General features: G+C 24.4%; 14 protein-coding genes and 1 long non-coding RNA gene across 25 annotated transcripts; 10 read left to right on the forward strand and 5 right to left on the reverse strand.

The window, feature by feature from the left end:
- Positions 1-21102: 21102 nt before the first annotated feature.
- On the reverse strand, positions 21103-33580 carry LOC127290947 (serine-rich adhesin for platelets-like). Its single transcript, XM_051319795.1, has 6 exons — positions 33125-33580; positions 31090-31211; positions 30124-30276; positions 29322-29707; positions 26645-29206; positions 21103-23334 (listed from the first exon to the last, which is right to left on the reverse strand). Exons 2-6 carry the CDS (start codon positions 31208-31210, stop codon positions 21499-21501), a joined length of 5058 nt encoding a protein of 1685 aa, XP_051175752.1. The 5' UTR covers position 31211; positions 33125-33580; the 3' UTR covers positions 21103-21498.
- Positions 33581-33898: 318 nt separating this feature from the next.
- On the forward strand, positions 33899-44049 carry LOC127290948 (chondroitin sulfate glucuronyltransferase). Its single transcript, XM_051319796.1, has 7 exons — positions 33899-34041; positions 34262-35746; positions 38528-38835; positions 39152-39778; positions 42380-42655; positions 42842-43022; positions 43372-44049. The coding sequence occupies exons 2-7, from the start codon at positions 35101-35103 to the stop codon at positions 43662-43664; spliced, it is 2331 nt and encodes a 776-aa protein (XP_051175753.1). The 5' UTR covers positions 33899-34041; positions 34262-35100; the 3' UTR covers positions 43665-44049.
- A 983-nt stretch (positions 44050-45032) lies between these two features.
- Positions 45033-55426, forward strand: LOC127290949 (nose resistant to fluoxetine protein 6-like). Of its 2 annotated transcripts, none has more exons than XM_051319798.1 (10): positions 45033-45467; positions 47980-48340; positions 49687-49969; positions 50993-51153; positions 51371-51551; positions 51859-52055; positions 52298-52421; positions 53328-53517; positions 53679-53821; positions 54322-54538. In XM_051319798.1, exons 1-10 carry the CDS (start codon positions 45203-45205, stop codon positions 54388-54390), a joined length of 1974 nt encoding a protein of 657 aa, XP_051175755.1. In that variant the 5' UTR covers positions 45033-45202; the 3' UTR covers positions 54391-54538. The 2 variants fall into 2 exon arrangements, with proteins under 2 accessions (XP_051175755.1, XP_051175754.1); XM_051319797.1 differs by having other exon boundaries at positions 45034-45467; positions 54213-55426.
- Positions 55427-58393: 2967 nt separating this feature from the next.
- Positions 58394-154151, reverse strand: LOC127290953 (calcium uniporter protein, mitochondrial). 2 transcript variants are annotated; one of them, XM_051319810.1, is made up of 8 exons: positions 153626-154151; positions 122155-122401; positions 91699-91764; positions 66389-66562; positions 65981-66099; positions 65715-65858; positions 63843-64046; positions 58394-62896 (listed from the first exon to the last, which is right to left on the reverse strand). In XM_051319810.1, exons 1-8 carry the CDS (start codon positions 153731-153733, stop codon positions 62579-62581), a joined length of 1380 nt encoding a protein of 459 aa, XP_051175767.1. In that variant the 5' UTR covers positions 153734-154151; the 3' UTR covers positions 58394-62578. The 2 variants fall into 2 exon arrangements, with proteins under 2 accessions (XP_051175767.1, XP_051175768.1); XM_051319811.1 differs by lacking the exon at positions 91699-91764 and having other exon boundaries at positions 153626-154149.
- LOC127290952 (protein javelin) lies at positions 69884-121087 on the forward strand. Of its 3 annotated transcripts, XM_051319806.1 has the most exons (8): positions 69888-70101; positions 71790-71887; positions 114419-114640; positions 115279-115582; positions 117306-119095; positions 119177-119516; positions 119642-119931; positions 120706-121087. In XM_051319806.1, the coding sequence occupies exons 2-8, from the start codon at positions 71805-71807 to the stop codon at positions 121058-121060; spliced, it is 3384 nt and encodes a 1127-aa protein (XP_051175763.1). In that variant the 5' UTR covers positions 69888-70101; positions 71790-71804; the 3' UTR covers positions 121061-121087. The 3 variants fall into 3 exon arrangements, with proteins under 3 accessions (XP_051175766.1, XP_051175763.1, XP_051175764.1); XM_051319809.1 differs by lacking the exon at positions 120706-121087 and having other exon boundaries at positions 69884-70101; positions 119591-119739; XM_051319807.1 differs by lacking the exons at positions 69888-70101; positions 71790-71887 and adding an exon at positions 83150-83227.
- On the reverse strand, positions 124155-130446 carry LOC127290950 (uncharacterized). Of its 7 annotated transcripts, XM_051319799.1 has the most exons (6): positions 130379-130446; positions 127653-130300; positions 127292-127516; positions 126861-127154; positions 126499-126723; positions 124177-126361 (listed from the first exon to the last, which is right to left on the reverse strand). In XM_051319799.1, the coding sequence occupies exons 2-6, from the start codon at positions 129040-129042 to the stop codon at positions 124731-124733; spliced, it is 3765 nt and encodes a 1254-aa protein (XP_051175756.1). In that variant the 5' UTR covers positions 129043-130300; positions 130379-130446; the 3' UTR covers positions 124177-124730. The 7 variants fall into 7 exon arrangements, with proteins under 7 accessions (XP_051175762.1, XP_051175761.1, XP_051175760.1 ...); XM_051319801.1 differs by lacking the exon at positions 126499-126723 and having other exon boundaries at positions 124166-126361; XM_051319800.1 differs by lacking the exon at positions 127292-127516 and having other exon boundaries at positions 124167-126361.
- A 1944-nt stretch (positions 154152-156095) lies between the features above and the next one.
- On the reverse strand, positions 156096-158463 carry LOC127290930 (uncharacterized). The gene is made up of 3 exons (XM_051319772.1): positions 158300-158463; positions 157064-158171; positions 156096-156166 (listed from the first exon to the last, which is right to left on the reverse strand). Exons 1-3 carry the CDS (start codon positions 158360-158362, stop codon positions 156096-156098), a joined length of 1242 nt encoding a protein of 413 aa, XP_051175729.1. The 5' UTR covers positions 158363-158463.
- Positions 158464-159568: 1105 nt separating this feature from the next.
- On the forward strand, positions 159569-162037 carry LOC127290932 (DNA-directed RNA polymerase subunit beta''-like). The gene is made up of 2 exons (XM_051319775.1): positions 159569-159748; positions 159895-162037. The coding sequence occupies exons 1-2, from the start codon at positions 159680-159682 to the stop codon at positions 161995-161997; spliced, it is 2172 nt and encodes a 723-aa protein (XP_051175732.1). The 5' UTR covers positions 159569-159679; the 3' UTR covers positions 161998-162037.
- Positions 162038-164191: 2154 nt separating this feature from the next.
- LOC127290931 (uncharacterized) lies at positions 164192-166395 on the forward strand. The gene is made up of 2 exons (XM_051319774.1): positions 164192-164329; positions 164659-166395. Exon 2 carries the CDS (start codon positions 164711-164713, stop codon positions 166382-166384), a length of 1674 nt encoding a protein of 557 aa, XP_051175731.1. The 5' UTR covers positions 164192-164329; positions 164659-164710; the 3' UTR covers positions 166385-166395.
- Positions 166396-168761: 2366 nt separating this feature from the next.
- Positions 168762-170783, forward strand: LOC127290933 (uncharacterized). The gene is made up of 2 exons (XM_051319776.1): positions 168762-168834; positions 168948-170783. Exon 2 carries the CDS (start codon positions 168980-168982, stop codon positions 170672-170674), a length of 1695 nt encoding a protein of 564 aa, XP_051175733.1. The 5' UTR covers positions 168762-168834; positions 168948-168979; the 3' UTR covers positions 170675-170783.
- Positions 170784-172023: 1240 nt separating this feature from the next.
- LOC127290928 (uncharacterized) lies at positions 172024-174227 on the forward strand. The gene is made up of 2 exons (XM_051319768.1): positions 172024-172152; positions 172238-174227. Exon 2 carries the CDS (start codon positions 172283-172285, stop codon positions 174116-174118), a length of 1836 nt encoding a protein of 611 aa, XP_051175725.1. The 5' UTR covers positions 172024-172152; positions 172238-172282; the 3' UTR covers positions 174119-174227.
- Positions 174228-179732: 5505 nt separating this feature from the next.
- LOC127290967 (uncharacterized) lies at positions 179733-182848 on the forward strand. Its single transcript, XR_007844517.1, has 3 exons — positions 179733-179928; positions 182050-182694; positions 182771-182848. It is a non-coding gene; the product is annotated as an uncharacterized LOC127290967 (long non-coding RNA).
- Positions 182849-183228: 380 nt separating this feature from the next.
- Positions 183229-184840, forward strand: LOC127290936 (uncharacterized). The gene is made up of 2 exons (XM_051319779.1): positions 183229-183572; positions 184202-184840. Exons 1-2 carry the CDS (start codon positions 183303-183305, stop codon positions 184835-184837), a joined length of 906 nt encoding a protein of 301 aa, XP_051175736.1. The 5' UTR covers positions 183229-183302; the 3' UTR covers positions 184838-184840.
- A 144-nt stretch (positions 184841-184984) lies between these two features.
- LOC127290935 (frizzled-4-like) lies at positions 184985-212240 on the reverse strand. Its single transcript, XM_051319778.1, has 6 exons — positions 211287-212240; positions 188814-189036; positions 188532-188719; positions 188169-188453; positions 187836-188040; positions 184985-186225 (listed from the first exon to the last, which is right to left on the reverse strand). The coding sequence occupies exons 1-6, from the start codon at positions 211488-211490 to the stop codon at positions 185618-185620; spliced, it is 1713 nt and encodes a 570-aa protein (XP_051175735.1). The 5' UTR covers positions 211491-212240; the 3' UTR covers positions 184985-185617.
- A 20707-nt stretch (positions 212241-232947) lies between these two features.
- Positions 232948-239887, forward strand: LOC127290955 (recQ-mediated genome instability protein 1-like). The gene is made up of 8 exons (XM_051319814.1): positions 232948-233169; positions 234163-234306; positions 234958-235161; positions 235644-235801; positions 235919-236570; positions 237559-237879; positions 238006-238101; positions 239404-239887. The coding sequence occupies exons 1-8, from the start codon at positions 233056-233058 to the stop codon at positions 239551-239553; spliced, it is 1839 nt and encodes a 612-aa protein (XP_051175771.1). The 5' UTR covers positions 232948-233055; the 3' UTR covers positions 239554-239887.
- The last annotated feature ends 1553 nt before the right edge of the window (positions 239888-241440 follow it).

Below are 241440 nucleotides of genomic sequence, written 5' to 3' on the forward strand. Positions count from 1 at the left end.
ATTGACAGCCGAATACGAGTAGAGGAAGACACCTACTACCACCAAAAAGTCATCCGACCCTAAAATCCAAAATCATAAAAAAGTCCCCAAAAAAATTCAATTTTTCTTAGGCAGACTATTTTATTGCAATTTCTTGCACAAAATACACCTAAAAGTGTAGAAAAAAATTGACAGCCGAATACGAGTAGAGGAAGACACCTACTACCACCAAAAAGTCATCCGACCCTAAAATCCAAAATCATAAAAAAGTCCCCAAAAAAATTCAATTTTTCTTAGGCAGACTATTTTATTGCAATTTCTTGCACAAAATACACCTAAAAGTGTAGAAAAAAATTGACAGCCGAATACGAGTAGAGGAAGACACCTACTACCACCAAAAAGTCATCCGACCCTAAAATCCAAAATCATAAAAAAGTCCCCAAAAAAATTCAATTTTTCTTAGGCAGACTATTTTATTGCAATTTCTTGCACAAAATACACCTAAAAGTGTAGAAAAAAATTGACAGCCGAATACGAGTAGAGGAAGACACCTACTACCACCAAAAAGTCATCCGACCCTAAAATCCAAAATCATAAAAAAGTCCCCAAAAAAATTCAATTTTTCTTAGGCAGACTATTTTATTGCAATTTCTTGCACAAAATACACCTAAAAGTGTAGAAAAAAATTGACAGCCGAATACGAGTAGAGGAAGACACCTACTACCACCAAAAAGTCATCCGACCCTAAAATCCAAAATCATAAAAAAGTCCCCAAAAAAATTCAATTTTTCTTAGGCAGACTATTTTATTGCAATTTCTTGCACAAAATACACCTAAAAGTGTAGAAAAAAATTGACAGCCGAATACGAGTAGAGGAAGACACCTACTACCACCAAAAAGTCATCCGACCCTAAAATCCAAAATCATAAAAAAGTCCCCAAAAAAATTCAATTTTTCTTAGGCAGACTATTTTATTGCAATTTCTTGCACAAAATACACCTAAAAGTGTAGAAAAAAATTGACAGCCGAATACGAGTAGAGGAAGACACCTACTACCACCAAAAAGTCATCCGACCCTAAAATCCAAAATCATAAAAAAGTCCCCAAAAAAATTCAATTTTTCTTAGGCAGACTATTTTATTGCAATTTCTTGCACAAAATACACCTAAAAGTGTAGAAAAAAATTGACAGCCGAATACGAGTAGAGGAAGACACCTATTACCACTAAAAAGTCATTGGACCATAAATCCAAAATCATAAAAAAGTCCCCAAAAAAATTCAATTTTTCTTAGGCAGACTATTTTATTGCAATTTCTTGCACAAAATACACCTAAAAGTGTAGAAAAAAATTGACAGCCGAATACGAGTAGAGGAAGACACCTATTACCACCAAAAAGTCATCCGACCCTAAAATCCAAAATCATAAAAAAGTCCCCAAAAAAATTCAATTTTTCTTAGGCAGACTATTTTATTGCAATTTCTTGCACAAAATACACCTAAAAGTGTAGAAAAAAATTGACAGCCGAATACGAGTAGAGGAAGACACCTACTACCACCAAAAAGTCATCCGACCCTAAAATCCAAAATCATAAAAAAGTCCCCAAAAAAATTCAATTTTTCTTAGGCAGACTATTTTATTGCAATTTCTTGCACAAAATACACCTAAAAGTGTAGAAAAAAATTGACAGCCGAATACGAGTAGAGGAAGACACCTACTACCACCAAAAAGTCATCCGACCCTAAAATCCAAAATCATAAAAAAGTCCCCAAAAAAATTCAATTTTTCTTAGGCAGACTATTTTATTGCAATTTCTTGCACAAAATACACCTAAAAGTGTAGAAAAAAATTGACAGCCGAATACGAGTAGAGGAAGACACCTACTACCACCAAAAAGTCATCCGACCCTAAAATCCAAAATCATAAAAAAGTCCCCAAAAAAATTCAATTTTTCTTAGGCAGACTATTTTATTGCAATTTCTTGCACAAAATACACCTAAAAGTGTAGAAAAAAATTGACAGCCGAATACGAGTAGAGGAAGACACCTATTACCACCAAAAAGTCATCCGACCCATAAATCCAAAATCATAAAAAAGTCCCCAAAAAAATTCAATTTTTCTTAGGCAGACTATTTTATTGCAATTTCTTGCACAAAATACACCTAAAAGTGTAGAAAAAAATTGACAGCCGAATACGAGTAGAGGAAGACACCTACTACCACCAAAAAGTCATCCGACCCTAAAATCCAAAATCATAAAAAAGTCCCCAAAAAAATTCAATTTTTCTTAGGCAGACTATTTTATTGCAATTTCTTGCACAAAATACACCTAAAAGTGTAGAAAAAAATTGACAGCCGAATACGAGTAGAGGAAGACACCTACTACCACCAAAAAGTCATCCGACCCTAAAATCCAAAATCATAAAAAAGTCCCCAAAAAAATTCAATTTTTCTTAGGCAGACTATTTTATTGCAATTTCTTGCACAAAATACACCTAAAAGTGTAGAAAAAAATTGACAGCCGAATACGAGTAGAGGAAGACACCTACTACCACCAAAAAGTCATCCGACCCTAAAATCCAAAATCATAAAAAAGTCCCCAAAAAAATTCAATTTTTCTTAGGCAGACTATTTTATTGCAATTTCTTGCACAAAATACACCTAAAAGTGTAGAAAAAAATTGACAGCCGAATACGAGTAGAGGAAGACACCTATTACCACCAAAAAGTCATCCGACCCTAAATCCAAATCATAAAAAAGTCCCCAAAAAAATTCAATTTTTCTTAGGCAGACTATTTTATTGCAATTTCTTGCACAAAATACACCTAAAAGTGTAGAAAAAAATTGACAGCCGAATACGAGTAGAGGAAGACACCTACTACCACCAAAAAGTCATCCGACCCTAAAATCCAAAATCATAAAAAAGTCCCCAAAAAAATTCAATTTTTCTTAGGCAGACTATTTTATTGCAATTTCTTGCACAAAATACACCTAAAAGTGTAGAAAAAAATTGACAGCCGAATACGAGTAGAGGAAGACACCTACTACCACCAAAAAGTCATCCGACCCTAAAATCCAAAATCATAAAAAAGTCCCCAAAAAAATTCAATTTTTCTTAGGCAGACTGTTTTATTGCAATTTCTTGCACAAAATACACCTAAAAGTGTAGAAAAAAATTGACAGCCGAATACGAGTAGAGGAAGACACCTACTACCACCAAAAAGTCATCCGACCCTAAAATCCAAAATCATAAAAAAGTCCCCAAAAAAATTCAATTTTTCTTAGGCAGACTATTTTATTGCAATTTCTTGCACAAAATACACCTAAAAGTGTAGAAAAAAATTGACAGCCGAATACGAGTAGAGGAAGACACCTACTACCACCAAAAAGTCATCCGACCCTAAAATCCAAAATCATAAAAAAGTCCCCAAAAAAATTCAATTTTTCTTAGGCAGACTATTTTATTGCAATTTCTTGCACAAAATACACCTAAAAGTGTAGAAAAAAATTGACAGCCGAATACGAGTAGAGGAAGACACCTATTACCACCAAAAAGTCATCCGACCCTAAAATCCAAAATCATAAAAAAGTCCCCAAAAAAATTCAATTTTTCTTAGGCAGACTATTTTATTGCAATTTCTTGCACAAAATACACCTAAAAGTGTAGAAAAAAATTGACAGCCGAATACGAGTAGAGGAAGACACCTACTACCACCAAAAAGTCATCCGACCCTAAAATCCAAAATCATAAAAAAGTCCCCAAAAAAATTCAATTTTTCTTAGGCAGACTATTTTATTGCAATTTCTTGCACAAAATACACCTAAAAGTGTAGAAAAAAATTGACAGCCGAATACGAGTAGAGGAAGACACCTACTACCACCAAAAAGTCATCCGACCCTAAAATCCAAAATCATAAAAAAGTCCCCAAAAAAATTCAATTTTTCTTAGGCAGACTGTTTTATTGCAATTTCTTGCACAAAATACACCTAAAAGTGTAGAAAAAAATTGACAGCCGAATACGAGTAGAGGAAGACACCTACTACCACCAAAAAGTCATCCGACCCTAAAATCCAAAATCATAAAAAAGTCCCCAAAAAAATTCAATTTTTCTTAGGCAGACTATTTTATTGCAATTTCTTGCACAAAATACACCTAAAAGTGTAGAAAAAAATTGACAGCCGAATACGAGTAGAGGAAGACACCTACTACCACCAAAAAGTCATCCGACCCTAAAATCCAAAATCATAAAAAAGTCCCCAAAAAAATTCAATTTTTCTTAGGCAGACTATTTTATTGCAATTTCTTGCACAAAATACACCTAAAAGTGTAGAAAAAAATTGACAGCCGAATACGAGTAGAGGAAGACACCTACTACCACCAAAAAGTCATCCGACCCTAAAATCCAAAATCATAAAAAAGTCCCCAAAAAAATTCAATTTTTCTTAGGCAGACTATTTTATTGCAATTTCTTGCACAAAATACACCTAAAAGTGTAGAAAAAAATTGACAGCCGAATACGAGTAGAGGAAGACACCTATTACCACTAAAAAGTCATTGGACCATAAATCCAAAATCATAAAAAAGTCCCCAAAAAAATTCAATTTTTCTTAGGCAGACTATTTTATTGCAATTTCTTGCACAAAATACACCTAAAAGTGTAGAAAAAAATTGACAGCCGAATACGAGTAGAGGAAGACACCTACTACCACCAAAAAGTCATCCGACCCTAAAATCCAAAACAATAAAAAAGTCCCCAAAAAAATTCAATTTTTCTTAGGCAGACTATTTTATTGCAATTTCTTGCACAAAATACACCTAAAAGTGTAGAAAAAAATTGACAGCCGAATACGAGTAGAGGAAGACACCTATTACCACCAAAAAGTCATCCGACCCTAAAATCCAAAATCATAAAAAAGTCCCCAAAAAAATTCAATTTTTCTTAGGCAGACTATTTTATTGCAATTTCTTGCACAAAATACACCTAAAAGTGTAGAAAAAAATTGACAGCCGAATACGAGTAGAGGAAGACACCTACTACCACCAAAAAGTCATCCGACCCTAAAATCCAAAATCATAAAAAAGTCCCCAAAAAAATTCAATTTTTCTTAGGCAGACTATTTTATTGCAATTTCTTGCACAAAATACACCTAAAAGTGTAGAAAAAAATTGACAGCCGAATACGAGTAGAGGAAGACACCTACTACCACCAAAAAGTCATCCGACCCTAAAATCCAAAATCATAAAAAAGTCCCCAAAAAAATTCAATTTTTCTTAGGCAGACTATTTTATTGCAATTTCTTGCACAAAATACACCTAAAAGTGTAGAAAAAAATTGACAGCCGAATACGAGTAGAGGAAGACACCTACTACCACCAAAAAGTCATCCGACCCTAAAATCCAAAATCATAAAAAAGTCCCCAAAAAAATTCAATTTTTCTTAGGCAGACTATTTTATTGCAATTTCTTGCACAAAATACACCTAAAAGTGTAGAAAAAAATTGACAGCCGAATACGAGTAGAGGAAGACACCTATTACGACCAAAAAGTCATCCGACCCTAAATCCAAATCATAAAAAAGTCCCCAAAAAAATTCAATTTTTCTTAGGCAGACTATTTTATTGCAATTTCTTGCACAAAATACACCTAAAAGTGTAGAAAAAAATTGACAGCCGAATACGAGTAGAGGAAGACACCTATTACCACCAAAAAGTCATCCGACCCTAAAATCCAAAATCATAAAAAAGTCCCCAAAAAAATTCAATTTTTCTTAGGCAGACTGTTTTATTGCAATTTCTTGCACAAAATACACCTAAAAGTGTAGAAAAAAATTGACAGCCGAATACGAGTAGAGGAAGACACCTACTACCACCAAAAAGTCATCCGACCCTAAAATCCAAAATCATAAAAAAGTCCCCAAAAAAATTCAATTTTTCTTAGGCAGACTATTTTATTGCAATTTCTTGCACAAAATACACCTAAAAGTGTAGAAAAAAATTGACAGCCGAATACGAGTAGAGGAAGACACCTATTACCACCAAAAAGTCATCCGACCCATAAATCCAAATCATAAAAAAGTCCCCAAAAAAATTCAATTTTTCTTAGGCAGACTATTTTATTGCAATTTCTTGCACAAAATACACCTAAAAGTGTAGAAAAAAATTGACAGCCGAATACGAGTAGAGGAAGACACCTACTACCACCAAAAAGTCATCCGACCCTAAAATCCAAAATCATAAAAAAGTCCCCAAAAAAATTCAATTTTTCTTAGGCGACTATTTTATTGCAATTTCTTGCACAAAATACACCTAAAAGTGTAGAAAAAAATTGACAGCCGAATACGAGTAGAGGAAGACACCTACTACCACCAAAAAGTCATCCGACCCTAAAATCCAAAATCATAAAAAAGTCCCCAAAAAAATTCAATTTTTCTTAGGCAGACTATTTTATTGCAATTTCTTGCACAAAATACACCTAAAAGTGTAGAAAAAAATTGACAGCCGAATACGAGTAGAGGAAGACACCTACTACCACCAAAAAGTCATCCGACCCTAAAATCCAAAATCATAAAAAAGTCCCCAAAAAAATTCAATTTTTCTTAGGCAGACTGTTTTATTGCAATTTCTTGCACAAAATACACCTAAAAGTGTAGAAAAAAATTGACAGCCGAATACGAGTAGAGGAAGACACCTACTACCACCAAAAAGTCATCCGACCCTAAAATCCAAAATCATAAAAAAGTCCCCAAAAAAATTCAATTTTTCTTAGGCAGACTATTTTATTGCAATTTCTTGCACAAAATACACCTAAAAGTGTAGAAAAAAATTGACAGCCGAATACGAGTAGAGGAAGACACCTACTACCACCAAAAAGTCATCCGACCCTAAAATCCAAAATCATAAAAAAGTCCCCAAAAAAATTCAATTTTTCTTAGGCAGACTATTTTATTGCAATTTCTTGCACAAAATACACCTAAAAGTGTAGAAAAAAATTGACAGCCGAATACGAGTAGAGGAAGACACCTACTACCACCAAAAAGTCATCCGACCCTAAAATCCAAAATCATAAAAAAGTCCCCAAAAAAATTCAATTTTTCTTAGGCAGACTGTTTTATTGCAATTTCTTGCACAAAATACACCTAAAAGTGTAGAAAAAAATTGACAGCCGAATACGAGTAGAGGAAGACACCTACTACCACCAAAAAGTCATCCGACCCTAAAATCCAAAATCATAAAAAAGTCCCCAAAAAAATTCAATTTTTCTTAGGCAGACTATTTTATTGCAATTTCTTGCACAAAATACACCTAAAAGTGTAGAAAAAAATTGACAGCCGAATACGAGTAGAGGAAGACACCTATTACTACCAAAAAGTCATCCGACCCTAAAATCCAAAATCATAAAAAAGTCCCCAAAAAAATTCAATTTTTCTTAGGCAGACTGTTTTATTGCAATTTCTTGCACAAAATACACCTAAAAGTGTAGAAAAAAATTGACAGCCGAATACGAGTAGAGGAAGACACCTACTACCACCAAAAAGTCATCCGACCCTAAAATCCAAAACAATAAAAAAGTCCCCAAAAAAATTCAATTTTTCTTAGGCAGACTATTTTATTGCAATTTCTTGCACAAAATACACCTAAAAGTGTAGAAAAAAATTGACAGCCGAATACGAGTAGAGGAAGAATCCTATTACGACCAAAAAGTCATCCGACCCATAAATCCAAATCATAAAAAAGTCCCCAAAAAAATTCAATTTTTCTTAGGCAGACTATTTTATTGCAATTTCTTGCACAAAATACACTTAAAAGTGTAGAAAAAAATTGACAGCCGAATACGAGTAGAGGAAGACACCTATTACTACCAAAAAGTCATCCGACCCTAAAATCCAAAATCATAAAAAAGTCCCCAAAAAAATTCAATTTTTCTTAGGCAGACTGTTTTATTGCAATTTCTTGCACAAAATACACCTAAAAGTGTAGAAAAAAATTGACAGCCGAATACGAGTAGAGGAAGACACCTACTACCACCAAAAAGTCATCCGACCCTAAAATCCAAAATCATAAAAAAGTCCCCAAAAAAATTCAATTTTTCTTAGGCAGACTGTTTTATTGCAATTTCTTGCACAAAATACACCTAAAAGTGTAGAAAAAAATTGACAGCCGAATACGAGTAGAGGAAGACACCTACTACCACCAAAAAGTCATCCGACCCTAAAATCCAAAATCATAAAAAAGTCCCCAAAAAAATTCAATTTTTCTTAGGCAGACTATTTTATTGCAATTTCTTGCACAAAATACACCTAAAAGTGTAGAAAAAAATTGACAGCCGAATACGAGTAGAGGAAGACACCTACTACCACCAAAAAGTCATCCGACCCTAAAATCCAAAATCATAAAAAAGTCCCCAAAAAAATTCATTTTTTCTTAGGCAGACTATTTTATTGCAATTTCTTGCACAAAATACACCTAAAAGTGTAGAAAAAAATTGACAGCCGAATACGAGTAGAGGAAGACACCTACTACCACCAAAAAGTCATCCGACCCTAAAATCCAAAATCATAAAAAAGTCCCCAAAAAAATTCAATTTTTCTTAGGCAGACTGTTTTATTGCAATTTCTTGCACAAAATACACCTAAAAGTGTAGAAAAAAATTGACAGCCGAATACGAGTAGAGGAAGACACCTACTACCACCAAAAAGTCATCCGACCCTAAAATCCAAAATCATAAAAAAGTCCCCAAAAAAATTCAATTTTTCTTAGGCAGACTGTTTTATTGCAATTTCTTGCACAAAATACACCTAAAAGTGTAGAAAAAAATTGACAGCCGAATACGAGTAGAGGAAGACACCTACTACCACCAAAAAGTCATCCGACCCTAAAATCCAAAATCATAAAAAAGTCCCCAAAAAAATTCAATTTTTCTTAGGCAGACTGTTTTATTGCAATTTCTTGCACAAAATACACCTAAAAGTGTAGAAAAAAATTGACAGCCGAATACGAGTAGAGGAAGACACCTACTACCACCAAAAAGTCATCCGACCCTAAAATCCAAAATCATAAAAAAGTCCCCAAAAAAATTCAATTTTTCTTAGGCAGACTATTTTATTGCAATTTCTTGAACAAAATACACTTAAAAGTGTAGAAAAAAATTGACAGCCGAATACGAGTAGAGGAAGACACCTATTACTACCAAAAAGTCATCCGACCCTAAAATCCAAAATCATAAAAAAGTCCCCAAAAAAATTCAATTTTTCTTAGGCAGACTATTTTATTGCAATTTCTTGCACAAAATACACCTAAAAGTGTAGAAAAAAATTGACAGCCGAATACGAGTAGAGGAAGAATCCTATTACGACCAAAAAGTCATCCGACCCATAAATACAAATCATAAAAAAGTCCCCAAAAAAATTCAATTTTTCTTAGGCAGACTATTTTATTGCAATTTCTTGAACAAAATACACTTAAAAGTGTAGAAAAAAATTGACAGCCGAATACGAGTAGAGGAAGACACCTATTACTACCAAAAAGTCATCCGACCCTAAAATCCAAAATCATAAAAAAGTCCCCAAAAAAATTCAATTTTTCTTAGGCAGACTGTTTTATTGCAATTTCTTGCACAAAATACACCTAAAAGTGTAGAAAAAAATTGACAGCCGAATACGAGTAGAGGAAGACACCTACTACCACCAAAAAGTCATCCGACCCTAAAATCCAAAATCATAAAAAAGTCCCCAAAAAAATTTAATTTTTCTTAGGCAGACTATTTTATTGCAATTTCTTGCACAAAATACACCTAAAAGTGTAGAAAAAAATTGACAGCCGAATACGAGTAGAGGAAGACACCTACTACCACCAAAAAGTCATCCGACCCTAAAATCCAAAATCATAAAAAAGTCCCCAAAAAAATTCAATTTTTCTTAGGCAGACTATTTTATTGCAATTTCTTGCACAAAATACACCTAAAAGTGTAGAAAAAAATTGACAGCCGAATACGAGTAGAGGAAGACACCTACTACCACCAAAAAGTCATCCGACCCTAAAATCCAAAATCATAAAAAAGTCCCCAAAAAAATTCAATTTTTCTTAGGCAGACTGTTTTATTGCAATTTCTTGCACAAAATACACCTAAAAGTGTAGAAAAAAATTGACAGCCGAATACGAGTAGAGGAAGACACCTATTACTACCAAAAAGTCATCCGACCCTAAAATCCAAAATCATAAAAAAGTCCCCAAAAAAATTCAATTTTTCTTAGGCAGACTATTTTATTGCAATTTCTTGCACAAAATACACCTAAAAGTGTAGAAAAAAATTGACAGCCGAATACGAGTAGAGGAAGACACCTACTACCACCAAAAAGTCATCCGACCCTAAAATCCAAAATCATAAAAAAGTCCCCAAAAAAATTCAATTTTTCTTAGGCAGACTGTTTTATTGCAATTTCTTGCACAAAATACACCTAAAAGTGTAGAAAAAAATTGACAGCCGAATACGAGTAGAGGAAGACACCTACTACCACCAAAAAGTCATCCGACCCTAAAATCCAAAATCATAAAAAAGTCCCCAAAAAAATTCAATTTTTCTTAGGCAGACTATTTTATTGCAATTTCTTGCACAAAATACACCTAAAAGTGAAGAAAAAAATTGACAGCCGAATACGAGTAGAGGAAGAATCCTATTACGACCAAAAAGTCATCCGACCCATAAATACAAATCATAAAAAAGTCCCCAAAAAAATTCAATTTTTCTTAGGCAGACTATTTTATTGCAATTTCTTGAACAAAATACACTTAAAAGTGTAGAAAAAAATTGACAGCCGAATACGAGTAGAGGAAGACACCTATTACTACCAAAAAGTCATCCGACCCTAAAATCCAAAATCATAAAAAAGTCCCCAAAAAAATTCAATTTTTCTTAGGCAGACTGTTTTATTGCAATTTCTTGCACAAAATACACCTAAAAGTGTAGAAAAAAATTGACAGCCGAATACGAGTAGAGGAAGACACCTACTACCACCAAAAAGTCATCCGACCCTAAAATCCAAAATCATAAAAAAGTCCCCAAAAAAATTTAATTTTTCTTAGGCAGACTATTTTATTGCAATTTCTTGCACAAAATACACCTAAAAGTGTAGAAAAAAATTGACAGCCGAATACGAGTAGAGGAAGACACCTACTACCACCAAAAAGTCATCCGACCCTAAAATCCAAAATCATAAAAAAGTCCCCAAAAAAATTCAATTTTTCATAGGCAGACTGTTTTATTGCAATTTCTTGCACAAAATACACCTAAAAGTGTAGAAAAAATTGACAGCCGAATACGAGTAGAGGAAGACACCTACTACCACCAAAAAGTCATCCGACCCTAAAATCCAAAATCATAAAAAAGTCCCCAAAAAAATTCAATTTTTCATAGGCAGACTGTTTTATTGCAATTTCTTGCACAAAATACACCTAAAAGTGTAGAAAAAAATTGACAGCCGAATACGAGTAGAGGAAGACACCTATTACTACCAAAAAGTCATCCGACCCTAAAATCCAAAATCATAAAAAAGTCCCCAAAAAAATTCAATTTTTCTTAGGCAGACTGTTTTATTGCAATTTCTTGCACAAAATACACCTAAAAGTGTAGAAAAAAATTGACAGCCGAATACGAGTAGAGGAAGACACCTACTACCACCAAAAAGTCATCCGACCCTAAAATCCAAAATCATAAAAAAGTCCCCAAAAAAATTTAATTTTTCTTAGGCAGACTATTTTATTGCAATTTCTTGCACAAAATACACCTAAAAGTGTAGAAAAAAATTGACAGCCGAATACGAGTAGAGGAAGACACCTACTACCACCAAAAAGTCATCCGACCCTAAAATCCAAAATCATAAAAAAGTCCCCAAAAAAATTTAATTTTTCTTAGGCAGACTATTTTATTGCAATTTCTTGCACAAAATACACCTAAAAGTGTAGAAAAAAATTGACAGCCGAATACGAGTAGAGGAAGACACCTACTACCACCAAAAAGTCATCCGACCCTAAAATCCAAAACAATAAAAAAGTCCCCAAAAAAATTCAATTTTTCTTAGGCAGACTATTTTATTGCAATTTCTTGCACAAAATACACCTAAAAGTGTAGAAAAAAATTGACAGCCGAATACGAGTAGAGGAAGACACCTATTACTACCAAAAAGTCATCCGACCCTAAAATCCAAAATCATAAAAAAGTCCCCAAAAAAATTCAATTTTTCTTAGGCAGACTGTTTTATTGCAATTTCTTGCACAAAATACACCTAAAAGTGTAGAAAAAAATTGACAGCCGAATACGAGTAGAGGAAGACACCTACTACCACCAAAAAGTCATCCGACCCTAAAATCCAAAATCATAAAAAAGTCCCCAAAAAAATTCAATTTTTCTTAGGCAGACTATTTTATTGCAATTTCTTGCACAAAATACACCTAAAAGTGAAGAAAAAAATTGACAGCCGAATACGAGTAGAGGAAGAATCCTATTACGACCAAAAAGTCATCCGACCCATAAATACAAATCATAAAAAAGTCCCCAAAAAAATTCAATTTTTCTTAGGCAGACTATTTTATTGCAATTTCTTGAACAAAATACACTTAAAAGTGTAGAAAAAAATTGACAGCCGAATACGAGTAGAGGAAGACACCTATTACTACCAAAAAGTCATCCGACCCTAAAATCCAAAATCATAAAAAAGTCCCCAAAAAAATTCAATTTTTCTTAGGCAGACTGTTTTATTGCAATTTCTTGCACAAAATACACCTAAAAGTGTAGAAAAAAATTGACAGCCGAATACGAGTAGAGGAAGACACCTACTACCACCAAAAAGTCATCCGACCCTAAAATCCAAAATCATAAAAAAGTCCCCAAAAAAATTCAATTTTTCTTAGGCAGACTGTTTTATTGCAATTTCTTGCACAAAATACACCTAAAAGTGTAGAAAAAAATTGACAGCCGAATACGAGTAGAGGAAGACACCTACTACCACCAAAAAGTCATCCGACCCTAAAATCCAAAATCATAAAAAAGTCCCCAAAAAAATTCAATTTTTCTTAGGCAGACTGTTTTATTGCAATTTCTTGCACAAAATACACCTAAAAGTGTAGAAAAAAATTGACAGCCGAATACGAGTAGAGGAAGACACCTACTACCACCAAAAAGTCATCCGACCCTAAAATCCAAAATCATAAAAAAGTCCCCAAAAAAATCCAATTTTTTTTAGGCAGACTATTTTATTGCAATTTCTTGCACAAAATACACCTAAAAGTGTAGAAAAAAATTGACAGCCGAATACGAGTAGAGGAAGACACCTACTACCACCAAAAAGTCATCCGACCCTAAAATCCAAAATCATAAAAAAGTCCCCAAAAAAATTCATTTTTTCTTAGGCAGACTATTTTATTGCAATTTCTTGCACAAAATACACCTAAAAGTGTAGAAAAAAATTGACAGCCGAATACGAGTAGAGGAAGACACCTACTACCACCAAAAAGTCATCCGACCCTAAAATCCAAAATCATAAAAAAGTCCCCAAAAAAATTCAATTTTTCTTAGGCAGACTGTTTTATTGCAATTTCTTGCACAAAATACACCTAAAAGTGTAGAAAAAAATTGACAGCCGAATACGAGTAGAGGAAGACACCTACTACCACCAAAAAGTCATCCGACCCTAAAATCCAAAATCATAAAAAAGTCCCCAAAAAAATTCAATTTTTCTTAGGCAGACTGTTTTATTGCAATTTCTTGCACAAAATACACCTAAAAGTGTAGAAAAAAATTGACAGCCGAATACGAGTAGAGGAAGACACCTACTACCACCAAAAAGTCATCCGACCCTAAAATCCAAAATCATAAAAAAGTCCCCAAAAAAATTCAATTTTTCTTAGGCAGACTATTTTATTGCAATTTCTTGCACAAAATACACCTAAAAGTGTAGAAAAAAATTGACAGCCGAATACGAGTAGAGGAAGACACCTACTACCACCAAAAAGTCATCCGACCCTAAAATCCAAAACAATAAAAAAGTCCCCAAAAAAATTCAATTTTTCTTAGGCAGACTATTTTATTGCAATTTCTTGCACAAAATACACTTTAAAGTGTAGAAAAAAATTGACAGCCGAATACGAGTAGAGGAAGACACCTATTACTACCAAAAAGTCATCCGACCCTAAAATCCAAAATCATAAAAAAGTCCCCAAAAAAATTCAATTTTTCTTAGGCAGACTATTTTATTGCAATTTCTTGCACAAAATACACCTAAAAGTGTAGAAAAAAATTGACAGCCGAATACGAGTAGAGGAAGACACCTATTACTACCAAAATTCATCCGACCCTAAAATCCAAAATCATAAAAAAGTCCCCAAAAAAATTCAATTTTTCTTAGGCAGACTATTTTATTGCAATTTCTTGCACAAAATACACCTAAAAGTGTAGAAAAAAATTGACAGCCGAATACGAGTAGAGGAAGACACCTATTACTACCAAAAAGTCATCCGACCCTAAAATCCAAAATCATAAAAAAGTCCCCAAAAAAATTCAATTTTTCTTAGGCAGACTATTTTATTGCAATTTCTTGCACAAAATACACCTAAAAGTGTAGAAAAAAATTGACAGCCGAATACGAGTAGAGGAAGACACCTACTACCAACAAAAAGTCATCCGACCCTAAAATCCAAAATCATAAAAAAGTCCCCAAAAAAATTCAATTTTTCTTAGGCAGACTGTTTTATTGCAATTTCTTGCACAAAATACACCTAAAAGTGTAGAAAAAAATTGACAGCCGAATACGAGTAGAGGAAGACACCTACTACCACCAAAAAGTCATCCGACCCTAAAATCCAAAATCATAAAAAAGTCCCCAAAAAAATTCAATTTTTCTTAGGCAGACTGTTTTATTGCAATTTCTTGCACAAAATACACCTAAAAGTGTAGAAAAAAATTGACAGCCGAATACGAGTAGAGGAAGACACCTACTACCACCAAAAAGTCATCCGACCCTAAAATCCAAAATCATAAAAAAGTCCCCAAAAAAATCCAATTTTTTTTAGGCAGACTATTTTATTGCAATTTCTTGCACAAAATACACCTAAAAGTGTAGAAAAAAATTGACAGCCGAATACGAGTAGAGGAAGACACCTACTACCACCAAAAAGTCATCCGACCCTAAAATCCAAAATCATAAAAAAGTCCCCAAAAAAATTCATTTTTTCTTAGGCAGACTATTTTATTGCAATTTCTTGCACAAAATACACCTAAAAGTGTAGAAAAAAATTGACAGCCGAATACGAGTAGAGGAAGACACCTACTACCACCAAAAAGTCATCCGACCCTAAAATCCAAAATCATAAAAAAGTCCCCAAAAAAATTCAATTTTTCTTAGGCAGACTGTTTTATTGCAATTTCTTGCACAAAATACACCTAAAAGTGTAGAAAAAAATTGACAGCCGAATACGAGTAGAGGAAGACACCTACTACCACCAAAAAGTCATCCGACCCTAAAATCCAAAATCATAAAAAAGTCCCCAAAAAAATTCAATTTTTCTTAGGCAGACTGTTTTATTGCAATTTCTTGCACAAAATACACCTAAAAGTGTAGAAAAAAATTGACAGCCGAATACGAGTAGAGGAAGACACCTACTACCACCAAAAAGTCATCCGACCCTAAAATCCAAAATCATAAAAAAGTCCCCAAAAAAATCCAATTTTTTTTAGGCAGACTATTTTATTGCAATTTCTTGCACAAAATACACCTAAAAGTGTAGAAAAAAATTGACAGCCGAATACGAGTAGAGGAAGACACCTACTACCACCAAAAAGTCATCCGACCCTAAAATCCAAAATCATAAAAAAGTCCCCAAAAAAATTCATTTTTTCTTAGGCAGACTATTTTATTGCAATTTCTTGCACAAAATACACCTAAAAGTGTAGAAAAAAATTGACAGCCGAATACGAGTAGAGGAAGACACCTACTACCACCAAAAAGTCATCCGACCCTAAAATCCAAAATCATAAAAAAGTCCCCAAAAAAATTCAATTTTTCTTAGGCAGACTGTTTTATTGCAATTTCTTGCACAAAATACACCTAAAAGTGTAGAAAAAAATTGACAGCCGAATACGAGTAGAGGAAGACACCTACTACCACCAAAAAGTCATCCGACCCTAAAATCCAAAACAATAAAAAAGTCCCCAAAAAAATTCAATTTTTCTTAGGCACACTATTTTATTGCAATTTCTTGCACAAAATACACCTAAAAGTGTAGAAAAAAATTGACAGCCGAATACGAGTAGAGGAAGACACCTATTACTACCAAAAAGTCATCCGACCCTAAAATCCAAAATCATAAAAAAGTCCCCAAAAAAATTCAATTTTTCTTAGGCAGACTATTTTATTGCAATTTCTTGCACAAAATACACCTAAAAGTGTAGAAAAAAATTGACAGCCGAATACGAGTAGAGGAAGACACCTACTACCACCAAAAAGTCATCCGACCCTAAAATCCAAAACAATAAAAAAGTCCCCAAAAAAATTCAATTTTTCTTAGGCACACTATTTTATTGCAATTTCTTGCACAAAATACACCTAAAAGTGTAGAAAAAAATTGACAGCCGAATACGAGTAGAGGAAGACACCTATTACTACCAAAAAGTCATCCGACCCTAAAATCCAAAATCATAAAAAAGTCCCCAAAAAAATTCAATTTTTCTTAGGCAGACTATTTTATTGCAATTTCTTGCACAAAATACACCTAAAAGTGTAAAAAAAAATTGACAGCCGAATACGAGTAGAGGAAGACACCTACTACCACCAAAAAGTCATCCGACCCTAAAATCCAAAATCATAAAAAAGTCCCCAAAAAAATTCAATTTTTCTTAGGCAGACTGTTTTATTGCAATTTCTTGCACAAAATACACCTAAAAGTGTAGAAAAAAATTGACAGCCGAATACGAGTAGAGGAAGACACCTACTACCACCAAAAAGTCATCCGACCCTAAAATCCAAAATCATAAAAAAGTCCCCAAAAAAATTTAATTTTTCTTAGGCAGACTATTTTATTGCAATTTCTTGCACAAAATACACCTAAAAGTGTAGAAAAAAATTGACAGCCGAATACGAGTAGAGGAAGACACCTACTACCACCAAAAAGTCATCCGACCCTAAAATCCAAAATCATAAAAAAGTCCCCAAAAAAATTCAATTTTTCTTAGGCAGACTATTTTATTGCAATTTCTTGCACAAAATACACCTAAAAGTGTAGAAAAAAATTGACAGCCGAATACGAGTAGAGGAAGACACCTATTACTACCAAAAAGTCATCCGACCCTAAAATCCAAAATCATAAAAAAGTCCCCAAAAAAATTCAATTTTTCTTAGGCAGACTGTTTTATTGCAATTTCTTGCACAAAATACACCTAAAAGTGTAGAAAAAAATTGACAGCCGAATACGAGTAGAGGAAGACACCTACTACCACCAAAAAGTCATCCGACCCTAAAATCCAAAATCATAAAAAAGTCCCCAAAAAAATTCAATTTTTCTTAGGCAGACTATTTTATTGCAATTTCTTGCACAAAATACACCTAAAAGTGTAGAAAAAAATTGACAGCCGAATACGAGTAGAGGAAGACACCTATTACCACCAAAAAGTCAACCACAATTACAAAAAAAAATTTTATCACCATTTTTATTAAATCTGAAATAGTTTTTTGTGCAAGAAAAAAAATGTCCAATTATAAAAATTAGAGGGAATTAACATCAATTTTTTGTGAATTAAAAAAGTTAAGAATTTTGTAATATTCTCTTATTTGTTGAAATAGGAAAAAAAAATTGTAATGGCGGATTTTTTGTTTTAATTAAATAAACAACATTTTTCTGGTGCATTCTAGTATATTTTTTTTGCATGTAAGAGAAAAACATCTCCTATTCCATATACATATTAATATAATAATAATAATAATAATAATAATAATAATAATAATATATTTATTTATATATAACTGATTAAAAATACAGGATTTTACCAGCGAAAATTTCATTTTTTTTCTTCTCTCTTTCTTTCGCTTTAAAAAAAAAAACTTCTCTCTTTTGTCAAGTCGAGAGAAAATAAAACGATGATGATACTATTGGTACAATTTCTTAAAGCGATAAATATATATTTATATATTTATATATCATTATATTAATATAATTAATTCTTCCATTATCACTTTATATATATATATGTATATATATAGAAATTTTTTTTTAACATATTACACTATTTACAAATAATTTTCTTTCCATTTTCTTTTTTTTGTAAAAGAAAAAAAAACAAATTTTTTTTCTTTTCTCTCTCTTTTTGAAAAAAAATTCCCATTTTTGAAATTTTTATCTCGACGATTTTTTTTTTTTTCTTTTACAGAAAATACATTTAAATATTGGAATATATATATATATATATATATATATATTTTTTTTTTTAACGGGAAAATGGTGATTTTTTTTCGCAATTTTTTAAGAACGATAGAACGTTTCAATTCTTTTTTTTTTTTTTTTTTTTTTTAATATAGAGAAAATATCGTGGCCCATTTTCATAATAATTATTTTATTATTAAGACGAAAAAACGGCAATTACGATCACAGCGTTTTCAATATATTCTTAATTTATTTAATAATTACTAGACTTTGCAAAATTGATTTTTACAGCTTTTTTTTCTTCTAATTTTTTTTTTTATTTTTTATTTGAATTACTCGTTATTGTTCCGTGTTTACATTTACTCAATAGAATATATGATAAGGCCTCGGGCATTTCACTACTTTTACATTGTGTCAGTCTCGAATATTTTCGATATTTTTGTCACTCTCCTAATTTAAAATTGAAAAAAAAATATTTTTTTTTTTTTTAATAAGGAAAACATTTTTATTTATTTCCTTTGGCGAAATTTACACAAAAATTTCATCAAATGTTTCGTATATTCAACAAAAAAAATGAAAAGAAAGAAAATAAATAAATAATAAATAAATAAAACAGAAATAAAAAAAATGTTTTTTTATTGAAAAAAAAAAATAATAAATTAGGAAAATATTCGAGGCTGTAAACTAGAATTTGTCGGAAAAAAAATTTATTTATAATTATAAAAATGCGATTTAAATAACATTATATTATTAATTTAATTGTTTTTTTTATAAACTAACGCATTAATAATAATTAGCAAGATATCTATTGTTGCATTTTTTTTTTCTATATATTGAAGGGGTGTAAAGGGGCATTGTGCAATTCTAATTCTGCGAGCAACTACTTTAATTAATTAATTAATTATATAATTAATTAACCATTAAATCAAAAAACAAGAAAATATTTTTTAATAATAATTATTGCAAATGAGACAGCGGCAGATATTTTTCAATTAGTGATTGATTTTTTTTTTTACTGAAAAAAAAATGAAAAAAAAGAAAACAAAAAAAAACAAGTCTCCAGTTCGGCTAAAACTTTATTTATAATTAATTGCATTAATTAACTTTCATTTAGTTTTTAAATTAAACTTTTTACAAAACAAAAAATGAACAGTTAACTTTATTTTTAATTAACAAAAATTGTTTAGTAAAAAAAAAAAAAAAAAAAAAAAAAAAAAAAAAATTAAAATTAAATTAAAAAAAAATAAATTATTTCTATTTTGATTTTTTTCTTGTCTTGCTTTGCATATGACAAAAAAAATAATTTATACAAATTAATTTTATTAAAAAAATATTACCAAAAATTATATTGGTAAAATGAAAAAAAAAAATTTGTAAAAATCGGTAAAAATATTCAAACTGGTTTCTTATAATTGGTATAAAGTGTTACTAAAAATAATATATATATATATATAATTAAATAAAAAAAATTTTTTTTTAAATTTCTTTTCTCGTAATTGGCACAAAAAAAAATTCATAAATATTTTTTTTTTCGTATAAAATTTTTAAAATAATATATTTTTATTCTTAGGAAATTTTAATTTTTAAACAAAATGAAAATTTTGTCCCTTTAGAATTTTTTGAATTTCTTTTTTTTTTACAATAAATTTTTTGTTTAATTTTTTAAAAAGTAAAAAATCTAAATTTTCAATCTTTGGAAGATTAAAAATTTTTTTTGCGAGAATTTTGGGGATTTTTATTTTCTATTTGTTTTTAAATATTTTCTTATTTAAAAATATTGGTGTATTTTTTATTTTATTTTATTTTTTTTTTTTTTTTGTAAAATATTTAATTTTTTTGTAATATAATTTTTTTCAAAAACGAATGATAATTTTATACTTTTTATATTTATGTAAAATAAATGTAATTTTTCATTAAATATTCATATTTTGGAAAATATTTTGAAAAAAAAACCTGTTTAAATATTTTTTTTGAAAATATATTTAAATTTTTCCGAAAATATTTCCATTTTGAAAATTATATTTATATTTTTATTAATATTTTTTACTAAATATCAGTATTTACTGAATATTAATTATTTTTTTATTTTATTTATTAATTAATAATATATTTATTATTATTAAAATTTATTTATTTTAATATCAAAATACAATTACAATTTTTTTTTATTCAAAAATATATTCAAAATTATTCAATAATTTCAAAATTAATTTTTTAATTTCTCAGAAAAAATTACACTGAATTTTTTTCCAATTTACAATTTTTTTAAAAATCCCAAAATTCTCCAAAAAAAAAAAAAAAATTATCGAATTTTCGAAAAATATTTCGAAAAAAAGTCAAAATTGATATTAAAAATCAAAATCAATTAAAATTGTATACAAAATATTCAAAAAAAAATCTCCCCCCCCAAAAAAAGTACCATATATACCAAAAATAAAAAAAAAAAATTATTTTGGTAAATTAAAAAAAAAAGTAAAAAAAATAATTTACTACAAAATAGAATTGTAAAAAAAATTAAAACTAAAATCGTTTTTTCTTTTGGTGACAAAAAAAAAAAAAAAAAATATCAAATAAATAAAAAAAAAATAATAATAATAAACAAAATTTCGAAAAATTTTGATAAACAAATTTTTTCTTGATCGATTTTTGAAAAGAAATATAAATTTTTTTTTTTGAAAAATTCAAAGTCAAAGATATTTTTTTTTTTTTTGAGCACGTAAGTTTGAATTTTTTTTTTTTTTCTACGTTGCGACAAGTTAATGTAAATTCAATCATTATATATATATAAAAAAAAAATAATAATAATTAAATCAGTTGTGACTATTTACAAAAAAGAAAAAATTGTGCCATTTAAGGAGAGGTTTTTAAAAAAAAATTTTTTTTCATATTTATGATGGTTACGAAAAAAAAAATAATAATAATAATCTCCTGAAATGTCACTAATATGATATTATTATTATTAATAATAATAATAATAATAATAAAAAAAATGACAAAAAAATGAAAATAAAAATATTAGTAATGAAAATAGAAATAAAAATAAAAATAATAATAATAATAATAATAATAGATTATATACAACTAGACAGTCTATCTAGAAATTAAGAAAAAAAATCTCAATTACGATTCCGCCTCATTCCTTTGGATTTCCAATGTTTTTTTCCCTTGAATATCATTTTCAACATTTTCAATTTTCTCCTGTGAATTTTCTCTAATTTTCTCATTCTCCAATGTTGATTGATTTTCTCCTCTTGTTTTTTCTCTTTTTTCAATTAATAAATTTTCATCAATTTTTAAATTTTCCTTGAAATTTTTTGTTTCATTATTTTTAATTTCACATAAATTTTCCCTCATCACTAATCGTTTATCATTTGTTTGCAATTCATGTGAATCATTCAATAATTGTTGTGATTGTTCCAAATTTGTCGACGACGACGACGATGATGATTGACATAATTCTTTTATTAATTGATTATCATTTTTAGATTGATAATTTTCTTTTGATAATTGTTTCATTGACAATTGACAATTATCAATTTTTAATTCTTTTGAACATTGCAATTTATCATTTAATGTTTCTTTTAATGATAAATCTTTTGATGATGACGATTCTATTGTTAATTGTTGTAATGATGATTCTTTTATTAATGTAGATGAAGAATTTTTTAATGATTGACAAATTTCATGTTGAGAATATTTTTTAAACTCCTTACTAGACGATAATTGATTTTCATTTGATAATTGTGATGAATTATCGCCTTTCGATGCTTGCATAACGGATTTTAATGATTCTTGTAAATCAATTAAAATTTGTATTGTCTCTTGTGTTGAGTCTTTTGTATCTTTTGTTGATGAATTTTTTGAAATTTGCTCCTTTAATGGTGAATTAGTTAGATATTTTAGTGATGAATTTTTGGAATTTTGATCATTTAGAGAGGAATTTTTTGATGTTAAATCCTTTAATGCCGGATTTTTTGATGATAAATCCTTTAATGATTCTTGTAAATCAATTAAAATTTGAATTGTATCTTGTTGTGAATCTTTTGTCTCCTTTAAAGATAAAGAATCATTTGATGATGAATTAATCGTTGAATCCTTTAATGAGGGATTTTTTGATGCTAAATCCTTTAAAGACGAATTTTTTAATGTCAATTCTGAATTTTTCGCTGAAAAATCTTTTAGTCCACCATCATCGCGTAAATTCCCCGAACGCATCGCTTGTTTCTTTTCTTTCTCCTCCTCTTCCTCCTTTTCTAAATCGATAATATCGCCATTAACTTTTTTATCAATATCGATTCTCAATTTTTCTCCATCTTTGCATAAATTGAAAATTTTCTCCTTTGGAATTTCGGATGACGAAGAAGAAGAAGAAGAAGAAACCACTTCGTGATTTTTAAGATTAAAATTCTGTCCACTTGATGCTGGAATTCTTTGAATTGCTGGCGGTGGATTTTGTGGAACCGAAGAAGAAGAAGATGATGATGAAGAAGATGAAGGTGGTGGTTGAGGTTGAGGATTATTATAACCGCTTGTTTGTGGAATATAACTTGTTCTTTGATATAATTTATTTATTGACGGTGGTAAACTGCTGTGAAAGGCACTTGGTGGCGGTATACCAATTGGCGATCGAATTAATGGATTTGGAAAGCGGCTTGTATCAGGGAATGGCGGTGGGAAATGTGAATAAATTAAACGTGGATTTGTATTTGGCGTTGGCGATGGTATAAATGGATTTGTTGATAGCATATTAACTGGTGAATTACGTGGTGATATTGGTGAACCACCACTATTACGACATAATTCCCTTGTGAATGGTGAATTTTGATAGGAGCGTGCATTTGGTGAATAGGGAGGCGGTGATACTATTGGTGAATTACTCGTTGAGACAATTGGCGATAATGTTTTTGGATCAATTTTCATCATCATCATTGAATTTCCAGTGAGATTGCCCTTTACCTATAAAGAGAAAATTTGATATTATCAAAAAATTTAATTCTAAATTTTTAAATAAATTTTAATCCCCCATCCCCCCCCCCGGCACCCAGATTCAAAAGTACCAACTAAAAAAAAATTCTAACTACAGCCCTGGGTCTGTAACTGTCATAACGGAATTCTAAATCTGTTTAGTTATTATTTGTATCACTGAATTTTAAAGAATTCTATTATATTTACTCAATTTTTCATTAAACAAAATAGTAATTTTAGTGAATTTTTATTCTACGAAATGAAAAAAAACACAAAAAAAAAAATTTCTTTCATAGATGTATTTAAATTTTAAAGAATTGATAAAACGCTGAATTTTTTACCAAAAATAAAAATAAACGAACAAACAAAGGACAGAAAAATTTTGCGATGAATTTTAAAATTGACGAATTATAATTTCTTTAATAAATACTGATTAGTTAATTTAAAAAAAAAAAACAATGGAAAAATTTTTCTATCAATTGAGTGATATTGGTAATTTGTAATTTCTTTTTTATTCGAATTTTTTATTTAATAGAATAGCCATTTAAATAGCAAAAAACATAATTACCAAATTTCATAATTATCCGGTAATTTATTTAGAAATTATAAACGTTTTTTGAATTTTTTTTTTTTTTTTGGGTCATTCCGTAATAATTTTACGTTTTTTTTTTTTTTTCTAAATTAGAGTTTTTCGCATTAAAAGGCTGTGATTTATAGCAAAGAACATAATTACCAAATTTCATAACGATCCGATAATTCGTTTAGAAGTTATAAGTGTTTTTTGGATTTTTTTGGGGTCATTCCGTAATAATTTTACGTTTTTTTTCTAAATTTGTATTTTTTCACCTTTATAAGGTGTCACTCATAGCAAATATAACAATTTTCAAGTTTTATAACGATTCGTTAATTTATTAAGAAGTTATAAGCGTTTTTTGGATTTTTTTGGGGTCATTCCGTAATAATTATATTTTTTTTTCTAAATTTGTATTTTTCGCCTTTAAAGGGTGTCATTTACTTTTTTTCAAAAAATCATTCCCAGGTTTCATAAGCATCCGGTAATTTGTTTAGAAATTATAACCGTTTTTTGAATTTTTTTTTTTGGGTAATTCCGTAATAATTTTACGTTTTTTTTCCCTAAATTAAAGTTTTTCGCATTAAAAGGCTGTGATTTATAGCAAAGAACATAATTACCAAATTTCATAACGATCCGATAATTCGTTTAGAAGTTATAAGTGTTTTTTTGGATTTTTTTTTGGGTCATTCCGTTATGATTAATTGTTTTTTTCCCTAAATTTGTATTTTTTCGATTTTAAAGGGTGTTACTCATAGCAAAGATAATAATTTTTAAGTTTTATAACGATCCGTTAATTTATTAAGAAATTATAAGCGTTTTTTGGATTTTTTTTGGGGTCATTCCGTAATAATTTTACGTTTTTTTTCAAAATTTGTATTTTTTCACCTTTATAAGGTGTCACTTATTTCAAACGTCACAATTTTCAAGTTTTATAACGATCCGTTAATTTATTAAGAAGTTATAAGCGTTTTTTGGATTTTTTTGGGGTCATTCCGTAATAATTTTACGTTTTTTTTCTAAATTTGTATTTTTTCCCCTTTATAAGGTGTCACTCATAGCAAAGATCATAAATTTTAAGTTTTATAATGATCCGTTAATTTTTTTAGAAGTTGTAAGCGTTTTTTGGAATTTTTTTTTGGGTCATTCCGTAATAATTTAACACTTTTTTTTTCATAAATCTGTTTTTTAATTTTTAAAAGTGTCATTTATAGTAAAGAACATAATTACCAAGTTTCACAATGATCTGGTAATTTGTTTAGAAATTATAACCGTTTTTTGGTATTTTTTTGGGGTCATTCCGTAATAAGTTTACAATTTTTTTCCTAAATCTGTATTTTTCTGACATTAAACAATGTTAAACACTGTGAAGAACATAATTAATAAGTTTTATAATGATCCGTTAATTTGTTTAAAAGTTATAACTGTTTTTTGAATTTTTTTTTGGGTCATTCCATAATAATTTAACGTTTTTTTTCTAATTTTGTATTTTTTCGTCTTTAGGGAATGTTATTTATAGCCAAAGATCATAACTTCCAAGTTTCATAACAATCTGTTAATTTTTTTAAAAGTTATAAGCGTTTTTTTGAATTTTTTTGGGGTCATTCCGTAATAATTTTAAGTTTTTTTTCCAAAATTTGTATTTTTTCACCTTTAAAAGGTGTCACTCATAGCAAAGATCATAACTTCCAAATTTCATAATAATCCGTTAATTTTGTTAGGAGTTATAACCGTTTTTTTTGAATTTTTTTTGGGTCATTCCATTATGATTAATCGCTTTTTTTCCTAAATTTGTATTTTTTCAATTTTAAAGGGTGTTACTACTAGCAAAGATCACAATTTCCAAGTATCATAATAATCCGTTAATTTTTTTAGAAGTTATAAGCGTTTTTTTGAATTTTTTTTTTTGGTGTCATTCCGTAATATATTTACAATTTTTTTTTTTCCTAAATCTGTATCTTTCTGACATTAAACAATGTTATACACTGTGAGGAACATAATTAATAAGTTTCATAATGATCCGTTAATTTGTTTAAAAGTTATAACTGTTTTTTGATTTTTTTTTTTTTTTTGGGTCATTCCATGATAATTATATCATTTCATTAAAATAAATCGTTTTTTTTCCTAAATCTGTATCTTTTTGCAATAAAAGAATATCATTTACTCTAAAAAAAAAAAAAAAATAAAATAATTACCAACTTTCATAACTATACGTTAATATCTTTAGAATCTAGAACCGATTTTTGGTTTTATTTTGGGGGGGGGGTCATTTCGTAATAATTTTACAAGTTTTTTCCGTAAATTTGTGTTTTTTTCGTTGTTAAAGGATGTACTTCATAAGAAAGAACATAATGATTAAATTTTATAACGATACGGTAATTTATTTTGGAAGTTATAAATGATTTTTTGATTTTTTTTTTTTTTTTTTGGGGTCATTCCGTAATAAGTTTACAATTTTTTTTCCTAAATTTGTCGTTTTTCACTTTTAAAATATGAAAATTGCGTAATTTTCGATTATATAAAAATTGTGTAATTCGGAAAATCGCTTTAGTGAATATTCTGCCTTTATAATTCGAACAAATAAAATTCGTCTCAATGAAAATGATATTATTATCAAAAATTCTATTAAATGAAAATTCTATTAATTAATTTTTTAGAACTTATTCATGCGTCCAAAAAAAAAAAAAAAAAAAAATGGTAATAATAATAATATTAAATAATTATATTCACCTCCTTTTCCTTTTCGTTACTAACTCCATACATTGGCTTAACTCCAGACGCTGGATTACCCAAATATCTCGGTACATTTCTCATTTTAAATATTTTCGCCGGTTTCGATAATATTGGCTTTGTACCACCCGTTGTACCATCATATTGACTTTGATTTTTCACAGCAACATAATTATTTTTCGATAATGTTGGATTCCATGATTTTGGTGGATCACGCAATGTTTTATAACCAACATGCGAATGTTTCTTTTGTTGTTGCTGCTGCTGTTGTTGTTGTTGTTGTTGTTGTAATTTCTGCACAATTCCCGTATTCATTACTTTATTATTATCCATTGTTGTTTTATTTGCATTTGGCGTATAAATTGGTACATTCGGTATATTAGGTATATGTTTTAAAAATTCTGTCGATTTTGTTATTTTCAATAAATCAGGTAAATTTCTTTGTTGCGTTATTGTTGTTGCCGTAGTACCAGCAGTTGTTGTTGTTGTTGTTGTTGTTGTTGTTGTTATTATTCCTATATTATCAGTCTTGTTTTTCTCCTTTGAATTTTCACCAATTTTTGCGCAAATATCATTTATTTTCGATCCCGATGTACCAATTTTAGCACAAATTTCATTTAAATTTGTCCCCTTTGCAATGACCTCATGTTTTCTAATATTATTCGATTTCATTAATGACATTGGTACACTTGTTATTTCAAAATCAGATTTTGAACTCGATGTTGATTGATTATAATGATTATTTTTGTCAGTTATTGAATAAATACTCATTGATGGCTGTACATTAAATTGTGTTATTTTTGTCGTTGTTGTTGTTGCTGCTGCTGTTGTTGTTGTTGTTGTTGATGGAATTTGTGTTTTTATTGATGTCGATAATTGTGAAACAGTTAATTGTGATTGATTATCATTTGGCATAACAAAACCAAAATTTGTTGCCATCATTGTTGAGGCTAAAATTTCATTTGTTTTATTATTATGAAATTGTAATTGATTTAATAAATTTTTTGGATCTGTTTTACCTAATGAATTTAATGCCTGTTGTAATGTTATTGTTGGATTATTTTTTTCATTTAATGACGACGCTGTCACATATGTGGGTATTGTATTTATTATTTTTTCTGTAATTGTGGAATTTTTTATTATTTCATTTGTATTTGAAATTAAATTTTCATTTAATAATTTTATTTCATTTTCTTTTTTCTTTATATTTATTTCAATTTTTTGTTTTTCTAAATTTTCCAATTTCAAATTATTTTTTTCATTATCGTCAATTTTTATTGTATCTTTTATATTTTTTATATTTTCTATAGTTTTTGTATTTTTCGTATTTGTCATATTTTTTGTATTTTCTATTTTTTTATTTTCTATTCTTAAATTTTCGATTTTTGTATTTTCTATACTTTTTGTATTTTCTGTACTTTTTGTATTTTCTGTTTTTGTATTTTCTGTATTTTTCCCACTTTCCATGATGTTTTCATCAATTGTGGATATTTCGAAATTTTTTCCATCTTCAACTTCTTTAAAATTTTTCACCACATTTTTCTTCAATTGCTCCAATTTTTTTGTTAATTCAACAACATTTTTCTCACTTTTTTTTATTGAAATATTAGAATTTGTTTTTAATTCCAATGAATTTTCATTAATTTTCGATTGTCCCGGTAAAAATTCATTTGTTTCCATTAATTTTTTTCCCTCCTTTTTTAATTCAGCTCGTGTTGGTGGTTTTTTTGGCAATTTTTTACCATATGTATTATTAACTTGACCGACTTTTGGTTGAAATTGTAATTTAGCGCTTAATGCATCAATTTTCGATGCTAAATTAACATTTTTCTTTTGATTTTCAATTTTTTTTGTCTTCTCCGTGACTTGTAATTGTAAATTAATTTCTAATTCTTCTTTTTTTTGTTTTAATTCACGTTTTTTATTATTATTCTCCTTTTTTTCACGTAATTCACGTAATGTTTCATTATTTATGTGTTCGCGATTATTTTTTGTTTCACGCGATGGTAATTCGCGTTTTTCACGTTTTTTCTCCTCATGAGAAAAAGAAGTCGAAGAAGAAGAAGAAGAAGAAGATGAGGCAAAAGAAGATTTTATCTCTTTTTTTGTTTCTTGTGTTGGAATTTTTTTATCAAATTCTGTCATAAGATTCTTTCCTTTATTACATGTTCTTGTAATATTTTCATCATTATCTAATTTATTTACACTTTTTTGTTGTGTTTTTATTATTGTTGTTGTTTCAATATTTGTTGCGATAAAATCATTTATTTCTGTTTCTTGATTATCTTTTGTACTTGTATTACTTTTTTTTGAATCGGGACTTGTTATATCGGTTACGCTCATAACACCAGTTTCGGATATTTTTAATTGTACTTCTTTCCAACCGCGTTTTGTTGCTGTTGTTGCTGCTGCTGTTGTTGTTGTTGTTTGTTCCTCACGCGTTTCAATTGGGCTCATTCCACTGTTTGTTAATGATTGTTTAAATTCTTTATTATCATCGGCGAGTTTTATTCGTTTTGGTGACGATTCGAATATTCGATAACTTAAGTGAAGCGGAACTTTCTGTAAAAAAAAAAAAAAAAGTGAAATAATTTTAGTTTTCTTACATTTTTTAAAAAAGAAAATTTGAGAGAGAAACTACGAATAAAAAATAGGAATTTTTTTTTTTTAAACTCACCCTTCGCCAATGATAAATATACATAACATCCATTAATGTATAATTTCCAAACAATGTTTCCTCTTTATACATAATATCAACACGATGTGCATCAGTGAGTCCATATTTTGCACGTATTAATTTTTGTAAATGAAAAATTGTTACAGCCGCAGGACAACGTAAATATCGTCTTGGCAATGATTTTATCATTAATTCATTATCATTGTCATTATTGTCAATATCATTATTAACAATATTTGGACTATAATATTCAAGTGATAAACTCAATGATTCGTCGGGTGAATAAATATGCGATTCAATTGGTTCGCCACGTGATTCTGGTGGCATTTGTAAATTTTTACTTTCAGGATTTTTTGCATAAAATTCCCTTCGACATCGCATTTCATCTAAATCATTAAAAAAAAAATATTAATTAAAAATTTCTTTCTTTTTTTTTTCCAATCATATTTTTTTATAAATAAATTTTAACAATTTTCTAAATAGATTTTTATAATTTAAAGAAAATCGGTTTATTTTATTTTCTTAAAATAATTTACTAAATAACAATTATTAAAAAAATAACTACAAATAAAATTAACATTCTTTTTTTTTTTAAAAAAAACCAAATGCGAATTAAAATTAAATTTTTTTTTTTTTTTTTTTACTTGGATAATTTGAATTGAGTTTATAAAAATTATTAAAATTTATAAATTATTTTCAAAAAATTAAATAAAAAATTATTGGATTTAAAAATAAAAAATAAAATTAATAATAATAAGAATTATTTTATTGCTAAAAATTTGATGAAAAAAAATTCACTTACTTTGATAACAACCGGGAACTAATTTATAAACAATATCCTGCAATGTGTGATCGGGTCTAATATTTAATAGTGGTTTACTTTTGTGAACGAGAACCTCACAAATTGGACAATATTTATTCACTTCAAGATATTTGACGATGCAACTTCGACAAACTGAAATAAATGCCCAAAAAAAAAAAAAAAAAAAAAAATTTTGCAAAAATTATTAAATTTCAAATAAATAATTTTTCAATACAAAACAAAGAAATTTTTTTTTTCAGATATTTTAATTAAAAATTTAAGTAAATTTTCAAAATTTCGAAAATATTTAAACAAAAAATTTTTTTTTTTTAAATTAGAAATACTACATTTAAAATTTATAAATTTTTAAAATTCAAAATTTATTTTATAATAAAATTATTATAATTATAAATTGTATTATAATAAAATTATTATTATTATTATAAATTATAGTATAAAAAATTATAAAAATTTAGAAATATTAAAATTGAAAATTTAAAAAAGTTTAAAATTAACAAAATTTTCAAGCAAAAATTAAAAATTTTATTTTTTTAATAAATAAGAAATAAAAAATTTTTTAATTTATTTTTAAATTAAATTCCAAAATTGGATTTAAATTAAAAATTTTATTTTTAAAGCAGAAATACAAAATGGAAAAATGACTAAATTTTCAAAAATATTTAAACAAAAATTTTATATATTTTTTTTTTTTTAAACAAAATCTTATTGTTAAATAAATATTTATTTAGAAAAATAAAATAATTTTTTTATTAAAGAAATTCAAAATTGAAAATCTTATATAAAATTGTCCCGTGTATAAATAATTAAATAATAAAATTATTCAGGATTTTTAAATTAAAAAATTAATAATTTAAATATTTTTAAATACAAATTATTAATATTAATATAGATAAATAATATAATTTAATTTAAAAAAAAAAAAAAGAAAAGAAATTGAAAACTCACATGAATGTAAACATTCGATTATTGTAGTCGCATCGATAAGGTAACCAGAGCAAAGTGTACATTTTAATTGATCATTGAGCTTTGATAAAAGTAAACGATGTCCTCCGCTCTGTCCTGACATCCTGTTGAAAAAAGAAAATAAAAATCCCATTAATTGAATTTAATTTAATTTAATTTAATTTAAATTCAAACTCAAGTAGAGGCCAAATTTTACGAATTAAATACTCGCTAAATTTTTTTTTTTTTTACTATTTTTCTTTATAAATAAAAGAAAACAAAAAAATATATAAAATAAAAACTAAACTAAAAAAAAAATTTCACTAAAATTAAATAGAAAAAAAAACATTATTTTTATCATTAAAAAAAAATTTTAAAATATAATAATAATAACAATAATAATAAAAATTATTATTATTACATTATTTATTTATTATAATTTCTTTTAATTATTAATTATTTATTTAATTATTTATTATTTTCAAAAAAAATATTATTGTCAATTTATTTTTTTTTAATTTTTTTAATTTTATTTATTATATTTATATTTTTATATTATATATATATATATATATATAATTATAAATATATTAATATTTATATATAATAATTATAATAAAATTATAAAAAAAAGGTTTTTAAAAATGAACATTTTTAATTATTTATTTTTTAAATTTAATTATTAAATAAATAATTTAAAAATACAAATAAATTTATAGATTACAAATAATTATTTAATGAATTTATTTTTTTTTTAAATTACTAAAATTATAAAAAAAAATAAATAATTTATCAACAATAATTTACGAAAAATAATAACAATTACAAAAAAAACAAACAAAATAATAATAATTATTTTGTTTTTAGTAAATAATAATAAAAAATAAATATTCATAAAAATTTATAATCATAATTATTTTTATGAATTTATTACTTTTTAAATTTTTAGCAAAAAACAAAATAAATAATTTATAAGAAATATTACAAAAATAACAACAATTACAAAATAATAATAATAATAATAATAAAAATAAAAACAAAATAATACTAATAATAATAATAATAATAATAATAATAATAATAATAACAAAATAATGTCTCGTTAATTTAATAAATAAATAATAAAAATAATAGTAAGTATTATTTTGTTTTCAATAAATAATAATAAAAAATAAATTTATAAAAATTATAATTATTTTTATAAATTTATTAATTTTTAATTATGAAAATTAAAATATTTCCCGTAAATTACAAATAAATAAAAATATATACAACTTATAATTAAAAAAAAAGAAATAATAATAATAATTATTATTACGAATTTGTTATTATTATTTACATTTCACCTAAATAAATTTATAATTCAAGTAATATTTTAATTTTAATTAATTAATTATGTAGTTAATTTTATGCGACATACTTATTTTTCATCTATCGTATATATATATATATACTACAAATTTTATTGACGCCAACAATTATTATTCCTTTTTTAATTAAAAACAATTCATTATTTTCTTGTCAATTTGACATATTTTTTTTTTTTTTTTTAATTTCCGAAATTACTCGAATTTTCCGAAAAAAGTAATTGTGTGTAAAAAAAAAAGTGTGACACACGAAAAAAAAAATGATGAGGAAGAAATCTGTTTCCCTTGAAATATTTCATTAAATTAACCAATTTAATGAAATATTTCGGATAAAACTTCCCCCCCCCCCAAAAAAAAAAGAACTATTATTCACAGCTTGAAAATTGGAATAATTTTACATAAGGAAATTTATTTTTATAACGAAAAAAAAATGTATCTATAAAACGCAAAACATCCATATTGACATTAAGGTTGTGTAGAAAAATAATAATAATAATAATAAAAAAAAAAAAACTCACACGAACATTAAAATGGAAAACACACAATGTCTCTATCTCTCTCTCTCTCTTGCTCTTGGTGAGTGAGTTTGACCAACATAAAATACGGGAATTTTTTTTTTTTGTTTTTCTTATAAAATAGATATTTTAAAAACAAAATTTTCCTATACTTACGTGTTGCTCGACTTGTGAAATCTTCAATTTTTCTTTCTCTTCTTTTTTTCTCACTTGAAATTCGCCATTTAATCACAGAAACAGAAAAAAAAAAAAAAAAAAAAAAAATTAAACAACAAAAATAAAATATCCCAAGTCAAGAAAGTTGGGTCAGAGTTCGTAGCACTTGTCACGAATTGTCATTATATGAAGCCGCATTACGACGTAGAGAACTAATACACATACACCAAAAAAAAAAAAAAAAAAAAAAAAACACAATTTCCTTAATCGAATCACTCAACAATAAATTTTCAAATTAATTAAGAGAATTAATTGTGTTTAAATAAAAATTTGTTGTTCGCGAAAATTTTACAATTTTAACTATTAAGAAATTCAATAATTTATAATTCATGGCAAAAATAGGCCAAAGTTGTTGGATTACACCTGAAAACTGCGCGTACGGCAGTGCAAACAAAATGGCGGATAAACAATCGAAATTGACTACAATTTCAAAAAACATTGACCCATAGATGGCAGTATGTGTGTGTGGTTCGGGAAATCACCACTAGGGGGGGGGGAATTAAAATTTTACTTCTAATTATCATTATTGTGTTATTATAATTGTTATAATATATATAATATATAATATAATATAATTATTATAATTTTTTTTTTTATTACTTTCGGTCTTTTTATTTTTTTTATTTTTCTACGGAGATTTTTTTTCAAGAATTTTGAAATTACGCGCGCATTTTAGCTGCTTCCCTTTAAATCACGTGACTTGCTGACGAAGTCCATTTTTTTTTTGTTTACAATTATTTAATTATTATTTTTAGTTATAATTACAAAAAGAATAAATAAAAAGAAAAACAATTAATTAGTTAAGTGTGAATAAATATAAAATGAATTTGAAAATTGATGGATATTAAAAATAAAAGGTTAGTAGAATTTCCTATAAATGTTAAATATTTTTTCTTCGATAATTTTCTTATTTTTATTTTACTTATTATTATTATATTTATATTTTTGCTTTGAATTTAGAAGAATTTGTTGTCAATTTTTTTTTTCTTTTTTTTAATGCAGTAACATTTTATATTTATATAAAAAAAAAGTGTTATTTTCATTACTAATTGAGGTTATGTTTTACGAAATTTTCAGAAAAAAAACAAAAATCAAAGACTGGAACAACAATTTTTTTTAATACTATTGTAGGAAATTAAGAAAGATTTTAAAAATTACAAAAAATGGCTAAATTTTTGTTTTAAATAGCAAAAAAAAAAAATACAATCGTAACAAAATAAAGAAAAAAATGATTTTTTAAATTGATTTTAAATAAATAAAAATAGAAAATAATTTTTCACAAAAAAAAGAGAGAGGACCAAAAAAGCACAAAAAAAAGGCTAAAAAAATTAAAAAAATTTGAAAATTTATAAAAAAAAAAGGTTCTAAAAAATTTAAATAAAAGAAAAAAAAAAAATTTGGAAAAATAGAGAAACTATTTTTAATATTTAAAAAAAGGTGGAAAAAAATTTCTAATACAGAAAAGAAATAAAAATGAAGAGATTTTGAAAAATTTATTTATAAAAAAAAGAAAAAAAAACCAAAAAAAGAGAGAGAGAGAGAGAGAGCAAAACAGAAAACAAAAAGAGAACAAAAATAAATTAAATAATTTTGCAAAATTAATGAAAATTTAAGAACAAAAATAAATTAAATAATTTTGCAAAATTAATGAAAATTTAAAAATAAATGATAAACAAAATAAAAAAGAAAAACTAAAAGGAAAATTTTCCAAGAAATAAATTAATTTTTTTTTTATTAGAAATTTATTTTTAAAATAAATTTTGAAAATCAATTATTTTTTTTTAACAAATTGAAAAAAAAAAAAAAATTAACGAAAATTAATTTACCAAAAAGAAAAGAAGGGAAAATTTTTATTCAAAAATTTAAAAATTTTGCCTTTTTTAAAATTAAATAATTAAAATTTTTCTTATTTAAAAATGTCCGCCTTTAATATTTTATTAATTCACTGTCGTAGTAATATGTATTTAATAATTGGCATTTGCCTTGGTCTTACAATGAGTTTATTATTATCGCCAATTGAATTAAATGATTGTATTGATATAACATCATCGGAAACATTACCATTTCCAATTCGTCATGATTTTAATGATGATTATGAGCCAAAATTTAATATCAACGATAAACCAAAACAAGCGCAAAAAATACCAAAATCATTTATACGTCCACGTTATTATTCAACTGAATTGGGTATAAGGGAAAAATTATTTATTGCAATTATTGCTGAACATGAATATTTATATAAACGTGGCGTGGCATTAAATAAAACATGTTCACATATTGTTGATAAAATGCGTTTTTTTATATCAATACCAGAAGGTATTAAACCAAATGTAACATTACCGGGAATTGTTGGTTTCACCGATACAAGAAATCTTTTAAAACCATTTCACATTATGAAATATATAACTGACAATTATCTTGAGGAATATGATTATTATTTTTTAATTAAAGACACAAGTTTTGTGAATGTTAGAAAATTAAAAGAATTTGTTGATAAATTAAGTGTGAGTCATGATATTCATATGGGAATTGGAAGCGAAGTGGAAAATTATTGTTCACTTGGTGAGGAAAAAAAAAAAAAAAAAAAAAAGAAGAAAAAATATTTTATTATTAAATTTTCTTATCATTTATTTATTTGAATTTTAAGGCCTCGGATTATACGACTTTTACGACTATTTCCGACTTTCTTTTTTTTCAAAAATACAACTTTTTACGATTTATTTTTAATAAAATGGGACTTTTTCGACTTCTTTTTTTTTTCAATTTTTAAAAAACAAATTTTTAAACATAATACGTTATTTTAAAGTATACTTCTTTAGATCTTTATTTCAATTATTATTTAACAAATTTTTAACTAAAATTCATTACTAAATTATTTTTTAATAATTTAGTAATGAAATTCTTCTCGAAAATTCAAATTATTTTAAACTATTTTTCTAATGAAAATTTTTATAAAAATTTAATAATTGTTTATAATTTCAAAAAAAAAAAAAAAAAAATTAACAAATAAAATTACCAAAAAAATTTTTAATTCAAATTCATTTGAAATTTAATTATTTTGCAGAAAATTTCAATTATTTTTCATGATTTTTTATAATATTCTTCTCGAAAATTCAATTAACTGAAAGCATTTATGAATTAAAAACTTTTGGAATTTAATTGTTTTTTTTTTTATATATGATTTCTAATTAATTCTTTAGCAACAGAAATCAGCAAAAAATTTTCAATTAAAAATCACTTGAAATTCAATTATTTACAAAAAATTTTGTAATTATAATTTGTCAAGAATTAATTTTTTTTTTTAAATTTAATACAAATATTAGGCACAAAATTCAATTATTTTTATAAATTTTTTTTTTTTATTGCAATTTTTTCAAAACTTCAAAAATTTAATTCTATTAGAAATTCAATTTTTTTTTAAACTTTTAGTTCAATTACGTAAAAAATTCAATTTTCAAAAAATTTTAATGGAAATTAGTAAAAAAAAATTTATTTAAAAAATGGACAAAAATTTAATTATTTTTAAAAATTTATTTATCATTTAGCAAAAAATTCAATTATTTTCAAAAATTTCAATTGAAAATGAACTAAAATTCAATTATTTTCGAAAATTACAATTCTAAAAATAAAAAAATTAATAATATATAATAAAATAAAAATTTCAATAATTTGAAATTCAATTTTTTTTTTTAAATTTTCAATTCAAAATCAACTAAAATTCAATTATTTTTCTAAATTTTATTTGCAATTCAATTTTTCCTTTAAATTTTTAATTCAAAATCAACTAAAATTCAATTATTTTCCAAAATTTCAATTCTAAATCAATTAAAATTCGATTTTTTTCTAAATTTTAATTCAAAATCAACTAAAATTCAATTATTTTCTAAAATTTCAACTCAAAATCAATTATTTTCTAAAACTTGAAATTCAAAATCAATTATTTTCAAAATTTTAAATTGAAAATCAACTAAAATTTAATTTTTTTAAAAAAAATTTTAATTAAGTATCAATTGAAATTCAATTATTTTTAAAAATATCAATTAAAAATGAATTGAAATTCAAATTCAATTATTTTGAAAAAATTCAATTATTTTCATAAATTTAAATTGTAAACCAACTAAAATTCAAATATTTTCCAAAATTTCAATTCAAAATCAACTAAAATTCAATTATTTTCGAAAATTACAATTTTAAAAATAAAAAATTAATAATAAATAAAAATTTCAATTATTTTCTAAAATCAAAATTGCAAATCTTTGAAAATTCAATTACTTTCAAAAAAAAAATTATCTAAAATTAACAAATTATTTTTAGTTCTGTAAAATTTAATTATTTGTCTGAAAATTAAGAAAATCTTTTTTAAATTCAATTATTTCTAAAAATTTCAAATTTAATTCTTCCAATAATTATTATTATTTAAAACCAAAATTTGTTTATTTAAAAATCTGTAAAATTTGATTAATTATTGAATGAATTTTTTTTTTAACCATCAAAAACTAAAAAACTATGACAAAATTTTTAATTCAAATAAATTGCTTAAATCAGACTTGAAAATTTTTTTTTTTTTTTTGAAAAAATGTAACTTTAATAATTTTTTTTTTTTTTTTTAGAAATTTATCCATACTTAAATAAAATTTTAAAAATTTATCTTTTAGTTTGATTATTATGAAATAGAAATAAATTATCTTGATAATAATATTTTATTAAAGAATTATTCTCATTACAGAATTAATAAAATAAATGTAATATCTAATAATATTAGTTATTTAAAGTAAAATATTTATTAATCAATAAAAATTTTTGTTAAAATAAAAAAATCGGCTTTTTTTGGAATATAAATCGATTAAAACGTTTTTTTTTTTTTGTCTTAAAGTCGATCCGAGGTCTGTATTTATCTAAATTTCTATTTATGAAAAAATTTTACATATATTTAGATAAATTTTGATATTAATGGAATTTTCTTTTCAAACAATTTAATTTAAAAATTTAAAAAAAAAATAAATTATTAATTTTTTAAAAATAATAATTATTTTTTTTTCGTTTATTAATTTAATTTTTTAAATAATTTATTTAATAAAAATAAATTTATTTACAAAAATTAACTGATTTTAAAAATAATAATTTTTTTTCTATTTATTTATTTGTTAAATAATTAATTGAAGTTTTCTTAAATAATTAATATTTATTTTTGTGTTAAATTTTTAATTAAATATTGTTAAATAATTTATCTATATTTATTAGTTAAATAATTATTTTTATTTGTTTATTTTGTTTTTATTATTTTATTATAATATTTAATTTATTTAATATTAATATTATTATTTTATTTTGTCCTTCGTTTAGATGCTGGTATATTATTGAGTAATTCAATAGTGAAAAAAGTGAAATCAAATTTAGATTGGTGTGTAAAAAATACATTTTCCGATTCGGATGATATTAATTTTGGTCGTTGTATTTTACGTGCAATTCCCGTGCCATGTAAAAATTCAGCGTATGGTGAAAATTTTATAACAACAAATTTGCCAGGAAATTTTAATTTTCAAACTGATTTTCAACAATTGAGAAAAGAAAAATTATTTGCCAATTCAATTTCTGTTTATCCCATTACTGAGATAAATGATGTTTACAAATTCAACGCCTACTTCACATCGGTAACTAAAAAAAAAAAAAAATATATATAATACATTAAATTTTCCTAATATTTAATTTTAAAACCGTTTTTTTTTTTTTTTTTTTTGTACGAAATAAATTATTAATTTTATTATTTTAGTTAAAAAATAATAAATGTTGAATCTTAAAAATTTTGTTTACAAATTTTCTTGACTAAATAAATTTTGTTTTCTAAAATAATTACAAAGAAAATTTTAAATTAGAATTTTTTTCAAATAAAAATTTTCCTAAAAAAAAAAACAACGAATATTTTTCGAATAAATTAATAAAAAAAAAAAAAAAAATAATTAATTTCAGATGGAATTAACAGCGGTTAACGATGAAATAAATCGTTTACGTGATAAAATAATTGAAACAACAAATTTTGGTCCTGAAAAACAACAAAATTACACATGGCCAATTGGCAATCAAGCGGGTAATAAAGCAATGGGACGATTTGATATTTTACATTGGTCATATTTTAATGAAACACATCTTTTTATGAAAAATGATAATGAAATAAAAAAAAAATTAACTGGTAGTTTAAAAAAAGAAATTGATTATATTTTACATGCTGCAATAATGCATATGATAAAAAAATCCAATGGTAAATTAATATTTCAAAATTTAATTAATGGCTATCGTAAATTTGATTCATCACGTGGTATTGATTATATACTTGATATTAATTTTACCACAATATTTGACAATAATAATAATAATAATAATAATAATTTTGATAAAAAAGAGAGTTTCATTAAAAGAATTGAAATTTGTAAACCATTGGGAAAAGTTGAAATATTACCAGTACCATATGTTACGGAAAATTCACGTATTAATATGATAATTATTGTCGATTCATTGAGACGAATTGAAGGAATGAAATTTTTGGATAATTTCGCACAAATTTGCCTTGAGAAAAAGGATAAAGTTGTTTTAATGATGGTGAGTAAATTATTATTTTTTTTTTTTATTTTAATATAATTTTTCTATGAAAATTTTTTTCTAAATTAAAATTTTTAAATTCACCTAATTATTTTTAGTTATTTATTTAAATTTTATTTAATATTAATTTTTATGAGGATTTTTAATAATTTTATTATACTTTCTATTCATATTTTTTGATTTTTAACATTTATATATATATATATATATATATATATATATATATATATTTTTAAATTGGAATATCAAAAACGTGGCGCATAACTGTCACACAGAAATTATTAATTAGAATTTTTTTTTTTTTTTTTTTTTTTTAGATGAATTTTCATTTTTCAAATTAAAATTCAATAGATTTACATTTGATATTATATGAATTTTAAAATTAGAAAATTTTTGTCATAAATCATAAAATAAAAATAAAATTCCCCTATAATAGATTGTTGAAAATTGAATTTTTGGCGTAAATTTTTTTTTTGAAAATAATTAAATATTTGTCTAATATTTATTGGGATTTTATTATTATTATTATTATTTTTTTTGAAAAAAAATGAGTTTTCAACAAATTATAATTAAAAATTTTTTTTAAATTATTCAATTTTTAGGATTTCTACTGAAAATTTGGGAAAATAATTGAATTTTTGTCTGATTTAAATGGAGATTATTGAAAATATTTGAATTTTTGTGTTTTCTTTTGAATTATAGAAAATAAATTAATTTTCGACGGATAATAAAAAACATTTTTTTTTTTTTTTTAGAAATAATTGAATTAATTGTTGAGTTAAATTAAAATTTTTCAATAATAATTTAATTTTTGTCCGTTTTTTTTTTTACAAATTTCTATTAAAATTTTTGAAAATTCAATTTTTGATAGATTTAAATTAAAATTTTTGGAAAATAATTGAATTTTTGGAATTTTTATTCAAATTGTGTGAAATAATTGAATTTTTTTGGGGATTTTTATTGAAATTTTGAAAAGTATTGAAATTGTGGAAAATAATTGAATTATAATTATTATAATTATAATAATTATTATTATTATTATCAAATTATTTTGAAAATAATTGAATTTTTGTCTGAACTGAAATAAAATTTTTAAAAATAATTGAATTTTTGATAAATTTAAATTAAAATTTTTGGAAAATAATTGAATTTTTGGAATTTTTATTGAAATTTTGATAAATTTAAATTAAAATTTTGATAAATTTAAATTAAAATTTTGGAAAATAATTGAATTTTTGGAATTTTATTGAAATTTTGGAAAATAATTGAATTTTTTGGGGATTTTTATTGACATATTGAAAAGTATTGAAATTGTGGAAAATAATTGAATTTTTATTTGGGATTTTTATAGAAATGTTGGAAATTATTGTTATTATTATTATTATTATTATTATTATTATCAGTATTATCTAATTATTTTTTTAATAAATTGAATTTTTGTCTGAACTGAACTAAAATTTTTAAAAATAATTGAATTTTTGATAAATTTAAATTAAAATTTTGGAAAATAATTGAATTTTTGGAATTTTTATTGAAATTTTGATAAATATAAATTAAAATTTTGGAAAATAATTGAATTTTTAAAATTTTATTGAAATTTAGGAAAATAATTGAATTTTTTGGGGATTTTTATTGACATATTGAAAAGTATTGAAATTCTGGAAAATAATTGAATTTTTATTTGGGATTTTTATAGAAATTTTGGAAATTATTATTATTATTATTATTATTATTATTATCAAATTATTTTGAAAATAATTGAATTTTTGTGTTTTCTATTAAATTTAAAAATATAATTAGAATTTTTGATAAATTTAAATTGAAATTTTGAAAAATAATTGAATTTTTGGAATTTTTATTGAAAGTTTGGAAAATTATTTGAATTTTTTTTTGGGATTTTTATTGAATTTTTGGGAAATTAATAGAATTTTTGACTGATAATAAATTTTTTTTTTTTTTTTTTTCAAACATAATTGAATTTTATTGCAGACTTGAACTTAAATTGTTTAAAAAATAATTTTTGCAAAAAAATATTCATTAAAAATTCTCTAAAACTTAATTATTGTTAAAAAAAAAAAAAAACTGTACAATACAAAATTTTCAACAATTCAAAAATATACAAAAAAAAAGAAAAAAAATCTCAAATCTTCTGAAATTCAATAAATTCAAAAAAAAAAATCTTAATAGAAACTATTCAAAAATTTAAGTAATTATAATTTTTTTTTTTGTCTAAAATTCTTTGTCAAATTAGTAATTTAAAAAAAATTTTTAATAATTGTAAAAAATAGGGATTTTGTTCCCATTTACTTTAATTGTCCTTAAATAATTTTTTTCAAAAATTTGTCCTATTTAATTGAATTTTTGAAAATTTTTCTAAATACAATTTTAAAATTTAATTCTAAATAAAAAATTCTTAAAAATATTTCTATTACATTTTTTTTTTTTTTTTTTTTTTTTATTAAGAAATAAATATATAATTAATTTAATTTTTTAATAATAATTTAATTTAGATTTTAAATCATTATTTTAATAATTATTATTTTTTTTCTCCGAAGTTTTGAAATGTGTACGTACATTTTTTTTTTTTTTTTTTAAACACAGGTTTTGTTATATGATCCAAATTCATCGTCAAAAGGTAAAGATGATATATTTTTTGAATTAAAACATAATGCATTATCATTGTCGGAGAAATATAAAAAAGATCTCATTAAAATTACATGGCTATCGATTCGATTGCCAATTCAATTTAATTCAATTGAAATGGAGCCATTGTTAAAAATTGCAATTGCCGATTTATCAGTGAGAAAATTTTCACCCGATAGTTTAATACTTTTCGTTGAATTGGAAATGGAAATAAAAATTGATTATCTCAATCGAGTGAGTATTTTGTTTTTTTTTAAATTAAATTTATTTTTTCTTTTTTGAAATTGCAAATAAAATAATAAATTTCTCTTTATTTATTATTTTTTTTTTTTTTAAAAAAAAGAAGGAAAATTAAAAATTAATTTTTTTTCTATTTTTGGAAAATGAATTATGTAAAATTGTTTTCTTTTTTTTTTTTAGGTTCGAATGAATACAATAAATCAATGGCAAGTTTTTAGTCCAATTCCATTTGTTGAATTTCATCCTGATATTATTTATAATGAGGATAAAAATATTGAATTCGATGTTGTTCGCAATTTGGGACGATATAATGATTTTAATTTTAATTCCATTGGTTTTTATGCTAAAGACTACATAAGCAGTGAGTAATTTTTCTTTTTTTTTATTAATTAATAAATTCGAAAATTATTATCATTAAAAATATATTATTCGATATTTATTTTAACTTCCAATAACAAATTTATTTCAATGTATAATTTAATTTTTTTTTTCAGTAGTTAAATTAAATTTCTCTTTATATATATATAGTAAAATTAAATTTTTATTAACAGTATAAAATTAAATTAATTTTTTATTGATAGATAAAAATTCAATTTAAATCGAAAAAATAAATAAAATAAAAAAAAATATTGTAAATTTTATTTAATTAAAACAAAAAGAATTTTCAATTTTTCTTTGTTATTGTTTATTTTTTTTTCTTCTTCTTTCAGCTCGTAAATTAATTGAGGGAAAAATTCCAATTGTAAGAACCGATAAAGACATTGGAACAATAATAAAATCAAAAACAATAATTGGCTCAATTTTTGAAATGTTTGTTAAATACAGTGAATTACATGCATTTCGTGCTGTTGAGCCAAGTTTAAAAATACGCTACAAAAATATCAATTGCAATGGTACAAGGAGGGAGGATATTTTTCAAAATTGCAAAAAACAACAAAATTTACAACTCGCACATCGTGGCGAATTAACAAAATTAATTCTCGAATACCAAAGTGAATTGTGATTTTTTTTTTATATTTCCAAGTTATTTTTCTTGGCATTTAGAAAATTTATTTACTAAATTTTTCTTTCTTTTTATATTTCCAAATTTTTTTTCTTGGCATTTAGAAAATTTATTTACTAAATTTTTCTTTTTTTATTTTTAGCAACGAAGAAATGAGATTAAAAAAAAAAAAAACTGGTTATGAATTTTCTTTTTAAGTTTTTTTTTTTTTTAGTTAATATAAATTATTAGTATTTTATTTATATTATATTAGTATTTTAATTTTAATTTTAATTTTAATTTTAATTTTAATTATTTTATTATTTCTATTTTAATTTATATTAAAAATTGTTTATTATTTTTATTTTAGCTATATTATTATTAATAAAGGAGCTTTGCACATCTGTTTTTCGTCTTTAAGTTTTAACGGTTTTTTTTAAAAGAATCTTTCAATATTGGTAAATAATATTATTATTGTTATTATAAATTAAATTAAAAAAAAAAAAACTATTAAATTACCAGTATTTTTTAAAATGACTGCATAAACTTAGTTTTTAACTTTTTTTTTTTTTTTTTTTTAAATTAATTTATACAATCATTATTATTATTGTTATAAAAATAATATATTAAAATATTATTCATATTAGGATTTAAGGTAAATAAGGAAAATATTTTTTATATTCCGCAAATATTATAAAAATAAAATTCCATTAAAATTCCTACTGATATTCAATATTTAATGAGAAAATTTGATAAGATAAAAAATAATATTATTTCTTTTTTTTTTTTTTTTTTTGATTTCAAAATTTATTCTAATGAGGATTATATGTTAAAATTAAAATTTGAAAAAAGAAATAAAAAAATATTTAATTTGAAAAAAACTGTAAAAATGAAAAAATAAATGAAAATTAAAATTATGTTTCTCAATTTAATAAATAAAATTTTTCTTAATACCGCAGATTTTTGTAACAGATTTTCTTGTATTAAATATAAATAAAAATAAATTAAAAAAACAAAAAACATTTTTTTTTAATTAGAACTATTCTTTGAAATTGATTAATGTTATTAATTAATTAATTGACTAACATACGTTTAATTAGTTAATTAATTTTTTATTAAATCTTTCTTTAATTATCAATAATTATTAATTAATTAATTAATTAATTTTTTTTTTTGAAATTATTATCATTATTTCATTTTGTTGTACGATGAAAAGAATTGAATTAATTTAAATATAAAAATACATGTCAATATTGTCAATAATTTGTAATCTTTGAAAGATTGATTGAAACGCAGATTCGATATTATATATATATATATATATATTTATATTTATCTTAAGTTTGATATCACATAAGAGCAATGTCTTTATCATAAAAACGTAACTCGTTGTGATGAAAGACAATTCTTTTTTTTTTTTTTTGTGAAAATTTAAAATAGAAAAAAAATATTTTTATTAATTAATTAATTATTTCTTTTATTTATATGTTTAGAAAAATTTTTTGCTTTGAACAAAAAAAAAGATAGAAAGAGTGAGAGAGAGAAAGAGAGAAAAAAAAATGAAATTTTTTCAAAAAACAGTGATTCTATTAGTGATAAAATTAACATTAGTGCTATTGTGTTTTATATCCAGTGTCAAGGGAAATTTATCAAATCATCAAAATAACACAATTTTAAATAATGGCAATATACAAATAATATTCAATAATTTGGAAGCGAAAAATATTTTAAATAATTATTCTAAATTTAAATTAAATAAATGTTCAATTGATATTTATTTATTAATTCAAGAAGTGAAAAAATTACAACCATGGGCTTTAAGTAGTAAGATAATTGATAACAATTTTTAAAATTCTCTTTACAATTATCAAAAAAAAAAAAAAAAATATTTCAAAAAAATTCCAATAATATCTAAAATATATATATATATATATATATATATATATATATTCCAATTACAATTTTTCCGAAAGTATTCCAAAAAAAATATTCCAAAACCATTCGAAAGTATTCAAAAAATATTCCTATTACATTATTCCAAAATTATTCCAAAGGTATTCCAAGAATTTAAAAAATATTCCTATTACATTATTCCAAAACTATTCCAAAATATTCCAAAGGCATTCGAAGAATTTAAAAAAATATTCCAATTAGAATATTCTGAAAGTATTCCAAAAATATTTTTAAAAATATTCCAAGGATATTCCAAAGTATTCAAATAATATTCCTATTACATTATTCCTAAACTATTCCATATATTCAAAACGTAATCGAGGAATTTAAAAAAAATATTTCAAAAAATATTCCAATTAGAATATATTGAATGTATTCCAAAAGTATTCCGAAAATATTCCACAAAAATTCCAAAAATATTCCAATTACATTATTCTAAATGAAATCCAATAATATTCCGAAATATTAAAAAAATATTTCTATTCCACTATTCCAAAAGTATTCAAAGAATTAAAAAAAATATTTCAAAATATATTTCAATAATATTCCAACAATAATCCAATTACATTCTTCCAAAGATATTCCAAAAAGATTCTAAAAGCATTTTAAATTATTTAAAAAATATTCCTATTACATTCTTCAAAAGGTATTTCAAAATTATTCCAAAAATATAAAAAAAAATTCCAATTAAAATATTCTGAAAGTATTAAAAAAAATATTCAAAACTTATTCCAAGAATTTAGAAAATATTCCAATTAGAATATTCTGAAAGTATTCCAAAAATATTCTAAGAATATTGCACAAAAATTCCAAAAATATTCCAATTACATTATTCTAAAAGTATTCCAAAAATATTCCAAAGGTATTCCAAAAGTATTCCAAAAATATTCCAAATATATTCCAATTCTATTATTCTAAAAGTATTCTAAATTTTTCCAAAATCATTTCAAAAACATTCTAAAGTATTCAAAAAATATTCCTATTACATTATTCCAAAGGTATTCCAAAATTATTCCAAGAATATAAAAAAAATTTTCCAATTAAAATATTTTGAAAGTATTCCAAAAATATTCCAATTACATTATTCTAAAAGTATTCCAAAGAGATTCCAAAAGTTTTCCAGGAATTAAAAAAAAATTCCCAAAGTACTAAAACAATTTCAAAAATATTCCAAAAGTATTCCAAGAATATTCCAAATATATTCCAATTGCATTATTCCAAAAGTATTCTAAATTATTCCAAAAGCATTTCAAAAACATTCTAAACTATGAAAAAAAATTCCTACTACATTATTCGAAAGGTATTCCAAAATTATTCCAAGAATATAAAAAAATTTTTTAATTAAAATATTCTGAAAGAATTAAAAAAATATTCCAATTAGAATATTTTAAAATTATTCAAAAAATATTCCAAAAGTATTTCAAAAATATTCCACAAAAATATTCTAATTACATTATTCTAAAAGTATTCCAAAAATATTCCTATTACAATATTCCAAAAATTGTCCAAAAGTATTCCAGGAGTTAAAAAAATTCCCTGGGTACTCAAAAAATTTCAATAATATTGCAAAAGTATTCCAAAAATATTCCACAAAAATTCCAAAAATATTCCAATTACATTATTCTAAAAGTATTCCAAAAATATTTCTATTACAATATTCCAAAGATAGTTTAAAAGTATTCCAGTAATTAGTAAAAATTCCAAAAGTACTACAAGATATTCCAAAAGTATTCCAGGAATTAAAAAAATATTCCCAAATTACAAAAAAAAAATTCAAAAATATTCCAAAAGTATTCCAAGAATATTCCAAAAGTATTCCAAGAATATTCCACAAAAATATTCTAATTACATTATTCTAAATAGTATTCCAAAAATATTCCTATTACAATATTCCAAAGATAGTCCAAAAATATTCCACAAAAATTCTAAAAATATTCCAATTACATTACTCCAAAAGTATTTAAAAAATATTCCAAAAATATGCCACAGTATTTAAAAGTATTCCAAAAATATTCCAATGTATATTCCAAAGGTATTCCCAAAGAATATTCCAATTTCAATATTCCAAAAGTATTCCATTTTTTTTTGAAAATATTCCAAAAATATTTTTTAAAAAATCAAAAATCTTCCAAATAATGTATTCCAAAAGTATTCAAAAAATATTTCAATGTGTATTGCAAAAAATATTCCAAAAATATTCCAATTACAAGCACTTTAAAAAATAATTCGTTATATAATTAAAAAGAAATAAAAAAAAATTCCAAAAAAATATTCCCGGAATATCTTAGTAAAAAATTTTAAACAAGAAAAAAAATTTTTTTTCTGAAAAAATAATTAAAAAGTGATAATAAAAAAACAAAAAAAAAATATTTTCCCTCTCTAGTGATTGATGCATCAACAAAAATTCCCTCTGGATTATTACAAGGGAATGTCGTCGATCTTGGAATGTTTGACGAATGTATTAATATACATGGTAATCTAACCAATAAACGAATTATAAATGGAAGACATTGTATTTATACATTAAATTTTCTAATAAATAATGTTGTATTTGATTTAAAACCAAAATTTGGCATGTGCCTACCATCAAGTTGTGATATTGAAGATGTTGTTAATATTATTGATAATATTAATGAAGAATTACATAAAAAAGGAATTAGCGAAACAATTAATATTCAAACGGAAATTGTCACATGTTCTTATTTAAATAATAATCAATTATCAACAGGAAGTATTATTTTTATGTAAGTGTACAAATTTATTTTGAAAATATTTGGAATATTCCATTAAAAATCTGAAATATTCCAATATATTTATTACGAAATATTTGGATTATTTCAACAACAAAAAAATTCTGGAATATTCCTGTAGAAATCAAAAAAAAATTCCAATATATTTACCATGGAATATTTTTACGATAAAAATTATGGAATATCTGGAATATTTATCTAGAAACAAGAAATATTTCATTATATTTATTATGGAATATTTTTTGCAAAAAAATATTCAGGAATATTCTTCTAGAAATCAGAAATATTCCAATATATATTTATTATGGAATATTTGAAATATTCAGCTAGAAACCAAAAGTATTCCAAAATTTTTACTAAGGAATATTATGAATATTCCTACGACAAATATTATGGAATATCGAGAATATTCCATAAGAAAAGAAGAAATATTTCAATATATTTATTATGGAATATTTGGAATATTCCACTTGAAACTAAAAATATTCCAATATATTATGAAATATTTGGAATATTTCTATGACAAATATCATGGATTATCTGGAATATTCCAATAGAATAAGAGAAATATTCCAATATATTTATTATAAAATATTTGGAATATTCCAATCGTGACTAAAAATATTCCAATATATTATGGAATATTTGGAATATTTCTATGACAAATATCATGGAATATCTGGAATATTCCAATAGAATAAGAGAAATATTCTAATATATTTATTATGGAATATTTGGAATATTTTTATGACAAATATCATGGAATATCTAGAATATTCCAATAGAATAAGAAAAATATTCCAATATATTTATTATGGAATATTTGGAATATTCCAATCGTAACTAAAAATATTCAAATATATTTATTTTGAAATATTCGGAATATTCCACTCGTAACTAAAAGTATTCCAATATATTATGGAATATTTGGAATATTTCTAGGACAAATATCATGGAATATCTGGAATATTCCAATATATTTATTATTGAATATTTGAATATTCCTATGGAATATCTGTAATAAAATATTTTATGACATTGGAGTATGTGTATTTTATGTTGGAATATCTGGAATATTTGGAATATACAACAAAAAAAATTGGATTTTGGTAATATTTCATTGGAATAGCAAAAATTATAATTACTAGAATATGAATTTTCCGAAAATTACATTGGAATATTACCTAAATAATTATTTTGTGATATTCCTGATATTTTTCTAATTGTAAGATATTCCAAATATTCCTTTGGATTATGAAAAATATTCCAGGAATATTTATTTAATTTTTTTCTAATTAAAAAAAATAATTTTTAATTTATATATATATTTTTTTTCATAGATCAATATTAACAATAATTGTACTTTTCCTTGTGATTTGCACAATTTTGGAATTATTACACAATTGGTTGGAGGCAAAAAATTACAATTGGAATATTATTAGATCATTATCACGATTTTCATTGATAAACAGTTCGTTGAGAATTTTAAGTTTAAAAATGCATTCGGGATCAATTTCCTCGATACATGGAATTCGTGCATTAAGTATATTATGGATTGTTTATGGACACGATCTCTTTTTTAATGTCATGGCATCATTTGTCAATTCAGTCGATTTTTTAGATGTAAGATTTAGAAAAAAAATTAAAAAAAAAAATTCGAAATGAAAAATATTCTTGCCATCGAGTAGAAGATATTTGTGAAAATTTTATATTTTTATGTTTATACGATTGGTTATTATAGGCAAATAAAGTCTCGAGGTGAAAAGCAATGGTAATCGTCGCCATTTTTCATCGCCTCAAGACTTTTTTCTTTAATAAAAATTGCAAAATTAATTTTTTCTCGTCGATTTTTGGATTAATTGAATCTATTCGATGGCACGGTTTGATTTACAAAAATAGTTTTTTTTATTTTACAAATTTTTAGAAAATTCTAACCTCTAAATTAAGTTTTCGGTAATCTTTTTTTAAAAAGCGCTAAATGAAAATTATTCTTGCCATCGAGTAGAAGATATTTATGAAAATTTTACATTTCTCTGTTTATGCCAGTGATTTTTATGGGCAAATAAAGTCTCGAGATGGAAGCAATGGTAATCGTCGCCATTTTTCATCGCCTCAAGACTTTTTTCTTTAATAAAAATTGCAAAATTAATTGTTTCTCGTTGATTCTTGGATTAATTGAATCTATTCGATGGCACGGTTTGATTTACAAAACAGTTTTTTTTATATTGCAAATTTTTAGAAAATTCTAACCTCTAAATTAAGTTTTCGGTAATTTTTTTTTAAAAATCGCTAAATGAAAATTATTCTTGCCATCGAGTAAAAGATATTTATGAAAATTTTACATTTCTCTGTTTATGCCAGTGATTTTTATGGTCAAATAAAATTTCGAGGTGGAAGCAATTGCAATTGTCGCCATTTTTCATCGCCTCAAGACTTTTTTCTTTAATAAAAATTGTAAAATTAATTATTTCTCGTTAATTCTTTGAAAAATTAAATTTACTCGATGGCAAGAATAATTTTCATTAATATTGATATAGAAAAATATATTTTTTGAAATTATAAATTGTGTTTTTTTTTAATTTAACTAAAATTATGTATTAATTAATAATTAAAATCAGTAAATTTTTTTTTTCTATGCACAATTAGTGGGCCAAATCTTGGAGAAGTTTTTATCTTGCCATGGGAATTTATGCTGTGGATACATTTTTTTTGCTCAGTGGTTTTTTGCTCTCTTATCTTTTTTTTAAAAAAATGGCACATGGAAAAACATTCAATATTTTGGAATTTTATTTCCATAGATATATCAGGTTTTAATTTATTATTATTTTTATTTTACAATTATTATTGTATTATTATTATTATTATATTATTATTATTATATTATTATTATTTTATAATTATTATTTTCTTATTATTTTTTTATTATTATAATTATTATTTATCATTTTTTCAGCTCTTTTTGATATTTTTTATTGAAAATTAAAAAAATTAAATGTAATAATCGAAATTTTTTTTTTTTTTTAGATTAACTCCAGCATTGGCGGCTCTTGTTCTTATAACAATATTTATTGTTCCACATCTTGGTTCGGGTCCAAGATGGGAGGGTGATATTGTCGCTAATGTTTCAACAAAATGTGAAAATTCCTGGTGGAAAATTCTTCTCTATGTGCAAAATTATGCCGGGGAAAATATTGCTGACAATCTAGTATTTTTTTTTTTAAATTAATAATTTTTTTTTTCAATTAAAAATTTTAATTAATTTAATAAATTAATATTATTGAAATTAATTTTTTTTTTATTTATTAATAATTTATTAATAATAATAAATACTAATAAATACTAATAAATACTAATAATTAATTAATAATTAAATTTTTATTAATTTTATTGTTAATTAATAAATTATTAATATTAATTATTAGTTAATAAATAAATAAATTTTTTTAAAAATATTTTTTTATTATTGTTAATTGAAATAAAAAACAAAAAAAAAAAAAATTATTTACTCACAGTTTTGTTTGGGTCACTTGTGGTACTTGTCAGTTGATATGCAACTTTTTTGGCTCTCACCATTAATTATTTATCCACTTGCAAAAAAACCAAAAATTGGATTAATCATATTGGGATTGGCTTTTTTTGCCTCGATTATTACTCCGGCGGTAATTGTTGGAAAATATGAATTACTCTTCACCAGTCTTAATTTTAATGAGTAAGTTTGAAAAAAAAAATTTTTTTAAATAAAATTTTCGTTTTTAATTTAATTTTTTTTTTTTTATTTAGAAAATTTAAAAAATTATATTTTATAATTTTACTAATTATTCAATTTTTTAATTTAATTTTTTAAAGAAATTGTTATATAAAAAAATTTTATTTATTTTATTTTTTTTTTTGAATTAAAAATGAAAAAATATTTTTTCAAAAATTATTAAAAAATGTTTTCACATTATTCAGAATGGGAAGAATGGCGGAGACTGCAAATAAATATTACGTTATAACACATTGTCGAGCAAGTCCATGGATCACTGGAATATTTTTTGGTTACATTATGGTGACTAAAAAATCGAAACCAAATAGGGTAGGAATTTTTTTTTTAATAATATTCATAATAAGAATAATAATAATTTGTTGTTTTAATTTATTTTAAATATTTTTTTTTATGTACAGTTTTGTAATTTATTTTCTGATAAAATTTATTTATTATTATTGAATCAAGTGTCCTGTTTTACCGATTAATGATAATATATATTTGAGTGATCTATTTTATCAATAAATGATAAAACAGAATGGAGTGTTTTGTTTTACCACTGAATGATAAAACAGAATTGAGTGTTCTGTTTTAACACAAAATGATAAAACAGAATTGAGTGTTCTGTTTTACCAATAAATGATAAAACAGAATGGAGTGTTCTGTTTTACCAATAAATGATAAAACAGAATGGAGTGTTTTGTTTTACCACTGAATGATAAAACAGAATTGAGTGTTCTGTTTTAACACAAAATGATAAAACAGAATTGAGTGTTCTGTTTTACCAATAAATGATAAAACCGAATGGAGTGTTCTGTTTTACCAATAAATGATAAAACAGAATGGAGTATTCTGTTTTACCACTGAATGATAAAACAGAATTAAGTGTTCTGTTTTAACACAAAATGATAAAACAAAATTGAGTGTTCTGTTTTACCAATAAATGATAAAACAGAATGGAGTGTTCTGTTTTACCAATAAATGATAAAACAGAATGGAGTGTTCTGTTTTACTACTGAATGATAAAACAGAATTGAGTGTTCTGTTTTAACACAAAATGATAAAACAGAATTGAGTATTAATAAACAGTATTATTATTATTATTATTATTATTATTATTATTGTAAATATTATTATTATGTTTATTAAAATTTTTTATTATTAATAATATTTAGATAATTAATATAAAAAAAAATTATTTAATAAACAATTTTTTGTTATTGTTATTTAAATTAGAAAATTGTTATTTTCGGATGGATAGTGGCAATAATTTGCTTCATTTTTTGCACTTGGGGTCATTTGGCAACATTGAGAAATGATTACGTGTACAATGTCGTTTTAGAGACAGTTTTAGCGTCACTGGGACATTTTATTTGGGCCACTGGAGTCGCTTGGATTATTTATGCTTGTCATCATGGCTCGGGAGGTAATTTTTTTATTTTCTATTTTTTTTTAATTTAAAAAAATATTAATTTTTAGTTTTATTAAAAATTAAATTTTTATTTTTATTAAAATTTTTCTAAATTTGATTTTTTTCAAATTTCGATTAAATTAACAATAATTTTTCTACTTTTTTTAAAATTTCAGGTTTAATTAATAAATTATTGTCGCTATCAATTTTTCTACCAATAAGCAAAATTTCCTACAGTCTATATTTATTGCATTATTTATTTCAAAATTTAAAATCAGGCAGTTCAAGATTATCAAGTTATTTCTCTGATTTTGGAATTGTGAGTGTTACCAAGTTTTTATACTATTATTATTATTATTATTATTATTATTATTATTATTATTATTATTTGAATAAATAAATTTTTTTTCAATAAAAAAATTCTTTTAAAATAAATTATAATTTTCTTTTCTAAATAGAAAAAAAAATTATATTATTAAAATAATTTTTTTTTTATTTGCAAAACAAATTAATAAATAAATTTTTTTTCTAAATAAAAAAAATAATTTTTTTTTTTTTTTAATTGAAACAAATGTTTATTTTTTTTATGTTTAATGAGGGTAAAAAATTATTATTGCAAAAAAAAATAATAATTAATAAAAATTTTTTTTCTAAATTTATTTTAAAAAGTATAATAAAGAAAAAAAAATTTCTTTTTTTTTCTCATTCAGTTTCAGTCATTTTTGGGTGATTTGCTTTTCTGTTTGATTTTGTCATTCATTTTTTGTATACTTTTTGAGTCGCCAATTTTAATTTTGGAAAAAATGATTTTTGACAAAGAAACAAAGACAACAGAAACTCAACAACAACAACAACAACAACAACGACAACAACAAATTCCAGAGGTAAAAGTCACCGAATGTCGTGTGTCACTTGAAAAAAATGACAATGGTCAAACAATTATTGATCCAGAAACAAATGAACCAACAACAACTTTGTGATTTTGTAAAAATTATTTTTTCTTTTTTAATAAAAAATAATAAAAAAAAAACGCATTAAAATTTTATTTATTTAAAATATTGAAAAAATACTTTTTTTAAAACGAATTTCCAACAGTTATATTTTTACAGTTTTAATCAAATGGGGTAATTATGACAATTAGATGGGGGCAAAATGGCATTAAGATGGGGTAAAATTGTAAATTGTAAAAATTTTACTTTCTTTTAACGATTTTCTATAATATTTATATTTTTACAGTTTTAATCAAGTGGGGTAATATATGACAATTAGACGGGGGCAATATGGCATTAAGATGGGGTAAAATTGTAAATTGTAAAATTGAAAAAATATTACTTTCTTTTAACGATTTTCTATAATATTTATATTTTTACAGTTTTAATCAAATGGGGTAATTATGACAATTAGATGGGGGCAATATGGCATTAAGATGGGGTAAAATTGTAAATTGTAAAAATTTGTAAAATCATAGAAATATTAATTTTTTAACGATTGTCTATAATATTTATAATTATTTTGGGGTAATATGACATCCATTATGGGTTAAAACGTCATACAATGATGGGGATAAAGTGACACAAATATTACAACTTATTTGGAATTATATGGGGTAAAATGTGCACGAATGGCACTATTTAATTGGAATTTAATGGGGTAATATGTCACCAACTATGGTGTAAAATGTGCACGAGTGGCACAACTTATTTGAAATTTCATGGGGTAATATGACACCTATGATTGGAGGGGGGGGGGTAAAATGATACCATTGTCACAAATTATTTATTATTACAGGGGGTAATATGACACCGACAATAAGGGAAAAATGTCACAACTTATTTGAAATTACATGAGGTAATGTGACATCGGAAATGGGGGTAAAATTGTACAAAATTTTTTCTCAATGTTCAAAAATAAAATCAAAAAAAAAAAAAAAAAAAAAATGTGGGAAAGGAAATTAAATAATTATTAAATTAGAGAATATTTTCTTAAAATTTTTTTTAATTAATTTTTTTTTTTTTAATTTTTTTCTTTTCTTAAAATTGACAGAAAAAAAGTGTAGTCACCAAATTTTTATGGTGAAATATATGTATATATATATATATTCTGTTTTGAAAATGGATTATTATTCATATGTATTTGAGTAGTATTTTTTCTTTTTAATTTTTTTTTTTTTTTTTTTTTTTTTTTTTTTGCACACACAAATTGGACTGAATAATAATATCAATTATTTATTTATTCATGATGTTCACAAACATTCGAAACAACAAACGATTTTTCACACTTTGCATAGTTTTTTTTTTTTTTTTTTTATTTATTCATTAATAATAATTAATTATTATTATTATTATTATTATTATTAAGGTAAATGAGCAAATCTTTTTAATAGCGATATTTTTTTTTCATTTTAATGACTAGTTTTCGAATCTTTATTATTTATTTATTTTTTTTTTTTGATTCGATGTCAAATTTTTTTTTCTTTTTTTTTTAAATGCAATAATTTTTTTTTTTTAACAATATTATTATTTCTCGACAAAAATTGTTTTTTTCTAAAAGGTGATGAAAAAGATTTTTTTATTTTTTTTTTTTTGAAACGTTGAATATGGAATTTTTTTTTTTTTTTAGGAAATAATATTGATTTTAATATTTAATTTTTTGTTAATATTTAATTTTTAATAAATTTTTTTTTTTTATTTAAATATTAAACAAAAAATACAAAGTTTAACTAATTTAAAAAAAAAACAAAAAAAATATATTCCACGAATATTCCAGATAAAAAGATATATATTTTTTATAAATAAACAATGAAATATTCCATGAATTATATCAATGAAAAATTATTCTTAAATATTTTACTAAATATATATATATAAAATATATTCCTAAAAAATATTTAATTAATATTTCATTAATATTTCAGAGATATTCAAGTCAATATTCCGGGAAATATTTTTTGGGAATATTCTAGAAAATATTCTATGAAATATTACACGAATAATATATTAATATTTTTGCAATTATGTTATAAATAATTTATTTTTCATTTATATTAAACCAAATATTCCTTAAATATTCCATTGAATATTTTATGTATATTCCACAAATATTAATCAAAAAAATATTCCATTGAATATTTTGTGAATATTCCACAAATATTAATCAAAAAAATATATCATTGAATATTTTGTAAATACTCCATGAATATTATCAATAAAATATTCCATTAATATTTTGTGAATATTCCATGAATACTATCCAAAAAAATATATTCCATTAATATTTTGTGAATATTCCATGAAATATTTTCAAAAAAAAAAAATATTTCAAGAATATTTCCCATAAATATTCCACAAAAAAAATTCCAAAAAATGTATTTGACGAATATTCCATGAATATTCCATTACTATTATCCCAAACATATTCCATTGAATATTTTGTGAATATTTCCCGAATATTAATTAAAATAATATTTCATTGAATATTTTTTGAATATTCCATGAATATTATCAGAAAAAAAATATTCCATTAATATGTTGTGAATATTCCATGAAATATTTTCCAAAAAAAATATTCCAATAATATTTCCCATAAATATTCCATAAAAAAATTCCCAAAAAAATATATTTGACGAATATTCCATGAATATTCCATTAATATTATCCAAAAATATTCTATTGAATAATTTGTGAATAATTTTTTGAATATTATCAAAAAAATATTCCACTAATATTTTGTGAATATTCCATGAAATATTTTCAAAAAAAAAAAAAATATTCCATGAATATTTCTCATAAATATTTCATAAAAAATTCACAAAAAAATATATTTGACGAATATTACATGAATATTCCATTAATATTATCCAAAACATATTCCATTGAATAATTTGTGAATAATTCTTTAAATTTTATCCAAAAAATATTCCACTAATATTTTGTAAATATTCCATGAAATATTTTCAAAAAAAAAAAAAAATATATTGCATGAATATTTCTCATAAATATTTCATAAAAAAATTCACAAAAAAAATATATTTGACGAATATTACACGAATATTCCACGTTATATATTTTAAATTGAATTTGATTTTTTTTTCCTTTTAGAAAATAACAATTTAGTCGAAAATAGTCGTATACACCTTATTTTAAAATTCGAAATAGTTTAGGCATTGCTTATAGTAATAGTAGGAAATAATAATAATGATAATAATAATAATAAGAATAATAATAAAAATAATAGAATAATTTAAAAAAAAAATTATATTAAAAAAAAAGAATAATATTTCACGTGTATTATTATTTTTGATATTTTTCATTAATAATTAATTATTATATATTTTTTTTATTTTTTTGCTATTATTAATTATTATTTATTTATTATAATAATTAATTATAATTGATTTCTAATTAATTTATAATTAATGAATAAATAAATTAAATTAATTAAAATTAAATATATTAATTAATTATGTAAATAAAATAATATAATATTAGAATATTAAAAAAAAATTATTATCATTTTTTTATTATTATTATTATTATTATCATTTTATTAATATTATTAAAGATTAAACAATATAATATTAAGCTCGGAGAAAAATGGCATAACGACGAAAGATCATTCCGAAAATAATGTATGTATACAATATTTCTATTATTTATAATAAATCTATTTATATTTATATATGTATATATATTTATATTTTATTTACAAAAATCGTTCGGGGTCGTTAAAAAATCACGGGAAGAAAAGTATTTTTTTTTTAATTATATTTTTAATTATAATATTTATGTATATATTTATAAATGTATAGAACAATTAATTTTTGGAAGCTGTACAATAATAATAATAATCATTTCAGAATATTTAACTCATCATGTCATTTATACTTTCAGCGTTTTTTTTTTTTTTTTTATTTTATTTTTTTTTTTTTTAATGTTATCACGCTTTGTCTCATACATTTTTTTTTGCGAATTTTAATGTTGGATGGCAAATTGTAATTTTCTTTTTTTTCATTCCAATAACAAAATAATAATTATACAATAATTGGCACTAGTCACATTTTAATTATTTATTTTTTTCTTCTTCTTCTTCTTTTTCATCACCAACAAAAATTCGACTTTATTACCACAAATAAAACATGAAATATTCCATTCATGTACAAGGAATATTTAGGGAATATTTCAAAAATATTTTTTTTCAATTAGAATATATGGAATATTCGAATAGATATAATTTTGGAATATTTGGATGCAATATTCCCGGAATATTTTAAAGAAATATTTCCAAAATATTACTGCAATATTTTAGGAATATTTGGATGAAATAATCCCGGAATATTTTAAAGAAATATTTCCAAAATATTATTGGAATATTTCCATAATATTACTGGAATATTTCCATAATATTACTGGGATATTTCCAAAATATTACTAGAATATTTCCAAAATATTACTGGAATATTTTATGAATATTTGGATGAAATATTCCCGGAATATTTTAATTAAATATTTACAAAATATTACTGGAATATTTCCATATTATTACTGGAATATTCCCAAAATATTACTGGAATATTTAAGGAATATTTGGATGAAATATTCCCGGAATATTTTAAAGAATTATTTCCAAAATATTACTGGAATATTTTAGGAATATTTGGATGAAAAATTTCCAAAATATTACTGGAATATTTTTAAGAATATTTAAATGAAATATTCCCGGAATATTTTAAATAAATATTTCCAAAATATTATTGCAATATTTCCAAAATATTACTGGAATATTTTAGGAATATTTGGATGAAATATTCCCGGAATATTTTAAAGAAATATTTCCAAAATATTATTGGAATATTTTTGGCATATTTAGATGAAATATTCCCGGAATAATTGAGGAATATTTAATGGAAATATTCCCGGAATATTTATAAAATATTACTCGAATATTCAGAAATATTTTAAATGAAATATTTCCGAATAATTTTAGGAATATTTAATTAAAATATTCCTGGAATATTCGAAATTGTTCTTAGACACATATTTTTGGAATATTTCTATTTGGAAATATTCCCTAAAATATTTGGAATATTTGTTTGAAATATTCTTGAAATAATTACAAGGAATATTCGAAATTATTCTTAAGACATATTTTTGAAATATTTCTGGGAATATTAATGCAGAAAAATTTGGAAATATATTTTTTTTCTGTAATATTAACACTATAAAATTGAAAATATTTACTGAAATATTTTGAAATAATCCATAGTAATGTCAATGGAATATTCCTTGTTAAACAGATTTTTTTTTTTTTTTTTTGTTGTTTTCCGATGAAAGATTTATTTATTTATTTAACTTTTTTTTCTTGTTTAATATACAGGAAGACAATAGAAACAAAGAAATTGAAAGTTAAAGAGATAAAGAGTGTGAGATAGAAGAAAGAGTGTTAAATGATGAGATTCCTATAGAATTTTTTTTTATTATTATTTTTAAAGCCAAGCGAAATTTTTTTTTTTTTTTTTTTTTTTTTTTTGTCTTAAAGTGTAGAAACAATTTTTTTTCTTCTTTTTGAATTGAAATATTTATTTCTATAAGTGCAAAGTGGTTTTATTTTTTTTTCTCTAAATTTTTGTTTATAATATTTATTTTCTCAATAAATCTAGCTCATTATAATATTTGAGTGTATTTATTAATTTTTTTTTTTGTAATGTGAAAAAAGTCTAAATCTCAAAAAGTTTTTTAAAAGCCATTCTTTTTAAAGAGATATAATATTTAAATATAGTTAACTAGATTGAGAGGCGAGTTTTTATATTTATTTAAAAAAAAGAAAGTTTCAAAATTGTCGATATGATTTTTTTTTTACAATATTCTACGAATTTGATTTTATAGTGATAAATAATTAGTTTCATCTAGTGACGGAATATTTTATCGTTAAAATCATTTAATTTAGATATTAATAAAATCGATATATGTACATATCGATATTTTACAATAAATAATAAAATTGATATTCTTAATAATTTTATAATTAATACAATATTTTCATTATTTTCAATATTTTACAAATTCTGAATCGATATATCGATAATAATCAAAATACTCGATACACAAAGTAATAGAAATATCGATATATTGAAATAATCGATACACGAAATATTGATATATCGAAATATTGATATATCGAAATAATCGATATATTGAAATAATCGATATATCGAATTAATTAATCGATAATCGAAATAGTCGATACGCTAAATAATCGATAGTCAAAATAGTCAATAAGTTAAATATTCAATAATCGAAATAACTAATATATCGAAATAATCGAATATCGAAGTAATTTATATATCGATAATTAAAATAATCGATGATGGAAGTAATCGATAATCAAAATAACCAATATATCGAAATAATTGATATATTGATAATCGAAATAATCGATGCTAAAAGTAATCGATAATCGAAATAAACAATGTATCGAAATAGTCGATGGTCGAAGTAATTTATATATCGATAATCGAAATAATAAATGGTCGAAGTAATTTATATATTGATAATTGAAATGACCAATATATCGAAATAATCGATAATTAATCGAAATAACTAATATATCGAAATAATCGATACTCGAAGTAATCGATAATCGAAATAGTCGATACGCTAAATAATTGATAATCGAAATAACCAATCGTTGATCGAAGTAATCGATATATCGAAATAATCGATATATCGAATTAATCGAAATTATCGATATATTTATCGATTTTTAAAAATTTTCAAAAAAATTGAAATGTTTTGTAAATTGAAAAAAGTGAATAAATCGTCAGTTGAAAATATCAATGTTCAAACGATGTTATAATTATTTAAAAATCGAGATATCGATTTTCGATTGTTTTTGAATATTCCATCACTAGAATCGTTGAAAAATATTTACATGAAAAATTCTTTTCGCTACAATTATTATAGGTGAGAAAATGCGTATTCATTTATATTTTTTTTTTTTTTGCCTTTTTTCGGACGGATAGAGAAATTTTTTTTTTGGAATTTGTGAAAAGCGTGTATTATTTATTAGAGTTTGCAAAGATTTTGTTTTTAAAATGTTTTTTTTTTTTTTTGCAATATTTTTTAGGCTTCTAAATTTTATTAAATATATTTTCTATAAAGAAAAATTTCTTTTTTTTTATCTCTTATATTTTTGTTCCGCGTACCTATACAGATTTTTTTTGTTCTTTTTTTTATACATATATATATATATATATACTTAGTCATTATGAAACAAAACAAAAAAAAAAAAAAAAAAAACATTAATATTAACAAACAGAGAAAAATAGAAAAAGAGACAAAAATTCTTTTTCTTATAAAAGAGTAAAAAAAATTAACAGCATCATAGTTAATTTATATAAGTTATGAAAATTAATTATTATAATTTGAAAAATTTTTTTTTTCTTCTAAATTTTTTACAAAAAAAAATTTTTTTTAATTACTTTTCGATGCCAAAAAGAAATTTAAAAATTAATTTCCTGCAAGGCGATCGATTATTATTATTGTTATTATTACTATTATCGATCGATTATCACTGTCGATCAATTTTTTTTTAAAAAACTTTTTACCATTTTTTTTGTCAATCATTTGCGTCGATCATTTTTTTCCGTCCCCTCAAAACTATTTTTCAAAAAAAAAAAAAGAAAAAAAATTAATTAATTAATTCAAGAATTTACAATCCATCTTTGATTTTTGACCAAAAATTGAGAAATTTACATTTAAAAAAAAAAAAAAATATTTGGTTTCCTTTTTTTAATTTTGGTTTCCTTTTTTTAATTTTGGTTTCCTTTTTTTAATTTTGGTTAATTGAAAATTTAAATTTTTGAAAAGTTTAAAAAAATTGAATCTAAAAGCAAAAAAAAGCAAAAAAAAAAAAATCAAAACCAAATAATTTAATAAAATAAATAAATAAATTTTAAATAGAAGAAAATATATAAATTTTTGAACATATTAAGGATTGTAAATTCCATTATCGTAATAAGTACAAAGGAAGCATTTTTTTCAAAATTTTTAATTTTTTTTTTTGGTTAAAACATGTAAACTTATCTATGATTCGAGGGAACGGAATCTTTTTCTTTTGTTTCTTTTTTTGGACTAGGACTTGGACTATGTGAATCGCTGCTTCGCGATCGTGATCTCGAGCTAGAACTCGAACTTGAGCTTGAACGTCTTTCAATGTGTTTTTCAATTAAGTGCTTTCTATCCCAAAGGGGGCCGCGAATTATTTTTAATGTTGTCTCCAGCTCGTAGGCCTCGTCTTTAAGTTGATTGTAGCGCACTAAATCGAAACCAACTTTTTTCGCCTTCTTGTGAAATCCAATGAGCAGTTGACGATGTAACGCTACCGGTAACATGTATTCCTTAAAAAAGAAAATCAGAATCAGGTATCTCAAGTCTCAACGGTCTCAATAGTCTCATGTCTGAATAGCTTCAAGTCTCAATAGTCTCAAGTCTCAATAATCTCATGTCTCAATAGTCTCAAGTCTCAATAGTCTCATGTCTCAATAGTCTCATGTCTCAATAGTCTCAAGTCTCAATAGTCTCAAGTCTCAATAGTCTCAAGTCTCAATAGTCTCAAGTCTCAATAGTCTCAAGTCTCAATAGTCTCAAGTCTCAATAGTCTCAAGTCTCAATAGTCTCAAGTCTCAATAGTCTCAAGTCTCAATAGTCTCAAGTCTCAATAGTCTCAAGTCTCAATAGTCTCAAGTCTCAATAGTCTCAAGTCTCAATAGTCTCAAGTCTCAATAGTCTCAAGTCTCAATAGTCTCAAGTCTCAATAGTCTCAAGTCTCAATAGTCTCAAGTCTCAATAGTCTCAAGTCTCAATAGTCTCAAGTCTCAATAGTCTCAAGTCTCAATAGTCTCAAGTCTCAATAGTCTCAAGTCTCAATAGTCTCAAGTCTCAATAGTCTCAAGTCTCAATAGTCTCAAGTCTCAATAGTCTCAAGTCTCAATAATCTCAAGTCTCAATAGTCTCAAGTCTCAATAGTCTCAAGTCTCAATAGTCTCAAGTCTCAAATCAAAAGACTATTGAGACTCGAGGCAGTTCCAATAGTTTTAAGTATCAATAGTCTCAGATCTCAACAGTCTCAATGGTCTTACACAAAATTTTTTTATAGATAATAAATTATCTACTATTTATTATTTTATTTATTATAATTTCTATAAAAAATTTTTATTAAAAATATTAATTTTTATAGAATTTATTTATATTATATATATAAAAAAATTTTTTTTAATATTAAAAAATTTTCTTATTCTCTAGAAAGGTGTGTGTTTTGAGAAGAAATGAAATTGATAAACTTACTTGTCTTGTTAGGAGAAAATAAACGTACCAAACTATCGCAGTTCCGTACGTGACAAAATATGTAACAGGCTCCATAATATCCCATGAGTATTCCCACCATGTTAGTCGTGCCAAAATTCCAAATTGCATCGACATTAATATTAAACCGGCCCAGGCTGATAAATTTGCCCTTTTCGCCGCAGCCATTTCAATTTCTAATTTTTGCTTTACAAAAACAAAAAAAAAATTATCAACATTAATAACAAAATAAATAAATTTTGATTTTTGTTTTACTAATAACGTTGATTTTTTGTGATTTTTAAATAGACAATATTGTTGTTAATTTTGTTTTTATATATTGTTGTTATTATTTTATTGTTATTTTTGTTATTGTTGTTGTTTTTATTGTTGTAATTTTGTTATTGATGTTATTTTTGTGGTTTATATTATTGTTATTTTTATTGTTGTTTTTATTATTAGTATTTTTGTTATTGTTTTTATTGTTGTCATTTTGTTATTATTGTTATTGTTGTTTTTATTGTTGTCATTTTCTTATTGTTTTATATTTTTGTTGTTGTTTTTATTGTTGTATTTTTGTTATTGTTGTAATTTTTGTCATAGTTGTTATTTTTGTTATTGCTGTTGTTTTTATTGTTGTAATTTTGTTATTGTTATTGCAGTTTTTATTGTAATTTTTTTATTGTTGTTATTTATGTTAGTGTTATTTTTATTGTTTTTATTATTGTTATTTTTGTTATTGTTTTTATTGTTGCAATTTTGTTATTATTGTTATTGTTGTTTTTATTGTTGTCATTTTCTTATTGTTTTATATTTTTGTTGTTGTTTTTATTGTTGTATTTTTGTTATTGTTGTAATTTTTGTCATAGTTGTTATTTTTGTTATTGCTGTTGTTTTTATTGTTGTAATTTTGTTATTGTTATTGCAGTTTTTATTGTAATTTTTTTATTGTTGTTATTTATGTTAGTGTTATTTTTATTGTTTTTATTATTGTTATTTTTGTTATTGTTTTTATTGTTGCAATTTTGTTATTATTGTTATTGTTGTTTTTATTGTTGTAATACTTTTATTGTTTTATATTTTTGTTATTGTTGTTTTTTTTGTTGTTATTTTTGTTATAGTTCTTGTTTTTATTGTTTATATTATTGTTATTGTTATTATTATTGTTGTTACTTTTGTTCCTGTTTTTATTTTTGTGATTCTGTTATTGTTGTTGTTTTTATAGTTTTAATTTTGTTATTGTTGATTTTATTGATGTAATTTTTTATTGTTGTTATTTTTGTTATTGTTGTTGTTTTTATTGTTGTAATTTTGTTATTGTTGTTTTTTATTGTTTTATATTTTTCTTATTGTTTTATATTTTTGTTGTTGTTTTTATTGTTGTATTTTTGTTATTGTTGCAATTTTTTTATTGTTGTTATTTTTGTTATTGCTGTTGTTTTTATTGTTGTAATTTTGTTATTTTTGTTTTTTTGTTTTTATTATCATTGTTATTGTTATTGTTTTTATTGTTGTTATTTTTGTTATTATTGTTGTTTTTATTGTTGTAATTTGGTATTGTTATTGTTGTTTTTATTGTTGTAATTTTTTTATTGTTGTTATTTTTGTTGTTTATATTATTGTTATTGTTTTTGTTTTTATTATTAATATTTTAATTTTGTTTTTATTGTATTTGTTGTAATTTTGTTATTGTTGTTTTTTTTTATAATCATTGTTATTGTTATTTTTTTTATTGTTGTTACTTTTGTTTTTATTATTATTGTTGTTGTTTTTATTGTTGTTATTTTTGTTTTTATTATTATTGTTGTTGTTTTTATTGTTGTTATTTTTGTTTTTATTATTTTAATTTTGTTATTATTATTGTTATTGTCTCACCTGTTCTAAAGGGTCCAATTCTAAATTAACAATTTCCAATTGTTCTAAAACTATTTTTTCCAAGTCCGCTTGATGCTCTCTAACATTAAGTGCATCATACATTGTTATCATTGTCTGAATATCAGATAATTGTTGTATTTTCTCCTAAAAAAAAATTTTTTTTTTTGTAAGAAAATTTGTTAAAATATAATAATATAAAAATATATACACATATATATATATATATATATATATATATATATATATAGGGAAAAAAAGTTACTTGCCATTGGTTTAAATTGATTAATTGGTGGTGTGACTGTGTAAACATTGTCATTAATAATTAATGTAAAATCCTCCTCTAATAGAGTCTCGATTGTATTACTCAAACCTATTCTTGTACCGTCTGTAAGAAATAGAAAAAAAAATTTTTTTTTTCCATTTTCATATAATTGAAATATATTTTTTAATTTAAATTTTTTAAAAAAATTTTATTTAATTAATAAACAATTTAATTAACAATAAATATATTAGTAAATAAATTAATATTAAATAATTAATTTGTCTGACAAATATGTTAATTATATAGAATAAAATTGAAAAAAAGATAAATTACCATTAGATTAATTAAATTAGATAAATTAATTAAGATAAATTAAATAATTTTTTATAAAAAATTTTATTTGTTTTCTCACCAAGGGTGGTAATTGTTGCTCTATCAATTCCTCGATCCTCGCATTTTAACATTTCGAGAAAATCGCCAACAGTATGTGTAATTGGTTTAAGGGTGAATAGACAACTTTCTCTTCTTGACGGTAATGGTACTTTAATTCTTGGAAGACCTCTATGATATTCGACTAGAACCTCGGCTGAAAAATGAAAAAAAATTTTTTTTTTTATTTATTCATTCCATAAAAAAGAATAAATAAAGAATTTTCAAAAAAAAATAAATAATGAGAATTCTTCATTACCGACCGCTGATAAAGAAGAATTCTTCATTACCGACTGCTGATAAAGAAGAAATCTTAATTACCAACAGTCGGTAAAATAGAAATTTAAATTATCTACTCAAATTTTGAAAAAATAAAATCATTTTCACTTAAAACTTATTATTTAAGGTTTTTGAGGTCGCTAATTACGAATTTGAAGTTATTTTCAAAATTCAAAATGGCGGATCCAAAATGGCGATAAAAAAATTTTTTAAACTAATTATATTTGCTTGAAACTTGTTACCTGGGGGGTTTTTCGGCTCGCTGATTACGAATTTGAAGTTATTTTCAAAATTCAAAATGGCGGATCCAAAATGGCGACAAAAAAAAATGTTAAAACTAATTAGATTTGCTTGAAACTTGTTACCTGGGGGGTTTTTCGGCTCGCTGATTACGAATTTAAAGTTATTTTCAAAATTCAAAATGGCGGGTCTAATATGGCGGAATTTTTTTTTTGAAAATTTATCCAATTTACTGAAAACATGTTCCCTGGGGGGTTTTTGGGGTCGCTGATTACGAATCTGGCATTAGATTTACAAAATTCATAATAGCGAATAAAATATTGTTAAATTTTTTTCTCTAATTCACTGTGTTTAGAAAAAATTTGTCTTTTAAAAAAAGAGAATATTAATAAAATCAATTAAAACATCATTAAAATGAAAAATGGACAATTTGTAGGCATATATATTTGTTTAAATAATTTTATATTATAACTTTTCTTCTATGATTAATTATTTTTCGTGAGAATTATTATTATTATTTTTTTTTTTTTTTTTTTTTATTTTATTTTGATATATCGTCTTGATGCAAAATAAAACAATGAAATGTTGTTATGATGTTTTACCAAGAAAAATTCTCGCGTGATAATCATAGACGCACAAACTATCGAGAGCTAGGCCGCATAACCTGGTTAAGAGTTTGTTGATATGAAGGAAAAGGTATTAGAGTGTGGCAACATCAGCGAAAATGAGTCGAATGGGACAGTAAGCAGGACGGAACCAAACACGATAATATAATTTCGACTATATATATATATATATATATATACAATGTGTGATAATGATAATATATAGTAACACCAAAATATGTCTCATATAATTAATTTATTGATAATAATTGAAAATTATTTTTTCCTTTAAAAAAAAATTAATTTTTTATATAAAATAAAAATAAAAAAAAAATAAATTCATTATAAAATAATTAAAATGAATTGAAAATTAAATTAAAAATTAAATAAGTACCAAAATTAAATTCATATTTTTTTTTTCAAAATTATTATTTAAATTTTTTTTCATTCTTCCTTTATTGAATTAAAAAAATAAAAAAAAAATAATATATTAAAATAGAAAAAAAATTAGAAAAAAAAATGTTTTTAAAATCTTTTTTATTAATAAAATAAAAAAAAATTTTTTTAAGAGAATTTTCTAATATAGAATAGAAATAAATTTGAATAATTTTTTTTTTTTTTTTTTTTTTTTTTTTTTTTTTTAATAAAAGTTGTATAATAAAATTTTTGTCATTTTTATAATTTTAAATATAAGCGGACAATTATTGCATAATGATCGGATGTAAAATAACGGAAGGATTTATGGTTTAGTGGGAATCAAGCAAATAGCAGCTCATTTCTTGCGCAATGGGCCCAAGAATGTGATACAAAAATATATATATATACATATATATACTATTCGTATAGCATGCAAATTTTATTTTGTTCTGGTTGAATAAATTAGATTGAAAAATCGTTAAAAAAATTTTTTTTTTTTTAAACGTAAACAAAAATAATTTTGTTGGATGCAATTTTTTTTTGTACACGAAAAAATAATGAAATGGTAAATTTTTTTTAATTACCATTTTACCCCTTATTGTTCAGTTACATGTTCACTTTCACCCCGTACACAGGTGTATTACCATACAATAAAACAAAGAGAATAAAATAAAAGATAAATTTTTTTAAAATTACCATTTTACCCCATATGTTCAGTTTTACCCCTTTACATGTTCATTTTTACCCCGTGCACACTGTTTTAGCTAACAATAAAATAAAGAAAATAAAATTTAATAAAAGGTAATTTCTTGAAAATTACTATTTTACCCCCTATGTTCAGTTTTACCCCGCATATGGTGCTTTACCTCAAAATTTACTAAAGAAAAAATAAAATAATGAAATAGTTAAAATTTTTTAAAAATTACCTTCCCCCCCCCCAGTTGAATGTTCATTTTTACCCCATATATATGGCATTTAACCCCAAAAATTGTAATAAAGAGAATAAAATAATGAAAGTTAATAATTTTTTAAATTTACTATTTTACCCCGTTTGTTTAGTTTTACTCAGTTCACTTTTACCCCGTATACGATGATATACCCCACAAATACAATAAAGAGGAATATAATAAATAAAAACGTAGATAAAAATTTTTATTACCACATTACCCCGTTTCTTTTGTATTACCTTGTTGAATATTCACTATTACCCCATATATGATGATTAAGCACAAAATTTTAATAAAGAAAATAAAATAATGATTAATAATGAAATTTACTATTTTACCCCGTTTATTTAATTTCACTCTGTTAAATGTGTTCACTTTTACCCCGTATATGATGATTTATCACATAATGTAATAAAGAGAATAAAACAACGAATGGTAATTTTTTTTTTAAATTACCATTTTGCCCCTTATATTTGTGATTTTACCCCCTAAAATATAAAAGAAAAAATAGGAAATTTCTAAAAATTACCATTTTACCCCGTTTACTGACATTTACCCCTATTTAATAATAATTTTGTCCTAAAATATAATAATATAATATAATTAATAATAAAAAAATATAATAATAAATAAAATAATTATTATTTTACCCCGTATGTTCAGTTTTACCCCGTATATAGTGATTTACAATAAATTATTTTTTTTTTCTAGAAAATTTAAATAAATTACTGGTACTATTGATAAATTATTATTATTATTATTATTATTAGTATATCACAATATACGGGGTAAAAGTGAACAATGTGATGGGGTAATATAAATATTTTAAAAAAAAGAGGCTTTATTTTGACCAATACTGCATTTTTCATTGTATGGAAGTGGCAAAATGAATTATAATTTTCTCTATATACACTATAAACACACATTCTCCACTAACACCTGCTACTTGTGAACCTTCTCGTGAAAACTTTTCACAGATTCATCAGTATGACGTGAGATCTTGTTCAATTAATAAGTTGCGCACATACTACTATTTTCAAAAAAAAAAAAAAAAAAAAAAAAAAAGAATAATCGCGTTATTTAAAATTGTTTCCATTTTTTTTTCATATCGAAAAAAATGTTTACGTATTTTCGGGAGTGATTTTTGTTTTTATTTTATTGACATGTTCCGGTAACAAGTGAAAAGGGATTTTTTCCCCTCACTATAGGTGTGTATATATTTTTTTAAAATATTAAAAAAAAAATTTTTAAACAATTTTTTTTTTTATTAAATAATAATAATATATCAATAACAATAATATTATTTTAATAATATAAAATAATAAATAAATAATAATAGTATACTAATAATAATAATAATAATAATAATAATAATAATAATAGTAATAATAATGAATTTTGAAAATTTGTGTCAAATGTGAGGGTAATTTAAAAAAAAAATTATTATTAATATTAGTAAAAAAAATGTACTTTTTTGTAAATTATAAATAAGATTTAAATAAATAATTAAAAGATTGAATATTTTATAAAAAATTAAATAATAATAATAGTAACAATAAAAATATTAGTAATAAAAAAATAATCATAATATAATAATATAAATACAGATTTAATTATTGTTGTTTAAAAATATAATAATTTTCAAAAAACAATTTGAATTTGAAAATAATAAATAATATGAAAATTAAAATAATTAAAATAGTAATACATAATAATAATAATAACATTAGGTACATTATTTACAATAATAAAAATAATAGTATTAGAAAAAAAAAATAGTTAAAAAAAAAGATTCATATTTTGTTTTCATTTAAAACGTTGGGTCAAAACCAAATGGTTAAGACCCTTTCTGGAAAAAGTTAACGTAGGAATTACTTTAGTTCTTTCAAACATAAGTGAACAGTGCTACGACACGAGTTTATATAGTCTTGAGATCGAATATATACTAGTGAGAGAATTTTAATTGGTCACGCACCTAACGTCATTTTGGAGAATTAATATGTTATACATTATCGATGCCAATCTACATTATCGACGAACGATATTAGTATTTTAAAAAAATATTTATCTGTTGTAGAAAATCTTATCCTACTTTCATAACACAAATTTTTAAATATATTTTTTTCTATATTTTTAACGAATAATAATAATAATAATAATAATAATAATAATAATAATAATAATAATAATAATAATAAAAATTATTCTTATTATTATAATAATAATTTATAATAAAATTAATATAATTATTATTATAATTATAGTAATATTTATATAAATTAATTAAATTAAATTAATTATATAACAATAATAATAATAAAAATTATTATTATTATTATTATTATTATTATATAATATTATATAATGTTAAATATTACAATATAATTTATAATAATATATAGAATATAATTATTGTTTATTATATTGTAAAAGACATTTAAAAATTAATTAATATTACTATTTAAATTAATATTTATGTAAATAAAAAATAATGGAATCGAACCATATTAATTATAATAATTAATAAAAAAAAATAAACTACTAACATTATTGATGATATTTAGTATTATAAACGTATTATATATTCTTTAGTATTATATACTATATTTTTTATAATTTATTATTTTTGTAATTATATTGTTCGAGTGAAGTGGCAAATATATATAACTTGAAATATTCAACTTGTTTATGAGTATAAAAAGAATGTCGCCACCATGCAGCAAGTAAATGAACTACTACGTAGTTTTCTACTTTATTATATGAAGATATAAAAAAAATGGTTAAAAAAAAATTGTTTTCATAAAAATTTTTGAAATGATTTTTTTTTTTACTTATTTTTTATACTTAAATTATTATTATTGTTATTTATTTTTTTTTTTTTTGCGTTTAATTTCAGATCGTATTATCGATCATGGGTGGTGCGCAAAGTAGTGGAACTCACAGTTTAGGCGACGCATTATGGGTTCACGAACGACAACGACAAAAATGTCATCGGTGAGTTTTTCTAATTAATTTTCTCTCGCATTTTTTACCCCCCCCCTCCCACCGACCCCCTCTCTCTTTTTTTCTTTGCCTCTCTCTATCTCTCGTATATTAATTAAATAGAAAAATAATTTTTAAAAACAGTGTCAAAAATAAAAATTTCCAAATAAAAAAAATTAAATAACAAAATTTTTTTTTTGGAAAATTAAATTTTTTTAAATTTTTCAAAAATTGAATTTTAATTTTTTAAATCTATTTAAAATAAAAACTAAACTAAAATTATTTAATTATAATTGAAATAAAAATTAATTAACTAATTTGTTAATTAAATTTAAAAAAAAAATTTTTTTTGAATTTTAATTTATTGAAATAAAAAATAATTAACTAATTTGTTAATTAGATTTAAAAATTTTTTTTTTTTTTGAATTTTAATTTAAAAAAAAAAAAAAATTGTGAAATAAATTTTTTTTTTAAATCGCCACACGACCCGATTTGTAAATGAAGTTAATTTCAAATAGGAAAACTGATTCCTTGTGAGGTAATAATAATAATAATATATTTAATACTTTCGTATAGATACGCTTATTAACGCGGTCTTGGTCTAATTGCAATATTGTTCAATTTGGACTTCATTGTATATATCCGTTTGTTTTAATTCGCGTGTTGCGTTTCAATCAAGTAATATATTGTGTTCGTCAACCTACTTAAAAAAAAATTTTAACCCCCCCCCCCCTCTTCCTCTAAATTATAGCTTTTTGATAAATTAAAAAAAAAATATTTTTATCCTTTTAACTATTTTATTTTATTATTGTATTATTTTATTACTATTTTTTATTTTATATTCCCCCCTTAAATTTTGAATTTTTGGTCCCCCTTTAAAAAAATATTTTTCTAAAATTTTTATTTTCTAAAATTTTTTTTTTAGCCCCCCTATAATTGTTATTTTACCTTTCCCCCTGTTTTGATTAAATAACTTTTAGCCCCCCTCAAAAAAATTTTTTTTTTTTAAAATTATTTTTTAGCCCCCCTAAAATTATTATTTAATCTTCATTAGCCTCTCCCTCTTCTAAATAGGTGTTGATTTTTTAAACCCCCCTACAAATGTCATTTTAGCTTCTCCCCCCAGTTTATATTAAATAATTTAATTTTTTATCCCCCCTCAAAAAAAAAAAAAATTATTCAACTTTGCCCCCTCTATTAAATATTTTTTGAATTTTTTAGCCCCCATACGAAGAAAATATTTCTGTGAAATTTTTTTTGTTTAAAAATATTTTTTTACACCCCCCCCCCTACAATTATTATTTCATATATTTAAACTTCCGTAACCCCTACTAAATAATTTTTAATTTTTGAACTCCCTTAAAAAATTATTTACATAAATTTTTTTTTTTGGTTTTATTAATTATTTTTTAAGCCCCTCGCCTCCCCTTAAATTATTATATTATATTTTTCAACCTCGGTCCCCTAATTATTAATTTTTAAACCACATAAAAAAATATTTAAATGCAATTTTTTTTTTGGTTTTAAAAATTATTTTTTGTGCCCCCCCCCCAAATTATTGTTTCATTTTCTTTCCCCCTCCACCTACCAAATAAATTTATTTTTTAAACCCTCCATTGAAAAAAATATTCATAATATTTTTTTATTTTAACAATTATTTTTAAGCCCCCTCCCAAAAAAAAATTAGTTATTAATTCCCTCTACCCTCATTTTTATATATTTAAATTATTTTTTATTAGAATATTAATAATTTTTAATTTAATTATTAAATTATTCTTAATTTTCCTTTTTAGCGATATGATTTTAATTGTCATATTTTAAATTGAACAAACATAGATTATTTATTATAATTTTTTTTTTATAATTAATGAGTTTCCGCCTTTTCTCTTTCCTCTTTAAATTTTCTCTGACGAACAAGTTTATAAATGGATTTATTCTGAGGTGTGAGAAAATGTTTTCAGATTATTTATACCTTCCTCGATTGTTATTCTAATTTATAAGAATAAATCTTACAAAATATTTCACAAAAATTTGTGTTTTTTTCTTGTTTTTTTTTTGCACGGAAAATATATGAAAAAAAAATTTTTCAAATTTCACAGGAAAACAAAATTTTTTTTTTTAATTTTTTACTTTTTTTGGTGCAAACCAAATTTTTGGTAAAATCAAATTTCTGGTAAATGCAAAATATTTGGTTTTATAATACTGGTACAAACAAAATTCTGGTACAACCAAAATTCTGGTACGGCAAAAATTCTAATAATACCAGAATTCTGGTACAATCCAAATTCTGGTATAGTTAAAATTCTGGTGCTACCAGAATTATAGTACAATAAAAATTCTGTTGCAACCAAAATTGTGGTACAGGAAAAATTCTAATACTACCAGAATTCTGGTCCAATCAAAAATTTTGTCTAGTTAAAATTCTGGTGCCAGAATTATAATACAATAAAAATTCTGGTACAACAAAAATTCTGGTACAACAAAAATTTTAATGATACCTGAATTCTGGTACAAACCAAATTAATGTACTTTTTAATTTATGGTACTACTAGATTTATGGTAAAATAAAAATTCTGGTACAACAAAAATTGTGAAACAGGAAAAGTTCTAATAGTACCAGAATTCTGGCACAATCAAAAATATGGTATAGTTAAAATTCTGGTGCTACCAGAATTATATTACAATAAAAATTCTGGTGCAACGAAAATTCTGGTACAAAAAAAATTTTAATGATACCTAAATTCTGGTACAAACCAAATTAATGTACTTTTTAATTTCTGGCACTACCAGATTTATAGTACAATAAAAATTCTGGTACAACAAAAATTGTGGTAAAGGAAAAATTCTGATGGTACCAGAATTATAGGACAATCAAAAATATGGTATAGTTAAAATTCTGGTGCTACCAGAATTATATTACAATAAAAATTCTGGTACAACGAAAATTCTGGTACAAAAAAATTTTAATGATACCTAAATTCTGGTACAAACCAAATTAATGTACTTTTTTATTTCTGGTACTACCAGATTTATAGTACAATAAAAATTCTGGTACAACAAAAATTGTGGTAAAAGAAAAATTCTGATGGTACCAGAATTATAGTACAATAAAAATTCTGATACAACCAAAATTGTGGTACAGGAAATATTCTAATAGTACCAGAATTCTGAAATAATCAGAATACTGGTATAGTTAAAATTCTGGTGCTACTAGAATTTTATTACAATGAAAATTCTGGTAAAACCAAAAATGTAGTACAGTAAAAATTTTAATTGTACCTGATTTCTGGTACAAACCAAATTAATGTACTTTTTAATTTCTGGTACTACCAGATCTATAGTACAATAAAAATTCTGGTACAACAAAAATTGTGGTATATGAAAAATTTTGATGGTACCAGAATTCTGGTACAATCCAAATTCTGGTATCGTTAAAATTCTCGTGCTACCAGAATTATAGTACAATAAAAATTCTGATACAACCAAAATTGTGGTACAGGAAAAATTCTAATAGTACCAGAATTCTGATACAATCAAAATTCTTGTATAGTTAAAATTCTGATGCTACTAGAATTATATTACAATGAAAATTCTGTTAAAGCCAAAATTGAGTTACAGAAAAAATTTTAATTGTACCAGAATTCTGGCATAATACAAATTATTTGGTAGAATTAAAATTCAGGTGTAGAAAAAATTTAATTATACCAAAAAAATCATTGCAGTACCAAATTTGGTTCAAATGTACCAGAAATTTATTCTAAGGAAAAATTTCGTTGTATCAAAAAATTTTATAATACCAAAAATTTTAATGTTTTACCATTTTTATTGTACTAAAAATTTGAATGTACCAGAAATATTTTTGTGTCATAATTTTTTTTTTCTAAAATCAAAATTTTGTACCAAATTTGTATATTTTTTTTTAAAAAAATTTTTTTAATATCAACAAATTTTTTAATACTGTCAAATTTTTTCAGTCACTGTGAAAATCTGGTACAATATTAATTTTTGATATGAGGAATAATTAATTTTTCTTTTAAGATTTGAAAAAAATGATTTTGCCTTGTAAAAGAAAAATAATAAAATTCATTCAGCAAAAAGGAAATTCTTTTTTTTTGATTTATGATAAAACTTAGAGATGGAAACAATTGGAAAAGCAAATAATCCTCGGGAAAACTTTGTCGAGTTGATGTTAAACTTTCGCCTAGGGTTCTTGGGTGAAAGCGTATATACATATATAAAAAAAAAAATCTCTGAACACTCTCGGCCACATTCAATGTGTAAATTGGAATTTAGGCATTTTAAACATATAGTTGATTGCTTTATCAACAAAGAATATAATTAATTACAATTTTAAAAATATATTTCCTCAAAGTAAATTTGTACTTGAAGATAAAAAAAATTGCAATTAAAAATTAAATTAAAAGCAAATATTTGTAAAAAAAAAAATTCTGGTACAGAAAAAAATGATTGAAAAACATAATAATCAATGTCCAATGTTTCGTGATACAAAATTTGCAATATTATTTTTAAAAAGAAAATAGGAAAAAAAAAATTCTAAACACAAATTTTTGATATTTTTTTGGTTCTACCAGATTATTTTTTGATACCAAATTGGTACCAAATGTGTTGTAGAAATTAATTAATTATATCAAAAAAAATCTGGTACTTATAAATAAACCAGAAACAAAAAATTAATCTGGCACAAAAAAAAATTTGGTACAGAAAAATCTGGTACAATTATGGTACCAAATTGATACAAAATGTGATAAAAATTAATCAATTATACCCAAAAAAAATCTGGTACTTATAAATAAACCAGAAACAAAAAATTAATCTGGCACAAAAAAATTTGGTACAGAAAAATCTGGTACAATTATGGTACCAAATTGATACAAAATGTGATAAAAATTAATCAATTATACCCAAAAAAAATCTGGTACTTATAAATAAACCAGAAACAAAAAATTAATCTGGCACAAAAAAAATTTGGTACAGAAAAATCTGGTACACGAGTCTAAAATAAATTTGTTAATTGAAGATAATAAATGCATTATATATTTGCATATTTTATTTTAAATGTTTATGTAATTTTTGTTTATAAATCTGGTATAGAAAAATCTGGTACGTGAGTTTAAATCTGGTACAAAAATATGAATTAAATAAAAAAAAAAAAAAAATATGTAAACGTTAAAAAATCTCGCTTGAGTCCAAAAAATATAAATGTAATAATTAATTTTAAATCTGGTACAGAATAATTTGGTACACGATTTTACATAAATCTGGTACAGAAAAAATTCCTGTAATAAAAATAATATGTAGACGTTAAAAAAATCTCATTTAGATTCATAAATATTTAAGTAACTATATTTTGGTTAGTAAATTTGGTATAAAAAAAAATTTGGTTATATAAAAATCTGGTACAAAAAAAATATATATTTGGTACAAAAAAAAATTTTTTTTTTTAATTATGCAATTTACAATAAATAATAGTGATGGTAATTAGAATAATTTTCACGGAATTTTTGAATGTAAGCAATTATTTTTATTAATATTATTATGATTTGAATGATGAACATTTTGGCGCATATACAATGGACCCGTATATATATCAACTAAAATCGATATAATGTTCTCGGGAAGAAGTTTTCAACAAACAATATGGTACGTGAATTCATTAATTGTACACGTCTATTATTTCGAAATTTAAATGCAAATTGTTGATTTGTTATTAATTATTAATTTATTATTATTATCATTATCATTATTATTATTATTATTATTATTATTATTATTATTATTATTATTATTATTATTATTATTATTATTATTATTATTATTATCATTATTATTATTATTTTTAATAATAAAATAAAATTCATATAAATTTTTATTGTAGTAAACAAATTTTTGATTTTACTTAAGAAAAAATTTTTGTGACAAATTTTGTTCGTACCAGAATTATAAATATATGAAACGTACCAGAAATTATCTTTTAAATATTATCAGATAATTAAATTATTATATCTAATCAGAATTTTTGTGATAAAAATATTTTAATGTGTACCAAAATTTTGGAACGTCTATCTATTGTGTACCAGAATTATTAACGTACCAAAATTATATAAGCGTACCAGATTTTTAGCAAAAAAAAAAAAAAATAAATAAATAAAATTCAATTATATATGTCCTGAGTTTTTAAAATTACCCTATTTCAAATTTTTCGAGTGACATATTTTTTTCGTACCAGAATTATAAATTTATGAATCGTACCAGATATTGAAATTATCTTACCAGAATTTTAGTTATAATTTTTTTTTTTTTTTAAATATATACAAAAATTTTGTCAATAAAAAGTTTTAATATGTATCAGAATTTTGTAACATTTATGTACCAGAATTTTAAACTTACCAAAATTATATAAACGTATACCAGATTTTTAGAAATGACTAATTTTCAAGTATATCTGAATTTTTTAAAAATTATATTTCTAATTTTTCGAGTACCATAATTTTTTTTGGTACCAGAATTATAAATATATATATATATAAAACGTACCAGAAATATATTGAAATTATCTTCCCAGAATTTTAGTTATAAAACTAATTTTAATATATTAGAATTTACGAACGTATATATATAAAATTTTGAACGTACCATATTTTGTAGCTTATACCAAAAAATGTTTTTATATCAGATTTTAAACGTTACCAGATTTTTTTGTAGTTAAACAACTTTTAATGAAAATAATTGAATTTTTTTTTTTTTAAATAAAAATCATTAAAAAAAAAATTTTTTTTTGTATAATATGATAATTTTATGATATTTTAATTATTGTTGAACACTGGTTTTTAAGATTCTCACTATATCATCAAAATGCAAATATATTGAAATATTGAAATCTGTATAACCACAGTGGTGGCATTTCCACATTTATGAGATCGTGAATTCCTATGGAACATTGATGGGCACAGAATTACATTGCGTAAAATAGATACATAACATTATACATATATATATCTAAACTTCGGTCATAATATATACATATGCATGTGTTAGATACCTCAAATATGATTTAATGGTCCGAAAAGCAATTAAATCCGTTCTACTCCACAGAAATTGTTTGTAAATTATATATATATATATATATATATAACTTATCCAACTAATTGATCATTAAATTATTGTTAAATAATTACAAAAATTAATAATTTATTTGAGATTAAAAGTAAATTTCTGGTACAAGTAATTATCTGGTACAAGTATATTTCTGGTGCATGTAATTTTCAGGTACAAGTAAATTTCTGGTATAAATACAGTTCTGCTAAAGGTAAATTTCTAGTACAAGTCAATTTATGACCTAAGTAAATTTCTGGTACAAATCAATTTCTGGTACAAGTATTTTTTGGTTGGGTAAATTGGTGGTACGTGTAAATTCTGGTAATTTTGTTCTGGTACAAATAAATTTCTGGTGCAGGTAATTTTCTGGTACAAGTATATTTCTGGTGCATGTAATTTTCTGGTACAAGTAAATTTCTGGTATAAATACAGTTCTACTAAAGGTAAATTTCTAGTACAAGTCAATTTATGACCTAAGTAAATTTCTGGTACAAATCAATTTCTGGTATATTTAAATTTCTGGTACAAGTATTTTTTGGTTGTGTAAATTGGTGGTACGTGTAAATTCTAGTAATTTTGTTCTAGTACAAATAAATTTCTGGTGCAGGTAATTTTCTGTTACAAGTAAATTTTCGGTATAAATATAGTTCTGGTAATGGTAAATTTCAAGTATAAGTCAATTTATGACCTAAATAAATTTCTGGTACAAATCAATTTCTGGTATATTTAAATTTCTGGTATAAGTATTTTTTGGTTGGGTAAATTGGTGGTACGTGTAAATTCTGGTAATTTTGTTCTGGTACAAATAAATTTCTGGTGCATGTAATTTTCTGGTACAAGTAAATTTCTGGTATAAATACTGTTCTACTAAAGGTAAATTTCTAGTACATGTCAATTTATGACCTAAGTAAATTTCTGGTACAAATTAATTTCTGGTACAAGTAACTTTTGGTTGGGTAAATTTGTGGTACGTGTAAATTCTGGTAATTTTGTTCTGGTATAAGTAAATTTCTGGTATAAATACAGTTCTGGTACAAGTAAATTTTTGGTATAAATACAGTTCTGGTACAAATAAATTTTCGATATAAATTCGTTTCTGGTACAGATAAATTTCTGGTACATGTAAATTCTGTACAACCAGAATTTGGTTGTACCAGAAATAATGCCAGAAATGCACTCCAAAATTTCTGGTACACAAATTTTTTATTAATAAAGTAATGATTTGGATTAGAATTATACTTGTACTAGAAATTTTTTATTTGTAACAGAAATAATACCAGAAATATTACAGAAAATATTTTTGGTTGTTTACATTGGCGGTACATATAATTTTCTGGTACAAGTATATTTATGATACAAGTAAATTTTTGATACAAGTAAATTTCTGGTACAAATAAATTTTTTGTATAAATACGTTTCTGGTATAGATTAGTTTCTGGTACAGTTAAATTTATGGTACAAGTAAATTTTCGTACAAGAATTTTGTTGTACCAAAAATAATGCCTGAAATGCGCCTTAAAAATTTTTGGTATAAAAATTTTTTATTGATGAAGTAATTATTTGCACTAGAATTTTACTTGTATTAGAAATTTTTTTATTGTACCAGAAATTATACCAAAAATGATACCAGAAATGCGTACCATAAAATATTGCGCATTTCTGGTACAATTTAAATTCTGGTTGAAATAAATATTTTATGAATTAAAAATTTTTGTACCAGAAATTCTGGTGTGTATCAATAATATATTAAAAATTTTTTTCTGATGTACCAGATATTTTTTAAAATTAAAATAAATTACATTTTTGAAAGTGTATAACTAAATTGATTTTTTTAGAGTACAAAAAAAAAGGAATTGAGGTTAAATTATTATTTAGGTTATGTCCGACTTTTTGTTTTGAATTAGACCTCAATATACGGATATGAATTTCGACATTATTAATATACATATATATATATATATAAATATATGGTTTTATCTTCCCCTTAAATGTATTGGGATTTCTCTCTCTCCCTCTCTCTCTCTCTCTTTCTCTCTTTGTCTCTCTCAATATACATATATACAAACAATAAGGGTAGGGACAAGGGAATAGCGGAACACCGGATATCCGCTTTGTGTCCACAAATTGTTGAGTGGCCACCATCACATACGCAGCATACTCGCGAGCCAAAAGAATTTTCAACTATTCATAAATTCCTCTGAATTAATCGACAATTTGAAAAGTGGAATTTCCACAATTTCTATATCATCCAACGTATATTTATTACCTTATATAGAAATAATAAATTCAGTTCTAAAAAAAGAAAGAAATAAAAAAACTATATAAATTTTTATATACTGATATAATTCATAAGAATTATCAATATTTGAATTACAAATTTTTTTTATTCAGTAAATTAAAAACAAAAAACTTTTTTTTTTTTAATGTAGATTGACAAAAATAATTCTTTTTTTGCTGTAAATTAATATAATTTAATTTTACTAGACAAAATATGGAAAATATCTATTAGAAAAAATTAATTTTTTTTGTACCAGAAAATTTAATAAAGCATAATTGACAGTGTATATATATATAAAGAATATATATATATATATATATATATATATATATATATATATATATATATATAAAGTGTATCAGAAAAGAATAGGAATTTTTTCTACAATTTCTGGTAAAGGTATATTGTTGGTATAAGTGAATTTCTGGCACGAGTTAATTGCTGGAACAATATTCTGGTTTCAGGTAAATTTCTGATTCGAGTAAATGTTAAATGCAAGTGAATTTCTGGTACATGTAAATATCTAGTACAAGTAAATTTCTGGTACAGGTTAATATCCAGCAAAAGTAAATTTCTGGTAAATGAAATTTTTAGTACTTGTAAATTTCTGGTATATGTAAATTTCTGATACAAGTAAAAATCTGGTACTAGTAAAAACCTGGTACGAGTTAATTTCTGGTACAGGTAAATATCTGGTACAGGCAAATATCTGGTACATGTAAATATCTGGTACAAGTAAATTTTTGGTGCGAGTTAATTTCTGGTACAGGTAAATATCTGGTACGACTTAATTTTTTGTACATGTGAATATCTGGTACAAGTAAATTTCTGGTACAGGTTAATATCCAGCAAAAGTAAATTTCTGGTACATGAAATATTTAGTACTTGTAAATTTCTGGTATATGTAAATTTCTGGTACAAGTAAAAATCTGGTACTAGTAAAAACCTGTTACGAGTTAATTCTTGGTACATGTAAATTTCAAGTGTAGGTAAATTTCTGGTACCGATAATTTGTGGTACAAGTAGTTTTCTGGTATAATATATTTTTGGAGCGGTACATGGGTAGTACTAGTAAATTTCTGGTACATGTAAATTTCTAGAATATGTAAATTTCTGGTACAGGTAAATTTCAAAAATATGTAAATCTCTGATTCAGTTATTTTTCTGGTACGTGTAGTTCTCTGGTACAGGTGAATTTTCGGCACAGGTAAATTTCTGGTACAAGTAAATTTTTGGTACAGTTAAATTTTTGGTATAGGTAAATTTCTGGTGTAGGTAAATTTCTGGTACCGATAATTCTCTGATATAATATATTTTTGGTACGGTACATGGGTAGTACTAGTAAATTTCTGGTACATGCAAATTTCTCGAATATGTAAATTTCTGGTACAGGTAAATTTCTGAAATATGTAAATCTTTTATTCAGTTAATTTTATGGTACGTGTAATTTTTTGGTACAGTTGAATTTTTGGCACAGGTAAATTTCTGGTACAAGTAAGTTGCTGGTATAGTTAAATTTCTGGTACAGGTAAATTTCTGGTTTCAATTTGAGAATATATATTTTTTAATATTGTTAAATTATTTTTAAAAAATTATATACGAATTTAATAGTTTGTATAATATTAAATCAAGAAGTGGAGGGGAGGGGGGAATAGCAGAAAATATAATATACACAAACAATTACATGTGCACGCTTGAAAAAATCCATTGATTTCAAGTGATGATTCTTTTTTTTTTTTTTTTTTTTTTTTGTTTTGTTTTGAGTGTAATGCATTTGACTTATGGCAAAACGACACAGGATGAAAAGCACGGTGTTTGAATACAAAAAATCACATGATGATTTCAGTATTTGTTTCGAACCTTTAGTAATGAAATTGTTCGCGACTAGCAATGTTCTCGGTTCAAGTTGTTTATTGTCAAGTTTCAATGAAATTTACAAATGATGAAGAAAAATCAAGGTAGAAAAAAATTATTATTATTATTATTATTTTAGGCACCATGTTTTTTTGTTTTGTGAAAAAAATTAAAAAAAAATTTTTTTTTTTATTAATTTTTAAAAATTTGCACAGTAATAACAAAGAACCAGAATTTTGGTAGTACCGGAATTTAAATAGTACCATAATTTAGATTGTACCAGAATTTTGGTATCACCTTAATTTCGTCTTTACCATAATTCTGACAGCACTACAATTCTGGTATCATTAAAATTTCAATTATACGAGAATTTTGGTATCACTAGAATTTTGGCTGTACCAGAATTTTTATTGTACCAGAATTATGGTATTACTAGAATTTTGACTGTACCAGAATTATCATTGTACCAGAATTCTGGTAATACTAGAATTTTGACAGTACCAGAAATCTGGTATTACTAGAATTTTGACAGTACCAGAATTTTGATTGTACCAGAATTATGGTATTACTAGAATTTTGACTGTACCAGAATTTTTATTGTACCAGAATTATGGTATTACTAGAATTTTGATTGTACCAGAATTATGGTATTACTAGAATTTTGACTGTACCAGAATTATCATTGTACCAGAATTCTGGTAATACTAGAATTTTGACAGTACCAGAAATCTGGTATTACTAGAATTTTGATTGCACCAGAATTTTGATTGTACCAGAATTATGGTATTACTAGAATTTTGACTGTACCAGAATTTTTATTGTACCAGAATTATGGTATTACTAGAATTTTGATTGTACCAGAATTATGGTATTACTAGAATTTTGACTGTACCAGAATTATCATTGTACCAGAATTCTGGTAATACTAGAATTTTGACAGTACCAGAAATCTGGTATTACTAGAATTTTGATTGCACCAGAATTTTGATTGTACCAGAATTATGGTATTACTAGAATTTTGACTGTACCAGAATTTTTATTGTACCAGAATTATGGTATTACTAGAATTTTGATTGTACCAGAATTATGGTATTACTAGAATTTTGACTGTACCAGAATTATCATTGTACCAGAATTCTGGTAATTCTAGAATTTTGACAGTACCAGAAATCTGGTATTACTAGAATTTTGATTGCACCAGAATTTTGATTGTACCAGAATTATGGTATTACTAGAATTTTGATTGTACCAGAATTTTTATTGTACCAGAATTATGGTATTACTAGAATTTTGATTGTACCAGAATTATGTTATTAGTAGAATTTTGACTGTACCAGAATTATCATTGTACCAGAATTCTGGTATTACTAGAATTTTGATTGCACCAGAATTTTGATTGTACCAGAATTATGGTATTACTAGAATTTTGATTGTACCAGAATTTTTATTGTACCAGAATTATGGTATTACTAGAATTTTGATTGTACCAGAATTATGGTATTACTAGAATTTTGACTGTACCAGAATTATCATTGTACCAGAATTCTGGTAATACTAGAATTTTGACAGTACCAGAAATCTGGTATTACTAGAATTTTGATTGCACCAGAATTTTGATTGTACCAGAATTATGGTATTACTAGAATTTTGATTGTACCAGAATTATCATTGTACCAGAATTCTGGTAATACTAGAATTTTGACAGTACCAGAAATCTGGTATTACTAGAATTTTGTCTGTACCAGAATTTTGATTGTACCAGAATTCTGATATTACTGGAATAGATAGAAATATATTGACAACTTTCTTTAGATGTACCAGAATTTTTTTTTTTTTAATTTTCAAAATTTGTTTTTCTTTTTAAATATTGAATGAAATTAAAGAAAATTTTCAATATTGAAAATTTGTGGGAAATTAATGTTGGAAAATGGTCAAGATAGAGTAAAAAATTTATCATATTTACGATGTTGATATGAACGTTGAAGTTGTTAGATAAAAGCAATTTAGAATTATGTTATGTGTGTAATATTTTAACGAGATTTCTGTTTATGTAAGAAGTTAACGATTCTCTAATATTAGAACAGGAGCATCAAAATTTTAACGAGAATGCAAGTTATTGCCAATATTCTAACAATTTATCATTTTTTTTTAACAATGACATTTATTTTACTAAATTCATGTTGTAAAATATAAATAATAATTTATAAAAATAATTTTTTTTTTCAAATAAATACTAAAAATTTTTTTTTAACAATTTAAAAATAAATGAATTAAAAAATAAAATTAGCATTTTTTGTTATTTTTAAATGAATTTATAAAAAAAAAATTTTATAATATTTATAATAAAAAAAATATTTTTTCAATTTGTAAAATTATTATCATTGAAAAATATTATCAATGCAAAATTTTTTTTGTGGAATTTTTTTTTAATCTTTTTTTTTTTTTGCTTCGAAACAATTAAAAAAACAATGAAATTATTGATAAAAGTGTTTTATTTTGTCAATCAGAATTAAAGAAATTAATGAGATTAGTTTATGATTGAAGTTGAGGTTGTAGTCGTAAAATCAATTAGCTTTGATTGCCTGGAAATTCATTAAATTAACGACAGGGAAAGAACATGTAGCAAGATTGAAATGTTTGCTATACGTTTTAGTGTGGGTGAGAAAAAAAATTCCCACCTCAAGGGAATTAGATACTTTACATTTTAACAAATTTCAAATTTTTATTTTTAAGTACAATTAAATTTCTGGTATAAATAAATTTCTAGCACGAGTAAATTACAGTAAAAAAAATTTTGGCACTAGTAAATTTCAAGTATAAATAATTTTCTGGTACAAATAAATTTCTAGTACAAGTGAATATCTGGTTCGAGTTAATTTCAGGTACGATGTAATTTCTGGTAAAAGTTCATAACCGCCAAAAGTAAATTTCTAATGCAGATAATTTTTGGCAAAAGTAAACTCGTGGTACATGTAAATTTTCGGTACGAGTAAATTTTTGGTACAAGTAAATTTTTGGTACGAGTTAATTTCTGGTACAGGTAAGTAACTAGTACGAGTTAATTTTTGGTACATATAAACATCTGGTACAAGTAAATTTCTGGTACAGGTTAAAATTCTGTAAAAGTAAATTTCTGGTACTAGTAAATTTTTGGTACGAGTTAATTTCTGGTACAGGTAAATATCTGGTACAAGTAAATTTTTGGTACGAGTTAATTTCTGGTACAGATAAATATCTGGTACAAGTAAATTTCTGGTGCATGTTAATATCTTGTAAAAGTAAATTTCTGGTACATGTAATTTTTTGACAAAAGTAAATTTCTGGTACTAGTAATTTTTTGGTACTAGTAAATTTTTGGTACGAGTTAATTTCTGGTATAGGTAAATATCTGGTACAGGCAAATATCTGGTACATGTAAATATCTGGTACAAGTAATTTTTTGGTGTGAGTTAATTTCTGGTACAGGTATTTACCTGTACCAGAATCTGGTACGACTTAATTTTTGGTACATGTGAATATCTGGTACAAGTAAATTTCTGGTACTGGTTAATATCCGGTAAAAGTAAATTTCTGGTACATGAAATTTTTAGTGCGAGTAAATTTCTGGTATATGTAAATTTCTGGTATACGTAAAAATCTGGTACTAGTATGAACCTAGTACGTGTTAATTCCTGGTACATGTAAATATATGGTTAAAGTAAATTTCTGGTACAAGTTTTCTGGTACATCTTAATACCTGGTTCGAGTTAATTTCTGGTACAAGTAAATATTTGGTACAGGTACATTTTTGGTTCGAATAAATTTCTGCTACATTGGAAATTTCTGGTACCATGAAAAATTTGATACTAGTTAATTTCTGGTACATGTAAATATCTGGTACGAATTAATTTCTTGTACAATTAAATGCCTGGTACGAGTAAATTTTTGGTACATGTTAATTTTTAATACTTGTAAATTTTTAATTATAATTAAATTTTTTTACACATATTGTATGTTAATAATAAAAAAATCGTTAAAGAACACATTAAATAAATTATTATTTATATCTTAGATTTTTTATTAATTTTTGAAAATTGCAAATCTTTTCAATTGACAATATAATTAAATTAATTTAAAAAATAGCAAATTTTACAATTTATCGTTTCTGTAATATAATGAAAAGAATTTTAATCGGAAATAAATTAAGGAAATTGAACGCTTTCTTCGTGCGTGTCTACAGTGAACAATTCCATTAAACGATTCCTTTGTCTCTCTTCGTGAAGCGAAATGCAAATTATATTCCCGCTTGACATGCACTTCATTTTATTTGCAGAAAAAAAAAGATGAAGAAGAAAAAGATTTGCAATTGGAGCAAAATTTCTCCTAATTTATCATCTCTTTTACTGTATATATGTTAATTAACAGTTTGCTTCACTTTTATTTTAATTACAATAATAATATTTTTCACTTTAATTAATTATTTATTTATAATCCTTGAATATAGAATAAAAATTTTCTGTTGTACCAGAAAATAATTGTAAACAAAAATATTGTATGCACATGAAATTTATCTGTATCAGTAAAGAATAAATCAGAACTTTATCTTCACAAGAAATTTGAATGTAACAGAAATTCTAATGTACCAAAATTTTATCTGTACCACAAATTTAACTATATCGGAAATTTACCTGTACCAGAAATTATAATATATATTAGAAATTTATCTGTACTAGAAATTTAACTGTAACCAGATACTTGTCTATACAAAACAATGTATCTATACCAGAAATTTATTTGTACCAGAAATGCATCTGTACCAGAAACTTACTTGTACCAGAAACTTAATAATACACCAGAAATACATTTACAAAAGAAATGTATTTGTACCAGAAACTTAATAATACACCAGAAATACATTTACAAAAGAAATGTATTTGTACCAGAAACTTTTTTCTCGTAGAAGTAAATCTGCACCAGAAATATATTGGTACCAGAAATTTATCTGTACCAGAAACTTACCTATAGCAGAAACTTACCTAGACCAAAAAATTTTTTTTTCCTTGAAATATATTTGTACCAGAAACTTTACTTGTACCAGAAACTTAATAATATACCAGAAATATATCTATACCAGAAATGTATCTGTACCAGAAACTTAATAATATACCAGAAATACATCTACAAAAGAAATGTATTTGTACCAGAAACTTTTTTCTCCTAGAAGTATATCTGTACGAGAAATATATTGGTACCAGAAATTTATCTGTACCAGAAACTTACCTATACCAAAAATTTATTTTTGCTTGAAATATATTTGTACCAGAAACTTTACTTGTACCAGAAACTTAATATACCAGAAATGTATCTGTACCAGAAACTTACCTATACCAAAAATTTATTTTTGCTTGAAATATATTTGTACCAGAAACTTTACTTGTACCAGAAACTTAATATACCAGAAATGTATCTGTACCAGAAACTTACCTATACCAAAAATTTATTTTTGCTTGAAATATATTTGTACCAGAAACTTTACTTGTACCAGAAACTTAATATACCAGAAATGTATCTGTACCAGAAACTTACCTATACCAAAAAATTTTTTTTCCTTGAAATATATTTGTACCAGAAACTTTACTTGTACCAGAAACTTAATAATATACCAGAAATATATCTATACCAGAAATTTATCTGTACCAGAAACTTACCTATACCAAAAATTTATTTTTGCTTGAAATATATTTGTACCAGAAACTTTAATTGTACCAGAAACTTAATATACCAGAAATGTATCTGTACCAGAAACTTACCTATACCAAAAATTTATTTTTGCTTGAAATATATTTGTACCAGAAACTTTACTTGTACCAGAAACTTAATATACCAGAAATGTATCTGTACCCGAAACTTACCTATACCAAAAATTTATTTTTGCTTGAAATATATTTGTACCAGAAACTTTACTTGTACCAGAAACTTAATATACCAGAAATGTATCTGTACCAGAAACTTACCTATACCAAAAATTTATTTTTGCTTGAAATATATTTGTACCAGAAACTTTACTTGTACCAGAAACTTAATATACCAGAAATGTATCTGTACCAGAAACTTACCTATACCAAAAATTTTTTTTTCCTTGAAATATATTTGGACCAGAAACTTTACTTGTACCAGAAACTTAATAATATACCAGAAATATATCTATACCAGAAATGTATCTGTACCAGAAACTTTTTTCTCCTAGAAATATATCTGTACCAGAAATTCATTTGCACCAGAAATCTATCTGTACCAGAAATTTATTTTTCTTAGAAATATACCTGTACCAGAAATTTATCTATATTAGAAATGTATCTACCAAAAACTTATCTATTCCCAAAATTTGTCTATACCGAAAATATTTACATATTTTTCGTGTACCAGAAATTTAACTATATTCATAAAATTTTGTAAAAAAATTTTTTTTTTGATAATACTTCTTTCTGGTATAGAAAAATTATGAAATTTTTTTTTTTTTTTTTATATTATAAAAAAATATTGTCAAGTAGAGAGTTGATTTTTTTTCTCAATGGGGTAACGTAAAACCTGATCGGGGCCTATTCATCGTTGCGTGACCCACCTTTCGTTTCACAGGAAGGGGTCTCAACCCCTTGAAAAAAATTTTTTTTTTCTTTCCTACTAAACAAAAGACCTGAGCGTTCAACTACTGGTCAGTTTTGTTATTGCTGTGAACAAAGTGACATGTCTAATGGAAAATTCTCTAAGATTCAAATTTATTAGTGTTAAAAATTAATAAACTTTTTGTGTTAACTATTTTTTTTTTAAACAAATTATTATTATAAATTTCTAATTACTGTTACATTACATAAATTTTTTATGTAATATTATGATAATTTAATTTATAATTATAAATTAATTTAATTAAAAATTAAAATTAATAATAATAATAATAAAAAAATAATAATAATAAAAATTAATATTAATAAAAATAATAATAATATTAATGACAATAATAATAACTATAGTGTTAATTACAAATAAATAATAATTTTCGAACAATAAATACTAATTGTTAATTACAAGCAACAATTGGTTAATATTTTTAATAATACGAAACATTAAAATAATAAAAAAAAAATGGAAATTAATATTATAATACAAATTTAAAATCAAGAGAAAAAAAGTGTTTTAAATAAAAAATTTTAATTTATTTAATAAATTTTTGTTTTTTTTTTAAATAAGTCCAAAAATAAAATAGCAAAAAAAATAAATATTAAAAATAAAAAAGTTTGTGCGTATTTTATTTTCTCAAAATATTACCATAGGTAAGTTTTCTTTTATTTAATAAAAATCTTCAAAAAAAAAAAAAAATTGTTAATTTAAATAATTTAATTAATAACCATTAAAATTCAAATTGTTTTTGTAATTTTTAAAATAGTTTAATTTAATTTTTAAATTTAATTAAAGTTAATTAAATTTTTTTCAATATAATAAAACAAAAAAAAAAAAAAAAAAAAAAGAAATTATTCTTAAAACAATTTCTAAAAGTAATTATTGGAAAAAGAATTATATAAAAAAAAAATTGCATAAAAATTAAATTTGTCATTTCAAAATTGAAATGTTAAAAAAAGTGTTGGGGAATTTTTCTTTTTTTTTTTCTTTTTAAATTACAAGAAATGACGATATTTAAAAAAGTAATACTATAAAAGAGATATACATTTTGCGCTTTTGTGCAGAGTAATAAAATATTATAATTTTCTAAAATTTGAATTTAGTTCAAGGCGAGGTTAGTGGGAAGATTTTTTTCTTTTATTCTTTTTATTTAAAATTAAATACAATTCATGTTCGGTGATCCAGTTTTATAAGTAAAATTTAAAATATATATATAATAACAAATGATAATAATAATAATAAAAAAAAATAATAATGAAAATAATTAAAAAATTGTAAATTAAAAATAAATTGAAATAAATAAAATTTATTTTAATAAATATTCATAGAAATAGAAAAAATTCAAATGAAAATTTAATAAATAATTATAATAAAATTAATACTAAAAAAAATAGATGGAAAATAATAAATAAATAAACAAATAAAAATTTAAAAATTGTCATTTTTTGTAATTTTGTAAACATTAATTAGCATTACTTAATTATTTAACATTAATTAATTAATTAATTGTAAACATTAATTAAATAATTATAAACATTAATTAATTAATTATAAACATTAATTAATTTTTTTTATAATAAAAAAAATATCAATAAAAAATTTAATATTTTATCATAAGCTAAAAAAATAGGATACAAAAAAAAATCAAAAAATTTTTATATATATACACAAAAATATATAAATTTTTTATAATTTTTTTTTTCTAAATTATTTTTTCTATACATATAATTAAATACACAAAAAGCATTCATGCAAAACAGAAAAAAAATAAATTTAATTAATAACTATAACTACATGTCCATCCCTTTTTTTTATATCTATCATTTCTTGTTTGTTTGTTTGTTTGTTTATTTGTTATTGTTGTTTTTGTTAATTCAGACTAAACAATGAAAAAAAAAAAAAATTATCAATATTTACATACGCTCAATTTTTGCTTTTTTCTTTGAACGCTTTGGTTCCTTGGTTTCTTTTTTCTTTTTTCGTCCCTCTGGAAAATAGAAATAAAAAAGCTCGTAACACCACAAGCAAAAAAGGGAAGCCGAAATTTTTTTTTTTTTACTTTCATAAATATAAAATAAAAAAAAAATGGAAAAGAAAAAATTAATTTTTTCTATTAAATAAAAATTATAAAAAATAATAATAATTTTTTTTAACAAACTGAAAATATTACCAACTGTTAACATTACTTAATGTTAACTTTATCAAATGTTAACGTTAACAAATGTTGAGGTTATTAAATGTTAACATTAGTAACTGTTAACATTATTCAATGTTGAAGTTACCAAAAATGTTATCAACTGTTAACATTACCAAAATGTTAACGTTACTAAACTTTAACATTACCAACAGTCAACGTTAGTAAATGTTAATTTTACCAAGTATTAACATCATTCAATGTAACACTATCTAATGTTAACGTTAACATAAGTTACTAACGGTTAACATTATCAACTGTTAACATTACTAAATGTTAACTTTTCTAAATAATAATAGTACCAAATGTTAACACTACCTAATGTTAACGTTACTAAATGTTTACAGCAGCAAATGTTAACGTCACTTATTGTTAACATTACTAAATGTTAACGTTACCAAATGTTATATTTATCAACTGTTAACAATACAAAATTTTAATTTTATCAACTGTTAACAATACAAAATGTTAACGTTACTAGCAGTAAACGTTACTAAATAAAATGTTACTGAATGTTAACGTTACCAAATGTTACTAACTTTTAACTTTACGTGGTGCTAATGTTACTAACTGTTAATGTTACTAAATGTCAACAATACCAAATGTTAACGTTACTAATTGTTAACATTACTAACTGTCAACGTTACTAAATGTTAATAGTACCAAATGTTATCGTTACTAAATGTTAACAGTACCAAATGTTAAAGTTACTTAATGTTAACAGTACCAAAAGTTAACGTTACTATATGTTAACAGTACTAAATGTTAACGTTACTAAATGTTAACAGTACCAAATGTTAACGTTACTATATGTTAACAGTGCCAAATGTTAAAGTTACTTAATGTTAACAGTACCAAAAGTTAACTTTACTATATGTTAACAGTACTAAATGTTAACGTTACTAAATGTTAACAGTACCAAATGTTAACGTTACTATATGTTAACAGTGCCAAATGTTAAAGTTACTTAATGTTAACAGTACCAAAAGTTAACGTTACTATATGTTAACAGTACTAAATGTTAACGTTACTAAATGTTAACAGTACCAAATGTTAACGTTACTATATGTTAACAGTGCCAAATGTTAAAGTTACTTAATGTTAACAGTACCAAAAGTTAACTTTACTATATGTTAACAGTACTAAATGTTAACGTTACTAAATGTTAACAGTACCAAATGTTAACGTTACTATATGTTAACAGTGCCAAATGTTAAAGTTACTTAATGTTAACAGTACCAAAAGTTAACGTTACTATATGTTAACAGTACCAAATGTTAATGTTACTATATGTTAACAGTACTAAATGTTAACGTTACTAATTGTAAAACATTACGAATTGTCAACGTTACCAAATGTTAACTTTTCCAGCTGTTAACATTACTAACTGAAAATATTACTAAATATGACGTTACTAACTGTCAACGTTACTAAATGTTAACTTTATCAACTGTCAACGTTACAAAATTAAGTTAGTAAAAAAAAAAATTGTCACACCATTAATTTTTTTTAAATAAATTATAAATATATATATATTTTTTTTTAAATAAATCGCTACTAATTATCTTGAGAGAAAAATGTGTAAAACTAAAAAAATAAATATAATTTTTTATTTTCTTATAGTTTTATTGTAAATTTTTTAAGAAAACAAAATTTTTTTATTTTTTTATTTTTTTATTTTCACGTGTGATCGAAATACAAACACAAATCATGCAAATTTTATTTTCAAGTTTCTTGAATTTGTTGAGGAATAAAATTATCAAGTTTTAAAAATATACCAACATAGGAACGAGACAAGTTTGAAAAAAAAGAAAAAAGAGAAATAAAAAAAAAATGTGAATTGCATTGAACTGGAAAATTCTAAAATTTAGGTTTTACTCTCCCTCTCTCTCTCTCTCTTTTTTTTTTTTTTTTTTTTTTTAATAGATTTTACCTTTTTTTTTTTTTTTTTGCTTTAAAAAAATTTTTTTTTTCCCCCCCCAATTCATTTATTTATTCATGCAATATTCACAAAATTCATTTACCGCTTCATTTAAAGCTGAAAAATAAAAATAATAATAAAAAAGAAAAAAAAATGGCAATAATATAAAGCGGAGAGAAATTCAAAAGCTAAGCAATTATGAGAACTCGAGTAATGTTGAAAATTTTATTATAAAAAAAAAAAAAAAAAAAAAAAAAAAAAAAAAAAAAAAAAAAAAAAAAAAAAAATACTGCAAAAAAATGTTAAATTTTACATAACATCTAATTAGTATTGAAAAAAGTGGAATTTAAAAGGGAGAATATCATATTTAATTGACAATTACATTTATCAGAAAAATTTACAAATAAAAAAAAATAGTACCTGCAGATTTTTTTTCTTTTTTGAAAAAAAATTAAAAAAATAAGTTAATTATTACTATTTAATAATTGTTAAACAAAAATAATATTAATAATATAATAATAATAATAATAATAATAATAATAATAATAATAATAATAATAATAATAATAATAATAATAATAATAATAATAATAATAATAATAATAATAATAATAATAATAAAAATAAAAATAATAATAATAATAATAATAATACTAAAAATAATATTTATTATTTTAATATATTATATTTATTATTTTTTATTTTTTAATTAATACAAATAATTATTAATTAAATTTTGTTAATTTCAATTGCAAATAATAAAAATTAAAACTTTTTTTGCACTTACTTTTTAATAAATAATTTAAATAATTTATTCATTAAATGAAAATTAATTATAAAAATTAATTAATTTTTTTTAAATAAAATTAATTTAAATATAGAGGTAATTTGTTATTTTAATTATTAATTTTAATTTTCATTATTAATTTAAAAAAAAATTTTAATTAATAAATAAAAATTTTCAATTATTAATTTAGAAAAAAAATTTAATTAGTAAATAAACAATTTTCTATTTTATTTTTAATTATTAATAAAATGTAATAATGAATTAAAAACATATATATATAAAAAAAAAATATAGTGTGTGTGAAAAAAAAGTGAAAGAAAACAATTTTCATAAAGGGAAATTGAATATATGCAAATGTACTTGAAGAAAAATATTATCTGAAAGCAACTGGTTTAATGAGCTCCACACAGTAATTAAACCTTTTTTTTATATTCGAGAGTAGTGCATCAATTTTTTTTTTTTATTTTTTTTTTTTTTTTTTTTTTTTTTTTTTTTTTTTTTTAATTTTATTTATTGGCGAAACTTTTCTTTACCTCTATTTTATATATATATATAACATGGAAAATAATATTTAGTTTCAATTACTATATAGAATGTCCCTGAAGTCACGGTGTCTAATTAGTAATTTGATAGTAATATATATCATATTTATATACTAGTAGTATATTATTATTGAAGAAGATCTTTTTTCAATTTCTTTTGAGTGAAGCGGTTAAAATGACTGAAAGTAAAAATAAAAGATGAAAAAATAGAAAAAAAAAAAATAAAAAATACAAACTTGATCAATTTTACTTTTACATATTCAATATTTATTACTTTCAATTTTTCAAATACTTTCTAAACATTTGTTACTTTATTTTTTTTCAAATTTGTTCATTTTTTCTTAAATTTTCGAAAATTTTCAATTTTTGCACATTCTGGAATTTTCAATTTTTTTTTTTGAACTTTCTAGGATCTTCTAATTTTTTTCAAATTAATATTTCTGTATTATTTTTTTGGAAAAATTTTTATTTTTGTACAAATTAATTGTTTTTTATTTTTCAATAATTCAACATACCAGAATGTACGTTTTTTTTTTTTTTTTTTTTAATAATTGAACATTCCAGAATGTTCGTTTTTTTTAATAATTGAACATTCCAGAATATTCCATTTTCTCACTATTCAATATTCCAAAATATTTCAATAAAAGAAAAGAAAAAAAAAAATTTTTTTTCTAAATTTAAGTACAAATTTTTATCATGTAAAATTATAAAATTTTACATTGTAAAAAAGTATCATACTAAAATATACAATACGTATATATATATGTAAATAATATATATGAAAGTACGAAAAGTATTTCAATGTTTGTAAGTCTAGGCCAAGTGATAATAATAAGAATAATAGTCGCTTTCTTTGACACGCACGTCAAAGTAAAGTTATTGTGGTCACGAGTCGTTGATCTCCAATTGAAACAAATTTCCGTAAATTACAATTGATGAGTCCAACATATGTGTATATGTATATCTATATATGTACATTCATATATCACACATAAAGCATAATAATCTGTCAATATAGAAAGGCTAGAATCAAATTTAATAAACTCACAATTATAATTATTTTTATCAAAAAGGAAGTGTGAGATTTATTAACAGCAAAGACATTTAACTCCAGTGAATTATACAAACAGTAAATGTTACCAACTAGTAACGTTATTAACTAGTAACGTTACCAACTAGTAACGTTATTAACTAGTAACGTTACCAACTAGTAACGTTATTAACTAGTGACGTTACCAACTAGTAACGTTATTAACTATACCGATACCAAATAGGAAAGTTACTAACCAGTAACGTTACTAACTAGAAACGTTACTAACTAGTAACGTTCCCGACTAGTAAGTTCCCAACTAGTAACGTTCACAACTAGTAACGTTAATAATTAGGTAACATTACAAACTAGGAACGTTACCAACTAGGAACGTTACCAACTAGGAACGTTACCAACTAGGAACGTTACGAACTAAGAACGTTACCATCTAGTAACGTTACCAACTAGTAACGTTATTAACTAGCAACGTTACCAACTAGTACCAATACCAACTAGGAACGTTACCAACTAGTAACGTTCCCAACTAGTAAGTTCCCAACTATTAACGTTCACAACTAGTAACGTTAATAATTAGGTAACGTTACAAACTAGGAACGTTACCAACTAGGAACGATACCAACTAGTAACGTTACCAACTAGCAACGTTATCAACTAGGAACGTTACCAACTAGGAACATTATCAACTAGGAACGTTACCAACTAGAAACGTTACCAACTAGGAACGTTATCAACTAGTAAAGTTACAAACTAGTAACGTTACTAACTAGGATCGTTACAAACTAGTAACGTTCACAACTAGTAACGTTAATAATTAGGTAACGTTACAAACTAGGAACGTTACAAACTAGGAACGTTACGAACTAGGAACGTTACCAACTAGTAACGTTACCAACTGATAACGTTATTAACTAGCAACGTTACTAACTAGTAACGTTCCCAACTAGTAACGTTAATAATTGGGTTACGTTACAAACTAGGAACGTCACGAACTAGGAACGTTACCAAATAGTAACGTTACCAACTGGTAACGTTTTAACTAGCAACGTTACCAACTAGTACCCATACCAACTAGGATCGTTACCAACTAGTAAAGTTACAAACTAGTAACGTTACTAACTAGGAACGTTTCAATCTATGAACGTTACCAACTAGAAACGTTACCAACTATGAACATTACCAACTAGGAACGTTACCAACTAAGAACGTTACCAACTAGGAACGTTACCAACTAGTAAAGTTACAAACTAGTAACGTTACTAAATAGGAACGTTACAAACTAGGAATGTTACAAACTAGGAACGTTACCAACTAGGAACGTTACCAACTAGTAAAGTTACAAACTAGTAACGTTACTAACTAGGAACGTTACAAACTAGAAATGTTACAAACTAGGAACGTTACCAACGAGGAACGTTACCAATTAGGAACGTTACAAACTAGGAACGTTACCAACTAATAACGTTACCCACAAGGAATGTTACCAACTAGTAACGTAAACCAACTGGTAACGTCATTAACTTTACCAGCTAGTACCGATACCAACTAGGAACGTTACCAAGTAGTATAGTTACCAACTGTTAATGTGACTAACAAGTAACGTTACCTTACGTAAATGTTATCAACTAGTAACATTACAAAAAGTTAACATTACCAGTAAGTAATGTTACTAACATTTAATTTTACTGATTGTTAATGCTACCAGTTGGTTACGTTACCTATTGTTGGAGTTACCAATTGTTAATGCTACCAGTTGGTTACGTTACCTATTGTTGGAGTTACCAATTGTTAATGTTACCAACTAGTAACGCTATTGTCTATTAATGTTACCAACTGTTAGTGTTATCAATTTGTAACTTTACAAACTTTTAACGTTACCAACTGTGAATGTTACCAATTGGTAACATTATTAACGGTTAACGTTATTAATTATAAAATTTACCATCTGGTAATTCAAATGAAAACGTAATTAATCTAGTAATTATAAAATTTTCTAATTATATAAACGGTACTGTATTTATAAATTTAGTAGATTAGATATATATAAAAAGAAAAGAAGCGAGGACATTTAATTTTATGATTTTTTGATAAAGTCAAGTCAAGGTTGTGACTTGCGTTGAGGTCAAGTATTGAAAAAGATTACTAATATTTAATCGAACGCCGAATGTCCACGAGAAGGCGAGGAAGCAAGAAAAATTATTATTATTAATGCTACAGGCTCTCGCTCTTGTTCATATATATATATATATATATAAAGGAGCCACGGTTCTGCTTGGTGTATCACGTCCTTGACACACTCGCTTCAATATTATCCTTTTTTTTCTTCTTTTATTTTTAGAGGCTCAATATTAAAAGAAAATTTACCCAAAAACTAACATACACGAGAAAAACGGAAACTTGTATTTTTTTCTTTTTTCTTTTTTAATAAAAAAAGAAAATATAATTTACTTTAACAAATTTAAGAAAATTTTTTTTAAATAATTAATTATTAATTTATGTAAAAAAATTAAAATAATTTTAAAATTTTTATAAAAATTTAAGAAAAATAATAACAATTATTATTTAAAAATATCAATTGAATTAAATACCAATTGAAACAGTAATTATTAAAAGAAATACCAATTGAAATAAATACAAGTTGATTAACAAAAATTCTGATACCAATTGAATAAAATGCCAATTAAATAGAATAAAAATTAAAATATAAATACCAATTGTAATAAGTACTAACTAAGCTAAACACCAATTGAAATGAATACCAATTGAAATGAATACCAATTGAAATGAATACCAACTGAAATAAATACCAATTGAAATAAATACCAATTTATATAAATACACATTGAAATGAATACCAATTCAAAAAAATACCAATTAAAATTAATACTAATTGAAATAAATACCAATTGAAATAAATACCAATTGAAATAAATACCAAATCAAATGAATAATAATTCAAATAAATACCAATTGTAATAAATTCCAATTGAAATGAATATTAAATCAAATGAATACCAATTGAAATAAATACCAATTCAAATAAATATCAATTGAAATAAATTCCAATTAAAATTAATACCAATTCAAATAAATACCAATTGAAATAAATACCCAATCAAATGAATACCAATTGAAATGAATACCAATTGAAATGAATACCAACTGAAATAAATACCAATTGAAATAAATACCAATTTATATAAATACACATTGAAATGAATACCAATTCAAAAAAATACCAATTAAAATTAATACTAATTGAAATAAATACCAATTGAAATAAATACCAATTGAAATAAATACCAATTGAAATAAATACCAATTGAAATTAATACCAATTGAAATAAATACCAATTGAAATAAATACCAATTGAAATAAATACCAATTGAAATAAATACCAATTAAAATAAATACCAATTGAAATGAATTCCTTTATTACAATGAAATACCATTTGAAATTAATTTCTTTAATACATTTTAAAAACCAATTAAAATGAATACTAATTGAAATAAATACCAATTGAAATTAGTACAAGTTGATTTGAATCCTAATTGAAATAAATACCAATTGAAATTAGTACAAGTTGATTTGAATACTAATTGAAATAAATACCAATTGAATAGAATACCACTTAAATTGAATACCAATTGAAATAAATACCAGTTGAATAAAATACCACTTAAATTGAATACCAATTGAAATAAATACCAATTGAATTAAATACCATTTAAATTGAATATTAATTAAAATGAACACTAGTTGATAAAAATACCAATTAAATAAAATATCATTTAAAATTAATACCAATTTAAAGAAAATACTTTCTAATAAATACACCAATTGAATTGAATGACTTTAAATTAAAATTTTTTAATAAAAGAATAACTAAAAAATTATGTAAAAATATTAAAAGTGTCTCATGACAAATTTTTAAAATTGCTATAATTTTGTGCTTTGAATAATAATAATAAAAATAATGATTTTTATACGACCATGAATGTCATGTGAATTTTATTTTTATTTCGTAAAAAAAACGAGAAAAAAAATCGAAATAAAACACAAGAAAACAATTTGAAAATTACATTAAATTTCAAAATTGTCCGAATACAATGAACAAAATTTTTCAGTAATAATACATATATACATATATATATAAATAACTGAAGATCTTTACCGACAGTAATTTTCTGTCATTGGAACATTTTTACGACAACCGACAAAATAACAAAGGAAGAGACGAGAGAAATAATAATGAAAGTAACATCTTAATTAGAGGGCAAGTGACGAAAGGTTGTCAAAAATTTAAAAAAAAAAAAACAAAAAATAATTCTAAAAGATAAAATTTAAAAATAATTTTTATCTTGAATTGAAAGTTTTTTTTACAAATTTAATTATGTAAACAAAAACTAATTGTAAAAGTTACAAAATGTAAATGTTACCAACTAGTTACATAATTAATTAGTTACATTACCAATCTGCTAGTGTTACCAATTGGTAACGTTACAAAATATTAATGTTACTAATTAGTTACGTTAACATTTGTTAATGTTAACAATTAGTTACGTTACCAACTGTTAATGTTAGCAATCAGTTACGTTACCAATTGTTAATGTTGCCAAAAGAGTCATGCCACCAACTAGTTACGTTACTATTTGTTAATATTACCAACTAGTCACGCAACCAACTAGTCACGTAACCAACTAGTTATGTTACCAACTGTTAATGTTACCAATTAGTTAAGTTCCCAAAAAAAATGTTACCAACTAGTTACGTAACCTGCTGCTAGTATTTACAACTGTTTATTTTATCAATTAGTTACGTTACCAACTGTTAGTGTTACCAAATAGTTACGTCATCATATAGACACGTAACCAACTAGTTATGTTTCCAACTGTTGAGGTTACCAATTAGTTATGTTACTGTCTGTTAATGTTACCAAATAGTCACATCATTCACTAGTTACTGTACCAACTGTTAATGTTACTAAATATTTACGTTACCAGTTAGTTACGTTACCAACTGTTCATGTTACCAATTAGTAACGTTACCAACTGTTAATGTTACCAATTAGTAACGTTACCAACTGTTAATGTTAACAAATAGTCACGGCATTAACTAGTTACTGTACCAATTGTTAATGTTACTAAATATTTACGTTACTAATTTGTAATGTTATCAACTGTTACTGTTACCAACTAGTTACGTTACCAACTGTTAATGTTACCAATTAGTAACGTTACCAACTGTTAATGTTACCAAATAGTCACGGCGGCATTAACTAGTTACTGTACCAATTGTTAATGTTACTAAATATTTACGTTACTAATTTGTAATGTTATCAACTGTTACTGTTACCAATTAGTTACGTTACCAACTGTTAATGTTACCAATTAGTAACGTTACCAACTGTTAATGTTACCAAATAGTCACGGCGGCATTAACTAGTTACTGTACCAATTGTTAATGTTACTAAATATTTACGTTACTAATTAGTCATGTTATCAACTGTTACTGTTACCAACTAGTTACGTTACCAACTGTCAGTTTCACTAAACGGTAACGTTACAGTACATAATGTCTTCCAACTGTTAACACAATTTTTTTTCAATGTTACCAAGAAAATCCAACTAAATTAGCATATCAAATCCATTTTAAATTACTAATTTACAAATTATTTGAAAAAAAAAAAATTTAAACTAAATACTCGTTTTTTTTCTAATTTTTTAATAATAATCCTTACGTCTTTCAACTTTTTTTTTTCTTCAAATAAATCGCGTATGTGTAAATTACTTTATGTCAAGGTGAATAATTTCTTAAACACACTTCAATATACATATATATATATATAATCGTTAAAGTCATGATTTGTCTGTGAATTTTTTTTTGTTCGTCTTCTGTTTGTTCTATAATATTGTTAAATTCAGTGAATGAGATGATCTTTTTGACCTTGACATGCAAAAAATTATTTTCAAATAATAAAAAAGAAAAAAATTCATGTGACAAGTTTTTTTTTTTTTTTTTTTTTTTTTTTTTTTTGACGTCATTTAATGGTCCCAAACTTCCCACCACAAAGATAAAATTTTGTTAATCCCCACTCTTCCATTTTATTCTCACCAATCCACTATTGGTATGGGAACAAATAAACACGATGGAAAGGAAAAGTATATACATTCAGGAGTCTCAGCAGTAGGTAGTTAGTTAGTTTGTGATAGAAAGGAGCTGGACAGGTGGTTTTATTGTGTCCATCGTTCAGTCAGGTGTAATCACCAGTGACAAATATAGATGTGAGTGAGTGTGTAGGTGTTTTTGTTTTGTGAGCGAGGGAACCGCTCCTATTTTTGGATCAATAATTATTTATTATAAGGATTTAATGGATGACAAAAGTGATTTATCAAAAAAAAAAAAGTTTCTTTGAAGGAGTTCGTTTCTCACAATCAAGTAAATCTTAATTATTTATTTAAAATATAAAAAATATTAATTAACAAAAATAATAATAATTAATTTAACTAATAATAATAATAATAATAATAATAATAATAATTTCCACGTTTACCCTTGGGCAATAAAAAAAAGAAAAATAATAATAATAATAAAATTAATTAGTAACTTAATTAACTAGTGAGTTTAAAAAAATTAAAAAGTTAATTAACTAGTAAGTTACTTCAATAGTTAATTAACTAGTAACTTTTAGTTAATTAAATAGTAAGTTAATTTAATAGTTAATTAACAAGTAAGTTAATTAAATAGTTAATTAACTAGTAAGTTATTTCAATAGTTAATTAACTAGTAAGTTAATTCAATAGTTAATTAACTAGTAACTTTTAGTTAATTAACTTGTAAGTTATTTTAATTGTTAATTAACTAGTAAGTTAATTCAATAGTTAATTAACTAGTAAGTTATTTCAATAGTTAATTAACTAGTAAGTTAATTCAATAGTTAATTAACTAGTAACTTTTAGTTAATTAACTTGTAAGTTATTTTAATTGTTAATTAACTAGTAAGTTAATTCAATAGTTAATTAACTAGTAAGTTATTTCAATAGTTAATTAACTAGTAAGTTAATTAAATAGTAAGTTATTTCAATAGTTAATTAACTAGTAAGTTAATTCAATAGTTACTTAACTAGTAAGTTAATTAAATAGTAAGTTATTTCAATAGTTAATTAACTAGTAAGTTAATTCAATAGTTAATTAACTAGTAAGTTACTTCAATAGTTAATTAACTAGTAACTTTTAGTTAATTAAATAGTAAGTTAATTTAATAGTTAATTAACAAGTAAGTTAATTAAATAGTTAATTAACTAGTAAGTTATTTCAATAGTTAATTAACTAGTAAGTTAATTCAATAGTTAATTAACTAGTAACTTTTAGTTAATTAACTTGTAAGTTATTTTAATAGTTAATTAACTAGTAAGTTAATTCAATAGTTAATTAACTAGTAAGTTATTTCAATAGTTAATTAACTAGTAAGTTAATTAAATAGTAAGTTATTTCAATAGTTAATTAACTAGTAAGTTAATTCAATAGTTAATTAACTAGTAAGTTACTTCAATAGTTAATTAACTAGTAACTTTTAGTTAATTAACTAGTAAGTTAATTAAATAGTAAGTTATTTCAATAGTTAATTATCTAGTAAGTTAATTAAATAGTTAATTAACTAGTAACTTTTAGTTAATTAACTAGTAAGTTAATTCAATAGTAAGTTATTGCAATAGTTAATTATCTAGTAAGTTAATTAAATAGTTAATTAACTAGTAAGTTAATTAAATAGTAAGTTATTTCAATAGTTAATTAACTAAACGTTTTAAGTTAATTAACTATTTAATTAACTTACTAGTTAATGACGTATTGAATTAACTTACTAGTAAATTAATTATAACTACTTATTTACTTAATTAAATACTAGAATTAAATTAATTCAACAGAAATATTTAGTTAATTCAATAGTTAATTTACTAGTAAATTAATTTAATAGATATTTAACTAGTAACTTTTATTTAAGTACATAGTTAATTTATAAGTTAGTTAATTCAATAGTTAATTATCTAGTAATTTTCAGTTAATTTAATAGTTAATAAAATAGTACGTTTTAGCTTATTAAGTATGTATTTAATTATTTAAAACTTCCTAGTTTATAAACTTAGTATGTAGTTAATTAACTATTAAATTAACTAAATGTTACAAGGTAATTAACTCATTAGTTAATTACCTATTGAATTAACTGAAATTTACTATTTAATTAACTATTGAATTAACTAAATAGTACTATTGAATTAACTAAAAATTACTAGTTAGTTAACTTACTAGTAATTTTTAGTTAATTTAATAGTAATATTTATGTAATTCAATAGTTAATACCCAATAGTTACGTTATGAAATGTTAGTGTTACCAACTGTAATGTAACTAACAATTAACGTTACCTAACGTAAATGTTACCAATTAGTAACATTAGAAAAAGTTAACGTTACCAGTTAGTAACGTTACTAACATTTAATGTTACCAGTTAGTTACTTTACCTACTGTCAGTGTTACCAACTGTCAATGTTGCCAACTAGTAAGTAGTTAATTAACCATTGAATTAACTAAAAATTACTAATTACTTGACTATTGAATTAACTAAAAATTACTAGTTAGTTAACTTACTAGTAATTTTTAGTTAATTCAATAGTAATATTTATGTAATTCAATAGTTAATACCCAATTGTTACGTTATCAAATATTAGTGTTACCGACTGTAATGTAACCAACAAGTAACGTTACCTTACGTAAATGTTACCAACTAGTAACATTAGAAAAAGTTAACGTTACCACTTAGTAACGTTACTTAAATTTAATGTTACCAATTAGTTACGTTACCTACTGTCAGTGTTACCAACTGTCAATGTTGCCAACTAGTAAGTAGTTAATTAACCATTGAATTAACTAAAAATTACTAATTACTTGACTATTGAATTAACTAAAAATTACTAGTTAATTAACTTACTAGTTAATTAACTATTGAATGATCTAAAAATTCCTACTTAATTAATTTATCAGTTAATTAACTATTGAATTTACTAAAAATTACCAGCTAATTAACTTACAAGTTAACTAATTAACTAATTAACTAATAATGTAATTAATTTGTAATAAAATTAATAAATAAAAAAAAAGAATAATAAAATTTTTTTTTCATATTAAAATAATGACATCAAAAACACATTTACGAGGGAAATTTTTGCAAGGAAAATAAAAATAGTATCCAATAATATAATTAAAAAAAAAATATTTCCTTTTTTTTAATAATAGGCAATATTTATCCTCACAATAAAAGGGGGTGATAAAAAGGTGAAGAAATATACACTTTTTCTTCCTATACTTTCATTTTTATTTTATATGATATTAAAAAAAAAAAAAAATTTCCCCATCTTAAAAAATTATTAAAAGTTTCATTCCAATATAAAAATCTTTTATTAGTTTGATACTCGAGGGAGAAAAAGTATCTGTTTTTTCAGTAACGACAACGACGACGACAAAGTAGACGACGAACCAAGTTATTTTTTTTTTCTCCAATATATAAACATTGTCACTGTCAGAACGAGGAAAGGAACTTGAACGAGACAAAATTAAATTGACTTTTCAAATAGTTATATCGAGATGAGCGCAAAAAAAAAAAAAAAAATTGGCGTCGAAAGGAACTCATTTAACTTCAATATTTTATTTAAATTATAAAAAAAAATTTTAATTATTAAAATGATTAAAAAAAATTTTTAATATATAATATAATTAATTAATTTATAATTATAATATAATATAATCGTTCTATTTTTATTCTATTTTATTATTAATTAATTAATTATTAATTAGAAAAATTATTTATTCTATAAATTATTCTTTATTTATTTAATTTATTACAATAATTTATTAATTATTAATTAGAAAAATTTGTAAAAAAAAAGGTTTCCCCAAAGGAAATTACAAATAAAAATGTAAATTGTCTTCTTATTTATTAAGAAAATCGATTCATAAAATATAATTCCCATGGGAAAATGAACCTTTCAAGTGTCGACAAAAATTTTTTTAAACATTCTCCTTTTTTTTGTGGTTTTATTGGTTAGATGTTCAGAACCCGGAACTTCTTCCGGTCTTTTTCATTATTCACATAGGATATATTCAAGTCTCGTCCTTCACTTGTCTTCCTTTCGTTCAACACCAGAAAAAAAAAAAAAAAAAAAAAATAACTGCAGGTGCATCAAAATGTATTGAAAATGAAGGAAACAAAAATTTATGAAATAAACCCCAGAAGTTGATCGATAAACACGATAACACAACATTGAAATTTCCCTCCTTTTTTTTTCTTAATAAACTTCCGCTTTTATCTGGTGTTATTTAAAATAAATTTTTTTAAAAATATTGTTTTTCGAAAAAAAATTATTTTCTATAATATAATAAGTATTCAGTTGTATAATTATTTTCAGTTGGAATTCAGTTGGTAATTTGTTTCCTTAAGTATTCAATTGTTTATTTATTTACAATTGGTATTCAGTTGGTACTTAAGTTCACTGAATACTCAGTTTATTTATTTTCAATTGGTACTCAATTTGTAGTTTGGTTTATTGAGTATTCAGTTATGAAATTATTTTCAGTTGGTATTCAATTGGTAATTGTGTTTGTTAAGTATTCAGTTGTTTATTTATTTTCAATTGGTATTCAATTGCTAATTAGGTTCATTAAGTATTCAGTTTGTAGTTATGTTCACTGAGTACTCAGTTGTTTATTTATTTTCAGTTGGTATCCAATTGGTAGTTAGATTCGTTAAGTATTTAGTTATATAATTATTTTGTATTTGTTGTTTACTTACAGTTGGTATTCATTTGGTAATTTGGTTCCTTAAGTAATCTGTTATTTATGTATTTTCTGTTGGTATTCAGTTGGTAGTTAGGTATATTGAGTATTCAGTTGGTGGTTATTTCCAATTGGTATTCAATAAATACTGATATTTAATTTCAACCAATTGACATTTAACTGGTAGTTAATAGGGATTGTTTATTTTCAGTTGGTATTCAGTTGGTAGTTATGTTCACTGAATAGTTAGTTTTTTATTTATTTTCAGTTGGTATTTAATTGGTTGTGAGGTTCAAGGTGTATTCAGTTGTTCCTTTATTTCCAGTTGGTATTTAATGTGCATATATTTTCAGCTAGTATTCAGTTGGTACCCATTCTTTAATTGGATTTCATTTAGTTTTTCATTCCGTACTTTATATTCAACCTGTGTTTAAATTCAATAAGTATTCAGTTGGCATTTTATATAAATTGGTATACAACTGCCATTTAAATATTAATTTTCTATTCAATTAGTATCTCATTTCGGTTAGTATTCAATGGGTATTCAATTGGAATTTTCATTCAGTTGGTATTTAAGTAGTATTTTGTATTCAATTGGTATTCAGTTGAAATTTTTAAGCAAGTTGGTATTCAAGAAGTATTTTGTATTCAATTAGTATTCAGTTGGAATTTTCAGTCAGTTGGTATTCAATTAGTATTCAGTTGGAATTTTCAGTCAGTTGGTATTATTTTGTATTCAATTGGTATTCAGTTGGTTTTTTTCAAGGTGATAATTAACAGTTATTTAAATTTTATTGAATTTTATATTATATTTACTTCCAATTTATATTAAATTTTGTGCATAAATTCAATTAGTATTTAGTAGGTATTTTTTTCAAATTGGTATGTAAATAGTATTTAAATATTTAATTTTTCTTAAGTTGGTATTTTATTTCAATTTGCATTTAACGGGTATTCAGTTGGTATTTTCTTTCAGTTGGTATTTAAATGGTATTAATGTTTTTTAAATTAGTATACAAGTGGCATTTAAGTAGAATTGTTATTCAGTTGGTATTCAGTTGGTAGTTAACTAATAATTAAATTCAATTGGTATTCATTCAGTATTTTAATTCTGTTTCTATTCAATTGATATTTCATTCGTATATAGTTGTTATTTTTCAGTTTGTATTAAATTGGTATTCAGTTGGCATTCTATTAATATTTCGTTGGTATTCAATTGGTAGTTATATTATAGTATATACATATAGTATTTTAATTCTTTTTCTATTCAATTGATATTTCATTCGTATATAGTTGTTTTTTTTCAGTTTGTATTAAATTGGTATTCAGTTGGCATTCTATTAATATTTCTATTGGTATTCAATTGGTAGTTATATTCACTTAGTAAATCAGTTATTTATTTATTTTCAGTTGATATTCAATTAATTATGATGTTCACTATGTATTCAGTTGTTTCTTTATTTTTTTAGGTTGTATTCAATTGGTATTTATGTTAACTGAATATTCAGTTATTTAACTATTATTAATTGGTATTCAACTAGTATTAAATTCAATTAGGATTTATTTAATATTTAGTTTCGCAATTTATATATAAGTAGTATTTAAATTCAATAAGAATTCAGTTGGTATTTAATTGGTATACATTTAGTATTTTGATTCTGTTTGTATTCAATTGGTATTTACATTTAATTGCTATGTATTTCGTTCTTTTTAGTTGGTATTCAATTTGTATTCAATTTGTATTTAATTGGTATTCAATTGGTATTCAATTGGTATTCAATTGGTATTCAGTTGGTATTTATCTGGTAATTAAATTAAATTGTTATTCACTTTATAATTATTTTCATTCTGAGCATAATTCTTGTAAAAATTATTATTATTATTGTTATTATTGTTATTATTTTATTAAATTAATTAATTGATTGACAACAATTTTTTATTCTAACATCGCAGTTATTTTTAAAGCAATTTAACATTAATACAACAATTATAAAAAAAAATTTCTTTCTGTTTTCGTTTGCTCATAATAGAAATTTTTTTTTTCTCCAGCTTATATACAATAAAAAATCGAATCCTTGAAGTTTAGCTTGTCGACTATATATATATATATATATATATATATATATGCGAAGCAAAAGGCGTATCGTCATTGCATTGTGTTCGTCTGAGCAGGTCGAAATTATGTTACGTAAGTTTATCGTCACTTAACGTAACGGCTTCTTGTTATTGTTGTTCTTGTTGTTATTGTTTTGCCAACATTTACAAAGTAACCTAACAACATTCATCTTATATTCTAAACTAAACTACTTTTTCCATTTCAACAATATCATTTTCGAGAGTAAAGACGAACGTGCAGAAAGTTAGAGAGAAAGTTTTACCCTTTTTTTATTTTTTTTATTGTTTCTTTATTTCTTAATGTCACATTTTATAAGAATAAATATATTCTGCTGAGTATTTCGTTGAAAAATAAAAATTTATTTTTTTTTGTTTAAACAATCAATTTAAAATTTTTATTTTAAGTCTTCACTCTCTCTGTTATTTTCACTATATATATATATATATTGTCATTTGTGATTTATTTTTAAGAGTGTGTGATATTACCCATTTCGAAGTCAGCCAAGTGTAAATTGAACATTGTATAAATACGAGGCTGAAAATGATACTAATTTAGAGATTCTTGGATGTATTGTATTATAAAAAAAAACAGATGCCAATTTAGAAACGAAAGTGTATATAATGGAGAAATTATGAGCTATTTCGAAATAATGAGATTTTTTAAGTAACACCCAATTTAATGGAATTGTAAGTCGAGAAAATATTTTATTTAATTACATAATACTAATTTATCCTGCTGGAAGTGAAAAAAAAATATATTACTGAAAAAAATATAGAATTATGGGGATAGAAAAAGATTTAATTTCTTTTTTCTATTTTAGAAAAAAGGTGAAAAATATTGAAATTTGGAAAAAGACGAGATTAAAAAAAAATGATATAAAAAAGTTATAAAAGAAGATAAATAAAATCATAAAATACCAATTGAATACAAATTTAATATTTGAATACCAGTTGAATACCAATTTTGATAAAATACCAACTGAATACCAATTGAATTGAAATATGAGGCGAATAGAAATTACGAAACTAAAAACTAAATAAATTCCAATTGAATTTAAATACTAGGTGAATACCAATTGAAAATAATTATACAAATGAATACATAATGAATCCAATTATCAATTAAATATGAACTGAAACTGAATAAATAATTGAGTATTCAGTGAACGTAACTACCAACTGAATACCAACTGAAACTGAATAAACAACTGAGTACTCAGTAAACGTAACTACCAACAGAATACCAACTGAAAATACATAAACAACTGATTACTTAAGGAACCAAATTATCAAATGAATACCAATTATAAATAAACAACAAATACAAAATAATTATATAACTAAATACTTAATGAATCTAACTACCAATTGGATACCAACTGAAAATAAATTAACAACTGAGTACTCAGTGAAGTTAACTACCAACTGAATACCAATTGTAAATAAATAAACAACTGAATACTTAAGGAACTAAATTACCAAATGAATACCAACTGAATACCAACTGAAAATATATAAACAACTGATTACTTAAGGAACCAAATTACCGAATGAATACCAACTGAATACAAATTGTAAATAAACAACAAATACAAAATAATTGTATATCTAAATATTTAATAAATTAAACTACCAATTGAATGCGAACTGAAAATAAATTAACAACTGAGTACTCAGTGAACTTAACTACCAACTGAATACTAATTGTAAATAAATAAACAATTGAATACTTAAGGAACTAAATTACCAAATGAATACTAACTGAATACCTATTATAAATAAACAACAAATACAAAATAATTATATAACTAAATACTTAATGAATCTAACCACCAATTGGATACCAACTGAAAATAAATAAACAACTGAGCACTCAGTGAATATAACTACCAACTGAATACTTAATGAACTCAATTAGCAATTGAATACCAACTGAAAATAAATAAACAACTGAATACTTAACGAACACAATTACCAATTGAATACCTACTGAAAATAATTATATAACTGAATGCCTAATGAACCTAACTACCAATTGAATACCAACTGAAAATAAACAAACAACTGAGTACTCAGTGAACATAACTACCAACTGATTACTTAATGAAACTAATTACCAATTGAGTACCAACTGAAAATAAATAAACAACTGAATACTTAGCAAACACAATAACCAATTGAATACCAACTGAAAATAATTATATAACTGAATGCTTAATGAACCTAACTACCAATTGAATACCAACTGAAAATAAATAAACAACTGAGTACTCAGTGAACATGACTACCAATTTGATACCAATTGTAAATTTTGTTAATATCAATTTTTCATAATTTAAGTTTATTAAATTAATAATTAATTAATTATATCAACATTTCGATTGTTGTAACTTTGTCAGATGAAGTGAACTCTTTAGAGAAGAGATCAGTCGTGATAGACGACAGCTGTCAAACCACAAGAGAATATTGATTCCCCTTTAATGAGCCACTATAGCTTGTCAGATGAGGATGACTTGATGAGCTGAACAAGAATATTTATGTATGTGTGTGTGTGTGTATGTTTGAGCAAATTGACTCGTGCGCGATGAAACTGTTAACCATACTTGATTAAATTTCAATCTATAATTATGATAAAGTGATAACATAAAAAAGAAATTTATTTTATTCAAATAATAATTTCTTTATTTGAAACAAAATAGCATTTAATTGGCTTAAATAAATATTTATTTGATACGTAAGTAAACATTTATTTGATACCAGTAAATATTTATTTGATACCCAGTAAATATTTATATTTGATACCAATAAATATTTACTTGATACCAGTAAATATTTACTTGATACCAGTAAATATTTACTTAATACCAATAAATATTTATTTAATACTAGTAAAGTAACTGATTATTTGCAAAAAATAACTTTTTTTTAGTGTACATTATCAACAAAAAAATACAATTTTAGAATTAATAAAAAAATAATTTTAAAATCCGTATTAATTTTTAAAAGAACAAAAAAATTAGAAACTGATCAAAAATAATAATAATAATAATTAACAAAAAAAATGGGTTATCCTACTATATATTTTAGCGAAAATAAAAAATTGTCAACTTTTGCAAATTTTCTAGTCACTTAACCGAACAATAAAAACTTCTTTTTATTGCTCGTAAAAAAGAAAAAAAAAAAATTTTTTTTATGAAGAGAAAATTTTATATATTTTTGTGTCACTCTTCACGATATATATATATATATATGTGATTATAAAAGAATTATAGAAATTTTCTTTTTTTTTCTATTTTTTTTTTCATTTGTAATTATTTCTATTAAAGAAATAAAGTGTTTTGCATACATATTTAAATATACATTTTTTTGCTGTCATAAGAGAGCAGAGAGAGAGAGACTCTTTTAACCTTGTTTACATGTTGCATCGAGGGAATAACTAATCACGTACGCGAGCCATTTTCTGGCTGACTTAATTAGAAATTACTGCAAACCAGACGAGAAAATAATTAACAGAGCTCATTCATCACTATCATTTTATACTTTAACAACTTTTTTTTTTTTTTTTTAAAAAAAAAAACTTATTTTCTCTCCTATTAAAGAATAAAAAAAAATATTACTCGATAATTTATATAACTGTATTTATTTTTAATAATAAAATAACAATAATAATAAAAATAATACTAATAATAATAATAATAATATTTTTTACAAGACTTATGCTCAAAATTAAAATAATGATAAAATGAATAAAAATTGAATTTAATTACCAGTTGAATACCAACTGAATACCAACTGAATACCAATTAAATACCAATTTAATTACCAGTTGAATACCAACTGAATACCAATTAAATACCAATTTAATACAAATTGGAAAAGTACCAACTACATAACAATTAAATATAAATACTAATTGAATACAAACAGAATCAAAATAGTAAATGAAATACCAATTAAATTTAATTACCAGTTAAATTCCAACTGAATATCAATTGAATATCGACTAAATACCAACTGAATACCAACTAAAAAGTAACAACTACGTGCTAATTAAATATAAAACCAATTGAATACAAACAGAATAAAATTACAAAATAAATACCAATTGAATATCAACTGAATAATTATTGAATTTAAATACGAGTTAAATTATAAATTACGAAACTAAATATCAAATAAATCCCAATTTGAATTTAATACTAGTTGAATACCAATTAAAAATAATTAAAAAACTGAATATTCAGTCATCATAACTACTAATTGAATACGAACTAAAAATAAACAACTAAATACGCAGTGAACCTCATAATCAATTTAATACCAACTGAAAATAAATAACTGATTTACTCAGTAAATATAACTACCAACTGAATACCAATTTAATACCAGCTGAACACAAACTGAATACCACTTTAATACAAACTAAAAGTACCAACAACATACCAATTATTTATAAATAAACATAAATAATAAATATTAATTAAATACAAACAGAGTCAAAATAGAAAATTAATACCAATTGAATTTAATTACCAGTTAAATATCAACTGAATATCAATTGAATACCGACTGAATACCAATTGAATTTAAATACCATTTAAATACCAACTGAATACCAATTGAATTTAAATACTATTTAAATAACAATTGAAAGAAAATACTAACTAAAAGAAAATACCAACTGAAAGAAAATACCAACTAAAAGAAACTACCAACTGAATACCCGTTAAATACAAATTGAAACAAAATAGCAACTTAAGAAAAATTAAGTATTTAAATACCATTCAAATACCAATTTGAAGAAAATACCAACTAAATACTAATTGAATTTATGCACAAAATTTAATATAAATTGAAAGTAAATATAATATATATTCCATTCCATTTTTAATTAACTATTAATTATCACCTGGAAAAAAACCAACTGAATACCAATTGAATACAAAATGATACTTGAATACCAACTGAAGGAAAATACCAACTGAATACCCATTGAATACTAACTGATGTGAAATACCAATTGAATACAAATGTAATATTTAAATACCAGTTGAATACCAATTTAGATGAAATACCAACTGAATAATTATTATTTAATAAAAAATTTAAAAAGTATTTATAATAAAAAAAATTATTTAAAATAATTAATAATTAACAATTTTTGAATGAGATAATTGCAATTATTATTTGTCATTTTTTTTTTACAGTGAAGGAAGTCAATGCGAGAGTCATGGAAGTCAATCATCGACTCAGGAACGTCGGAAGCTTTTAAAACGTACCCGAAGTTTGGCTGTTATTTCCGAAGACGAATCTCGCTACACTCGTGAGATTCCTCATTTTCGAATTAACGAGCCTAATTTCAACTTGACCCGGCGACCTCAATTGATCCCAAGGCCCAAATTGATTGATCGTAATTCACTCAAATATAGGTCAGTGAAAGAAAAAAAAAATATAATTCACTTTGTCAATTTTTTAATTCTATTATTTCTATTATTGAAAATTGTTTTAAAAAAAGAAAAGAAATTCCTTTTCACGATTTATAAATTAATATTAAATAATTTAATAATTAATTGATATTTAAAATATAGAAACAAAAATACTATTTAAAATACACAAAAAAATAATATTTAAAAAAAAAATGTTACTGACAAAATTTCATTAACTGAAATACGTTCGAAACATCAAAGAAGCGCGCATTGTTCCTTTGAAATGTTGGGAAATTAATAAATCTTTATTTTCTTTCATATACAAGAATTTAAAAACTGCTACCTTCGTTCATCATTATTGACTATATATTTTATCAACGTTGCTTTTATTAGAAGCTTGATTAAATTTTCTGGCCTCTTCTTTTTTTTTTTTTTTTTTTTTTAGTCACAAAATAAATAAAAAAAAAACCAAAGCGAAGGACACAACATCGATCTTTGAACGAAATTGTCACTTAAAAATAATATCTCTAATAATAATACAAATTAACTGTTTTCAGTTGAGATTATATTTTATTTTCTATTATAGTGATAAAGTTGAAAACAAAAAAATAATTTTAAAAAAAAAAACCTTTTTATTTTAGATTGTCAAAGAGTCAGCAGCAATTATTTGATTCATATGACAAATTTACTGACACAAAATCCAATCAATCAAAATCGTCATGCACACTCTATTCACCACCACCATTGACATTACTTCCGGATCCTTTGCCCTATGTACGTGGCAATAAATCAGAATCGGATCGTCTCAATATTTTAGATTGGCCCGATTCATCGAGAAAATATTGCAGTGTTCAGAATTTAGATACTGTATCAGGATTGGTGGAAATTGTTGAGGATAATTGGCCATTGGAGGAAAATCGTAGTCTCGATTGTATTTACACGCAGGTAATTGAAAATTTTATTTACATATTGTGGGAAGGGAGGCGGGAGCGCTAATTGGCTGCCGTAGTCGAGGAGAGGTAGGCGCGAGCGTTGATTGGCTGCCGGAGTCGAGGAGGGGGAGAGGGAACGATTTCCATTTGACCTTGGAACTTGGGAAGGGAGGCGCGAGCGTTGATTAGCTACCGGAATTTTAGAGGGGAGTCCCAAAGTTGTCAAGGGAGCGATGGAAGGGAGGCGCGAACGTTAATTGGCTGCCGGAGTCGAGGAGAGGGAACGATTTCTAATTAACCTTGGAACTTGGAAAGGGAGGCGCGAGAGTTGATTGGCTGCCAGAACTTTGGATGGGAGTTCAAAGTAGTTAAGGGAGCCATAGAAGGGAGGCGCGATTGTTAATTGGCTCCCGGAGCTAAGGAAGGGAAACAGTGATCGGCTCCAAGTCGTCAATAGAACTTGGGAGGTGAAGCGCTAATGCCGAGTGGCTGGCAGAGTAATGGAAGGGAGGCGCGAGCGTTTATTAGCTACCAGAACTTTAGAGGGGAGTCCCAAAGTTGTCAGGGGAGCGATGGAGGGGAGACGCTAGCGTTTATTGGCCGCCAGAGTCGAGGAGAGGGATATCAAACATTTTCCAGTTGACCTTGAAAATTAGGAAGGGAGGCGCCAATGCCGGTTGGCTTGCGGAGTGATGGAAGGGAGTAACGCTCGTTGATTAGCTAACGGAACCTTAGAGGAGAGTCCCAAAGTTGTCAAGGGAGCGATGGAAGGGAGGCGCGAACGTTAATTTGCTGCCGGAGTCGAGAAGGGGGAGAGGGAACAATTTCCATTTAACCTTGGAACTTGGGAAGGGAGGCGCGATTGTTGATTGGCTGCCAGAACTTTGGAGGGAAGTCCAAAGTAGTTAAGGGAGCCTGTAACACAGTCACAGTCTTTCCCTTATATACTATAGTTTCCCTTATTCTGTTCATCGTATGTCGCTATAGTCTATTCCGCTTTGACTTGGTTCCTCTCATTATATTTAAATTCAATTGCTTTGCGTCTGTCTTCCGGATCGGTCGTCTCTATTACGCGTTAAGAGTGTTGGAGAGATCGTTATAAACAATTTTAAAACAAAAGTAATCGCAGTGGTTTAGTGCTGTGCACTGGTTACCTGTTTCTCTGTTATTAATTTGAATTAGGTGATATCAGTTGTAAGTTGAATAATTAATAATAATTTATGTGAATGTCTAAACAAAATTACCAATTTATACTTTCCTGGACATTTAATCCTTTTCCTTTATTCCTTTAATGGTTTATTTATTGGTAAAGCGGGCAACCAATATTATAAGCCATAGAAGGGAGGCGCGATTGTTAATTGGCTCCCGGAGCTAAGGAAGGGGAACAGTGATCGGCTGCAAGTCGTCAATAGAACTTGGGAGGTGAGGCGCAAATGCCGATTAGCTGGCAGAGTAATGGAAGGGAGCCACGAGCGTTGATTAGCTACCGTAACCTTAGAGGGGAGTCCCAAAGTAGTCAGGGAAGCGATGGAAGGGAGGCGCGAACGTTAATTGGCTGCCGGAGTCGAGAAGAGCGAACGGTTTTCAGTTGACCTTGGAACAAGGGAAGGGAGGCGCGAACGCCGATTGGCTATCGGAGTCCTTAGAGTGAAATCCAAAGTAGAGGGAGATATAGAAGGGAGACAGCTAGGGAGATCCGAGTACTGTCCCTAACAAATAAACTTCTTTATTTTCAGGTAAAACGAAAACGAAAGGAACACCGTAGTCTCGACAGTATTCTTTTCGAGGACGACGATGAATTACAATATTTCGACGTTCTCAATCTTCTGCCACTTTCCAATGTTTGTCTAGGAGAATCAGCGCCAAAAATTCCTAATCGTTGTAAAGAACGTGACGATTTTTTTGACGGTATTTTATCGATTAGCGATAAAGAAAGTACGAAAGATTTTTTCTCCACCAGTGGCAATAACGAGACTGATGAGGAGAAATCCAAAAATCAAGAGGACGAGGGAAATGATTCAAGAAAGGGATTTTGGATAGAATTGGTGAGTCCATCGAAACAGGAGAGAAAAGACTTTTGGGAGAGGTTGGATGATCAGGAGCAAAAACGACAGGTGAGAAAAGAGGTGGAGAAATTTCAATCTTTAGAGAAACAGAAAGACGAGATAGAGAAGAAAGAGGAGAAAAAAGTAGAAATTATTCAAGAAGAAAAATATTTAGAAGAAACAAAAATAGAAATTACAGAAACACAGGAGGAAGTTAAAGATGAGAAACTAGATCTTAAAACAGAATTATCAATTTTCGAAGAAACTTTAAAATCAAAAGAGGCAGAGGAGGTAAAAATTTTTCAAGCTCGAAATCCATTTCCACGTTCATCTAATGTTAAAGAATTGAGTAAATCTTTAGCTGATAAATATAAAGCAAATGTGGCAATAGTAACACCCTGTGAGGAGAAATTTAAAGTTGAAGAAGTTGAAGACGTTCGATCAATTTGGATATCAGACGAGGAGGAAGAAATGTCACGTAGACCCCAGGTGTTAAAAATAATTGACAATGATCTTACAAAACGTTGTAATAAAAATGAAAATCCATCAGAATTAATTGAAACTAAAAGTATTGAGAGTGCAAGAAATTTTTTCGAAAAGAAAAGTAATGAGAAGGAGGGATTTAAAAATTCATCTATTGAAGGAAGATTCGAAAGAATTGTTAAGGAGACAACAAATATTTTTGATAAAGCCTGTAATGTTATGAAAGGAACATTAGGATTTGAAGCACGTTCAGAGAGTTCTGATCTTGGTCTAGGTTCGGAAATTGAAAGCGATAGGAGACGATCAATTGATGAGAATACAAATGGAAAATTAGAGAAATTAGAGGAAAAAAAGGATGAATCTGAAAAGAAGAAGAATTATACAAATTTAACAAGATCGAGAAGTTGTGTTGATTCATTAGAATGTCAAGATGAACCGGAATTTAATCATGTTCGTTATAAAATAGTAAAATCGAATCTATTTGGAAAGAATATATTTAGTACATCAAAGGGTGATGTTACATATGAGGGTCTAATGGATTATCTTAGGGAATATTCATTTCAGGAATTATTATTGGACAATAATGTTGTTATCATTGAACCCGTGCGTGCGGAAGTTGAAAGGAAGCCGTCAATGAATGTTAAGAGTAAAAGTTTGCCAACTTGTCGAATATCGGGTGCTATGGAAAAAAAGAGGGAAATTACTGATGAGAGAAAGAATTTTAATGAAAAATCACAAACATGTCCTAGACAAAGTTTATTGAGGAAACATTTTTTTTATCATCCAATTCGTATTAATAAGGAATTAATTGATGATGAATTGCCTAATCCTGATACAGTTAAGAATGTGACACGAATGTTTGAGGAGACATTTAGGGCGAAAAAAAGTTTGGAGAGAGATAAAAATAGAAGTTTAAGTATGAAGGATCTTAGCGTTAAGGAAGAGGAGGGTGTTAAGAATGAGGATGGCGAATTTTATGAGAAGGTGCGGGAAAGTAGGTAAGAATTGTTCCTTTATTGTCTTTTAGAAATAGTTAAAAAAAAATTTGAAGCTAATTTTTTAATTTTTGATAAAAATAGATCTCGAAGTTCAAGTAGAGCAAAGGATTTGACGCGGCATTTTGAAAATTTGAAAAAGAAGACAAATTCTTTGGCATCGGTGGTAGGTAAAGATGAGCCAGAATGTCCTCGTAGTGAATCAAAAACAAGAATTCTTGCACAATCATTTGAGGCTAGAAGTGGACATACATCACCAAGTGATTCGAATTCATCGAATAAAAATCGTATCACTCGATTTAATCAGCATAATCGTCATCATAATTGGGATGCTGGTAGTGTTAGCTCAGGTGTTTCTAGTGATTATCCGGATACGGATCCTGCTCCTTGTACCTCCTCCGAGGATGAGGAAATCGATTGTCAGGTATTACATTTCCTATTTGCTACGTAAAAAATTTATTTCCTTTACAATTCATTCATTTTAATTATTATTATTAGAACACAAAAGTATTTTTACAAAAAAAAAAAAAAAAACATTTCCGTCAATAGGACGAGGAGATCGAAGACGAAAGTGGTCCAGGTCACTATGTCTCACAGGATGTTTTAAGAAAAATTCGCGAATGTGGAACATCAGTTACATATTATGGTGGTAAGGTCGTCAATACTTATAATGGACCAATTATTTCGCCAATGAATAATAAACACTTGAGGAGGAGAAATCAATTGCAGGACTATGTCAAGTTCCGTTTAGTTAAGAGCAATTCGTGTGATAGTCGATTGGAACTAACGGGAAAAGTTGTTGAAGAAAAGGTCAAGGTCGATAAAAATTCTGATCTAAGGTAAATGAAGGAAAAAAAATTTTTTTTTTTATATCTTAATATAGTTTTATCAAAAAGATTAAATTTTTTGATATCTATAATTATTAAAGACAATTAAAAATTAATTATTTGTAATTCAGAAGAGTCACTGTAATAATTCAAAGCATTTTTCATTATGATGAATAACAATTTAAAAAAAAATACGTTAATCCGATATGATCTAGTGGCAAGAATACCAATTGTTTTTTCTGAAAATTAATCCAATAATAATAATAATAATAATAATTACTATTTGGAAATAGAAAAAAAATCCCATATGATCTAGTGGCAAGAATACCTATTTTGTAAAAATTAATCCAAAAATAATAATGGATTTCTGTTAGGTTAGGTTTTAGGTTATAATTATAAGTTTGAGGAATTAGTGTAAGTCAAATGGAAATCTACATTATCATAAGAGGAAATTTTTTTTTTTTTTTTGCGGGAATTTTAAATTACTTATTACTAAAATAATTAAATTACTTATTGAATTATAAAAAAATTAAATTTACAAAAAAAAAATTGAAATAATTAACAGTGATTAAATATATTATTAAAATTTTCAAATTCCTTATTGTGTTTTTTTTCATTAAAATATTTTTTAAATAAAATTTATATAATAATAAATATTTATAAAATACTTGAAATATTTATTTATATATAAATTTTTATTTTTCTATTTTTCTACTTTTTATAATATTTTTTTATTTAAATATTTAATATTAAAAAAAAAATTTAATATTTTTTTTTTAATTTTAGACAATGCACAATAGCGGAAATGCCAAGTATTGAATTATCATTGTCAATGGAGAGGCAGGAGATGAAAAAAATGATGGAGGAAGAGGAGAAGGAGATAAAGAAGAAGAAGATTAAAGAATCAAAGAAAGAACCACCGGTGGTGATTGGCTCAGAGCCAAAAAAAGATGAGGGCAAATGTTTAAGAGCCGATTTTAAATTGGGAAAATTGGATGAATCAAATTCACGATTTAGTGCATTGTCAAAATGGCAAATTAATGAAAATGGATGGCGAAAAAATACTGAATTCGATAAAATGGAATTTGAAGAATTTGAAATACTTGAAGATAGTTTAAATGGAATTGACAATGAAAGTTAATAATAATAATAATAATAATAATAATAATAATAATAATAATAATAATAATAATTTATTATTTAACAATAAAATAAAATATTTATTATTTGTAATTTAATTATAAATTATAAATATTAATTTAATTATTAATATATAAATATTAATTAAATTATAAATATTAATTTAATTATTAATATAAATATTAATTTAAATGTAAAAAAAGCAAAATATCAATTTTCATTTTTGATAAAAAAAAAAAAGGAAAATTGATCAAATTTTTGCATTTTTAAGTCAAAAATTAATTCGTATTTATTTTATATTAATTACAATATTCTAATTTATAAGTTTCAATATTTTTTTCCCCCCATATATTTTTTGGAAAAAAAAAAAAATATTTTTTCGTGAAAATAATAATATTTGTATAAGTGATTCAAAAATTTTATGTAAAATGTATGTGTGTGCAATAAATTGTGAATATTTTTATTGCGATTGTAAATAAAAAAAAAAAAAAAAAAAACTTTTAAATTTATAGCGTTAAAATTTTTTTTCTTTTTGCAAAAAAATAATGAAATTCTTAATTAATTAATTTATTTATTATTATTATTATTATTATTATTTGATAAATTCAGTACTAAATTTATTTTTAAAATTTTTTTAAAATATTAAATTCTAAAAATTTGAAAAAAAAAACATAAATTAATAAATTTAAAAAAATGTTTAATTTCTGTTTACTTTCAATTTTATTGTATAAAATTTTTTTTATACAATTTTATTTTTTTGCTTTTTAAAAAAGAAAAAAATATTAATTTAAATTTACGATACAATTTAAAAAGCAGTGGATTGTGAAAAATTTTGTACAAGGACAAATTTTTCTTTTCTATTTTAAATTTCAATTTAATTTGTCTTTTTACTTCGTTTTTTTTTTTTTTTTTTTTTTGTTCTCGAAGAATATAACAAGAAAAAAATGCTTTCGTGTGATTTAAAGAACAGCTTTAAAAAATCTCAAATTTTATGTCTGGGATTTTTTTTTTTTTTATATATAGTTTTACGATATATATATATATATATATATATATATATATATATATATATATATATATAAATAAAGAACTTACCGGAAGTCTCAGTATTATTTGTATTTTCTTTACTCTTCGTTTTGGATTCCTTCGTTGATTTAAATTCGTCTTTTGATTCTTTTCCAAAATCTTTGGAATCTTTGTGATCCATCGTCGTCATGCCTCTCATAATAACTGATTCCCATAACATTTCTTTTCCCATCACAGGACTGAGAATTGGAGTAAATGTTGTTGTTGATGAATGACTTCGTCTTGAAATATTTCGCCATCTTCGACACCATGTTTCCTGTAATCATAAAGAAAAAAAAAAAAAAAACGATTAGAAAAATATTAAAAATTTTTTTTTTTTTTCAGTACCATATAACACCTAAATAAGATTATTAATTAATAATATTAAAAACATTAAAATTAACAAATTTTTAAAACTAAATGAAAATTAATTTTTCTTTAACGAATTTGTTCTATATATATATATATATATAAATGACCCACATTTTTCATACGAGAAAAAGAGTTAGAGAGAGAGAGAGAGAGAGAGAGGGAGATGCCATTTCCTAGATTATATTGATATGATAAAATATGAGTTGTACCTCTTACCATATATTGTACTCAAGGAGCAAATCTTAAACGTAATCTGAAGAATATAATCTCTATCTTACATATACTAACTCGACCCAATTCGAAGGTCTCTGAAATTGCAAACTTAATCCCAAGAAGGATGATAATGAGAGGCCTTAATATATATATATATTTGCAACTTGAAAATTGTATCTTAATATTTTGTGACAAAAAAAAATTTTTATGTAAATAATTATAATAATTATTTATTATTATAATTCAAATTTTGTTAAACAATTTTTAATTTTAATATATATGATGATGATAATAATAATAATAATAATAATAATAAAAATAATAGTAAACAATAATAAAAATAATAATAATAATAATAATAATAATAATAAACAATATTAACTGTTACGTAATGCAACATAAATAATAATTTAAACAATGGTTGGTTACACTTGATATGGAATGACCCATATGAATATAGCCGCAAGTCCCCCCCCCTTCTACCCACCCTCGCAAAAAATGACCTAAATTTTAAGGTTATGTTCGTTTCAAGACTCCGAATAGGGCCGCATGTCCTCCCCCTAAATTTTTTGGTTATGTTCATTTCAAGACTTATTCAATATAGCCTCGCAAGTCCCCCGTCTCTCCCGCCAAAAAATGAAATAAATTTTGAGATTATGTTCGTTTCAAAACTGAATAGAGCCGAAAGTTCACCCCTCTCTCAGTATTTCCCGCCAAAAATGAATTTAAATTATGAAGTTATGTTCATTTCAAGACTTTCAATATAACCACAAGTGAAGGTAGATTTCTTGCCAAAAATGACCTGAATTTAAAGGTTATGTTCGTTTCAAGACTGTGAATATAGTCGCAAGCCCCCCCCCCCTCCTTCCTTACGTTGAAAGAGAGGTGGATTTTCCGACGAAATTGAACTAAATTTTAAGGTTAAGTTATTTTATCGAGAAACGACCAAGAAACAAACATAACCTCAAAATTTAGGGCAAAATTTGGCGCAAAAAGACAAAGAAACAAACATTATCTCAAAATTTAGGTCAAACTTTGAAGGAAAATGACAAAAAAAAAATGAACCTAACCCTAAATATAGATCAAATTTTAGCTGGAAAAATTTTAAAAAATAGATAAATTATTATTGTCTAAATTACAATTTTTTTTAATGTTAATTTATTTATAATTTTCTAAATTATTATTAATTTTTATCAATTTTTAATAATATATCCTAATCTTTCAATAATATATAGTTAAAATTATTTAAAAGTATTTTAATTATTTATAATAATTATAGATTATTTAATTCCATTATTATTTAATTATTATTAATTTTTATTAATTTTATAGATTTATTATTTAATTTTAATAATATTAACGATATTACAATCATTCAATATTTTGATATTCATAATAATGATTATTACAAATATTTGCCATACTTTTAAGATTAGAATTATAGAAAGAATGCATTCAATTTTAAGAGAAAAATAAAAACGGAAAAAATATACAGATGATAATAATAATAATAATAATAATAGTAATTCTAGTGTTGAGATTATTTACATTTTATAATTTGCATTTAAAATGTAGTACCACGTGGCGGGAAAAACTAAAGTGATTTAAATTTTAAACATCTTTAGTTCGTTATACGATCCTCTCTCTCTCTTTCATAAGTTTATGGATCGTTATTAGCTCGTTTCCATTTCATTAAAAGCCAAGGAGAAATCGAAAATTGTAGAATCCTCATATTCTACTTTTTGTTAAAAATTAAACAAAAATAAGGTTATAAAATAAAGAAGACGAATAGATTATTTAATACAATATCTAATTTAATATTTGCATTAATTTTTTTTTTAAATTCACCAATTTAATCTTTACTTAAACATATAATTAGATTTTATTTAAAATTAATAAATGTTAAATAATTAATTTAATATAAGGATAAGAAAAAAGTTAAATCATCTAAATAAAATATTATTTTCGAATAATAATAATAATAATAATAATAATAATAATAATAATAACGTAAATAAAAATTAAGTTTCATTTTCCGTTAAGTAAAACTGAGTTTCAGTTTCATACAAAAGATTAAGTGTATTTATCATATCAACCATTCTGCTTTCGGTTGGATTTTCAATATCGTGCATTTTCAATATCAACATATCATTTTCATACCTCTTATCAACAAGAACAAATTTCAGTTCAGGAAGAACGATATAATTTATATTTATATCTTCAAAAATGCGATTCATATTCATTATACCTGCTTGATTTCTAATTTCAATTTCATACATTAGTTTTTGAGATGAAGGATTTGATCCACTGTTGGTATCAAATGATTGTATTTCACGATTTGAAGAAAATAGTTTAATTTGATCAAATTTAATATAATCATTTATTTTACTTGAGGCATGAATTTGATTTAGTTCTACAGATGAAATTGCTAAATAAATTTTAATTGGTTCTTTAATCCAATTTTCATTACACTGTCTAATTGCAATTCGATAAATAGCTGCTAAAAATCTTCTATTATTATCTAAATTAAATGTTAATGTATAATGCCAATGTGAATAGAATGCATAATAATCTTCAAAACGAAGATATCGTCGATAATTAATTAATTTCTTATAATTATCAAATACAATATCAACTGGTTGCTCATAGACATGATTATAAATTACATTAATTCTATGTCTGGCTTCATTTGCATCTTTTATTTTATCTAAATTTTTTTCAAATAACAAATCATCAATGTATTTCGCATTTTTAAATTTATATATACTATAAGAATTAATCTCAGCAGTTTTCAATTTAGAAAAATCTTGTGCAAATTTTTTATAAGTTGGTACTGAACTTGAAATTGATTTTAATCGTAAAATGTAATTTTTTAAAATTGTCTTTGCAATAAGATCTGTACACATTGGTATTTTCTCAACCATAATATTTACTGCTTTTTCAATAATTTTCATTCGTGGTAAATAATTAGATTCTATTTTATTCAATTCTTCTAAATCATTAAGTCTTTGGTTTTTCCAAATATTCTTTTCTATTGTTTGAGATTTCATATCTATTGTTAGAATATTATTTTTATTATAATAAGTATTTGTTATCTTAAAAAATACATCGCTAAATGTTATATAACTATGCTGTAATTTTTTGTCAAGTTGCGATACATCAACAACACCATACTCAGAATCAAATATTACATGAAACCAAACTTCTTTACTGTGTTGAAATAAATTATTAGATGGAACTGGTACTTTGTCACTTAAATAAGTAATATCATTGAAGAAAAATTCTTCTCCTTTCATTATTTCAAATTTTTTAATAATTACTGGCTGTGTAATAATTTGTTTAGTCCAAAATTCCTTTTCTTTTAATGGGAAATTTAAAAATGGAGTTTTCATTTGTTCTAATGCTAAATTTGTTAAATCTAATCGAAATTTTTTATTCAATACTTCGTTCAACTTAATATAGTATATTCCCAATTCTTTGAAGGCTGTAAAAACATTAAAAAAATTATAAGAAATTAAATTTCGATTTACTGCAATTTGTTTAGACGTCCCGGGAATATTATCCAAATCAATTTCATCTGCTGTTGTCTTTAAACTTTCAGTGTCTTTCATAACTGATTTAGAATCTTCCACAACTTTTGGAATTACATTTTCTGTTGAAAGAATAGAATTCTGAATTAGAATTTTAATTCTGCTTGATTTAAACTATCAAAACAATTTTATCAAATGGAGAAATTAATTTTCACATTTTTATTTTAATGAAATAGAAATATATTTCTATTTGATATACCTGAAACATCAGAGCTCACAATAGGATTTTTATCATCATGCTGATTAAAATTAACTGCTTCATCAGAAGGATTTAAATTTCCTTCCTCCAAATTATTATTTGCGACAGTTTGTTTTGACGTCCCGGGAATATTATCCAAATCAATTTCATCTGCTGTTGACTTTAATCTTTTAGTGTCTTTCATAACTGATTTATAATCTTCCACTACTGTTGGAATTACATTTTCTGTTGAAAGAATAGAATTCTGAATTAGAATTTTAATTCTACTTGATTTAAACTATCAAAACAATTTTATCAAATGGAGAAATTAATTTTCACATTTTTATTTTAATGAAATAGAAATATATTTCTATTTGATATACCTGAAACATCAGAGCTCACAATAGGATTTTTATCATCATGCTGATTAAAATTATCTGCTTCATCAGAAGGATTTAAATTTCCTTTCTCCAAATTATTCTTTGCGACAACTTGATTTAACGTGCCGGGAATATTATCTAAATCATGATTATTAATTGCCTCTACTACTGGAATTGACACCTTTTTTTTTCTCTTTTCTGGAATATCCAAATCAATTTCATCTGCTGTTGACTTTAATCTTTTAGTGTCTTTCATAACTGATTTATAATCTTCCACTACTGTTGGAATTACATTTTCTGTTGAAAGAATAGAATTCTGAATTAGAATTTTAATTCCGCTTGATTTAAACTATCAAAACAATTTTATCAAATGGAGAAATTAATTTTCACATTTTTATTTTAATGAAATAGAAATATATTTCTATTTGATATACCTGAAACATCAGAGCTCACAATAGGATTTTTATCATCATGCTGATTAAAATTAACTGCTTCATCAGAAGGATTTAAATTTCCTTCCTCCAAATTATTCTTTGCGACAGTTTGTTTTGACGTCCCGGGAATATTATCCAAATCAATTTCATCTGCTGTTGACTTTAATCTTTCAGTGTCTTTCATAACTGATTTAGAATCTTCCACAACTTTTGGAATTACATTTTCTGTGAAAGAATAGAATTCTGAATTAGAATTTTAATTCCGCTTGATTTAAACTATCAAAACAATTTTATCAAATGGAGAAATTAATTTTCACATTTTTATTTTAATGAAATAGAAATATATTTCTATTTGATATACCTGAAACATCAGAGCTCACAATAGGATTTTTATCATCATGCTGATTAAAATTAACTGCTTCATCAGATGGATTTAAAATTCCTTTCTCCAAATTATCACCAGGCTGATTAACATTTACTACTTCATTAAATGGATTTAAATTTCCTTCTTCCCAATTATTTTTCAAATTTTTTTTCCAATGCACTGACAAATGGTTTACTATATAATTACGTGTTATTTTCACATCTACATCTAGATTAAGATAGGGTATAACTCTACGGAGAATATCATTTCTTTCCATTTCTAATTTATCATCAGAAATTTTATTTGTTGTTGGATTATATTCACGATAGGAAATTTTGTTCAAATCATCTTTTATTGGCACAACGGGAACTTGAAATGGATTCCCTTCGATGGTTCTTAATTCTGCAGTATTACCAAATGATGATATACAATTTGGTCCAAAATAATTTTCACCACCAGGATAAATGTATTTGATGACTTTATAGTTATCTTTCTGATAAATAACTTTTGGTATTAGTCCAGTATGATCAGGTAGCAAATTTTTATTATTACCAATTTTTATGTCAGATTTCATTGATAATAGAAGATTTTTAACTTCTGGAATGAATTTTGCACTCAATTGTGAGCTATGAAATAATTTACGTAATAATTGATAAGAGAATTTAGATAATTTATAGGCTAATTCAAAGCCAGGATCCAAAATTTGTAGGAAGGTAATTGATAAATCTTTAAGAAAACCTTTAATGAGACATTTTTCTGCAACAATTTGAATAGCTGATTTATAAATTCGTGATATTAAAGTAGTTAATGGTAATTTAACAATTTGTCCTGATACACTCCAAAATGATTGTGTTTGTATTCTAGCAATAATGTTATTCAAAAATATATTTGAAGATTTTGATGCAACTCCTGCCATAGATACAATACTTAAAGCATCTAAAGTACAACTAAATCCTGCTTGTACTTGGTTATTTATGTTTATACTTTGAACACAAGTATAAAATGGTATAAGAGATTTTAAAAAATCTATTACTTTCTCTCCAACTGTTGGCTCATTGAAATAATTTACTAAATTGTTTATAAATTCATTGGTTTTTATATCAGCAACTCTTTCAATAAATTTTGTTAAATTTTCTTTATCATATTTTAGATACTTTCCAAATGGATATATTTCTATTTTTAAAGAAGGATCATTAGCAACTGCTTTACCATATTCTTGTTTATTATTATTATTTCTTTGAAGTAATGTCAAAGTATTATTCACTTGTTTAATGGCATAATAATTGGGTATTTTATTTTCTACTATGGCAAATAGTAAATATATATTTTTATTTTTTTTTTGGCGATGGTGGAACCAATGTCGAATACATATGATAATTAGAAACATATGCAAATCGAACTGTTGTATTTATTTTTATTTTTTCTATTATATTACCATCCTTTAAAACTTTTTTCAATGAATTTTGTTCAATTTGATTAAATATTTTTCGTACATTATTAAATTGCAGATTATATTTTTCTTCTAAATTAGGAAGATCGTCACAATGCTTAGGAAGATATAAAAGTTTAAATAAAAATTGTGAAAACTTATATACATCAACAAAATGCGGTCTTATTTTAGTAATATTTTTATGGCAAATCGAATTAAGTATTTCAGTGGCAATAATCGTTCGACTTTTTAATTTTTTAAATTCCTCTTCCATTTTGTATTGTAAACTTTTTTTAACTTCATTATTTATTGTTTTTACTATTGTAATATTAGCAAAATGAAAATAATTTTCATATACCTTATGCCAAAATTCATTATTAAGTGATGATAAATTTTCTTTTCGAAATTCTTTCTTATATTTGCGAGCGTAATAAAATAATGCCGGCATTGCATATAATTCCAATATCAATTGATGTGTTTCATTGGTAAATGTTTGAAATTCAATTGCTTGCGATAGAAGAATATAATTTTGAAATGTTTGATTTTCAATATCATCATTAATTGAACGGGCAATTTTTAAACCAACCATTGCGTATGTATAATTCAAATCAATTATTTTCATATTATTTTCCTCTGGTTTTGGAAATAGAGACCAAATATTTTCATTGAATACTTTTTCAATTGTCAATGATGTCAATTTAATTGTTTCATTATTTGTCCAACAATGATTATGATTTGTATAATTTTCTGAAAAGTGTTGAAATACATTTTCCTTAAATTTTGAATATGTTATATTTTTTCCTCTATTAATAATTCCAGCCAAATATCCAGTAATGTGTCCATAGTGAAAAAATAGAGCATTGTCAATTATATATTCATATGTTTCATTAACGTATTTTATGTCGAGTGTTTCATTTTGCCCACCACCATAAAGATCACTTCCTTTTAGTATTTTTTGAAGAAGTTGAAGTTTTATCATTGATTCATTTTCAGTAGAATTATTTAAATATTGAAAAAATGTATTCAATACAATAACAGAATTATTTCTCTCTTCGAATGAAATTAAATTCAAATTGTTAAAAATTAAACCCAAACTATTGATATAATGACAAACTGAAAGAAATTGAAAACTTCTGAGCTCTTGAATGGGTACTGTTTGGTTCATTTTCTTAGAATTAATTAACAACTTTTTTCTTAAAATCGGTATTCAAAGAATCTGAAATTAAAATTTTTATATGAAACTTAAAAAAATTTAGCAGATTTTGTATTTTAAAAAAAACTATTAAAAACTTACTATACGTATTATTCTTTGTCAGCAAAATTATTTGAATAGACGAAAAGTAGTTATAACTGAATATTCACTTCGTTGACTAATTTATATGTAAAAGTAATAATTATTTATCTTTTTAAAGTTAAGAAAATATTTTTAAAATTCACGATCTATTTCAATACTTTTGCACGCTTTTGTAATTTAAAAAAAATATTTTCATAAAAAACAATATTATACGTTCTATTTATCAAACTGAATTTTATTAATTTTTTATATTCCAAGTTGGTAAATAGATAATTATTTACTATTGTTTGATAAACTGATATTTTTTCAAGGATTCAGTTTTTTACACGTGTTGCTTTATTGCTTTAAAATTTTTAAAATTTATTTAAAATGTTAACTTTTTTTTGGCTTAAAAAACTTGTTATATGTTGTAATGATCTGACTTTTATTGCCAAATGATTTTCTCGCCGGATGGAGTCCGGGTACCTATTTTGACTAATTACTTTAAATCTCGGTAAATAACGTGAAGCGCCATCTATGTTTCGATTGATTTCAGAACTATTTCTTACTATAATGTAGAGGAGAGGCATAGTCATTGATGAGTCTTTATTTAAATCTTCGAAAGAGAATGTATTGTTTAAATAAAAGAATAATAAAATATACAAAAATGAATTATTACACAAATTAATATAGGAACGAATCAATCTATACAATGCAAATAAAAAATTAATCTCTAGAAAACATAACGATAAAAGAACAAGCTATTCTAGAAGAGCATTCGCTGAGCTCCGATCGCGCTTGTCATCAATCCAGAATAAAGCGGATTTAAACATATTTACCACGTTCGCGAAGATGTTGATGAGGGTGACGCATATTACTTTCTTACTTTCGCGTAGGGTACATTCTAAAATTTACCCCCTAGACGACGGTACGGACGGATACTAGGGTCGTGCACGCTAGATCAATTATTATTCGTAATCAAGAAGAAGCTAGATATTGGATTTGGTTCCAATATTTATGCGCGACGCAAAGCTAGTGCAAAGTAATATTCACTAGATGTCTCCTTTACCCGAGAAGCTCCGCGAGATGGGGAATCGAACTAGTGTATCATCTTTGTCAAGAGAGGAGCGAGTCTACTCAACAAGGACAGTTCTGGTGGCAGTGAGTGGGTAACCTGGTTCACCAGTCTTCCACGGAAGCGCCCATAGGAATTTCGGTTCACCAGGAGGAAGAAAGGTGAAGGGTGTTACTATTCCGCATGAGCGCCTACAGGAATAAGTACAGCTTCTTCTAGGAAGTGAGAAAGTCTCCGCGGTGTTCAGAGAGACGCACCTCTACTGAGCGCCAGGTAGCCAGGAGTAAGTCGCTTCCAATAGTCAGAGAAGCACCTCTAGACGAGTCGGAAGAAGACTGAGGAAAAGGTGCGAGACGAAAGGTATATTAGGGAAGGGATAGGGATACCTATAGGGAAGGGATACCATCAGAGGTACTTCCGGCGCTGCTGGAAGTGTGTAAGTTGGCTTCCCAGCGTCGAAATCCAGTGACAACTGTTCTGTAGTATTGGAGACTAGGTACAGCAGCATCCAAAGCCATAAGCACCTTCTTAACGTTCCCCAGGTCAGTTTGGAAAGACTTGGTAGTGGAACAGGAAGCGCTTTAAGCGTCAGCAGCGGAAGAATTTTGATTCCATCCGACCTTGAAAAACGAGACAATCGAAGAAGAACGCGAGAAGTGTAAAAAGCAGGACGAAGCTGAGTGTCTTTAGAGGATCGAAAAGAAGATCAAGATAGTAAAGTCTTGCGAAGTTCAGAAGAATGTCAACATGACTATTAAGAACGGACTTAAGACTCTTCAGAATCTTGTTAGAGAAGACCATCAGTCCTAGCTGATTAATGGAGATAGCAAACCTGGTGGTGCTACAGGCTACATAGAGATGAACCAGGAGAACGGTAAACAAAAGGAGGTACCTCTTGTCAAAAAAGATTTCCAAAAGCGACGATAGCACCAAATTCTAAGCAAGTAGAAAGAAAGCAACGAGTGGATCAACAATGATAATTCGAGTCTCAACAGAAACAACGTATGCCGATGTACTGAGCAAATTTCGTAAGGATGTGAATCCGGACATCAGTCACGAGGTCGTGGTTGTAAGGCCAACAAGAAAAGGAGATCTCCTGATGAAAATCGGAGAAGTCTCCAATAAGGAGACATTCATTTCTGAGGTCACCAAAGCGGTTGGAAGCATGAGGAATGTTTTGACTATGAATCAGCAGGTCACACTGGAGATCCGCGACCTAGATTGCCTTACCCAGGAAGAAGAAGTCCAACAGGCGTTGGCGGAAGTGCTCCAGAAGCCAGGAAGCAAAAGGGTAATAATTCCTAGGACCCAACCGACTAGGAATGAAGTTCGTAGTTGTTGTTTACCGACCCAAAGGAGACGGACAGGGTGGAAAAATTTTGATGCATAAGGATTATTTTTATATGTTGTCCAATAAAAAGAAGGGTGATGCGGTAATTTGGTACCATCGGTAAATGGCGAACGGCCACATTGGAAGAGTTTGTAAGGCAGCTGACACATCGACTGCGTGCTTTAAATCCGGTGAAGTTGATCATAAGTTTGCAAACTGTAGTCGAAGCCCAATCTGCTTCTTATGTAGAGAAATATTATTATTATTGTAAAATTTTGCTGTAATGGACTACAAACTTTATTATAATATTTTTTCGAAATGTAAAATTACTTGTTTGAAAAATGTAAATTTTTTTGGTGGGGTTTTTTTTTTTTTAAAAAAAATTTTAATATCTTCATATTGAGAGGTAAATTTTGTTTCTTTTTTTTTATAACCACTACTATTACTACTGTTAAAGAAAGAGATAACATTTTGTTAAAATCGAAATATCAGTGTTTTTGGCATAAGACCAAAAATTCTCCCAACTACTAAAAGTAAACTGTGGAGAATGCAACAAAAGGGAAATTGTTTTTTGTCGCTCACTTGGACTAAGAAAATATCTCTCAAAACGTGAGAGACAAAAGAGCCATAGAAAATTTATCTTTCTTTATTAAATCAGAGACTTTAAACTCATTTTGTAATTAATGCTGCTCTTTTAACATATTAAATTTTAATTAAATGATAAAAATAAATAAATAAAAGTAGATTTATAAATAGACGTACATAATAGTAATAATAAAAAATTATTTTTAGTTTAATAAAAAAATGAAATAAAGAAACTTTTTCTGTTTTGTAATAATTATTTTCTATACAGAAGAATTTATTTAAAAAATGTTGTTTTAGTAACTTTTGAAATTATTTACTTTACATATTATTATTGTCATTATTTATTAATATTATTATTTCTGTTATTTTTTATTATTTAAAAATTTTTTTTTTATTTTTTATATTATCATTTGTATCATATTAAAATGAAAAAAATTCATTTTTGAGTGCTTTTTAACATAAAAGTAGTAGATAAATAAATATTTTTCTTTTTTTGTTCTTTTCCTTTAGATATCTATGTATAAATGTGAAATGTCAAATCGTAAATTTCAAAATGAAATAAAAAAGGACTTGTAGACATATTTTATTTCACCTTATATATATATATATATATATATATATATATATATATATATATATATATGTATATATAAATATGAAGTATTATTTTATTTTATGGAAAGTAGAAATTTTTTCAAGTATCATTCTCAAGGGAAAATTTTATGATAAAAATTTTAAATTCACGTCGAGTTTACCTCATTGGAGATTCTCAATGATATGGAAACAAAATTTGTTTGTCGTATAAATAAAAAAATAAAAAAATAAAAAATCTTAAAAACTCGAAATGGAGACATAAAAAACATTTTATGTTTAAATGCATATTTTTTTTAGATATAGAAACCAGAAATTATTATTTATCCAATATGAAAAAGAATTGTCCAAATATTTCTTTTTTTTGACACACAATTTTTTTTTAAATTTTGAATTTAACAGAAAAAATTTTTTTTTGCACTTTCAAGGTTTAAAATTAATTATTTGACTATAATTACATTTATATAAACAAAATTAAATAAAAATATATAAAAATTCTTTGTCAATTTAAATTAAATACAATTGCACGCTGAAAATAAGGTTGTTGCATTATTTATTTAACGTGGACAACACAAAAATAAAATGCATCAATGCCGCCGTGTATTTGAATTAGAACGTGAAATCAATTTTCTCTATTTAGGGCGAGTTAAAATAAATTAATTCTTTATATACAAAACAGTGACACACTTTTTTTAAATTAAAATGGAAAAAAAATTTTTAAAAAAATTATTGAGGTTATGTTCGCCTTTTAATCAAGATAAGTGATCTAATTTTGAGGTTATGTTTGCCAATTTTAATCTCATTTAAACTAATTTTAAGGTTATGTTTGCCTCATGATAGAAGTGAAAATTAACTATAAGATTGTTTAAAAGAAAATTAGTAAAAAAAAATTTTTTATAATAATTTATTATAATAATATTATTATAATAGTTATAAATAATTATATACATAATATGAAAATATATATATATTTTTTTTACTTTTTATTATTATAATTATTTTTTTTTTTTTTTTGAGAGAGAGAGAGAGAGAGAAAATTAAAGTTTAACGAAAAAAAGTTTTATTTTTTTGAGGTTATGTCTAGGTAAATTAGTCGCGCGTCAAAACTTTGTACTTTCGGCATACATAACCTCAATGTGACAGTAATTGATGCTTCGTAAACTACTAAAACGGTCTACACGGGTAGAAATCCCCCAAGGCCTTTGACCCAAAAGTCGCTAACTACTCTCACAAACCCCAAAATTACTCGCGGCAAGCCAAGAGGAATTTCTTGTTAATTTGTTAAAGAACTTGCTTTCACCTAAAATTTACTTCAAAGATATTTGCTATTCACACAATTTATATATGTATCAACAAAGTTATCAAAAAAAAATTTAATTCGAGTTTAATAAAAAAAAAATTTATTTTGAGGTTAAAATTTTTTTTTTATTTTCATTATTTTAAATTAATTTGCAGATTTACATTAATTTTCTATAAATAAATAATAAATAATAATAAATAATAATAAATAAAAAAATTTTAGATTAAAAAAATAATAAATAAAAATAATTAATGTACAATAAATAAATAATAAATAATCAAGCAATTATAATTAAAAAATTGTAAAATAATTATAAATAAAAAAAATTTCAACAATAAATGAATAAAAAAAATTATTACAATAAAATAAAAAATAAATACCTAAATGAAAATAAAAAATTGCATTTAAAAAAAAGTAAATAAATGAAAAAAAAATTATGTATATTGATTTATTTGTTAAATGGCATAAAAGCCAATACAAAGAGTTTGCCGCTTTAAAAATTATACATTTTTAAAAATGAAGTTTTACAAAAAATATATAAATTTTTTAAATCTACATTATTTGTGGAATCTAGAATTTTCAAAAAGGAATTAATTATGTTCTCTTCGTCGTAACAAGGGCAAATATGTTTCGCTCTCTCTTCGCGGAGATAAGGACATTCAATAAAAATAAAAAAAAATAAAATAAAAAAAAAAAATTATGAACAATAAATAAAGATAAAAAAATACAATAAAAAATATAATTAAATAAAAAAAATACAATAAAAAAAATAATTAAATAAAAAAAAATAAATAAATAAAAAAAAAAACTACGCACAATTAGAAATAAAATTTTTAAAAAACACAAAATTCTATTTTTTTTTATTTTTCTACAAAAACCTAATTGCTATAGTAAAAAAACAATTTTCTGTTTAAAAAAAAATTATTAAATTTGTCTTTTTAAAAAATAATTTTTATGGCCTCTAAAAAAAACATTGTAACTGTGAAGAAAAATGTTTTTCTTTTTTTTTTAATTTTTAAAGTCTAAAGTGCTTTTGTTGAATGTGTGTGTGTTTCACAGTCCCCTTGGGCAGAAAAGGGTTTAAAATGTCAAAAGAGCATCGGCTTTCACATACACCTATGCCAATAGTTTTCGTTCTTTTCTCTAGTTCAATTTCTGGTAAATCGACTTTTAAAATAGCACAAAGACATACACAAAATACATTGCCCTCGTGATTTTTTTTTTTTTTTTTTAAAGAAAACGAAAAACATTTATTTTTTAAAAAGTTAAGAACTGCTTTAGAAAAAAAATAAAAAAAAAATGATAATAATAATATTCTTTCATTTCCGAATTGTAAATAATAATTTCCTTTTTTTGATGAAGATAAAATTTTTTTTTTTATTAAAATTTTAATAATAATAATAATAATAATAATAATAATAATAATAATAATAATAATAATAGTAATAATAATAATATTAAAAATAATAATAATATTAAAAATAATTTTACTTAGTTAATAAAAAAAAAATTTTATATTTTAATCAAATTTTTGAATTTATAAATTAAAAATTTAAAAAAATTTTTTTTTCTCATTTTTTTTAATATATTACTTTTTTAAATCTTGATAAACATAATAAAGCATATTAAAAATATTTTTCTTTTTAAAATGCACCACAATATATTTTTTTTTTCCCCTCCTGTTTATATAAAGGGGTTTTTCACTTTAGTGTGAGGGTTGTTGAATATTTTAAATAAATGCCACCCGAGCGCACATTTGTCTTGTTTCGTTCTGCTTTCAAAGATGTATATACATATTATATATTTTTTTTAATGAAAAATCCATCAAACTTGGAATATCAACACTTAATCAAAATTTTTTTCCAACACGCAATATTTAAATTTACAAAAAAATTTTCTACGTCTACTTTTTTTTTTACTAGTAAAATTATTATTAAAATAAAATACAAATATTGTTAACAAAGAATAATATTTTTTTTTTTATCAAAGATGTAAATTTTATTTTTCTTTTCCAATATGCGCTATAGATCGTGGTGAAATCTATAAAAGATGCGCAGTAGATCATTTTTTTTAAAGACAAAAATGCGCAATAGATCATTATTAAATGTACAATAAATAAATAATAAAAAAAAACAAAATAAATTATTACAGAATATAAAGATCTATTGCGTAGGTTTATATTATGAATATGCGCAATAGATCCTTACTAGATGTGCAGTAGATCTTTTTTTTGGCATTATACCATGTGCAATAGATCCCTATGAACAGTATACGTGCGCAGTAGATCACTGTCACAAGTATACTTGCGCAATAGATACCTGTAGTCAATATACATATGCGCAGTAGATCGCTTTGAATATTACTCAAAAGTAAATAGATAAATAGATCTTTTTTTTAATTATAAGTCAATATGCGTGCGCAGTAGATATTTTTTGGCATTATACATGCGCAGTACATCCCTGTCGACAGTATACTTGCGCAATAGATCCCTGTGGTCAATATACGTGCGCAGTAGATCTTTTTTTGACATTATACTTGATCTCTCAGCATATAATTCAAGCGTATTAGATCTTTTTTTTGGCATTATACATGCGCAATGGATCCCTATCGTCAATATACCTGCGCAGTAGATCCCAGTCGACAGTATACTTGCGCAATAGATCCGTGTCGTCAATATACCTGCGCAGTAGATCCCCGTCGACAGTATACTTGCGCAATAGATCCCTGTGGTCAATATACGTGCGCAGTAGATCTTTTTTAGCACTATACTTGCGCAATAGATCTCTCTTAGCATATAATTCATGCGCAGTGGATATTTTTCGATAAAATACTATTTTATCAATTCTATAACATCTCTACAGCGACAATATAGTATATTTTCATCGACAAAAAAAAAAACACATTATTTCTCAATATTCTGCTAGTAAAATTCAATTTTTCATTGTAATTCGTTAAAGAAACGGAAATTAATCAACTGTAAAAGCCATCAATACTTGTCAGCAGTTGAATGAAGTTACTTTTCCTTCACATCGTCCCCTAAATACTTCAACTACTACTACCACTACTTTTACTATAAATTGAAAGGTCACGCGCATTATCGGAAAACGTTCGGAGTTTGTTTTCTCCTTATCAAAGATTCTCCTTTTTCTGCCTCACGTTTGGAAAAAAGAATAAAAAAAAAAAAAACCTCAATTGGGCCACTGGGCCATGTTTGATACGTAATCAAAAAAGTTTCTAATTGTATTATTATTTATAAATTTTTTTTCCTTTTTCATTGGATTAAAGAAATCTTTTGTTATATGAGAAAAAAAATGACATAAAGGGAAACAAACAAAAAATAAAGTAAAAAATGTTTAACACAATTTGAGCTAGTTTTCAAAAGGATATAATATCTGGAAGAGAGAGAGGGAGGGTGGGTGGGAGGGAGAAATGAGTAGGTGAAGGAGATGAGGGTGAAAACCAGAACCAAGGTTCTAGGTGGAACAGATCGATGCTCATGGCGCCTGCTGCAACCTCCGCAGTCTGGACCGCCATATATATATATATATATATATACACAAAACACTGTGACAACATCTATGTAAACATTAGTCTGTTCATAGCAAATCCTATCTCTCTCTCTCTCTCTCTCTCTCCCTTTCTATTCACTTCTATCCTCTGTATTCTGATAAATTGTGGATAAACACATTGTAACACAACCTGTGTGTCTTGTCTATTGTAATCTCATCACTTTCAAGTGATTTTCTATATATATATATATATATAAGAGAAAATATATCAAATTGTTTATTTGAAAAAAAATGTAATAAAATTATTAAAAATAATAAATAAATAAAAACAATAAACAAATAAATTAAATTATAATAAATAATTATAATAAATAAAATTATGAATAAAATAATAAATATAATAAAATAAAAATCAACCAAATAAATATAATAACAAAATAGCAAAATAAAAATTAATAAAAATAATAATAATAATATAAATAAAATCATAAATAAATGATAATATATAGTAAAATTATAACAATAAACAAATAAATGTAATCAAAAAATAAATAATAACAATAAACTAATAAAATAGAAAATTAATAAAAATAAATAATAATAATAACAATAAATAAAGAACAATAATAAAATAATAACAATAAATAAATTTTTTTTTTTATTTAAAAAATTTGGAAAAAAAAGAAGAAGTTATTTTTTGTCCTTCTTTTTATTTTTGTTTTTAAAAATAATTTTTTTTTTTGTTTTTAAAAATAATTTTTTTTTTTTGTTAATTAAAAAAAAAGTTGTTATGTTTTTTGTGAATTAAAAGAAAAAAAAGAAAAAAAAATCTTTTATCTGTAAAAGGGTCTTTAGAATAACTTGAGACTCTCTTTGAGACAATTCACTGCGTGAGTAGAATCTGACATAGCTTTTTTTGAAAAGAAGGTAATAATGAAAATTCTACAGCAGTAGTTATACATGATTTATCCCAACATCTCGTTTTTTTTTTCTTTTTTTTTTTTTCTTTATTGCACAATGGAAAAAAATGCACTGTTGCAAAAATGTGAATTTTTTTCTTTCCTATTTGAACTTAATTTTTATACATAATTTTTTTTTTCTATTTAACAATATTTTTTTAACTAAATAGTTTTTTTAATAAAAAAAATTTTTTTTTTTTAATTTTATAAATAAATAAATTAAAATATTTAATTTTGTTTTTTCAAATTTTTTTTTAATTCAATTTTTCATAAATAAATAAAATAAAATAAATGCAATAAATAATTAAAATTGGTAAACAAATAAAATAAATGAAATAAATTATAAAATAAAATAAAATATTAAATTAAATAAATAATAATAATTTTTAGAAAAAAATTTTATTATCAAATTTTAATTTAATTTATTAATTTTTTTTTTTATTTAAATTGACGTGTTTTTAAATAATTTAATTAATAAATTTTTTTATAACATTAAATTTTATTATTAATTTATTAAATAATTAATTATGAAAAATTTTATTAAAAAAAAAAAATTTTTTATTATTATTATTATTTACAGTATTGTCATTTTTTTTCCTCCCTGGAAAATGTAATTTATCTACATATTATAATAATATAAGAAAATATTTCGAGCTATTTTGTAAAAATATTCAGTTTTAACTTTCAGTCATTGTTACATATATATATATAGGTATAGTTGGAGAAATTACTCCCAAGGGTCCTACATCAAAAGACTACTTTATCTTGGGGGATAAATGATTCGTAACAAGAAGGGTGGAAAAATGGTTTCAGAAAAAAGATGGATAATTTTTGTCGGCTATATATATATATATATAAATATTAATAATTTTTTATTTTAATTTTATAATATTTATTTTAAATAAAATAAAATTTATATGAAAACCAAAAAAAAAGTGATAAATAAATTTTTTTTGAAAAATCAAATAAATATTTAAAAAAAAAATAATAAACAATACAAAAATTTGAAAATATTAAAAAAAAACACCAATAAACAACAAATTAAATAAAACGGAAATAATAATAAATAATAACAAAAAAAAATTATTAGGAATAAAAAAATGAAATAAAAAAAACTACAATAAATAAAAAATTTAAAATTAAATTAAAATTAAAAAAAAAAAATTAAACAATAAGAGAGCATTGCAATTGAAAAATATTTTTTAAAGACTTAAATGAATAAAAAATATTTCCAATCAAAATTTAATAATTATAGAGTCATTGTTAATTATAAGTCTATATCTTAATTCTCGTCTTAATTCTTCATAATGAAGAATAAGAAATATATATATATGTTTCTTCTTATCGTATGAGATCAGATGGGATTCGTGTCAAGAAGATAAGAAAAGATTCGAGTTTAATGTTCTAAAAACTATAAAATGAAAACGTCATCTTTTAGATCGAGAGTATTAAAAATAGAGATTTTATAATAAAAAAAAAAAAATTCAATGGAAAATTTTCATTATGGACAAATATATTTATATATTTATAAAACTTTTTGTTTTTTTTCATAAATAGATATTGAAATTTAGTTAAATTAAATAAAAATAAAAATTACAGATTTCTATTACCGGCAATTTACCGACATTATCCTGCTATACCGTAAATTTGTTAAGTATACCAAAATATTAGTATAACGATCTTCATTTTATGATAATCTCTATATTTTTCCTCTTTCGTTTATAGATATTACAATTTTGTTAAATTAAAAACACAATAAAATTTATAAAAAAAAAAAAAAAAAAAAAAAAATTACAGATTTCTATTGCCGACAATTTACCAACATTCTTTGCAATACGATAGACTTAGTATAGTTTACTTTCAGAAAATTTTGTTAAATTAAAAAATAAATTAAAAGAAACAAATTACAGGTTTCTATTACCGACAATTTACCGACGTTTTCTGTTTTACCGTAAATTTGTTAAGTAAAGCAAACTATTTGTATATAACTGTCTTCATTTCATGATTATATCTACTTTTTACCTACTCGTACATAGATATAATTTTGTTAAATTATAAAAAAAAAACAAAAAAAACAAATTACAGGTTTGTATTGCCGACAATTTACCAACATTCTTTGCAATACGATAGATTTAGTATAGTTTACTTTCAGAAAATTTTGTTAAATTAAAAAATAAATTAAAAGAAACAAATTACAGATTTCTATTACCGACAATTTACCGACGTTTTCTGTTTTACCGTAAATTTGTTAAGTAAAGCAAACTGTTTGTATATAACTGTCTTTATTTCATGATTATTTCTACTTTTTACCTACTCGTATATAGATACAATTTTGTTAAATTATAAAAAAATAAAAAAAAAGCAAATTACAGGTTTCTATTACCGACAATTTACCGACGTTTTCTGTTTTACCGTAAATTTGTTAAGTAAAGCAAACTATTTGTATATAACTGTCTTCATTTCATGATTATATCTACTTTTTACCTACTCGTACATAGATATAATTTTGTTAAATTATACAAAAATTTAAAAAAAGCAAATTACAGGTTTCTATTACCGACAATTTACCAACATTCTTTGCAATACGATAGATTTAGTATAGTTTACTTTCAGAAAATTTTGTTAAATTAAAAAATAAATTAAAAGAAACAAATTACAGGTTTCTATTACCGACAATTTACCGACGTTTTCTGTTTTACCGTAAATTTGTTAAGTAAAGCAAACTATTTGTATATAACTGTCTTCATTTCATGATTATATCTACTTTTTACCTACTCGTACATAGATATAATTTTGTTAAATTATAAAAAAAAAAAAAAAAAAAAAAACAAGTTACAGGTTTGTATTGCCGACAATTTACCAACATTCTTTGCAATACGATAGATTTAGTATAGTTTACTTTCAGAAAATTTTGTTAAATTAAAAAATAAATTAAAAGAAACAAATTACAGGTTTCTATTACCGACAATTTACCGACGTTTTCTGTTTTACCGTAAATTTGTTAAGTAAAGCAAACTATTTGTATATAACTGTCTTCATTTCATGATTATATCTACTTTTTACCTACTCGTACATAGATATAATTTTGTTAAATTATACAAAAATTTAAAAAAAGCAAATTACAGGTTTCTATTACCGACAATTTACCAACATTCTTTGCAATACGATAGATTTAGTATAGTTTACTTTCAGAAAATTTTGTTAAATTAAAAAATAAATTAAAAGAAACAAATTACAGGTTTCTATTACCGACAATTTACCGACGTTTTCTGTTTTACCGTAAATTTGTTAAGTAAAGCAAACTATTTGTATATAACTGTCTTCATTTCATGATTATATCTACTTTTTACCTACTCGTACATAGATATAATTTTGTTAAATTATAAAAAAAAAAAAAAAAAAAAAAACAAGTTACAGGTTTGTATTGCCGACAATTTACCAACATTCTTTGCAATACGATAGATTTAGTATAGTTTACTTTCAGAAAATTTTGTTAAATTAAAAAATAAATTAAAAGAAACAAATTACAGATTTCTATTACCGACAATTTACCGACGTTTTCTGTTTTACCGTAAATTTGTTAAGTAAAGCAAACTATTTGTATATAACTGTCTTCATTTCATGATTATTTGTACTTTTTACATACTTGTATATAGATATAATTTTGTTAAATTATACAAAAATTAAAAAAAAGCAAATTACAGGTTTCTATTACCGACAATTTACCGACGTTTTCTGTTTTACCGTAAATTTGTTAAGTAAAGCAAACTATTTGTATATAACTGTCTTCATTTCATGATTATATCTACTTTTTACCTACTCGTACATAGATATAATTTTGTTAAATTATACAAAAATTTAAAAAAAGCAAATTACAGGTTTCTATTACCGACAATTTACCAACATTCTTTGCAATACGATAGATTTAGTATAGTTTACTTTCAGAAAATTTTGTTAAATTAAAAAATAAATTAAAAGAAACAAATTACAGATTTCTATTACCGACAATTTACCGACGTTTTCTGTTTTACCGTAAATTTGTTAAGTATACCAAACTATTTGTATATAACTGTCTTCATTTCATGATTATTTCTACTTTTTACCTACTCGTATATAGATACAATTTTGTTAAATTATAAAAAAATAAAAAAAAAGCAAATTACAGATTTCTATTACCGACAATTTACCGACATTCTCTGCTATATCGTAAATTTAGTATATTTTACTTTAACATAATTTTGTTAAATTAAAAAAAAATAAATAAAAAAAAAAATTTACAGATTTCTATTATCGACAATTTATCGACATTATCTGTTTTACCGTAATTTTGTTAAAGTATGCTAAAATATTAGTATAACGGTCTTGATTTTACGATTATCTTTAACAAAAAAAAAAACAATTATTTAAATTTTAAAAATTTACTTGAATCAGCTTTATATTTAGAATCATTGTAACGTCTTGATCATTTTTTTTTATTTATTTTTTTTAATATTTTTTTTTTTTTTTTTTTGAAGAAAAAAACGATTGTTTCTTGAGAAATTGTGTCATTATGAGACGATGAATATCTACGATGACTCAGTAACAGTCGACCTCAGAATCATTTACAAATATGTATGTATATATACGACTCACGTGTTTCATTGATCTTTCACATTCTTTGCAAATTTTATTATTCGTATTTATTAACTGATCTCTTTCAATTAAACTAGTATATTATAAAAAAAAAAAAATTTTTTCATTTTCAATTTCAAAAAAAAAAAAAAAATTTTTTTGAATCAAAGTATTTTATTATTTTTCAATATTTTTATAAAAAAAAAATTTTCTTCATTTGAAAAATTTTTAGGAAATTTTACTTTTTTTTATATTTACTAAAAATTATTTTTTTATACTTACTTTTTTTACTTTCACTTTCACTTATTCTTTTACATACACTTTAAAATTCCCGCCATTGCAAAAAAAAAGTAAAACCGCGGGAAATTTAAATCAAAATAAATAAAATATTTTAATAAATTTTATAAATTTTTTTTTTAATGTAAATAAAAATTAAACAGTATTTTTTTAAAATGAGAGTTTAATTAATAAAATTTTTATCAAAAATTGTCATAGGTAATTAAAATTATTTTTAAAATTATTATTAATTTTTTATTATTATTATACAGCCCCTATATATGTTAATAATTAAATAAATAATAATAATAATATTTATTATGATTTATACGGTAAAACAGATTATGTCGATAAATTGTCGGTAATAGAAATCTGTAATTTGTTTTTTTTATTTTCTTTTATAATTATAAATAACAATAACAATAACAATAATAATAATAATAATAATAATAATAATAATAATAATAATAATAATAATAATAATAATAATAACAATAATAACAACAACAATAATAATAATTATTATTTTAATTATTATTATTGTTTCGACAAATATAACAATTAAAAAAAAGTGTGACGAGATTTTTTTTTTTCGTCATTTACATAAATGTAACCGCACTTGGAGCGAGAAATAATTGAGCTTTCAAACATGAAAAACTGGATTACAAGAGACTTAAAAATTATTCCTTTTCTAATAATGAATCATTCATAGACTTGTGGCATTCACACTTGTCCCAATTTATAACACAGAAATGTCATTTTAAAAATTACCATACTGTATATTTAGTAGACAATTCAAAAAGTTTAATAAAAAAAAAAAATTATTTTTTTTTTGCATTTTTTTTTTTTTAAAAAAGCATTTGTCATAAAATGTTCAATACAATTTTTTATGTTAATTAATTAAAAAAAAAAATTTTTTTCCATTTTTTACTTTCATAAAAATACACTACATATTATTATAATTATTATTTTTTTAAAAAAATGTGTTTCAATAATTTTGAATAATTAAAATTTTTATTTTTTATTTATTATTATTTGTTTTTTTATTTTATTTTTAATTTATTTTTTTTATTCTTTTTTAATTTTTTTCTTATTATTTGAATAATTAAAATTTTTGTTTTATTTATTATTATTTGATTTTATTTTTAATTTATTTTTTTTATTTTTTTTTATTTTTTTTTCTTATTTTATTTTTGATTTATTTTTTTTTTTTCTTATTATTCTAATTAATTTTTTTTTTTAATTTTTATTTTAAATAAAGAGAAAGAAAAGTTAATTTAAAAAAAAATTTTTTTTTTTAGCAAAAGATGAGTTCTCTCTTTTTACAAATTTCCACTTGACTAGCATCATATCTATTTTGGTAAAGAATTTTACTTTTTTTTTTTTATTACTATTATTATTTTCAGCACACAGTGTGAAAGAGCAGGAGAGACAGAAAGATGATCTTGTGTCCGCGACGACCGAAATTTGAGTGACTGCTGCTAATATTAGCAATAATCTAAAAAAAGAAAATTTTTAATAAAATAAAAAAATTTTTCTGATAAATTTTTTTTTTTAATATATTCATTAATTTTTCTCTATTTTATTGAATTTTTTTTTTTGGTTTCATTAAAAAAAATATATATATTTTATAATAGGTATTGCAAAAAAAAAAAAATATAATAATTTTTTAATAAACAATATTTTTCCATATAATATTACATATTTATTTAAATGTTTATTTAAATATTTGTTAATTTAAAAATATATTTTTATTACATTACTTTTAGTAATGTATTTATTTATTTATTTATTTATAAAAACAATACAATTTATTACTAATTATATAATATATAATTAATTTCTTTATTTATAAAAAAAAAATATCTTTATTAATTTTATTATTGATAGTTATTTATTTTTATTTATTTTTATTTATTTTTGTTTATAATATATATATATATATATACTAAGTGATGAGAACGTTGATAACATTGTGACTATTTTTTATGAATATTTATATAACATTTTTGATATTCATACACCATTGAAACATATAGATTCTTCGAATTTCCCACCTTGGTTTTCAATTGAATTAAAAAATTTGGTTTATGATAAGAAGACTGCTCATTTAAATTATATTAGAAATAAAAGTGACATAAATTATTTGAAATTTTCCAAATTGAGGTCAGAATGTAAAAAACTTTCTAAAATTTGTTACAATAATTATATATCAAATGTTGAAAAATCTATTTTGGAAGATCCAAAACAATTCTGGAATTATGTTAAATCTAATCGTCAAGATCATAACATTCCTACACATATGTTTTATAAGGATGAATCTGGTGATACATATTTAGAAATTTCTAATCTTTTTGCGAAACACTTTAAGTCAGTGTACACATTACCTTCTGCTAATATCCCAGATTTAACCTTCAATCATAAATTTGATGTGAACCTAAATTCAATAACAATCAATAGAAATGATATTTTCAAGAAAATTAAAGACTTAGATGTCAGTAAAGGACCAGGTCCCGATAGAATTACTCCATTCATTGTAAAATCATGTGGATACTCGTTAATTGAACCTTTGTTTATAATTTTTAATAAATCGTTAAAATATTGTGTTTTTCCACATGAATGGAAGAAGGGAATGATAACTCCAGTTTATAAGTCTGATAATAAAAATAACACCCAGAACTATAGGCCTATAACAATTTTAAGTGTTTTTGCAAAAATTTTTGAAAGTATAGTTTATGATAATTTTTACACATCGGTCTCTGAAACTATAACCGAGGAACAGCATGGTTTCGTCAGGGGTAGATCCACTGTAACAAATTTGGGTATTTTTACAACCTTTTTAACGGAAAAGTTAGAAAAGGGATTGCAAGTCGATGTTGTTTATGCTGATATATCGAAGGCGTTTGATAAGGTGGACCATAATATACTTATAAATAAATTGAAATCACTAGGCATTTCTGACAACATTGTTCTTTTTTTCAAAAATTATCTTTCTGACAGGTATCAGGTGGTAAGGGTTGGTGGTGAATTTAGCGATCCTTTTTTAGCAACCTCTGGGGTATCACAGGGATCACGTCTAGGTCCCTTAATGTTCATTTTATATATGAATGATATTAAGCAGATATTCAAGCACTCCTCGTTTTTACTCTATGCTGACGACCTCAAATGTTATAAAGTAATTCATACGGCTACCTTTCAAAAAGATATTTTGAAATTACAAAGTGATTTAAAAAGACTTCAAAATTGGTGTGTTAAAAATCATTTAAGTATAAACATTAAAAAGAGTTTTGTTGTAACCTTTTCGAAGGGTAGTGCAAATTTATATTTAAACAATTATACTATTGATGGTCATATTTTGGAGAGAGTGGAGAGGGTGCGTGATTTGGGTGTTATATTTAGTAGTAACTTAATATTTAATGATCATATTACAGAAACTGTTTCAAAAGCCTCTAAAGTCCTGGGTTTCATAATGAGATGTGCCTCTGTTTTTCATAACATGTTAACCATCAGAACTTTATACCTGACGCTTGTCAGAACAATCATAGAATATGCATGTATCATTTGGGCACCTTTCTACGTCTTCCATATAATCAGAATTGAACGTGTTCAGAACAAATTTCTTAGATTTGCCGCGAGATTACTTAATATCCCCTTTGACGTGCAAACACATGATTACAGGGAACTTAGATCGGTATTAAATATACCACTGTTAAATTCACGTTTCTACTTTGCTGATATGGCTTTTTTGTATAGACTTATGAATGGAGCTATCTTTTGTCCTTCACTTCTCTCTATGATAAATTTATCAGTGCCTAGAATGTTTTCTAGGCGATATACATTGTTTTCGGTGGCATTTCATAGAACTAATTATGGTAATAACTCATTGATTGCTAGACTTAGCAGAGAGGCAAATATGATTTCTGACAACATTAATTTTTTTGATAACAATGCCACACGGTTCACATCATCATTGCGTAATATTTTGCTAAACGAAAACTATAACAACTTTTCTTAAGTGGCTACCTAGATTTAGTAAAATTTAGTATTGTAATTTTTAGATTTAGGAGTACTTTTGTACGAAAGGGCATGTCCCGTTATGTTTCAAATAAATAAATAAATAAATTATTAAATAATAATTTAATTTATTAAAAAGAAATTTAATTTTGAACTAATAGCAAAAATAAATTTTCTAAACCAAAAGGATCGTAACATTTTTATGTGAACATAAAAAATTGTCAGAGGTTACTGCACCATCATTCTTTTTTTTTCTTTTTCTTTAAATATTCGTCGGGTGCTTCCAGTGACTCTCATGTACGTGTATATATATATATATATATATATATACGTATATAACTATTATACACATGTAACATCGTAATAGTTTTTTTTTTATCTCGTGATAAGCAAGGGTAAAGTTATAAATTTTTTGAAATTTTTTTTTTAAATGTAATTCTCGTGTTTAAAGTCATGTAAAAATTATTTCCTTTTTAAATAATAATAAATTTAACGCCATTTAATTAAATTTATTAATTATTAAATTTAATTAATTAATTTACTAATTAATAAATTATTGTTAATTAATTAATTTATTTATTAATTAATAATTTAATAACAATAATTGTACCAATTTATTAATAATTTTTAAAATAATAATTATTATTAATAAATTATTTATAAATAAATATTATTGTTAATAAATTATTAATTAATTAATATTAATAAATTATTATCTAAAAATCATTACTAAATTATTAATTAATTATTTTATCTAATTTTAAATTAACTCTAATTTTTTTAATAAAAAATTATAACATTATTTAAACAATTAATTTTGCAATTTTTTGTATTTAGAAATTTTTTTTTTTTTCACCATTAAATTTTGGACAACTTTCTCTATAAAATATTAAAAAAAATAAAATAAAATTATTATTTTTTTTGAAAAATTTTTTTTTTTTTGATAAATTGCATGCCACATGCAAAAGTTGTTGAAGCATTTAATTTTGATAATGGAGTGAAAGCAAAAAAAAAAAAAAATAAATAAAAAAATTAGGACTTCAGAGGAGGGAAAAAAAAATCGAACTTAGAACGTTGCTTGCGTGATTAAGAGAGCACAGGTCATTAAACTCGAATGTGATAATGCGAAACCGACACTAAACGAATTTCAAAGCGTCAAATATTAAGTACATACAATAATAATAATAATAATAATAAAAGGAAAGGGAAACGTAAAGAAAATAATAATAATAATAATAATAAAAGTGATGACACACAAAACGTTTAATATCACCCACGAAAAATCAACAGAAATTTAATTTACCTTATTTTATATTATTGCATCTAAGGTCAAGTGTAAAGAAAAGACAATCGTTTAATTAAATGTGTGGTAAAAATTCAAATTTTAATAAAAAATAAAATTTTTTTTTTTTCAAAAAGAATTTATAAAATTTTATTTTTTTTTAGAAATGGAATTTATAAAATTTTATTTTTTTAAAGAAAATATAGGTATAATTAATAAAATTTTTAATTTTTTTTTATAAAATTTTTTTTTTTTTTTTTGCCATTTTGAAATTTTTTAAAAAACATTTCATATTCCATAAAGCTTGGATAGTACAAAACGCGATATTTCCAGGTTAGCAGCTAATATATATACTTTATATTGCAATCTTCGCAAAAAATGTTTCTTTAACAAAAAAAAAAAAAAAACTAAAAATTTCGTGTTTTTCGTCAAAATATAATGGTCACAACTTTTTTAAATTTTATTTTTTTTTTTTTTGCAAAAAAAAATAGGCTTTAGGAATGGTTCTGGTCAAATTTTTGACACACGTGAATATATGTATATATTAATGTAATATAATATATATATATATATAATAAAAATAAATATAAAATATATTATATATTATATATATATATATAAATTATTATTATATTATTATTATATATTAAATATATAATATATTATATAAATATAATATAAAAACATATATAATAAAATTCAAAGTCACTGTTCTCTGTATACAGAGAACAGTGACTTTGAATTTTTGATAAAAAAAAAATCTATGTCCTTCCCGTCCTTAAAGGGGTTTTAACATAATATTTATTAATATTATCACAAATTTTATTATTCAGATTTAATGTACAAAAAAAGTTGCTGCTTTTAAAATATAATTATTTAACAATTTTTTTTTTCATATTTATAAAATTTTGTAATCAATAAAGCAAAATTTTTTTTTTTTTGAGGTTAGTTTTCTAGAAAGTTAAATATTGAGGAAAATATAAACATATACAATTTTGTGTCTACTGTATCAGTTTCTATATATATATATATATATATATATATATATATATATATATATATATTTAAATTAATTTACTAGTGATATTTAATTCAATATTATTATTTTTATAGTTATTATCATTTTTTTAATAGCGAAAAGTAAAGTGGAAATCTGTTACACCAAGGAGGAACAACTCCACGGATTATTATTATTATTATTATTATTATTATTATTATTATTATTACAGTATATAATAAAAAATATATTCTAAAAAAATAAGAAATAAATTTTTTTTTATTTATAAAATTAAAAAAAAATATATATATCCATGTGGTAAGTTGAGGTTATGTTTATTGAAAATTAAATTCATATGTTTTTTGAAAATTTTAAATTCGTTCGTTACTAATTAATCTCTAAGGAAAATTTGTTGCCAACCAAAAAAAATAAATAAATAAAAAAAGAATGTTGAACAATTGAATCCCGATATAAATTCGTAATTATTGTTGGTTAATAATAAAAATCCTCTTTTCTTGAATGATGATGAATAATAATTAAATGAATTGAAAGGAAAAGGAAATGTTGGATATACTCTTCTTGAAGTTAAATAAATTTTTTAATTTCGTTTGATGCCAGTTGTTAAATCGTCATAACGCTTCTCCAATATAGGGTAAAAGGTACAGTGACCGACACCCAGACAGTGAACGACACCTGCTATTAAAAACGATAATAACTATAAAAATAATAATATTGAATTAAATATCACTAGTACATTAATTAATATACAATATTTAAAAACTTATACAGTTTATACAAAATTTTATATGTTTATATTTTCCTCAATATTTAATACTTTCTAGAAAACTAACCTCAAAAAATTTGATTTATTGATTACAAATTTTATAAATATGAAAAAATTGTTAAATAATTATATTTTAAAAGCAACTTTTTTTGTACATTAAGTCTGAATAATAAAATTTATGATAATACTAATAAATATCATGTTACTTAAATAGAAGTTTAAATATTTTTTATTTCATTAAAGGGTGTCGTTCACTGTTTTCATACCATACATTTTTAAATTAATATTATAAACTCTTATCAAGGTGTTTTTTAATTTTAAACTTGTGGACTATAAATTTTAACCCAAATCTTTTATTTAAAATTTATTTTATAACTAAATCTTTAATAAATTACGATAAAATGTCATTTAAAGTTGAAAGTATGCCCAGGGTGTCGGTCACTGTACCCCTTACCCTAATTTTTTTTTTTTTTTTGATATATATACAAATATTATAATTGAGACTGCAAAGAACATTCTTAAATCCAGATTTATATAATTTTGATGAATTAAACAAATTGACAAATTTTTTTTTTTTTTTGTTAAATTCATTGAAGTAAATCCGACCAGAATAAACGATAAATTTAGAAAATTAAAAAAAAAGAAATTAAAAATTAATCAAAATAAATAATTAATGTGACAAAATCAAATTTTTCGATGACTCCAATCTCTATTGTTTTCCAACGTTTATTCTATTTTAATTGTACTTGATGAATTTGTGAATTATGATGGATGAAAAATGAACTGAAATAAATTATGATAATGGAATCAATCATTCATTTTTAACTTTTTATATTATTTTATTTATTTTGGTAAGAATTTTATATTGTTAATTTTCTGAACTCCTTTTTGTTAGTATTAATTTTTTAATTTATTATTGTAATTTGATAAGACTCCCTGAAGAGGAAATCGTACAGATTTCGAAACGTTGGAGAAATATAATTTTATAACTTTTGGTCCGAATGTCTTCGTTTATTTTATTTATCTTACTTAATACTACTCGGACGTAAAAGATTATTCATAATCAAATTTTTATTCGTAAATTGTAGAATTATCAATTTCACAATATATATATATATATATATATATATATATATATATATATATATATATATATATTAAAAATAATAATAGTAATAAAAGTAATAAATTTATTTCCTAATAAGTGATTTTTTTCTGAAATCAATAAAACCGAAAAAAAAAAATAATCAAGTGACCCTTCACTACAAAAAACCTTAATTCCCCATTTGCGTGTAAATTCATCCCCTTTAAGTTTGACTAATTTTTTGTTTCTAACCACTTCTTTTTTTTCGTCTCCCCCTCAAAGTCAAAAGAAAAAAAAACCAAGTCATTCAATTTTGTTAAAAAATACAAAATTAATTTCGCTACACTGTATATATATATATATATTAATCGCTCATAGTGACAGGTGAAGGTTAAATTTCACTGTTAGAATCAAGATACCAAGGATTATAAAAAGGGAGAAGTTGCTAAACTGGTCCTTGCCTTTTATTCCCTCACTTTGGTTCCGAAACATTGGCCTCAATTTCATTTTTTTTTTTTTGCAATTCCCAAAAAATAAAATTTTTTTTTGGAAAATAAAATTTTACCCACCATTTTGAAAAAATCAGAAATAATATACTAAAAAACAAAAATATTTCTTATTTTTCTCTTCAATTTGTGGAAGTAAGGAAAAAAAATAATAGGAATTTCAAAAATTTCGAGGAAATTGAATAGAGAGAGAAAAGTTCCTGGAATGAACCGGTGTCAATATAAAGTTAAAACGTAAACACTAGATGATAACCTCTTGAATTCATTGGAATTATGTATATATATATATATATATGTATATGTATAATAAAATATAATTGGAGAAATAAATGAATGAAAATGTAAAAAAATATTTATTTACGAACGTTTCCATATTTTCTGATGACAATTAAATTTGGATTGGCACTAAACACTCGCGTCATTTCGAATCTGAGGATTAAAATTGCACGACAGGATGCACCGGCAGCGGCCATATTTTCTTTCTGTCTCTCTCACACACACACTCTCCTTATTTTATCTCTCTTTTTTTCTATGTCACAACACTATTTTTTTTTTTCTGTTAATAAATATATTTCTATTTTATATATAGTGACGAGGTAATGTGTTTTTTTTCTTTTGCCGGTAAACGTGAGGGAATTTTAACACCTGTTTATGAAAACTATACCTCCGGCGTAGAACCACGAGGGACGATCGGCCGCTTTCGAGCGACTGCCGCCCGCGAGGGCAGACGACACATTTCGTCGGATATGCCAGCGGGAGAGAGACGATATACCACCCAACTCCCAAAAAAGAAAAAAAAAAAAAAAACTTTGGTACTTGATTGTGTATACACATTTGTTGGAGTGAATCATGCGCGTATCGACAATATTTCCAACGGAACTGAATATAATAATAATATTATATTTGCAATATGAGAGGAGAGCAAGAAAAAAAAAACAAACAAACAAAAGGTCAAGCAGATGATATTAGACAAGTGGAGGGGGGAATTAAATTTCCCGCCCATTTAGAACGCATGCGCCACAATCGTAAAAAAATTCTCAACATTTTTAATATTAGTTATATTATATATAGTTATAATATTTACGCTCATTTACTAATTTTATATTAATATTCATCGAAAATTAATAACTACAAATATTTATTTTATTAATAATTTTCTTTTCTTTCAGAGAAGGTAATTTTTTTTTAGTAATTCTACTTATCGACAGTTGGATTTGAGGCAGTGGAGGTTTACCAATGTTGCTACGAGGCGGCGCTGTGACTTAACAGCTTGTGGTAAGTGTCACGAAGTAATATAGAAATCTCCCTTTAGTCTGTCGTCTGCTGGTGGAGCTACTGAGCAGATGTTTTAATTTCAACATTATATTCATTCAAAACTCTTGTGATTTTAAAAGAACATTTTTTTTAATGTGAAAAAAATTTCATCGAAAATTATAGTATCAAAAATATATTCAATCTCATTATTATTATTATTATTATTATTATTATTATTATTATTATTATTAATAAATAAAAAAAAATTTTATTATCTCTGTTATGATGAGAAAGGATCTTGATGTCCGCAGGAAGGCGTAATTGACAAAACCTACATTATTATTTATTTAATTATATTAATTTTTATTATTTATTTTGTCTGTTTACAATTTTATTTTTTAACTTTATTTTATATTTTGTTTTTATTTAAAAGACTTTATTGTTTTTCTTTTGTGCTGTTTTGAAAATAAATTAGATTATTACGTTACATCAACAAGATAATAATGTGCAAATTTTTGTTAAATTTTTTTTTTCTAGTGTATGAAACAATTTTATATTACTGATTTAAATTATAAAAAGGAAAATTAATTACAACTGAAAAAAAATTAAAAGAAATTTTATAAGATACCTGGCGCAAAAAAGGTTAAAAAAATTCAATCACAAGACTGTATATAATAACTGTTATAAATAAAAATAATTTTTTATTACTAATTTAAATTTGAAAAAAAATTTAATTACAATTAAAAGAAATTGTAAAACCGGTATTTGTAAATTTTTTTTATTAATGACAAAAAAACTATCAATATGATAATGTAATTATTATTATTATTATTATTATTATTATTATTAATATTATTATTATTATTATTAATATTATTATTATTATTATTATTATTATTAAGGTTTCATTTCTAATGTATTTTAATTAATAATTTAAAGAAAGGAATAATCATATTAAAATTAAATACCTCACATTTTTATTTAAAATTTTATTTTTAACAATATTTTTAGGGTAAATTTTTTTTTAATTAAATAATTAACAATAAATTAATAATAAATATCTTATAAATTAATCAATTAATACATTACTGATTTAAATTAGAAAAGAAAATTAATTACAACTGAAAAAAAAATTAAAAGAAATTTTTTAAGATACCTGGCGCAAAAAAGGTTCAAAAAAAATTCAATCACAAGACCATATATGATAATTGTTATAAATAAAAATAATTTTTTATTACTAATTTAAATTAGAAAAAAAATTTAATTACAATTAAAAAAAATTGTAATACCGGTATTTGTAAATTTTTTTTTATTAATGACAAAAATACTATCAATATATAATAATGTAATTATTATTATTCTAATTATTATTATTGTTATTATTATTAAAGTTTCATTTCTAATGTATTTTAATTAATAATTTAAAGAAAGGAATAATCATATTAAAATTAAGTACCTCACATTTTTATTTAAAATTTTATTTGTAACAATAAATTTTTTGGTAAAAATTTTCTTAAAAATTAAATAATTAACAATAAATTAATAATAAATATCTTATAAATTAATCAATTAATAACAAATTTACCCCCAACGTAAAAAGTCATCGTCTAAAGGTATTTCTTCTCTAACAATTATTTTGTCTTCCGTCCACCCTGAAGGGATTATTGTTCTAAATTTAGTTCTTTTTAACCAATTTGCATAGTGTTCTAATACAAGATTAAAATATACATTAGAATTTAATAACTCTTGATATTTATATTTAAATGTTTTTATTCTCTCCACATCTTGTTCAATAATATTATCTTCAATTTTATTAGCTGAAAATTTTCTCATACCAATTTTAGTAAAAATATAATTAACATATTTTATCGATGACATTTCACTATTATTATCTAAATAATCATTTACACTAATTTTACAATTTAAATTATCGAAAGCTATAAATAATTTATCATTTATATTAAATTTTTCTTTTTTAATTTGTCTTTTTTCATTTTCAGAATCAAAAATAATAGTTTTATTTCGTTTTAATTGTATCCTATAAACATTATTTTCATCAAAATCATTTAAAATCATTTCAATCGTAAATGTTTTGTAATTTATTAAAATTCTGGTAGTTAATAATTTTTCACTATCATCACCACAATTAATATCAATATAATAATAATGTAATGGTAATAATATTTCATTTATTTTGACTTCATTAATTTTTATATCATATGATGCTTGACCAATTAATAGTGGATATTTCACATCGGAAAGATAAAATTTATTATTAATTTTTGTGGCAAAATATGTTGAATAGTAATTTGATGTTTCGATATCAAAAAGTGCATAAGATTTTTTTTGACGAATGATTTTATAAAATAAAATAAATCGATTTGATTTAATTAAACAACACTTACCAGAAATGTATAAACATTGATTCAAAATTGATATTGGAGATTCAATAATGTTAATTTTAATATTTGCAGAAATATCGAAAAAAAATTTTGGTACAAAATCTTTTAGCATTAATAAACGAATTTTTAAATATTCAAAATGTCTACTTGGAGATGTATTTTCCATAAGCATTAAATTAATACGTCGTAAATGTGATAAAATATTTAAATTTTGATGAACAAGAAAGACTTCAATTAAATTATAAACTATATCATTAAATTCATTTAAATTTGAGTACTTCAAATGTTGTCTATTAAATTCCCTAAATATTGATTCAAAATTATTGTAATTAAAAAGAATTTTGAAAAAATGTACTTTTAATGGTGATGTCCATTGTTGAATTGGAATTGCATTAAAATAGTGTTGTTTCAATGTCATCGAGTAGACAACAGGTAGAACCATTAATTCTTTATGTTTAATTGATTTTCTATATAAATTTGCAAAAAGATGACGCCAAACATTGCCAACAATATTTAAATCTTTAATAAAATATTTAATTTCATAAAATTGTCCAATTTTTGTTAATGTACACCAATTTAGATGACCATAATTGTCATTGAAAAATTCCATAATTGTATTAGCATTTATCCAGTCATTAGTGAAATTAGAATTACATTCAAAATTTTGATACATATTTGAACGTAAAAATATACTTTGCTGATTGTAATCATTCTCACCGAGTAATTTAATGTAATATCTCACAACATCCGTATGTTTCTGTAATGTTTTTATTAAACTGGAATTACTGGCTTTAAGCAAAATTACATCTCTTGAAGTCAATAACATTTGTGTGTAAAAATTTTCAATAAATCCATAAGATTCAATTGTATCGTAAAATTTTCCTTCATCTTCAATTGTTTTATTTTTATTCTCACCGTATGAATAAAAAATTGGTAAATAATTCCATTTTGTTGCTGTTATTGTCACATTAATGGGAATTTGATACGAAACTGATGCAACTGGTACACATTCATTAATTGCTGTTAAATTTCTTTGAATATTTGTTTCACCTTTAAAATCTATTATTTTTCCACCAGTTGGTGAATAATCAAGACAATAGAAATTGAAATTTTTAATTTTTTCATCAGCTTCAATTGAAATGAAAAATTCTGAATGTTGAGCAATTATTATTCCAAATTGATTTTTTTGATGATTGAGCATTGGCATTTTTTGTGGAAATTTTAATACCGGTATGCTTAAAGTTATTGTTATTTTCTAAAATACCACAAATAAAATTAATTACCAATTAATATTTTTATGATTCATATTTTTCAAAATTATTAAAAGCTAAAATTTTTCATAATTTTTAAAATCGAAATTAAAAAAAGAAAGAAATTAATTACCGTCAAGAACCATGCATCAATGTTCCCCATCAGTAAAAGTGTTGTAATCAAATTTAAAAACATTTTCTTTTCCCTTAAAGTGAACAATAGATTAATTTATTGAATAACCGAAATAAAGAAACAAAAACTAAATTTATATAATAATTTTGAAGGTCAAGCACGTGTTTCTCTTTTTCATTGAGAAGACAAATAAAATTAACACTTATGTCAATCTATTGTGTAAAAGAAATTTATTTGAAAATTTTCCTAAAACGTTTAAAAAAAATTATACACATACATGTGTCCAACATAAAATGTTTGAGAAAATTTTATGTTCCAGATATAGGAGAGTTTGATTTCAAATTTATTGACAAAAGCTAAAAGGTTTTATGCTAATGTGACCAGACAAAAAATTCATTGAAGAATTAAATAATAACAATTAAAATTTAAATTTTATTACATTGGTTTAAAATTTGATAAGATCTATTGTGTAAGATAAAAAAATCTGATATATATATATAGTTATAACAAAAAATAGAATAAGCTGAATAATTATTTAATTATCTGTTACATTTAAGCAGATGTTTATCGATATAATAGATGTCAAAAATATTTCATTAATCTTTTAATGTAATAGTTTTTTTTCATATTACAGAAGTAAAAAAAATTGATAAAAAGTTAAGGATTTTAGATTTTCTTCATTAATTTTAGTAGATTTAATGTCCGCTCAAATAATGTTCTGAAAATGTTTCATGATCGCCAAAAGTTATTGAAACATATAACGTATTGTGCCCACTGGAACTGTAGTAGGTTGATGATCCATAAAGAATTTTTATTATTATTCAGATAACTTCAAAAGCATAAATATAGAACGTTTCTTGTCCAATGAAAATGATGCAGATTGATATTTCATAAAGAATTTTTATTATTCAGATTACTTCAAAAACATCAATTCCTCAAAAATAGGAAAACAGTATGTCTAATATTTGAATTATGTTTCAAAATTAATTTAGCTTGAAGACATCACCAAGTCTTTGACAATTTTCTATCTTTTGTAACCAATCCAAATTTATTGAAACTCCATAAGGTAAATTTTAAAATTTATATAATGACATGTGTATAATTTATCAGAAACAAAATAAAAATTATTTTACATATATATATATATATATATATAAATGTATCATACAAATATTGTAACACTCGTCTATAAGTAAATTTACATTAACATAAAAGAAAGATAATAAAATTCGTTTGTTTTTTTTTAGTAACGATTAAATTCTCTCTATATTCAATTCAATGATCAAGAATATTTAAAAATTTTCTAATACAAAAGAAAGCTTATTACTTAAAATTAATTTTTTCTACACGATACAAAAAGTATTTTTTTTTTTTCTAAAAATGTCAAACTTATTGTGGATTTTATTGTTCCTGAAGATGATGGGTAAAATACAAACATGGGATTTAACGGTAATTAATTTCCTTGGTAACATAATTCATTTAGATATATTTTTATTATTTTATCTTATTAAAATTATTATCGCACCTGAATTTCGATTAAATGAACTACACAAAATTGTTCAAATAATCAAAAATTTTCTTCTTTTTTTTTTAAGGAAAAAACAGTAACTATAAATAGACCAGTACAAAATCAATATAAAAAATTAAATTCCAATATAAAGATAAAGGAACTTTATCATAAAAAAATGCATTTTGAAATAATAATTGCAAAAAATACAAATTTAACTATCAATGTTAAAAGTATTGGAAATTTAAATAATTTATACTTTTATTGCTTAAATGATTTATCATATTGGACAGTTAATATTTTAAATTATCAAGGTGAATTAAATTCAACAAAAACAATATCATCATTATATGATTGTGTTCCAATGATATCGTTTTCAAATAAAGATGCTTTTCAAGTGACAATAAAAACAAAAAATTGGACATTTTTACCAGTATTAAATTATTTTGAAGTAAAAGAAACTTTTGAATTGAAAATCATTGAAAATGATTTTCTCAATGAAATTGATACTTATGGTTTTGTGGACAGTTATTATATTCAAATATTTTTATCTAAACGAGATGCATTAGCGATTAAAAATAAATATAATTTAATTGATGAATTAAAAATACAAGCCAATGTTATTAGATATTTTAATAATTTAATTGCTAATGTCGATGAGGAAAATCAAACTATATTTTTACGTTCAATACAATGTCATCCGGATGTTTGTGAAGATAATTTTTATAACATCAAAGATTCAATTATAACAACATTAAACATAACTGAATTCTTCACTAATAAAAAAGAAGATTGTAGTTCGTCTTTATTGCAACAAATTGGTCGTTTCTATGAGGTCAAATACTTTAATAGAGATGCATATATCACAGAAAAAGTTTGGCTTTATATTTTCATTTATTTTTATAGTTTAAAAGCTAAATCAACAATATCAATTCATCATATAAAGGGAATAGTATGGAATGAAAGGATTCCATATAATGAGTGGAATTTTTTACAAAAGGTTAAATATTTTTTATATTTATTTGACATTGATGGTAATAAAAATCATTTAATATTCAGAGAATTTAATAATCGTTATCTTCAACAGTCGAAGAATAAATTTAGTGATATAATTTCAATTCTCGTGCAAGTCTTTTTGGAATATAAAAATGTTAATATTTTACCGTATTTAAATAAAGCTAATTTTACACTTATGGAAAATTCCAATTCACGTGAACATTATAATGATTTAAAAATACGACTTATGTGTGTTGAAAAATTTGAACTAAAATTTATATCTCACTCTAATGGAACAATTATTATCAATATCAAATCACCAATTTCAATTAATGGATTGTGTTTATATATCAATAATAATTGTATAAGAATTATTGAAACTAATGTCAGGCAAAAAATAAATCGAAGGGCATTTTACAGATTTATTAAACAAAATGATAATTCTATTTATTTTGCTGCACAAATTAATGGTGAATTGTATATTTACGAAAATGATAATGTAAATTTTAAATCTAATTCTTTTCTTTCATTTTACAATATTGAGATTAAAAAAGTAGATAAAAGTGTATTATATCTACCGTTAATTTACTATTATATTGATATAACTTGTGGTGAAAATTATGAATTAGTTTCTCGAATTTTTATAAATTATAAAACATCGACAATTATATTTTATTATTATAAAATTAATAGTTTTTCTTTAAATGTAAATTTTAATATAACTTTAGAAAATGAAGAAATAATTGTTTTTAATGAAAATAGTATAGAATTAAAGGAACAGGAATATTCTCAAATAGTTAGAAAAGAAAAATTTCAAATTACTGACAAATTAAATATTCAATTATCAAATTCAAATTGTCAAATTGACATAAACAATCATTTAGAATTAAGAAATTATAATCGTAAAATAAATTATTTTATGTCATTCGATTTAACAGATATTGGTTTAATGAAATTAAGTGACTCTTTTGAATTTGATATTGTTAAAAGTGATGTGATGAGAATTAGACAATTTATGACTAATTACATGAATTGTTTGAATACTAATGTATTTTACCAACGTTTACTTAATCATTATGCACATTTATTAATTTCAAAAGGATATTCACCAATTATTGTACGAAAATGGCTTTTACCTGATGATATACCACAGGAATTACAACGTGCAATTTCAATGAACAATTATAATGGATAGTTTTTAAATTTTGGTTTTTAAATGTAAAGGTATATGAAGTAAATACTTCTTTATTTTAAGCCATTTATAATAGAAAACTTCTCTCTTTTAAATGTAAAATTAAATATGTAAATTTAAAAATGTTAAACAAATTATTTTGTAATTGCAAAGAAAATAATATTCAATAGATAAATTTTTTTAATGGAAGAGCATTGTATTAGGTATTAATTAAATTCATTCCCTCATTCATTCAGAATTATATCAGTTAATTCAATCATTTAGGCTTAATTAAATTAATTAATTCGTTTATTGAGGATTAAATAAATAAATTCATTTATTCATTGAAGATTAATTAAATTCATTCATTAGGGATTAGTTAAAATCATTAATTTATTAATTCAGTATTAATTGAATTAATTCATTAAATAAGCATTAATTAAATTCATGCAGACATTCATTGAGGATTAATTAAATTAATTAATTCGTTTATTATTAATTAAATTATTAATTCATTTATTGAGGATTAATTAAATTAATTCATTCATTCATTGAGGATTAAATAAATTATTCATTTAGGATTAATAAAATTATTACATTTATTCAATGAGGATTAATTAAATTCATTCATTCATTGGGTATTGATTAAGTTAATTCATTTATTAGGTATTAATTAAATTCATTCCTTTATTGATTCAGGATTAAATAAATTCATTCATTCATTTAGAATTAATTAACTTAATTAATTCGTTTATTCAGGATTAATTAAATTCATTCATTGGGAATGAAATAAATTAATCATTCATTCAGGATTAATAAAATTATTACATTCATTCAATGAGGATTAATTAATTTCATTCATTCATTAGGGATTGATTAAATTAATTCATTCGTTCATTAGAGATTAGTTAAAATCATTAATTTATTAATTCAGTATTAATTGAATTAATTCATTAAATGAGCATTAATTAAATTCATGCATACATTCATTGAGGATTAAATAAATTATTCATGTAGGATTAATAAAATTATTACATTTATTCAATCAGGATTAATTAAATTAATTCATTCATTGAGGATTAATTAATTGAATTCATTCATTCATTCAGGATTAATTAAATTAATTCATTGAGGATTAAATAAATTAATCATTCATTCAGGATTAATAAAATTATTACATTCATTCAATGAGGATTAATTAATTTCATTCATTCATTAGGGATTGATTAAATTAATTCATTTATTAGATATTAATTAAATTTATTCCATTATTGATTCAGAATTAAATAAATTAATTCATTTATTTAGAATTAATTAACTTAATTAATTTATTGAAGATTTTCGAGGTATTTATGCTTTTGAAGTTATCTGAATAATAAAAATTCTTTGTGACTGTTATTGTTTTGTGAATTTTACCTGTAAAAGTTTAGCCTTTTTCACTACAAAGAATTCTTTATCTTTTACTTATGGATGGTAACTTATACCGTGTGATGGTAACTCAGTTAACTATTTCCCTTCGTGTGGCGCTCTTTGATGCAGTGTATCATCGTCAATAAAATAGCTGCCTACATTGTTATGAGAAATTCCAACCCCTATTGTTTTCCATCGTTTTTAGATTTTATATTTAAAATAACGAATACTTTTTTTAAATTACAAAAAGTATATATTTCGATAAAACTGACTTTGTAATACATATAATTGATTTTTAATTCTATAAGATAATTTAAAAATTTATTTTTTTAAATTTTTGTTTGTCAATTTGTTCACTTTCTTTATTTATTATTATTTATACCAATATGTTTACACTGCATATCTATAAAATATGTATAATATTTTTGAAAATTTTCCAAAGCTTAATATTATATTAAGGGGGGTTATTAACTTATTATTAATATTACTCTAAAATGAATTCTACTTAAAACAAATTTTCAGACACGTTTCCAATTATTTAGGGTTAAAGTTTTTAAAACTCGTGCGTACTTTAAAATTATATACCTATACACTTTTATAATAATTTAAATGCACAATAAATATTTCATAATTTAAAAATTTTTTTATTTACGTAGAATTTTTTATGTGAACCTTTTTTATTTTATTGGTAATCCATTATAATGAGATATAATATATTATGTTATATGCTTAAATTTTTGAGTGACATTGTAATTTAAATAAATTAAAATATTATACTAAGTCTTTTGTAAAAATAAGAAATATTTCATAAGATTGTTTGAAAACTTTTTCAAATATTTAAAAATAAAGAGTGTATTGTCATTCAAATTTATATATAATATACATTGTAGATATTTTGGTTATTTCATTAGCAATCTGACAAGTTAAAGGGAATCATCAAAATTTTGTAAGTTTAGAAATATTTATCATTATTACTCTAATTATTACAATTACTTTGTATTATATTAAATACCATCAAATTAAATACCAATTAAATATCATCCATATCATTATAATTAATTAATTGCAGTTGTTAAATTTTATTTCTAAAATTTAAAAATTCTTTTATTTTAAATTTTGTTACATTTTTCTAACTTGTAACACTGAATAATAATTTCTTTATTATTGTAATAATTAATTAAATACTAAAATTAATTATTTCGTTATTGTAATTAATTATTTTTTTATTGGAATTAATTATTTCATTATTCTTATTAATTATTTATATTATTTTAGATTAAGAAAAGATAAAGAAGAGAAATTATTAAAGAGATTGTCAATTTCAAAAATGGAAATTGCAAATTTAACGACAACATTAAACACCATTCAAATAATTTCCATCACAACGTACTTACATAGACTAAGTAGTTTTATGCATTTGTCTTATAATTTAAATGTCAATCTAAAAAATAATAATTTTGCTATAATAAATTCCTTAGTAAACTACATAAAAATTTACGGAGATCATGATGATAATACAAATTTTTTAACTCATTATTTATTAAACGACAATGTTTATTACGATGAAACTATTGAAAAAAAAATCAAATACAATGTAATATTCAAGAAAGTTTTATTCGATTACATAATTCATAAAGTGATTTTCAATGATTTTGGAAATGTTTATGGATTTTTGGCAGAACATGTACGAAAATTAGAAAATTACCAATCAATTGATAATCTTCTTAAATATGTAAAATTAACACTAACTTATATGAGATGTGAAACAAATAATCAAAAAATTGCCCTTCATGAATTGACAATAAGAAGAATATTTTATGAAACAATTGTTCCTCTTTTTCCAAAGGTGAGAAAAAATTTGTCCCTAAATTCAATAGATTTAATTTATGCTCAAGCTGGTTGTCGTTATGCCTATTCGTCTTGTCATCACTATTATTATACATATACATTGGGAAATGAATTGAATGATGATGATGAAAATGGATTATTTGATAAACATATTGAAATTGTAATGGCAATTAAACAATTAATTGGTAATGGAATTATTAATAAATTGTGGATTAAAATTTTTGCACTTCCAGCAATTTTAAATTATGTTCATGATAATAGGGAAACATTGGAAGATATTGAAATGAAAGTAATTATTTCTAATCGTCATTATTGGATGAAAGCTTATAGATATTTATTTTCCTATCTACAAAATGCGGATGAACTAATAAGAAAAACAAAAGCAGTTGATCCAAAATATCAATACTATTTGGCTGTATTAAATTTTAAAAATTACACAACATTAGCAAAAGAAGAATTAAAAACAAAATGTTTAATTACAAATGAGACACAATTACAAAATGAAATTGACAAATATATCAACAATACTTCGAATTATACATGTTTAGGTATAAAAAATTTGCCACCATTAACTGAAATTTATGATGAACAATTCAATGATATTATGGACAAATATTATCAATTTCGAAAGGAAATAAATAAAGAAACAAATGTAATTAAAAATCGTCGATTTGAAATTAATGGTGAAATATTTGTTGATTGTAAACAATTATCAGAGAAAACAGTAAACAATTTACACTGTTTATCATTATTGTATTCGTGTATTGTTGGTTTTATTGAAGGTAATCCAATTAATTCAATAAATAATTGTCCAATTAGAGGAGCAATTCGAATTAAACATAATACAAAATTTGATGATATTTCACAAGAAATTACAACAATTCAAACTCGTAATGTATTATCTAAATATGGTACAACTATAAAAACATTAGCTGTAATGTCATCATGTCAAATGATAGTGAATGATAAACAAATATTTTCACAATTGAATAAAATTGATTTAAAAAATATCACATTTTTTGAATTAGGAATTCCACAACTATTGGGAATTGATCATGGATTAGAAATTAATTCTATGAAATCTAGTAATGATTTGATTAAAATTGGAATTCTATTAACAAATATTAAGAATAAGTTTTTTTATTTCATCTAAATTAATATTATAATTTTAATATTTAATTTTCCAAAAAAAAACATTGTAAATAATAAATGAAAATTTTAGATTTTATTATATAGGATAAAATTTTGTTTTTTAAGCTTATGTGCATTAAATTATTTTTATCAATAATTTGAAAAATGTAAATAAAAATAAATATTTGCTAGAAAAAAAAGTATTATTATTTAAACATCGGACGATAAATATTAAATATTTCCATACAGTGGAGTTGGAACCATAATATTAAGCTACTGAATGTTTTCGTTACCAAGAGGGATTAATTAAACTCATTAATTCATTAAGGAATAATTCAATAAATTCATTCATTAAGCATTAATTCAATTCATTCATTCAGAATTAAATATATAAATTAAATCATTTAGGATTATTTAAATTAATGCATTCATTCATTGAGATTAATTAAATTAATTTACTTACGAAAAATTAAATTAATTTACTTACAAATAATTAAATTAATTCATTAATTAAGGATTAATTAAATCAATGACTTCAATTATTGGGTATTAATTAAATTCATTTATTCATTGAGAATTAATTAAAAAAATTTATTCATTCATTAGGGATTAATTAATTTAATTTACTTATGATTAATTAAATTCATTCATTCATTCATTAGGTATTAATTGAAATAATTTATTCATTTATTAAGAATTAATTAAATTAATTCATTAATGATCAATTAAATTTATTCATTAATTAGGTATTAATTGAATTCAATTAATCAGGATTAATTGAATTAATTAATTTATTCAATGAGGATTAATTAAACTCTTCCATTTCTTGGGGATTAATTAAATTCATTTACTCACTAAGGATTAATTAAATTAATGAATCTATTAATTAAGGATTAATTAAATTAAAGAATTTATTCATTGAGGATTAATTAAATTAATAAATCCATTCATTGAAGATTAATTACATCAATTCATTCATTGCGGATGAATTAAATTAATAAATCTTTTTATTGAGGATTAATTAAATTAAGTAATTCAATAACTCAGGATTAATCGAATTATTTCATTCATTAAGAATTAATTAAATTTATTCATTCATTGAGGATTAATTAAATTTATTCATTCATTAAGGATTAATTAAATTAATTCATTCTTTTATTCAAGATTAATTAAATTCATTCATTCATTCGGGTTTAATTAAATTAATTCATTCTTTCATTCAGGATTAATTAAATTCATTCATTGATGGTTAATTAAATTCATTCAGTCAAGATTAATTAAATTAATTAATTCATTTATGGAGGATTAATTAAAATCATTCATTCATTTAGGATTAATTAATTTATTCATTCATTGATCATTAATTAAATTCATTCATTCATTCATTGGGGATTAATGAAATTTATTAATTGAAGTTTAATTAAATTCATTTATTTATTAGGGATTAGTTATATCTTTATTTACTCTCCCTGCCTTATGCAGGGTTCAATTAGTTAAATTTATTCAGGATTAATTAAATTCATTCATTGATGATTAATTAAATTAATTCAGTCAAGATTCATTACATTAATTAATTCATTTATGGAGGATTAATTAAAATCATTCATTCATTTAGGATTAATTAATTTATTTATTCATTGATGATTAATTAAATTTATTCATTCATTGATGATTAATTAAATTTAATCATTCATTGATGATTAATTAAATTCATTTATTTATTGATGATTAATTAAATTTAATCATTCATTGATGATTAATTAAATTCATTCTTTCATTGATGATTAATTAAATTTATTCAGTCAAGATTAATTAAATTAATTAATTCATTAATTAATTTCATTTATTGTGGATTAATTAAATTCATTTATTCATTGAGGATTAATTAAAATAATTCATTGATTCATTGTGGATTAATTAAATTAATGAATTTCTTCATTAAGCATTCGAATTTCTGGACAAAAAGATCACAATTACATCTTCTATAATCTGCGTTCTATATTTAATTGTGATTTTATATTAAAAATTTATAATTTTGGTTATATTTTTATTTTGATTTAATTAATTTTTTTGATGGCCCCGGAGGATTCAAACTTCTTATTAAATGTAAATAATGACACAAACTTAATCTAACCTGTAGCTTCATTAGATATGTATGTATAGATTGAAATATATATTGTAAGATAAGTTTATGAATATATTATTTCGTGAATATTTCCATTAAACAATGATTAATATCACTACTTCGACAAAAGTAAATAGATATCATTTTTAATTTTAATTAATTATTGGAAAACTAGTTACACGCGTCATTTTTTAAATAAATATTTAATAAATGTGTTTCTTTGAAGATTGTCAAATATAATAATAAAAGATAATACTTTTTTAATACAATTTATCTCAATTTTAGTATTTTAAAAATTATTTTATTAACAGCTTGCTACATTATTGACGGGAATCAACCAAAATTTTGTAAGTTTAATTATAAATAATTTTTCTTGTATATTAACATTTTTTTTTCATCTAATTAGAATTAATAAAATCAGAAAATTATAATAATTAAAATATCCATTTGTTAATTTTAGATATAGAGAAATTTTTAATTATTAATTTCAAAATGGAGGTTGCAAATTTAACGAGTACTTTACACACAATTCAAATGATATCCATCGCAACTTATATGCAAAGATTGAGTAATTTTTTGCATTTAAGTTACAATTTAAATGTCAATGACAAAAATAATAGTATGGCAATTATTAATTCCTTTGTTATTTATTTAAATACTTATGAGAAAAATGATATTGATACAAATTTTCTAACCTATTGGTTATTAAATGACAATGTTTATTACGACAAAGCCAATGATATAAATATTAAATATAATTCTATGTTTAAAAAAATGTTATTCGATCATATAATTCATCATGTTGTTTTTAATGATTATGGTAATGTTTATGGATTTTTAGCAGAACATGTTCGTAATTCAGAAAGTCTTCCAACACTTCATAATCTCTTTGAAAATGTAGTATTATCATTAAATTTTTTAAGAATTCGTTCACAAAATTCACTAAGTGATAAAGTAATTAGAAAAATATTTAACAAAATAATTGTTCCACTTTCTTTGGAATTGAAAAATAATCTTTATATTAATTCATTGGATTTTATTTATGCTCAAGCTGGTTGTCGTTTTTCATATTTAATCAATAGAGAAAATTCAATTCCAAATTCTTGGTTGACCGATAACGAAAGAAGAAATATATTTCAAACATATCTTGAAATTGGATTAGCAGTAAAACAAATGGCATCTTATAAAATAATTGATAAATTATCGTTGAAAATTTTTGCACTACCAGCACTACTTAATTATGTTTATATTAATAAGGAAAAATTACGTGATATTGAAATGACAACAATTGTTTCTGATAAAAATCATTGGACAAATGCTTATGATAATTTATTTTCCTATCTACACAATTCAAATGATTTAATAATAAAAACAAAAGCAGAAGATCCAAAATATCAATATTATTTGGCTGTTTTACATTTTAAAAATTATACAACATTAGTGAAAGAAGAATTAACAAAAAAATGTATATTTGCCCATGGAACACAATTAGAAAATGAAATTAACAAGTATATTAATAATACAGCTAATTATACATGTTTAGGTTCACAAAATTTATTACCATTAGAGCAATTTTTCAAAGAACAAGTAAATGATATGCTTCACAAATATTATCAGTTTAAAATAAAAGAAGAAGAAGAAAAAAATGAAACTATTACAATTGATCGATATGAAATTAATAATAAAATATTTGTGAATTGTAAAAATTTATCAGAAGATGAAAATATTTTAGAAACAGAACATAAATACTGTTTATCATTATTGTATTCGTGTATTGTCGATTTAATTGAAGGAAATCCAATTAATTTATTAACAAATGATAATTGTCCAATTAGTGGAGGAATTCATATTAATGAGGTGACAAAATTTTATGATTTAATTCAACATTTAACAACAATTAAAACACGTAATGAATTTTCTAAATTGGGAACAACTATAAGAACAATAGCATTAATGTCATCGATTTTAAGAATATTGAGAGATGAAAAAACATTTTGGAGATTGAAGAATATTAATATAAAAAATAATACATTCGTCGAATTAGGAATTCCCAACGCTGCAGGAATTAATCATGGATTTGAAATTCATTCTATTTACAGTCCTAATGATGTATTTCTAATAGAATATCTTATAAAGAAAATTGGAATAAGAAGTTCTATTTTATTTGAATTTTTATTTAAATCATAATATCTTATTAATTTTTAAAATTATTTCTTTGGAAAGGGTACATAATTTTTTAGGGTTTTCTGAATTAATTAGATTGATTAAATTAATTAAATAGAATAAATAAATTAAGGAGGGCTTAAGTAAATAAATTTATTCATCCAGGATTAATTTAATTCATACATTCATTTAGGATTAATTAAATTAATAAATCCATTCATTAAAGATTAATTAAATTATTTCACTCATTGAGGATTAATTAAATTAATGAATCTATTAATTAAGGATTAATTAAATTAAAGAATTTATTCATTGAGGATTAATTAAATTTATTCATTCATTCATTTAGGATTAATTAAATTAATAAATCCATTCATTGAAGATTAATTACATCAATTCATTCATGGCGGATAAATTAAATTAATAAATCTTTTTATAAAGGATTAATTAAATTAATTAATTCAATAACTCAGGATTAATCGAATTATTACATTCATTAAGGATTAATTAAATTTATTCATTCATTGAGGATTAATTAAATTAATTCATTCATTCATTGAGGATTAATTAAATTAATTCATTCTTTCATTCAAGATTAATTATATTCATTCATTCATTCGGGATTAATTAAATTAATTCATTCATTCGGGTTTAATTAAATTAATTCATTCTTTCATTCAGGATTAATTAAATTCATTCATTCATTCATTGAGGATTATTTATATTAATTAATTCATTCATTGAAGACTAATTAAATAAATAAATTTATGCAGGATTAATTTAATTAATTCATTTATTTAGGATTAATTAAATTAATAAATCCAGTCATGGAAGATTAATTAAATTAATGCATTCATTGAGAATGAAATTAATTAATTAATGAATTATAGATCTGAGTTATATTGATTATATTATTTTTAAAACACGAAAATTCTGTTGTATTTATTTTATTCAATAAAATAAGAGTATTCAATAAATAATTACGAATATAAAAACTCAAAGGAAGATAAGAATCCAAAAAATTTGAATATTCAATGAAGTAAAAATTTTGAAACGTAAAAAGAATTGAATTTCAAAACCAACATTATATCTAAATTTTAATTTTTAATCCACGAGTACTGAATTTTATAAAAAATTCATTGTCAAACAAAAATTATATTTTATGATTAAATTGTTAAAGTTGTATTTTATTTACAATTGTAGACAGTTTTTATTATCAACTTCATAATTTTTTTATTTTAATTTGACATATGTATAAATATTGTATTATTAAAAAAAAACTACTAAATTACAAAATTAAATTTATCTATACCAAACCTTCAAGTTACAATTTACAATATATGAATATAATTAAAAAGTCATATAATTTAATTATTTGATCGATAATAATTTATAGAAGATAAAATAACAGACATTGTCATATTGTGGTAAATGTACAGGAAAAATTATACTAGTATAATAATTCTGAAAATATTGACTTTTAGGAATATTTAAAAAATTTCGTAAGTTTAATAAAATTATTAATTATTTTCTTAATTTATAAAATTAATATAAAAAATAAGTTTACGTTTTTTTTTTCAATTTTAGATCAATTTTGGAAGTCATTAAAAAATATTTTCTAAAAACTTAAAAATGGACGTGGCAAATTTAACACAAACTATAAATACCATTCAAATGATTTCCATTGTTACTTATTTAGAGAAATTAAATAATTACTTGCACTTTAACAATTTTTTAGACAACACTGACCTTGGAAATTCTATTGCAATTATTAATTCATTAGTGGATTATTTGGAAAGTTACGAGTCAAGTGAACGTGAATTAAATTTTTTTACACATTATTTAATGACCGATAATAAATTAAAAAAAAACAGTGAAATTATACAAAAATATGATAGAAATTTCAAAAGAATTTTATTCGATCACATAATAATGAGTGTAATTTTTGAAAAATATGGTAATATTTATGGATTTTTGGCAGAAATTTTTAGATTAAACAAAATGAATTTATCAATTGAAAATTTAATCAATAATATTGATCATGAATTAATGAATATAAGTGAAATAAAAAAAAGACAAGTTACACTCAGTGAAACAGTAATTAATAGATTATTTAGTGGAACAATTGATTTACTATTTCCAAAATCGTTAAGAACAAATTCAATAAATTCAATAGATTTTATTTATGCACAAGCCGGTTGTAGTTTATATAATTCACAATTAGTGAATTATAATTATTTTTTTAATTTAAACATTAATAAACAAGAAATGCAAAATAGTCAATATATTTTTAATGATTGTCTTGAAATTGGATTAGCTGTCGAGCAATTGGTGATTTTTGGAAATATTGATAAAGAAGCTTTAAAAATTTTTGCACTACCAGCACTTTTAAATTATGTTCAGGTAGAGGAAGGAAATCTTAAAAATTTGAAAATTAAAGAAATTATATCCAATCCAAAACATTTGACCAATGCTTATGATTTATTATTTTTAAAATTACAAACAGTTTTATACTATTCTAAATATTTAAAAACAATGGATCCAAAGTACGAATATTATTTAACACTGTTTCATTTTCAAAATCAAACATCATTGGCAAAAAGAGAAATAATGATGAATTGTGATTTTCAAAATGATAATCAATTAGAAAAGGAAATCATTAACTATATCAATAATCCTAATAACTATTCATGTTCCGATGGAGAAAAATTAGTAGCATTGGATAAACTTTCTAAGAAGGAGAGAAATAATCTTTTATATAAATATCATAGATTTTTAAATGCAGTAGATAATGAAAATGCCAACAATCAGAGTGTAAAAATTAATAGTAAAAAATTTCAAATTAATGGTGAAATATTTGGTGATTGTAATAAATTTGATTCTGAAAATGGAATAAAAAAATTTCACTGTCTTTCCTTACTCTATTCATGTATTGTCGGTATTATTGACGGAAATCCATTAAATTCATCATCTAATTGTCCAATAAAAGAATTAATACGATTTCAAGATATAATAAAATGGAATTCACAATTTATTACTTTTGAAACACAATTAACATTTTCTCAATTGGGAATGTCTTTGAGAACATTGGCATTAATATCCTCAATGTTGGCAATTCTAAATGTGAATTCTAATCTGTCATCAAGAGGAATGGGAAATTTAACAAATGTGGGATTTCCAAAATTACCAGCAATTGATATTGGCTATGAGCTTGGAATTATTTTAGGTGACAATGGTTTAAAATCAATACAACATTTGATGGAGACAATTGAGACGAAATTTTTTATTTCCTATGATTCGGAGTCGCGAAATTTTAGCATGTCACTAAATCACATTGAAGTGATAGTAGCAGACAGTAGTATTAGTAGTACTGTTAAGAAAGAATTGGATTTAGATGAAAACACTCTTCATCGGATTAAAGAGATGTTTCAAAAACAATTCCAAAAAAATAATAGTAGTCCTGTATAGTTTTAGAGAATCCAAAAAAAGGTCTACAGCTTTGGAGAATCAAAATAAAAAAAAAAAAAAAAAAAAACGTTGTCTGCAAGTTTGAAGAATTTAAGAAGAAAACAATCATCTATAGCATTGGAGAATCAAAAAGGAAACCTTTTTACCAATCGTCTGCTTATTTTTCTGATAAAATTTCGTTTCATATTTATGAAAGATATTTCAAATTATTTATTGTTTTCATTTTTCATAAGTAAAAAAAAGCAAAATTTAACTGTCAAACAAATTAATACAGTAAATACTGCTGTAAGGTAATTCAGAATATAATTATAACGTAATAATACAATGTCAAAAATTTAATTAATTAATTCAAGAATAATTAAATTTATTCATTCATTAAGGATTAATTAATATAATTAATTAAATTCATTCAATATTCAATCAGGATTAACTAAATTTATTAATTTATTGACAATTAATTAAATTTATTCATACATTTATTGAGGATTAATTAATTTATTCATTGTGGATTAATTAAATAAATTTATTTATTCATTCATTGCAATTCATTTATTCATTCATTCAGGATAAATTAAATTCATTTATTCATTCAGGATGAATTAAATTCATTTATTCATTCATTAAGGATAAATTAAATTATTAATTCATTTATTGAGGATGAATTAAATTAATTCATTCATTCACTGTGGATTCATTAAATAAATTTATTCAATCAGGATTAATTCAATTCATTTATTAATTCATTCAGGATAAATTAAATTCATTTATTCATTCAAGAAGAATTAAATTCATTTATTCATTCATTAAGGATTAATTAAATTATTAATTCATTTATTGAGGATGAATTAAGTTAATTCATTCATTCACTGTGGATTAATTAAATAAATTTATTCATTCAGAATTAATTCAATTCATTCATTCATTCATTCAGGATAAATTAAATTCATTTATTCATTCAGGATGAATTATATTCATTTATTCATTCATTAAGGATGAATTAAATTAATTCATTTATTCATTGCGGATTAATTAAATAAATTTATTCATTCAGGATTAATTCAATTCATTTATTCATTCATTCAGGATTAATTAAATTATTAATTCGTTTATTGAGGATGAATTAAATTAATTAATTCATTCATTGTGGATTAATTAAATAAATGTATTCAATCAGGATTAATTAAATTCTTTTATTCATTCATTCAGGATAAATTAAATTCATTTATTCATTCAGGATGAATTAAATTCATTTATTCATTCATTAAGGATTAATTAAATTATAAATTCATTTATTGAGGATGAATTTAATTCATTCATTCATTCATTGTGGATTAATTAAATAAATTTATTCATTCAGGATTAATTCAATTCATTTATTCATTCATTCAGGATTAATTAAATTATTAATTCGTTTATTGAGGATGAATTAAATTAATTCATTCATTTATTGTGGATTAATTAAATAAATTTATTCAATCAGGATTAATTAAATTCTTTTATTCATTCATTCGGGATAAATTAAATTCATTTATTCATTCATTAAGGATTAATTAAATTATTAATTCATCTATTGAGGATGAATTAAATTAATTAATTAATTAATTAATTCATTGTGGATTAATTAAATAAATTTATTCATTCAGGATTAATTCAGTTTATTCATTCAGCATAAATTAAATTCATTTATTCATTCATTCAGTATTAATTAAATTATTAATTCGTTTATTGAGGATGAATTAAATTAATTAATTCATTCATTGTGGATTAATTAAATAAATTTATTCATTCAGTAAATTTTTTTGTTGCCAACGAAATCTTTTAGGAGACAAAGAAACAACGTCTTTTTTATATTATTCTTTACTGTGATTTCATCGAGTAAATTTTTTATTTCATTATTTCGCCTTTTCATTGGAAATCTCAATTAATTAAATATCAAAGGACATATATGTAAATAAAAATTAATTAAAATAAAGGAATTTTAATGAATTTTTCTTATAAAATTTCATTTCATATTTTTATGAAAGATGACAAAATTTTTTCTTGTTTTCATTTTACCAATATTGATTTTAGATTTCCTTCTAGTTTTCCTTCTAGTCAAATAATTCTAAAAAAATTTCAAAATACCAAATAAATTAATATAATGCAAAATAAATTTTACATTATATTTATAATATATGTTTTTTTGTATGCAAATTTATTAAAAATTATTTTAATCAATATTTAATAAATGTGTTGTTGACTTATTGAAAAAAATTGTAGATTATAAAATAAAAAAAAAAAATATCGTTCTATTTTGACACGAGATAAGTAAAAATTATCATATTTATCAAAATTTTTATATTTCATTGCAAGAATTTTAAATAAAAGACCCTAAAAAAAAATTCGGCAAATAATAAATTGTTATCTTCTAAAAAAAAATAATGCATAATAATTTTAATTAAATTTAAAATAGTACTGAAATAAATTTAATAATAGAACAAAAATTTACATTTATAGAGAGAATTTTTTTTTTGTATGCAAATTTATTACTATTATTTTGTCAATATTTAATAAATATATCGACTTATAGAAAATTGCAATATATATATAGATTAAATTTTTATAATAATTAAATCTCCAGAGTCAACTGATAAATTCAACTGGAATTCTAAAAAATTTTTTTGGTATAATTATAATTATTATTATTATAATTATTATTATTATTATTATTATTATTATTATTATTATTATTATTATTATTATTATTATTACATTATTATTACTATTATTTTTTACATTGTCATAAAATTTAATTTGTTAAAAAAAGATTTTTTTTTTTACAATTTTAGATCAATTTTGTCAAAAAGGGAAAAGAAACGAAAATTGTTTTAGAAAAAAAAAATGGAAGTTACAAATTTAACACAAACATTATATACAATTCAAATGATTTCAACTGTCACTTATTTAAAAAAACTATCAACTTATATGGAAGCAATGCTTTTTCTCGACGTATGGAACAGCAATAATTCTTTTGCAATAATAAATTCATTTGCATCTTATTTGGAAATTTATGAATCACATGAAAATTCAACAAATATTTTAGCAAAATATTTAATGAGCGATAAATTATTTATAAATGGAAAAAAAAATTTAAATCTCAATTTTAATAAAAATATTACTGGTATTTTATTTGATTATATAATATTGAGTGTTGTTTTTGAAAATTATGGCAATATTTATGGTTTTTTTGGTAAATTATTGAGAGAAAATAAAATGGATCAATCAATTGAAAATTTACTTCAAAAATCAATAATTACATTAAATAATATGAAAAAAGAACAAATTTTTCTCAATGATTTAATAATTAATCGTATATATAATGGAACTATTATTCCATTATTTCCTCAAACAAATAAAAATTATTCACTTAATTCAATTGATTTTATTTATGCACAAGCTGGTACAAATTTATATAATAATTTAATTTATTATAAATATTTTTTTAATTTACAAAATTTACAATTTGACAATAAATATTTATTTGATGATTGTCTTGAAATTGGATTAGCTGTTGAGCAATTGGTAATTTCTGGAAATATTAATAGTGAAGCATTGAAAATTTTTGCACTATCAGCAATTTTAAATTATCTTAATGAAACAAATGTTAAAAATGTGGAAATTAAAGAAATTATTTTCAATTCAGAACATTGGGCCAATGCTTATGATTTGTTATTTTTAAAATTAAAAGAATTTTCTATGTTTAGAAAGAATTTAAAAATAATTGATTCAAAATACGATTATTATTTAGCTTTATTTAATGTTCAAAATCAAACAACATTGGCGAGAGGAGAAATAGTGATGAATTGTAATTATCAAAATGATAAACAATTGGAGGAGGAAATTATTAGATATGTCAATAATCCTGATAATTATTCATGTTCAAATGAAGGAAAATTAGTAGCATTGAATAATGTTTTTAAAATGAAGATAAATAATTTTTTATTCAAGTATCATAAATTTGTATCAACAATTGATGAAGAAAATATCAACAATCAAATTGTAAATATTACCGATGGACAATTTAGAATTAATGGCGAAACATTTTATGTTTGTAATAAATCCGAAGGGTCAAGAAAATCTGTGGGATTTGATTCTGAAAATGTTGATGCAAAATCTGTAAAATCTGATTCTAAAAATCTCGAAGGAAAATCTGTAATGTCTGATTTCGAAAACGTTGATGCAAAATCTGCAAGGCCTAAATCTGTAAAATCTAATTTTGAAAAAATCGAAACAAAAAAATTCCACTGCTTTTCCTTACTTTATGCCTGCATTGTTGGAATAATTGAAGGAAATCCGTTAAATTCATCATCCAATTGTCCCATAAAAGGAGCAATACGATTACAAGATGTGACAAAATGGAATAATATTAATAAACAATTTACAACTATTGAAACACAATTTGGATTGTTGCACTATGGAACATCTTTGAGAACATTGGCACTAATGTCCTCGATGTTAAAAATTTTGAATGATGATACTTCTCAGTTGCCAACAAGAAGGAAAATTAATACAACAAAAAATGTGGGATTTCCAATATTACCAGCAATTGATAATGGTTATGAGCTCAGCGATATTTTGAATTTAAATGGTTTACAATCAATAGAACATTTGATAAGGACAATTGAAAATCAGTATTTTATTTCATATGCATCAACTTCGAGAAGGTTTAACATTAATTTAATTGAAATGAAAAATGATGAAAGTAGAATTGGTATGGATGAATTAAGGAATGGAATTAATTATAAGCATTTGGATAATCACAAACGGTTTTTTGATGAAGGTGCTAAAATTATTAACAATAGTTACCTTTTGTTGTAGGGGATTTAAAAATAAAATCATCAGCAGTAAGGAAACAGTTTTAGGTGTTCTATAGAAGGATTTTTAGAATTCAGAAACAGTTTCTAAAACATCTGTAAGGATTTTTAAAACTATAATCAGTACAAATAATTTTTGATAAAATAGAAAAATGGTTCCATCCACAGGAAAAAAATTAATACAGGATGCAATAAGTAATGGTACAAACAGTTTCTAAAAGATTTGAAAGGATTTTCAGAACTAAAAGCAGTACAATTCCAAAAAAAAAAAAAAAAAAAAATTCAGAACGCAACTGAATTGAATTTATATTTTTCCAACCAAAGAAATACTTATTCTATTAAAGTTAAATGTAAAAAAAATTTTATAGAAATATATATATAATACAGAGAAAATTTGCTTTATTCTTCAAAATTTTTGTTCTGTCAATCTTAAAAGTAAATATTTGCAATAATCGAATTTACTAATTCAAAGATAAATATATCCGCAAAGAAAAAAAAATAGAGATAATATATTATTATTTCTCTGCTTTACACTTGTCGAAAATGTAAATTTTTTTTCAATTTATTTAATCAAAAAAAAAAAAAAATAATAATTTTTATTTACCATTCATTTATTAGATAATTAATATTGAAATTAAAAAGAATTAAGAATACAAAAAAAAATTTGTTTTTCTATTCATAAATGACAAATATTCTTTTATTTTTAAATTAAACAAACTGTAAGTATAATAAATATAAAGAAAAATTCCTAACGTACGTGATCTTTATCAGGTAATTAAAAATCGAAAAGATATATACATTCCTGGTATATAGTGAAATTCGTAATATTTAGTTATAATCAAAATTTTTAAAATGAAACTTCAAAAAATAAGTTATATTCTTGTTTTTTTAATTATTTTCACATCAATTTTAATTAGTGAACTAAAAGGAAATGAAGAGATTCACAAAAATATTGAGGTAAAAAAAATTTTTTTATTAAAATAAAAAATTTATTAGTTAAGTTATTTTCAAAATTTTTTTTATTATTATTTAAAAATTTAATAACAGATACAAAAAAAAAAATTAGTTTTAAAAAGTTTAAAAAATTCCTCTTTATTTAAAAAATTATTACTCGGGGAATTATTTTGGGGCGCTCATTACGATTTTGGTACTAGTTTTTCAAATTCAAAATGGCGGATCCAATGTGGCGGCAACATTCTTTAAAAATTGATTCAATTCACTTGATTTTTGTTACTCAGGGGTTTTTGGGGTCGCTAATTACGAATTCGGTGTCAGTTTTTCAAAATTCAAAATGGCGGATTCAATATGGCGGCGAAATTTCTTAAATTAATCAAAATCGTTTCAAAAATCATCATCCTAGGGTTTTTTGGGGCGCTGATTACGATTTTGATATCAATTTTTCAAAATTCAAAATGGCGGATCCAATATGGGGGCAACATTCTTTAAAAATTGATTCAATTCACTTGATTTTTGTTACTAAGGGGTTTTTTGGGTCGCTAATTACGAATTCGGTGTAAGTTTTTCAAAATTCAAAATGGCGGATTCAATATGGCGGCGAAATTTTCTTAAATTAATCAAAATCGTTTCAAAAATCATCATCCTAGGGTTTTTTGGGGCGCTGATTACGATTTTGATATCAGTTTTTCAAAATTCAAAATGGCGGCTCCAAAATGGCGTCAAAATTTTTAAAAATTAATCAAAATCGTTGTAAATTCGTCACCTAGGGGGTTTTTGAGGGCGCTGATTTCGATTTTGGCCTTAGTTTTTTAAAATTCAATATGGTGGATCCAATATGACGATAAAATTTTTCAAAATTAATCAAAATCGTTTCAAAAATCATTACTTTGGGGTTTTTAAGGGCGCTGATTACTATTTTGGTAGTATTTTTTCAAAATTCAAAATGGCGAATACAATATGGCGGTAAAATTTTTCAAAAATCAATCAAAATCGATTTAAAAATCTTCACTGTAGCATTTTTCGGGGTTGCTGTTTATAAAAATAGAAATATAATATTCAATTAACATTATAAATATAACATATATATATATATATATATATATATATATATATATATATATTAAAAAAAATATATATATATATATATATATATATATATTAAAAATTAAGTGAATATTAAATTTAGATTTCATAAATTAATAAATTTTTAATATAAGAGGAAAAAAATTATGTTAAGAAATAACTTAAATGTTAAAAGGATTCAATAAAAGAGTAAGAAAATATAAATTGAAATTAGAATAAAATATAGTAAATTGAGAATTTTGAAAATTAGATATTATAAATTGAAATTAGAATAAAATGTAGTAAATTGAGAATTTTGAAAATTAGATATTATAAATTGAAATTAGAATAAAATATAGTAAATTGAGAATTTTGAAAATTAGATATTATAAATTGAAATTAGAATAAAATATAGTAAATTGAGAATTTTGAAAATTAGATATTATAAATTGAAATTAGAATAAAATATAGTAAATTGAGAATTTTGAAAATTAGATATTATAAATTGAAATTAGAATAAAATATAGTAAATTGAGAATTTTGAAAATTAGATATTATAAATTGAAATTAGAATAAAATATAGTAAATTGAGAATTTTGAAAATGTTAAAAAAATGTAAAAAATGTAAAAAATGTAAAAAAATGTAACTTTTTTTGAAAATTTGTAAAAATTACATCAATAGAATTAGAATAAATCCTTATTTATAAGGGGGGTAAGGGGAGTTGAGTTCTTTATTTATTTGTTTAATAAATTAATTTAATTTTATAATTTTTTATTATACGAATTATATGATTATTCTTATTATGTTGATTAATGAAAACTTTGTTTTCCATATGAATATGAAAATTTTAATTTGTATAGGCAAAAGAAAGGATTTTTAAAAATTAAGTGAATATTAAATTTAGATTTCATAAATTAATAAATTTTTAATATAAGAGGAAAAAAATTATGTTAAGAAATAACTTAAATATTAAAAGGATTCAATAAAAGAGTAAGAAAATATATATATATATATATATATATAAAATAGAAATTAATTTTAATCTAAAATTTTTACAGAAGGAAAAAAATAATATTGATAAAATAAAAAATTTAACCGCCGAATACGCATACAATGTAACAATAAAAAATGTTGCTTTTATCAAAATTTTTCATTCCAATGTTTTGTGTGGTGCATTTAATAAAATTTCACTAATCACAAAACTTTTTCAATCACTTGGAAAGCATATTTCCACATCGTTAATGGTGAATAATTATTTTAAAAATACATTCGAGGCAACGTCTTTGTCGGAAGCTGAATATTATTTGGAAAATGTGAAAGAAGAATTTTTTGATTTTATCACTACCACAGAGAATGAAAATTTTACCAATTGCAAGGAAAATAATAATAATCAAGATGAAATTATTATCCATCAACAAAACTGTGATATTAATGTGAAATTTTCTCATTTATTAGTAAATTGTTTTTTAAAAATTAATTCTATTATTTGTGAATTAAAAAAAAATTTGTCAATTAATGAAAATAATTTACATATTGAAAGTTTATTAATGGCAATCAATTCACGTTTTATGAATGAATTATATAATTCTTTGCAAATTATTTATGAAAAAAATTTTCAAATCACTGAAAATGATTTGAATTTATTTAAATTTATTGAAAAAAATTTGCAATATTTGGAAAATGTTTTGACACAGAAAGAAAACGTAAGAATATAATTAATTTTAAATAATAATAATAATTTTAATTATTAACAAAGTAAATAAAATTTTTTCTTTTCAGCTATCTGAGAATAAAAATAATTTTCAAAATGAAAATTTCTCATTTTCACCAAAATTTTTAGTATCCAACGAAAAAGAGGTAAAAAAAAATTATAAACTTTATTTTTATCATATTAATTAATTAATTAATTTTTAATTAATATTATTTACAGAATGAAATAATACAAAGTCCAATAAAAAATATCATTGAAATAAGTAAAACAATTAAAGAAAGTTCACGACTTATTTATAATTTATTGATACAATTACAAAATACTATTAATTATTCAAAAATTCATAACAATAATAATTATTTGCAATTAACATTAGCAAATATTGAATTTTTTTTGAAATCAACAAAAAATTTTGTTCAAATATTAGAAAAATCACCAATGGAATTAAATTTAATTATAAAATACGAAAGGAAAATAGAAAATGAATTTTTAAAAATTACAGAAAATTATAATAATTATATGGAAAATTTTGCTAATTATAATAATAATAATAATAATAATGATAACAAAGAAATAAAACTCACTGTCAAAGAAGATGAAATGCTTCAATTATTAAAGAATTTATCATTATTTATGAAAAAAATCAGTGAAATTATTAAAAGAATTATCAAAACTTCAATGTCATTGAAAAAACCAACTTATGATTTTTCAAATGAAAGTATCAAAAGATTTGGTATTTTTATTAATAATTCAACAAATGAATTAGTAAATATTTTTGAATTTGAGAAAGAAAGAAATTTGACAAATTTCAATGAAATTAATGATAAGGTGAAAAATCTTGTTTCAATTGCATTTGAATTTATTGAAACGGTAAGTTATTGCTAAATTTTTTTTTTAATTTTTCCACTCTTTTTCTTTGAAAATTATAAGCGGTATTTGAAATTTTTTTCACTATGTTATTATTTAATGACTAAAGTAAATGCCACTACTAATTTTTTCTTAAATTTATAAAAAAAAAAATTTTGTTAAATTTCTATATTATCGACCGACGATAATAATGAAGATTTTCTTCTTATTTTCACCTACTAAAAGCCAATAATAAATTATTTTGTCAATTTGACTTTAAAAACTAGTTAGATTTTTTCTGTATTACCGACAGACGATAATAAAAATTCCATTTTTTACCATCTCTTCCAAAATTTTTTTAAAATTTGCCAAGAAAATTTGTAGTAAGAATTCTGAATTACCGACAGACGTTAATAAAAAAAAAAATTCCCTTTTATCTTCACCTACAAAAAAGACCCTAATAAATTTTGTTTGTCAATTTTACTATACAAACTTTAGTTAGATTTCTAAATTACCGACTGACAATAGTAGAGATTTCTGTATTACCGATTAATGATAATAAATATTTCTGTATTACCGACTGGTGATAATAAAGATTTCTATATTATCGACAGACGATAATAAAAATTCTTCTTTTTTTCTATCTTTTTCAGGAGGATCGAAGAAGAAATCTCTACGAAAGTAGAATTCCCATTGGTCAATATACATTAAATATTGTCAATTATACAAATTATCTTAGTGAAAATTTATACATCAACAGTCATTGCAGAACGTTTAATAATAATTTAGAATTAAAAAAATTGGCTCACTTTACAATTGATAATATAAAAATATTAATTTTAATGATTAACAATTATCAATTAACATTGTTAACTGATTCGGTGAAAAAAGCTCAACATATTGGTGAAATTGCAAAAAATCTTGAACTCTCATTGAAGCCAAGAAAAAATTATCAAGAAGAATTAAATTTTTGCAATACCTCAATAATTATTGACAATGATTTAATATCAAAAAATAATACTCAAATTCAATTTTTCCATGATATTACAAATATTTTGTGTAAAGCCAATAATATTATTGAAAAAACAAAAAATAATGTTGAAAACTATTTGGGAATGTCCAATGATATTCTTTATTTTGAAAGTCTCACAATGTCAACGCTCTCTTTTCTATTAAGTGAATTTCGATTTAATCTCGAAAATCTTGAAGCAAAGAAATTTGAAATTTTTGAAAATGATCGAAAAAATGTGAAATTATTAAATGAAATTTTGCAAAAAATTGCCGAATAATTTTTTTTTAATTATTTTTTTTATTTATATTATTATAATTATAACATTTTAGTAAAAAAAATTATTTAGAAAAAAATAATTTTCCGAAAGAAAAATAATAATTAATTAATTAACTAATTTTTTAATTAAGAGAATTAAAAGTCAACATTTAAGAAATATTAAAATGTAAAATTTTATTTTATGTATTTTTTGTTACAATAAACAATCACTATATACAATAATACATACGATAAGTACTTTTCAAGCCTTATTTCAATATTCATTCATTTACAATATTTACAAAATATACAAAATGTTACGAGAAAATAGATATTATTTTTTAAATATACAAAAACTTTTTTTTAAAAAAAGTTACAATACTGTATGTATTAAAAAAAAAGACAATCTTTCTTTTTTTCGTGCTAAAATTACAAAAATGTCTATATTACCGACAGACGGTAATAAAGGATTCCTTTTTTTAAAATTAAAATTACAAAATTTTAGTTAGATTTCTACATTACCGACATGAGGATAGTTGAGAATTCTGTATTACCGACTGGTGATAATAAAGATTTCTGTATTACCGACTGATGACAATAAAGAATTCTGTATTATCGACTGATGTCAATAAAGATTTCTATATTATCGACTAATAATAAAGGTTCCTTTATTACCGTCAGGAGAAATCTTCACGTATGTTGAGTCACTTTGTTGTAAAAATTACAAAATAGAATTTTTTTTTTATAAATACTACAAAAACTTTTGTTTTTTTTTTAAATTTTGTTATAAATAATTTTTTTTTCACGCAACAGCCACAGAATCGACTGATTTCAATCCATGGAACATACTGTAATCGACGTATTGATGATGATTTGCCTCAAGATTGACTGGTGGCCTTGATAATTTACTGGGAGCCGCTAATAATCGACTCCATGCTCTACATGTTTTTCCTGACCAAACCCACATACCGGCAGTGACGCCAATTACCAATGACAAAAAAAGCCTCAATAATGCAACTTCAAGTCCAGCTGCCGAATAAATTGGACCGTGATCACAATTTTGTGCATTTATACAATTATATGCGGCTAAAAATGCAAATTCACGCCACAATGGTTTAATACGTGATTCATAAATTGTACAAGCCAATGAACCAAGTGCTGGTAATGCATAGAGTAATGCAAATATTCCCAGTCTTGTCATTAGTCGTTCTAGCTTTGTTGCACTACGACCAGCTGATCGTACGGCTCGTCTTACACGAACGAGTGCGCCACCAGCTAGACATGCAAAAATACAACCTAAAAATAGAAGTATTGCATGTGGAAATACTTCGAGCCAGATGGCAGATTCGTCGGCAATTTGACAGAGGCCCGTTAATTCGTCTGCTACGACACTTTTTGCAATGAGTGAACCTGAAAATGAATTTAAAATTTTGAAAATTAGCTATTCATTTAAGTGACTAATTTAGTGTATTATTTATTTTATTTTTTTTTTGGTAGTAAAGAATTTTTATTATTCAGATAACTTCAATGACTATATAATCCGTTAAAAAAAACATTTAGAAAACAGCACGTGACATTTTCATAACAGATTTTTTTTTTTTTATAGATATGACTTCAAAAAAGTTTCATCTCTCGAAAAATGGGAAAACAGTGAAGCCGGAATAAGTTTCATAAAGGAAACAAAGAATTCTTATTATTCAGATAACTTCCAGAAGCTAAAATCCGTTAAAAATTACGAATTTTACAATTGGGAATCTTGCAGGTAAGAATCTACAACTCGTTGAAAAATAAGAAAGCAGAGAAGCATCTCAATGTTTCATAAACGAAATAAAGGATTTTTATTATTCAAATAAATTCAAAATTTACAATCCGTTAAAAATGGGGAAATAGTGAAATAAGAGAATGTTTTATAAATAATTTTTATTATTTAGATAATTTCAAAAGCATCAATTCCTTAAACTTAAGGAAATGCTTAATAAGTAAATGCTTCAAATAAGGAATTCTTATGATTCAGATAATTTCAAAATCAGCAATTCCTTAAAAATAAGGAAACAGTTGATCAAGAAACTGCTTCATAAACAAAATAGAGAATTCTTATTATTCAGATAACTTCAATAGCATCAATCCCTATAAAATAGTGAAACAGTGAAGCGGAAGAATGTTTCATAAATAATTTCAGAAGCATAAATCCTAGGGAAACAGTAAAAGAACAAAAGGTTTTATAAAATGAAATAAAGAATTTTTATTATTTAGATAACTTCAAAATCTTCAATCCGTTAAAAATGGGAAAATAGTAAAGCAGGAGAATGTTTCATAAATAATTTTTATTAATCAGATAATTTCAAAAGCATCAATTCCTTAAACTTAAGGAAATGCTTAATAAGAAAATGCTTCATAAGCAAAATAAGGAATTCTTATGATTCAGATAATTTTAAAATCAGCAATTCTCTAAAAATAAGGAAACAGTGGATCAAGAAAATGCTTCATAAACAAAATAGAGAATTCTTATTATTCAGATAACTTCAAAAGCATCAATCCGTTAAAAATAGAGAAACAGTGAAGCAGGAGAATGTTTCATAATTAATTTTTATAATCCTAAAAAATTTGAAAGAATCAGTTCCTTAGAAATGACGAAACAAGTGAAGAAAAAAAAATGCTTCATAAACGAAATAAAGAATTCTTATTATTCAGATAACTTTAAAATTATCAATCCTTTAAAAATTTGAAAACAGTCACACTATGACTGAACGAAAAAAAAATTTGAAGTAAATATCCGTTAAGATCAAAATGCTACCTGCTTCATTTTTTTGAGATATCAGTAATTCTGTTTAATGTATTATGCAAATATTTACAAAACATTCAGTTTGAAGCAAAAAATTAATTTGATTAAAAAAATATGAAAGAATAGAAAAAAATCTATTGTACTTTAAAGTCAATTTTCTTCTGCACGTCTGAATAGTTACAATACTAATTTATGATATATTTCTAAAGACACTTCTTTTGTCTTTTGTAATAATTACCAGTAGTGAGAAGAATTGGCAGGCCCCAGGCGACGGCGTGCAAATAAGTTGCAATATTGTGTAAAGCTTCACTGCTCCATTCATGTTTTGCACTTAGAAACCAACAACCGCAGAGAATCATCCACCAGACGCTGCTTACTAATCCAAAATAATATCTCGCGAACCACCAAATTGTGCAAGGAATACTTCTTAGACCATCGTGTACCTGTTAATGAAAAATTTTACATCAGCGAAATTAAAAAACATTTCTGAAAAATCTGTCGAAAACTATTTCTAAAATCCGTTCGAAAGCATTTCTAAAATCCGTAGAAAAAAAACATTTCATTAACTTACTGGTACATAAGATGGCCCATCATGTTGATTGGCACAGCTCAAATTTTCAGAACCAACAGCCCCTCGAATGATGAAAGCGACCGATAGTAAATTATAACACAAAGCAAGAAAGACAATTGGCCTTTCAGGATAACGAAATCGAGAGGGATCCACCCAGAATGTGAGAAGAGTAAAAAGCGTCGAGAGAAAACAAAGCCATGCCCATCCAATCATCCAACGTTCTGTGAATCTTTTGTCCTCTGTCCGATAATAAGCGTCTGCACCACACTTTGGAATACACGTTATCTACAAGTAAAAAAAAAAAGAAAATTAAAATTTTTTTTCCCCCGAAGATAAGATCACAAAAAAAATTGTCCAACTAACGTTATGAATATCCGGTGCTTGAATAAAATGTTTTGGACATTGATTATGGTGATTGGTTGCAGCAGGTAGCTGAGTTGGTTGCAATGATTGAGCAGGCCATTGCTGCTGTATTGCTGGCGAAACAACTTGCGATAGGGTTTCCGATAGAGTTGCTTCTTCCTGTGGCGGTTGCACGCAAAGAGTATTTCCTGAAACAAAAAGAATTTCCTCATGATTTTCTCCACAAGATCAGATAAACATTTTTATTTAAAAAAAAAAAAAAAAAATCATTGGTCAACCTACCACTGAATTTTGATTCTGGGAAACGATCACAGTCAAGTATATTTAACCAAGGAAGATTGAATCTCGATAATACTGGCTCACAAGCACGTCTCACCGACAAGCACAATGGTTTACATGGTGGAATAGCCATATTTTCCGAACATACAGGTGCAAAAACAGCGCAAAAAAATATCATCAAATGTCGTGAACAATTATTATGCACCAATGGCATAAATTGTTGAAGCTGAAACAGAAAAAAGAAACACTAATTAAAATCTCCTAAAAAAAAAATCGGAAAATAACAAAAAAAATATATTTCTCAAACCCCACTATTGGAGAAATCATGGCTAATGGGCCTTCATTATATTCGCATTGAGGCGCAAAAGATTTTTGATGTTTTGAAATTCAGATCTCTTGGATGAGGATCATGAAAAGAAGAAAAAGAAACGATGGAAGGCGTCGGAGGCGGAAAAAGAAAAAAGACGACATAGTGAGATGGAAAGAGAGAGAGAGAGAGAGGAGAGACTTGAGATATAACGAGCGGCGTGCATCGCGGGTAATTATCCCGCCCATTCTTCCCGCCTCTCTCGACGGACCAGTGCTTTCGGTGGGCCTTAGATTCGCCCATTACAGTTCAGTCCGCGTTTCTTCGCATCTCTCTCTCCCTTGGACCCATTCGCCCAAATTATAGTTCCCATGAAATTACGTGGTAACCCATCTTATGGCGCGCGGGTAACACTCCAGGCCCCCTGGCAGCATCTTCTTATACACGTGCACGCATATTCCTCTAGCCAACCAGTATATACACGTATATAAATATATATATATATATATTTATACATTCACAATGTATCCTCAAGGCATCAAATTCACAAGGGAAACCAGTCTACGGGTATGCTATACAATTTTGGATTTTCAGACAACAACATTTTAACGCTAAATACAGATATCTAATCTGTTTAGGATTTTTTATCTGTATTTGGAAATTTTTTTTGGGAGTGGAAATAAAGGATTTTTATTATTCAGATAACTTCGAAATTATCTTCAATCCCTGGAATCGTATTTCTATGGATTGGTAAACTTTTTGTTTAAGTGGTAATAAAGAATTTTTATTATTCAGATAACTTCAAAATTCATCAATCCCTGAAATCGAAGGGATAAAGTAATGCAGGAAAATACTTCATAAACAAGATAAATAATTTTTACTATTTCGATAACTTCAAAATTCATCAAACCCTTGAATCGTATTTATCAGTATTAGGAGACTTTTTTTTTAGTGGTAATAAAGAATTTTTATTATTCAGATAACTTCAAATTTTATCAATCCCTGCGGAATTGAAGAGGCACAATGACGTGCGGGAGAATACATTAGAAATAAAAAAGAATAATTTTTTTATTCAGTAAACTTCAAAAACATCAATCACTTAAAAATAGGGAGCCAGTAAAGCAGCATAATACTCCAATTATGTTCTTAAACCGTTTTTAGAATTGCATGTCTGCTAAAATAACATTCTATGGATGTTTCATGTTCCGAAAACGTTTGGCGAACAAAAAACATTTTCAGAACGTTATTTAGGCGGACATTAAATTTCTAAGAACGTTTATGGAGGAGAGTACGTTTTGTGCCCACTAGAAGTGAAGAAGGAGAATATTTCATAAACAAAATAAAGAATTTTTTATTAATTAGATAACTTCAAAAGGATCAATTCCTTAAAAATGGAGAAACAGAGATGCAGGAGAATGCTTCGTAAATTAAATATTTTTTTTATTCAGATAACTTCAATTACTTGAAAAATAGTGTCACATGGAGGGATTAAAATTTTTCAGAAATAAAGAATTCTTATTATTCAAATAGCTTCAATTTAATTAAAAAACTTCGTATTTAGTATAAACGTAGTTTTTGCTGGTAGTATAGAAGTATTTTTTGCATGTATAGTAGAATTAGTTTTTGCATATAGTAAAATTAGTTTTCGCATCTATTAGAATTAGTTTTTTTCGCATTTATCATTCCAATGGAAAAAGATACAAATTGTCTGGCATAATTCAAAAAAAAATTTCTGAATTTCTGTCACCAATTTGCTTTAAGAGTAGAAAGGCATCTATTGAGATTTACGAATTAAATCGTTATTCCCATTTAGGGCGACCTTCCCACTCGATAAAGTAATTCTTCTTTGTATTATAACAATATATAGATTCAGATCAAAGAAATTCTATTTTCAAAAGTATCCCCTTATATTCGCACGAGTCATCATCGCTTGTATGGGAGGTCTTCGTCTTCTTTTATCTAAAATTTCTAATCCGGAAGTACTTAAATTTTCCCCCAATTTGGAAAATTCTTTTCCCTAGATTCAAATACGATTTTCTTTCAAATTAATTCAATGGTTTCGACTTTTAATTAATTTGCAAAAAAAAATTTAGCATTTTTTTGTTACAATACCAAAATGATAATTCCCTGTGGAAAATGTGAACAATAAGTGACAATTGACGTGCGGGATACACGACCTTAAAACTTCGTGGAAAAAAGCGAAACGATGGGGGAATAATGGAGCAAGTAGAATTCGAAAAGAATATAAGGGAACGAAGAAGGAAGAAAAAAAAGAGTTACAATAAAAACAGTAAGGGAAGCCGCCAAGGAAGAAACAGCAGCAGCAGCAGCAGAAGAAGAAGAATAAATGTGAAAAAGGATAAGTTCGACTGAGAAATCGTGGAGCAAAAGACGGACGTCTTGTTGTCTCCAAGCTTACTTGTCTGTCAGCTGCTTTAAAATGCCGTTCTACAGGCTTCTTCGGCTACTCTCCTTTTTTTTCTCTCTTTCTCTCACTCATTCTTTCTCTTTTCATCTTCCGGCCTTGTCTACGCAGCGGCTCTTTTTCCCCACGTTCGCGGTCCGCCAAAGCCCGTGACGGAAAAAACGCGAAATAACGAACGGAAGACCTCTCAAGCGAGCCATTTTGCTTCTCTCTTTCTTACTCTCGATTGAAAATTATCCCTCTCTTATACACAAGGAACCTCTTCCTTCAACTTCTTTCTTTTCTTCCCCTCATTCTCTCAAATACTCGTATACATTTCGTATATATACATTTATATACACGCACGCATCGTGAAATCTACTCTGATCCTCCATCGATGTCCAGGAGACATCACTCAGTCCCTTGTCCACTTTTTTTTTAACCCATGCGACTTTGCGAACGCCCTTGCACTCTTTTTAAAACTCCTTCTGCTTGTTCTTCATCGTGGGATTCGACCTTCCTTTGGATATATCGTAAATGTTCACATATAATCAGTGCAAAAAGAGATGAAAACAAAATTTTGTCGGAAGAAAGAAAAGGAGGATTGTCAAACAAGAACAGTGTTCAACGGAAGTTTAATATTTTCTGCTTAGACAACGATCAAGGTAAATTTTTAATTCTACATGGTTTTTAATTTTTGATACAAAATTTTTGCTACTTTACAAATTAATAAAATTAATAAAAGTATAACTAAATTATAAAAAAAAGTAAATATTTACAGACTAACTGTACAAAGTGAAAATTTTTATTCTTTAGTGAATGATCCTCCAAATTTCTGACTCTATATAAAATTAATTTTCAAAATTTCGGTCCCAATTTACTAATTGACCCTATCGCAATTGATTGTAATTAAACAATTTAATTTCCTTGAAAAATTGGAAAATTTTTGAAAAGAAATAAAGAATTTTCATTATTTAGATAACTTTAAAAATTTGAATCCTTTGAAAAAATTGATACAACGAAATTTCTTCTATATGAAATAAAGAATTTTTATTATTCAGATAACTTCCAAAAACTAAAATCCGTTAAAAATTACGAATCATTAGGAATCCTTTAGGTAGGAATCGTACCCAAATACAAATCTTCCAGTCATAAATACGAAATGAAGAATTCATATTATTTAAAGAACTTCGAAACAATCGATCCCAAAAAATAGGGAAACAGTGATAATATTTCATACAATTACAAAACATCCGGATATATCCAGAATCTGCAATGGACGTTCTGGGATTTAGTAATTTCTGGTTACTTCTAGGACGTCCGTAAAATATTCTGAAATATCCATTGCTGTAAGCGTAGACAAAACCAAAGAATTCTTATTATTTAGATAACTTCAAAAATCTATAATCCGTTAAAAATTACAAATCTTACAATTACAAATTCTGCAGGTAGGAAACGTACTAAATACAAATCTTTTAGTTACAAGTCTAACAATTACGAATTTATTAAGTAAAAAACTTGCAGTCACAAATCTACTAATTTCGAATCTTCAAGGTAAGAATTATAATATAAATTTTGGAATTACGAATCTTGCAGTTTAGAACCTTATCAATTAGAAATTTTTAAATTACCAATCTTGCAATTTAAAATCATTTCAAATAAAAATTTTGCAGTTACGAATCTTAACAATTTTGAATTTTGAAAATACCAAAGTTGCAGTTATAAAACCAGCGAATAAGGATCATCAAGGTATGAATCATAGTAAATACAAATCATGAAATTATGATTCTTGCAGATGGGAATCATACCAAATCTTTCAGTTACAAAAGCGAAATAAAGAATTCTTATTATTCAGATAACTTCAACTGACTTTGCACGTAGCATGTAGTGTAAATGTGGTTTTGCATATTGTTAAAATTATTTAAAAAATCTCCAATTGTTCAAGTCTGAACCTATTAAATATTTAGATACAGAAAAATTAGAACTTACTAGGTGTATATTATTTGTACGTAGACAATTCAAATTAATCTGATGACATTCTTTCTTCAAAAAAATTAAAACAAAATTTCTTCTTATTCGACTAACTTTAAAAATTCTATTTCCCTTAATTAAAAATCATCCGGCTACAAATATTAATATTTAAACAAAAAAAGATATTAATATACAGATTATAGGGAAAAAAAAACATCAAAAAGAATTGTGTGAAATGAGAAGAGGGAAGACTATGGTGTGGCGCAGAGGGTCGAAGACGTAGATTATGAACACAGATACACTGTAATTTCAAGCCTTCCGGGAAGAATGGACGGGATTTTATAATTGACAGCAACGTCTGTGTTTTGCCTTCTTGAAAGAAGCTCGCACAAGATGGAGGTGGATGATGGTTACAAAGTTAAAAATTGTACTGTTTGCCGAACCCTAAAAGAAGGATAGTCTCTCTCTCTCTCTCTCTCTCTCTCTCTCTGGGCTGTAATTGACGTTCATTGCGCAACCAAAAAGTTTTTTGACCGGATGTTGAATGAACGTTAAGGACAGCAATTACCTTTCACGAAATGATGCCTATATCATATTTATATCCTTCAAGTCTAAAATTATTTTCTCTATCTTAAATTTTAAACATTTATTTTTTAAAAAGTTCAATATTTATCAAACCAGGATACAGGATCTGTAAAAGTTGATCGTAGTTATAATCCTTTGCTTCATGAAAAAGGCTTTGAAACACAACGATAGCGGTTTCTTTGACGTCAATATGGTCATTCCATTATTTAAAGTCTTGAAATTAATCCACGCATAAAAGTATAGAGTGAAAAAAAAATTGAATAGCCTCTCATACAAAAGGGGAGCAATAATCTATTTACTACAGTTTATTATTAAAAGGAGATTTCAATAACACTCGAGGGAATTATGTCATTCCTCAAAACAAAGTTTTATAAAAGTTTTTGCAAATTAATTAATCATATTGCATATTATTATTTAGTTCCTTGGTCATCTTTAGCTTGAACCTGAGGATTTAGAGAAAAGAAGAAGAAGAAGAAGAAGAAGAAGATGATGATGAAGAATAAGGTGAATGTATTAAAGGGAGAAGAAACGAGCAGAGAAAGAGAGAAGGTTTAAGAGTGAGCCGACAAAGAGACGGCTTTCTTACTTCATTCCTTCGCCAAAGTAAGAGAGAAAGAGAGAGAGAGAGAGGCCGAAGACCTGAAGAGACCGGATCGTGAATGCCAGGGCTATTCAGGCTTCTGCGCTATTCCAAAGGGAGAGAAATTCACCGTGAAACGTTCAGATTATTTTGATTCGAGCAAGACGAGCGCGGAGTTTCTTACTAAAAATTCTCTTCTTCTTCGTCTTCGACCGTCACTCACTTAAAGAAGAAAATAGTAAGACAAAACAAAAAATTACAAACCAATTCTCCGAAATGGTATAAATCATCGCACATAATTCTCCGCCAAATGATCGAAGGGACACAATTTTTTTTTTTTAAACGAATGAAGAAGAAAACAAAATATGCTTTGGTGGAATTTGGTTTGGAATGATATGCTCGAATTAATTAGAGGAAATGGGATTTTTGAAGTTATCCAAATAATAAGAATTCTTTTTTATTACACTTACAGTAACAATTATTTCAGAATATTCTACGAACGTCCTAGAAGTATTCGGAAATCAGAATATCTCTAATACTTCCGTTTGATATCCGGATGCTGATCAAAAAAATATTTTTTGGTGAAAGTCTGAGCTTTAATGAAACTAAATAATAAAAAATTATAAAATTAAATTATAAATTAATTCCTTATAAAAATAATTTAATTCATATTTTACTGTTTCCCTATTTTTCCGGCAACGAATGTTTTGAAGTTATCTGAATAATAAGAATTCTTTATTTCTTAAATAGTGCTCGAGCAGCTTTTAAATAATTTAGTACTTTTTTAGAATCACCTATAATTATTGTTTCGTCAAATCCTTCAGCAATTACAGAAAGGTGATTAGTGAAAAATCCACTATTACACAATATTGTTGAAGGTAAAATGAAAAACAACTGGAATTCAGTGATAATTAAAAAAAAAAAAAGAGTTCTTCTATAGAAATACCACTGCTTATAGAAAAAGGAGATCGAGGTTTTTCGCTCTGCCAGAGGAAGAGAGGGTTTATTCGTATTCCATTCCTTTAAAAGAATGTCGGCGCCATGTCTTCTCCCTCTGTTGAGAACTTCGCAACCAGATTACCGTTTATAGTGCGAGCAAAAGGATTTACATATAAATATTAACCGAATATAAAATCCCAAACACATATACATTTAATTATCCCAAAAAAAATACAAATCCAAAAAATTATACCGAATTAATATTTTCAGAAGAAAAAGAATGGAAAAGTTATTTTTTTTGAGAAAAACTCAACTTTAACGCAGAAAAGGGATAAGATTTTTTTGATAATCAAAAATAATTTTTTAATCATGAAATTCCATTATGAAGGAGAGAATCTTTTTCTAAGCGCATATATATGAATGTAAACGTACTTATATACAGCTCGACAAGAAAATCGCATTAAGACGATCAGACCCGATGGTTACGTTTGATGATCGCCGGCGGAGATAAATCCCTCATGAATCTTCACTGAGTCCAATGCTGCTGCTGCTGCTGCAAGGCCTTATATATATTAAAGGGCTTTTGAAGCAATCTACTCTATTCGAAGGATCATTCGGAGGTTAATTAATTAAGGTTTAGTTAATTCGTATATATGTGGTGGGCAAATTAGTTCTTTTTGAGTATGTGCATCATCGATAATAATCCCAACTGAATTCGTTTAAAGAAGGCGAATGACCTTTTTTTATCTCTGTAATGTGTGTTTCAATTATGAAACAGAGAAACATGACAATGTTTTTTATTTCGAAATAAAGGATTCTTATTATTCAGATAACTTTAAATGCATCAATTCGTTAAAAAAAAACAAGGAAACAGAGAAATATCAGAATATTTCAAATAAAAATTAAAGAATTTTTAATATTTAGATAACTTCACAAAAACTAAAATCCGTTAAAAATTACGAATTTTAAAATCACTAATCTTGAAGGTATAGGAATCGTACCAAATACAAATCTCTCCGTTACAAGTCTAACAATTACGAATTTTTGAAATACAAATCTTGCAGTCACAAATACGAAATGAAGAATTCATATTATTCAAAGAACTTCGAAACAATCGATCCCAAAAAATAGGGAAACAGTGATAATATTTCATACAATTACAAAACATCCGGATATATCCAATCTGCAATGGACGTTCTGGGATATAGTAATTTCCGGATACTTCTAGGACGTCCGTAAAATATTCTGAAATATCCATTGCTGTAAGCGTAGACAAAACCAAAGAATTCTTATTATTTAGATAACTTCAAAAATCTATAATCCGTTAAAAATTACAAATCTTACAATTACGAATCCTGCAGGTAGGAAACGTACCAAATACAAATCTGTTAGTTACAAGTCTAACAATAACGAATTTTTAAAATACAAATCTTACAGTTACAAATCTACTAATAATTTTAAATCTTTAAGGTGAGAATCATATTAAATATAAATTTTTGAATTACGAATCTTTTAGTTGAGAATCTTACTAAATAGAAATTTTTCAATTACAAATCTTGCAGTTTAAAATCATACCAAATACAAGTCTTGCAGTTACGAATCTAACAATTACGAATCTTGTAAATGCAAATGTTGTAGTTATAAAACCAGCGAATACGGATCATCAAGGTAAGAATCATAGTAAATACAAATCATGCAATTATGATTCTTGCAGGTAGGAATCATACCAAATCATGCAGTTACAAAATACGAAATAAAGAATTCTTATTATTCATTCAACTTCAAAAAAAATATAATCCGTTAAAAATTACGAATCTTGGAGGTAGGAATCGTGCAAAATATAAATATTTTAGTTACAAGTCTATCAATTATCATTTTTTTAAATACAAATTTCGCAGTTACGAATCTTCCTAATTATGGACCATCAAAGTAAGAATTATATTAAATATAAATTTTGGAATTACGAATCTTGGAGATTGAAATCATATCAAATACAAATCTTGCAATTACAAATACGAAATAAAGAATTCTTATTATTCAGATAACTTTAAAAAACTATAATCCGTTAAAAATTACAAATCCTGCAATTACAAATCCTAAAGATAGAAATCTTATCAAACAAAAATTTTTCAGTCAAAAAATTAGATATAAAGAATTCTTATTATTCAGATAACTTCAAAAAAAATTACAATCCGTAAAAAATTACGAATTTTGGAAGTAGAAATCATTTTTTTTGAATACAAATTTCGCAGTTACGAATCTATTAATTATGGACCATCAAGGTAAGAATCATACTAAATATAAATTTTAAAATCACGAATCTTAGAGGTCGGAATCGTACCAAATACAAATCACTCCATTACAAATCTAACAATTACGAATTTTTTGAATACAAATCTTGCAATTAAGAATCTACTAATTTTGAATCTTTAAGGTGAGAATCATAATAAATATAAATTTTGAAATTACGAATCTTTTAGTTGAGAATCTTACCAAATAGAAATCTTTTAATTACAAATCTTGTAGTTTAAAATCATACCAAATAAAAAAATTTTGCAGTTACGGATCTAACAATTACAAATGTTTTAAATGCAAATGTTGCAGTTATAAAAGCAGCAAATACGGATCATCAAGGTAAGAATTATACTAAATACAAATCTTGCAATTACGAATCTTGCAAATTGGAATCATACCAAATAAAAATCTTTCATTTACAAATACGAAATAAAGAATTCTTATTATTCAGATAACTTCAAAAAAAATTACAATCCGTTAAAAATTACAAATCCTGATGATAGAAATTGTATCAAACAAAAATCTTTCAGTAAAAAAAATACGAGATAAAGAATTCTTATTATTCAGATAACTTCGAAAAACTGTAATCCGTTAAAAATGACAAATCTTGCAATTACGAATCATACAATTCTTTTATTTAGAATATAAAAAAGAAGATGAATGAAAAAAAAAATCCAAAATTGAGGATTAGCAATATGGTCCGAACTTAGGTATATACACATATATTCACAAATGAGTGAAGAATGTGCGTAAAATCGTGACAGTAGGATGAAATGACGATGTGGTTGTATTGAATATGTGTTTTTTGTACATATATATGTATATACATATACAGCTAGAACGTGCGAGAGTAGTGGTATTTATAGCTATAAGGGTTCACTCTCGCTCGCGTTCAGTATTATTATCGTAATAACATTAAGGCGGCTGCTTTTGATGCTTCTCTCTCTCTCTCTCTCTCTCTCTCTCTCTCTCTCTCTCTCTCTCTCTCTCTCTCTCTCTCTCTCTCTCTCTCTCTCTCTCTCTCTCTCTCTCTCTCTCTCTCTCTCTCTCTCTCTCTCTCTTTCTCTCTTGAGGCCAAGACAGGCCTTGGAACACTAGGTTGTATACAGTATATTGCTCCGCTCGCGCTTAGGCATGTAGGCCGGCTTAATACCTTTAAAGCATTTCAAGTCAAAAAGAAAGAGAGAGAGGGAGAGAGATAGAGATACAGCACTTTATCTTTCCATAAACGTTGTCTGCGCATGTTGCGTATTTCTGTATTATTACTCTCTTATTGGTATGTGTGTCAAAAATGTTGCCAATTGATGTCTCAAGTCCAGGTGATCGTGTTTATATATGTATCTATATAGATAGATAGAGATACATTTATAGTAGGTAATTAGAAAAAAATTTACTGGCTCGAAAAGATGTATCTTTGTCTTTGGAATAACGTTTTAAAATATACTTTTATTTGAATTACTAATTCTAATTTTAAATTATATAGGCTGCTGTAAAGAATTCTAAAAAATAGTATGGTAATTAGAAATTTCGTTAAATTATTACTATATAGTAGTTCTAATAAGATAAATACGAAACTTGTAATTACGAATTTTTGCAGGTAACAATTTTTTGGCAAAAACTATAAAGGGTTAAGAAAAAATAGAAGAACATAAAGTAGAGGGATTTTTCGACCACGAAAAAAGGAATTTTTATTGTTCAAATAACTTCAAAATCTATAATCCGTTAAAAATAGGAAAAACAGTGAAACAGGTTAAAAAAAATAGAAGAACATAAAGCAAACGAACGTTATGGGTACGAAATAAAGAATTTTTACTATTCAGATAACTTTCAAAAAGTATAATACGTTAAAAAATAGAGACAATATGAAACATAATAATATGTTTTATTGGAAAATTTGTTTTATTAAGATACTTTAAAAACTAAAATCCGTTTTGAAAAATACTGAAACAAAATAGTGTCAGAATGTTTCATACAAAAAAAATAAAGGATTTTTATTATTCAGATAACTTCAAAAACTTCATTCCCTTGAAAAGGAGGGAAATATAGAGGACCAGAGAAGCAAACGAAATAAAGGATTTTTACTATTCAGATATAACTTCAAAAGCGTTCAATTTCTTAAAATTAAGAAAACAGTATGGATCAAGAAAATTGTTTCGTTCACGAAGTAAAGGATTTTTATTATTCAGATAACTTCCAAAAAAGAAAATTCATTAAAAATTACTAATCTATATAGTGAAAAAAATTTATTTTGATTCAAAAAATCACTTTTGACTATTAAAGAATTAAAATTTGTATCTAATATTTTATTATTTGAGTCAATTAAATGCTAGTTTTTTTTTTCAAATACAATATTTATTGATTCAAATACGGTTTATTTAATTCAAATAAAAAATTATTTGATTCAAGTAAATATGTTTACTTAAAAATAGTAGTCAACTGATTATTTGAACCAAATAAAATTTTTTCTGTATAAGGTAAGAATTATAATGCAAATCTTGAAATCCGTTAATTTATTTAGAAGTTATAATTTTTTTTGGGTCATTTTCTAATAAATTTTTTCTGCATTTGTATTTTTTCGCCTTTAACTAGTGTTAAGAAGAAACAGAAGCAAATAAGAACAGAAGTACCAAATTTTATAACGATCTGTTAATTCCTTTTCAATTTATAACCGTTTTTTGGATTTTTTTTTGGGTTATTACGTAACAAATTTACGTTTTTTCAAAATTTGTATTTTTTTTTTTTTTTGCTTTAAAAGTGTGTTATTTATAGCAAAGAACATAATTACCAAATTTTATAACGATCTGTTAATTTGTTTAGAAGTTATAATCGTTTTTTTGGATTTTTTTTTGGGTCATTCCGTAACAAATTTTTGCTTTTTTCCTAAATTTGTATTTTTTCATCTTTAAATATAGTGTTATCCATAGCAAAGAACATAATTATTACCAAATTTCAAAGTAATTCGCGAATTATTTTCAAATTTTTAACCGTTTTTTGAATTTTTTTTTTTGGGTCATTTTGTTACGAATTTACGCTTTTTTTTCTCAATTTGTAGTTTTTTTGCCTTTAAATAGTGTCATCCATAGCAAAGAAAATAATTACCAAGTTTCATAATTAAGCAGGTAATTTTTTTTTTGAATTTATTACCGTTTTTTTTTTTTAAATTTTTTCTAGGGTCATTCCGTATAAATTGTATTCTTTTTTTCTCAAAATTTTTTTTTATTTTTTCCCTATACATAAATATAGCTGAAAAATAGTAAAATATAACTGGAGAAATAGTGAAATTTTGCTGATATACAAATTTAGAACAAAATTTTGTTATTCACGTTTCCTTTAAATATGTTTGATGAACTAACTCAAAGTTTCCATTAAGAAACTATAACATATATACGAGGCATGCATTAGTTTCTAAATTGAGTTGAGTACACCGCAGCTTTAGAGATAATGAATTATGTGTTTATAGCAAGAAGTTCTTTTGATGTCGGAACAGCTTAAGCTTTTAGAAGCAGTCATCATTCTCTATATATATAAGATCTAAGATGCTTTTCCCTTCAAACATAAAGTAGTTTATCCAAAAAGAGTATTTTCCAAACTTCAGAAATTGTTTATGTTTACATATACATATATATATATATATATATATATATATACTTCGCCCTCCTACGCGCCAACCTCTCTACATCTTGAATTTTTTGAGGTTATGTTCGTATTTTAATTTGACCTGATTTTAAGATTTTTTTTTAAATTTTCAAAACCGCATTTTAAAAGGTAAGAATAGTATACTTTCATATGCTGTAACGATTTTTTTGACAAAAAAAAAAAAATTATTTGTTGATATTACATAACCTCAAATATAAGCAAAAAAACGTTTTTTTTTTGCGCTTTTAGGTTAGATTAGAAAGGGGTGTAATTCATTAGAAGGAATATAATTACAAAGTTTCATAAAAATCCATTAATTTCTTTAAAAGTTATAATCGTTTTTTTGGATTTTTTTGGGGTCATTCCATCATAAATTTAACCGTTTTTTTTTTTAACTAAATTTGTATTTTTTTGCCTTTAAAATATGTGATTCATAGCAAAAAAAAAAAAAAAAAAACATAATTACCAAGTTTCATAACGATCCAGTGATTATTTTCGAATTTTGTAATCGTTTTTTTTTTAGGGTCATTCCGTAACAAATTTTGGCTTTTTTCAAAATTGATTTTTTTTATCCTTCTTTAACTATAGTGTCATCCATAGCAAAGAACAGAAATACCAAATTTTATAACGATCTGTTAATTTGTTTAGAAGTTATAATCGTTTTTTTGGATTTTTTTGGGGTCATTCCGTAACAAATTTTGTCTTTCTTCCTAAATTTGTATTTTTTTATCTTTAAATAGTGTTATCCATAGCAAAGAACATAATTACCAAATTTCACAGTAATTCGCGAATTATTTTCAAATTTTTAACCGTTTTTTGAATTTTTTTTTTTTGGGTCATTCTGTTACGAATTTACGCTTTTTTCTCAATTTGTAGTTTTTTTTGCCTTTAAATAGTGTTATCCTTAGCAAAGAACATAATTACCAAATTTTATAATGATCTGTTAATTTGTTTAGAAGTTATAATCGTTTTTTTCGGATTTTTTTTTTTGGGTCATTCCGTAACAAATTTTCTGCTTTCTTCTTAAATTTATATTTTTTCACCATTAAATAGTGTTATCCATAGCAAAGAACAGAAATACCAAATTTTATAACGATCTGTTAATTTGTTTAGAAGTTATAATCGTTTTTTTGGATTTTTTTGGGGTCATTCCGTAACAAATTTTGGCTTTCTTCCTAAATTTGTATTTTTTTATCTTTAAATAGTGTTATCCATAGCAAAGAACATAATTACCAAATTTCACAGTAATTCGCGAATTATTTTCAAATTTTTAACCGTTTTTTGAATTTTTTTTTTTTGGGTCATTCTGTTACGAATTTACGCTTTTTTCTCAATTTGTAGTTTTTTTGCCTTTAAATAGTGTTATCCATAGCAAAGAACATAATTACCAAATTTTATAATGATCTGTTAATTTGTTTAGAAGTTATAATCGTTTTTTTCGGATTTTTTTTTTGGGTCATTCCGTAACAAATTTTCTGCTTTCTTCTTAAATTTATATTTTTTCACCATTAAATAGTGTTATCCATAGCAAAGAACAGAAATACCAAATTTTATAACGATCTGTTAATTTGTTTAGAAGTTATAATCGTTTTTTGGATTTTTTTGGGGTCATTCCGTAACAAATTTTGGCTTTCTTCCTAAATTTGTATTTTTTTATCTTTAAATAGTGTTATCCATAGCAAAGAACATAATTACCAAATTTCACAGTAATTCGCGAATTATTTTCAAATTTTTAACCGTTTTTTGAATTTTTTTTTTTTTTGGGTCATTCTGTTACGAATTTACGCTTTTTTCTCAATTTGTAGTTTTTTTGCCTTTAAATAGTGTTATCCATAGCAAAGAACATAATTACCAAATTTTATAATGATCTGTTAATTTGTTTAGAAGTTATAATCGTTTTTTTCGGATTTTTTTTTGGGTCATTCCGTAACAAATTTTCTGCTTTCTTCTTAAATTTATATTTTTTCACCATTAAATAGTGTTATCCATAGCAAAGAACATAATTACCAAATTTTATAACGATCTGTTAATTTGTTTAGAAGTTATAATCGTTTTTTTCGGATTTTTTTTTTGGGTCATTCCGTAACAAATTTTGGCTTTCTTCCTAAATTTGTATTTTTTTATCTTTAAATAGTGTTATCCATAGCAAAGAACATAATTACCAAATTTCACAGTAATTCGCGAATTATTTTCAAATTTTTAACCGTTTTTTGAATTTTTTTTTTTTTGGGTCATTCTGTTACGAATTTACGCTTTTTTCTCAATTTGTAGTTTTTTTGCCTTTAAATAGTGTTATCCATAGCAAAGAACAAAATTACAAAGTTTCACAACAATACGATAATTATTTTTCAATTTATAACCGTTTTTTGGATTTTTTTTGGGGGGGGGGTGGGGGGTTATTCCGTATCAAGTTCACGCTTTTTTTTCAAAATTTTGTATTTTTTCGCAATTATAGTGTGTCATTTATAGCATTGAATATATAATAATTACCGAATTTCATATAACAATCTTTTAATTTGTTTGGAAGTTATAATTGTTTTTTTTTGAATTTTTTTTTTTTTTTTTGGGTCATTCCGTAACAAATTTACGATTTTCTCCAAAATTCGTATTTTTTTTTTTTGGTCTTTAAATGATGTCATTCATATAGTACAAAAAACATATAAGTATTAAGTTTCCCAACATTCCCAGTTTCCCAATTCTTTTCTAATTTATAATCATTTTTCGGGGTCATTCCATAATAATTGAATCCTTTTTTTCTAAATTTGTATTTTTTCACCTTTTTAATACCATTTTTCTATTGTATCAAATGGATTTTAAAATAATAATAGAAAAAAAAAGTGAAAAAAAAAATTTTGAAATAATTTCGAATGAATATATTATAAATTGCCGTGTGGCTCTTTTGTATATATATATATATATATATGTATAACAATGTGCGTGGGCAATTAGCTACGGGTTGCTCGATGAGGGCATGTGAAGCTTGATGTGCGAACAGAAGATCACGATGAGAAGCATGCCTTGAAAATAATGTGGCGGCGGTTCCTTTCATCGTCGGACGTTCAATTAACGTCGGACCGTAATTACTGGCGGGTCTTATGCGCATTTGCACGGGACTTGCTTCTTTTCCTTCGTCTCTCTTCTTCTTCTTCTTCTTCTTCTTCTTCTTCTTCTTCTTCATCTTTTTCAACTTCTTCAACTTCTTCACTCTCTGCTCTTGATGATGATGATGATGATGATGATGATCGTTAAAAAAAAAAATTTATACCGAATTTAAAACCCGTTCTTCATACACATATATATATATATATATATATATATATATATATATACATCCCATGCGGTAACATTTGCAAAGAAAAAAATATTCCAGCTTTATGAGAAAAATATTAAGACTTCCGGTTAGTATAAGATTTTATCTTTATTTGATTTTAGATTCTCAAAAAAAAAAAAAAAAAACTGATTAGGAAATGGATGAATTATTTTTTACTTTAGTATTGGTAAATGGTAATTCGAGAATGTGTACCTATATATATATATATATATATATATATATATTTGAGAGGCACTCAAGGGAAGAAGAGATCAAAGCTATAATATAGCTTCTGAATAAACAAACACGCGCTGTCCCTCAACATACTTATGGCGTATTTAAAGAATAAATCATCATTTCAAGAGCCACTTTTAAAGGTTTACAAAAGCCATGGAAACGTGTGAATTTCAAGAATCGCGGTCACTAAAAGCATAAGTAAAGATAAAACTTATTGTAAACAGACATTTCGTTTCGTATATATGTTCAAAACATATATATATATATATATATATATATATATATATACTTGAAAATAGAGGAAAATTCCTTTTTGCGAAAATCCTCTTGAATCAATAATATTACTCTTAATCGAAGAATATTATCCTCTTATTTTGAGAGGAAAATTACTTTTTACGAAAATTCTCTTGAATCAAGAATATTATACTCTTAATTCAAGAAAGAAATTTTCCTCGTCTTATTTATTAAGAGGAAAATTCGTAATCGAAGAGTATTTTTTCTCTTATTTTAAGAGTAATATTCCTAATTAGAGAGAATTATTGTCCTTTTATTTTAAGAATAATATTCCTAATTAAAGAGAATTTTCCTTAAATTAAAAAAATATATATATTCTTAATCGAAAAATATATTCCTCTTACTTTAAGAGAAATATTCTCAATTGAAGAGTATTTTCCTCTTATTTTAAGTGGAATATTTTTTAAATAAAGAATAATCCTCTTAAAATAAGAGGAATTCTTTTTGCATTATATTCTAGTGGAAAATATGCATTAAAATAAGAGAAATCCTCTTAAATTAAGAATATTTTCAATAATATTACTCTTAATCAAAGAATATTATCCTCTTATTTTGAGAGGAAAATTCCTTTTTACGAAAAATTCTCTTGAATCAAGAATATTATACTCTTAATTCAAGAAAGAAATTTTCTTCTTATATTTATTAATAGAGAAAATTCGTAATCAAAGAGTATTTTTCCTCTTATTTTAAGAGTAATATTCCTAATTAGAGAGAATTATTGTCCTTTTATTTTAAGAATAATATTCCTAATTAAAGAGAATTTTCCTTAAATTTAAAAAAAAAAAAAAAAATATTCTTAATCAAAAAATATATTCCTCTTACTTTAAGAGAAATATTCTCAATTGAAGAGTATTTTCCTCTTATTTTAAGTGGAATATTTTTTAAATAAAGAATAATCCTCTTAAAATAAGAGGAATTCTTTTGCATTATTATTCTAGTGGAAAGTATGCATTAAAATAAGAGAAATCCTCTCTTAAATTAAGAATATTTTTAAATAATATTACTCTTAATGGAAAAATATTTTCCTCTTATTTTAAGAGGAAAATTCCTTTTTTACGAAAATCCTCCTGAATCAAGAATATTATACTCTTAATTCAAGAAAGAAATGTTCCTCTTATTTATTAAGAGGAAAATTCGTAATCGAAGAGTATTTTTCCTCTTATTTTAAGAGGAATATTTTTAAATAAAGAATAATCCTCTTAAAATAAGAGGAATTCTTTTTGCATTATATTCTAGTGGAAAATATGCATTAAAATAAGAGAAATCCTCTCTTAAATTAAGAATATTTTCAATAAATAAATAAATTTTTTTTTCGGTTTATATTAAAAAATATATATATATTATATAAAATATATTATATATAAAAAAAAATATATTTATATATAAATAATCGTGTATTTAAAGCTCTTTGGTATTATAGAGGAGATATCGCGTTGAAAAATGATTTACAATGTCTCGTATATATATATATATATATATATATCGCGAGCGGTATGTTTGATCATATCTCCAGACGTCTTATCGAGCATGTCGCTTTAAAATGTGCTCTCACCTGTTGTTTCAGCATTATAAGTTTTCCCTTTTAGCATCTCCTCATCATCATATATATGTGTATATATCTATTTATAATCGCTTCATCGACCATACCATTATAATCATGTAATCGCGTTCATATACATCATTATAATCTCTCAGTAAAAAAAAAAAAATTTATAATTATGTATAGATATATATAGATAAATACTAAAATGACATTGTCCCTCATTGATCAAGTTTTGTAATTATTATAAATTCATTCCTTCTTTTATATATCCGTTTTTTAACAATCGAGGCAATTATCCTTATCAGAAAAACGCATGTCGCATATATATATATATATATATATATATATATATATATATATATATATATATATATATATATATATACACATACACACATATACATATAAAGTAACTTAAAACCAACAAAATCCTATAGTTTACTTAACCTATAATTAACATTAGGTTATATAAAGTATCCTTAAATAACGATAAGTTAAAGATAATATAACCCAAAGTTAACATATTCTAAGGTTAACATAACCTATACAGTTAACAGAACCTAAAGTCAACATAATCTAAAGTTAACACAACAACCTAAAATCAACATAAACTAAAGCTAACACAACCTAAAGTCAACACAACCTAAAGTCAACATAATCTAAAGTTAACACAACCTAAAGTCAACATAATATAAAGTTAACACAACCTAAATTTAATATAACCTAAATTTAATATAACCTAAAATCAATACAACCTAAAGTCAACTTAATCTGAAGTTAACACAACCTAAAATCAACATAAACTAAAAGTTAACACAACCTAAATTTAATATAACCTAAAATCAATACAACCTAAAGTCAACTTAATCTAAAGTTAACACAACCTAAAATCAACATAAACTAAAGTTAACACAATCTAAAGTTATGTTACTTGAAGTTGTTATGTTAACTTTATAGATTTTCTTAAATTTAGATTAAACTAACTTTAAATTACGTTGACTTTAGGTTATGTTAACTTTAGGTTATATTAAATTTAAATTGTGTTCACTTTATATTATGTTGACTTTAGGTTTTGTTAACTTTAAATTTCGTTAATTTCAGGTTATTTTAACAGTAGGTTGTATTACAAGTAGGTAGTGTTAACTTTAGGTTGTGGTGACTTTAGGTTATATTAACTTTGGGCTACTTTATATATATATATTTATATTTATATATTTATGTATGTATGTATGAAGTATATATATATATATATAAGTGCGCACATTTAATCCAGAGAAAAGTATATACGCTAATGACACTCTCCTTTGCAGATGTCGGATTGCAATGGAATTCTTTTTTTTATAGTCAATTAAAATTTCAGGAAATGAGACCCGTTTTTTTTTTTTTTTTTTTTTATTGTATCTTTCCCCCTTTTTTTTCAAGGCGACGCAGAGCGATTAAAGATATGCGGCAAAGGGAGCTAAAACCAATTTCGTGTTCTTCATCACTATATGTATATAAATATCCCCGCGCGCGTTCTCTCGCCTTTCATTATATATATATATATCCCGTTTGGTAATGTGCCCACAATTTTTTTTATTTTTATTTCTCCATTCATACAAAGCGATGACCAGTGATACAAGAGTTCGTATTAGAATCCCCGTTGCGAACATTCACCAGCGTAGAAACCGGTGGCTCTTTATCGAGAGATAACATCTCGCGGGTCCAGATGTTCTTCTATTTTTTTTTTTTTTTTTTTTTATATTAGGCTGGGGTTATATTAAGGTAAAGTTAATTTCACCTTAAGTTAATATTCACGTTTAAAGTTATATTAACATTATAGGTTACAGTGTATAACCACAAAATTAACATTAACCTAAAGTTTAACATAACCTAAAAGTCAATATGCAGTAATCTTAGCTAAAAATAACCTTAAGTAACACTAACTTAAAGTTAAAATAACCTAAAGTTAACACAACTTTAAGTCAATGTAATTTAAAGTTAACATAATGTTAAGTTAACATAATCTAAAGTTAACACAACTTAAAGTTAACATAATCTAAAGTTAACACAACTTAAAGTTAACATAATCTAAAGTTAACACAACTTAAAGTTAACATAATCTAAAGTTAACACAACTTAAAGTTAACATAATCTAAAGCTAACACAACTTAAAGTTAACATAATCTAAAGCTAACACAACATAAAGTTAACATAATCTAAAGCCATAACACAACCTACAGTTAACATAACTTCAAGTTAATATAACCTAAAAGTTAACAGAATATAAGGTCAATTAAACCTAAAGTTAATGTAACTTAAGATTAACAAAATCCTAAAATTAATATAACCAAATTAACTTAATTAACATTAGATTACATTAACCTAAATTAACAGCAACTTAAAGTTAACATAACCTTAAGTCACCATAATCTAAAATTAACATAGCCTTAAGTCACCATAATCTAAAGTTAATACAACCTAAAGTTAACATAATCCAAAGTACGTTTAATCCAACGTTAAATATAACTTTGTGTTATATTAACTTTAGGTTTAATTAACCTTAAATTTTATTTAGATTATGTTACATTAACGTTAGGTTTTGTTAACCTAAGCTTTCATTAATTTTTTCATATTATTATTTTGACTTTACGTCATGTTAACTTTAAGTTATACTAACTTTAAGTTATATTAACTTTATGTTTTGTTAACCTTATATTATGTCGACTTTAGGTTATGTTAACTTTAGGCGATGTTAATCTGTACGTTATAATAATTTTAGGTTATGTTAACTTGAGATTTTGTTAAAAATAAGTTTAACTAATTTTGAAATAATTGGCTTTAAGTTATGTCAACTTTTGATATGTTAGGTTATGTTAACTTGAAGTTATGTTAACTCTAGACTTTATTAACCTTTGATTATGTTGACTTTAGGCTATGTTAACTTTAGAATATGTTGACTTTAAGTTGTGGTAACATTAAGTTTACGTTAACTTTAGTTTGCGTTAACTTTAGTTTGCATTAACTTTAGTTTGTGTTAACTTTAGTTTGGATTAACTTTAAGTTTATGTTAACTTTAGTTTGGATTAAATTTAGTTTACGTTAACTTTAGTTTGTCTTAACTTTAGTTTGCGTTAACTTTAGTTTGCATTAACTTTAGTTTGGTTTAACATAAGTTTACGTGAACTTTAGTTTGCGTTAACTTTAGTTTATGTTAACTTTAGTTTGCATTAACTTTAGTTTGCGTTAACTTCCGTTTTGCGTTAACTTCAGTTTGCATTAACTTTAGTTTGTGTTAACTTTAGTTTGAATTAACTTTAGTTTACGTTAACCTTAGTTTACGTTAACTTTAGTTTGCGTTAACTTTAGTTTATGTTAACCTTAGTTTACGTTAACTTTAGTTTCTGTTAACTTTAGTTTGCGTTAACTTTAGTTTATGTTAACTTTAATTTACGTTAACTTTAGATTATGTTAACTTTAGGTTACGTTAACTTTAGTTTACGTTAACTTTAGTTTGTATTAACTTTACTTTGCGTTAACTTCAGTTTACGTTAACTTTAGTTTGCATTAACTTTAGTTTGGATTAACTTAAGTTTACGTTAACTTTAGTTTGTGTTAACTTTAGTTTATGTTAACCTTAGTTTACGTTAACTTTAGTTTGCGTTAACTTTAGTTTGCGTTAACTTTAGTTTATGTTAACTTTAGTTTGCGTTAACTTTAGTTTATGTTAACTTTAGTTTACGTTAACTTTAGATTATGTTAACTTTAGGTTACGTTAACTTTAGTTTGTATTAACTTTAGTTTGCATTAACTTTACTTTGCGTTAACTTCAGTTTACGTTAACTTTAGTTTGCATTTACTTTAGTTTGCGTTAACTTTAGTTTACGTGAACTTTAGTTAACGTTAACCTCAATGTACATACAATTTAAATTAACTTTATAGAAGTTACATAACCTCTAAACTAAAACATTATACTAAAATTAAAATCGCTAATCAATGTCCCATTATTATCTATATCACATACCCAAATACACCTATATATGGTAAATTTTACAATACTCTAATTAATCTTTGCCTGAGTTATGCTTTTCTCGAGAAGAGTATGGACCGGCATATATATATATATATATATATATATATATAATCATAAAAGGAGCCGTGTACGTCCGTGAAATGAATGTCTAAATTCATGGTACAACAAAAGAGAAAACATGCGAGGGGAGAGGGGCCAAAAGAACTTGAAAAAAATGCGCCTTTCTTTCATTCTTTCTTTCAAGCTAAAAAGAGAAGCAAGTCGATGAGAGTTCTGAGAATTAGTATATATATATATATATATATATATATATATATATAATATAAAAAAGAAGTCTCCTTCTTTTTTTTCTATATATCTTACCCCGCGTTCAGCTTGTAACTGATTTTCGTGGCCCATAAAATTTGGCATGGACGTGAGGTTATAGCCAAGACCTCGACAAAAGGAAACGCTTAGCCTTTCGCATTTTGTGTCAGTGCCAGGATGATGACCAGTGTGGTAAATGCCCCAGGCATTTACGAGGCTCGTAATTGCCATTAGGGCCAACGTTGTCCAAATTAGATTCATTTTTGGTTTTAGTCTGTTTTTTTTTTTTTTTAAATTTTTTTTTCTTTCTTTCTTCTTAAAGACGAAACTGAGGAATCCAGTTATTCACTAAATTTACACTATCCATTGAAATCACTTTTTTACAATATTCCATTTTGTTTATTATCATCATCTTCTTTTTCTTCTAGTTTTCATTTAAATTAACTTTTTTTTTTGCACTACTTTTTGCCACCAAAACTAAAATTGAAAACAAAAATTCCCTATATAAAATAGGGAATTAAGTAAAATAATAACAATTTATCGAAAGTAAGTTTGTTTATATAAAACTATAGTTTAGTCACTGTCACTTTTTTTTTTACAAAACTGGAATTATTTATTGTATACTTTATTATTATTATTTTTTGTTATTATTATTTTTATTTATTTTGCATGTTAACGGGCATTATAAAAAAGAAAAATTAGCCCCTTGGTACTTTTGTTATTATTATTATTATTATTATATTATATAGAGATGATAATAAAAAATAGATCACTTTTATTATAACAATAATAATAATTTATTGTATAATTATTATAAATTTTTTTTCGTTTTTTTTTTTTGATAAGTAATTGTTATAAATATAATTTATATTATTGTTTAATTGGTAAAAATTTTTAGATTTCACTTTGTTGAAGAAAAAATTAAAAAAAATTTTTTTTTTTTTTTTTTAACTTCAATCACATTGAATTCGAGAGAGGAAAGAAATTTTTTTTCGACCACACTTTACAAAAGCGCGGTTCAGACTGAAGAAGTTGAAGATCCACAAGTATATGGAGAGTTATATAGAAGAGAAAGAAGAATTCTTGCGTTCGGCGTGTTTCGGCGATATTCGGACGAGATCGTATTCTATATAGGCTTATATGTGAGGAAAATTATATATATATATATAGTGAGTGCGTGAAGGGCAATAATAACAATAACAACAACAAGAAACTCACCCTAAATTTACAATTTCCACTATAATGCAAAATTTACTCAACCCCATAATTTTTTTTTTTAATTAAAAAAAAAAAATTTTTTTTATTATTAATTTTTTTTATTTTATTCATTTTTTTAATTCTTATTTCAAATATTCATTAAACCTATATTGAACCAACTTTGAGCCAAGATTAGAACTACTTTGTAATTTACACTAATTTAAAAGTATCAAATTGAAACCAAAAATATCAAATTGATACGAATTTTTATATCAATTTGATATTTTTGGTATCAATTTGATACTTTTAAATTAGTGTGCTAGATTGAACCTAGTTTGAACCTAGATTGAACATACTTTAAACGTAGGTAGAACCCAGTTTGAGCCTTGATTCAATATACTTTGAGCCTATAATGTACCTAGTTTGAGCCTACATTACACCTACATTACACCTACTTTGAGCCTACACTAAACCTACTTTCAACCTAGATTGAAAATACTTTGATCCTAGATTGTACCTAGTTTGAGCATAGATTAAATCTACTTTGAGCCAAGATTGAACCTAGATTAAACTAACTTTGAGCTTAGGTTGAACCTAGTTTAAGCCTAGATTGAACCTAGATTTAAATAACTTTGAGCTTAGGTTGAACCTAATTTGAGCCTAGATTGAACCTGATTGAATTAACTTTAAGCTTAGGTTGAACCCAGTTTGAGCCTAGATTGAACCTAGATTGAACTAACTTTGAGCTTAGGTTGAACCCAATTTGAGCCTTGATTGAATATACTATGAGTCTATAATGTATCTAGTTTGAGCCTACATTACACCTACTTTGAGCCTATACTAAACTTACTTTCAACCTAGATTGAAAATACTTTGAGCCTAGATTGTACCTAGTTTGAGCATAGATTAAATCTACTTTCAACTAGATTGTATCTAGTTTGAGCATAGATAAAATCTACTTTAAACCTAGATTGAACCTAGATTGAACCTAGATTGAACCTAGATTGAACCTAGATTAAACTAACTTTTAGCTTAGGTTGAACCTAGTTTGAGCCTAGATTGAACCTAGATTGAACTAACTTTGAGCTTAGGTTGCACCTAGTTTAAGCATATATTTAACCTAGATTGAACCTAGATTGAACTAACTTTGAGCTTAGGTTGAACCTAGTTTGAACCTAGATTGAACTAACTTTGAGCTTAGGTTGCACCTAGTTTAAGCATATATTGAACCTAGATTGAACTAACTTTGAGTTTAGGTTGAACCTAGTTTAAGCCTAGATTGAACCTAGATTGAAATAACTTTGAGCTTAGGTTTAAACTAATTTGAGCCTAGATTTAACCTAGATTGAAATAACTTTGAGCTTAGATTGAACCTAGTTTAAGCCTAGATTGAACCTAGATTGAACTAACTTTGAGCTTAGATTGAACCCAGTTTGAGCCTTGATTGAATATACTATGAGTCTATATTGTATCTAGTTTGAGCCTACATTACACCTACTTTGAGCCTATACTAAACCTACTTTCAACCTAGATTGAAAATACTTTGAGCCTAGATTGTACCTATTTTGAGCATAGATTAAATCTACTTTGAACTAGATTGTATTTAGTTTGAGCATAGATTAAATCTACTTTGAACTTAGAATGAACCTAGAATGAACTAACTTTGAGCTTAGGTTGAACCTAGTTTGAGCCTAGATTGAACCTAGATTGAACTAACATTGAGCTTAGGTTGAACCAAGTTTAAGCTTAAATTAAATATATTGTGAGCCCTGATTGAACATATTTTCAACCTAGGTTAAAACTACTTTAATCGTAGATTGTACCTATATAGTTTAAGCCTAGATTGAACCTAGTTTGAACCTAGATTAAATCTATATTGAATCTATTTTAAGGCAACATCAGACTACTTTTAGCCTGAAATAAACCTAGTTTGAACCTATATAATACTTCTCTTAACATTTTTAGACCCTGCTTTGACCCTACATTGAGCCTAGATTAAAGATAGTTTCAGCCTAGTTTAAATCTAATTTGACTCTATGTCGAATCTACTTTAGATAGAAACTCTAGATAGAAATTAGTTTGAGCCTATATTGAATCTACTTTAAGCCTAGGTTGAACCTACTTTAAGCCCAGATTGAAAATATTATTTGCCTAGATTCAACCATGATTATTCTTAGATTATACCTAGTTTGGAGATTATATAGGAGCTACTTTGAACAAACACTGGGCCTTAGTTTGAATCTATAAATAAGACTTCTGTTACTCTTTATGGGTACCTAAATTGAACCTTGTTTGAGCCTAGATTAATCCTAGATTGAACCTTCTTTGAGCCTAGTTTGAGCCTAGATTAATCCTATATTGAACCTTCTTTGAGCCTAGTTTAAGCCTCTATTAATCCTATATTGAACCTTCTTTGAGCCTCGATTGAGCCTCGATTAATCCTATATTGAACCTTTTTTGAGCCTAGTTTGAGCCTAGATTAATTCTATATTGAACCTTCTTTGAGCCTAGTTTGAAACTAGTTTGAGCCTAGATTGAACCTTTTTTGAACCTAGTTTGAGCCTAGATTAATCCTATATTGAATCTTCTTTGAGCCTAGTTTGAACCTAGTTTGAGCCTAGATTGAACCTAGTTTGAACCTAGATTAATCCTATATTGAACCTTCTTTGAGCCTAGTTTGAACCTAGTTTGAGCCTAGATTGAACATTCTTTGAACCTAGTTTAAACCTAGTTTGTGTCTATACATTAGGTCAACTTTGAATCTGCATTGCACCTAATTTACCTCTAAATTAGACCCTTTTTGCTTCTCCTTTGAATCGCAACAAATGATTTCGAAAGTTGATGACAGTTTTTTTTTTTTTTTTTTTTTTTTTTTTTTTTTTTTTTTTTTTTTTTGATCAATATATAATGTATTTTTGATTTTAATTGAAAAAAAGATGAAGAAAAAGACACAGCTTCTGCAACAACAAAACAACAACAAAAAATCACAATACTGAAGAGAATCGTCGAGATAATATGAAATAACATTTGAAGAATAAAACAAACGACCATCATAATATATAGTCTATAGGTCGAGAGGAAGATTTAAAAACTCGTCTCTCGATTTCTTTCGCACGTCGTGACGAATTAAATTGGACCAATGCTATATACGCGCATTAAAGGCACACGCAGTGCGTATATATATACCTATATAGAAAAACTTGGAAATCTTCTTTTTGATTGTTGGAGCACAAATATATATCTCTGTCTGTGATGTATACAAGACAAGCCGCACTGCAAAAGACACTAAATACACACACAAACATATATATATATTATAAAAAGATTTCGCAGCCGCTGTTTCAGAAATTTTGACCTAGGAGTGGAGGGAGTCCCCTCTCCTAAATTTTGAGGTTATGTTCGTTTCAAGACTCTGAATATAGCCGCAAGTCCCCTCCCCTCCCCTGCCTGAAATGACATAAATTTTGAGGTTATGTTTGTTTCAAGGCTCTGAATATAGCCGCAAGACCTCCCTCCCTCCCTCCTCTCATTTCCCCTCCTCCGCCAAAAAATGACCTAAATTTTGAGGTTATGTTTGTTTTAAAACTCTGAATAAAACAGTAAGTCCTTCCCCCTTTCCTCATGTCTCTCTCTCCGTATTTCCCGCCAAAAATGACATAAATTTTTGAGGTTATGTAAATTTTAAGACTTTCAATATATAGCCGCAAGTGCGGAGGTGAAGTTCCCGCCATAAATGACTTGAATTTTAAGGTTATATTCGTTTTAAGACTTTTTAATAATTTATTCGTTTTTAGGCGCAATTTCATTGAAATTATTTTTAAAAATAATTTCTTAATGTCGATTTTAATTTAATTTAATTATTTATTTATTTATTATTAATTTAATTAATTTATTAATTAAAATTTAATAATTTTAATTTTAAATAATATTTATTCAGATTTCAATGAATTTGTAATAATAATTCTTTGAAATAGGTATGGTTCATTTGGAAAAATAAGATCAATGGAAAATTAAAAAAAAATGATCAAAACAGGGGGGAGAAGCCCCCCTAGTGTATATATATATGGGACGTTCCGCGTCAACCGGATCAGTGCTCTGTACATAATTGTATGGGACCAATTGAAACGTTTAAGGTCTTAAAATGTTCATCTCGAAGTACTTTAACATTTACAATATGGCCTTTTTAAAAATCCAAAATGGCGGCCGAATTATGACACATTATATGGCTGAAATGTAGAAAATGTATAATTAAAGCATTATTTAAGAAGCAAAAAATGTTCGAATTGGCATTAAATTGATCATCAACAGTGCTAGGGGTTTACAGAATCAAAATATGCTGACACTTTTCAAAATTTTCAAAAATACAAAATGGCAGATCCAAAATGGAGGAATAGTTTTAAAAATATGACTCAATTTACTCGAAACTTAGGACTCGGGGGTTTTTGGGGTCGCTGATTACAAATCTGAACTCAGTTTTCAAAAATACAAAATGGCGGATCCAAAATGGCGGACAGTTTTTTGAAAAAATTACCCAATTCACTCGAAACTTGTGACTCGGGGGTTTTTGGGGTCGCTGATTACAAATCTGAACTCAGTTTTCAAAAATACAAAATGGCGGATCCAAAATGGCGGACTGTTTTTTGAAAAAATTACCCAATTCACTCGAAACTTGTGACTCGGGGGTTTTTGGGGTCGCTGTTTACAAATATGAACATAGTGTAGATATGTGATTTACGAAAAATAATTTTCAAATTTCCAAGACCTCATTGAAAAATTGTTTTTGTTTTTAAAAATTAAAAAAGTACTTTTGGGGGTTTCTACTTCCAAAAGGGCAAAAATTTCGTTGAGAGTATGGTGAACTTAATTACCGAGTATTATAAAAACGATATATGTAGTAGAATAATTGGCAAATATAAGAATAAATGGTCAGAAACAGGTTATTTAGAAAATATTTTTATTACATCTAAAATTTCTTAATGAACTGCTTAAGCATCAAAATTCTCGAATTCAAATTAATTTAAGGAAGTTTGCAGAATTACAAACAAAATAAGGTGTATGTTTAATCAACAAAAATCTCAACTAGGTTAAAAAGCATTCCGCCTTAAATTTTGGAAAAATATCTACAAAATTCAATAAAATATCAAAATGACTGCTTCAAGTTTATTGCGTGTAAAATATCATAACAAGTACGTATTTTAGTGGAGAAAATAATATTACGTAATGCTAATTTTAAAAGACACATGTTCATACAGTCCTAATTCTTAAAAGGTAGAGAGATTGATAAAAAATTAATGTTTATAGAACGTACTTTGGAAAACTGAGTTCAGATTTGTAATCAGCGACCCCAAAAACCCCCGAGTCACAAGTTTCGAGTGAATTGGGTAATTTTTTCAAAAAACAGTCCGCCATTTTGGATCCGCCATTTTGTATTTTTGAAAACTGAGTTCAGATTTGTAATCAGCGACCCCAAAAACCCCCGGGTCCTAAGTTTCGAGTAAATTGAGTCATATTTTTAAAACTATTCCTCCATTTTGGATCTGCCATTTTGTATTTTTGAAAATTTTGAAAAATGTCAGCATTTTTTGATTCTGTAAACCCCTAGCACTGTTGATGATCAATTTAATGCCAATTCGAACATTTTTTGCTTCTTAAATAATGTTTTAATTATACATTTTCTACATTTCAGCCATATAATGTGTCATAATTCGGCCGCTATTTTGGATTTTTAAAAAGGCCATATTGTAAATGTTAAAGTACTTCGAGATGAACATTTTAAGACCTTAAACGTTTCAATTGGTCCCATACAATTATGTTTGTTATGAATACTAGAACAGAAACTATTTTTCATTTTTGCCTTCTGTCAAATTTTATTAATAATATCAAATCGTTCGTATATATTTACCCAGGAAAATTGGAAAACCGGGGTAAATCCGAACGGTATTTTCAATAATTTTTTCTTATTTGATTACACTATTATTTTAACATTATAAAAGTACATAGAAAAAAGTTTTTCTTTCTATATACGTATCCTCGTTAGTAATTAATAAGCGCAGAAACTTAATCTCTGTTCTCTCGAAGGAGTGTTTCAAAATTTTTTTGCCAAATATGGTTTGTTGAAAAAAGTTTTTCAGGATCTTAATAAAATTTGGTATTCTACGGTTTTTTGGGGTCGCTAATTACCAATTTGAAGTCAGTTTTTCAAAATTCAAAATGGCGGACGAGAATTAAAAAATTCATTGGATTCGCTCGAAAATTGTTACTCGGGGGGGTTTCAGGGTCGCTGATTACGAATTTGGAGTTAGCAAATTTGATCATTTTTAAAAATAAGTTTTAGAAAAGTCCGCCATTTTGAATTTAAAAAATTTCACTTTTATTTTTGTATTTACATATTCAATCACTCGAAAAATACTTTCTGTAGCAAGTTTTGCAAAAATCCGTTATGATTTGATAAAGTTATTGAAGGTTTTAATTGTGTAATGCATTTTAATTTTTAACCTGTTTGATTTTTGTATTTATATATATGATGCATTATTACATAATAGGTTTATTATCGTATTTTTTTTTTGAGTTTTTATATAAGTTTAACAATTGCAATACTTAAAATTTATTTTCCCTAAGATTTTTCTGAAATACAGTGGCGTTCGTATTTACCCCGGTATTTTAGGAAAGTTGCAAAGTATCGCGAGGTAAATACGAACGCTAAGTTTCCTGCGATTGTAATTTATCAAAAATTTTTGCTACCCCATAAAATTGTTCTATGGAAGTAAAGTAACAACTTCTTGCACCAGAATACCGGAAGTATTTTTTTTTTTTAAAAGAAAAAACATATGTTATTGTTGAAACTTATTAAAAGCGTTCGGATTTACCCCGGTTGACCCTAATGCAGTATCAATTGTCTGTTATTTTTTTCTTTTTGGAACGCCTTTTTCTGATTTAATACCTACAATAATTTGACTTTAATATATATTGTATAATTAAAATAAATTCAATCATATAGTTTAATATTTGTAAAAAACAATAATTATAATGATAACTTTCGCATCTTATTAAATAATTACACTTTATTATTTATTATTTTTTTTTTTTTAATATTATTTTTATTTTATTTTATTTCATATAATTATTTAATATATTTTTACTATTTTTTGCCAAAGAAAGATGAAAATTCTTATAATATTCCCTGTAGTTACCTAAGTTTTCTGTGCGACGAAAGGCCTAAATACGGGCGCTCGTATAGCACGAGGGACCAAGTAACTACCGCAGTTACCTAATTTTCTCCTGCGACGACCCTCGAATCAGCATACCGGTAACTATATTTTTAATAATTTATTGAATGTTTAAACAAATACAACATTTATTTTTACATAATTAAAAAAAAAAAATAAATTTAGACGAATCGAAGGAACAAAACGGCATTTAAAAATTTTAATTATAGGCTTTGCGGTACATTTCAATGAAGTTTAAACAGTTTTTCGCGTTTTTCTCGAAATCTTTCATTTTGCAGTTACCTATATGTTTTTAGAAAACACGGCAGTCAGTTTAATATATATATATGTTAAAATAGGTTTAATGTAGGCTTATAAATATAGGTTTAATATTCGCTTAAATTCGATCGAATTTATATGCTAAATAGTTTCAAAGTAGATAAAATTTAAGCTTAAAATATAAGTTTAATTTAGATTTAATATAGGATCAAATAAGGTTCTATTTAGTCAACTTTACTTTTTTTTCTATATACATATACATATACATATATATATCCATTTTTTCTAAATCAAAAAGTATAAAAACTAAAAAATAATATAAAAATTAGAAAGCTAATAATAATAATAATAATAATAATAGTAATAATAATTCTCCACACCCCTTAATTGGTGACACCCTTCAATTGGTTACACTTCACTCTTCATTCAAGTTTTCATTTAACAAAAAAAAAAAAAAAAACTAGCACTGGATTATTGTTAGAAAATTGTTATGGTGTAAAAATTCATCTTAATAGAATGGAATTAACAATAAATTTTACCGGAAGCCAATATATATATATACCTACCTGTATATAGGTTTATATATAGTATATATATATATATATATATATTATCGAGCTATTCAAGTTGAGCGGAAAGTCGAACAAACAATTTGTCGAGGGTGCTGAGTACAGAAGAAAGAAGGGAACCCCGTCGTTCGAAGATTTGTAACTATTGTTCAGTCTACAATTCCCACTTGGACCAATATAATAGAGGGGGTGACAAGGGGGGGGGGTGGAGGGTTTAGGGGTTTGCATATATTTCATGCGTGTAGATTCCACAACTTCTTCGATGCATAATATATAGTATATATAGGTATATTATGGAATTTCTATTATATATCCCAGATTTCGAGGACTAAACGTAATTTCCCCCCCCCCTCTCTCTCTCTCTCTCTCTCTCTCTCTCTCTCTCTCTCTCTCTCTCTCTCTCTCTCTCTCTCTCTCTCTCTCTCTCTCTTTCTTTCTTCCAATTTTTCTGAAATGGTCTCTTTTTCGGTGTGTGTGCGGTTCTCTTTTTTCAGGCATATGAACGCAGTTATGTACCGTAACGCCCACCGACAGTTTCTTGATGGATATATATATATATATATATATATATATATGTATATATGTATATAGAAAAAGATATTTCGTTCACCGGCCCTGAATTGTAGTATGAATATCGGAGCATTGAGCAACAAAAACTGGTGTTGGGACAGGTTGGAACGTCTCTTTGATCACTTGCCGCATATACGATATTCCCTTTTATTATTATATTCATCGTCGTCGTTGTCGTTCTTCGTATGTGGTTTGCTCTAAAAGTGATAATTACAATTTTACACCGTATAACTATACACACTTGGATTGGGATAACATTTACACAAAAGATTTAAAAAAAAAAAAAAAAAAAAAAAAAAAAAGAAGGAAAACGAACAAAGTGAATCTACTTTGACCCTAGAATAAATCTACTATGAGCCAAGATCTAACCAAAATTGAGCCTTAATTGAACCTAGTTTGAATCATGACTCTAAATCTCTATACTTTGAGCCTAGATAGTTTTAACCTAGTTTGAGTTCATATTGAACCTTCTTTGAGCATAGATTGCGTCTCTATTCTTTGAGCCTAGATTGAAACCTAATACTTTGAGCCAAAATTGAAACTACTTTGAACCAAGATTGAACCAAGTATAAGACTAGATTGAACCTACATTGGACCTATTTTGAAGCCTATACATTGGACCTACTTTGAGACTATATTAAACCTACTTTAAACCTACATTATAACTTCTTTGAGACATCATTAAAACTAGATTTAATCTACATTGAACCAAAATTGAACCAGGTTTGAGCCAAGATTGAATCTGTTTTGAGCCAAAATTAAACCTACTTTGAACCAAGATTGAATCAAGATTAAGCCTTGATTGAACCCGCAGTTTCAATCAAAATTGAATCTACTTTGAGCCTAGAATAAATCTACTATGAGCCAAAATCTAACCAAGATTGAGCCTTGATTGAACCTAGTTTGAATCATGACTCTAAATCTCTATACTTTGAGCCTGGATAGTTTTAACCTAGTTTGAGTTCATATTGAACTTTCTTTGAGCATAGATTGTCTCTATTCTTTGAGCCTAGATTGAAACCTAATACTTTGAGCCAAAATTGAACCTACTTTGAACTAAGATTGAACCAAGATTAAGCGTAAATTGAACCTAGTTTGAATCAAAATTGAATCTACTTTGTGCCTAGATTTAACCTAGTTTGAACCTACTTTGAGCCAAAATTGAACCAAGTTTAAGACTAAATTGAACCTACATTGGACCTATTTCAAGCCTACATTGGACCTACTTTGAGACTATATTAAAACCTACTTTAAACCTACTTTAAAACTACTTTAAACCTACTTTAAACTTACTTTAAACCTACATTATAACTTCTTTGAGACATCATTAAAACTAGATTTAACCTACATTGAGCCAAAATTGAACCAGGTTTGAGCCTAGATTTAACCTTCATTAAGCCAAAATTGAACCAGGTTTGAGCCTAGATTGAATCTGTTTTGAGCCAAAAATTAAACCTACTTTGAACCAAGATTGAATCAAGATTGAGCTTTGATTGAACCTAGTTTGAATCAAAATTGAATCTACTTTGAGCCTATATTTAAACTAGTTTAAACCTACTTTGAGCCAAAATTGAACCAAGTTTAAGACTAGATTGAACCTACATTATATCTACTTTAAGCCTACATTGGACCAACTTTGAGGCTATATATTAAACCTACTTTAAACCTACATTATAACTTCTTTGAGACATCATTAAAAGTAGATTTAACCTACATTGAGCCAAAATTGAACCAGGTTTGAGCCTAGATTGAATCTGTTTTGAGCAAAAATTGAACCTACTTTGAACCAAGATTGAACCAGGTTTGAGCCTAGATTGAATCTGTTTTGAGCAAAAATTGAACCTACTTTGAACCAAGATTGAACCAGGTTTGAGCCTAGATTGAATCTGTTTTGAGCAAAAATTGAACCTACTTTGAGCCAAGATTGAACCAGGTTTGAGCCTAGATTGAATCTGTTTTGAGCAAAAATTGAACCTACATTAAGCCAAGATTGAACCAGGTTTAAGCCTAGATTGAACCTACATTAGACCTACTTTTGAGACAATATTAAACCTGCTTTGAACCTACTTCGAACCTGCTGTATTATTATACTTCTTTGAGACTTCTTTGAGCCTATACATAGAACCTACTTTAAACCTAAATTAGACCTAATTTGAGTCTATATTAGACCTAATTTGACCCTACATTTACCTTCCCAAAAAAATAAATAAAAATTATTATTATCATACGAATATGCCAAAAAAATTGCTATTTTTCTATCGTGTGATTTATTTTTGAAAAAATATATAAGTAAAGGAATATGCTATGTGAAAAAACGACATATAATATCATAATGGTATTTATTAGAACCCACTTGCCATTAGACAATTATTAACAAAAAAAAAAAAAAAAAAAAAAAAAAAAATCGTCTCTTGTCGACCACAAGGATTCCCGCGAAGACCCCCAATTGTCGCTCACATAATCGTGATTTGTACAATGGGTTATTTTTTTCAAAAAAACCCCGTGTAACCCGATCTCCATTATTGTGCCTCAGATGGGCAATCAGAATAAATTTCAATACGCTAAAAGTAGCTCAAATTAAAAAAAAAAAAAAAATGAATACTAAATTTTTTTTTCATTTAAAAATTCCGAATTAAACAAAAAAAAAACAAAAAAATTATAACCTAAAAAATTTTTTTAGAAAAAATTATTTTTAATTTACATATACAAAAATTTTTTTAAACGTCCAAATTGGTCCAATTACTGCGTAGATTTTAATTATATTTTATTTGAAATTATTCAATCATAATTGTTGTAGCTTCAAGAGAAAATCTAAAATTTCTTTTTTGTCTTTTAAGGTTTTCGAAAATCATTTTTTTTTCCTAAATTTATTGACTCAAAATTAAAAAAATATATATATATATATCATATATATATATAAACAAACATTTAACTTTTTTAAAACAAACATTTTTTAGGTTATAAAAAGTTAACCTAGAATATTAACTTTTTATAACCTAAAAAAATGTTTGTTTTAAAAAAAATAACAATAATATATAACCCAAATGTTTTATAATCAAAGAAATTAATATTTTCATAACCTAAAAATAAAAAGTTTTACAAAACCCAAAAAAAATTATTTTTTCATAACCTAAAAATAAAAAATTTTTTAAAAAAGAATTTCTTTTTACTTTAATTATTAGCAAAAATACTCGCGGGCTTCAAAAAAAAAAAAAAAAAAAAAATTTAAAAACAAAGAATCTTTAAATTATTTTTACTAGGTATATAAAATTCGAGTGAAGAGATTTTTCTTGCGATCGTAAAAATTCTTGTTGCTCTCATTATTATCATTATTATTATCATTATCATTATTATTATTATTATTATTATTATTATTATTATTATTATTATTATTATTATTATTATTATTATTATTATAGCGAAACACAGTGAAAAAAAAGAAGACTTTGACGTGTCGTTTCTCTGCCGCGGTTGACGATGGGTGAAATTGTTTTTTTTTTTTTTTTGAGTCATCTTTCTCTCTTTCTTTCTTTCTCTCTTAATGTGGTGTGGAGGAAAGAGGAGAGAATTTTGTCTCATCGTTTTATATAGCAAAATATCGCGAAGGGCAAAAAGCTCGAATTCCCGTCCGGTTTTAAAAACAACATAATACACGCGCGTCGGCTTATAAGCATCAAAACTGAAGAGAAACAGAGAGAGAGAGAGAGAGAGAAAAGGAGAGAGAAAGAGGCCAAGCATCCCAGTGAGCGAGCGGCACATGCACGGCTAATTACAATCTTCTTTGACGAGCCGCTCACATACAGACTCTAAAATCCCTTTGCGCATTTCTTGAATCTTGCCGATCCCCCCCCCCCCTTCATATATATATATATATATATATATATATATATATATATATATATATATATATTTATTTATTTATTTATGATGTCAGGAAAACAGGATTAAAATCCAGAATACTAGCAACAAAATCTTTCCTGTCTCTCACACAAATAAGAAAATTTATTATGTATATTATATGTTTTAGACAAAAAAGTTACGTAATATAACGTAATTCAAACATTATCTCACAGTTTTCATTTATTCCTTATTGGTCATTCTAAATTAAAAATAAGAAAAACAATAATAATGTTACGTAACTTACATAACAATCGTATTAAGTAACTTACGTAACAATCGTATTAAGTAACTTACGTAACAATCTTATTACGTAAATTAAGTAACAAATTACGTAAATTATTTAACAAGATATTACGTAACGACGTATTATGTAACAACGTATTACGTAAATTACGTAATAAATGATAAGGTATCTTACATAATAATGTATTACGTAACTTACGTAATAATGTATCGTGTAACTTTCGCAATAACATATTACGCATAACATATTACGTAAGTTACGTAATAGCATAATATGTAAGTTACGTAATAGTGTATTACGTAAGTTACGTAATTGCATATTAGGTAAGTTACGAAATAGCGTATTACGTAAGCTACGTAAGTTACGTAATAGCGTATTAGGTAAGTTAAAAAGGAATTGTTACTTACGTAATAACGTATTACGTGACTTACGTAACAACGTATTACGAAAGTAACGGAACAACATTGTCTAAAAATGGTAAGCTAAAATAAAAATAATAATAATAATAATAATAATAATAATAATAATAATAATAATAATAATAATAATAATAATAATAATAATAATAACGTTAAGTTCCATCATATTACGTAAATTACGCAACAACATGTAACGTTACTTATGTTACAACGTATTACGTAAAGACGCATTACGTAACTTACGTATCACTTAACAACTTATTAGGTGACAACGTATTACGTAACAACGTATTACGTAATATTGTATTACTTAACAACGTATTATGAAAGTTACATATCAACGTATTACGAAAGTAACGAAACAACATTTTTTAAAATTGGTGTGCTAAAGTAAAAATTATAATAACAATAACATTACGTAATTTACGTACTATCATATTTTGTAACTTATGTTCCAACAACTGTAACATTATGTAGAAAAATTTATTTTCCTACATTAAAACTAATAACAATATTAATGTTATGTAATTTACGTAACTGTGTATTATCTAAGTCTTGTACCAACGGCTTACGTAACTTTGTATAACACCAGCAATACACTTGATATGTAGAATTACCGTTAAACTAAAGTAACAATTATAATAACAATTATAATGTTACATAAGTTACGTAACAAAATGTTACGTAACTTACGTAGTATAAAATTTAAACTTTTGGGAAAAATACAATTACGCTACAGTAACACAATTACATAACACAGTGTCACGTAACATACGTAATAACGTATTACGTAACATACGTAATAACGTATTACGTAACATACGTAATAACGTATTACGTAACATACGTAATAACGTATAACGTAACATACGTAATAACGTATTACGTAACAAACGTAATAACGTATTACGAAAGTTACGGAACAACATTGTCTAAAAATGGTGTGCTAAAATAAAAAATAATAATAACATTAAGTAATTTACGTACTATCATATTACGTAAATTACGCAAGAACATGTTACGTAACTTATGTTACAAAGTATTACGTAAAAATGTATTACGTAACAACGTATTACGTAAATATGAATTACGTAACAACGCATTAAGTAAAAATGTATTACGTAACTTACGTAACAACAACTGTAAACATATGTAGAAAAATTTATTTTGCTACATTAAAAATAATAACAATATTAATGTTATGTAATTTACGTAACTGTGTTTTACCAAAGTCGTGTACCAGCGGCTTGCGTAACTTTGTGTAACACCAGCAGTAGAATAGATATGTAGAATTACCATTAAACTACAGTAACAATTATAATAACAATTATAATGTTACGTAAGTTACGTACCAATGTATTACATAAGTTACGTAACAAAATGTTACGCAACTTACGTAGTATAAAATTTAAACTTATGGGAAAAATGAAATTACGCTACAGTAACACAATTACATAACATAGTGTTACGTAACAGTAATCTTGTGTAACATTTAAGTAACAATTATATTCGACAACTTTAGCGTGATATGTAACATTAACGTTACGTAATAGTAACGTATCGATTATAGTATGTAACTATAATATTATACAACAATAACATTACATAACAGTTACGTTGCGTTACGTTATGTTACGTTACGTTACCTTCCAATTAGATTGCGTAATAGTTTAGTAACAATTATATTATACTTATAAAGTTACGTAACACTAATAGTACGTTACTGTTATGTAACAATTACGTAACTTTTGATTATGCGGCTGTTATGTTACGTAATATATAAATAATATGGAACTGTTACGTATAATAATTAACGTTACGTAAAAATAATATTTTAAACAACTGTAAAATTGCGTAACAATAAAATTGCGTAACATTTAAGTAGCAATTATTTTTTAACGTTACGTAATTAAATGTTGTGTAACAGTTATGTAATATTTTTATTATGCAGCAGTAATATTACATAACAATAATGTTACCTAACCGTAACATTATTTATATTTTACGTAACTTTTTTTGTTACGTTCGTTATTATTATGTTATATTTTTTCGTTATTTATCGTTACTGTAGCGTAACGTTGTTAGATTAATTAATGACTTAATGATTTTTCTTTGTTGTTAAAAAAAAAAAAAAAAAAAAAAAAACTATTAGCAAAACAAAAAGTTATTCAATCATCAAAAGAGTAAAGATAGTTAGCGAAGAACGTTAATATTTTCTTGGAAAGAGTTTTTTTTAATATTAATTTACATTATACAATTTTTTAAGCAAAAAAAAAAAAAACGAAGGGAAAAAGGAAGGGGATGCAACGAATGCAATCCATTAAAATTGCCGAAGGCGGAAAACGAATGCTTATGGCCTGCACTTCAAGCTGCGCGCTTTAAATCCATGTTATTATAGGTTATTACTTAGTAATGAAAGGCCACCTCGCGCCATTTATGTCTTATCTCCTTCTCTGTCTTCAGCTTTACTTTGAAGGGTTTATAATTCCAATTTTTCGCCTCTACACTTTTACATTCTCTCTTGCATATATATATATAAATATTCAATTTCAATTACTCATTTGTGTTACTATTTTTTTTCTCATGATACAAAAAACTGTATTTTTATCCGTTTTTAAAAAAAAACAAAAAATAAAAATTTTGTCCCTTTTTGTTTGATTAAAATAATTTAAAGTAACGTTAATGTAACACAAAGTTATTGTTGCGCAATGTTACTTGTTACGTAACACTAACGTTACGTAACACTAATTTTAAGCAACCGTAATTTTATGCAACTTTAACGTTACGTATCACTAACGTTACGTAACACTAACTTCACGAAAACGTAACGTTACGTGACACTAGCGTTACGTAACAATAACTTTAAGTAATAATAATGTTATGTAATACTAGCGTTACGTAACATTAACTTTAAGTAACAATAACGTTTTGTAACAGTAACGTTACGTGAAACTAGCGTTACGTAACACTAACTTTAAGTAATAATAATGTTATGTAACACTAGCGTGACGTAACATTAACTTTAAGTAACAATAACGTTATGTAACAGTAACGTTACGTAACGCTAGTTTCACGTAACGTTACTGTTACGTGACACTATCGTTACGTAACACTACCTTTAAGTAACAACAATGTTTTGTGACAGTAACGTTACGTGAAACTAGCGTTACCTAACACTAACTTTAAGTAATAATAATGTTATGTAATACTAGCGTTACGTAACATTAACTTTAAGTAACAATAACGTTATGTAACAGTAACGTTACATTTTGCTAACTTTACGTAACACTACCTTTAAGTACCATAACCTTTTCTAACAGTAACGTTACGTGAAACTCGCGTTACGTAACACTAACTTTAAGTAACAATAACGTTATGTAACACTAGCGTGACGTAGCATTAACTTTAAGTAACAATAACGTTATGTAACAGTAACGTTACGTAATGCTAGTTTCACGTAACATTACTATTACGTGACACTAGCGTTACGTAAGACTACCTTTAAGTAACAATAACGTTATGTAACACTAGCGTGACGTAACATTAACTTTAAGTAACAATAACGTTATGTATCAGTAACGTTACGTAACGCTAGTTTCACGTAACGTTACTGTTACGTAACACTACCTTTAAGTAACAACAACGTTTTGTGACAGTAACGTTACGTGAAACTAGCGTTACGTAACACTAAATTTAAGTAACAATAACGTTTTGTAACGCTAACGTTACGTGACAGTAACGTTATGTAACAGTAACATTACGTTACACTAACTTTAGGTAACACTAACTTTAAGTAACAATAACGTTATGTATCAGTAACGTTACATAACGCTAGATTCACGTAACGTTACTTTTACGTAACACTAGCTTTAAGTAACAACAACGTTTTGTGACAGTAACGTTACGTGAAACTACCGTTACGTAACACTAACTTTAAGTAACAATAACGTTTTGTAACGCTAACGTTACGTGACAGTAACGTTATGTAACAGTAACATTACGTTACACTAACTTTAGGTAACACTAACTTTAAGTAACAATAACGTTACGTAACACCAACTTTACGTAACACTTGAGTTACGTAACAATAACATTACATTTCACTAGCGGTAGGTAACAACAGAATCATATAACAATAATGGTAAGTAACATAATGGTATGGAACGTTACGTTACACTAACAGTAGGTAACAGTTACGTTACTTAATAACATTATTACATAATAATATACATATGCAGATGAAAAAATGTTATGTAACAATAGATAACGCGTGACATAATAATAAATTTGGGTAACAGAAACGTTACCTACGTAACAAAAAAACTTACACAAAAAATATTGGTAGACAATAAAAATTTTACTTAATAATAACAATTAAGTAGCAAAAGTGTTACTTAAAAATAAATGTACATAAAAGCTTTTTGTAAAAAAATATTTTTTTTTAAATACCTTTTCTCTTATAATACACCTAGATATATATATATATATATATTGTGAATGATTCTTTGGATAATTTACTAATTCGACTCACCCAACGCCACTAGAGTTTCAAGGTGTAATTTAAATCCATAATAATAAAAGGCGAAAAAAAAGGGCAAGATGCATGACCAATCGGTAAGCATTTCTTCAGTTTTCAGCCGCTCTATTATAACACACCAGCGCTCTTGGACGCGAAATAAATTGATAATATATTTACAATTTTAAATCTATTTAGAAAAATGTTTAAATTTTCTTATTTAAAAATTAAAAGAAATCAATTTTTTCAACCAAATTTTTTTTTTTTTTTTTTATACAAAGAAAATTTATTTGATTCAAACAAATTATAGTTTTGATTCAAAGAAAATATATTTTCGTTTCAAAAAAAAAAAATTTTTTTTTCAATTCAAATAAATATTTCTTTAATCCTATATCAATGTTAGAAATTTCTTTGAATCAAAGAAATTTTTACTTTAATTGAAAGAAAAAAGTCAAAAAAAAATTGATTTCTTTAAATCAAAGAAATCTTTATTTCATAATATGTACATAGAATAAATACAAATTAATTTTTGTTAAAGTATAATTTTTAATTTAATTATTAAAAAAAAAAAAAAAAAAAACAGAAGAAAAATTCTAAAATAGCTCCAAAAAAAAAAAAATTATTGTAACCATAAATTTTAGAATATCTTTTATTTCAGGTGTTTTTATAATAATATACAACAATAGAAATGTAATTATTTTCACAAATGATTTTTTAAATTTGAGAAAATACAGTGAACGAACGCGTGTGTGAGGTGTAAAATATTTATCACAAAAGGAGAGAAAAGAAAACAAAAGGGGGAGGAGAAAAAAAAAGGAAGAGCAATTTATTATAGCAGACAGCGCAAGCAGTGGCTTCGGGACTGACCTTTTTAAACCGTGAAGGGGAAATTCGGTCCGCTTGACGGCTACGAAGTTGCGGGGCCCTATACATCCGTGCATAATGATCCTTAAAGTGGCTCTCAACAATATATATACATATATATAGAGAGAAAAAATAAAAAAACTAAATATAACTAAAAACTTCATTATTGCGCATTTTTAAGTGCTGTAAATTTTTACTGCGCAGCTATATATTGCATTTGACACTTCTGCGCAGCTCTAGACACTTTAAAGTGCTACTGCGCAGCCGTGTGTGGCTTGGATTTTTACTGCGCAGCTTGAAAGTGTTATAAGTGCTACTGCGCAGCTCTAGACACTTTAGAATGCTACTGCGCAGCTGTAGAGTTCTTCTGCACAGCTCTAGACACTTTAGAATGCTACTGCGCATCCATTTATTCGGTATAATTTTACTGCGCAGCTTTAAACTGTTTACTGCGCATCTGTGTGTGCGGTAGAATTTTACTGCGCAGCCGTATATGGCTTGTAACTTTACTGCGCAGCTTTAAAGTGCTTGCAATACTATTGCACATCTGTGGAGTACTATTGCGCAGCCATAGATACCTTACAATACTTCTGTGCATCCGCTCATACAATAGAATTCTACTGCGCAGCTTTAAAGTGCATGAAAAATACTATTGCACAGCTGTCAAGTATTACTACGCAGCCATAGATGCCTTACAATACTTCTGCGCATTCGTTTATACGGTAGACTGCTACTGCGCAGTCATATGTGGCTTGTAATTTTATTGCGCAGCAATGCAATATCAGCAGTACTATTGCGCAGCTAAAAAATTGCATGTGGCATTTCTGCGCAGTCATAATTGATACACAATTTTGCTGTGCAGCTATATTTTGCACCATATCACTTCTGCGTAATCGTAAATAATTTTAAATGATACTGCGCAAACGTTACAATTCTATTGCGCAGTTATATGTCATTTTTAACTGTATTGCGCAGCAATACAATGTTATCGGTATTATTGCGCAGCGTTACAATCCTACTGCACAGCTATAAATTGCATGTGACACTTCTGCGCAGCCGTAATTAATAGACAATTCTACTGCGCAGCTATAGTTTGTACTATAGCACTTCTGCGTAGTTGTAAATACTTTAAATTACTACTGCGCAGACATATGTGGTTAATTACTTTACTGCGCAGCTTTAAAGTGTTTGCAACACTACTGCGCAGTGTTAGAGTGCTACTACGCAGTCCTAGATACTTTTCACTGCTACTGCGCATACGGTGGCGCAGCTATATATTGCAAACAATAATACTGCGCCGCCATATGTGGCTTGTAACATTACTGCGCAGCTTTAAAGTGTTTGCAATACTACTGCGCATCGTTAGAGAGCTACTGCGCAGTCCTAGATACTTTTCACTGCTGCTGCGCATACAGTAGCGCAGCTATGTATTGCATACAACTTATTCTGCGCATTAATATAAGAAATTTTTTTTTCTAATAATAATAATAATTGATAAAAATTAATTTTAATTACAAAATATAACTAAGCATAAAAATAATAAATTTATTACTTAAACGGTTTTTTTTTTAGTTTTTTTAAAACATTTTCTTATATCATACTACTTTTAAATATTGGCGCTTTTTTCTACCAATGAGAGTGTTACGCAAGCGCAGTTGCGTTTAGTGACGATTTTTTAATTAGAAATAAATGTTATTATTATATTTATATAGTTTGTAAAATAAACAAAATTACTACCTGATAGAGATGATAAATAAATAAATAAATGTTAAATAGTCTATACAGATACGAAATTTAGTTATATTTTTACTCATCAAAGGCGAATAAACAAAAAATTGATGTTACCGACAAATACTATATGATTTTCAAAAAAAGAAAAGAAAACTTCACAGTATTACACACCAGATGGCGCTAAATTATCACAAAGTTAAAGTTAGATTTACAATCTATGTGCTATACGCGCATATTGTCATTGTGAAAAAATGTAAACAACAGTCAAATGTTGACGGTAAAAAAAAGCAAAATAAATATTATAAAATAAAAATCTATTAAAAAAAAGAAAAATGACAGAACAAATATTTTCCCGTGTTAAATCATGCATGAATTCACAATCATATTTTGTCAATGATTCTTGGCTAAGAGATTGTATTGAATATTTTTGCAGTGAAAATTCACAGGTTAGTTTCTGTTTAATTTTTGTTATTATATATATATATATATATATATATATTATCAATTAACCCCTAAAATAGTAATATAATAATCCTGAGTTTTATTATTATTCTTTTATTCTGTATCGAGAATTGAAATTAAATTTTTAATATAATAATCCTGAGTTTTATTATTATTCTTTTATTCTGTATCGAGAATTGAAATTAAATTTTTATTTACTATTACTTTTTTTGTTTTTTTTTTTTTACTTTTTTCCGAAAATTTGTGATTTTTGTTTTCGTTCTTATTTATATGGGGCATTCCATATAAAAAAAAAAAAAAAAAATTACATCAAAAATTTAAAATTGCTTAATTACTTAATTGTTGATTTATATAAAAGTAAGGTATTTAAATAAATAAATAAACATATTTCTAAAATATTAGAAAATTAAAAAAAAAATTTAAGTTTGGCGCGTAAATTTTGAAATATATTTTAATTAATTTTTTAATAATGTTATTTATATTATTTATTTTATTATTATTATTATATTATTATTATTGCTTATTATATTTATTTTACTATTATTAATTATTAATTATTATTTATTTTTATATTATAATATTAATTTATATTAAACACACGTGTTTTTTTTTATCTTTTACTTAAAAACAAAAATTAAGTTTGGCGCGTAAATTTTAAAATATATTTTAATTAATTTTTAAAATTTATTTTATTATTATTATTTATTATTATTATTATTTTATTATTATTATTATTTTATTATTATTATTATTATTATTATTATTATTATTATTATTTTATTATTATTATTTTTATTATTATTTATTAAATTTATTATATTTTATTATTATTATCAATTATTATTTATTATTTATTTTTATATTATAATATTTATATTAAACACACGTGTTTTTTTTATCTTTTTCTTTAAAAAAAAAAAAATAAAATTTTGCCTTAATTTTTTTTACACGTTTTTAATGATTAATAATTTTTCCAGGTAAATTTCAATAATGTTCAACAATTTGTAAAAGAACAATTTCTTCTCAGCGATTTACGTGAAATTAACAATATTAATGGTTGTTTACCACCGAATCTGTCCGAAAAACCAAAGACAATTTTAGATAGTAAATATACTCTTCAGGTAATTAAAATACGATTTAAAAAAATTATTATTATTATTATTATTATTATTATTAAATTAATTAATTAATTTTTTAGTAAATGAAAGAAAAACAATTTTTTTTTTATATAAAGACGAATAATTTTTTTACTTTTAATTTATTACCATTATTTTTATTTGATATTATTTTTTTTACTATTATTATTAATATTATAATTATAATAAATTAATTACATTTTTATAATTATTTTTCTTATTATTATTATTATTATTATTATTATTATTATTATTATTATTATTATTTTAGAAAAAAACTACCTATTTATTTAGTAGAATTTTTATTTAGCCAAATTTTTTTTTGGCAAAAAAGTATTTTGATTTGTATTATTACAATTATTATTATTATTTTTTTTTGTTAATATTTTTTTTATTATTAGTAATTATTATTGTAATAAATTATTTATATTTTTATAATTATTTAATAAATTAATTTTTTAAATATTATTATTACTAATATTATTATTATTATTATTATTATTATTATTATTATTATTATTATTATTATTATTATTAATATTATTATTATTATTATTATTATTATAAATAATAATTGTAATAATAGAAAAAAATAATTTATTTAGAAAATTGACTATAATTTTTGTTCTTTAATAGTTGCTTAAATTATACGATATATCAATGTCAAAATATAAACAATTGGAAAAAATAAGAAACGTCTCAACTGTAAATATTGATGTGACAAATGAAAATAATTCACAACCATGGGAACCAGTTGGAAAAAGAATGTTGCAATTATTTTTAACTGATGGCATACAAGAAATTTTAGCCATTGAATATAAACCAATAAGAATTTTAAATGTGAGTCGTTTTATTAATTTTTTTTAAATCCAAAAAGTTGATAATAAATTAAAATTCATTTTAGAAAAAAAAAATACCAATTTATTTAGAAGAATTTTTTGTTTAGCCAAATTTTTTTTTTACAAAAAGTATTTTCATTTGGCTGAATTTTTTTTTCAAAATAGTTTTATATTTAATTTAAACATTTGAATTTAGCGCCAAAAAAAAATTTTAGTTTTTACTTTTAACTGTAGGAACAGTCGGTAAAGTAGATTGAAATTTTTTTAGAAAATAATATAATAATTAAAATTAAATAATATAAAAATAAATTAAATAAAATAAAAAATTTTTTTTTTCATTTAATATTTATATTCTATGCTATTCAAAAATTTGGCGAATTATAATAATAATTATTATTATTATTTCTTATTATTAATAATTATTTCTTAAATAAATAAAGTTAAATTTTTTTTTTTTTTATTTCAAATATTTATTACTTTTAGGATTCCCTATTACCTGGTTTGAAAATAATGATAATGGGTCCGGTAGTTTGTAGAAAAGGCGTTATTCTATTGGAGGAGACAAATGTTGCCATTAGAGAAGGAGAAGTTGCCGATCTTCTTATTCCAAATGCATTGGAAAATGTCTTGGCAAATGCTTTGTAAATGAAAATTAATTTTTTCTTCTCTTTTTTTAATTAATTTTCCATTTAATTTTAACGAAAAATAATTTTTTTTTTTTGTTTTCATTCTATGTTTAATTTAATGAAAAATTTCAGAAATTTGCCAATCAACGAAGATCCATACAATGATAAAAATAAAAAAGAAATTGCCACGACAACGACAATTGTAAATGATTTTGGCGACGACGATTTTAATGTTGATTTCGATGAAATTGAACGTTCCGTAGAATTGGCACAATCAAAATTATTAAAAGAAACAAATAATACAAATAAAAATTACCAACAATCATTAAATATTAATAATAAAAATATATCGAAATTTAATGATAATACAATGAGAAATCAGCCATCACCCCAACAACAAACAAAAAATGAAAATCAAATAATTTTTAATAATTGTGATTTTCATGATAATGATGATGATGATGTAATTTTCGATGATCTCGAAATAGACGAGGGTTTTTCATCTCACAATAATCAAAATTCAATTAAAGAATCACCTATAATTGCAAAGAATATTACCGAGCCAACACCATCAAGTTCAAAAGCATTTGATATTCCCGACGATGATTTTGATTTTAATGAAGTTGATTTTGATTCAGGTTTCACGTGGACGGAACCAGTGCCAGCGTTAAAAAATGAAGTTACTTCGAATAGTGGGAAAACGGTAGAAAATATCAAACGAGAGCAAAATATAACTGGAGGTAATGGTTTGCAAAAAGTTATTACAGGAAGCAAAAGATCTTCGGTAAGTTTTATGTTAATTTCGTTATTTTTTCTTTTTCACTTTGTTTATTTCACTTTTTTAAAATTAAATCGCGTTACTGCGCAGCTGTAAATGCTTTGGAATTTTACTGCGCAGCTGTAGAGTGCATGTGGTACTACTGCGCAGCCTTAGATACTTTACAAAGCTACTGCGCATTCGTTTATAAGGAAGAAATATACTGCGCAGCCATATGTGACTTGGAACTTTACTGCGCAGCTTTAAAGTGTTTTCAATAGTACTGCGCAGCAGTATAGTACTTTTGCGCAGCTCTAGACACTTTAGAATGCTACTGCGCATTCGTTTATACGGTATACTTCTACTGCGCAGCTTTAAAGTGTTTCCAATACTATTGCGCAGCTGTAGAGTACTACTGTACAGTCATAGATGACTTAACATGCTTCTGCGCATTCATTTATACGGTAGAATTCTACTGCGCAGCTTTAAAGTGTTTGCAATACTATTGCGCATCGGTAAAGTACTACTGCGCATCCCTTTTCAATTTTGAATGCTACTGCGCATCCGTTTATACGGTAGATTTCTACTGCGCAGCTTTAAAGTGTTTCCAATACTATTGCGCAGCTGTAGAGTACTACTGGACAGTCATAGATGACTTAACATGCTTCTGCGCATTCATTTATACGGTAGAATTCTACTGCGCAGCTTTAAAGTGTTTGCAATACTATTGCGCATCGGTAAAGTACTACTGCGCATGCCTATTCACTTTAGAATGCTACTGCGCAGCTTTTAAGCCTTTACAACACTACTGCGCAGCGTTAGAGTACTTCTGCACAGTCGTAAAATACTTAACAGTTCTACTGCGCAGTTGCGCTGCATTACTTCAATTATAAAAAATACTTCTATTATTCTCAAAAAATACGTCCGGGTCCAGCAGACCCGTTGTGCCATTTACATTCTAATTGTGCCATAATTAAGGGTTAAAAATCATCTAAATTTTTTTTTTCTATTTTAGGCTCAATTATCGCCTGTTACGTCAACAACAAAAATTCATTGTTTAGAAAGTGCAACGACAAAAAGTGCAACGTCCAATCGTAAAATTACTGATTTTATTGGCAATAGCAGTAAAACGACAAAACGTGACGATTGTCCAATGAAAGTTTGTGATTTTATTAGCGAAATATTGACAATAAATTTAACAGAACAACCAATACGACGAAGAATACGTGCAAAAGTCACGACAATTGGAAAATTAACGAAAAAAAATGGTCTATGGATATTGTATGGAACAATTATTGATCAATCGGGAAAATTGGATGTCGATTTTTCTTCTCAGGTTTTTATATAAATTTAAATATTTTTAAAGAAAAAAAAAATTCAAAGAAAATTAATAAATATTAATATTACTATAACAATAATAATAATTTATTATTATTATTATTATTATTATTTTCCCTTCTAGTTCATGGAAAATATCTTGGGATTTAGTGCCAATGAATTCAGTGAGAAAAAAAAGGAAATGAAATTAAATCCCGAATTGCTGGAACCAATGAGAAAGGTAAACTTTTTTGTTTTATTAATTTTTGGCAAAAAAAAATTTATCATTTAATTGTATTTTTAATTTAAAAAAAAATTAACAATGTAAAAAATTTTTAAAAATGAAAATATAAACAAATACCGACACAAAAATCTACCTTACCGACTGACAGTAAAGAATTTTTTTTTGAAAATGATAATATCAATAATTACCGACATAGAAATCTACCTTACCGACTGTTAATAAAACAATTTTTTCTTCGAAATTCTAATATAAAAATTACCTATACAGCAAACTACCTTACCAACTGATGGTAAAACAGTTTTTGAAAAATGAAAATATAAATAATAACCGACGCAGAAATTTACCTTACCGACTAATGGTAAAAGTCTTTAAAAGATGGTTACCATCAGTCGGTACAGTAGATTTCTGTGTCGGTAATTTTTATATTGGCATTTTCCAAAAAAAATCATTTTTACCAACAGTCGTCAAGGTAGAATTCTACGTCGGTAATTTTTTATTTGAATTTTCCCAAAAAATTACCATCAGTCGGTACAGTAGATTTCTCTGTCAGTAATTTTTATATTAACGTTTTCCCCAAAAAACACGTTTTACCATCAATTGGTAAGGTAGATTTCCGTCGATAATTGTTGATATTTGAATTTAAAAAATTCTTTACCATCAGTCGGTAAGGTAGATTTCTGTGTCAGTAATTTTTATATTGGCTTTTTCCAAAAAAAAGTCCTGTTTACCAGCAGTCGGTAAGGTATATTTCTGTCGATAATTGTTGATATTTGAATTTAAAAAATTCTTTACTATCAGTGGGTAAGATAGATTTCTGTGTCAGCAATTTTTATATTGGCATTTTAGAAAAAAAATCCCTGTTTTATCAGCAGTCGATAAGGTAGAATTCTATGTCGGTAATTTTTTATTTGAATTTTCCCAAAAAATTACTATCAGTCGGTACGGTAGATTTCTCTGTCAGTAATTTTTATATTAACATTTTCCCCCAAAAAAAACATGTTTTACCATCAATTGGTAAGGTAGATTTCCGTCGATAATTGTTGATATTTGAATTTAAAAAATTCTTTACCATCAGTCGGTAAGGTAGATTTCTGTGTCAGTAATTTTTATATTGGCTTTTTCCAAAAAAAATCCGCTTTACCAGCAGTCGGTAAGGTAGAATTCCATGTCGGTAATTTTTTATTTGAATTTTTCCAAAAAATTACCATTAGTCGGTACACAATAGATTTCTCTGTCGGTAATTTTTTTGATATTTTTATTTTTCAAAAATTTAATAAATGAAATAATGTTCTTTCGCAGAAAATGCTCGAAGGTCAAACAAAATTAGGCGAAATGAATTGTCTAATGGAATTGGAAATGAAAAAAAACGTAAAACCATTGGTTTTGAGTTATTCAGAATTAAGTGAAACTCAAATAAACGCTCACAATAAACGATTTAAATTTCTTTAATTTTAAAAATTAATTTAAAAAAAAAATTCTTCTTTTTTAAAACTTTGAAAAAAAAAAATTATATTCTCGAAAAAATAATTTTTAAAAAATTATGTTTAAAACACAAAAATATTAACTACGTTTGTTTGTTTGTTTTTTTTATTATAAACACGCATGTACGTGTCACGTTCCTTTCTTTTTTTTTAATTAAAAATAAGTGTTAATTATTGTGTTAGTTTACAAATAAAATGTACAATTTTCTTTACATAAAAATATATTGACATTATTTATAAAAAAAATGTACAAAAAAAAAAAAAAATTGTGAAATAAAAGTATTTTTTCTATTTTTGGTAAATTTGAATCTTTTTTCTTGTTCATCACTATAAAAAAAAAATAATAATAATAATAATCACAAATTTGAAATATTTGCAATTTCTGTTTGTAGACATTTTTCAATTCCAGGCAATGATAAATTATCGGCATTTAAATTAAAACTAACATAAATGGGAATTGAAAATTTTTTTGCAAGTCTTTTAGCTAAACATAATGATGTTGTATCGGCAATTGGACCAAATAATTTTGTTGCAATTGGTTGTGTTTCATAAATTGTTGGCATTGCAAGACAAAAGTCATTCATTTGTTTTTCATTTTTATTGCCAATCCATAAATAAAGACTATTCTCCATTTTTATCACGTGGCCAGAAATTTTTATTTCTCCAAATTGTGTTTCAAATTCGTGACATTTAAAATTACTCGGCTCAAGTTGAAATTCTTCTTCTATTTTTGACATTTTTTTTTTTTCTGTTTTTTATCTAGGAGAGAAAAAAAAAGATTTTTTTTATATTAGATTTTTCTTTCCCTAAATTCTAATTATATAAATTAAATAATTATTTAAATTTATTAAATAAATAATTATTTGAATTTATTAAATAAATAAATAATAATTATATTAAAATAAATAAATAATAGACCGAATCCATGTCAAATCATGCAGGCAGTCCGATGATATATTGCGAATTAATTTCAGAATGAAGTATGTTATTCTACTTGAAAAATAAAGAAATACGTGTTTTTTTTTATATTTTGATTCGATTTTTTTGTGTAGTTTTTACGACTTTTTAAAGATTTTTTCAAGAAAATTAATTTTTTTGCATTTTTCACTTAAAAAAAAAGCATAACTTTCGTAATTTTTAACCTTTTTTGTTGCTCCTGGGCTTAATTTTTTTTACTCTTGTAAAAAAAGTTGCTCCGAATGAAAAATATTAAAAAACAAGGATAAAAATGGAATTTTTCGAAAAAACAAAAAAAAAAATTTTTTCTCAAAAATGCCACCTATTTTTTGCCCCAAATTTTCAGGATTTATTGGTACACATATTATGTACTACATACCATAAAAATTTCACTTGGTATTTTTTTGTTTCTTAGGAGAAAAAAAATATTTTCATTTTTTTTTTTTTTTTTGATTAAAAACTCTAAAAATCATCAAATTTAAAAGGTTTCTAATTGCTGCTTGATTCATTTTTTTTTACTTTTCAACATTATTTTCGAAAATTGCGCAAAAAATAAAGAATGTTAATAATTTGTAAGAAAAATAACTTTGTTTTAGAAAAAAAACGAAAAAAAAGATTTCAAAAAATTTTTTTTTTTTTTTCAAAATTGCTTTTTAGATTTTTTATGTATTGATCAATTCTAAAAGCAATATTTAGAAAAAAAAAACAATTTCAACAATCCAATCAATCGATGGAATTATTTTCGAAAATTGCGTAAAAAATAAAGAATGTTAATAATTTTTAAAAATATCTAATTTTAATTGTTCTTTGTAATTTGAGGTTATGTTCGTAATTTTTTGAAAAGTTCTTTATAGTTCTATCTTCTTGTTTTGCAATTTATTATTATTATTATTATTAT

The sequence above is a fragment of the Leptopilina boulardi genome, unplaced genomic scaffold, assembly GCF_019393585.1.
Source record: "Leptopilina boulardi isolate dan_hultmark-lab unplaced genomic scaffold, ZJU_Lbou_2.1 LbouV2_97, whole genome shotgun sequence".
NCBI lineage: Eukaryota > Metazoa > Arthropoda > Insecta > Hymenoptera > Figitidae > Leptopilina > Leptopilina boulardi.

What these genes read in the sequence shown, in the direction of transcription:
- LOC127290947 (XM_051319795.1), bottom strand. Translation starts at nt 31,210, where the DNA reads ATGTCAGGACAGAGCGGAGGACATCGTTTACTTTTATCAAAGCTCAAT. An exon ending in AGTTCCCGGTTGTTATCAAA is followed by an intron (nt 29,708 to 30,123) that starts GTAAGTGAATTT and finishes TTAATGATTTAG; the next exon opens with ATGAAATGCGATGTCGAAGG. An exon ending in GTAACGAAAAGGAAAAGGAG is followed by an intron (nt 23,335 to 26,644) that starts GTGAATATAATT and finishes TTCTCTTTATAG; the next exon opens with GTAAAGGGCAATCTCACTGG.
- LOC127290948 (XM_051319796.1), top strand. Translation starts at nt 35,101, where the DNA reads ATGTCCGCCTTTAATATTTTATTAATTCACTGTCGTAGTAATATGTAT. An exon ending in TCAACGCCTACTTCACATCG is followed by an intron (nt 38,836 to 39,151) that starts GTAACTAAAAAA and finishes AATTAATTTCAG; the next exon opens with ATGGAATTAACAGCGGTTAA. An exon ending in ATAAAGTTGTTTTAATGATG is followed by an intron (nt 39,779 to 42,379) that starts GTGAGTAAATTA and finishes TTTTAAACACAG; the next exon opens with GTTTTGTTATATGATCCAAA.
- LOC127290949 (XM_051319797.1), top strand. Translation starts at nt 45,203, where the DNA reads ATGAAATTTTTTCAAAAAACAGTGATTCTATTAGTGATAAAATTAACA. An exon ending in AAAATATTGCTGACAATCTA is followed by an intron (nt 51,552 to 51,858) that starts GTATTTTTTTTT and finishes ATTTACTCACAG; the next exon opens with TTTTGTTTGGGTCACTTGTG. An exon ending in TTGTCATCATGGCTCGGGAG is followed by an intron (nt 53,518 to 53,678) that starts GTAATTTTTTTA and finishes TTAAAATTTCAG; the next exon opens with GTTTAATTAATAAATTATTG.
- LOC127290952 (XM_051319806.1), top strand. Translation starts at nt 71,805, where the DNA reads ATGGGTGGTGCGCAAAGTAGTGGAACTCACAGTTTAGGCGACGCATTA. An exon ending in CGTAATTCACTCAAATATAG is followed by an intron (nt 114,641 to 115,278) that starts GTCAGTGAAAGA and finishes TTTTTATTTTAG; the next exon opens with ATTGTCAAAGAGTCAGCAGC. An exon ending in GAGAAGGTGCGGGAAAGTAG is followed by an intron (nt 119,096 to 119,176) that starts GTAAGAATTGTT and finishes TGATAAAAATAG; the next exon opens with ATCTCGAAGTTCAAGTAGAG.
- LOC127290950 (XM_051319799.1), bottom strand. Translation starts at nt 129,042, where the DNA reads ATGTTTCTAATTATCATATGTATTCGACATTGGTTCCACCATCGCCAA. An exon ending in TGTGAGCTCTGATGTTTCAG is followed by an intron (nt 127,155 to 127,291) that starts GTATATCAAATA and finishes TTCTTTCAACAG; the next exon opens with AAAATGTAATTCCAACAGTA. An exon ending in TGTGAGCTCTGATGTTTCAG is followed by an intron (nt 126,362 to 126,498) that starts GTATATCAAATA and finishes TTCTTTCAACAG; the next exon opens with AAAATGTAATTCCAAAAGTT.
- LOC127290953 (XM_051319810.1), bottom strand. Translation starts at nt 153,733, where the DNA reads ATGGCCGCTGCCGGTGCATCCTGTCGTGCAATTTTAATCCTCAGATTC. An exon ending in TCATCAGAAAATATGGAAAC is followed by an intron (nt 122,402 to 153,625) that starts GTTCGTAAATAA and finishes TTATGATTACAG; the next exon opens with GAAACATGGTGTCGAAGATG. An exon ending in AATTGGACCCTTTAGAACAG is followed by an intron (nt 64,047 to 65,714) that starts GTGAGACAATAA and finishes GTTTTTGTAAAG; the next exon opens with CAAAAATTAGAAATTGAAAT.
- LOC127290930 (XM_051319772.1), bottom strand. Translation starts at nt 158,362, where the DNA reads ATGTTTTTAAATTTGATTACAACACTTTTACTGATGGGGAACATTGAT. An exon ending in TTGATGCATGGTTCTTGACG is followed by an intron (nt 158,172 to 158,299) that starts GTAATTAATTTC and finishes GTGGTATTTTAG; the next exon opens with AAAATAACAATAACTTTAAG. An exon ending in TATGGAAAATACATCTCCAA is followed by an intron (nt 156,167 to 157,063) that starts GTAGACATTTTG and finishes TAATCCCTTCAG; the next exon opens with GGTGGACGGAAGACAAAATA.
- LOC127290932 (XM_051319775.1), top strand. Translation starts at nt 159,680, where the DNA reads ATGTCAAACTTATTGTGGATTTTATTGTTCCTGAAGATGATGGGTAAA. An exon ending in TACAAACATGGGATTTAACG is followed by an intron (nt 159,749 to 159,894) that starts GTAATTAATTTC and finishes TTTTTTTTTAAG; the next exon opens with GAAAAAACAGTAACTATAAA.
- LOC127290931 (XM_051319774.1), top strand. Translation starts at nt 164,711, where the DNA reads ATGGAAATTGCAAATTTAACGACAACATTAAACACCATTCAAATAATT.
- LOC127290933 (XM_051319776.1), top strand. Translation starts at nt 168,980, where the DNA reads ATGGAGGTTGCAAATTTAACGAGTACTTTACACACAATTCAAATGATA.
- LOC127290928 (XM_051319768.1), top strand. Translation starts at nt 172,283, where the DNA reads ATGGACGTGGCAAATTTAACACAAACTATAAATACCATTCAAATGATT.
- LOC127290936 (XM_051319779.1), top strand. Translation starts at nt 183,303, where the DNA reads ATGCTTCAATTATTAAAGAATTTATCATTATTTATGAAAAAAATCAGT. An exon ending in CATTTGAATTTATTGAAACG is followed by an intron (nt 183,573 to 184,201) that starts GTAAGTTATTGC and finishes TATCTTTTTCAG; the next exon opens with GAGGATCGAAGAAGAAATCT.
- LOC127290935 (XM_051319778.1), bottom strand. Translation starts at nt 211,490, where the DNA reads ATGAATCTAATTTGGACAACGTTGGCCCTAATGGCAATTACGAGCCTC. An exon ending in AGTTACAAGCTGAACGCGGG is followed by an intron (nt 189,037 to 211,286) that starts GTAAGATATATA and finishes TTTCTGTTTCAG; the next exon opens with CTTCAACAATTTATGCCATT. An exon ending in GCCAATTCTTCTCACTACTG is followed by an intron (nt 186,226 to 187,835) that starts GTAATTATTACA and finishes ATTCATTTTCAG; the next exon opens with GTTCACTCATTGCAAAAAGT.
- LOC127290955 (XM_051319814.1), top strand. Translation starts at nt 233,056, where the DNA reads ATGACAGAACAAATATTTTCCCGTGTTAAATCATGCATGAATTCACAA. An exon ending in AACCAATAAGAATTTTAAAT is followed by an intron (nt 235,162 to 235,643) that starts GTGAGTCGTTTT and finishes TATTACTTTTAG; the next exon opens with GATTCCCTATTACCTGGTTT. An exon ending in ATGTCGATTTTTCTTCTCAG is followed by an intron (nt 237,880 to 238,005) that starts GTTTTTATATAA and finishes TTTCCCTTCTAG; the next exon opens with TTCATGGAAAATATCTTGGG.